The 259,805-nt window shown below is 31.4% G+C and overlaps 7 protein-coding genes and 1 long non-coding RNA gene across 12 annotated transcripts; 7 read left to right on the forward strand and 1 right to left on the reverse strand.

The window, feature by feature from the left end:
- The first annotated feature begins 33,589 nt into the window (after window positions 1–33,589).
- On the forward strand, window positions 33,590–60,496 carry LOC132744452 (deleted in malignant brain tumors 1 protein-like). The gene is made up of 25 exons (XM_060733167.1): window positions 33,590–33,676; window positions 37,994–38,084; window positions 38,361–38,520; window positions 40,023–40,183; window positions 40,838–40,996; window positions 42,428–42,575; window positions 43,108–43,283; window positions 43,887–44,046; window positions 44,667–44,833; window positions 45,922–46,080; window positions 46,642–46,798; window positions 47,698–47,864; window positions 49,413–49,569; window positions 53,960–54,126; window positions 54,362–54,518; window positions 54,900–55,060; window positions 55,321–55,488; window positions 56,009–56,165; window positions 56,727–56,890; window positions 57,667–57,834; window positions 58,243–58,410; window positions 58,841–59,014; window positions 59,346–59,513; window positions 59,631–59,798; window positions 60,249–60,496. Exons 2-25 carry the CDS (start codon window positions 38,030–38,032, stop codon window positions 60,494–60,496), a joined length of 3,894 nt encoding a protein of 1,297 aa, XP_060589150.1. The 5' UTR covers window positions 33,590–33,676; window positions 37,994–38,029.
- A 152-nt stretch (window positions 60,497–60,648) lies between these two features.
- Window positions 60,649–98,801, forward strand: LOC132744458 (fibrillin-1-like). Its single transcript, XM_060733178.1, has 61 exons — window positions 60,649–60,825; window positions 61,184–61,306; window positions 62,153–62,277; window positions 63,747–64,076; window positions 65,279–65,519; window positions 65,698–65,969; window positions 66,143–66,353; window positions 66,850–67,092; window positions 69,229–69,390; window positions 69,702–69,896; window positions 70,353–70,604; window positions 70,763–70,952; window positions 71,156–71,325; window positions 71,561–71,725; window positions 72,277–72,402; window positions 72,662–72,793; window positions 73,201–73,332; window positions 73,689–73,802; window positions 74,216–74,476; window positions 74,870–74,992; window positions 75,747–75,872; window positions 76,340–76,465; window positions 77,103–77,234; window positions 77,568–77,645; window positions 77,946–78,116; window positions 78,363–78,482; window positions 78,741–78,863; window positions 79,426–79,551; window positions 80,364–80,486; window positions 80,731–80,988; window positions 81,220–81,326; window positions 81,736–81,892; window positions 82,032–82,151; window positions 83,274–83,396; window positions 84,091–84,348; window positions 84,505–84,611; window positions 85,223–85,379; window positions 85,569–85,825; window positions 86,265–86,292; window positions 86,407–86,513; window positions 86,861–87,020; window positions 87,335–87,441; window positions 87,764–87,923; window positions 88,283–88,389; window positions 88,984–89,143; window positions 89,504–89,610; window positions 89,885–90,041; window positions 90,323–90,429; window positions 91,219–91,378; window positions 91,769–91,875; window positions 92,186–92,345; window positions 92,547–92,825; window positions 93,797–93,823; window positions 94,127–94,233; window positions 94,553–94,614; window positions 95,543–95,685; window positions 96,025–96,127; window positions 96,588–96,610; window positions 97,319–97,445; window positions 97,652–98,367; window positions 98,721–98,801. Exons 1-60 carry the CDS (start codon window positions 60,684–60,686, stop codon window positions 97,782–97,784), a joined length of 9,009 nt encoding a protein of 3,002 aa, XP_060589161.1. The 5' UTR covers window positions 60,649–60,683; the 3' UTR covers window positions 97,785–98,367; window positions 98,721–98,801.
- Window positions 98,802–107,540: 8,739 nt separating this feature from the next.
- On the forward strand, window positions 107,541–144,033 carry LOC132744455 (deleted in malignant brain tumors 1 protein-like). Of its 4 annotated transcripts, none has more exons than XM_060733171.1 (21): window positions 107,541–107,693; window positions 121,258–121,352; window positions 121,694–121,853; window positions 124,003–124,163; window positions 126,018–126,176; window positions 127,021–127,168; window positions 127,440–127,609; window positions 129,512–129,671; window positions 130,259–130,422; window positions 131,141–131,299; window positions 131,458–131,614; window positions 131,849–132,015; window positions 134,038–134,197; window positions 138,119–138,285; window positions 139,903–140,059; window positions 140,808–140,968; window positions 141,255–141,422; window positions 141,781–141,937; window positions 142,559–142,722; window positions 143,067–143,234; window positions 143,899–144,033. In XM_060733171.1, exons 1-21 carry the CDS (start codon window positions 107,662–107,664, stop codon window positions 143,934–143,936), a joined length of 3,072 nt encoding a protein of 1,023 aa, XP_060589154.1. In that variant the 5' UTR covers window positions 107,541–107,661; the 3' UTR covers window positions 143,937–144,033. The 4 variants fall into 4 exon arrangements, with proteins under 4 accessions (XP_060589154.1, XP_060589156.1, XP_060589157.1 ...); XM_060733173.1 differs by having other exon boundaries at window positions 107,629–107,698; XM_060733174.1 differs by lacking the exon at window positions 107,541–107,693 and adding an exon at window positions 110,042–112,301.
- Window positions 143,933–146,182, forward strand: LOC132744459 (sushi, von Willebrand factor type A, EGF and pentraxin domain-containing protein 1-like). Its single transcript, XM_060733179.1, has 5 exons — window positions 143,933–144,067; window positions 144,456–144,629; window positions 144,940–145,107; window positions 145,220–145,387; window positions 145,962–146,182. Exons 2-5 carry the CDS (start codon window positions 144,578–144,580, stop codon window positions 146,180–146,182), a joined length of 609 nt encoding a protein of 202 aa, XP_060589162.1. The 5' UTR covers window positions 143,933–144,067; window positions 144,456–144,577.
- A 220-nt stretch (window positions 146,183–146,402) lies between these two features.
- LOC132744453 (mucin-like protein) lies at window positions 146,403–174,433 on the forward strand. The gene is made up of 38 exons (XM_060733168.1): window positions 146,403–146,598; window positions 147,375–147,497; window positions 148,749–148,873; window positions 149,765–150,094; window positions 150,987–151,227; window positions 151,412–151,683; window positions 151,984–152,194; window positions 152,488–152,730; window positions 154,096–154,254; window positions 154,453–154,647; window positions 155,081–155,332; window positions 155,515–155,704; window positions 156,028–156,197; window positions 156,334–156,498; window positions 157,054–157,173; window positions 157,476–157,607; window positions 157,988–158,119; window positions 158,737–158,850; window positions 159,537–159,797; window positions 160,423–160,545; window positions 161,842–161,967; window positions 162,470–162,595; window positions 163,077–163,208; window positions 163,640–163,717; window positions 164,022–164,192; window positions 164,418–164,537; window positions 164,785–164,907; window positions 165,416–165,541; window positions 166,592–166,714; window positions 167,123–167,149; window positions 167,364–167,470; window positions 167,811–167,872; window positions 168,802–168,944; window positions 169,951–170,053; window positions 170,325–170,347; window positions 170,855–170,971; window positions 171,398–171,492; window positions 173,584–174,433. The coding sequence occupies exons 1-38, from the start codon at window positions 146,403–146,405 to the stop codon at window positions 173,656–173,658; spliced, it is 5,631 nt and encodes a 1,876-aa protein (XP_060589151.1). The 3' UTR covers window positions 173,659–174,433.
- An 11,931-nt stretch (window positions 174,434–186,364) lies between these two features.
- Window positions 186,365–189,405, forward strand: LOC132744460 (uncharacterized). Its single transcript, XM_060733180.1, has 3 exons — window positions 186,365–187,441; window positions 187,763–187,890; window positions 189,180–189,405. Exons 1-3 carry the CDS (start codon window positions 186,365–186,367, stop codon window positions 189,403–189,405), a joined length of 1,431 nt encoding a protein of 476 aa, XP_060589163.1.
- A 1,818-nt stretch (window positions 189,406–191,223) lies between these two features.
- On the forward strand, window positions 191,224–242,420 carry LOC132744457 (heat shock 70 kDa protein 12A-like). 2 transcript variants are annotated; one of them, XM_060733177.1, is made up of 5 exons: window positions 191,224–191,296; window positions 236,728–237,052; window positions 238,683–238,904; window positions 239,892–240,045; window positions 240,225–242,420. In XM_060733177.1, the coding sequence occupies exons 2-5, from the start codon at window positions 236,735–236,737 to the stop codon at window positions 241,337–241,339; spliced, it is 1,809 nt and encodes a 602-aa protein (XP_060589160.1). In that variant the 5' UTR covers window positions 191,224–191,296; window positions 236,728–236,734; the 3' UTR covers window positions 241,340–242,420. The 2 variants fall into 2 exon arrangements, with proteins under 2 accessions (XP_060589160.1, XP_060589159.1); XM_060733176.1 differs by lacking the exon at window positions 191,224–191,296 and adding an exon at window positions 231,347–231,475.
- On the reverse strand, window positions 218,887–227,355 carry LOC132744456 (uncharacterized). Its single transcript, XR_009627701.1, has 4 exons — window positions 226,632–227,355; window positions 225,008–225,100; window positions 224,148–224,335; window positions 218,887–223,546 (listed from the first exon to the last, which is right to left on the reverse strand). It is a non-coding gene; the product is annotated as an uncharacterized LOC132744456 (long non-coding RNA).
- Window positions 242,421–259,805: the final 17,385 nt, after the last annotated feature.

Raw genomic sequence — 259,805 nt, forward strand, 5'->3', positions numbered from 1 at the left:
GACCGGCGAATAGTATCACACGTTTATTGTCCGGTCTCTCCCGGTTTCTGAGTAGATGTTTGATATCGTAACAGAACAGAACAAATATTTTACAGATAAATAACCTTTTTTTCCAAAATGAATGTTTGTCACTTAGTTTGGTTACAATAATTAATAAACACAGATCAACTCTCAAACTTATTGATTATTATTTTACATAAACATACAATTAAAAAAAAAACAACAACAATAGCATGTTTAATTTTATCTATAAGAACAATAAATATGTACAATAATTGAGAAAAAAGGTACATTTTTATGGTAATAATATGACACTATCACCTTTGAAACATTTTATGTAATTTGTTATTCATGTTTAGTAAAGATGCCGATGAATTATGCAAAGTTACAAATTAGATTTTATGAATTATTCAATTGATTGATAATTAAAAAAATAATAAAGAAAAATACAAATGTGCATGTACATGGTTTAAGAATAAACAATATTATATAACCATAATTTACTGACTTTTTCCAGTTAAGTTTTGACTTATTATCGTCGGTCAATATGACAATTGAATTCTTAAAATTTCTTTTACATTTTTAATAAAAAAAGAGTAGTAAACGTAAAAATTCAGTATTAAAATAGCACATAAAACACAAAAAAGAAAAGAAAACAATATTCATAAAATCTGCATTTTTTTTATTAAAATAGATATTACAATTATTGTATAATAAACAATTATGCTCAACATGGTAATATAACCAGTGTCATATTTTTACCAAGTGTGAACAGATACCTTAAATTAAGAGGGATTCTTCGCTAATAGTGATAACATAATAAGGGACAATTACACAAGTGTGGTGTTGATCATGCGTTACACATATGGATTATAAATGATTGTATACATGTACATCCGTTGCTATCACGATCATAAAGAAATAACAAGTAATATTCTAATCTCTAGCATGCCAATCAAAGTTCATAATGAACAATGTCTTTCGTCCGTTCATTCTTGTAAAAACCAATTAACCATTGAAAAGTTTATAAGAATATCTTGACATCATATGTCTACTAGTTCATCTTCACTTTCTGCATTTCTTGCTTGGACGCCCTTTGATGCTTTGCATCAATGCTTTTCTTGTTCGTTTAATGTGATAAAACACAATAATGCATATGTGACTTTCCATATTGGATCTTATTAAACTAGATAACCATAGTTTAGTATTATGATACAGTTTAGTGCACTACAGCTTAAGCTATATTATTACAATCTAGCTACGATGCAACATCTTTAGCAATGGTGTTTCAGTTTAGCTATGATGCTTCAGTTAACCTCTCATATACTGAAACTTACTATGATGCTACAGTTTTAGCTATGGTGCTACAGTTTAGTTGTGACATTTCAGTAAAAGTCTTATATATTTAAGCTAAGCTATGATACTACAGTTTTATATATGACGTAACAGTGCTAAAGCGAAGCTAAGCATTACGTATATTAAGAGCTACACTGAGCGCCAAAAGCCTACAAAGATATATTTTTTTTTACAAAGATAAATCTTGGGCGATATGCAAACGATTATAAGGAAATAAACTCAGAAATAAGTTAAAATCCGTATTTTATTTAATATTCTTAACCCTAATTTAGTGAAAATCATTGATACGTTTTTTCTGTTGTGGGTCATTGTTCACAATAGAATAACGGAGTGCGCAAATTATCTGAAATCAAAATGGTAAGTTTATCTCCAAAATATTTCAAGTCCCACCATGGCAAGAAATATAAATCAGCGGGAATTTTTATGTCATGAAAAACAACTGTTCGCAACCGTATACATGTACCGCTCACCTTTTTTCAAATAGAATATTGTTTTTACACTCTGATGCCTTGACCTCTCTAACAAATTATTTAAGCCATTTTAGCCCATTGCGTGTATTATTAATACATTGTATTACCTTTTATTTGTTGGCAGGTAGACGATTTACCCGTGCGCCCAGTGCAGAACAAGATCTGCTACAAAATGGGTCCAAACTAAAGGAGATAAAATACAAAATATAAAGATAAAATATAGGGGAAAACTTGAGTATTGTAAACAAAGAAAAAGATTTATTTGGTAACAATAATTTTACAATTATATTTCCCTTCTCCGAATGTACTGAAAATAAAAGAAAGGTTAATATATTAGTTTTAGTCTGATGTGGCGGCTGGTTGTAATACCAGTACAATTGGTACGTATTTTCAAATTACCTCTTCAAAGATGAATAGTTAAGTTCAGATTGTGTCAATACAAATGTTCAACTTGGTAAGTTAATGAATCATTACATTACGCCCAATGTCGATTGTTTTCTCTACCGGGTTTATTTATAGCTTAGCTATTTCGCAGTTACGAGTTTCTGTGTTTTACGAGTTTCTGTGTTTATGACATATTTTGATGTAGTATAGGTGCTAAATATTAATTTTGTCACCTTTTAAGTTTTCTGTTACATTTTGTAACGACGTTGGTAGAACATAATAGTCATAATGAGCATTACAACAAGCAAAAAGTAATGGTGTGAATTTTACATTTAGGAAATGTACGGGCATAAACCGCTAGGTTTTCATCGACAGGATTTTTATGGTTTTGTAATACAGCTTAAAAGGGCATATTATGATAATTATGTTAAATGTATGAACTTATTTTCATACATAGTTATAATGTGAGTAAACTAGCTGCTGTGCTGGTGATCGGCGTATTTTTGCCGCGTGTACCCATTCCTACCGCCTCTCAAGTGATATCATCCTTACTATGAGATTATGACTGTAGTAAAGATCCCGGTTGCAAAATTTTAGTGACTTTGTGATATCATCATTGTAGCAGAATAAATGGTTTTTCTTGCATACGCGGACGAACATCGATTCCTCCCAGTTGTTTATTTAAAAATTAAGAAATTATCAGGGCAAAGGTAATATAACCATGTCTGAGAACATAGTTCATTTAATTTTAACAAGGGGTTTACACGATCCGCGCACAACCACAAAATTACAAAATTCTAATACCGCGAACACTTTTTCAACCGGTATTTTGAACAAAAACGAGTGATGTAAAACAATCAATATATATTTGAATTTAATTTCTTTCGCAAAGAAGATCTACTTTAGTTCTAATGTTCCAATTGCCTTGACACAAGTCTATCCCTTCTCGCCAGTATTTCGCATTAAATGCGATTTTGATTCTGGATATTGTATACACCCGGCGTTGAAATAATAAAGAAATTGAACAACTGGAAGTTAGTTTTTTTTTTTGGTAGAAATTATTCCATAGGTATAATTTCTTTTATTACATGCCCGTGCCGCTTTCGCGTCTCCGTAAAAATGATATTGCACGGTCGTGTATATATTTAGGACTGGCGTCATGTGCGGTATATAAATACGACCGTGCAATACCATTTAACCATTTTACAATTATTCAATATCATGCTTTATCTGAGATATCAAATTGTGAGTTATTACCAATAAAGCAAAAGTATGATACTGGTGTATAACAGCTGAGGAGCACCAAAGACAAATCGCCGCGCCATGTGATAAAGTGTAATATAATTATATATGTACATTTGTTTTCGTGTTATTCATATCTTACACGTATTATATACTTGCAATATAATATATCATAAAACTAAAACGAAAGTAACGTCAGTCGAATTAGAAACACTGACGCGTGAACAAATTTTACCACCAACAATAGTATTAAAATTGAAACGTCTCAGCACGATAAATTGTTCAGGTGTTTGTAGGCCTATGACCTTTGTGATTATACTACTGCGTATCTAAACTCCTTATCGTGCTATTGTATAGCACAGATCACTCAAAATCAAGATATATTTCCTAATTTAACCACCCTAAAATTTATTTTCTCACATCTTTTTATTATAAGATTCTAATCAGAAGAGTTTTAACAACTTGTTTGCCTAAGATCATAAAGACCAATACGGTTGTTGCATTTCGTGCATACGCATTCTGTGTAGGGCAAAAGCAATTAAGAATATATTATATTGGTAACCAACAACTTTATAAACAACTTGCTGTTATGTGAAAGTTAACCAGAAGTTTAAAATAGTTTATAAATAATCGTTATAGATGAACGAAGGTTTGCTAGTGCATATGCAAGAACTGTCAAACATGAGGTCGTGAAAAAAAAACATTTCTCTTTCCATTCTCATTTTCCACAATGATATTCAACCCGTGCAGAGGTATGAGGCTTCGTATATAGTCAGACAAAAGCCACATGCCGATGTCGTCATTAATGAAGACTTGAGAAAAAATCGCGACATAACCGGCATACGATTATTTTCTTAAATGAGATATTAGTAAGTGTACGAAACAATTTACCAATATAAAATCTCACATGAGTTTAATTAAATTTGATAAAAAAATATTAAACTCAAATCTTTTTGAGGATTCAAATTTAAAACATTATAAGGGAGAAAACCTTACCACAAGATTTGAATCTTATTTTTTTTAATTTTAATCATCCATTATTTATTTTATATTTTTTGTTGTTGTTCGTCAATGTTATCCATTTGATCCATTTCGAAGAAAATGTAGGCAGAACCAAAACAAGTTACTGAGTACGTAGTATCATAATGTCTATTTTTGAAAATAGTTCGTCTAAAGACATTTGTCGTAGAAAGGTTAACAAACAAAGATTGAAAATATATTTATGAAATAAATTCTACAATAAACTAACACCCAGTTGTCTGAAACTCAGTTAAATCGGACATTTTTCAATTTCTGTATTATTTAAACGCCGGAAGTACGCAATATCAAGAATCAAAATCGCATTCACGAGAAGGAGAAGACTTGTGTACAAGAAGTAAAGACATATTCTTTGCAAAAGAAAATAAATACATAATTATGTATTCAGTTTATTTATAATTTATCACTTTAAATTCAGTTCCCATTTTTGTTCATCATGCTTGAACAGAGACATTTTGCCTATTTTTTTGAATAAGAAAAGAAAAGAAAAACAACAATGATATTGCTTGTGATAAAAGTTATCTTCTGTTTCTTTTCATGGAAGGCAAATTAATTCAAAGATCTCTATTCAAAATCATGTCGATTGTTTTGTAATTTGTTGCACAGTAGTCGTAAGAAGTTTAATCATAACGTATTTCTTTATAGTTATTATAACACACGTGGAATGTGAAGTCATTTGTTTGTTCTTTTGTTGAACGTCTGTTTATAGATTAAAAAAAATTGTAACTGACTAACTGTCATAAAATGTCATGTGGTAAAACGAATATGACATTCCTTTGACGATTTTGTTCGGGTGAATTGTTGCAAAGAAATTAAATATTCAAATTTTCTGTTATTGTTTAAGAAATAAAAATTACTTGATCACGCGAGTATGCATGCTGTGCTATATTATAATAAAAGCGAAAGGTATACTTCCTGAATAAAATGTCTTACCGACTCGATATTTTGAAATATATGTAAAATAGCTTGTTATTGTACATCGGCTTATTTCTGTTTAAGGAAGTTGCACACATATGTAAACTAGAAGATAGTTTAGTTTTTTCTATTTCAGTATACACCTAATTAAAGAATCGTTGTCTTTGCTGCATCCATGTTAATAAAACGTTACGTAAATGTAAGATTGGTCCTCTATATATTTTTCGTATAATCTAAACTCGTTCAAATTTGATTGCTATCATTATAACAAGGACATGGTACGTATTATACAAATATTTAAACTACTTAAAAAGTTAAGTGTTCTATTTTAGGCCTTTTAAACTTCACCGCTTTAGCTTATTTCTCCAGCATTGAATGAAACATTTTATGACATAACAAAAAATTACGATCTCTTTCGTACAACTGCGAATAAGGAGATCAAACTTAAAAGTAGGAATAAACCGACCCGATATCTTTTTCAGTTTAAACTTAACTGGAAAATTAAACATGTTAACAAATAAAAAGCGATTTCTTTATATCGTGTTTAAATTGACATATATGATGTTAATTCAAAGATGTTTACATCAAGTGAAATGGTATTTGCTGATAAATTTATCTATACAACCCGATCGTATGAATGGGCAAACATGTATACGAGATTTTGAATGGATTTTCCTAGTATGACAGTTATCATTGATGATGGTGTTCAGACATCTTAATCATCATTCTATTACCAAAAATATCGTAATTTGGGGGAATCAAATGCATATTTTTGCTCCTTTTTATACATTGATAACACTTTCTTTTTAAACTAAGATAACACTTTCTTGCTTGATTTGCATGGAAATCTAAAAGTGTGATCCCTCGGAAGTATTACCCCAACAAAGTTACATGAAAATTGCAGACTCAGTTTGATTGAGTATGTACATGAGTCATAAAGGTATAAAGTAACCAAATGTAAATCGAATGACATTTAGAGGGAAAGCTATGTAAAAAAACAGTAAAGTGTTGAAAATCTTTACCTCAACAATTTGTTTGTAAAACTTTCAAGAGTACATATATTTAAAATTCAAATATTTATAAAAAATTTCAAGCCACAGTCAGTTCTCGCCCCTAGCATCGGCATAAGTAGATTTTTACATTGATCTGTAACAAGCATTGTTTAATCTAGAAGTGTTAGATGTGTGCATATGGCCTTAATCATAAAATCTCCAATTCGACAATGCCTAGCCATTCCAAACCACACTTTCATAAATCAGACTTGGTTATACAAGGGTTCTTAAGTTTGTCTCAGGTTTGTTAATTAATACCAAATTAAGTTGTTAAAAATTATAATAGAATTAACTTTTTTATAATTAGTTCGTAATTTTTGATATCAGATGCCCTACTGAAATGTTGGTGATAATATTAGCTATATTCACACCATAAAGAATCTTATTAACTGAGAAAAATAGATCCATAGATTGTCAACTAGAATACATCTCCGTTTAAGTGTTCATGAACATTTAAAATCAATTCACGGTACCATGTTATCTTTATAAAATAGAACACGTGCATTTGTGCCGATTTCGACAAGATCAGACTCAGAGTAGCTGTAATTAAAAGATCTACCCTTGGTATATCAAAACTAAGAAAATCCCTATTTCCATAGCATTGGCAGGCAGAAACGAGTGTCGGTTTGCTAACAGCAAAAGTATTGATAAAAAATGCCTGCATCAGGCAAACAGAAAAGAACGACGAAAATCAACAACCACAACAAAACCGCGGGGAGTCGTAATTTAAAGGTAACGCGTATCACCAAGTTGTTTACATTAAAATCAAAATCATCCCTTAAATCTTTAACCTTGTATGTACAAGAGGAAGCCTTTTATTCACAAGTGTTCTTCCTTATTCTATCAATAATACTTACGTCTAGCTTTCTTGTAATATCATCGACATGATGAACACAAATATTTTTTCTGTTCACAACTGTATCGAAATGCGGCGTTTGCTTAATAGCGCATCGTCCTCGCACGCACACTTGCTTCTCTCGTTATGAATACATCAAACGAACCACTGCTTTGACAGTCTACTGATGTACAGAAGGGCAGTATGGCAGACAGATAGAGAGACAAAGAAAAATGTTCATGACTCATTTAACCTCTTAGTGGTTGGTTCATATAATTTTTTTAAACATCTAATTGTTCCAATGTTGACATCTTGATTTCTCCAAACATTAATCTAGAAAAAAATATTTTGTTTATTGTATTTCCTAAAGTATGCTGAAAAGAAAATTGAAAAAAGTAGAAAATGTAATTAACTGAACCAAAACAAACAAAGAAACATTTTTGTTTATTTCTGATTATGTACGCCCATTTAAAATTATTTTATCATACAATTAGAAGGACAAAGTATTTACAAACTTAAACAATGGAACAATGTATTCATGTACACATATTAATCTTTTAAAATACAACTATTTTAGCTAATTGCGTAAGCGTTTAAAAACTGAACGTGACATTACATAAAATGTCCACTGTATTATCTTCCGCGTAAATCTGTCTGTAGTAAACCTGCAGTAATCTTGCAGTAAAAAGGTGTCTCAAAGTGTGATCAATTTGGAAAAACGTTTTCGGATGCAATCGCAACTGGTAATTAATTTTTCGTTCGTTATCTCTTTATTTTTGTTTAATTTTGTAAGGAGGTAAAGTTTAATAAATTGTTTTAATATTGGTGATATTTTGTCAATATTGTTTCAAAATAATAAAAATATTCAGTCTGCAAAATTCGAAAATAGTTTATATAATAAAGCTTTTGTTTCTGCAAGGCTACTTTAACTGCTCTCCTTAATACTTACTGGAAAAAACACTTATATTAATATAAAAAAAACACAGATATATATTTCAAAAACACTGATTTCAAACAATATCTATATTTTGAATCGTGTCATCCAAAACGCATAAGAAATATTCCGTGTTATCAAAGATGGAGAATCTGCGTGATTGTATCTAAAGATAAGACTTAAGGAACTGTGTTAGACATGAATTTTTATTTTCATGAACAAAAGGAATTCGTTTAATAGTATTTGTACGAGTCCTGTTCAGATTTTTATTACACTGTTGTAAGTAATTATACATGAAATAGCACTCGTTTTATATTTATGCAAAATGTGAGATTTGTATTCACATGCGTCATCGAGCTTAAACGTATTCATGTTGTTTCTATCAAGTAATCGTTGAATTTTTAAAAAAAAATGTTGGAAGAAATATTTTAAAAAATGGAATAATGTTAGCAGTTTCGGGCAGTAGCTAACAATTATTCTCTACCAGTATTATTTTGAATGATATAAATATAACAAATGACTCCTTAAAGAAAGTACAAATAAGTAAAAATAAATTCACTCGGATTGTTTTGTGGCAGTTTTAAATGCCCTCCATCATTCATAATGCCCTTCATCATCCAAGTGCATTAGAACCGGATTATCCAGACAATTCAACGACAAATTGAGCATTTAATATCGACCTAAAAATATTGGGAGCAAAATGTTTTAAAGTGAAATAAATCGTGTAATGACATGTGAAAACGAACAAGATTGTTGCCCGGAACATGTTCAGCATTATTCTAGATTTATATGCAAAATAAATTTAAAAGCCAAATACCTGATATTGAGAAAAGCGATTTATAGAGACTAACGTTAGGCGGTAAGATAACCTTGTAATTGTGGTTCAATTTTATAAAAAAGGATCTCACAAAACGTAGTTTTATAGCTGTAAAATAACCTTGAAACATAAAATCATGGTAAATGATAAATCTTATTATAATTATATATTATTACTACGTTATGCATATTTTTCACTTTCATGATTTTATTCAATTTGATGATTATAGTAATAGATTCTATTCTAAAATTAAAGTTGCCTTTATAATATAAAAGCTAGTTGTCACTAGTTTCCATAATAAGTTAATAGTTATCAAGTTCAGTTATAACATGATTGTATAAGATTAAAGTAATTAATTTTGATTTTAAGATAATACTTTCCATAATAAGATAAAAGTAATTAATTATTTACATAAGATAAAAGTAAATAGTTCTCATATATAGATAATAGTAATGAATTAAAAAATAGAAATGTGTTTCATTATAAAATAAAAAAAAATATATATATATAATTATAATGATACTAAGTTTCCATTTTAGGATCAAAGTAATAAGATTCCATTTTAAGGTTAGAGTCATAAGTGTACATTACCTGTGCCGATTATTGTTTTATTAAAATACTTCGAGCTCTTAATTCATATAAATTTAGTAGTTATTAAAGTTTAAGAACATGTAACAAGCAGAAGAAAACGCGACAACGGGACAAATGGAGTTAATTATATTTGTAACTATACTGAATACACATGATAAAGGTATATTTGAAAAATAAAAAAAACAACAAAGCATTGATTGTAATAGGCCCTAGTTGCCTTTTTAAACATAAATCGTTCAGGTCATTAAGTGTGAATGAACTAAGAATAAACATGATATGGCATTTTTTGTCGATTATTTTCTCTTCCGGTTTAATTTGTACCATAATAATCCCGAGCTATCAACACAGTTCGCAGGACACTTATCATAAAATTAAGTTTTAAAGGATTGTTATAAAATCTGGTAAATATCTTTACCTCTATAATTGTAATTTTCTATAATATTATCAATTTGTGAAATCATTGTTACAATCAGAATTAATGCTTCTTTTGAATATTATTTTAGACGTTGAATTTTTAATGTTTGAGTGAAAAAGATATTGTAAATTCTGTATGTTCACTTTCTTTTCATTTTTTTTCAAATTTTTCTAATAGATATTGTATCAGAATTTTGAGAAAAGTGCTCTCTATATAAATAGGTAGTTATTCATGATATACAACAAATCATTTTATCAGACAAATTATCAAACAAATAACAAATTATTTAAATTAGCAAGAACTTTTTTATGTCTTTTCGACACAATTTTGTGTAACTTGAAACTTTAAGAAATGCCGGAAATCTAAAGTTAAATGCACATTTATTAAGGATGGTAATAATTAATTTATTAAGATTTAAAGGAAAAGCAATTTCAAAATCACACATTGATACGTATATCTGTACCTGTGAAACCATTAAAAAACTTTTAACGTATTGTTTTATTTATTTTAATTAATATATTATTATATATATTTACTTTCTATTTATTTTATTTATTCATTTCTTTATTTATCTGAATTTTTTTGTACAGATACAGAGCTTAGAATCACTTTTATTCATATCACAATATGTAAACAATGTTTGGTTATCGAAACTTAAAAAATCTTAATTGCACCCAAAATTCTCATTGATGGATGTTTTATTATATGAAAAAATGGGCAAAGGAGATTCTCCTAAAGCAGTTGAAACTAAAGTAAATAAGTGAAAATTGTAGATGCGATCCTACCAAGAATCAGGAGGTAACTTGTAATTTGTCTGTGTCTTAGGTTGAAGATTTGTGTTCAGTGACAAAAGCGTAAACGATTCTTAAAACTTGTCAAAACATCCCGATGCCATCATTTGGCTAGCTAAAGCAACTCCAGTTCACTGTCTGAATATTTATAGTTTAAATTCAATGAAGGTGTTTTTGCACTAAGCTTTAGTTGGTTGTAGTAGAAAATACATTTATTATTCCATACTGTTGGCGTTATGCCACTATAAACACGAAAATACCCGAATTAAAAACATATCCTTGAATACTGAATTCTCAATTTTATTCTGCCCACTTAAATACGTATTTGTTAACATACTTGATGATCACAAGGACTTTGTAAATTATCAAAATGGCAATGCTTTATCGACGTTTTGTTTAATTGGTGTTCAAATTAGTAATCCGATCCGATCCGTTGACAAAGAATTGAAAGAAGAAAAACGTTATAACTCTTCCGGGTCAAATTGTGCCATTGATAGAATGTCAAACAATTTATTTTGTACTGTATTGAAGTGAAGTTAAGAGTAATTAGCGATACGTGTATTTGTTCTGTTTTTCTTTTTTAATATAGTAACATATGGAGGTATAAAAATGATTGTTCTTCTTGTTAACGATTTTAAAACGTTGAACTCATATGTGCCACTTAATGTGTAGTCTACCTGTCCGGTGATCGTTTTTGGAAACAAGTAATGTTTAACCTGTAACATAAAAACAATAATCATAGAATGTCAGACGATTGATTCAATTCAAAACAATTTCAAAATATGGGATGAAGTTACTTTTGATATTTTGAAAAACAATGCAATTTCATTTTTGCTATAGTTAGTCACTTAAGTGAGGGTATAAAATCTATTTTGTGTTACATCATGGCGGATATAGGAAACTTTCTGGTTAAAAGATCCAATAGACTGGATAATTTTAAATATTCCTACTGGGTGTTTGTGAAATGAGTTACTTATTACTATTTAAGAGAATTACATACACAAATTAGTTAGGCAAATAAGTTTGATAAATAAAATCAATTACTGAGACTAAATTACACAAAAATATAAGACAACTGGCTTGACAAAATTCATGACATGAATAGTTTGTTCATTACATTGTAGATCGTTTAGAAGATAATATACATTTTGCTATTTCGTTAACCACCATCTCGAATCAAATTATTGAACCACTGTCTATGCTGTGACCATGTGATGTTAGTGTAAGATCGGTCTCAGGACCAAATCTTTGCTTCGGCCAACAAAAAAACAAAGGTCCAGACAAGAGCCCCGGACAATATCTAGAATTTAATTATTTGAGCATATTGGTCAAAACCTTTCAAATGAGGTGTTGAAATACATTTTTATATTTCCATTCCTGGACAGCAACATATACAATTAACAATATTTGACAATTTATATCCCTTATTACGTCAACAAGAATGCAGAATCAATATCACATGATAGCAAGTTAACAGAACATGAACCTTTGGGGCACGCCACCCGCCGTATTTTGCTGGGTTTCCTATATAAAGAAATGAAAAATCTTCGGAACACTTCGGAACAAGTGTGTAATTTCCTTTTAGGTAAACAATACTCAATTTAGGTAAACAATACTCAAAATACTCAAAAGAAGAACATAGGCTCTACTGTCTAATGTCATATAAAACTATCTTTTAATACCTTGCTGAACTTAAATGCTAATTTAAGCAATGCTCTATGCGCTGTACTGAAATGAGAATTGTACGAAGGACCGGTGGGGACATTTCAACTTCATGAATTCCCGATTTCAACTCTACGAATTCACGATTTCCATTTCACGAATTCACGATTTCACGATTATAACTTCATGAAGTTGAAATCGTGAATTCGTGTTGTTGAAATCGTGAATTCACGAAGTTGAAATCGTTAATTCCCGAAGTTGAATTAGTGAATTCATGAAGTTGAATTCGTGAAGTTGAAATCAAGATTTCATGAAGTTAAAATTGTAAATTCGTGAAGTTGAAATCTTGAATTCATGAATTTGAAATCGTGAATTCATAATGCTAAAATCGTGAGTTCTTGAAGTTGAAATCGTGAATTCATGGAGTTGAAATCCTGAATTCATGAAGTTGAAATTGTGAATTCGTGAATTGAAATCGTGAATTCGTGAAGTTGAAATCGTGAATTCATGAAGTTGAAATTGTGAATTAATGAAGTTGAAATCGTGAATTCCTGAAGTTGAAAATCGTAAATTCCTGAAGTTGAAATCGTGAATTCATAATGTTAAAATAGTGAATTCTTGAAGTTGAAATCGTGAATTCATGGAGTTGAAATCGTGAATTCATGAAGTTTTAATTGTGAATTCGTGAAGTTGAAATCGTGAATTCGTGAAGTTGAAATCGTGAATTCATGAAGTTGAAATTGTGAATTAATGAAGTTGAAATCGTGAATTCATGAAGTTTGAATCGTGAATTCGTGAACTTCAAGTCTTGAATTCTCGAAGCTGAAATCGTAAATTCGTGAATTCCGTATGTTGAAAACGGGAATTCACGAAGTTTTAATTGTGAATTCATTATGATAAAATCGGGAATTTATGAAGTTGAAATATCCTACCGGTCTTTCGTAGAATTGACGTGTTTGACAACTTAATTCACCGTACCTAAGACAAACTTGTCATCGGTACGAACTATTAACTCTATTTTTATTTCTGTTAAAATCTATTGGTTATCATTATTACAAGGACTAGATACGTATAATACAAATTATATTACTGCATAAATAGTAATGTGTTCTATTTGGATTGTGCTTTTGTATACTTCACCTTATTGCCTAATTATTACAAACCAAATGGCATTTTATGACCTTTTCTATACAACTACTATTACCAAAATACATGAATATGTAATGTCAGTCTTACCGACATAATTATGCTTAATAAAAAAATATTATAATTTGGACAATATTTGAATGATTACCAGATATAAGTAGACAGTGGTATACTAAATTCGTCACGTTTCATATTCGTGCAAATTTTTACATTTAAATAAAAATTTTATTATTCAGCAATTTGATATTTTTATTTGTTGTAAAGAAGAAATTTAATGCTTTGCTTGGTTTGTATGTTGTCTAAATGGAAAAATGAGAATCTACGTGGCATAGCTATGCTAAAAAGCCGAAAAGTGTTGTAAACGTTACTTGGTAAATTGGCTTGTAACACCTTTTAAATGTATTCAAGTAGTTTAATTTCAAATTTTAATATATATTTCAAGCCACGGCCAGTTCTCGCTCGCTGACATCAGCACAAAAATTTAGTTTAATTTAGAATTAAGATTTGTTCATACGGCGTTAATCATAAAATTTTCAATGTGATAGTACCGAGCTATAAGAACAGCTCATTCATAAAACAGGCATGTTAATACCTAGCTGTAAAAGGGGTTAAATTGCTCTTTGATTTGTAATTAAATAACTGTGTAAAAAGTAAAGGAAAATACATTAATAATAATAACTGATAGCGGAAGCCTTACTGGAAGCCTTACTGAACTGTTAAGGGTTAAAAGTTATATTTATTGAAGTCCTCACACACTAACGAATCTTATCAATTGATAGAATACTCTCCATACCATGTCATATATTCACCGTGTAAGAAACCTCTATGAACCTTTGTAAAATCATTCGTTCTACAGAATTAAAACTAAAAAAACATGAATTTTATTGGTTGACCAATATAGCTTTCAACTTGAAACAAATAAATAAATGAAACAAATAACAAAATTATACGCATATCAATATTTCAGATCTTGTACACCTATTTAAGCTAATTTATTTAAATAACTTCTAAGACGAAGTACTTTATAGATGGAAGTTGTACTGCTTAATCAGTAATACATCCTACACTTACACACAGTTATCTTTCATACTACAACTGTGCACATGTTTTACCTCATTGCAGGCATAACATGACATTGGAGACCATGTTTACTATATTCTCTTGACTTCCGGGTAAATCTGTTAAAGAATCAGTAGAAAAGTGTCTAACAGTTTGTTCAGTTTGGCAAAACTAGAAACTGGTTAAGATCCTTACATTCATTATTTATAATTTTCGGTTATTTTTGAAAGGAGGTGAATATTAAGCGCATCCGGGTGGTTTACGCTTAGGATTGCTGACCGCGTTGTTTCAAACCCCATCAATGACAGCCCTTATTTTCGTAAGCAAACTTTTTATTTTCAATGCTTAGTACTAGTTGGTTATTTTTTGGCATAGCTTTGCCTCTTTTCAGCTAAAAACATGTCTTTGAATTTACATTTGGCCACTTCATCGCCTTATATTGTTCCGTTCCTAGGCTGTGCCTCTGCAAAGTGCCCTGAGTTGGTGTGAATTTACTGTGAATGATAATTTTTTCATTTTGGTATCTTTTTTTAATTGTTAAAAAAGACGTTGAGTTTTAAATTCATTGATTTTATAAGACAACTAGTTCTGACAAAAAAGACAAAGAAGTCCATCATGATCATGTACAGGGTATCTGAAATAACGTCTTCTAACATATATTCTTAATATTCATACATTATCTATCTATCTGTCTGTCTGTCTGTCTGTCTGTCTGTCTCTCTGTCTCTCTGTCTGTCTGTCTGTCTGCCTCAAGACAAAATCATGAAACCTCAATTTTTGCGTTTTTTACGTGTTTCAGGCAATTTCTCGGGTTAAAAATTTTCAAAATTCGCGTCTTGAAGTTTTTGTTCATTGTAGGTATATCCAATTAAGGTAGGCATTGCCTGCAAACACTTATTTTATATTTTTGATTTTTTTCAGCGTGAATTGTATTTTAGATCGTAATAAAAGTTTGATTATATAAAATTTTGGTTATAAAGAATATTTTTGCTAATTTTTATTTAAGTCCAAACAATATTAACAAAAATATCATGTTTTGTATTTTTTGTCTGTCGGCAGATTTTGCTTCGTTTAGACATACAAAAAGTAGGCAACGCCTTTCTTGATGCAATTGTTTATCACGTGATAATTCTGACCCAAATTAAATTTTTTATTTCTGCAAAATTTCCCAAAAGGAAATAAAAGGGATTTAACCTTTAAACCAAATTTTTCTGAAAAATTTTCGATAAAATTAAACAAATTTTTTAAAAAAATTTAAAGAGGGGTTTTTGTTTTTTAAAACAAATTTACCGAAAAACGTTTGACAGACGGGCAGACAAAAAAAGAAAAAATTTATTTTTCAATTAAATTTTCAATTTTCCCCAAAAAAAATTTTAATAAAACGGTTTTATTTTGAAAAAGAATAAAACGTTTTTTTATCCATTTTCCTTTGGCTTTTTTTTTGGTTTTTATTTTCCGACATTTTTTTTAAACCCAAATTTGGGGGTTTTTTGGACAGGGGGCCAGAGGGTTTTGTCTTGGCGGAGGGTCCCTTTTCATTTTGTTTTCCTTTATTTGGTTGTTTCGAGCTTGTTTTCAAATTTTTTTGATTTTTTTAGATTCAACGGGTTTTGGTTTAGGAACAGTATGAAACACATTTATATTATACAAATATTACGGCTGCTGTATAAAACTAACCCCTACCCTGATTCTTCAAAAAAAAAAATGTTTCGAATTTCAGATTAATACGGCTGAAGTTTTGCTTCCAAAATAATCAAATTTTGGTCGATTTCAATGAAGTTAGTCTCAAAATGCATGTAAATGTATTGTTAAAGAAATATTATAATAAGATTTTAAATCAAACAGCAAATACGGCTTCTTTTAAAAGAATGCTAACCCCTACCCTGCTTTGCGTAAGATCAATTTGAAATTCAGAAAAAAGCGGCGATTTTTTGCCTTTATATAACGTAAATACCACTCGATTTTTACATAAATAACCGTAGAACATGCGTTATGACATTGTTGTCACATTTAAATATGAAAAATAATATAAAACAAGGCTTTAAATGGCAAAATTAAAATAATTTTACTGCCTCACCTGTAATTTGCAGGTATAAATACATTTTCAGGTATATAACGTCCAAATTAGCTTCAAAATAAGTCAAATCTTATTCTAATTTTTTTAAAATTAGTCTTAAAACGTGCACATGAACACTCTCTTGAGGATGTTGTAAGAAATTCAATATTCAAAACGATGTGCATTGCGTATATTAAGAAAGTTCACCCCTATCCGATTTTATGGCCCCTTTTATAAAATTATGAAATTCAACGTTGAAGTTTTGCTTCCAAATTGGTCCAATTTTGGTTGATTTCCATAAAATCGGTCTCAAAATGCACGTTTGTCTATTGTTTAAGGATTTTTATAATATGAACATAAATCAAACACCAAATACGACTGCTTTTAAAAAAATTCAACCCCTACCCTTGCTGGCGTAATAAAAATTTGGAATTTCATATAAAATACGCCGAATTTTCGACTGTATATATCGTTATTCTCACTAGATGTTTATAAAATGATCGTAGATTGTGCGTTAGTACATTATTCTCACATTAGAATATAAAATTTTATTATAAAACAAGACTTTGAATGGCAAAATTAAAATAATTATACCGCCTCACCTATAATTTGCAGGAATAAATACATTTTTAGGTATGCAACGTCCAAATTTAGCTACAAAATAAGCCAAATCTTATTCTATTTATTAAATTTTAGTCTTAAAATGTGCACATGAACACTCTCTTGAGGAGGTTGTAAGGAATTTAATATTCAAAACGATGTGCATTGCGTATATTAAGAAAGTTCACCCCTATCCGGATTTTGTGGCCCGATTCATAAAATTTTGAAAATTCAACGTTGAAGTTTTGCTTCTAAATTGGTCAAATTTTGGTTGATTTCAATGAAATTAGTCTCAAACTGGAAGCTTGTGTATTGTTTAAGTAATTTTATAATATGATTTTAAATCCAACACCAAATACGGCCTGGCGTAATAACAATTTGGAATTTCAGATAAAATGCGCCGAATTTTCGCCTCTTTATATCGTAAATCTCACTAGATGTTTATTAAATGATCTTAGAATTTGCGTTATGACATTGTTGTCACCTTTGAATATGAAATTCTTTTGTAAAACGAGACTTTATATGGTAAAATTAAAACAATTTTAACGCCTCACCTGTAATTTCTCGGTATAAATACATTTTCAGGTATGCAACGTCAAAAATTTAGCTTCAAACTAAGCCAAATCTTATTCTATTTATTAAATTTTAGTCTTAAAATGTGCACATAACCGCAATCTCTTGAGGATGTTGTAAGAAAATTAATATTCAAAACGATGTGCAATGCGTATATTAAGAAAGTTCACCCCTATCCCGATTTTGTGGACCAATTCATAAAATTATGATAATTCAACGTTGAAGTTTTGCTTCCAAAATGGTCAAATTTTGGTCGATTTCAATAAAATTAGTCTCAAAATGCACGTTTGTGTATTGTTTAAGGAATCTTATAATAAGACTTTCAATCTAACAGCAAATACGGCTGTTTTTAAAAGAAATCTTACCCCTACCCTGCTTTGCGTAAGATTAATTTGAAACTCAGAAAAAAAATGCGGCGATTTTTTTTTTTACTTAAATAGCGTAAATACCACTCGATTTTTACATAAATAACCGTATTATGTGCGTTATGACCTTGTTGTCACATTAAAATAGGAAAATTTATTATGAAACAAGGCTTTAAATGGCAAAATTAAAATATATTTAAAAAGTTCACCCCTGTATTGATTTGGCGGACCGATTCATAAAATTTAGAAAAAAAATTAACGTCGAACTTTTACTTCCAAACTGGTCAAATTTTGGTCAATTTCAATGAAATTAGTATCAAAATGCTCGTCTATGTATTGATTAAGGAACTGTATAATAGGATTTTAAATCAAACACTAAATACGGCTGGAATTCAAAGAAATATAACCCCTTACCCTGCTTTGCGTAATATCAATTTGGAATTCAGAAAAAAGTGCTTCGAATTTTGCCTCTAAATAACGTAAATACCACTCGAGTTTTACATACATGATCGAAGAATGTCCGTTACGACACTGTTGTCACATTAAAATATGGAATTTTAACTTAAAACAAGATTATAAATAGCAAAAATGACAAAAAAATCTAACCTCCCCACCTGTAATTTGCCTGTATAATAACATTTTTAGGTATGCACCGTTCAATTTTAGCTTTTAAATCAGTGAAATCTTATTCTATTTATTTAATAATAGTGTTTAAATGTACACTTGGACAATTTCTTAAGAATGTTGTAAGAAAATTTATATTCAAAACGATTTACATTGCGTATATTAAAATAGTTTACACCTATCCGTATTTGGCGGACCAATTCATGAAATTTAGAAAATTTAACGTTGAACTTTTGCTTCTAATTTGGTCAAATTCTGGTCGACTTCAATGAAATTAATATGAAAATGCACGTCTATGTATTGATTAGGGAACTGTTTAACCAACACCAAATACGGCTGCTTTTTACATTGCTTTGCGTAAGATCAATTTGGAATTTCAAATAAAATGCGCTGATTTTTTGCCTCTTAAAAATCGTAAATCTTACTCAATTCTTACATAAATGATCATAGATTGTGCGTTATGACACTGTTGTCACATTTAAATATGAAATTTTATTATAAAACAAACCTTTAAATGGCAAAAATAGAATAATATTTCCGCCTCACCTAAATTTGATGGTATACCGGTAATAACATTTTCAGCTATGTAACGTTCAATTTTAGCTTCTAAATCATTGAAATCATTTATTATTTATTTAATAATAGTATTTAAATGTGCACATGGACATTCTCTTGAGAATGTTGTAAAAAAATATATTCAAAACGATGTGCATTGCGTGTAATTATTTTAAAGTTCACCACTGTCCGAATTTGGCAGACGAATTTGGCAGACAAATTCATAAAATTTTGAAAATTTAACGTCGAACTTTTGCTTCCAATTTGGTCAAATGTTGGTCGATTTCAATGAAATTAGTATTAAAATACACATATGTGTATTGTTTAAGGAATTTAACGATAAGATTTTAAATCCAAAATCAAATACGCAGTTCCTGTTTTTACAAATTTTACCAACTATCCACTACTTCATAAATAAACGAATGCATAAACTCATAAACGAATGCATAAACTCAAGATGACTTTGTCTGTTCATAAAGGCAGAGCAGGGCTCCTTTGACAGACAGAAATTCTTGATGACTGTTTCTTCGTGTAAGCAGGGCCTTCTTTAACAGAAAAGAATTCAAGATGACCTTGCCAATTCATGTCAAGATGACTGTCTGTTCGTGTAGGCAGGGCCTCCTTTAACAGACAGAATTTCAAGACGACTTTGTCTGTTCGTGTAAGCAAGGCCTTCTTTAACAGAAAGGAATTCAAGATGACCTTGCCTATTCATGTCAAGATGACTGTCTGTTCGTGTAGGCAGGGCCTCCTTTAACAGACAGAAACTCAATATGACTCTGTCTGTTCGTGTAAACTGGGCCTTCTTTTACAGACAGGAATTCAAGATGACCTTACCTATTCATGTCAAGATGACTGTCTGTTCGTGTAGGGCCTCATTTGACAGACAGAAGCTCAAGAAGAAGTATCCTTTAAATTTAATACATTTTGTTGGAAACAACATAAGCAACATTCAAAATATTGTCTCAACAAACATTTTGTATTTTCGAGAAAAACCGTTCTCCTGCCTTACAGGTTGAAATTTCTCATCTGGTAATAAATATAAACGGCCCTTTTAAGTGCCAAAATGGTTACTGAAGAAATATTTATTCAATATTGAGGTACCCAATTGATTTAGTAAATTTACACACATGCTTCTGTATATGAACGACAAGAAAGTTAAAATATTAACTGAAATAATGTTTTAAAACTTTACATGACTTTTTTGTGTCATGATTTGCTTGACCTACCACACATAAAATTAAGTATACATGATATGTCTTATATTGTATTTGTTCACTGTATTGATCACTTATAAATATCATTAAAAAATGCATGCAATTATATTCGAATAGCCATTTGGGATAAAAAAAATCTATGTTATTGAGAAGAAAAAATAAAAAACAAAAACAATCAAATCATTCAGGTGTAGATGTGTATATAAGGGCCCCTTGTTAAGCATGTGACCACATTTTAGTACGCATTCGGTTCTTAGTGGTTCAACAGTTCGCACAGGTGAGTAATCAGTGTAAGAAGATGAATTTTATCGAAGTCTACATGTATAAGATATAGCAATTGTAACTATTCTAATTAGAGCTCAGTGGGAAAACAGCTATCAAAATAATTAAAGGGTTTATATTGGGGTTTAATTTTTCGCATATTAGGGAAACAGTGTTTGAAAATTGAATTCTATTTTAAATTTTTGTGACTTAAGGGTTTGAAACTTGTTTGGGGCCTTTTATTTTTTTTTTATCAACATGTTTTTATAGAATTAATTACGAGGATAATTTATTCCCGGGAAAATCTTAAAAAAGGGCCTACTTATTTCAAAAAAAAATTTTTTACCTTTAATTTTCCCCTAATTTTTAGGGGTAAAGTCTTGACTTTTTTTTGGAAAGGGTTTTAAAAGCCCAAAAACCCAAATTTTAAAAAATTTTTTTTACACGGTTGGTAGGTTGGGGCCTTGTAAAGCGCATTTAAAAATGAATTTGCTAAAAAAAATTTTTAAGTCCCCTATTCAAAAACTTTTTTTGTATATAAATTTATAGGAGGCTTGCCTATAAATGGGGAGTGAAAAATTTGCTCAGTAAATCATTAAACGTAACAAAATGGGGTTTAATTTATTAGCCTATTAAAAGAGTATTTTTATTTAAAAAAAACTGTATTTTTTTCATTTTCCATTATGGATTTTTTTAATTTATATTTGGGTTCCAAAGGGTTTTTTCCGGGAAAAAAGGGCCGAAGGTTTTTAATTTTTCCTTTAAAAATAAGAAGGGAAAAAAAAATGAAGGGGAACAAATTTTAGGGGGGTAACCTTTTTTTTGCTGTTTACCCAAACTTTTTTTTAAATTTTTATTAAAAAAAAGAATTGACGCTTTTGTAAAAATAAAAATACATTTCAGAAAGCTCAAATTTGGTTTTGTAAAGGTAATCTACTGTTTACGCAAAATTTTATTTTACGTCAAATTTGTTCAAAAATATTTAAAATAAAAATAAAAATTGTTTTGTTTTTTGAATGTTTAAATGTTTTGAAATTTAATTTATAAAAGGATTATTTTTTTAAAAAATTTTTACAATTTTAAATACAAGGGAAAAAACTTAGAAATTTTTAAGGGGTTTTATAAAAAAGAAATCAATGTGTTAATCATTTTTAAATTTTTGATTATTTTAATTTTGCTGGAAAGGGTTACGTCAAGGGGGGTAAGTCTCCCCTGCTATTTTCTCTTTTTATGAAAAATTTGAATTGTTTTTTAAAAAAATTTTCGACTTGGTTCAAACTGGAGGAATAGTTTTTAAATTTTTTTGTTGTTTTCTGACACATGCCATCAAAATCAACCCCACTGAGGAAATTCCAAAAACTTTTAGACACTTTAAAAAATTTTTTTGTAAAATGGGGTCTTAAAGAAATCAACAAAAAAAAATAATTGGGCTTTGTAAAAGGGGGGGGCCTTTCCAAAAAAAGAATTTTTATTATGATGGGAAAAAAAAAAAGTGGAAAAGATTAAATTATTGGGAAAAAATTTTTTTAAATACACTGGTAGCTTTTTTTGAATTAGGAAAAATTTGATAGGTTTTTGGGGGTTAAAAGGGTAAAGAAAAGGTTTTTATGTAAAAAGTAATGAATATGCTAAGTCCAAAATTAAATTTTTCATTATTTTAGCTTTTTGTTTTTTCTATTTTGAACCCATTCTTGAAATCTGGGGGTTTCTAAAATCGGAAAACCAAATTAAAAAATTCAAATTTAAAAATTTTTTGCAAAAAATTTTTAAAGTGAGCAGAATACATTAATGCCTATGTTTTTTGGGGAATTGGGGAAGGGACCCCCTTGTTTTGTAAATAGATAAAAAAAGAATAATTTAAAAAAAAAGGATGAAAATTGTTTAGGGCTAAAAAATCTTATTAAAAACAAAAGTATAAAAATAGCATTTAAAAAAGGGAGAAAAGTGGGTGTTAAATGGGGCCCAAAAGTGAAAAAAAAAATTTCCAATGCTTATCGGATTTTCATATGTTTTTGATCAAATAAATTACATAGATAAGAATATATATTTTGACAGAGTTTAAAAAATCGCAATTTTGGAATGTTTTGTAAAACAAGAATGGGTTTGCGCTAACTTAGAAAATAGTTTCCCTTTTATATTTTAAATAAAAATGTCAAGAGTACATTTGAATAATGAAGAAAAAATATTTAGATATTTTACTCAAAAGGATTTAGATTTTTATTTTTGTAAATTACGCATGAAGTTGGTCTTCCTCTTTAGAATTCAAACAGGAAGATTTAATAGAAATCCTATTCCCGTAATGAACGATATTGTTTATGTTGTAATAATTTAGATATAGAAGAAATGAATATCATTTATATGTTTATGCAGCTTTTTATTCAGAATTAAGAAAAATAAATACATAAAGGATATTTACGTCAAAAAAGCCCATCTGTTTTAAATTTTCAACTTTAAATTCTTTGATAAACCGAGTCATACAATTATCACTTTAACAAAACGCTCTTTTTTTAAAAAATTCGTTTAACTGTAGAAGATAACCTAATACATTTTTCTTTCCCCTTTAACATGATTTAATTTTTTATTGATTAAAATTACCCCTTTACTGTAAAAAAAATTCTTTTTTATTGTATTCACGTTACATATTAATTTTTTATATGTATAAAAAGTATGTACTATGTACAAATCTGAAAAAATATCTGTTTTTTTCTTATAAAAATTTAATTTTATTTCCCTTAAATCAGATTGAATAGATTTATGGGTGAAAAAAAACAAAGACCCCTTTGGGTATATCACAAAAAAATTAAAAAATTATTAGCCAAAAATTTTTTAAAGAATGATTATTTTTATACAGTTTCTTTTTAAATGTTAAAAAAAAAGATATTTTGACTACACACAGAGAGGATTATGTTTTAAACACTACGCAATAGGTAAATATTGTATGAATAAAATGTAGTGTCATAGAAAGATCAGGCAGTTAATTTTGGAAAAGACCCAGTTTTCCAAACATATTTTGTGCTTTCTTTTATTCAAAACTGACATATTTACTATTAACAAATTCCTACATTTTAATAAATTTCTGCAACAGAAATATTTACATAAAGATTAGCAAAGAATATCATTAATGGATAAAAATATGAAAATTTATGATTTTGATTGGATGATTACCTAAAATTTTATTAGCCGTACCAGAATCATCATGTAATAAAGTTGGGCGGGGTTCGGCTATTGCAGTTATAATTTTCAATTACCAATGAATAAAGGAATTACCATTCGGCTAATAAATTGATTGGATTGCAATATAAATCAATGACAGATCTGATTGGGCCCCAATGTATGTTGACACACCAAAAAACTTTGTGAAAAAAACATTATCATCACATGCAATAAATTACGTAACATATTACGCAACAAAATCAGATCGATCAATTAAGTTTTATTACCTTAAATCAGATTGAGATAGCATTGCATGGTGTGAAAACCACAAATGACCCCTCTTTGGATATATAAAAAATAAATAAAATGTGGATTATTTAGCCTAAATTTTACATACAGTTTATGAAGGAAATTAACTAAAAAAGACGGGATTTTTAGGTTGTATTCATTCATTCATTCATTCATTCATTCATTCATTCATTCATTCATTCATTCATTCATTCATTCATTCATTCATTCATTCATTCATTCATTCATTCATTCATTCATTCATTCATTCATTCATTCATTCATTCATTCATTCATTCATTCATTCATTCATTCATTCATTCATTCATTCATTCATTCATTCATTCATTCATTCATTCATTCATTCATTCATTCATTCATTCATTCATTCATTCATTCATTCATTCATTCATTCATTCATTCATTCATTCATTCATGTTAATAAATTTTTAATATGTTAAAGTCTTTCTAAAGTGTATGAACACGCACGCCAAATGAATGAGTGTAGTAAATCTTACAGATGGAGTTTAATTATATGGGTTAGGATATTAGCCGCGAGCCTTTGTTGATTAAAAATATCGGTAATAAACGCCAATGCAAAACATCTCGCCATTCACTAAATATTTGTTGTTATGTTAAACAAACATAATCATGCTTAAATTCAACAGGGTTTGTAATTCGTTACTTAAACTTATAGAATGTTACCTTTAATTATTTTCTTATATTTTCGAAATATTTATTTTAAAGTTCAGAGCTCGTGTATATATAAAATTCTTCCCTTAAAATTCTCCCCCTATCTAGATTTTTCCAATTATGAAAATTAACGTCGAACTTTTGCTTGCAAAATTTGTCAAATCACGACCGATTTCAATAAAATTATAGTTACAAAATGCACGTTAGTCTATTGTGTAAAAATGATATTATACATTTAAAAATCCTGCCACATATACGACAGCTCTTCAAAGAAATCACCCTACTTTTATTTCCTGGATACAATTTGGAATTTCGGTTGAAATTCGCTGATATTTTACCTCTTATATTATTATAATTGTAATATTTTTTTTAAAAACTACGTTATGCCAATATTTCACATAAATATATCAAATTGTACGAAAATAAGTGCCTATCGTTAAAATATCTCATCACATTACCTTTAATTGGCAAGTATATAATTATTTATTTTTATTATATATACTTAATGGCGATAATGTTGTTATAACATTTATATGCAAAAAAAAATGTTCATGTTATTTATTTTTTCAAAATGTCGAATTTCACCCTCTAAATGTGTCAAAACATTTTCAATCTATTTCATATTAGTTTTAAAATATACACATGAATAACCTCATGAGTATGTTGTAGGAGAATAATATAAACACCATTTGGCAGTTTAAATAAGAAGTTAATAAATTTCTGTAACAAAAGTTTTTTTTCATAAAGATTAGCAAAGAATATCTTAAATGAATAAACATATGAAAACATATGATTTTGATTGGATGATTGCCTAAAATTTCTTTTACCGTAACATAATAATTAAGCAATAAAATTGGGCGGGGTTTGGCTATTGCAGTTCTTATTTTCAATTACCAATGAAAAACAAAATTATCATTCTGCTAATGAATTGATTGGATTGTAATATGAATCAATGACAGATTTGATTGGCCCCCAATGCATGTTCACACCCCAAAAACTTGTGAAAGACATTATCATCACAGGTCATAAATTAGTTAACATATTACGCAACAGGAGTGCAGATCGATCAATTAAGTTTTATTACCCTTAAATCAGATTGAGATAGCATTGCATGGTGTGAAAAACACAGATGACCCCTCTTTGGATATATCACTAAAAATTGAATATGGATCATTTAGCCATTAATTTAACATACAATTTATGAAGGAAATTAGCTCTTAAAAGACGGGATTTTTAGTTGATAGAATGAAAAAATGAATGAATGAATGAATGAATGAATGAATGAGTGAGTGAGTGAGTGAGTGAGTGAGTGAGTGAGTGAGTGAGTGAGCTCCACTCCACTCCACTCCACTCCACTCCACTCCACTCCACTCCACTCCACTCCACTCCACTCCACTCCACTCCACTCCACTCCACTCCACTCCACTCCACTCCACTCCACTCCACTCCACTCCACTCCACTCCACTCCACTCCACTCCACTCCACTCCACTCCACTCCACTCCACTCCACTCCACTCCACTCCACTCCACTCCACTCCACTCCACTCCACTCCACTCCACTCCACTCCACTCCACTCCACTCCACTCCACTCCACTCCACTCCACTCCACTCCACTCCACTCCACTCCACTCCCACTCCACTCCACTCCACTCCACTCCACTCCACTCCACTCCACTCCACTCCACTCCACTCACACTCCACTCCACTCCACTCCACTCCACTCCACTCCACTCCACTCCACTCCACTCCACTCCACTCCACTCCACTCCACTCCACTCCACTCCACTCCACTCCACTCCACTCCACTCCACTCCACTCCACTCCACTCCACTCCACTCCACTCACTCCACTCCACTCCACTCCACTCCACTCCACTCCACTCCACTCCACTCCACTCCACTCCACTCCACTTCCACTCCACTCCACTCCACTCCACTCCACTCCACTCCACTCCACTCCACTCCACTCCACTCCACTCCACTCCACTCCACTCCACTCCACTCCACTCCACTCCACTCCACTCCACTCCACTCCACTCCACTCCACTCCACTCCACTCCACTCCACTCCACTCCACTCCACTCCACTCCACTCACCATCTCACTCACTCACTCACTCACTTACTCACCTATCCAGATATATCCAATGTAAATTAACGTGTGAATTGTCAAATCGCGTCGGATTTCATTAAGATTAGTCTTAGAATGCACGTTTGTCTATTGTGTAAAAATGATAATCCTGTCACATGTACGACAGCTCTTAGACGAAATCACCCTACATTTATTTGATGAATACAATTTTGGAATTTCAGTTAAAAGTCGCCAATTTTATGCCTCTTTTATCATAACTCTATTTTTTGTAAAAAAATAAAATGTAAAAAAAATGCGTAATGGCAAATGTTTAAACATTAATATAATTATGAAATTGTAAATGTCGAATTTTAGCTTTTAAACACGGATTTATTTTGTAATATAAATCCGTGTTTTAAATTAGTAAAATCATATTCGATCTATTTCATGTTAGTTTTAATATGTGAAAAAAATCTCTAGAGAATATTGTAAGAAAATAATATTTAACACGATGTGCCGTTCTTGTTTTTTTTAGAAATTTACCGACTATCCGGATTTTGTTCAGACCAATTCATAAAATAAATTTAACTAATTCCTAAACGTCTGTTCGTGAAGGCAGTGCCTCCTTCAACAGACAGGAATTCGAGATTAGTCAAGATGACTTTGTCTGTTCTGAAATACTGAAACGGCGTAAAATGAAACAAACAAACAAACAAACAAAAACTTAAATAATATTTCCTGTGTGATCAACATACAGGCATGAAATATGTGTTTTATGCCACAAAAATCATTATATACATGTATTTGACACCACTGTATGATACGTAATATTATCTTTTACAGTTACATCATGCTATAGTCTGTCCCATTAAAAATGGAAATGAACTTTTGCCTGGTGTGAAATAACAAAACGAGGTTGAATAAAAAATTAACTATTTTTGTAAACTAAAAAAAAGTCACCCTCGAGGTTTTTCAGGATTTTACTCTAAAATGTCTACTTTTCTTGTGAAAGCGAATTTTGATTTCTCTATGGAAAATCTCTGTTGTTTATTTTCCGTAGCCATTGCCGAAGTACTCTTCATTTGAAGATGAACGGGAGAAAGCACGTGTCAAGTTTCTAAAATATACATGAGGTTCTCGGGGTCGTTTCATGATTATTTTACAAAGCTGGATCTACAAGATGTAACAGTTTAGTTGCAATGCATGATGAAAAACTTAAAAAAAAAAAGAAAAATAAGCAACAAGAACACCCGAGTCAAATGGATAAAATATCTAGAAATTACACTTACTTTTAAGCTGAATAGAATTCCTATGAATTTCGGAATAGATATTTATAAACGTCCCTTCTGAAGATTCCTTCATTGCCAGTATCTATCCAGTTCCGTAGATCCGATTTTTTTCTACTTCGAAACTCCTAAATGACATGACTCCTACAGTACACTTATGATGATCCAGATTTTTTAAACTGTTAATCCGTCTCATTATTAAAACATTGTTCAATTTGTGGAGTTCTCTGGGTTAGCAAATGAAATATGTAAATGAAACACATCATAATTCATTATGTTCCAAATCCATAATTCAAGAACGGCCCATCAATTTTAGTTTTCAACATCACAATGCTTACAGTATAACTCTTGAAAATGGATTCCAGACGAAACTTTATTACGTCAACAACAATTTACGAAATATATGACGTAACAAAAATGCCTCGCGATTCCAGTTGCGGCATTGACAGAGAGCGGCTAGGCATTATGTAACCTCAAACAGATAATTTTAAGCGTTGAGATGAATTTGTCTTGATGGAATTTAAAATAATTTTTGTATACCCAGATTTTGCAACTTAACTGTAAAAATACACCTTCAATACTTCTTCCATTAATTACATATTACATTCGTTTTGATTTTATGTTTTAAACTATTTTACATATTTTCAGAAATAATTTCCCTACATATAATCTCGTTTTTCATGACTTCTGTAAATCCTACTATTTTAGCTACAAAATATACAATATGCCGTATTTTACTCCCGCGAAAAATATGCTAGATCGATTGTATTTTCACTGAATATTTTTAAATTTTAGGAAGGCTAAAATTATTGAGAAAGTCACTCGGTGTTTCTCTTTGACTCGATCTCCCCTTCATATTAACATAATAATTATATGTAACACTTTGAGTCTTATAAAAAACCACTTATTGTCGCTTATTTAACACTCCAATTCAATTTATTCAAACTTATTCTTAATAATATCAAATCAGTGAAATCACTGACATTTTGTTGAATTGTGAGACGGGAAGTTAAATTTGTATTTACAAACTTAAAGTGTATATAGGCCTACGTTTGATTGCTCAAACTAGAAAGCATGATATTATATATATTCTTATAATTTAACATTTTCCTCGAACGCGAGTCTGTGTTCTCTCATTAGCCAGGGAGTTAGTTAAAGTAGACACTGTGGTAACAAGCAAACCAATTCTGAACATATAGTGAATCAGTTTTCCTTTCTATATATTTCTTGTCAGATTTGCATGATAAAGTAGTATTTGATGAAAGTTGAAACCTACGGAAAGTTTTAGCGCACGGACATCGCACCCGAAATAAGAAGGGTAACATTTCTTGTATCCCATCGAACCTGGTCAATTTAATTATTTTTGAATAGAAGTGATACATACTAGTGGACAGAATTCAGACAACTAAAGAATTGTGTAAATTAAACATTAATTAGCAAAGAACCATTTTTTTATAGTCTTCTAGCTGGGTCATGTGGGGGTTACGTTCATTGAACGCCGCCTGTCCTTGTTGATATTGTTTATTATATTCTGTATAGCTAGTGTTCCCGCTCCCTACGACATGCTGCGGTATGGAAAGCTATCTAATCAAATCACTTCATTGTTCTTTTTTATCTTAAAAAATACGACAGTTTATCATGGTTATTAATTTAATCTTTGTGTGTAAGAATTTATAAAGCGGTTAGCGATATTTTAGCTTTAAATGATTTTAATTATTTTAATAATAGTTTGCTAGTAAAATTGCCTTTTTGACACCAACTTTGTTCTCATTTTTCATTTTAATGATAACATTTAGCTATTGATCATTAAGTAAATAAATATAATCAAATTTTTATAATTAACGAGTACATTTCACCGTAATTGTGAGACGAACCCTAAATGACGTCTATATGGGCGCCGCCATTTTGAAATGGACGTCACGTCAGGTTACAACGTAAGTCAACGGGGAAAAATATAATTTTAACATTTTGACCATATTACTGACTTTATGAAAAAAATGAAAAACATGCCTAGAGATATTGACGTCAGGGTTAAGATGACATTAATTTAAATGATTTTACTATTATATTAAATAAAAAATGGAATGTTCAAATTTGATGGGACAGACTATAGTTATAAATATTACATGTATGCATGCACTGACATCATGGGAAAATGGCCTTTTAAGATTATAGAAATAAAACTCCCAATTTTCTTATAAATGAAAAAATCAACTCATACCGAACACAAATTAAGACCTATAACATATTTTACAATAAAATACAATTGTGTCACACCGAAAACAGATACAATAGTGACATAATCATAAAGTCACAAAAAACTATTGCTTTTGGTCTCTATGGAGCTCCATATATTACCTCCCTTTTTCATAGACCATTAAGTAACGTTATCGCTAATCTTAAATGTAAACCATATAGATACGACACAGTTAATTAATTGCATCCCAGTCACACTTTAACCCCTTTTGCCTATGGTGTGTATGAAGTGTCATAAATTACCGCGCCATACAGCACGACAACGTTGATCTTTACTGTATATAGAGATTCACAATGAACCCCGCTGTTGCGCGCCTCCTGAAAAAGGGACGATGAACTATACTGTATATCCGTTTACAGTACTGAATATAACTGACACATATTAATAAAAAGTTCCGTTTTGTAGAAAGAGGGAAATACAACTATGTTCAAATAAATAATCGGCCCTAAATAAGAATAACGTCATATTCTGTGAATTACGTATGTCATTAATTATCAATTTAAGAAATATAAGGTAATTAAAAAGTTCGTTTTCAATCTTTAAAATAATTCGGCAAAACTGACAATGAAAATATTAACTTATTTTTATTATGTTAATATAGATCAACATTTATTGAAAATTTCGTAAATTTGCGTAAAGACATTTTGTTTAATATGGTGTTTCAATGGATGGAGTTAAATTTACACAATTTTGATAATAATCGAAACTTTTTTATCTCATTATTCATGATTTATTTTGTAATGTCACCAAATGTTAATAAACGTTAAGAACTGTGCGAGAAACTGTTGTTTATTGACGACATAAATTATACATAAATTAAATGTAAAAACAGAAGAACATGCAGCGTGAAATCGTATGAGTGTTTTATAAATAATTTTTTAGCTGTTGGAGCTTATTTTGTGATAGATAAACATTTAATATCATATACAATAATAAATAATATCTTGTAATAGCGTCCCAAATTTATGACTGGGTAGGGTGGTTGTATTAGTTATGTTAGGAACAGCGTGTCATTAATTTGTTATCATTAAATACATGCGGTCACTATTGTGCCGATTTTACACAACAAGTAAGACAGGTTCACGGTATTAAATCAAAATTGAGTTAATCGGGTGTCGAAGAGGCTCGAATCTCAATAAATCTCACCGAAATAACAGACAAGAGCATTTTAAATTGCATTTCCAACTATGGTGCACTTTATCGCGCCTCTTTTAAAAAATCTGGTCGCATTACAGGTTGCGATTTCAAAAGAGCGGCTTGTTTGTTTACAGGATGTCTGTTGATAGGCATGCAGATTTATTTATAAGACTTAACCTATACGGTGATTATGGTAATTAATTGATATACATTCGGTAATTTATGGATTTCGGATCAAACAGACCTGATGATGGCATACTACGGAAATTAATAGAATTTATCCTTTATTATGAAGTGCAATAAACGGGATTTAACTTGTCAAATATGTGAGCTATTTCTTTAATATATATTTTTTTATTGATAAACATATTTTTTTAAACTGAATTTCGTTGTGAATGAAATTTTACAAAATTATCTGTGCGATTTCATGTTTATCAACATACAAAATAGAATAATAAAGTATTGTTTTTAGACGATAGTATGAACGACGACGAAAAAGGCATCATTTAAGACGTAATCAGAAAATAACATTGTAATCTTTTATAGATTAGTTTGGTCACTGTCTTAATTTACTGACGAGTTTTGCACGAAAATCACGAGCCCCACCCGTATGTTAGGAAAACTATCTATCTATCTATCTATCTATCTATCTATCTATCTATCTATCTATCTATCTATCTATCTATCTATCTATCTATCTATCTATCTATCTATCTATCTATCTATCTATCTATCTATCTATCTATCTATCTATCTATCTATCTATCTATCTATCTATCTATCTATCTATCTACCTACCTACCTACCTACCTACCTACCTACCTACCTACCTACCTACCTACCTACCTACCTACCTACCTACCTACCTACCTACCCACCCATCCATCCCTCCCTCCTGAACACGTTAAGCCTTATTCTAGATCTATATGCAAATTAAATCCAAAAGCCAAATACCCGACATTGATAAAAGCGATTAATAGAGACAACCGTTAGGCAGTAAAGTAACCTTATAATTGTGTTTAAATGTTTTAAAACAGGATCTCTCCAAACGCGGGTTTAAAGCTATGAAATGAACTTGAAAATATAAAATGATAAATGATAAAACTTATTATTATATATGTCGTTACAATGCTAAGCATTTTTTTCACTGTTATTTGAGGGTATAATAATTAGATTTAAATCTAAAATTAAAGTTGCCATTACAATATAAAAGTAAATTGTCACTTATTGTTCCATAATAAGTCAACAGTTATCAGTTTTAGTTATAAGATTAAATTAATTAATTTAATTTTAAGATTATGCGTTTTATTTTCCATAATAAATAAAAATAAAAGTAATTAATTCTTAAAAGTAAATATTTAAATAATAATAAAAAAATAATGAGTTTTCATTTTAGGATCAAAGTAATAAGACAGTATAAGGTAACAGTCATGAGGTTACATATCCTACACCGATTATATCTTTTTCTCAAAAACATCGAGCTCTTAGAATATTTTAAAGTTTAAAAACGCGACAAAGTGACTAATGGAGTGAAGTGTATTTGTCAGTGTACTGAATTCACATGATAAAGGTATATATAAAAAGAAAAACAACAACATCATAGCACTGATCGGTCCTAGTTTACTTTGTACGTGTATTTTTATTTTAAACTTTAAACTTTAAATCGTTTCAGCCCATTAATTGCAAATGAACTAAAAATAAGCCATGTTATGAAATTTTTTGTCAATTATTTTCTCTTCCTGTTTGAATTGTACCATAGTAATCTCGGGATTTTAACATAGTCCGCAGGTCACTTATTATGAAATAAAGTTTTATAGGAATGTAAAAAAATCTGGTAAATATCTTTACATCTATAATTTCAATTTTCTATAATATAACCAATTTGTAAAATTATTTTTTTCAATCAGTATTAATGCTTCTTTTGAATATTTTTTTAAACATTTGATTTTTAATGTATGGGTGAAAAAGATTATGTAAATTCTGAATATTCACTTTCTTTTCATATTTTTTTTTCAAATTTCAATTATTAGTTATTATATCAGTATTTGAAGAAAAATGCTCTCTTTATCAGTAGGTATTTGTTCATGAAATACAACAGATTTCATTATTATCAAACAAATTACAAATTATTTAGATTAGCAGTCTGTTTGATACAATTTATGTAACTTGAAACTTTACGAAATGCACGAACAATGAAACGTGCATTAAAGCTACAAAAGATATATAGTTAAGCCCAATGGGTGGTTATGAACAATTTATGAACTTTTAAAGGAAAAGCGTTGGCAAAATCTTGTTACTTATATCATCAATTGTGGAAACCATTAAAAACTTGTATGTGTTGTTTTATTTATTTTAATTAATATATATTATATATATTTACTTTTTATTTATTATATTTATTCATTTCTTTATTTATTTGAAAATATATTACAAAAACAATTTTATTCATATCATATCAATATGAAAACAGCTTTCGATTGTCGAAAATTAAAAAATCTGAGTTGTACCCAAATTTCGCTTTGACAGATGTTTTATTAAATGAAAATATTGGACAAAGGAGATCCCCCGAATGCAGTGGCAATTGAAGTAAATAAGTGAAAATTGTAGACTCGATCCAACAAAGAATCAAGCGGTAACTCTTTCTTTAGTTTAGGTTGAAGGTTTGTGTTCAGTGACAAAAGAGTAAGCGACTCTTAAAACATTTTTAAACTGCCCAGTATTATCCTTTGACTAGCTAAAGCACCGAATGAATATTCATACTATAAATAACAATGAAGGCGCTTCTGCACTTTAAATTTGTTGGTTGTTGTAGAAAGTACATCTAATGTTCCAATTCCATGGGCATTATGCCACTATAAACATGAAAATACTTGAATTTAAAACATACTTCGTATGCTGAATTCTCAATTCCAATTCTTTTCTGCCCATTTAAATACGTATTTGTTGACATACAGATCACATGGACTTTGTAAATTTTAATAGTAGCAATGCTTTGTCAATGGTTTGTTCAACTGGTATTCAAATAAGTAACCCGATCCGATCCGTTGACAAAAATTTGAAAGAAGAGAAACGTTATATCTCTTCCGGGTCAAATTTTGTCATTGAAATGTCACACAATTTGTTCATAACGGTATGTAAGTGAAGTTAAGAGTAACTAGCAATACGTGTATTTGTTCTGGGTTGTTTTCATATTAACATATGAAGGTATAAAATTATTGTTCTTCTTCTTAACGTTATATTAAAACGTTGAATTCATCAAGTATCTGCCAACTATACGGTATGTGTAATCTACCTGTCCGGTTATTGTTTTTTGAAACAAGTAATGTTTAACCTGTAACATAAAAACAATAAACATACAATTTCAGACAATTGATTCAATTTAAAACAATTTCAAAATGTGGGATGAAGGTATTTTTGAAATGACAATGTTTAAAAACTTTTTTATTTTGACAAGAAAAACAATGCAATTTTATTTTGGGTATAGTTAGTCACTTAAGTGAAAGACTAGAACGATTTGACATGCAGATTTCTGATTGTGAGGTAAAAATGTATGATGTGACAAATATTGTTAAATTATTAGATACTCGAGATCTATATTAAAACAAGTTGTAAAGATTTTTAAAGTCTTTTTCGGGCTTTTACTTTTCATGTAAGTCATTACATCTAAGATAATTTACATTTTTAAACAACTAACTATATATATATTCACTGCTGAAGAAAAAGCTATTTTCTTATTTAGCTTTGACGTACATTTACAGCATAATTGTAACAAATTTGTATTTTTTTGTCAGATTCACTCTTTGCTTTTTTATCAATAGGAGTCCGATAATATTATGATAGAAAAAAATATTGTTGCCATTTCATGATATTATGAAAACCAAGTCAGTGAAATTACATTGGACCCAATTTGGTTTGCTAAACACCCTTTAGATACTCAACTATTAGAGTTACTTTTACCAAATAGTGATTGTTTGATTATATTGTAGTTAAAATACTCGAGAAAATCTCTTAAGAACATGAACATGAGTAAAGCTGATAAATTGAAAAAACCTTTTTGATAATGATGTTTTAAGTAGAATTTTATCCAGAACCTGATATTTAATATTGCAAAGAAGGGAGTTTTATATATGCAAGTAACTTTTAGATTAACAAATCTTATTTCTATCACAATTCTGTAGATAATTGGATTTTGTTGTTGAAAAAAAATTGAATATACAATTTAAAGGGTATTTTCTTGACATCAGTAATCTTTATTTCGCCGCACTAATGTTCCAATTATTTTTTCTGTACTGTAACATAAGATTATACATTAGTAAGCAGAATTGTTTGTTGTTTTCATCAAAAGTGTATAAAGTTCTATATAATATTGTTTTTTGAAGAGATTAAAATGGTAAGAGAATACCTTGAATAAAATAAAAATGTCAGTATATTTCATTGATCGTAAGTGGTACTCAGTGAAAAGATTGCTAAACCCATTAAAGGAACTCCACTGAGGTTTAATTTATAAGGCTAATAACATAAAATTTTATTTTTTTTATATAGATCAACATGAGCACTTAAAACAGAAATGAAATAAAAATAAAATATAACTAAGAAATACACAAGAAATACATAGAAAATCCTACGTTTGTGCTATTATCAGTCCGATTTGAATGAAAAGCGTTTAAACGCTTTTCAATTTTGGGTCATTTTTCACTTTTGTAATAATTATTATGGAAAAATGGAGCGAGCTTAAGATCTGAAATTTTGCACACAAGTTATTAGTATAGATCTACATCAAATGGAGTAATAATCTCAAAAAATATTTTCAGTCCCGTCATGTCACTAAACCTCAGTGGAGTGCCTTTAAATCTAGCAGCGTAATATTTTGTTACGGAACATTTCGTTCTGTTCACATACACTTTTCATGTTGACTAAATTAGTTTGAAATCTTTCAAGAAACGACCATAAGATGATTATTATTCTTTTTTATTACCTGATACCTTATATAAATGTAATTTGGTATTTTTTACTGTTTTCTGAAATTCTAAAAACGTCAACGTTCGCGAACTGTTGACCGGTCAATAGTTTCTACTGTTTCCCTCGCGAGTTCTGACGTCATTGACGTCATAGAGGATCCCACTTGAAGCGTCCATCGATCTTGATCATGAACCAGACGTGACGTGACATAAAGTATTAAGTTTAATTATGAACATATGTGCAAAACTATTTTCTTGTTCCTTTTTCTTCTGCAAGTACTGTTAAAACAGTAATTGATCAGGTAATAAAACAGTTATTTCATATGTGATTTTGGGAACAGTCAAACAGTTGTCCCTCGGTGTCGGGATAGTGTTTTGAACTGTTGCCCTCGGTATAAGGTATGGAATGTTATTATTCAATTCTTATATAAGACTATTATGAACAGCATAGATTCTATTCTTTATTTCTGTAATTTTTTTTATCAAATTTACCATATTTTTGTGGCAATCAAAACAGAATTGTCAGTAATCGATTTCATATTCCGTATCGTGAACAATTAAAAAGTGTTTAGTAATATTAAAGACGCGATATGCCTCAGAAACAAACAAAGTCTTCCTTCTTACAGATTTGTATCATATTTAAAATGATTTAAGAGCATGTTATATGTTTATTTTCTTAGGCAAAATAGCGCTGGATTTGTTGTTCTTTTTTCCCATAAAAATAGCAAAATGCAAACCAATCTTTATTTTGACTTATATACAAATTATCAAATCTGTATAATTTTACTTCATGTAAAAAAATAAAAAATAATAATAATAAAACAGCACGAGAAGAAAAACTATTGTACAAATTGAGTAATTTTTGAAAATTATAAACAGAACGAGATGAATAAAAGGATTTTAGAAATAAGAATAAAAGCGCGTTTGGGGTATAATGGGCCTTTATATAACATTTCACAAAAGAGCCCAACTGAAACGCTTTGAATAGTTAAACTATTATTGATTTTATTTGTTGAAACATTATCACTTAACTGTTGTTTTTTTTATTGAACTTTAACAACTGTGTATTCAAGACAGTCTTATATATTTTATTCCTTACCACTTTTAGAGGTCATGGAAATTTAAAATGTTTTTTTATGTCTAAATTATAGATTATACTTAACAACAAAATATGGTTTTAATTTTTTTTTCAGATACAAAACAAATATGATAAAGACAAAAATTTAACGATGAAATTGCAGTTTTTGATTGTGCTATTGCACGCTTTAACTTACGACGTTGCAGGTAAATAATAGTTTCTTTAGGAAAATTTCTTGTTATGAATATATTATTTGATATCATTTCAAACCTTTTAGATAGTATAGCCCTTGGTATGTCGTTGCATTCTATCAACAAGTATATTACACATTTGAAAATTAAAACTTGAATTTGCGAGAAATTATTAATTGTTAAAAAAGATCTTATTATATTATACTGTAACAATTATTGAATAATATTTTGTTTTGATCAAAGCATTGCAATTATTACGTGGAAATATTTTTTATTATTTTTATTAAACAGGCGGTGAGAAATTAAATGTAAATAGTATACGGCTAGTCAATGGGACGCAACTATATAGTGGGAGAGTAGAAATCAACATCAATGGTGTTTGGGGAACCGTTTGTGATGACTCATTTGATTATAATGATGCAAATGTCATGTGTCGAATGATCGGTCTTAAGTATGTTTAACCTTTATTCCTAATTATAGAGTTTCAGAAAATAGGCAAGGAGTATGATGGCCGATTTGTGTCATTCGTGTTTTCGCCCTGCGACCCCGAAAAGCAAAAGAAAATCGAGAATTGACTAGTAAGAATGGCAGGTCAGTGGAGCAAAATCACGTAAATAAGCGGGAGAACAGGGCGGAGTTAACCCATTACTGCATGAGCATTTTGTGAGAAAATGGCTGTTTTCATTGAAAAGGCTCCTATTACAAGTTCAAATTGCTATAAAACTGTACAAAAATGCTTCAATACTAATCACTTGGCACAAATGTTAACTGGACCATTGTCTTTGTAACAACATGCTCAGTCCTTAATTTTCTGTTACCATGGCAACGAGGGGACGTCTCAAAATTGCAAAAATCACTATTTTGCGTCGATTTTTTCTACCAAAATTGATTTAAAGTGCTGCAACTTCTCAATGGATTGTCATAGAGTCCAAGGCATTTTAGCATTGCTTGCACATTACCTGATGATCGACCTGGGGACATTTTTAGCATCTCACAAGTTCAAAGTTTTCTTGGAACTGAGGGGAACTGCTGCCCCTTTCCAACCCCTAAACACAGGGGGGCACATCCCCGTTCTGCCAACCCCCTGATGTATCTTTGGAAAAGGGACGGCTCCAAAAAAGTGTTCACATTTTTAAATAGCATTTCTCATACAAAAACAAGCGTTGGGGCCTAAATAAGGCATTTTTTTCACCAATTCAGACAACAAAAATGGGGGGGGGTGAAAAAGGCATAGCAAGGCGTATATATATCTGTAAATGGGTTAAACAAATGAAAATTTGTCCCGAGCCCCCGTTAATTAGCGTGTTTAATTTTCGCTCCGCGACCAAACCAAGCTAAAAGCCGAGAATGATGTATAAATGGAGGGGGCGCCCGCCACTTGGCGAAGTTTAATTTATTCAACTTCGCCCCGCCCCCGCTAATTAGCATGTTTTCGCTTCACACCCTCGCAATTTTAACTTGGTAATTCTCGACTTTTCGCTCGGCAAGGTCGCGGGGTGAAAACCAGAATGGCAAAAATCAGCCACCATGAAGGAGTATTTATACATTAGCAAATAATGAATCATTAAACCATGTTGTATAGACATTTTTTATGTAAATAATAGTTAACGCTCTTTTGCTTATGTAACATTTATCATGTATAAGTTTACTAGGAGATGATACTAAAATCAAATATAGTCTTACAATCTCTGTAGCTGTAAAATGACACCCGAAAAGCGTTGTATGTGTTATGTAATGCACTTATTAAGATACTGTATCACATGTTTAATTCATTTCTTATCTGCACCTATGAATAACTGCGTAAGTGCAATATGCTTTGTGTACTACCTATAGAAATTAATTTATCGTTTTATAAGGACCCGTTTAGCCATATCATATTGTGTTTATTTTTAGTATATTTTGCTTATAACTACCACTATCTAATTTTTCTTTTTGAACGTTACTATTTTTCAGAGCTACAAGATTTGAATCCGGTGCATATTATGGACCAGGAATCGGACCGATATTTGCTCAAAATTTTAGGTGTAATGGTTACGAAACTCATCTTAAATATTGTGAATTTGTTCCGAATGTACAATGTACACACGACAGAGATATCAGCATTATTTGTACTGGTAGGTGCAAAGGCAGCTAGAAAATTTGATGTGTCTTTTATTTGATTTCTTTTTCTAGAGTCTGCTTGGAATTGATTTTTTAAAATATTAAAGAATAAAGATATACTATGATCGTCCTTAACAAGTTTTTTTAATTATTGAACAGTGTTTATTTTATATCAAAAAGAAGAATCACATCTAATGAAAGTATCAGTCTTTTCAAATATAAAACTTGAGCAAAATATATCTTGAACAGAATTTTCACTTATAGAGTTTCTCTTTCTTTGTATTATTATCATTGCATTGATGAAAGGCAGGTAAATCATACAGTCTGCTGTTTAAATTCGAGCTTACTGAAATATTCATACAATTTTTCACAAAGACTTTGATATCGTTAATAAAATGAGCAATTTGGCTACTTAATTTTCTATAAAATGTATTTAGCATTTTGAACAATAACATTACTTTTGTTACTTTAATTTTCAGGTATAGTTCTTTGATTAACTTGGTAGGCCTAATGATCTTATGCTCCTCATGTAATAAGGGTTTGCATAATTATATAATTATTGTCAAAACCATCGTTCAAAGTACCTGGTAAATGATAAAGCGTGAGCAAAAACCGCTTCGTTTTTGTGCATAACCATACTGTGTTTCGTTTATTCATGCTTGTTTTAGAATGTGGTCAATTGGAAATACATAATGGAGATATGCAGTCGATATCAGCAGACGGTAGAAATATCGATATCAAATGTAAAGAGGGGTTTCAATCAAATGTTACCACAAGTACTTGTGAAAATGGAACTTGGTCTGTTCCATCATTACTGTGTACAGCAGGTGAGATAGTGGCCATAAAATTCACAAATCGTCTCACAATCATGTTTCTTTTATTTCAACATTAAAATTGCAGTTTTAAATTGGTTTTATTTGTTTAAGAATATAAAGAATGATAAAACATGCTTATCCAACACGCAGTTGGCATTATTTATAAATGGAGTTAAAGAGTTGAATGTTTAAGGGTAAACTGTTGCTGAATGTGACGAACAATATATTGTTTTGTCATTTTATCATCCTTCTATTATTTTCTATTATTAATATGAAAATAGAAACGTTCAATGTCAAAGTATATAAAAATACAGTAACAAACATTTCCTCTTCGTATTCACTATTTTACAATCAATTTCTATCGTTAACTTCTATTCATTTTATTTAAATTTCAACGTTTTTGACAAATAGTGACTCGACGTGTAGTGCTTTATCTTAGCAATAATACTAAACATTTATGCCTGTATTTATTTCTAATAACTCTTTGGTATCCTGCAGGTTCTAATTAAACATGGCCGTTGAGATGTTCCTTCAATACAACCCTTTATAAATAGTTATATAAAAAATTCATTGTGTAATGTTTACAGACTTCTGTAATTTGATACGTAGATAAACACTTTTTAATATTACAAAACAAATCAAATTTCAAACGTTTTCTTCGCCTTCTTCCTCTCCTTTTTCCTAAAGTAAAGGATAGCAATCAATTACTGAAAACAATGAGCACGTGTAGATGTCCGAAAAGGTATACCGTTAAAACCAGGTGAATCAGTACGTTTGAATATTGAAATAATTCATTATGAATACAACATGTAATTGTGATTGTATTAAATTGCGTCTGTTGCAGTATATAGTCTAAAATAAATACATGAAATATATATGATTTTCCGTGAAAACAGTTCATCACCAAATAATTTAAGATTAATTTTCATTTTATACACGCTGTAATGGTGCAATTAATTAATTTAAATTTTGGCGAGACATATCTTTCATAACGTCAAAGAATAATGACGCATTAAATTAGTGTTATTCATTTTTTTGTTTGATAGGAATGATTTTTTTAAAATTACATGTAATTTTAAAAATTTAGAACAGTTAAGTGTTTCGTTGGCAAAGCTTTGATTTTCATTTTGTTCCTAATCATAGCAAAATAACAATGTTTTTCATGTAATTAAAATGGAAGACAATATAATTAAATGACTGTAAAAGATAAAAATAAATTGTAACTTTTAAATGTTTTCATTTCGGACAAAGGTATAAGGTGTTGCAGTTTTTCAAATTGAATGTTGAGTATATGCCTTATTATTTTATCGCGAATATTTGTTTATAAATCAACAACTAAACTTCAAATTGCTGTATAGTTAGTTGTTCAGTTAACAAACAACACAAGTGCAAACAAAATTGGTTTTTAGATATTTATTTAAACATGCTTTACAGAAAATTTAGCTGTAACAAACATCAGGCTAGTTAACGGAATTGGACTTTATGATGGAAGAGTCGAAGTTCTTATGAATGGAACTTGGGGAACCATTTGTGGCACATCATTTTCATTCTATGAGGCCGGAACAATCTGCAAAATACTTTTCGATACTTGGTATGTACTGATGTTGGTTATTTTAATTTGTTTTCTTCATTTTGCTTTCAAATAGTTTATATATCTCTATATTGCTTAAGTTGAAATGTGGCATCACTGTAATTATTAGAAATTCAAGTAGTTTAATTATCATGTCGATGAGCGTTTGGAAACCGTTTATTGCCATGTAAGCAAGAATCAAATTGTTATTGAAAAATGTTGTATTTTATCATGTGTTCTATCATTCAAATATTTTAACAGGTGATGTCTTAATGATTTCATATTTAATTGAAAGTGAATGAATAAATGAAATGCTAATTATCGAGATCCGAAGATGTAGAACATAAGGGAAAGTGTATAAAACGTTTTATCAAACGAAAATTCAAACATTCTGTTTAAACCTTATTTTCATTAATACAAATGCCTTTGTCTTAACAATACATGTTTATAATATTTAGACAAACGTGAGGGTTATATTACATAGAGAAACAATATTGGGAAATAGAATTATTGTAAAAAAGAATATAGAATATAATTAAGTTCATTTGTATAGGTCGTACAGAACATATTCGTCTAGTTCAAGTTACTATGGACCAGGAACAGGGCCGGTACATATTGACAATCTGGATTGTAAAAGATATGAAACTAACTTAGATGCTTGTCAATACAGCCCAGACGTAAGCCTGTCATGTGCTGGTCATAGCCGTGATATTTTTGTCGCTTGTGACGGTATGTGATTCATATTAACATATATCACATTATTTTTGTGCTGCTGCCTCAAAAAATTAGCCAAAGTGTTTCTTTTTATTAAACATGTCATATATCTTAAAATACAATGACATTTGCTTCGTATCTTAACTTAATTGATCAAGTCCCGTGTTTGTGTGTAAGATATATATGAAACTTTCTTCTATTGAACACTCATTTCGTACCTCACCCTTGTGTCTCCCTGTTTTGTTTGCTTCTCCTTGACAAAGTTCCAGTAATGCTGTTTTTGTTAAGGAAAAGGTTCATTGTTGGATCTGATTTCATATTCTTGGCGATGTATTGTAATGCATTTATTTGATTTGTTGTTTAATGGGCTTTACCACCACAACTTTAATAGTGGAAGAAAACCTCAAGTGCTCTTCCGGGCATTAGTTCAGACTCGAACATGCGCCTAAGTAGAACCGCCGTAGGCTAGCTGCATAGCTGTCGGGATTCAAAACCGACTGTCATAATACAATCAACAAACGTTATGTTGAGTGGAAAATGCATAGCGAATATACATTACAATGACTTGTGATTATCGTATAATGACGAAAAGACTTTATAGTATTGACTACATTATAGTATTGAGCATAAAATCAATAACAAGTACACGACTGGTAAACGGTACAGGACCTTTTGACGGTCGTATGGAGCTGTATGTTGATGGTAATTGGGGAACAATTGACCGGAGGTATATTGATATGTATGATGCACGAACATTGTGCAATACACACAACGCAAGGTAAAGAAATGTTTTTGATATATCAATGTAAACATATTTAGTCACCAACAATTCCTTAGAAGTTTTTATGAGAAAGGTACAGTATTCCATAAAGACTTAAACATTTATTTTTGAATGACGAGAGAGCAATGCAGTTTACTTTTGTAAACTTTCTATTTGAATAAGAGCTGAATTATTCTATTAATACTATGTACAAACTTTGCTTGAAATAAAAGCTACCAAAGAAGGGTTCACATCTTCCAAGAGACAGGTTCATTTATGTTTGACTTCTGGTGATATATGTTCTTATTTCCTGGATCTCTTTATTTTTACACCATCTCATTTCAATTTGCTTATTTTATTATTGCAAGTGCGAAAATTAAATAATTAAAAGTTTATTGTTTTCCAGCAAAATGAATATATGTATGAATGCTAATGGCAAATGTAGATACACGATTAGATAATACATTTATTTATATATCAGAAAACAAATAATATTACTATTCATTATATTGCTGTGCATACTGAATAGCTTAGAACTTTATCTTAGTATTTTTATAGTTGTTTATTTTGTTATTTTGTTTGCTGCGTAACTTATGTATGTCATATAGTATTGTTTTTTTTTTGTCGTTCATCTTTAGCTTAGCAATGTATTTCACTTCTGCGATATATGGACAAGGAGCAGGACCAGTATTATTACATGTTCTAAATTGTAATGGTGAACGAGATCATATAAGCAGTTGTAGTCGTTCTTCGCCATATAGACCTTATTCTTCACACGCATACGATTTATCTATAGCGTGTACACGTACGTAAATTCAATTTAAAGTAACATACAGATGGCATACTTTTGATTTAACTGGAACAATACAGATATCAGAAATATTACATAACGTTTCTTACGAACTATACCATATCCTTTAATAATTGTTAGAATAAATAAAACATCAAAGATTTGGGTAACTGACTTTTAAGTTTCTAAATGGTAGATCATTTTTCTTTGGTTTTTAGCCTAAGTTTGAACTCATTTTTAAACAACAACGTACCATTTGTCAACCTCAGAATGCAATGTTATAAAAATCAATCACTTTTGGCCGAACTTATACTAGTATTTCGCAATTTTTACGTCAACGGTTAAATAGCATAATAATACACCTGGAAATAAATTAAGCACCCCCCCCCCCAAAAAAAAAAAAAAAAAATAAAAAAAAATTAAAATTTGTTGTGATTGAAAGCACTGTCATGAGATGGCGACTTAATTGAGCTAAGAAATAGTAATTTGATAAGTAGCGGTACCAATCTGGTAAATCATAAACCAGTTACTTTACGAGTTTTGTTTATTCTTAACCAAATAATTGAAGCATAAGCAAATGTGATGTATTGTTATCAACAATGTAAGTGTCTTTAAGTTTGGTGTAGAAGCGTTTTCAAAACATTTACTGATTGATATTTTTGGTAAATGTTGACCTTGACGTAACCTAAAATCGCATTATGAAGGCAATATTTAAATAACTTGTGTAACAATCACTTGTTCTGATGATAGCCTAAACCCTTCTCCTCATACTACCAGTAAGGCGTCTAATGCGATTTTTTGAGGTAAATGATGCCATTCTTGGTGCAGAGCTTGTTCCAGTTGTTGCAGGTTGACTACAGGTGGTTCGAACCATTGCCCGAATAAAATGTTTAATTTCAGTTGTCGTCATGTCAAAATGGAGGCAAAATGCCAGGTGTACTTAATTTATTTCCAGGTGTATAGTTTCCTACAAATAAATGTTGAATATAGTTTACTGTTAAGTGTTCGGTGATATTTTTTAATACTTATATCAATTTCTTTGCAAACTATTTGTCTCATGTGAATAGTACGCTTTGTGAACAAAAATTGCTTCAACTTTTCAGCATGTGGGTTACCTCCTATTTATAACGGAGATCCTATATTATTTAACGGAAGTGAATTGACTATGGCATGTCACAAGGGATATCAGCCAGGACAAGTTACAGTAAAGTGTCTCGATGACAACAGCTGGTCTCAGGAACAAATATGCACTCCGACATTTGGTATTTTATTAATAATTGAATGTATTTCTATCCATTTTATAAGGTGATTTAATGTATGTTATCATATGTAAGAAAAATCTACGGTTCAGCTTCTCACTGAAAATTGACTTACACCTGTCTGGTAAAGAACAGCTTTACATTGAAGAAATGTATATTATTTTTAAAATTTGTAAATAAGATCGATGTTGAATAGAACTTTTAAGATTGACATAACTTACATAACTGGTGAAATCCTTGCAAAACCTATATTGTTATTACCAGTCATACAAATAAATCTTGATGGGTCCAAATATCATTTTATGACGTCTATTAAGTTATCAGGAATAAGCAATCCCAGGGATTTGTATGATAGGATTTAGTTAAACTAAACATAAAACCAAATTTGCACATTTCAGAAATTCCGTCAACATTTTTATGATGTAAATGTTTAATGAAATATAAATTCGTACAATGTTTGAAATAGTTGAGAAACGTGTTATATTTATCCTTAGCCTAATATTCAATAAAACACGTTTTTATTTAACAAAACGTGTTAAGCTTATGTCTACTTTATATCCGCAGATAACCCACCTGCTCTCGAAGACATAGCACTTCGTAACGGATATTTGCCTACTGAAGGACGTGTTGAGATAAAAATAAATGGCACTTGGGGAACAGTGTGTGACACAGGTTTTGATTCTGCTGACGCACAAGTTATATGTAACATGTTTGGCTTACAGTATGTACATACATGTGTTACCTTTTGATATTATATAATGACTTACCAATTTTTGGAATGCTCTAACCAATATCAAAATATGATAAACAAGATCATCAAGGAAAGGCGGCGTTCAATGAACACAGCCCCCACCCGACCCAGTAAGAAGAGTCAGTGGCAAGGAGCCCAGGAGGACCCCAAATAAAAACAGGGAATAAATTAATTACATGAATCAATGCCATCAAATTTACTTTATTACAACCAACACTTCATTCACACAGTGACGGGTGCGGTAAATTTCAAATAAACAATGCATATGTTCATGACAAAAAGAGTTTAGTGAAGTTCAAAAGGAATGCTATTTCTGAACAATTTCATTTCTTTACTCAATTCTTAATACATGAAAACCATGAATTTACTTCTCAAATACATATATGCTGTTTACAAGAAATATAGAAATTATACTCCTACAATAAACTTTAAAATATTCCATGAAATTATTCCTTAATCCGTACAAAAATAATACACTTCAAAGCACAACTATTCTCTTTGGAAAAGACTTTTTTCAACTCCCGCAAAAATAATCAGCCTGAACACATTTGGAGGGAAATGCAAAGCAATCATCTCACTGGTTAAAAATAGAAGTAAAAATAATAATACAAGGGAAGTAACTGGAATAATCCCAACTAGATTTAAACCCTGTTACACAAGTATATTTGAAAAAAAGATTTTTCGTGATATGATCATATGTAATGTAAAGTATAAAGATGAAACAATTATTTACGAAGAAAATTAAGTGCAGACGTTGAATGCACGACACTGTAAATTATTCTCTCGATATTAGTATACATCACACTAATTCAATTTTTTTTGCCAAAGCTGTTATCAGTAAATATTTATATATGAATATTTCTATGCAGGTATGAGCGACTGTATCTCAAATCGAGTCATTCTTCCGGAAGAGGAAGTGGTCCAATTTACGTTAGCAATATGACATGTAATGGCAACGAATCTCATATCAACGGATGCAGTTATGACATTTCAAATATATGCACACACTATGATGATGTAGCGGTCCGTTGTACAGGTATTACTTTTCCTGCCTGTCAGTAGATTATACATTTTTGCAGCATTGTGATTTGTTTCCGAAGAAAGCCACCTTGACGAATGTCTGTTTAGATCTGCGAAGTTGTGAAAAGTTTAGTGTTACAACACGGACATTTCATAACATCCGTACTCGTTGTATGTTTGGCTTTATCAAGCCGGTGTTAGTGGGCGTGAGGGATGTTGCACTTATTCATTATCCCTCATGTACAGACTCAATCAAACAGAGTCTACAACTTTCGTGTCATTTTGTTATAAAAATGCTTCCGAGGGATCACTGTGTTTCCAGATTTTTACCAACTATATTTCTCACCACGAGGCTCATATAATATATGAAGACGGTGGTTGTACGCTCGTAATAATTAATCATAATACCTTGCACATTAACTTGACAAAATTCTTTCAACGGCATCTCTAGATTATTCTTTAATATGTGGCCAATAGTTGCATACGGTTTAAAATTAAACTGTGTGATTTTTATCAAGTATTAATTTAGAAAATGAATGATTTCTTAAAAAATAAATTTGTTTTGTTAAAGAAGAAGCACGATAATTGAACAGGAAAATTTCTATGCGATGCGCGAGATATCTCAAGGACTCCAAGTGTTGTAGTGGCGGACATAATCCATTATAACTGATGTATTGCAGAAACATAAGTAAAGAAGACTTTAAGGTCATAAGTACAATAAATAATAACGTTGATAAGATATTTATTATAAGACATACAACAAGCCACGAATGGATTTTATACATGTATGTACATGTATGTTGTTTTCAAGTGTCTGATGTATAATCCGATATTACAAATAGTTTTAAAGCAAATGGTAACATGTTTTAAAACAGCACGTTATTTTTTGTCATATAAATGTTAATACCCTTTGCACTTCATCAACGTTTTTACAAGCGATATTTTATTAGAATATCTAAATAATTCATTTCTATTGTCTTTAGCTCTTTGTAGAGCTATTCCCTGTATAGGGACTCCACTTAGGTTTGTTGGCAAGACGGGAATGTCAAAATGTTTTCAAGGTGCCCTTTAATAAACCCTGGACCAATAGCTTGTTAACTTCCAGATCATACCCATTCCTTTTTTCCAGAATCGTTAGAATGTTCATCCCGGTTATAGCACAATATAAGGGCCCTAAAACTGTGACATCTATAGAAAACAATTCTCAAATAATAGTTATTAAAGGGGATTAGAGACACAAATAATCATATTTTAATATTATATTTTAAATATTTTTTGTTTTGTAATGTTCTCAATATCAAACCATAGATTTTGAAAGATGTTATTGTGGCAATTAACAATAAAATTAAGCCAACATAAGCCAAAATCCCTTTAAAACATATTAAAACATTATAAAGACCTATGTTAATACTTCCGTAAATAAACTTTTAACTATTTTTTGATATTAAGTTTTCAATGCAGTACAGAGGTGATTAAATATAGCTCACCTTTGAGCCTCAATAAAAGCGACTGGTTTCTGATAGATATGCTGATACTAAATATTTATACGATTAACCATTAACAGGCTACCATTTAAACATCACTGGTGTCAGACTGGCAGGAACAGATGGACCATATCATGGTAGAATAGAGATAAAGGTTAACGAGACCTGGGGAACTATCTGTCACAGTGGATTTGGATCAAGTGAAGCAAGATTCATATGTCGTTTGCTTGGACTCGAGTATGCATTAAAGTGTCTTTTACATTATAAAAATGACATCCGCTTTGTATTAAGCATATAGATATTGATTTATAGATGCCCGTCCGGCTATGCTTAATATTTTCCGCCCGTCGTGTACCTGTCTACTATTCAGCATCCGTCCACCACACTGTTGTTAAAAAATCGTCTAAACTAGGAGAATATCATGAAAACTAAAAACGAATGTTCCTTGGATGATCAATAACAAGACAGTTCTATGCCATGGCGTCTGTTTTGCTTTGGTAACAAAAATATCGCAAAACTTTTTATTTATCGAAATCTCATAGATATGAATTATTTGTGATTACTTTCAGTGTTGTCTTTTTCTAATGATTTGATCAAACAAACGATCACAATGTGCTTTTTACTCCATGTTTACAGAAAACGACCTCATCTTAAAGTTTTGGGATGACTTTTGATAGATATTCATAGAAATGAGCCATAAAAACTAATTTATTGATTAATTTTATTGATTAATATCTAATCATTGTGCATAATAACATATAAAACAACAATGTGTAAAAGACATACATGTATATAAATATTTTAATACAGGAGATCATTCAAAACTACGATTTGATCGGTCATTCATAGATACCTGACCTGTCTTTTTCTAATTATAAGATTAGCAGATACAATATGAATTTCATCACAACACTTTTGTTAACAAAAGAACACATGTCAATGTTTTTGGTTAAATATTTGTTATTTAAGTGAAAAGTCAGAGTAGGGATTTATCAATTCGATGAAGAAAATTTTTACTTCATGGGGGAGTTTTTAGGCTCTGATAAGGTAACTTATGAGACTGTACCTAGGCTGATGTCTATCAAAGATAAAACAAATTCTTTCCAGCATGTAATTGTAAAGGAAATGCAAATGTCCAAAAGGCAGGAAAACAATCGAAGTGACAGGTACACGATTCGTGATATTGCTAAAGCTGTCTGCTAAAGCACATCATTATCGCGGTTGCATTTCATTTGAAGGAATTTCAAAAGTAAGACAGATATATGCCAAGTGGATACCCCAAATGTGACAAATAGCTTTATCCCCCCCCCCCCCCCTTTTACCTTAAAACGTGTTATCCGAATAAGTAACAATTATGGGAATCACATAAAATCTAATTAATATATGTAAAGGTATGTGTTCACAATTATCTTTCAGAGACAGTATGTTTTCAGAACTTTATTTTATGCTTTTGAGTGGATTACTGATTTATACGTGAAAAGTTTAATTGATATTTTCCCAGTAAAAGTTATCATAATATAATTTCAAAATTTTTAAAGAAGAAACTATTTTTAGACACTTTTATGCGGTTTTTCTATCAAAAAGATAACATTACAGTAACTATAATTCATTCAATTTACCGATAACCAAATTCGTCTCACTGTTTCTACTGATTCCGTCTCAACTTTATGATTTTCTTCTTAATATTCTGAAAATAACACTTTCTTCATCATACAAAACTGGTCTTGATGACATTTTGGCATATTCAAATTTATCCTACGAGCAATAACTGTAAAGTTTGTAAATTGGCAATGACAGTCATCTGACACAAGGATGAGTAAATAGCTAAGCGTTCGTAGGACAGCTTTTTTAAAGATATACTATGCTCAAATTTGATGTTTGAAAATATTGATAACTACTACACAGCCTCTTTGTAAATATAAAATAAACATGATTCAGCTTCATTCAAAGTAGATATGTTATGTTTTAAACTCTATACACTATTAGTGGTCACAATATGAATATATAGTGTCATTAAAAAAAACTGGCAGTTTTTTTAAGAAAAGACCAACTTCACTTGACCTTTAATAGGGAATGCAGCTTTCAATACAAAATTTGAACACTTTTTTACTCAAATTAAAAACATTCAGTAAGGATTTCATGGATTTCAATAAATTTCTGTGATAAGAATATTTTACTCAAAGATGAGCATAGTATATCTTTAAAGATTCCATGTTTCCAAATTTCTTCTTGAATGTATACGCATATGTCAACAATTAATTACGGTCTGTAACAATCCACGAGTAAATATTTTTTCTTATGATAGATGTAAATTTAACAAATCCAAATGAAATCATTTCGAATCGAGAACATTTGATTCTTTCCTCGCTTGAAATGAACGACTTTATGAAATGGCGATCGAATGATATGGACTTATATATCTTTCCACTCTAAAACAGAATTAAGGTCGTCATGGTGTAACTTTACCATCTTCTTGAAATGTTTGTACTAATGATTAAAACAAAGCGATTATTCATAATTTTTGTTTAAAATTACTTTACAATATCATTACCATTTAACATTTTTTTCGAAATTATTTTGAAGTTTTAAGACTGCTTATATTTATGAGAAATTTGTCTGCAATTGTGGCTACCAGTGGGGAAAACACATTTTAATATTCAAGTTAATACTGAGATAATTTCATTTTAACTCGTGTTTTTAAAAGCATTCAAGAACAAGTGTTTGTTTGTTGTGAAAGATTTAATTTTATTTCATCTCGTGAATTACAAAAACAGCTATTTTAAACAGTATTCATCTTACAGACAAAAAAATAAATATTCTTTTTTTCTTGTGAAATATGATACAAAATAAATGACAGTCACTGAGTTTAATAAATTAATTAATAAGTCAATAATGAGATTTGAAAATATATGAGTGATTCTCTTGTTTTTCGCTTTTACACTCAAGGTCACCGTGATGTTGACCTGCATGCGTCAGTGCCCTATAGAATTCTTCTATTAATTGCGCTGATCATTCTGTGACGTTTGAAGGTTGTTGGTCTAATGTTTAATTTGTTTATGAACAAAAACCTTGACTTTCACGCATAAGTGCCAAAACAATACAGGTCTTCTATTGAGTGACATCGTAAGAACGATCGGCATTTTGCAAAACAACAAACATTTATTCTATTTGAAATTTTCAAGTTAGTTGGTTCTAGTATTCCTTACTTGAATACTGTTCAATCAACCTTAGGATATGGTGTCTGCTTTTTAACTTATTCTTTTGACGTCTTATTTTTATTAGTTTCGCCTATTGTTTTCTTGTTTAGGGCACACACAAATAATTGGAGAACATACGCCGCTTTTCGTGAAATGGCCAGGAATTGGCGCAATGAAGGTTCCATGATAACAGTCGAATGAACACATCTTCGGATGTTTCTTAATTCAAAATTTCACCATTTTCAGGTTTACATGTTTAATTATGCTTAACCTGGAGCAAGGTGGCGAGGACGATAACATGCACTTTTCATTACAGTCCATAAACAGGGTTAATCAAATCGAGACTGCAACATTTTCAATTTTGTCGTTTTTGGCATTCTTTAAAGATTCTTATTTTCTCAACAAAAATGTCCATTTTATTTTGTTCTTCATTCTTGAAACTTTCTTCTAGTGTGGGCGTAGTATCATAACTCAATAAACTTTTATTCTATACTAAAATGCTAAAATGAAGTAAATTGTATTATGCGGCAAGTGATTTCCGGTCAACAAATCTGGTTTTGTAACTCTACACTATATTATATGGTGTCTTAAATCCGAGTAAAATATTAACAAATAAGATTACTCAGATGAAGAATCATGTTCAATTTCTATTATTCAGAATTGTAATATTTTGAAGAATATGTGTCAGTAAAAATGCATTTTTCGTATGGAAAGACCATCGAAACAAAAGGCTATATCTGATTTGAACAATGGGGCGTAGGGGCCGTAGCTTCTAAGTTTAAATCAGAGTGCCGAGTGTTATGATGTTTTTCCTCTTTTTATTATCGGAAAAAATAAAAACACGTTCTCTTTGGTCAAAATATAAAACCCCAGAAAAAATACCAATGAACGAGCATTTGAATATTATATTTTAGTATTGCTTTCTCTACTTCAACATAAATAAACCTTAGAATAAATGATCCAATCAATGGATATGCTCTGGGGTGCTTGTAACTAATACCTGCTCTCCAGTTAACGCACTGTGCATGAATATGTTTGTATACGATTTAACTTTGACACATTTTCAAATGAGAGCCACAAACTATGATACAATCATGTGATATACCTTACAACCCTAAAGGTAATTATGTGTGTAGAAGTAAAGTGTAGAGCAGTGTAATGCACTCTACTTTGATAGTTTGTTTTTGTATGGACCGGTGGCCGTAAATTACACAATAAAGAATTGAATTGAAACTTAAATGTCAGTAATTCATTTATAATTAAATGTTTGTTGTATTTAATATGTTGTTTATAAGTTATTTTATGCTGATGCAAAAATAAAATTGCTTGTAATTTACTCAAAATAATTTCACAATCATATGGTATTCTATTTGTTCATCGCTTAACTAATCTTTTGAAATATGCTTATTCTTATATTGCATCTTTTCTAGATATAGACGGTACTTTTATAGCGCTTATTATGGTCAGGGGAGTGGCCCGATTTACATAAACAGATTGGATTGTAGTTCATACTACACGAGTTTCGACCAATGTCAATATTCCATAGATAACTTCTACAGTTGTGGTCATAGTAGCGATATGTCAGTTATGTGTTACGGTAATTTAAACATCGTATATTGTAAATTACTTTGGTGAACATTTGTCTATGGAATAAATGACCATACACGTTTCGTTGCATGTATTCATTTGAGATAGCAATACTTTTCAATGTACGAGAATCTTTTTGCAGTATTTATCATTTCCTTGTTAATACAAATGATCCTTAATATGTTTTGTTATCATCTGAGGTGTTTAAAAAAGTCATTAACAAATACATTTTCGTTATCTTTAAGGACCGACATTAAATATAACCGATGCTAGACTGGTGAATGGTACAAGTTTAAGCGACGGGCGTGCTGAAATAAAAGTAAACGATACATGGGGCACTATTTGTGATACAAATTTTGACATTCACGCTGCAGATTTATTCTGTAGGCTCATTGGTCTGAGGTAAGTTATAGATGAATACATATTTTCATCTTTGTCTTACTTTGAAGTATGACAAATTGCGAATATAATTGTTATATTCGTTGAAATACATAACATTTAAAAGGAACACGTATTATCAGCTATCCTTTCATAAAGGCTTTCAGATCATTGCATTCATGTTGTTTTACATAATAACACAAAACTTTGCAGTAAAACATTATTAGAGAATCTGCAAAAGTTACGTTTATTTCCTATCTTTGTTAAAACCAACAAGTAGCCCAAGTGCATGTTTATGCAAATTGTCATTTATAACTTAAGACTTACTTGTTTTATAATGTATAACACATGCTATATGAATAGCCACCCTGCATATGTATGAGCATTGGATCATTTCCATGACAGGGCAGCCCAGTATTTTACAGGAGCTTTTTATGGAGAAGGCAGTGGTCCTGTGTTTATTGATCAACTTTTCTGCGAAAGCTACGATTATACTCTGAGTGACTGTCAATATTTGTTTTTGAATGAATGTAGCCATGCTAAAGATATCTCAATCGTTTGCAACGGTAAATAACTTTAAAAAACGTGTTTGTTCCTTAGAATATTTATTTGAAAGTACACATGATTGATTGAATTTTTATACATGCAAGTTTGTTGAAGGTTTTATTTTGCTCAAAGCTACATCCTACGGTATTAATAATTCATCTGATATGCTGTTTCTAATTAAATGTTAAATAATACTTGTAGAATGCATACGATTAATAAGAGAATTGTTTTTTAATTAGTTGGTATCAGTAGCGTCATATAATACTTGTTATTTGAACAGAATGTGGACAGCCAGATATCTTTTTCTGGGGTGTTGATTTTTTCACTTATAATGACACGAATTTGTTTGCGGATTGCTCATACTATAAGACTTACGTTGGGAAGCTAAAACTGACCTGTAATAATCAAACACAAGAGTGGATAACAGAAGGGGAGTGTCAAGAATACAGTATGTATTATTTCATTTTTTGATGAAGTTTAAACTTATTAATAAGGTAAAATAACAAGGAAGTGTTTTATTAGATCACCTGAAAAGTATGAATACAAAGAACAAGAAGAGAAAGCGACGTTTCCAGAACACAGACCTCGACAACATCTAGTCTCACATACATATTTTCCGAATGTATTGCAGAAAAGATCAGAAAACGTAAGAACCGCTCATTGAATGGAGCGATTTCTAATACTTAGTTACGCTAAACAATAAATCACAATGTACAAGGATGACACACAAAGGAATGTCGTACGTGAATGTACGTGACAGTCAACAAAGCAAACCGAATATATTCATTTTTCTTAATTTTAACTACATTTTATCCCGCTTGGTAATTCTGGTTTACGGCTGGTTCAACAGCTAGAACAGTATGACAGTATCAAATAATAGTTAATTTGTTTGAAAATGTATAATTTTCATGTGCATGTTTTGCCAATAAATGCACAATTTCAACATGTAATATGTATATGCTTTACAGAATTTCCGCTGGATATCACTGGTGTACGGCTGGTTGACGGACCAAATACAACAGCTGGTAGAGTCGAAATAAGGTCTTTAGATACATGGGGAACGATATGTGATGATGCTTTCGGAATAAAGGAAGCCCACGTTATATGTCGAATGCTAGGATACGCGTAAGACGATTCTAAATTACATCATTACAATCATATTCTATTATCGAATATTTCTCGAAGATTAAACAGCATGCATGCATGCATAATTAATTATGTGCTACTTTATGTATTACTTTTAATCTTTGCCTGTATAAAGAGTTTCGTCTTAAAATTCGCTGTTACATTATAACATCAATTCAAACCTGAGAACTCGTATATTATAAAAAAATAACAATACCACTTAATCGAACCACACTACTTAATAATAAGAAATATTTAAATTTACAGATTCAACAAGCTTAAAAAATCTTAATGAATCGATGACTAACAACAGTGATGTCAAGAGCTGAAAGACTGAATAAACTATACGTGTCTCCTTATAAATTTAATGTTTTTTGTTGATATAGTTTTTGGCAGTTTGGGATTCTTGCTACCAAAACGTTTAAAAGAATGAGAACTTCTTAATTCAGCGCCGAAAAAAAGAGATAGAAATCTTGTACTGCCATGGGCGATATCTTTTCCCAGAATATTAGACTAGTACAAATTGTATTATCTAATCATTCGAGAGCAATTACCTTGCAGGCCAGCTATGGGATATTTTGCAAGCTCACATTTTGGAGCAGGCAAAGGGCCAATATTTATTGACGATCTAAGTTGTCAGGAAGACGCCGAACATTTAAACAATTGCACGTACGAAACATATGATAATTGTAACCATGATGACGATATAGCTGTTGTATGCACAGGTTTGTATGACCACAAGTTCTATTCTAGTCACATACATCGCGAGTACGCACGTCATAGCTCATTTCTTTCAATATTTATGCAAATTATTTGTTGCTGTTCTTTTTTGGTTTTACGCCGATTTTAACAAATGTGTCTTCATGGTTCGGCGGTCAGCTTATCTGGCCTGCTTCCCGGGTATTAAGCCAGTCAATTACTCAACAACGCTGTGGGTTGGAATCCTGACATGTACTTTTGATTCTTTCATGTAAGGAAGCTATCCAGCTATCTCACGAAACGTTGTTTATTCTAATTAGATGCCGTTTCTTGCCTCAAATACATGGAAGGGCACCTGAGGTCTTCCTTGACCAGTAAAGCTGGAAATTGACCATATGACCTATACAATGTTTGTTACGACGTTACGACCATAATAATGATAATAGATAAATATACCAGTAGTAACCATTTTTCGCCCGTATATCGAGCCAGTGACCCCTTGGATAGAAACCTATCTTGTCCCTGTTGAATATTCGGACGGACCATAAGATGTCCTCATCATATATCAACTATTGTACATTTTTAGCTCAAAACAACAGATCGATATTTATAGTTATACTGATGTATGAAAACGTGTGTTTGCCTAGGAAGAGGTTTCATATGAAATGTCTAAAAACGATTTTGCACTTAAATCATTATATATCCAAGATTTATTATATAAAATCATATAGAATTTAGAACAAAGTAAAAATTACTAGTAGTAGCTTTTTTAATCACATCAATTGACAATATATTTATGTAGATTGTGGTGATCCAACACCAATCAATGGCTTTATTAACTCGTCAAAGACTAATTATGGTGCTGCAGTCCATGTTTCTTGTGATAAAAGTTACATGCTGGATGGTTACAGTGATATCATATGTCAGATAAATGGAGAGTGGACTAATAAACCAAGCTGTAAATTAATTGGTAACTAGATATCATAACAAATATAAATCAGTATTTAAAATATAAATATGACACATAGGAGGAACTTAATATAACTTATACATTGAGTCAAGTTAAAATGAAGTTTACATTGTGCACGAATAAAATCGTGTTTTATGAACGATTACATAATGAACGTTCGAAGTTTTACAATGTTTTGTAATCATAGAAAAATAAATATTTAGTCATATAAATATACTTTGTTATCACGGCTGTAACCGTTTTCTTTACTTTTCTGTCACATTATTCGAGTAGATATAATTCGCTTATAACCTTTTAGACTATAGCTTAACGTATTCATTTTAATATGATTTAATTGTGGTTTTTGAGTTTATATTCTTTTTGTTATATATAACTTTACTAATAAGGTTTTATTGTATCAATAATTAGATTGCGGTGATCCAACACCTGACAATGGGAAAGTTAACACGACAGAAACTACAAACGGAACAGTTGCTCTGATATCATGTGACAATGGTTATACATTATCAGGTCAAGCAGTTATATCATGTCAGTCAAATGGAACTTGGACACAAAACCCAGCCTGTGACATCGTTGGTAGAAATCTCATGTTATATAGAAACATTGTCTATGGTCTTTAACTTTACAGTGGTACACTTCGTATCTCAAAATCAGTATTAAAAATATCAATGTGTTTTTATTTCATTCTGATAGCTATGAAATATGCTTTATTATATGTAAACATAGGTTTTAATATATTCTATAACGTGGGATTACACAATTATATTGTTTTTGTCTATTTAAGAAATGCATGGCGCTTAAATCGGGTATATTTTATTAACTATAATATATGAAAGCAGAAAATGCATAAATAAATGCATAAACTTCTTAATGGGTCTTCATTAGCTTAAACGGTAAGGATCTGCATTATAAAGCCTACATTGATACTTTTCAAATATTTATGTGTTTAGTTGATTAACGTAATGTTATTATTGATTATTTTAATAATTGTTAAACACATTTTAAGATTGTAAAGTACCAAAGCCAAATAATGCCAATGTGACATTAATTGGAAACAGAACTACATTTGGTGAATCAGCGAGTATAAGTTGTTGGACAGGTTATAACCCAAAGGTTAATTCCAACGTTATGTGTCTATTCAATGGCACATGGGAAAAGTGGGCCGAGTGCGAAATTGTAGGTAAGAAACTAAAGAATTTTAAATTTAAATGTTATTCTAGAATTCCAATGAGCAGTCTTGAAGTAAATTAACCCTTGATACATGCAATCTTAAACTTTTGATCGGCTAAGTTTTAAATAAAATTATTCAAAAAAGAAAGTTTTCATAACCCTTTTTCAGTTTTTCAACTTTGTTTCTTCATTTGTCATACATATTTTAAAACTATTGAATATTTGTATTGCCAATTATTTACCTTCTACTTGTTCACTCTTTGCAAAAATTTATATTCATTAAAACGTAACGAAAATATTTTGCAAAAATAGTTTTGATTTTTATAAATATTTCTAACCAGATTGTGGTAATCCTGTTCCTGACAAGGGCTCTGCAAATAGTACAAATACAACATATAATACAGTGTTAGAGATAACATGTGAGTCTGGATATAACCTTACAGGATCATCAGTCATCAAATGCCAAGAAAATGAAACATGGACAGATTATCCAGTATGCGATACATCAGGTAAAACATTGATGATTATCAAATTCATCCGTTAATTTTTATTTATGCATATATACTAATTCATAATTAAAAACGATGAAATGATGAAAGGATGTAAACGTTATCTACCATTTTTAGATTGTGGACAGTTCGCAGTAGTGAATGGTGAAGTGAACACATCACTTGGTACAAGTATTGGATCATTGGCTACTGTCAAGTGTGATGATGGTTATGATTTACAAGGTTCTTCAGAAATTATTTGTACAACAACTGGATGGAACGAAACAGTATCATGTCAAATACAAGGTACATGTTTACATCTCACTATTCAATGGAAAAAAGCAGCTTTATATGAATAAAAACATTTTCTCTGTATGTGATTTGCTAAAACATGTATACAATCCATAACAAATTTATATCTTTCTCTTCTTGTGACTCGTGCAAACAGATGCAATAAAATTCATGATAGCATATGTATAAAAGTTACGAGATTTTGATATAAGCCTTTTACATAAGGTATGTGTAAACATGTAAACACATTTTAAAATGTTCTTTGCTTAGTGTTTGGACTTTTCGTTAAATGATACGTCTTTTTGTAAACTGGAAAAAGAGTAATATTTTTCTGTAATCAATCATTGATGTTTACCTTTAATGAAGTAACGCCTGTGCTATTATATTTGTAAATTTTAATCAATGGCTTAAATATAGTTATGTTTCATAATGCTGACTATTAATTCCTTTAACAATATATTAAAGTATGCGATGATCCTTCCCCGGACAACGGAAAAATAACTGACACTGATGGAGAGGACGAGTTTGTTTTTGGCAATTATGTAAAGATAGAATGTAAGACCGGGTACAACATAGAAGGTGACAGTGTTATCACGTGTATACACGGAGGGAATTGGAGTGCATCGCCGAAATGCCATTTAATTGGTAAATTTTTGTTTACCAAATGTTGTAATGTTCAGAAAATGCTAGTTATCGAGTCAAATATTTGTTAAAATGATAGATATCAGGCATTTGTGAAACAGTGAATATGATAAAAGCTCATCGTTAAAATAATCTCAATAAGTTTTTAGGAGAACAAAAACATGTATAAATGACAGCATTTTATTATCCTTGTGAATTAACTTTATACATTATCTTATAATAGTTTGTGAAAAGCATACTGTGCCTCTTCATGGTACTATGGATGATTCTGCCGGTAATGAATACAACTCTGCAGTGACATTTACCTGTAATGAGGGCTATCTTTTGGTTGGTGAAAAAACTAGTACTTGTGGAGACGATGGTGATTGGAGTAGTGAGCCACCAACTTGCGAGAAAAAATGTGAGGATATTTGTCAATTCCATTATTTGCAATGGTTTCCATTAATTTTATTATTTAATATTCCCTATCATACAAATATAGTCTTTTAGGGAAATATCTATCATATTCCAGTCAATAATATGACAAATCAGGTTTGTTGTGACCTTAAAATATTAAAAAACCTACATGAGTTTAAATGTTTATTCCTGAGAAAAGAACACACAAAAAACAAATGATTTATTTGCAAATGTCTTATTATTTCTGCGAAGTGTTCACCCATAATTATTTTCTAAACGTTTTCTTGCGCTACAAACGTTTACACTTTCATATGACGTAACAAAGTCCTTTGATAGTTCTATGTAACGTTATACATTTACAGCGGACGTTGGAGGAACTTGCCTTAGTAAAGAATACTGTTTGATGGCCGATTCATTGTGTATCAACTCAGTATGTAAATGCCTTACAGGAATATATGACAGCAAATCAAAGATATGTGATAAAAGTAAGCTCGTTTATAAGGATAGAAGTATTTTACTTAACGGATATATCGGGTGTATATGGTATATATATACTCGCATATTTAGATATTTTAACATTTCAACATAGCAAAGGCATATACTCATAATATATTGGTGCCTTATCATGTCCGTAATATTCATCAAGAGATATAATTCCATTAACCACATTAAAGTATTAAGCAATAATGAACGATGTTCATTTATCTAAACTTATACAAATATGGGCTTTTAAGTAAATACTAAATGATATTTACCAATTAGAAAATCCGTGTCGATATATCTTTTATTTCCAAACCTTTTTAAAAAATCATATAAATATTATAATGGCTTATCAAATCTAATTGTGAATACGAAAAAAATCAACATTTTTAAAATTTCAAACCCAAAATCCGACGAATTCGTAATATTCAAACATAAACATCAGGTCTATAATAGGTCTTTTTGACATTCCTTTTAATATGCTTTGCGCCAAAATTTCTTTGTAATTAAGTTAATGCATCGGACTTGACTTCAAATCATATTCTATTGTCATTTGATGTTTTTATTGTTTCCTTTTAGTATAATTTTTTCTCATTGGAAAAAAAATGCAAAAAACTAGGAATATACGTGTTACATCTGATGCTTTCGAAAAAGTAAGAATAGTCCGATATCGACCTTTTGTTCGTTTATTTGTTTTTTTTACTCTTGGATTTTTTTATTGTTAATGTTTTTTGTTACTGTTTATTGAGTAAAAAACAGTGTATACATTTTGATAATTACCATTCGAAGAAATGTATTTCAAAGTTACGTATAGTAATTGAAGATTATTAATCATAATTTATATTTCAAAGTGCCACTGTTACCTTACGGGACTGATGAAGGAGATCACTTTATATCAAACACTGATGTTTGTGGACCTGATATATCTTTCCTACCCGGAATGCCTGTGTCTGGTTCAATGCGAAAACATTTGTTTGTAAGTATACAATAGACGTACTGACATTATTAGACAAAAGGAAACATTCTGTACAGTATATTGTAAGCAAAAGAATAGAAATACTGATTATTGTTTTTAAAAGATATAGCGTATTCTATTTTTTAACCATAATCATTTCGCAAAGAAAGAAATATAAAATGATCCAATGATTTAAAACTTTGCAATTTGATATGAGATAAAAAGGAAACTACGAAATGTGTTCAATGTATTATGAAACACAATCAAAACAGGTAATAAGATCTTAAAGCTTACAAAAACCCGTATAAAAAGATTTATTCATGTTAAGTTGTGTATCATACAAATGCCCATCTCATTTGAGTTGAAAATTAAATATGATTAGACCAAAAAAAATATTTAGTTGAGGGCAGTATTACTTGTGAAGCAAAACATGTCCTAGAGAAACATTGTGAAACACGTTATTAACAAAAATATTGGACATAATGTTTCTACTGTTACTGTGCATCGCATTCAACATGGTAAAGGTGTTATTCGAAATAACATACTAAAACAGATAAAAGTGGTTCCTTTGTTAAACGTCGCACAGCACCTTCTGCTGACGTCGTATGTAAATTACATAATATTATTATGTTGTAAATTCTCCTACCCAAAGAGAAATGGAAGCTAAGTGTGGGGTATGTCTACGTACTGTCAACAGAGCAAATCTAAAAGCAAAACTCAGGAAAACAGCCGTGTTCATAGACTTAGTGATGCACATATTTAAAAACGACGTTCTCGATCATGGCGTCTATATCTCTGTCATAACTGTCGAGAATGTAAAAATGTTGTCACTACAGATGAGGCTGTGTCTTTTATCGCCTGTATTCAAGGTCGACGTCGTGTTAGCTACGTTTGAACTAATGAGTAGACCTAAACGAACTACAGTTTGTAAAACGAGGTGCATTAGCAAAGCGCAGAGATGCAGCTCCCATGAGCTTTGGTATATAGGGTATACTGAAACGTACGCTACAGAAGCGTAAGATGTATACCATGCCCGGTCTTACAAAGGCTCTTCTCAAAGACGAATGGAGTAAACTTAAGCAGTCATGCATGAACCGGCCTTATAAAGCTTACCAAAAACGTGTAGAATGATTTACAATTGTCATGGATCCTAGATTGAGTATATTTTGCAATAAAACACATATGAGTAAATAAATAAGGCAAGTTTTAAAACTCTTTCTTAATGAATTGAACACCTCTCGTAATGTTTGTATTGAGTTACTGTAGGTGTCATCACAGGCGGGCCTGTATTTTAAAGTTTAGTTTTGCTTCTATTTGATTCATTGATAATTAATAGTATATGTTGTTGTGTTATTTTAGAAGGGATAAGGTTAGATTCATGCAGTTTAGATCCAGAATAAGTTTTACAAAATAATACATCTTTAACGATGGATATTTGATAGTTTATTGTTTAAAGTAAATTTTCAGGATTATGCATTGCTGTTTTTTAGGTATGTTCCTATGGCTTTGTAAGCTTTGACAACAAGTATACAAACCCGACCCCGCCAGAAAATACAAACAGCATTGTGACAAACGGCGAGGAAACCATCATAGCACCATTTTATGGTCCCATTGATAAAAGAACATCAGGCCCTGTTTACTTTAGATCATATGATATCTTGAACTCGTATGACAAAATGAAAGAGGATGAAGAATTGATATCTTACATAGAGAATATTGTGATAAAGTTTGGGGATAGGGAAACATTTGATGCCAGCTTTGTAATGATAGCTACCTGGCATGAAGCTAGAACAACAGTTGCAGGATTTGATTCTACAAAGGTGCGTGCATTTTTATATATGTTTTAGGGTATAGTTTCGAACTAATACGTGAATTAGAATAGATGTCTCCCGCATTTTCATACTGATTGATTGCATCATTTACTGACTTATATGTCAAATTTGACTAAGTCATTGTATAAATATCGACCTGTGTCGTACGACGCATTACTCACCCCAAATGAGGGTGAAAATGACTCCGACATTAAGAAGTCCGTGTAGAGGCGACGATTTTATTTTATAAAACGCAATATATCTTTTCAAGTGATAAAAATCGTTTCTTGCTTCCAAGGGATCTTTGTATCCCAGATTTTAATATTGCAAGTGCAATTGATAGTTCGACTGTGATACTATTTATTCAAATATTCAAAACTACTTTCACTTTCGGTTTCATTTTAAACTAACAATGGACGAAATACTATCACACGTGTTGAACGAAATTGGGTTTGTAAAACCACTAAAGGATTGACAGAAGGAGTGTTTGATGCATGTTTTGGGTAAAACTGATGTAAAACTATTCTGCCAACAGGGTATGAAAAAAGTTTAATCTCTCGAGTGGCCCCGTTTGCGTTATGTTCTATCACTTCCGTGTTAAAGCCGCCATGTCAAAAGTAGTTCGTTTCCATCATGCTTAGAGTAGTTTAACACAGGTCAGTAAAGCCGGTGTACATAATGTGACTAAGTTACAAATATTTCATCAGAAAATATTTATGCAACTATATGAATTTTTTATATAGACGATAAAAAATCACATTGAAAAATATGTTTTTCTTTTTTTACTTGTATTGGTTTTGCATCATACCAAATAAATTCTGCCGTTATTGTATTAACATTCTTAACGAATTGAAATCTTTTCTCATTTAAGACAGTCAATGTGTGTAAAAGTGAAATGTATATTTGTGCCGTCTGCTTTAGAGATAATATTTCTTTGTTTTTGTTCTTCTATTTGATTTGTGTTCAGTTTTTATTCATTACTAGTTGATTTTATGACAAAGTCTTATCTAATCAGTCGCCACATTGCCATAACCAATTACAGATTGACAGTTCAAAATGAGGTCACGCTACATATTTTTGAATACGACCAAAATAAAAGTATAAGTGACTGGGTGAGGTTAACGTGTTGCACGACTTCAGGATAAATTATTGTCTATTTTCACATCATCTTCCTGGTCTGCCATGGTTTAACATCGATCATTTTTTTGTAGAAATCCACATTCCAAGCAGTACTAGTATCAGACGGAAAGTCAACGTACGTGTTTTATATTTATGGACATGGTTTAATGAATTGGCGACCAAATGACTCGGAGTTCGCATCAAACGTACCAATATGGGTTGGCCATAATGTTCAAAATGTTGATTCGGGATTATCATTTTCACATCCCTATTCATTCACCTCTCAAGCGCTACAACTAGACTCACAGCCTGAGGTGTCATCAACAGAAGATGGTAACAACCTCGCCTTTCTTTGTTTAATACTATAAGTATAACAGAGTCTAATAATTACCAACATGATAAAACTTATACATGAATACACATTGATTAGGCGAACTTCTGTTGTCATATTAAATGTTTTGTTTGAGTCACTAGTACACAAACGATAAACTGACACTTTTATTTCCTTTAGATGTTGCTGGACTTGTCTTTAAGCCTTTGCATCAACTCGACATGAATCATCAAAACGATGCTGTTGATTGTATTAATTGGTATAACGCCAATTATGACAACAAGAAGAACATAGATTATCTTGCAAGTCTTATGCCAGAATGTCCATGTGATATATGGCTCTCTCGTTTCGACCCTTGGTTTTGGAGAATAGGCTTACAAAGATGGCGGCGGGATGTGAATCATATCTGTGTTGATATGCTTCATGCTGGAAATTTTAGACAGTATGGAAAAGTAAGTTGTGAAGAAGGATAAATTGAACAACTGACGGTATTATTATATCAAATACTTAATAGCAACGCAATATCAGTATTTTTATAAAGTATAAAAACGTCTGACATATTACATACTGTGTTATGTATAATAATTACTTTTATAATCTTATATTATACAAAATTCATTTTCAGTCGTGTTGTTACGACGTTAAGACATGGCTTTGGGTATATGAACGTCCCTTTGCAGGAGGATTTCAACTTTACCACCCACGCTATCCATTACAACATATTTTGAATGATGTAATCTACAAGACGAAATGTTGTGTTTCCTCAAATCATTGCAACTTTTTCTATGAGCTTAGACCAACTGGGTCGTGCTATGCGTCCTCTCCATATGACTTTGGTATGTATGTATGTTTGTTTGTTTGTTTGTTTGTTTAATTTTACGCCTTTTTCCAACAGTATTTCAGTCATATAGGCGGGTAGTTTCCTAACCATCGTTCCTGGAGAATTACACCAGTACTAGACTACCTTCCTCCGCGCTAAACTACCAAAGCATCTCCCGGGGATGCATGTATGTATATATGTATGTATGTAAGTATGTATGTATCTATGTATGTGTGTATGTGTGTATATATGAATGTATGTACGTGGTTGCGTGCGTGTTCGTGTTTTCGTACGACTATCATTTTTATATGTTTCTGTTTACATAATGAAATGAAAACACACATGTGAAGATATATATTACAATTCAATCTGCATTCTTTCATGACAATTTAGAAAATGTTTAAAAGGGAAGGCAATGTCTAAGGACCTGGTTGCTTGAACATTGCATACATTATAAGCATATAGTAACAGTTTCGTGTCCCATAAATAACAAAGCGTTTTTATTATTTTAGGTACATTTTGGGGTGATCCACACTTTGTAACTTTAGATAGAAAGAGTTTTACATTCAACGGTCTTGGCGAGTATACGTTATTACATGTTGACACCGATAACTTTACCCTCGACATTCAAGCAAGAACTGAAAGGGCACTTCAAAAGAATGGTAAACTATCAGATGCAACAGTCTTTAGCGCATTTGCCGTGAAAGAATCCTCAAATGCTTCCCTCCATGTTGAGCTTAATAAAGCGAAAACAGGTAATGTTTCTCATCATGTTTATATGACACAGCTAATGCTATTTCAATATATCAACATTATGTTACAAAATTTTATTATAGCGTTCGTTTATGGTCTACATTTCAATTTTCATAGATTAAAGAGTGAGTTAAAAGAGTGAATTCTAGTCTATTTTGATTCACAATAAACTTACAACAAATTGAAAGTTAAATAAAGCTATTGTATCCTTTTGAAAATGTTACTTTGCTTCTTTATATATACTGAACTCAAAAGTGATATAAAATTTTGACCACAACAGGGGATATATATAAACTAGCAAAAACATTTTTTCTATATATATAAAGGTCACGGTATTAACTTCTTTATGCTATTAACAGCTGTAATAAGAATAATAAACAATATAAAAAACTAGAAAAAGGCTTACATAGTTGAAACAATGGAGCCAACAATATTCTATGAGAATTAAAGTCTCGGTATGATCTTGTCCGTTCAACACTATTTCTATGATAGGAATGGAGGAATGGCCCATTATTTAGATTAAGAAAGGAAAAATAATCTGAAAACTTTCCAATTAACTTATAAAGACTGCAAGTTTTTAAACATCTAAATGAATTTTGGCGTTATATATCGTTTTTTTTTATCGACACATTTTCTAACATTTACATTTTCAGATTTCGTTCAACCTGGGTTCAGTCTCATGTGGCTACAATTTGTCAAATTGACTTATTTAATATTACCCGACACTAAAAATATTGAAAATTTGTAAAAGAACTTAAACATCATTTACAAACAGGGATTTTTTTGGCAACTTAAAGATCGATTCCCAAAAGGGTAGTAACTAGAATATATCTGTTATTTTTTTATTAGTTTTGATATACATGAACAGAATAAAACGTTCCGGAACAAACTATCATGTATTATTTTACTGTTTTTTTTACATAGGATTTTAACCACTTTAGCAAATAGCTTGTACATTTGTCATTAACGTCTTAGGGTATATGCAGCCATTTGGGGTATTTTGTTAAATTCTAACAATAATTCTTTCATCAAATCTATACTTGTATAAACTACGTAAATCTTTATATTCATTTTTGATTCGAATTAAAGTTTCAGAAAACGTTACACACTATGTAATCTAAATGATTACATGCTAACAAACACATACCAATTAATAATTACACAGCTGTTTACCGAGTGGCTGTTTTATGCTTTGCAGCATGAACGATTTACACGTAATATTATTGAAGAGAAATCAATCAACGTATAGGTCGTTAACGTACATTGCTAGTAAATAAAAATGTATAGCTTAATATTTCGAAAGTTGCTACTGATGAGTATAGGCCACAGCGCACGAGCAATCTGATTTATCCGATCTTAAACTTTACGCTATTTGCGGTAGAATGAGCACTTTATTTTGATGTTTCTGTTAAAAAAAGTAAATAAAATAACATTAAATTTGATTGTCATAAGAAACTGGTGTAGAATAAGCAAAAAAAGTTTTTTTTTAAAACAAGAATTGAGGTTTATTAATAATTGATATGTTTGAACAAATTGCGATTATTCGTATTGAATAGGTCATGCAAAAAAAACTTTTTTATTATTATTCAACAGAAATGACCATAATTTTAATAGATACTTCCAATTTCTTATGAGATTCAAAAGGAGACCTAGAATTTTTAACAAAATCGGCTGATGGCTGCCGGGTTGTGACAAAGTTAAAAATAATTGACTTTTGACTAAGAATTATGCATTTGTATAAAAATGATTACGTGACACTTATTCATTATATAATTTATCTATGTCAAAACGATTTCCAAATTGATAATTATATAACAGTGAGATAGACGTTTTGCCAATTATACCTTTATATACTTGTATATGTAAGCTAACGGTATCCTTTCAGCTATATATTAGAACATTTTTCCAAATAAATAAAAGTACAATGTTATAGATAATTACATTGTCTAAAAGCAATCATTTACAACCATGCCCATGTGACATGCTTAAGAAAAGAAAAATTGTATATAGAATGTGTATTATGCCTAACACTCGCCAATATACCTTTTTTAAATCAATTAATGCAAAATGCATGTATCCATTAACGTTATGTTCGTCCAATCCTCGTTAAAACATTATATTGAATTATTCTTTATTAGGTATGATTATTTACGCAAACAAAGCTGACATTACTAGCCAGTTCTATGCAAATACTGATCCAGAAAATCCATTTGTTTATATTACTGAGGAACCGTCCGGAGGAGGGACTTTGATTATTTCAAAAAGGGATGATACTCTTAGCGTTTTATTTCCAACAAGTGGTAAACATTTTGAGTATTTTATTTGACAAATCCTTCTTTTGTTTATATCTCTGAACCGTCCAGTGGTACAGAAATACGCTTCATTTCCAATGATTTGTAATTATTTGAGCTTTTCATTGATAGTTGGTTTGACAAAACCGTGCAGTGCCTGTTTTCTGACAGTTGTACATTTTTATAGATATGCCATTTGTTTTGATACATAAACCAAAGTTAATGTTAAAAACATGAATTCAAAGCATTTGTTTTAGGCGAGCTGCCATGTTGTTTATGCCATTGAAATTATGTTTCTTGTTGATGAATTTAAATTGCAGGTATCTCTCTTAATATATCCGTGAGCGTGGAAATGCTTTCTTTAAACACCGGGGTGCCAAAGGTATTACAAGGGCTGACGACTGGATTGTTGGGAAACTATGATGGTAATCCCGAGAATGACTTTACAATGCCAAATGGAACTGTCCTCCAAGGAAATCTTACGGAACGAGAGGTTTTTGATTACGGAAAGACATGTATGTCCTAAATAAGTACAAAACAGTGTAGTCATTGCACATAAGATTTACATTGTACTCGCTTAGTTATAATCAAAACGATTGTCTATTTGGAAATATTTTGACGTCCTTACTCTTCAAAGAAGCTTTTACAAACTAAAACTTGCGATGCTACGTGTTGTTCAGCACTTTAAACAGTTGCCATATAGCTAGTCTCGTTGCTGGAATATTTCCTTGATTTTCCGTAGTCTTGAGTCTTGAGAATAAAAATACTAAGTCGTTGCATGGGAGAGTTATAAATCTTCCATTGCTAGCTCGTGAACCCCATTGTCATATGACTTTTTCTTTAGCAAAATGTAATTTATACATAATATGGTGTAAATCTATTATTTGAACATGTTTTATTAAAGAAATTGTAAAAGCATATTAGACTTACTTTATTTATATTTATGATTCAAGCCATTTTTTTAATTTAAGGGTCGATCAATTCAAATGATTCTGCATTTATTTATGAAGACGGCCAGTCGCATTTTGATTTCCATAATGACTCGTATATTCCACGGTTTCTTGATGAAGCTGATCCTGACAAAATATTGGAAGCGGAAAAAGCTTGTAACGGCTCACAAAATATCGAATGTATTTTCGACCTCGTATTTACTGAGAAAATGGAAATAGCTAATCAAACAAGCATCATCAGAGGGGACTCAGACTCTACTACAGCTGAACTCGGTATTGTAATCGATTTTCTATTTTTACTTTCATTGTATTGATAAATGACTATTTACTATATGTATATAAAAGGTATCTCCATAATGTTATGCGAAAGCAGTACATATTTCAAGTTCTTAATAAGCTTTTCTTTTTATTAAACGTAAATATAATTCCAGAAATTACAGTACCAACACTTTCTGGATGTGAGGACATATATGCTACGAAAGGTCAAAATGTAAACTGCCGCATAGATTTTAATTCTGGTGATGAAGTCTACTTCATAGAAAACAGTGTTGATGCAAAGATAAATATTTCATCTTCATCAGTCACATACTTCCAAAAAAGCGATGACCCTGTGAAGATTCGGTATGTATTATGCAAAGCATAAGTAGGTTATTGATACATTATGAATACATGTATGTATTTTCTGCTATTTAACTATTATGAGTATTAATTATTTCGTTAATTGTGTAGGGCATTTTACAATGTAACACCAAATAATATAAACTCCAGAACTTATACAAACAATATTGTTTCACACATTTCATAAACACTTTCTTATAACGCAGCATCGCAACGAAAAACAAACATGGTCGCTCATCACCAAGTTTCGTGTTAAATATCGTTCTTTGTACACTGTGTAATGGTCATGGCGTGTGCAGCAATAAAGCACGTGAGGATAAATTTGGTGTAGACAATTTTAAATATGCCAAATGTATTTGTGAGCCGGAATATCAAGGTGAGATTTTTTGTAGTGGAAAATATAATCTAGCCACAAACAAAAATTGTAAAATATAATTTCTGTAACAATTTGCCCTGACATATTCAAACTAATCATCTTGTTATTTTGTAACCTTCATGATCTTTTTTATTTAATAAAACTATCATTGTGCTTTTATAAATGGTTTAGTCTTCTTATTACTTAAAGCACCACTAACTTAACAACAGTTACCATTGTCTGAATTATTTCACAGGAGACGATTGTGAGAATGATTTTGACGGATGCGCAGCAAATCCATGTTCACTACAAAGAACTTGTCAGTCTCTTACAGCTGACGAGCAGAAAAAACAAAATAGGACATATACTTGTGGACCGTGCCCAAAAGGTTATACAGCAGATACCGAATACGAATGCAAAGGTACCTTTTGTATTTATCATTAAGTGTCGCACTTACATTTAAGCAATTTATAAACATATATATTTTCATGACTTTCAACAAATGTGACTATTACATTTATTGATAACAAAACGTTTTCTCATTATTGAAAGAATCTCAACGGGATTCATATAGAAAAGACGAGGATTTATTCACTGTTTCTCTTAACAACCTTTGTGGATTTTTAGTGTGTTGATACGCCTTGGAGCAGACTCTGATAAACACTAGGGCAAAAACTAGTGTGTGCCTTCCCCTCATTTAACCGTTATTCATTGGGGTAAAGTTAGTGCAAAAAAACAAAGGTGTCATTCTTTGATGATAATACCTGTCTTTTTATTGTTGTTTTAGGACAGGAGGTTGAAAGGGTTATAGCTGAAATTGAGATCTTCATATTCCTTCACCGATTGTACTGATATTGTTTACTTGTTCTTTTGTACTCTAATATTTTGGCAAACAAGACACGAATTTCATTTATGTTTATGATTAATTTTATTTCAATCTCAAACATCATCATTTGAATTCTTCTCTTTAAGATGTTGACGAATGTGCAGATAATGAAGATATTTGTGATCAAGTCTGCACTAACACAGAAGGAAGTTTTGAGTGCTCGTGCAGAGGTGGTTACAAGGTGGATAGTGAAAACAAAAGCAAATGTAAAGGTACTGAAAATGAGTTCATTAACTTCGAGTACGATAGAATTAAACCATAGGCAAATGTTAAAGCAAATAATAAAATTTTTCGAGAAATAAACTTTAATATTCATTTTCAGTAATTCCTAGTTGTACCAAGTAAATTAAATAAATATATATTCATATATCATTGAACAAACAATATTTTGTGTTTGTAAACTTGACTTTATAGAGATCTGTTATCAGCAAAATATTTTAACAGTATTAAATATAACAAGACATTTTTCAGACATCAATGAATGTGACGTAGCCTTACATAATTGCACGCATGAATGTGTGAACAACGAAGGAGGATTCTCGTGTCAATGTTTTACAGGGTTCAAATTTGATTCTTCTACATGGACATGCATAGAAACTTCCGGTAAACTACTTTATATTGCCTTTTGGATTATTCAACAGCTTGAAGTTACGTTAAAAGAATAAAGAGTGTTGAGAGAGAAAAAATGGGAATGGCAATATAAGCGGAAATAGAAAAATTCACTCGGAATCCATCAATCATATAATAACATAAAATTACGTTTGTTCCTCTCAGAATCTGTCAAGTGTTGCTTGACTGGGAATGTTATACCAAAGTAGTTGCTTTAAAGAATGCGCAATCAACTATCTTATTCTTACATTATAAAATCACAAGTTTCTTCGTTCAAAATCCGTTTTTCTCATCAGTATCCAATACATTATTTGAATACAAAATACTTGCTTACAGTCCATTTACGTAAACATTGAGTTTAATTGATAATATTTGTTAAAACTAATAAATGCATTATATAGATGAGGGAAGTTGCACAAACTCAGAAAAGAAAGCCTGTATTGGCACAAGTGGCTGTAGGAAAATTGATGGAATGCCTGAATGTTTCTGTACTGACGGATTTGAACTCGACAAAACTAAAACAATTTGCAAAGGTAAATTTGACACTTCATACATTCATACAGTTGTAGCGATCACTATAAAAAGTTAAAAAATTACTCTCCATTACTAATATTTTGAATATAAAAAGTAACAACATCATTATGAAAGTCTGAAAGCCAATATCAGGAGGCGTTTTATACCCGATTTTAAAGAAACTTCTAACAGTCAATAAAGGTATAAAAAAATTTGCATTAGACATCGTACAGTCATTGAATCAATGGCTACTAGTTTTGATTATTTTACAAAATAAAATATGTTATTTCATTTTATGTCATGATTTATGTTATACTATTTTATTTTGGAACAGACCAAGCTTTAATTAACCAATTGAAATATTTTCCCTATTAAGACATAGATGAATGCTACCGAGGTGTTTGTCCACATGACTGTGTTAATACAAATGGAAGTTTTGAGTGTGTTTGTTTCACCGGATATAAGCTTTACGGTTCGACTACTTGTAAAGGTATGAAATTTGTATTTCACAATAGCTGGTAAATTTGCGTTTCGTTCGTTTTATCTGTTGTTTTTATCTCAATCATTTATTAATAAATACATCAGTTCATATGTGACATCAATGTTTTTTAATAAAGTTAATTCATGTATACAAGTCCATTCATTTAATTAAGCATGCACCATTCCCCGATTTGCATTGGCTTACAATTTAAGAACCGCATAGTTTTGTATGCAGTGTGTTGTAATTATGGAATGTTATTTAAGATGTTGATTGGAGTTATCTTTGTTTGTTTGTTTGTTTTGTATTCTTTACTAACTGCATGATAAAAATGTTAATAACCTCTTAATTGATTTTTCTAAAGTCGATATGGCTTCCATTAAATCACACACATTTATCAATTATTATATCAATTATTATTGAAGCTTGTGCCATTCCTTATTGGGGAGAAAAGTGTGCAAACAAATGTGTCTGTACAGGCCGTGGTGCAGATAGATGTGACCCAGTTAAAGGTTGTATGTGCAAACCTGGTTGGCAGGGAGAAAAATGTGATAATGACATTAATGAATGTGTTGAAACAGTTGATCAATGTGACGATCCATTGAAAACATGTGTCAATAGTCTAGGTTCTTACACATGCTCTTGTCGCTCTGGATATCAACTGACAGATGAACAAAAATGTGAAGGTATGTTTAACGTAAGATATTTGAAAGAAAAGCATTTGTAGACACAGTAATTTTATAACACTGACTAGTATATTAAATAGTATATGAAAATGAAGCACTGTCTTTTATGACAAGCTTTTTTACAATTGTTTCTGCCTTAACCCATTTAACTATTATATTTTAAAATTTCAAAATCCAAATATCCTATATAGACAAGACAAGAGTCTAAATTTTAGAACTTTTTCTTATTTCATAGTAGTGCAACTACTATCTGCAGTTCAACTACTTTCTACAAAACATTGTTTGTGACGATTACTGCATGAAATTTACCAAAAAAAAAAACGTTTATTTTGCTAGTAATTTAAGGGCCTCTACATGGCTATATTATGAAATAAGTAATTTGTTTGCTTATAGACATAGACGAATGCACTGATCCGCAGCTCAATGATTGTGAGCAGAATTGTACCAACACTGTGGGAAGTTATTCCTGCAAATGCAGAGACGGATATACAAGGCTAAATGGAACATCCTGCACAGGTATTCTACAGAATTTACGCTGAAAGGATTTGAATTGTATCATTAGTCTAATCAATTATTATTGACTCAAGAAATTCATTAAAGAGTAGCAGAAAAGGAAACTGACTTTTACAATATTTTCAATTCATTCGTCATGCTAACAAGGCCTTTAATTAGTTTTTTTTTTCTCAGCAAACATGTAAAACAACCAGGTCAAAATCGAAAATGTCTCCGTTATGTCCTAAGGTTATACGTAATATGATGTAGTTTGTATATACAATACAATTATTTGATTTACTCGGACAAGAGAAAATATTTATGAAGAAAATGATTATTATTGGATTGCGTGAAATATCTGTTATCTACAGTATATTTCTGTATAAAATATGATAAATAATTAAATTGATAAATGAACCATTAAGCGAACTTTAAAGAACAGCAATTGAAACAGAAAAACACAAATGTTTCTAAAGACATCCTGTTTTGCCTTCGATTTGATCTCCGGACCACTTGCTAACAAGCAGATAAAGGCATCACCCACCTAGACTTTTGAGCCAAACAATTAATTTCCTGGCGCATTTGTCTTTTATTGTAATTAAGACACTTTTTTTAGAATTAAAGTTAGGGTTGTGCTGACACAGGTTATATTATTTGTCTAATTATTACTGCGTTACGATACATATTTGAGTGGAGAAAAAATTGATCCTTGTTATAATCATGTTATAGTTCAATATGGGCATATTTCCTATATATATTAATATTGTTTATATTGTAGATGTAGACGAATGTGCATTGGGTTTGGACAAGTGTGAGCAAAGATGTATAAATAATCCGGGTTTTTATTCATGCTTCTGTCATTTTGGGTACTCTCTCAATGATGACAGACGTACTTGTGCTAAATGTAATTGCCGTTTTTATTCACAATATATCTACATTTCAAACAAAGGAAATACTGGACATCTTTTGTTTTCTGTTGTTGTTTTTTTACAGACATTATATCGGAGCTTATATTTATGTTTCGTATATGTTTAATGCATTATTTATTGATTAGATTGTCTTATTTGTACTAGTGTAAAGACATTTTGATAGTAAAATACTATGTACAATTACTTTTTAATACTATCAATATGAAGGAGTCAAAACTCAAAAATTGTTCTTGTTGTTGCTGTTGTCAGATCCATATCTGTCTGCATAATAGTTGCATTTAAAATATAAACTGTTTGATAAAATTGCCTAGACGGTTTTATAAGTAACAATGATTATTTAGAACGAGATATTATTTAAACATGTTTAGTTATTCATATTTTGAGTTATATAAAAATTCGTTTGTTTATCAAATAAAGTTTTACGTTCTCATAATATTTCCAGTGTCTGATCCATGCTTGAGTATCAATAACCTGACATGCTCACATTTCTGTGTGTTGGCAAGTGAAGATGCATCGTGTGCTTGTATGAAAGGTTTCAATCTGGATTCTGATAACGAAACGTGTTCAGGTACAACACTTACATATGTAATTATTATAATACAATGTTAAGCAATACAATTGAATTAAGATGCCAATGCCGAGTATATCATGAAAAACCGACGCGCACTCATTTGACGATATATTTGTACTACATTGGTGTGTCTTCTTTACCAGATATTGCACAACGTTCCGGCTGTCATCATCTTATTTACCTCCGCCTTTCACTTGCTCCTTTGGGGAAAACAGTTTCAAAGTGCTGGGTTTTCTAATGAAGTTGTCCTAACAATCTTCGTCTTTATAAATTGATTCGTTTTGAAAGTTGTTATAGGTATATACTGAATCATAAAATCATCGGCTAGCGCTACAAGTCATATTTAGTTAAAGCATACTGTACCTCTTGTATATACCATGAGTGACATGAATAATAAATAATATACAAATAATATATATATATATATATATATATATAAACACACACACTAGGCAAGTGGTTTTCAAAGTTTAACAGTATATATTATTATATTATAAACACTTTAATAAGAAAACTTAACAATTAAATATTACAAATATTTGATACATTCTCTTAAAGGTTTCTTTAACATTGAAATAAAATCATGAAAGTTGTTTCATCATTATTAGCATTATCATTTCACTTGAAATTTCAGATATAAATGAATGTGATAGTGAGGCCGACAATAAATGTCATACAAATGCTACGTGTACAAATACAGCTGGGTCGTATAATTGCGAGTGTCCAGTGGGAACACAACTTGAAAATGACGGCAGAACTTGTTCAGGTGTTTCAACTTTCTTTTTTTATTTATTAACAATTCATTAAGTAAACGTGTTATATTATTTTTAAAGTTATACAGAAAATTCGATTGCTGTATTTTTTACAAATGACCTAATAACAAAAGGCAATAAAGTAATCATTTTATACTGTTTATTTTTGAACATCTATCTGACAGTAAGACAAGTAATTACAGCTGATTTGTCACGCAGTGCAATCAAAATAACAATGGATATTACGAATTATCATTTTATACGCTAATAGAAGTAAAGATTTGTAAATAAGTCAATAAATGTGAATTCGAAATGTAAATAATATTTATAAATTTGTTTAATAATAGAATGTGATGACTATCACTATGGCAAGAATTGTGTGCATGAATGCAGCTGTCTTAATGGATATTGTAATAAAATAAAAGGTATGTGCTATTGATATTTTAACTGTTAACATAATGTTTTCATTACAAAATGATAAATTGATCTTATCGATCAATATTTTATTGATTCATTTTTTTGCGATGCACTGTATATAACCAAAATTGGCCGTGTAATTAATATGTTAACTTAACATTTATATAAATAGTTCATGCAAAACAATAATGTACGTTTTGCATAAATATTTGAATTTTCTTGTTAAAAAAATAATTTAAGACATGATATGCATTTAATTTATACACGATTTTCTTTTTTTTTTTTAATGTTTTGCACTACGTATTAAGGTTGTGTGTGTCAACACGGATGGGTTGGTGATAAATGTGACATCGATATCAACGAATGTGAAACAGGACAAATCTATTGTGCTGCCCAAAATACGATGTGTGTAAACCTTCTGGGGAGTGCTACATGCTTATGTCAAACCGGATATGAAAATAGCACTGGGAAATGTTTGGGTAATTTAATGTGTGTTTTTATGTAACCGTTATTGCAAATGCATATGATGCAAATATCGTTATTATACTGAAAAAATAATTTATTTTACTTTATTCAAAGGCAGTTTAGATAAAAAAAAAAAGAAACGTTTGTTTAACGCGCAAGCATTTCTAAACTTATGTTTCAGTGTCATAAATAAAATTCGTTATTGATTCAAAAAGAAAAATATAAAAAACTTGTTGTTATTTATCCTTCAATGATTCCAGATATCGATGAGTGTTCTGATTTACTGCTGAACTCATGTGACCAACAGTGCATGAATACAAACGGTAGCTTCACATGTAGCTGTCACAAAGGTTTTCAACTTAAAAATGGAAAATGTACAGGTAACGTCACAAACAAATAATCTATCTGAGTTTGTTGAATAAGTAAATTATCAATGATTAAAATTTTGCAAATATTCTTTTAACTGTCCAAAAATATACTATAATAACTGCAAAGTCATATTTATTTCTTATTAATTATTATGCAAGTAGTAAAGTAATCAATTATGTTGCCAAATTATTTGGAAACTAATTCTAAAATTAGTAATATTATATTTGAGTGTTCAGAATAAGATAGTCAAAATGAATTAATTATACCAGATGTCAATGAATGTACAAGTAAACATGGTTGTGGTCAAATTTGTGAAAACACCGTCGGCAGTTATTTATGTTCATGTAATGAAGGCTTCAAGCTTCAGTTGTCTGATAGAAAAACTTGTAGACGTAAGTTCTCATTTTAAATCGTGAGTATGATTTATCTTCTTGTTAACGTGCAAATTGAAATTACAAGTAACGTTAGAAGCTCGCGAAGGTCAAATTTTCTTTGTGTATTATGTCAGCTATTCAAAAACATTTCTGGAATTTAGATTAATACAAGAGTGTATCTGTTTTCTATTGGCATATCATGATTCAGATCTTACAAAAATGAAAAAAAGTAGATAACAATACAAACGCAGTTTATTACAAAATATTTATAAATATATATAATAGTTACATACATTTATTTATGTTTCAAACAAGTATGTGGAAAACAATGGATTCAACATACATCTATTTTAGAAAAATGTTTATATTCTTTTATCACATAACAACTAAACAGACGCATGATACAACTGGCAGCAAATATTGAAGTTATATAAAATTATTCCACAAAGCCATAACATCTTGAAACAGATTAAATAATAACTTTGAATCGGACAGACAAAAGAGGAAAAGGAGAAAAATACAAATTTAATTGCATAATAAATTTTTGAATATATAAATCTATTAGCTTTTTTGTTTCAAGCGGAGACGGAATGTAATGAATACGGAAGCAATACTTGTACCGCTCATGCGTCATGTTACGTAAATAATGGGACAGTAAGTTGTACATGTTCAAAAGGATTTCAACTGAGTGGAAATAGTTGCGAAGGTAATATGTTACAAAAATATAAATCTATAACAAATTATTCTTCAGCCACGAACGCAGTCTTTTTTTGTCTGGCTCTATCACCCTGTTACATATTTATTACGTTAAACATAACATTAGAACAATGCGTTTGTTTGATTGTAATGTTGAGATAAATAAATAGTACTTGAGAAGACAAAAAACAAAATTCTATCAAACATAATATAACAATATTTTGTAGTTTTTACAACGTTTTTATTAATTACATATGGCTTTTTTCGTAAGATTTAATAAGTTTTCTTACTAATCTGTAGAAAAGAATAGTTGTTTCTTGCAATAAAATATTTTTAAATTCGCTGAATTAATCTAGTCATAGCCTCGTATATATTGGTAACCAGATTTAGGAGTAATGGTACATTTGATTGCACCATGGCAAGTTTCTCTTATAAATATTTGAAAAGACAAATCTTTAATTAACCTGCATACAATATGTTTGTGGACAAATAACATGGTCAGGGAGACAGGCTCTTTCCGAGACTGAACATTATAGAAAAATAATTGGAATTATGAACGTCTCCTATCGTGTGAAATATTACGAACCGTTTGATTTGCTTTATCTTAATAAACCTGTATGATATGTTATTACAGTTTATAATAAACGTCATACAGGCGTCATACAACATGTACAAACTAAAGTTTCATCATTTATACATATTAATATTGTAAGTGATATTATAATGATACTTTGAATTCCGAATTTTAAATATGTACTTTCTTGCTTTGTTAATTACATCGAAAATAGTTAATTTAAATGTATACATCAAATCTCGTGCTAGATGTTGACGAATGCATGTCCAGTGTTCAGCCATGTGATCAACTATGCAGTAATAATGCCGGCAGTTTTGTATGCAGTTGTAAAACTGGGTTCCAGTTACAAGAAGATAAAATTACATGCAAAGGTATTGTAACAATCAAAGCTTTAAAGTGATATTACTTATTAAGTTACTTTCAAACTAATTTCAGTATATCTTAAAGATTTTTACGATGCCTTAGAAATTTTATTATGATAAGAAATATAATTTCAAATATCTAATACTGGATAGTTGTAAGCTTTCGCTTTCCTTAGTGATATTGACACTTGCGTGATTTTCCAAACCACAATATTGTGGATATATACACCAATATTAAAACCTTTATTCAAAGAGTGTGAAGCATGGAAGTTTGGCATTAACTGCCAATCAGATTGTACTTGTGACGAATCAAACTCTGAACGGTGTGACCATGCAACTGGAACGTGTGTATGTAAATCCGGTTGGGAGGGTATAAATTGTGAAGATGATGTAGATGAATGCTTAAATGACACTGCTTGTCCAACTAAGTCAGCATGTATGAACTCAGACGGGAGTTACGTGTGTGAATGTAACGACGGTTATGTAAAGACAGGAGCTAAACGGTGCGAAGGTTTGTTATAGTTGCATTCTGTATGTTTGTTCTGAAATTAAAATTTGAGCTACACCAACAAGAATAAATGTTATAAAATGCTTTGGAAGACCGATAACGTTTTAACATATGCAACAATTTGACAGTAGCACATTAATGTTAGTTGTTTTTGTTTTGTTTTTTTTTTTGTCAAAATATATTAATACCTCACGGATACCTATAATATCAAACCATTTCATGTATATCTTTAAGAATGCGATAGTCGCCATTACGGAGAGGACTGCGCACGCGAATGTACTTGCAATATTGAAAACACTGAAGATTGTAATCATGAGACAGGCTCATGTACTTGTAATCAGGTATTTTGCAAATGTTATTTGTATAAAAGTTTAACATTACATTCCTTTACATTTTATTTAAGGTACAATGTATAAATTGAATAAATTACCGTCATGCTATAAAAAATTACTCTACACTCGATAATTTGTGTGTTCAGTAAAATATATATTGACTTGATTCCATGTTTAATTGTTATTTAACAGTCAATTTCTAAAAGAGAATGTCTTTTTTATAGAGAATGCGTCTACTTGCCTTGTTTTATTTTATGAATATCTGACAAACATTTGAACTTGACATATATTTATTTTGAGGACCGTTAAGCAGTATCGAATTATTCTACTTCTTAACGTTCAGAGTCTTTTCTAAACTAACTCATGTTTCTATTGCATGCTATATGCAACTAATAAACTTTGCTTTTGTCTAATTTAGGGATGGCAGGGACTAGATTGTGTAGAAGATGTAAATGAGTGTTCAAGCAACAGCAGTATTTGTGATTTTAAGGCTAACTCAGTGTGCCAAAACAATATTGGTTCATATAAGTGCATCTGTAAAGATGGTTTTCTGGAACAAAACGGGATTTGCATTGGTAATCCACTTAATATAATCTAAATGATAACAAATTGAAAAAAATCTTAAATCGTGCAATAGATGTGAAGACATATTACAGCTTAGTTTATTGTCATCTCAAAGTATTTGTATGTCTTAATGATTTTTTGTTGTTGCAGATTTCAATGAGTGCTTAGCTAATGAGACAAATACTTGCAAACAGAAATGTTTAAATTTACCCGGTAGCTATGAATGTGCATGTTTCTCTGGTTTCCACATGTCAGGAGGAGTTTGCCAAGGTAATACTAGTATACTCGTACTGCCTCTATTATTCTATAATAATTATGTTCTAACATGCCAGTGATGTACATTTTGTATTGATTGGGCCTGCGTTTAGTAAACATTGCTCACCTTCGGTGATCTTTCCTTTCATAACGAAATAATATATGCAATTAAACATTTCTCAATTAATATTCAACTTATTTATGATGATTTTATGTATTAAAAGAAGTCTCAAAACTAGGAAATTTGATCCGTTCTTTTGAAAATATTAGTATCTGTTTTGTTAATGTCAGATTATGGTCGGTCAGGTTAATTGTCTTATCAAAATTTAGTAATTTGGCATCTTAAGTCAAAGACAATTTCGCCGTGTTCAAGCAACAAATGTAATGGAAATATAAAGACAACGTGCCTGTTAAATGAGTGCATGATTTTCCTATCGAAACGGAAAATAAATAACCAATTAATGTGATTAACTCAAACGATATTTTGCCTTATTGAACTTAAAGCTAATCTCCCACACAAAATGGGTCTATAAATATCAAGATATTTTTTAAAGTTATTGAATATTATTAGAAGTAAAATTAGCAGTTTTCACGAGATAAATGTGACCTATCGGTTGTTATGTTTCACTGGACACATATACAAACACCTATTTTATCACACACGCTAACATGTAGCGAGTGGACAGCTTTGATGCAGGCAGAAATTAAACCGGATTTCCGAGATGTCGTGAACATGGTGAAGTTCTTCTTTTTGTCTGTTTTTATAGACATATTTTTATAATATATATTGTGCAGCAATCGACTGCAGAATAAAAACCTTACTATCCGCAACCAACTGATCTACTTGCAACCATGTAACGGTTGCCTTGATCATTTAGGTCAATATTTACAAAATAAAACGTTACAACGGTTTAAAATAACGGCAGGTTAAACATTGCAAATACTTCACAAAAGTATTTATATGTCAGTTAAAACATGTATAAATAATGTAGTTCCATATAAATGTAAGACCTTGTGCTGAAATTTTATCTTTTGATAACATTTTATTTTAAAAAGCCCAAACTACAGTGTGTAGGATAGTAACTTTAAATCATATCGTGTCCAGGACCAAAATGCTCCATTTATTCCTTTTTACAGACATTGATGAATGTAAGAAGAACAACACATGTGATCAAAATTGTAATAACACATACGGAAGTTTCATCTGTTCATGTGAGACCGGATTTTATCTAAACGTAACTGATCAGACATCTTGCGTTGGTGAGTAAAACAACAACGTGTTTAACCTTAAAATATATAGAATAGAGATCCTTACTGTTTGAGTTTTAACAGTTTTAACCCTTTACCTCATATATACGCTAAACAACGCACTTTCGACCTCTCTCTTTTAGGCCTCAAATAGTACAAAAAAGTCCTATTTGGGCCCCAAACACATGTTTTCGTTTAAAAATGTTGCTTAAAAAAGTGAGCACTTTTTCGGCGCCGCCCCCTTCCAAAAGACGCGTCAGGGGGTTGCCAGAAGGGGGATGTGCCTCCTTCTGTGTGGGGGGTTTGAAGGGGGCGGCCGTCTCCCTCATCGCCAAGAAAATTTTGGACTTGTGAGAGACCCTAGGTCAATCATAAGGTAACGTGTAACCAACGCTGAAAAACCTGTGACTCTATCTGAATTCCTCGAGAAGTTGTAGCACTTTGAAATAAATTTTGATGGAAAATATCAAGGCAAAATAGTGATTTTTGGCAATTTTGAGATGTCCCCTCGTTGCCTCAATTTAAGAGTGAAATGGAGTTACACAATGCAGATTGTCAAGCACATGGTCCGCATTTGATTTATTATAATATGCATTTTCGTTTCATAACATTTGAACTTAACAAGGTTGTCAAGAAAAGGATCCACTGTTATACAATTCTCAAGAGAATTTAATAAAATATTCACAGTAATGTATATACTTTACAGCCTGTGAAGAATGGACATACGGATTTGAATGTGGACATAATTGTACTTGTAATGTGCCGAATTCTGAGAGATGTGATTCTAAAACTGGTGATTGCATATGCGCCAAGGAATGGAAGGGCTCTGAATGCACCGAAGATGTTGATGAATGTATTGACGAAGGAATATGCCAGGACAATTCATACTGTGAAAATTCTAATGGAAGTTTCGACTGTTTATGTGAAATTGGATACCAACTGACTAACGGCAACACATGCAAAGGTACGACATGAAATAACCATTTCTAGATAGCAAATATAATTGCTGAAATTATGGAAATAATTTCCCCAAATAAATATCATTATTATAGTTTTTGTTAGAGCATATGAAGTCAATATATGGTATAAAGTTAATATATGTGTTAAACAATACCTTCAGAATGCGACAATCCGTATTATGGGAAAAACTGCAGCAAGGTATGCGACTGCATCCCTGAAGGAACACTTGAGTGTAATCATGTAAATGGTAGCTGTACTTGCAGCCAGGTGAGAAATTTAATCAAAGAAAAAAAATGAAAGTTTATTATGTAGATTTTATTGGAATCATATTTAGCCATTCTTATACAAACTTCTTTTCATGCAAAAAATCAGTTTCTAAAAGTTTTCAACAAATCTAATGGCTATCCCAGACAGAAATTTAATAAGTTTACTTTGTATTCATCATGTAAACATAACAAAATGAATTCAATTAAGTTCTATACATGTTTTGCTTATATTTTTTTCAAAACTAATTATCTGTAAACACATAAGCGCCAGGTCTAATTTTAAATATTATAGAAAAATACTTCAATAAATACACGCTGCTTCCGATCTTATCCTTTTTATATCGCTTTTATATGTTTTTAAATATTTGTTCTTGTATATGATAAATAAAATCATGAAGTATCTATAAATCAACCAATACTACTTCTATGTGTGAAACGAATATGATTTAACGTATATATCCACTAAATGACAAGGTGTCTGAAAGGGTTAAATCAAAGCTTCACTTTATTTAGAAGTGAGTACAAGATACAATTGTGAACGATTCAATGCATGAGACTTTATTCCGTAACTGAATTATCCATTCATTGGTTGTTTGTTATTTGTTTTCTAAGGGCTGGACCGGCGTGTTGTGTAATGTCGACATAGACGAATGTGAACAAAATAAAACAATATGTGAATATAAGGACAATTCTACCTGCAAGAACGAAAATGGTTCATACAAGTGTTTGTGTAACGGCGGCCTTAGAGACGAGGATGATATATGCACCGGTTTTGCTTAGTTTTGCATAATATCTTAACGAATTTATTTTTTCTTGAAAAGTTATTACCTTAAACTTATTTTGTATCTATAATTATGTATACATGTAATATTATGATGATGTTTTTAGATCGGTCTAATGAAACACTTGTATTCGAATGTATTTCTGAATTTCTATATCATGCTGTTCACATTTACAGAATGCGATATCTGGAAATTTGGAGCAAATTGCGAATCAGTGTGTTCATGTGATACAACAAACACTGAGCACTGTAACCCTGTCACAGGATTATGTAGGTGTAAGCCAGGTTGGAAGGGTACTATCTGCAAGGATGATGAGAATGAATGTGAAATCGACATATTTGTCAGAGTAACTCTACTTGTAAAAATACGGTCGGAAGTTTTGGATGTGACTGTAATACAGGATATATTGAGGCAAATAAAGGAGTATGCTCTGGTATGGTTAAACTGAAACAAGAAAAAAATATTTTTAATAATACAGACATATTATTGACATAGATGAAATTTGCTTAAAAGCCAAAAGTCGTCATGTCTTGCACTGCAATAAAAGAAAAAACGCATTTACTGATCTCAAATTACTTACTGATTCGTATATCAGATTTGTGTGTATAGCGATCATATGAATAGAAATGAGAAGATGACTTTGCCGACTTTGACCTCTAACACATTGGCGCCTTAACCTGCCACGGACATTATATAATATTATGCAATAAAGCTATCTACTATCTTTTCTAAGAAGCTTTTGGAAGATAAGTGGTTCTACTCGGGTGGACATTTACGGTGTCAATGTGACTTAAATCAAACCAAAATCGGTCTCATTCATACTGTACCGCATGACAAATTTATACAAAATATGTTATTGAAACATTTTTCAGTCACTGTTCGGACACAATTATGATACGAGTAAAGAGTCATTTAAAACATAATAACATAACAATCTTTTTGTGTTATCTTTTTTCGGTTGATTTCTTTCAGTCAAATTAAATAAATGTATGTGTAATATTTGGTATTTGGTAGAATGTAGCAGCTGGTTCTTTGGAGATAATTGCAGTAAAGAATGTTCGTGTAATAAAGATAACACTGTCATATGTGATCATGTAACTGGTACTTGCACTTGTTCAAAGGTAATTTTATTACTTTTTCTTCTATATTCATATCTCAGATGATATAACTATATTCAATAAGTAAAGTTGTATTAATTTCTACAAATATAACTATACTAATTTTGCGTATGTGCATCTTACAAATACATATTTACTTTTGGCATGATATTTGCATGATATTGGCAAATTTACATTTAATCAATTGTAAAAGTTCGTGGAATTATTGTACTTAATATTTGAAAACTCACGCTTAATCCGCAAATTAAGCTATGGGAAGTTTACAATCATAAGGTTTGTTTGATACAACATGAAATATTCCTTTGTCTATAATGAATTCAAATTTTTTATTGTCCTTATTTGTAACGAAGGGATGGGCTGGTGACAAGTGTGAAAAAGATGTAGACGAATGTTTCAACAATGACAGTCTTTGTGATGAAAAGGCAAACTCTACATGCAACAATGGCATCGGTTCTTATTCATGTGTATGCAATACTGGCTTCAAAGACGATGAAAGCAACAAATGTAAAGGTAATATCCTTTGATATATTTGTTTTATTTCATAATTTTACAAAGAAACGTTAAAATAGTAGTTAAATCAATGTCACAATAAACATACTTAAAACCAAACCAAAATCGGTCTCATGCATACTTTACCGCATGACAAATATATATAAAATATGTTATTGAAACATTTTTCAGTCACTGTTCGGACACAAATTATGATACGAGTAAAGAGTCATTTAAAACATAATAACATAACAATCTTATTGTGTTACCTTTTTTCTGTTGACTTCTTTCAGTCAAATAAAATAAATGTATGTGTAATATTTTGTATTTGATAGAATGTAGCAGCTGGTTCTTTGGAGATAATTGCAGTAAAGAATGTTCGTGTAATAAAGATAACACCGACATATGTGATCATGTAACTGGTAAATGCACTTGTTCACAGGTATCTTTATTACTTTTTCTTCTGTGTTTATATCTATATAGATGATATAACTATATTCAATAAGTAAAGTTGTATCTTTTACTACAATAATTATATTAATTTTACACATACACATTTACTTTTGGCATGATATTGGCAAATTTACATTTAATCATTTGTAAAAGTTCGTGGAATTATTGTTCTTAATATTTGAAAACTCACGCTTAATCCGCAAATTAAGCTATTGGAAGTTTACAATCATAAGGTTTGTTTGATATAACATGATATTTTCCTTTGTCTATAATGAATTCAAATTGTTTTATTGGTCTTATTTGTAACGAAGGGATGGGCTGGTGACAAGTGTGAAAAAGATGTAGACGAATGTTTCAACAATGACAGTCTTTGTGATGAAAAGGCAAACTCTACCTGCAACAACATGGCTGGTTCGTATTCATGTGTATGTAATACTGGCTTCAAAGACGATGGAAGTAACAAATGTGAAGGTAATATCATCAGATCTATTTGTGTTACTTGATAAGTTTGCAAAAAGTTGAAAAGGTAGTTAAATAAATCTATGTCACGATAAACATACAATTATGCTTAAGTTATTGCAAAATTAATAGCTTTAAATTTTGATGTTATATTTTTTCTACTTATTAACTACTGCCATTGTTTATTGCAATACAGGAAACACAACAAAACTTTACTTATCATTTCTTTTGTCAAGGTTTTAGAAGGACATGTGTTTTAATATGATAAAAAAAGATATAATTATCAATAAGAATAAGTGAATATTTTCAAACTAAATTAGATAAATTGCACTTAAAATAACCAGATAATTAAAAAAAAACGGTTAATGTAGAATGTAGCAAATGGTACTTCGGGAATGAGTGTGTCACAGAGTGCACGTGTGATACAGACAACACTGAGTCGTGCGATCATGTTACTGGGAAATGCACTTGTTCAAAGGTACATGTTAATCTTTTCTGTATTTATATATCACAGATGGATATAATTATACTGAATAAGTAAAACTTTATCAGTCAAAACAAATAATATGTATTAAATGTTTGTATGTTTGTAATGACAATGACAATGTATTTATTGATATTGGCCACCGGCCCATTACAACAATATATACATCAAGATATAATTTCTTGACTGGTGTCAGTTCAGATCGATGTAAATCCTAATAATGTTTATATTAAAACACACAGAACTATTGTTGAATAATTTACCAAAATGCGTGTCGATCTTAACGAAAAACAAAACAAAAGATCTTCACTTTTGGCTATTCATTGCAAAATAAGAAAAACAATGTATGTTTGTATCTTATACGTATTGAAACTCTTTTGAAATGATTTTGTCAAATATACATTTTATCTGTTGTTAAAATTCATATGAAATTATTAAACCCAAATATCTAAAATCTTAGTACGCTAAATCCTCAAATTGAGTTTTAAAAGTTTATAACATTAAAGTTTTTTTTTGATACAACATTAAATTTTCATTTGTTTATTCACATTGAATTCGAATGCATTCATTGCCCTTATATTTACAAAGGGATGGACTGGTGACAACTGTGATATGGACGTAGATGAATGTTTCAACAATGGCAGTCTTTGTGATGTAAAGGCAAACTCTACATGCAACAACAGTGCCGGTTCGTATTCATGTGTATGCAGTACGGGTTTCAAGGACAATGGAAGTAACAAATGTGAAGGTATAGTGCGTTAATATACAAGTACATGTTCTGCATATATAAGCTTAGATTTAAAAATAAAAAAGAAGTTTAACAATAGCTAGACATTTTTATGCATATCTTATTAATCATTGTTATACAGAATACAAAACAAATATTTGCAAATCATTTTTTACATGTTTCAGTTAGACGTTTTCGTAAGAATATATTAGATAATATCATGCGATAATCAAAATTATGCCGTTCATAATTGTAGAGATTATGCAGAAAATATGGAATGTGTTTGTAAAGAAAACAAATGAATTAAGGTTCTTAAATTTCTTAAATTAAATGAATTCCTCTAACTGTTACAACAAAATCAACAAATAGTATATACTTTAGAATGTAGCAATTGGTACTTCGGGAATGAGTGTAGCACAGAGTGCACGTGCAATAGAGACAACACCGATGCATGTGACGACGTTACTGGTACTTGCTCTTGTTTAAAGGTAATCGAGTTTGTTTATTCACTTTAAATTCAATAAAATGTTTTGAATAAAGAATTTTAAAACATGGATACCCTTTTCCTAATATTTGATCATTCATACGAGGTAATTATTGGGTACATGTCAAGGCTATAGAAGAATGGAAACTTTAAGTGCCTATCTTATTGAGAATTAAAGATGAGATTATAGATGGTTGGATAGATTATCCGACGATTACGAGAAACAGAATCTTTTAATTTAGTTAGATTCAAATTTGTTAAATATTTCTGTTACTAAGGCATGGACCGGCGAGAACTGTACGATAGATGTAAATGAATGCTTAAAGAACGATAGTCTTTGTGATGGAAAAGCAAACTCTATCTGTAACAACACAATTGGTTCATATAATTGCCTATGCAATATAGGGTTCAAGGACAATGGAAATAAGTGCGAAGGTAAATTTTGTGAATTTGTAATTCTGTGTCATAGCTTACATGCGATTTATTCACCATAGTTTTTAGCTAGAAACCTATGGATCTATTCAATGTACGCATATTTGGTTTATTAACATTTCTCCTCTTTGGACTATACACAATCTGCTTGATAATATCTTTTTTTTACAAAACGTGACATTATATAAAAACGACAGATATTAAATAAAAAATAATATGTATGGAAAATATCCCATTGAATTCATTGCTAAATTATTTCCATCTGAAGAATTGCTTTTTTCCAGAATGCAGTAACTGGAACTACGGGAATGAATGTAGTTCCGAATGCACATGCAATAAAGATAACACCGACACGTGTGACCATGTTACTGGTGATTGTACATGTTTTAAGGTATTTAATAAGTTCATGTATTTCCTCATCTCTACGTTTATAAATGAATGAAATATGTTAACTTTGTACAGAATAAGCGGTTGATATGCCGCAAGAGAAAGGTAAGAAGGCGATAATCTGCCTGTAAAAAAGATTATTTCTTTGTCATGCATTAATTTCTTTAATGTGTACATTTCTATTGGTTAATGGACATTATATTCCTCTTGTTTAAAATGAGAGTCCTCTAAAAGCTCGGGCACGGAAGTGCTTTTCTTAATTGATACTAAAACCTGACGTCTCAACCTATTCTGTGTATTTACATCTGCAGAAACATGAGGATGACTCCCAAAGGACGAGTGATTTATCCAATCTGAATGTTTTACACAGACATTAATGCAACAAAATGCATAGAATTGGTTTGAAAATCATGTTGACATTGAGAACACATTTTCATGTTTCAAATAACTGATTTTAATGACTTACGTATTGCGCCATTTGTGGACTTTGGTTGCACGTGTATTTACAAAGTGCCGATTATTATTATGAGTTTTCGGCGTCGGACCGCAAATTAATTAATTTTAACGTGACGCTCGTAATCAATTCAAAAGTTCAATTTTGTTACAATTTTGTTACTATCGATAGTAGTAAGTGTATGAAACGGATATTTATCCATTAAAACAAATAAAATTGAAACAGAAAACATTTTACAATGGAGAGGACTTAATATAATGTTGCACATTTTTCTATCCAACTGACGAAGTTGAAGATATTTACATTCAAATACAAACTATTATTTTGCTTGTATCTAAGGAATGGGCAGGAGAAAACTGTGATATAGATGTAGATGAATGTTTAAACAACAAAACTCTTTGTGATATAAAGGCAAATTCTACCTGCAACAATACCAACGGTTCATATAACTGTGTATGCGATACTGGATTCGTGGACGATGGAAAAAACAAATGTGAAGGTAGATTTGTTAATTTGTATTTCTATGTCATAGCTTATGTATGCAATATTGTTGAAATAGCTTTAAATGTTTTCAGCAATGTGATTGTGTATTCGTTCATTGCGAAATATATTGTTTATACTTGCTGAACATTTCAAATATTGCTGTACCCGTGCATTTATTTCCATCTAAAGAATTGCTTTTTTCCAGAATGCAGTAGCATAATGAACGGTTTTATGAAAATGATATGTTATGGGTTTGAATAAATATATTCGTAATATTATCATGCTATAGTGATAGTTGTTGTTACGTTATGTACAAGTAACTAATTGCATCATTGATCAAAGGTAGTAAAAACTAACAAATTTATTTTCAAAAGCATAATATATATCATATTTTCTTATATTATAGAATGTAACAGTTGGCAGTTTGGACATAACTGTAGCATGGATTGCGCATGTAATAAAGATAACACCGACATTTGTAATCATGTTACTGGTGATTGCACTTGTTTAAAGGTAGGTCATAGTTTCACAAAACGTATATCTTCCATGTTTTACTTCTTATCGTCGTGAAGTTATTTAAATTCAAATCTTTAATATATTCATTATGACTGAGTGTCGTATGAAATATTACATTTCAAACCAATGAAATCTCTTTGATAAAGACATACAAATCATTCTCTTTACCAAGTCTCTACGGCAACAATGCTTTAAAGTTTAATAATGCACATTATTTAAAAATAGTTTGCGTTGCGTACAAGAAATGTTAAAAGGAATTTCAAAATTCTTAATTACTGTACAAATCCTTATATTTTATATGACTAAGGAATGGACTGGCGAGAACTGTACAGTTGATGTAGATGAATGTTTGAACAACAGCAGTCTATGCGATGGAAAGACAAACTCTACCTGCAACAACACTATCGGTTCATATATGTGCATATGCAATACAGGATTCCAGGATATCGAGAATAACAAATGTGAAGGTATACCGTGTCAATTCATATTGTTTCTGTAAAACTTTAGCTAAAATTGTTTAAGGTTGAAAATGGTAATATAATAATTTCATATCTAATATAAGGTATTCATAATTGTAAATCTTTTTTCTATCGACTTTCATTATGTTATTGTGTTATGAACATGGTTTATTATGTTAAATTTGTCTGTATATTCTAATGATGTTTTAGAATGCACTGGGAACACATATGGCAAAAACTGCTCAGAGATGTGTGGCTGCAACATAACTAATTCATTAAATGAGAACCAAGCATGTGACATAATGACTGGACAATGCAAATGTAAAGCCGGTTGGTATGGTGACAGCTGTAATGATGACGTAAATGAATGTGAAGATATAAGAAGCTGTTCGACTATTAGTGATACAACCTGTGTTAACACATTTGGTTCTTTTCTTTGTGATTGCCGAAGGGGTTTTACGAAATCGTCTGACGGAGCCTGTATAAAAGGTAAAAGTGTCAGCTACTCGTATAAAGTTTATGTAATAGTTGCTATCTCAAACTTTTTAAATTATGCAAATATTTATAAAAAAGTGATTAAACATTTTTTGTAAAATTGTTTACACAATTTGATTAAAATATAGGTCTGGAAAAGTAAAATTGTCTTTGCCTATATCAATCTAAGGTAGATTTACATTATATGCAAACTTGTTTATTTTTATGCCCCCACAAAGTGGGCAGCATAAAGCGTTGCACTTGTCCGTCCGTCCGTACGTCTGTCCGTACGTCCCGAAATCTTGTGAACGCAACTCCTCTTAAACCGGATGAACAATCTTAACGGTAGATGGTAGTAAAGTAAGGAATTTTCACTGCGACCAACTTTAACAGAATTATGGTCTTTTGTTGATTTTTTCACTATATACTATGTAGAAATTTTGTGAATGCAACTCCTCTTAAACCGGATAGCAGATTTTGCTAAAACTTCCAGGGAGGAACAACCTTAATGTGTAGATGGAAATAAAGGCGGGGATTTTTGCTGTGACCAAATTTAACAGAATGTTCGCCCTTTGTTGATTTTTTCACTATTTACCATATAAATAATTGAACATATAAATTTTACATTTGTAATTTAATTTAACATGTACATAAGGTTACCTGTAGATCATTTTAGGTATATGTACAGAAATGAAACAGTGGAATGAAAAAGTTCCACATAAAAATCTTACATACAGATATGCATGCTCTTGTTTACGAGCACATCTGCACAGTGGGGGCATACGTGTCCTTTGGACACAATTCTAGTTTATTATATTTTGTTTTGTTTTTGTAAGTTATAGACAATGGTATATTAATGTAATTGCATCACTTTAACACTGCTACTGTTACCGTTTTTCATATTTCAAGTGATGGTTTATTGGTACGAAAGTATTTTTTTTACTTACAACTCACAAAATCTAATGAAATTTCCTTTTTGTTTTCAGAGAGTTCGACGACAACTGCAGTTCCTGGTAGGTTGTTTTTCGTTAAAATATACTAAGGTTGTAAACAATGTATTTATTAAATAAATATTCATTTGTTAAAGAGGAATGTTAATTCATTATTGTTTTTAACGATGTTTCTTTGACAGCATTCATAAATTTTAATTGTAAGCATAAATTGTATTCGAAATTAGTTGTAAATATAAAAAAAGTACAAAAAAACGTTTATGTGATTAATAATTTTTGACTGTGTATTATATCATAAAAATCGCAGTAATATTATACTTACATGTTGTCTCTGTTACTTATCCAAGATCTATTTCATCATTGCAGGCAATTCGTTTAAGCATTCACTCACATTAGACTTCGACCTTCCAGCTGATACCAATTTACAAGCCGCTGACACATATAACGCAATAAAAAATGAAATACTTTCTACAGTTAGTTATTTTAGTTGAAAATCGTCTCATTTTTTCTACTCAAATGTTTCAATTCAGCAATCGTTATATTCAATATTTTGCTAAATACATTTACTTTTGTAAAGTGAAACGTGTTTAACTTAATTCAAAGTTAATTTTCTAAACGTTGTGTTAAAATAAGGATATACTGTTTTCAACTTTTATATACTTTAAAAAAAGGATCACGCATGTATGAAATATTAGTCATACAATAATGAAAAAAATCATAATATAATATAATACTTTGTGAATGATTTATATATTGTAAGTGTTTCATGTATTTACTCTTCATCTGCTTCAGCTGTTGAACTTCTACAAGACGTACATTACTGGTTTGATTGATATAATAATAAATGATATAAGGTAATTTTGCAATGATATAGATGTATTTAACAAACTTGTACATCGACTGTCTTAACAATCAGACAATCAATTAAAATATTTGAAATATTTTTTTAAAAATCTATTTCGTTTGTATTTAATATTCAAACATAATGTTAATGTAAGTTTTTATAATACATGTTTGAAATAAAATTCTATGATTTTAGTTGCCCATTTGGTTTAAATAATTTTCATTTCTTTTTCCATATTAACAAATAAAATTTTAATACATGAATTGCATCCAGGATTGAGAATATAGCTGAAAGCTTATATGAAACTCTCCCATATGGCCCATTTAACAGAAACCTATGGGGATATCCTGTTTTCTAATTTGTTTTCTGTTTGATAAAATAACAAATAAACAATAAAACGTCATTTTAATGAACTTAAATAAAAAGGTGATGCGGAATTTAGAGCTAAAGAAATTTGAAAAAGTAAAACAGTCAAATTGTCTTACTGAAAACGTTTTACCTAAGTTTGTACTAACATTCTGTATCGTCCATTTGTGGGCATTTTCTTCAGTACATCACTATACTTTTGTCTAGACTGTAGGCACCGTTCACTAGTTTAAAATATTTTATAGACACTATACGGTCTAAATTGCATTAGTATCGTCAGTATTGCATTTCAGTGTGGTGCACCCCTTTCTCTCTATATATCTTAAATAATTTTCTTGTCCTTTTGATTCTATATGTCAGCAAGATATTGTATTTGTGATTTGGATCTCATCGATTCGCTAGGTTGTTTTTGTAACAATATGAGATATACAAGCTGTTCTACTTCCCACTATTCTGTTTTGGAATTTTTTTTTACTCACGCACAACTGTTCCTTCATTGAAACAAAAGAAAGTATTGAGTTTTGATTTAGATAAATTTGATATATAATTTGGAAAATGTGCAATCTTTTAAGGAATGGAAGTATCATTGCGGATTATACTGTTGTGTACGGGGAACTCAACGAGGACGATGCTGCAAATCTAACTAAAGCTGTCCTTAATTTAGAACAGGGTACACAATTAACAGTGTATGGACAAAATGTCAGTGTTACGTCAGGTAAGAAATCTTGATAAACTACAACAAGGTACATAATTGACAGTGTATGGATAAGGAGACAATGTTTTGTGTGGAATGGTCCCTCGTCTAAGAACCACATAATGCGTTAGAAAACAGAAACGCATGTGTATGAGAAATATGAACACAAGTTTTACCAAATATCGTTGTTAATACTGTAAAAAACTTTTTCTGAATACATCTTTATATCGTAAACGAATTTTGTCTGGTGAAAAACAACATTTCTTTACGTCGAAATATATCAGTTATATATCTTATGTATAAACATACGTGTATCAATTCTACTCAGTTAAAATCAAAGCTTTTTTATTGTTTCTAAAGCGATGTATAAGGATCTGAAACCATGTGAATTGTACAATGCAACTGTCGGCAGTTGTAAACAAGGCTACCGGTGCAGAGTTGAGAACAATATTCCTATTTGCAGGTAGGTTAAATGCTATAACAATAACTTGAATTATATTTACACATATTACAGATTACACTTTCAGTTGTCATTAATGAATAACCATTATTGTTCTGTTCTCCATGTTTTTATTTGTTTCCATATCTTTTTATCTGAATAGTACGGTAATTAAAATTGTTATCTACAAATGAAATAAAGTACCGGTGGCGGCATGGCCTAGTGGTTAGCGCGTCGAACTAGTAATATAAGGATTACTGTCGCGTGGGTTTAAACTCCGTCAGGGGCAAACCGCTGTTTCCCCGAGCAAGAAATTTTACACTCATTGCTTAATACTGGTTGGTTCAAGGAAAGGATTCGAAGGTATTTCAACAAGCTTAAAGTTACAAACTCAATGGAACTGAAATAAATTAGTAAAAAGGTTTTTTAAAACTATACACTGAATATAAATCAAATAGATAAGAAATCATATATTCACTTACAGACTAGAATATGAAGACAATGAGGGTAAGTAAATGTATTCTAGTAAATATAGCTTTTTGTAAATAACTTGTTTATGTTTATTGTTCGGACAATACGGGATAGATACTGGAGGTGTATATACTGTATTTACAAAAATCTGGAAACAAAGTGATCCCTCGGAAGCATTAATCACAACAACATTACAAGAGAATTGCAGACTCGGCCTGATCGAGTCCGCACATGAGGGATAATGGATACCTGCAACATCCCTCAACCCTAGCACCGGCTTGAGCGGTACTCAATTCTCAACACTTAATAGTGCCGGCATCAATGATCCCGAAAGACCAGAAAAATATAACAACACTGAAGTGAAGTACGGGAAATGTTCTACAGCTGCCACACGGCACTTGACACCTGCTGTTGTGAAGTATAAAAATCTGGAAACAAAGTGATCCCTCGGAACAAAATTACAAGAGAATTGCAGACTCGGCCTTATCGTCGCATCTTTATCTGCCATATTATATTAATTCTACATTTGTAACATAAATTGATAAGTACGTTTTTATGTTGAATCTTTGATAAACTATCAACTGATAATGAACAAAGACGATTTTCACTTAGTTTATTTTCAAGTTTCGGACAAGTATAAATTTTGATAGATACTTTTCTTTTATTAATTGTTTATAGTTTTATGTAAATATTCTGGAAATAATGATTTAATAACTTTTTTATCTCTCACTTTTTAATCAAAAGTGAACTGGTCAATTATCATTGGATTATCTGGCGCTGGAATATTTGTTGTTGTCATGGTTGCCATTACCATTGTGTTTGTGCGCCATCTGTCGAGGAAACATAAAATGAGGAAACAGGACATCCGAAGGTAACATGTATCCCTTGTTTTGTCCTATAAATCTATAAAAAATTGTAGAACTTTGTACGCTTGTGTTAAGGTATCATAACTCATAAGAATATGCAATACTTGAACAGAAAAAAATAGAGGATTATCTTGCTGAATTGGTGAAATATATTCATGTGTTGATGCTATAGTACATTTTTGTTGAGTAATATACTATTATCATTTATAAGGTCGAGACGAGCAGCCTATTATCGTGATACACATGGAAATGTCTCAGATGTGGACACGGTACATCAGTGCGACAAGGTAACAACATTGAATACTTTCTTTTATCATTTTAACACTAAGCATAAACCTATATAACCACTTGCCCCTCACCGCTGTGGGTTCGAATCCCGACAGGGACTTTGGATTCTTTCACGTGAGGAAGCTATCCAGCTAGCTTACGGAAAGTCGGTGGTTCTACTCAGGTGCCCGTTCGTGCCTGAAATAATGTACGGAAGGGCACCTGAGGTCTTCTTCCACCAGTAAAGCTGGAACGTCGCGATAAGACCTATACTGTGTCGATGTGACGTAAAACCCAAAACAAACAAACAAATAAACCTATATAAACAGATTCGAAAATACCTCACGTGTAAAGGACTGTCGTTATTTAGTATTAAGTAAAAAGAAATATGATTATATCATATATTTAAAAATCTTCATGTTCACACCTGACCTGTAGATAATTCGCATTTCGATGGATATCGGCTCTTTCACATTTCACGTTTAACACAAAATATACAAATACACATGTCTATTGCATATGTACGTATCTACTGAATTTGTCTTTATCTATTCTAAATGACTAGCTTCGGATACCTTCCCTAAAAGATGGACACCGCGTAATTGGAGGGACCTTTTAACAGGACCTGCGATGTTTAGACATGCTGAAAACGAATCTGCCGTAAGCAACAAAATCTTTGTATTGCAAATATGATAATTATTTACCATAGTTTTGTTTTATTACGACGACTTCTTTTTGAAACTGTGATGTTTTATTTGTTTACGGAACTTCAAAACATGTGTTCATATTAATATTTTCTTTGTCTTAATTGCAAGACATTTTTAAGGACGAATGATATTGAAACTATGAATATTTTTTTCTCTTAAAATATACATTTATCAATTTTTGTGCTTAACATCGTCAATTTATTAGGGTAAATTTACGTGGCATTTCACTTTTCGTTATACATAAGTTCAGATAATAGGGATTTACGACAAATGCTTGATAAATGAAATATTTTTCACTCGTTGCAGTACAACGAACCGTATTATGGATCCCATGCTAGACCAACATACAGCACTGATGACAAACATGACAACAGGTTCTAGATACAACAGCGAAAAAGGAAACATACGTGGAATAAGGACAATCATTGTTTATTTGAACTATAATTATATCTAATTTTTGTTACAAAAATTTAGCTTGCTTGCATCTTGACAAAAAGAGGTTGTTGTTGCAATTGAAACAAATTATGATGCAAGCTGGGTTAAAAAGTGTCAATTGTAACGTACTGATTTTTTTTAAACATTATACTTTTTAGGAAAGGGCAAGCATGTATCTTATAGTATTTTGCTTACGTTCTTTGGTTTTACTGTTATACTAAAATCGCTTTGGATTGTAATCATTTGTCATAACACTGACTGATAAATATTGTACTAATACACACTTTATTTCATTGTTACCCGCTAATACTTACCTTCAAATCCGTCAGTTTGGAGTTTGTTTGTTGTTTTTTTATTTAATGGAAAGGTTTGTAATCAGTACTATGATGTCGATAACAATGATAATATGATGTAAAAGGCTTGTTTTACAAAATGTGTATATTTTAATTAAAGTTTCGGGATAATGAGATTACTGAATTAAAAATATAAGATTTAATAGACAGATTGATGTGTTCGACCCAAAAATATAAATCATCATGAACTACCCCTTTTACTACAATAACCTGTTTGTATAACTATGAACAAACAAGTGTTTTGTTTGATTTTATTTTTGTTTACAAAATACTTTTCGTAAAATTGTACTTTCACAACATGTTTTTAAAGGTACTCCGTTTTAGGGTTTTAGACATAAAAGACTAGAAATATTTTTTATGAGAAATATGTACTGTTTCATTAAGATCTGACCTGGTAACTCTTGTGCATTATTTCAGATCATGTGCTCACTTTGTTTCCTCAATAAATTCTATTTAAACGACCTTAAAGATATAATCGCACTCGAGTCATAATATGAATCAATTCACCCCCCCCCCCCCAAAAAAAAAAAAACGAATTTTAATTCAATTCTGAGTATATATATATAAATATATATTCCTTGCTTTTTTCATGATTGTTCATTTCAAGTGCATACAAATGTTACATGTAAGAAATGAAGGTTTATGTTTAATGTATTTTAATCTCATGCAGTGTAGCTCCATTAAAGATACCCGAATATGTATAAATCCGTGCTTTATAAACGAATGACAGTTTAGTTCAAAACTGAATGACCTTCTCTTGAGTAAAATTGTATCTTGGATGTGTTTTAACTGGTTAATAACTTTTAACCAATAAACACTGCTTTGCGACTACAAGTAACTTAAGGTCAATTTTTATATTCATGTACCCCCTCCGACAACATTGATAAACATAAGCAATATCATTAAAGCAATTTATTGATATTTTCCGTTTCTGTCATGTTTTATTTTCATTCCATGCTAAAATAAAATCTCAGTGAAATTGAATATTTTTGCTGGTACCGGGTTTAACACTATATAACACAGTCTGATATGCAAGTTATATTGTTGTAAACTTTCGGAGTTCATACTAAAATATCAGTTATTTTCTTTTAATTTTCACAATGATGTTAGCGTGGATATGGTGCAGAATAAAACATCCAAATAGGAAATCGGCAGCGGACATAATCTTAAATCAGATGGAAGCGTAACTGGTCTCCTTAATTTTGTCTTCTACCGAGGGGTAAATATCACATGTAGTCATGATATATGTGTCGTTTTCGAGCGGGGGAATTAACCACTCAGACCTAAGGCAATCGTGGTTAAGAAGCACAAGTCACCGCTGTTAAATGGCCAATAAACACCACTCAGACCGATATGATTCGTAAAGAAGTATCTTTTACATGCATATGTACACGAACAAAATGTAAAAATCTGGAACAAATAAATTTCACTTGTCATTGCTATTTTAAAAATTATTATACATTTATGTATACATACATATTCATACTTTTGTCGTCTTTGCTAAATGTACCAATTTTCACTTGTTAATTATAAAAATATGCGTATTAATCAAGAGTTTTATTCTTCATTTTTTTGCATTTCATTAATAATTTACACATTTCTACGTTGTCCATTGCACAATACATGCATAAATAAACATCACGTTTCAAAGAAAACTGTGTTGCTTGATTTTTATAACATAATTTAATATTTTAGATATAACAATGACAGAACATAGCTATAATTGGAATTTGTTCGAGCTGGAAAAAAACTAGTTTAAGAGGCAAAAGTCTAAACAGTTCGTCTGCTGTATAAATAAAACCTCAGGACAAACAATAAAAGAGTTGGAATTCGAATAAATCAAGAACGAAGTAGCATGTTTTTTAAAAAAAAATGGGTTTATGCAATAATAAAAATTAAACAATATCGGCTTAAACTTTTTTTAATTTTAATAAAAAGTTTAAATTGTTTTGATATTTGTTTTCAATTTAAAATTTACCATTACTTCTTTAAACCCCGGCATACGGATTTGTCAATGTTTTAAGCATCCAAAAAAAGTTTTAATAAAATAAACTTTTTTTACCGCCCGTGAAATTTTACCCCGTAAAAACATGCTCCACTACTCTTCAAATTTGTCTTTTGAACTCTTGCCAATTAATCTCATTGCGTAAAAATGTATACAGTAATCTATATCACAAATCATATCAATTGTTTTTTTCTTCCGGGTTATGTAGCAAAGTAGCCATAAAATATAAAATCATAAAGTTTTTCATATGACACATGTAAATAACAATTGGCATATGTTGAGCGCCCCGAAAATTTCAAAACAAAATAAGGTTTTAAACGGAAATTGGGTTTTTCCCAATTTTTTCATTTTGATAAAAAATCTGTTTAGCAAAAAATGGGGTTGTTTGGGTGTATTCAAAAGACAAAGAACGAGAGGAGCAAGTGTTTTTTTAAGGGGATGCGGTTTTTTTTTTTTTTTTTTTTTTTAAACAAAAAGCCCCCATTTTGGTAAGTTGTGGGAAACAAAAAATTTAAACCCTTTAAAATCCCCTGTCGAAATATTTCCCTTCCCAACTAGGGGAAACTTTATATTGTTTATTTTAAAAGATGAACCCCTTGAATAAATGGGGTTCCCCCTTTTTTACAAAACATAAGATTTAAAAATTTTTGGGGTGATTTTGATTTTAAAAAATGGGGGAAAAGCCAGTAATTTTATGATTACGGAAAAACCCCCGCGTTGTTTTTTCTTTCTTTCTTTTTCTCTTGTTTTTGTCGTTCTCATTTTGCCCGATACAGGCATGTTTTATCAATAACTTTGCTGTTACCCAATCGATTACGACGAAATGAAGCACAACTTTCTGCCTGGCTTGAAATTTACATTAATACTTGAATTTTAAAATATAAGTATATTTACAAATTTTAACAAGCAAATTTATCATGTAAAGATTTACAAAATTTTATTGTCTTTTTACATAGCTTTGCTTGCCTCTTTTCAACATAGAAATTATCATTCAGTTGGCATTTGGCCATTTTATCCCTTTATTGTGTTCCTTTTCTGTGCCGTACCCCTGCCGAGTCCCCTCAGAGCTGGTGTTGGTGTGATTACCGGCAAGATGTGTAATAATTCGGAATATCTAGCCGAATACCAATAATCATCTGACAAACAATTTGTTTTACAACGTGAGGGACGTTGCTCTTTTTCGTGATCCCTCATGAACAAAATCAATCAAACCGAGGCTGCACTGTTCATGCTTATCAAGCAGAAAGTGTAATCATTGTTTAAAAAGTAAATGTTATCATTGCATGATAAGGAGCAAGTATATGGATTGAATCCCCTCCTGCCCCAATTAAAATATATTTCGGTAATTTTATGATGATTCAGATGTCTGATGATGTAGTGGACGGGGAAATGGACGGAGCTTATTTTATCTGCTATTGCAAAACGTGTACAGCTGGATTATGGTGATCCGAATCATGATGGTTTGACAATGTAAAGCTAAGAAAGTAACTTCTGTTTTGTCGACGTATACACGAACAATGAGTATTCCGCATGTTATGATGAACACTTGGTATTGCTACTCTCAGAAAACCTGTAAATGTTTTGTCGTTTAACAAAATGTATTTTGTTGGAATACATGTTTACAATGTTAAATTGGCAAAGTCAATCCAAGAATACAACATTGAAGTTTACAGATAAATATATTCAAATGGGTAAAGATGAGCTGTTATGGTATTGCCGATCGGTTGCGAACAATTGTTTTCATGACATTATATTTTCGCTGATTTTGTTTTCTTGCCTTGACGGGACTTGAATTATTTTGGAGATAAAAGTACGATTTGATATCAGTCAATACCAATAATTTATGTGCATGATTTCAGATAAACCGCTAATTCCGTTTTTTCTATTGTGAAAATTGACCCACAACAGAAAACAGTTTCAATGATTTTCACTAAATTAGGGTTAAGAATACCAAATAAAATACGGTTTTTAACTTATTTCTGAGTGTATTTCTTTATTATCTTTTGCATATCTTTCTTTTTTAAGTACCCAAAATTTGTTTTTGTAAGAAATTAAAATTATATGTTTGGAGGCTTTTGGCGCTCAGTGAAGCCCTTTATATACGTAATGCCTAGCTTCGATTTAGCATTATGAAAGCTAAACAGTGCTTATGAATACTGGTAGAAAATCGTTCTTATTACATGGCTCATATACGCACCTCTGCCGAGGTTAAAATGACTAACAACTAATTTAAAAATAAATATTTTTCATGTAGAGGGATGATCTTTTATAAATTAAAATAATCGCACATTTTATCTACATGTACTTAAAACAACATAATTGTGTAGATTGTTGTAATTCTATTCCCGGATTTCCAATGGATATCTCTTGGCAATGGGCAGCTGAGCGATGAGCTAGGTATATTTCATTGCGTCCACAACAAATAATTTAAAATTGCATATAGGGGCACTAATGCACTCAGCTTGAAACATTTATAAGATCATATTTCACTCCCCTGACCATACCAAACAGGAACTGTCAACAATAATTATCGAAGAAGGTTAAGGTTCCATACCAAACTGCTTTGCGAAAGTCAGTTAAAGCTTAACAAGTTGTTAAGCTATGCTTTATAAATGATGCCTCAGGAGAATCCTTTTTCTAGCGTATTTTTTTTTTTTGAAAATTGCCTGCAATATTTGACTTTGGAATTCGAGCAAAATAATAATTCTATCCTGGTTTTCCTGTATTTAACAAGTACTCAACCTACAAGATATATTCCTACATGTTACAGTAAAGCAGTTTCTATAATAACACAAAATGTTTATACCACATTATTTGGAACGTTGTATCGTGGTCAGGGCACCAAGGTGTAAAGATACATTGAATCACTAAAAAAATTATGAAAACGAGCTACAAAATTAGTCTTCTATGTTAATTCTCTACCGTGTAATGAAAGATTAAAGATTCTAAAAATACCAACTCTTATGTAAAGAGGATTTAGAGTTTATAGGGGACACCATACACCCTTTACATTATTGAATAATAAAGAAGCAATCAGACATGAAATATAAATGATAACATAGCTCGAGATTATCCTTCAAAACTAAGAAAGAAATTATGTAAAAGAGATACTAGTAATAGAAAACAAATTTTCTCAGAAAGAGTTGCATCATCTTTGAATAAATAACCAGAATATATGATTCCAGCGCCAACACTAACCGGCTAGATAATTGCATGGGTGAAAATATATACACATTAATATCGGATATACGACAACCTGGGTTCCTGATCATTAGGGTGTAACCAGAAGCTGACCAGCGTGCGTCCCTAACCAGATAATATATTATTACTTTGGTATAGGCACAAGCTTCCCCTCCTAGCCTCAAATATATATATGTAGATATTCTTACTACTTTAATGGTCGTATCATAATTTCAGAAACTATATTCATCACGAAAAAACTATCATATTTACTTATATGTTAAAATCGTTTTTTATACGATAAGCTTTTGTTTCACACAAAACAATATTTTATTTCCCTATTCTATAATCTTTATGCCATTTGTTTCGATCATTTCTAGTTTTCTTACTAGCCATTTAGAATCAGCTACACCTAACGTAGATGTAGGCAGCCATGAATATTCTTTTAAATGTAAGCCTGCGTAGTCAATATCATGGAATTTGTTTTACCAATATAAACGATATGGATATGATTTCCAACCTTATTCAAAAGAAATTTAATATTACCTTCTCGGATATACAGAGACAACGATATTTCTGATCATTTGTTACATCATACTTTAGATTTAGAAACATCCTTATATGAGTTCAAACGGCAGTTATCATAGAACCTTCAAATTCGATGGTACTTAGTGTGTTGATCTGTTTGCCATTATGTACATCCTAAACATACAAATCCTGCAATTACTCAAAAGGTACACAAGCTAGTTTACTAAAAGTATGTTGTTAGTGGGCCATATGCTGATTATACACGTTATTTCAGTTTTTCATCCATCTATTTGTCAGTCACTCTGCCATACTGTCTATCCAAAGAATTTTGAATCATATCACAATTCAAAATGTACAAAAGCAAGATTGATGATACGTTTATGTAAATTATGCTCGTCATTTTAAATTTTTATCTCTATGTCTATCCTTCTAGGGCATCCGTGGCCGAGTGGTTAAGGTCGTTGATTACAAACTATACAAACTACTTGCCCCTGTCCTGTCTGCTGTGGTTTTCAATCTCGACAGGCACTTTGGATTATTTCATGTGAGGAAGCTATCCAGTAAGCTTGTATAGCGACGGTGGTTTACTTGGATACCCGTTCAATGCCTAAAATAAAGCACGAAGGGACACCTGAGATCTTCCTTCACTAGTAAAACTCGAAAGTCGCCATTTGACTTATACTGTGTTGATGCGACGTAAAACATTACCAAACAAATGTCTGTCATTCTGTCAATCACAAAAATTAGATCGTTTCATCTCTCAAAAGTACAAAAACAACAAAATGATGATGGGGCTATGTTTTAGCGGATCACGTGGGGTTTTGCTCGTCAATTTCTTTTTTCAACACTATGTCTGTCATTCCGTCAGTGATATAATTTTTAAAGAAATGTGAAAAATCAAAATTGGTGACTTTTTTATCATATGAATGTTATTCATGGCATATTATTGTTAACACTTAGTAAAACAGTGTCTCTGCAATACTTGCATCAATTGTAAAAGCAATATCATTGGATACATAACTGACAACATGCGATAAAACATCAAAAAAATAACATTTGTTCCCTTCATGTAAAACTCGTGTGTATTCCGTTAAAAACATAATTTCTTTCTTATACTTAGAAAATCTGGCATGAATACTTAAAAGTCAATTTCCACATTTATATGGGTAGAAGTAGGAAATCAGGCAATAGTTCACCAGTAGGAGACTGCTACAATTTCTGCGACAAACTCTTGTTTTTCTAGGCTGTCAGGATTATTGATTCCAAAAAATGTATTGCTTAAGTTATATACCACTGAAGCCAGTGTTAGGAGGTTTGAGAGATGTTGTACAGAGTATAATCTTTCCTGAGCCAACCTATTAGATCAAAGTCTCCCATTGTAAACTATTTGCTTTGTTTACATTGCTCTCAATGGATGTTCAATTTTTGTCAAGTTATTTAGAAATTGATGGAACAACCGCGAGGAAGTAAATTCGGAAGGATGAGGAAGGAGGGTAGGCTCATGATATCATTTGAAAAACAAACGTTTATATCAGCAGAATATAACAAATAAAACTTTCAATGTCTGACACTAAATAAAACTGCCCACTTAAAACATGTCACAAAAATCTTTAAATCTTTTATACTTTTGCATCATTAATGCCCGTTAATATTATTGCAAGGGGAAGGTAATTATTAGATACAAGAGCGATCAGTGATCACATGGTTCGCCTCATTACAGCCATAATTTGGCAACTAAATATGGTATTGATCTTTCCCCTAAAGTTTTGATAAAATTGCACCAGTAGTTTCTGAGGAGTATTTAACACAAATTTCTGTGTAGCTGGCAATACAAACACCCTTTTAGTTCAAGGGTAATAACTTAGCCAAAAATTGTTCAAGCGGAAAACATAGTACCTACCGATCAATCTTGTAAATTTCCATTGAAATTGCATAAGTGGTTAAAGACGAGTAGTGTGGACAAACTTTATAAATTCACTTTTCATTCTAAGGGCCATAACCGAGCCAAAAAATATTCAATCGGAAACCCTGTGTAATATGCGTAAGTACATGACCTACAAATCAATCTTGTAAAGTTTCATTTAAATTGCATAAGTGGTATAAGAGGAAAAGTCCGGACCAACATTAAAAATAGAAAAAATTAAAGGGCCTTAACAAAATTCATTGAACCGTAAAAAGCCGATAATATGCACAACTAGACTCGATACTGAACATTCCTGTAAAGTTAGAATGAAATAGTTTTAGAGAAGTAGTCCGGAAAAGCTTTTGTGCATCTACCAACACACACAAAAACACCTTTTTTATTCAAAGGCCATAACTCAACCAAAGTCATTCAACCAGATAACTCAAAAGCACTTGAGCTACAGATCAATCCTGTAAAGGTTCATTGAAATTGAATTAGAGGTATAAGAGGAGTCCTCCGGAAAAACTTTAAAAATAAGTCCGGACAAATTTTGTGACGGACGGACGGACAGACAAACACTCAGACGACAGAGAAATGATCCATATTGAAATGATCCATATCTTTAGAGGCCACACAAAAAAGACAATTTCAAACTGTGATGCATAATACATTTAAACAAATACTCATCTCTTGTTAAAGTTGTTTTAGCTCATTTCCGTACCGTTGAATTAATGGAACGTGATTTGTTGACATATTTAATCATTTTTGTTTTGATTGATTTCTCTTCCTGTTTAATGTCTATATAATAATGCAACATTCAATAGAGCTCTCAGTTGGTCAAATATGGATGGACGTTTTCGGATGCAACTAAGACTGTTAAGTATTATTTGTTTGTATTTTAACATAAAAACAGTGTGAATATTATGAAATTGTTATTTTAAAGTTACTGTTCTACTGTCAACAATACTTAAGCTTTCTTTTGTCTTAAACATTTATTTATATCCAGTTAAATTGTGTTCTTTTTCAGCCCTCTTTTTATATGTTTAATATATAAACCACTTTGTTGCACAAGTAAAATAAATAGAAACTGCAAAATATTTTTATCACAAACTGTTAAAAAATTGCTATGAGCTTTATTATTGATATTGTACGAGTAAATTTGAGAAATTGACAATTTGAAAATAATATGTAGATTTTAGCTTGATATCCAATTTATATCATTAATTACATTTATGTCTAAATATATCAGGATCCAGACTTTAGAAATAACGTAAATGAGCTGCAATAGCACCTTAAAGCTTGGATAAATCTCATTTTATTGATATTTTCCTTTGCTAAACTATTGTACTGTACTATTTCTTTAGTCTTGTACTAAATTTATTATAAATAGTGTCGGAAGTTAAATTCGGAAAAGGTGTTAAATGTTCAGCAATAGCATGTAATATACCGTTGTTAGCATATACATGTACATGTGTTACTAATTAAATGTCGAAAACCTATACCATAATATCATATAAAGAATAAATTAAGCAAGTAAAGTGACTACAGTAAGCTTAATATATTAATTATGTCTATTTATTTCGCCTTACTATGGTTATATTTTAAAAAAATGTCGTGAGCCAAGTATTTTATGTTGTTTAGAGTGCGCTTTTTCAGCAATATACAAGAGATGTATCTTAAACGATAAATTATGATATAGAAGTAACATTTGTTTCGTAATATAGTCACACAGTCTCTTTACTTGAATGTTAAAACTGTTTAAGATAATAAATGATTAACGCTAATTCAAAGTTCGTACATTTAAAGCAGAACCCATGAAAATATATGCTAATTCTAATATCGATTAGATTTTTAAAAAGATAAGTTCAAATAAGTAAATCTAGTAACGAGTGTACTAATAATATAATTCAATATATCCTTATTCAATTTTTATTCATGTTTATCTGTTTTAGAAAAATAAAAAGTGTGATAAATAATTTTTAAAAGAAATACAATTTGATACAAATGGTCAGCGATACATCATGAAAACTTGATATATAGAGGATATTGAATGAGTGTAGTTTAATACTAAATTTATTGAACGAGTTGAATAAAATCATATTATGCGAGCCTCTGGCTCGTTATATTTTTTCTGGTCATTCCAATTCTTTATTCCGTTGAATATTGTATACTGCTTAAATTGTTCTAGCATCGTGAGAAATATTGCATTTTAAAAACCCCTTATGAACAGACTCATTTCATGCATGTTCTCGAAGGATTGCACCTTTTTTGGTCTTAGTTTAAATTTTATCCTAGATTGTTTAAATGTTGTTTTCCGTTCTTTCGATTATAGTTATATAAAAACAGTATAATTTATAAAAAAGATAATCAATTGCAAGTGATACACTAGAAGAGGCAAGGCTATTTTGAACGGATATCTTTCATTTCGCGCGTATATAGTAACGTTTTCACTAGGAATGTCACGTTTTTACCGTTAATACTGGTTCGGTCAAATTTTAGCCAAAACCCGGTTAGAAAACAAAATATCCGGAAATCGAAATCGACAGACGAAGAAATTTTAAATTGGGTTTTAACATAACTTCTGTTTATTTATGATAAGATTTTTTAGTATTTTAGTTTGTTTAATCTTATCTTGTACAGTACAGTCTTACAATGATACTCCATAATCAGATCTGTTTTGTTATTGATGTCAAGTAAATCAAAATACGAGTAAAATGTGCTATCTTTTGAAAAAAAACACATAAAGTTGAAGAATCTTACAATTCTTTAAATACGGCCGTTGAAACGCTTTACACGGTTACATTGTCGCCGTTTAAACGGTTCGAATTTTTGCTAACCGTGACACCCCTAGTTTTTACAAAGAGTTTAAGAAGAAAAATTAAAAAATTTACGATTTGACTCAAAATGGTTACATATACGACCACGCCGATACCAAAATTCGTCATTAATCTATCAAAACTAGTAATTGCGTCTCGAATAAACAAAGTTTATTTTTTACAAATTTATGAACTTAACTTCATGTATACAAAACAATTAAGGAAGATATTGTTCGCATAGCTGCATGCATTTATCTAAACAAGTAGAGTCTCAATCACAGGATATATCTACTCGGAGCATGCAACCTAATTATTGCAATGTCAAGCTGATATGTAATTCTGATTGAATTGATCATAAGTACTAGAATTCCCCCCCCCCCCAAAAAAAAAAACCCTCTTGTTATATTGTTTGATAAATAGCCTGTTGAGCGTTTATATTGTTCCGTGTGCAAATCTTACATTTCCCTGGACCTTTAGTTAAATGGCCTGGTGCTTTTTGTCGAGACTTTGATCATTTTAGCAAAATTACGGTCAATTATTTACTTGCATATGTAATATTAGCAAACAATCTGATTCTATGGTAATTCGGTTGAAAAAGTAACTACTCTTTACAATAGCACCTTAAAGCTTGGATAAATCTCATTTTATTGATATTTTCCTTTGCTAAACTATTGTATTGTACTATTTCTTTAGTCTTGTACTAAATTTATTATAAATAGTGTCGGAAGTTAAATTCGGAAAAGGTGTTAAATGTTCAGCAATAGCATGTAATATACCCAAGTTAGCATATACATGTAAGTGTATGTAGGTAACGAACAGATTGAAGCCAAAATGAATATACATTTTGCTATAATTCTTTTCAATTTTATTATTTTTTCTTTGCATGATTCATCAATAACTCACTTGGCCCAGGGATTTTTTGTAAATTTCAACCAGAATTTACGTGTAATGTTCAATTCATAAATGGAGTGGAGCCGTCTTTTATATTTTGGGCAGATTTATATTTCATTTTGAACATTATTTTAATATCAATAGCTGGTCAATCTCCATTATACAGTCAATCTTTTGAAATATATAGTCAATTAAGCTAAACATGAAACATGAAAAATTGAGCATAATGTCACTTAAAGAATAAATTCCCTTAAAATAAAATAGACACGGTAAACATGAACTTAATTTTTTTTATTTTTTTTGTTTAACATACTTGGCTAGGGAGTTTTATCCCCGCCGATGGAATCAGGTTGATGATATATTTTGGCGTTGTCCGTCAGTGTGCCCAGCCGTGCATCTGTCTGCACTTACGTGAGGATACTTATGTGACTACAGGCGGAATAGGTTAACTTTCCTTTATGTGGCTAGAACAATAGAAAAACCAAGGGAGTAGCCATAAATCGCTATCTAAATAGAACTTCTGTCCGATTTCCGCCTGTCTTTTCCGCGCTGTTTCTGAGCAAATACTGACTGAATATTAATGGCAATATGTGGAAGTTGCGCATATTATTAGCATGTCAAACTCGGAGTTATGGCCTCTTAATGCTTTGCCGAGTGTATACTGATGTGCTTTTTCTTCAGAACGGCGGACTTGATTTTGACATTGATTTGGACCATCAGTGCCAAACCGCCATATAGTTATGGCCCAGCTTAGATATGTGTACAAAGAAACATTCGTTTCTGTGCCATTACTTAACTACTGCCTTATATATTTCAATAAAATATTATGGAACCATCTATACGAAAAGGCAATGCGCGTATCCTTGGCATGTCATTATCAGAATAACCATACGGTTTTTATCTGTTGATTATTTTGCAACGAGTCTGAGGTGTATTGCAAATATCACCTTTCAATGTACAGTTATTTTTAGATATGTTGCTGCACGAAGTTTATACTTGTATAAACTTTCTATACATATACATGTGAAATCGTTAAGATAACTTATATTTTATGATTATGCGAGTTTTGGGGGCAATTAACGCCAGTTTAGAAAAGTCACTCTCAGATTTTGTGGCCTTAATGTTTTAGAGTAGAAAATATTGTTGTTTTTTTTTTTTTAATCTATTGAATCTGAATGATTTTAATTGTCTTTTTTGACCTGGGTTCTGTTGAAAAGCCAGTCATTCTTTAATCATGGTCAGACCATTTAACAGTTATGTAGCAGGTCTAAATATTGTAATTTGCATGATTTTGCTATAATTATCTCTAACTTTTTCAATAAATTATTTTTTTTCATACTAAAAAGTAACCTTTTCTAAGCTACTGTATTATACTGCAAAACGCATTTTCAAAGTTTTTATAGTGACATTGTTATACTCTGTTGTGGAACCTCTCAGGTAGTAAAAATCAAAATGTGACAGTTTATAAACCGATTGACAGGGAGACATCACTTTTGATCACGGTTATATAAATAAACCAACTTTACAAAGATAACTATGCGTATATTGTTTTCTAAAGAAGTAAGCATTGTCTGAGATATCGCCAAAAAGCATGTTACTGGCATCAAACAGCTGATGCGATAACGTAAGATAGCAGAGGCAATGAAAATGCCGTTGGCACTGGTTAATCATAAACACAATCTGTTTCACATTAAACTTGTGCAATAATTCAATGGCTAGTGTTACTTAAAAATAAATATGTTGCGATTTTAAATTTTCATGTACATACCCCTGTATGTAAGTACTGTTTATAAAATAATTGTTTACAATTTAATATTAAAAGTATAAATAAGCTGAATGTGTTTTTAGAATGAATGGCATGATCTAATTTGATTTACATATATTTATAAGATATTATAAATGTAAATTTTAAACAAAAGTGTACCGTGAGTAATCAAGTTAGTGTCTACAAGGATATGCATTATCCAAGGTACTTTATATGCTAACGTTGCGAGTATGTGGAATCTATAGTAGATTTTTCAATTATATAACATTGCTTGTTTTCTTTCTTATATAACCATTACGTATTTATTTTATTTCACACATATATAAAATATTAATAATTAAGTTGTTCGTTCGTAATAAAAACATAATTGTATCAAATCTTATCAATTTAACATGGCTGTTATTTTCCGAGTCTAAACAATTTTTAACAAAACACTATTGCACTCTGTCTAGCCTTATATATGTTAATTTTCAAAACCTAAAATTCATATTCTACAATGCTGCAAAACCTATACTAGATTCGACTTGCGCATCGTCTCTACTATATAATTGACAGCTGTGTACATGTCCAATATAATTCAGTATTGTACTTAATAACGCATATACACTCAAATTAGTATACATTAGTATATCCTTCAATGTGAAACTTTCATACACCAAAATGAATTATTGAATATCACAAACATATAGAATACTTCCTGGTTGATATTATTTTCATTTACATGCCTCCGTATTCAGTACTGTACTTGTTTTTCCGATGGACTGATTATTCTATTCTTAGTGATTGTTTAAGTGTTTTATCGCCCCAATTTTGTAAATAACAGCCTCCGGAATAAGTTTGCAAATCCGGAATTTTCGTTAACTCAGCTACCCTTTTTAACATAGTTTCAATAAAAAAAGTTTAATCAAGCAGTTATTTGAATGGAAATAGACGATTATTGGACGTTTATATAAAGATAGCAAAATAAACAAACGCTGGGCAAGCATTTAAAGTGCGGCGTCCCTTGGGATTTTTCCATTCTTCCATTGGGTTTTACATTTCCAATGGAAGCTCCAATGGGGTTAAAACCTCATTTTCATAAAACGGGAGAAAATATCCTTTGGGGTGACAAAACAAATGTCTAAGTATTCTTTATAAGGATAAGTATTCTTTATAATCTTATAAGTATTGAAGGAAAATATTTAAAGAAATTTACAATTCTTCCATTGGCGGAACAAAATAATGGGAAAAATCCCTCAAAATTAGAATGGGGGAAATCCCCCATAACAGCGTAATTGGAGTAATACCCAATTAGAGCTTAATGGGAGATTAACATAATGGGAGAATTTAATTCATCTTTTTTGTTTAACAAATCTGATCATAAATTCAAAATTCAAAACTTTTCAATCACTAAATATCCGTTTCCCGGTGTCTTGGTAATATTACTACGCGTGTGATTATTACACGGTGGTGTGATAATCACACGGTAAGGAGTAGTGTCGTTAGGATCACACGTACGGTCTTATATTTACTCCAAAATAGTTACATGATATACCATTTTATATTAAAAAGAATTCCGCATCAAATGGTATAACTTTAGTGGGGATTCTTTAATTTTCCATAACATGGGAGTGTTTTGGAAAGCATGTATGGCAGCGATTTTAAATATGACAACCCTTGTTATGAATAATTATAATTCTGCTCTGATGAATAATTCATAAAAAGCGTTACAATTCAAATTTTTTAACAATTTGTTATATTAATTGTATTTTCATTATTAATTGTATTTTCACTTAGTGTTCAAGACAGTTGTGATTATAACTACGCGTGTTTGTTACATTTTGTCAGGGATGTAATAGACAATCATTGATGTGTAATTTCTCCATTAATAATAATAAACCTATCTTAACAAATCGAAGCGTTTGAAGGTAGGTGAAAAACATTTAATAATAGTTATAAATAAAAAAATGCAATCAGGTAGTGCTACTTGTATTACCGAAATGTAAAATTTGTATAAGAAGAATAGTGCACGTGTGTGATTATATCAAGCCGAAGTAATAACGGTAGTGCCTTGCTAATCATGTGTACGATCTTATATTTAATCAAGCATACTTGAATTATGTATATCATAATACTATTTTCTCCGAAACAATCTTGCGTCCTGACGTGTCTTCATCTAAACTTATTATTAAACATGTTGTTTTCAAATTGAAATTTGTCAAATTGTTTTCTTTCTGTTTTATATACTTTTATTTTCCACAAAAAGAAGCATCTTGAAAAAAAAACATATTTTGAACGGAACTTATAAAAAAAAAATGAAAAAAACTAGCCTCCATTCAAAATTTTGAATATTTTTTTCTTAGATAAATATATTCCTGTCATTATCAGAAAAAAAATCATTTAATAATTAAGAAATAATTTTAACTAGATCCAAATTGTCCGTGTCACATCGGGAGGAATTTATATAATATGCATTGATGTATGGAGGTGACAATTTTCTAAATATCGCTAGACGTCAAGGTTAATTATGCACTTAAACACAAAATATACGGTTTGAAATATTTATACATTCGGACACATTTCGTATGCTTATTTTAGAAAATACAATTCTTGCGATTTGTTTTACTTATTACTAACAGAAAGAAAGTTCTATCTTTAATATATTCACACTTTAGTTGTATGTTGGTGTTTAAGTAGGTATTCCATATAATATTAACAGAACAGATTATTTATTAAATCCACTACAACAACTTGCACATGTATATGATAGAAAATAGTGCAGACGTACAAAAAGGATAGTGGGTAATCACGATAATGAACGCTCATCATTTAACATTCTGTTTCTCAGGGATCCTTCCCACATGTTCATCTTTTCACTGTCAAACTGAAATACAGTAATGCTATTTCAAAACACTGACTGTGATTAAACAGTGATTGATAATGATAAATATGTAGGATTGAATTTTTTAAAAAGCTGCTTAAAAATATAAAGACTGCTCCACTCGTTTAATTAATTAATCATTACCGATAAATACAAAAGGATATTAATACAGTGTAGGTATAAAAGGTCACGGGGTAAACAAATATGACAAAATGTGATTTCACTTTGAACATTACTATTTACTCTTGGAAGGGCGTAATGTAAATTTGAAAAAGTTGGATAACTGAATTTATTGTGTTAAATAGTTTAAATAATTTATAAATTGAAGGGTTTTTGATAATCTCCTACGCAGTGATCTCCCCTTGTCAGTATATAGATCTCTGTCACCACACACATTTTTATCAATATTTGGACATTCTATATTGTTTAACTTTTGAATTTATTTTTCATTATTTTGTTTACTTTTGATATTTTTTTGATAAACTATAACGAACGTAGGAACAAAATGAAACAAAGAAAAAATGATGATTATGATGATGTTGGTAATCATGGGCAGAAATATTTTAATAGTGATGATTAATTTGATGATGATGATGATGATGATGATAACGACGACGATGATGATGATAATGGTAATGATAATGATTGAATGATGATGATGATGATGATGATGATGATGATGATGATGATGATGATGATGATGATGATGATGATGATGAAAAGGTAGACACTAAGTAAATCAAGCTATGTCTTGCACTTTATTTTTGTGACCATATTATGTGTGTAATTATGCTGCAATAACTATCTTATTTATAGGGACCGGGAAGTTAATTTTTAGGTACCAGTTAAAGTATTAATTAATATGAGATACTTTCCTCTGTTTATCTATTTCATACAATCTCGTGATTGATTTTTTTCAATGACTTATAATAATTAATTAAAAAAGGATAAGAAAGAAGAAACATTTAATCTTAATAAATATACTCATACTTATATTCAAAGTGAACATCAATGGAAATGGCAGTCAATCATTTCTATGCTCATATTTACATGTATTAGCTTAGGTTCTATAGACCATGTAATATCTAAATTGTTTTGATGATAAGACAATAGTTGAGTACAATTCCGGAGTACGAAGATTCTTCTTTCAGAGACATTATGCTTGACCACCGCTAAATTATTCGAAATATAAACTGAAGTATTCATGAGAATTTAAATCAGAAAAAACACACACAAATTGATGAATAAATCTATTCAATTCAAATTTATTATTTTAAATCTTAACAGAACTTGGTAAATTTCAAAACAACACCACCAAAAATAATGTTTAGAGAAAACTGTTCAAATGTTTTTGGATACTAGTGTAATTATGTTACTTCATAAGCCAGTATTAATCTTATTGCATTTGATTTGATACAAATCTGAGTATACCTCATTTTAACAGTCAGAACTTCCCGGCAAAATATTTTGCTATATGCTTTTAGAAAAAACACATTATTTAGCATTTATATCATTTTTTTAAGAGTAAAAAATCTAGAAAAAGTGTAAGAATGGAAACTTTGATTTTCAGAAGCAACACTGGTTCTAGCAGTCATGAACAAATTTGACATTTGTCAAATATTCTGTAAAATTATTGACATGTAGCATTGTTGAATCTTAATACATGTAGTAGTGATCACAAGATCAAGATGTTACAACTCAATAACTGATCACCTTCCTTGTATAAGGTTTCCATTTAGTTTATTTGATTTATTATTGATGATGATAAAAGAACTTTTTAGGTTTTAAATAAAAAGTAATTGTTTTTTATTGGTAATATTTTATTTGGTTCAGAACTGTTCACTTTTTAGGGGAGTAGATGTGTAAACTGCTGGAAAGCTCAGTCGGTAGACCATCGGAATGGTCTTCTGAGGGTACCGGGTTTGAATTCTGGTCAGGCTACACATTTTTTCACCTTTAACATTTGCGCCGGACACAGGGCCGTGACTGCATAAAGCTCAGGGAAGAATTTTAAATAAAGCGGGGGTTAGGAGAGTTAATGTCATGGTCCAGAACTGTAGATGTGTAAAAGTCTGGGTAACTCAGTCGGTAGAGCTTCGATATGGTATTTTGAGGGTCCTTGGTTCAGGTTCCAGTCAGGCTACAGATTTTTGTTTACCTTATACATTTTGCACCCAAAACGGGGATGTGACTGCATATAGTTGAGAATTAAATTCACTTTGCGCTGTAACCCTTAGAAGATCAAGAATGAATTTTGATATAGCAGGGATAAAAGTAAATGTCATGGTTCAAAACTCTTCACTATATATTTTTGAGTTAGAAAACGTTTTGTAACATTTTGTAATAAAACATAATGTAATTTATTGACGCATACGTACGTAATCAGATTCAAACTGTCTAGATCACACTCCAACATGATTTGTCCGCCATTTAGAAAAACGGCTGAAAGATACAAGCCGATTTAAATCGAGATATCCATACGAATAGCGAAGGCGAAGGTTGCGTACAACAAATAACTGAATTGTGAACATTAGAATATGGGACAAGTTATTACCTTTATTTTTAATAGTAAATGTGTATGGTTATAAATGGCAAGTTCTAAATTTATAGTACCCCTTTCGGGAAAGATTTCGGGCAATTTGACCTAGTTTCCCCAGAAAACTTCCGATTAAGATCAGTTCTAGCTCATTTAGAAATAAAACAATAGACAAGAAACAAAGTTTTACACCCTTGACAAATTTTAAAATCATTTATTTTCATAAATAAAATACTTTTTGAGCCTTGCAGGATTTTTCAAAATGCCCTACGAAAAATGCAAAATTTGGCGATTTTGCTCAATTTCACTCAAACATTTCGAAGATTATAAACATTGTCAGAATATTCAAATACATGAACCGTTATCATTGTTCTATGCTGAAGATTTATACGAATTTTCAAAGCGCTTTGGTTGTAAACAAAGGCACATGCAAGTTTAAAAAAACATGTATAAACCGTGGTATAACGCCCGTGTGATTATAACGCGACAACGGCCTTTTTAAAATGAAAAAGAAATGTCAGATTATTTATATTTATTTATTTATTTATTTATTTCTATTTATTTATTTTTTATTTATTTATTTATTTTAATTAATTTATTTATTTATTTATTTATTTATTTATTTATTTATTTATTTATTTATTTATTTATTTATTTATTGCGTAACTGTGATACGTTCTTGTTTAATTTAACTGCATACACAGAGAAAATCATGCGAGCACCACCGTTGTTGAACTTATTTGATACGAGTGACTAGAATACTATGTAGTTTTATATTTTATTTTTTCATTGCCTTATTTGTCTTTACAGTGAAAGAGATATAAAAAGGACATTTAAGGGAGAATGGTTAAATAAGTAAAACATCTACCAAAATCTTAACCAAAATCAAAAGGGATTGTCAAGTCAATACCTTCTTGTAGCCTACAAATGAGGTTTTGGGGTTATTTTATACAAATCTTGGATAAAAAAACTAGTGACACTGTTTTACTAAAATTAATTGAAAATTAAATTTAACAAATTTAATAGATAATATAACAAACAATTTGTTTAGTTGATTGAACAAACATGCTTTGCAAATTTCATTAGATAGAAAAAAGTATGTGACATCATTTGTAAATATAATCGCTCAACCGAACAAATAAAACCTTTAAAATTCTGTATAAGTAATCCTGTATAACACGTTTTGTTCAGTAAATCGAACAAAACTGGTATACAAAAGCACATTTCATGAAATGAAAAATCATGTTACATCTAGTGATAATATTAAAATTGACAAGTTTGTTCGGTCGACCGTTTTATTTATTTCACCATCCTTCCTTAGATGTTCATATACTATCTCTTTCACGCTAAAGACAAAGTTGGGCGATGAAAAAAATAAAATGTAAATCTACATAGTATCCTTATGTAATTCTCCCATTAAGCTGTAATAGTGTCGGGAAGTCACGATTTCTATTATTTCTATTTGTGTTATTTATATCATGTAATGTATTTACGGATAGTTTGCATATATAATTCAACATACATTATTTCATATTTTTGATTTTAAGTAGGCATTGACTCATTATGTAAATATAACGTTAATATTATATTATTATTATTTACGTATAATAATGATTATTTGCTTCTTAGTCTTATTTCATACTCCACATGATCTCTTATGTAATTTTTATTTAACTGTATTATATTGAAACTACACAGTCATAATTTCTTACTCCTCATTAGTTCTGATATAATTACGAATTCATGTCTCTTTCATGTTTCATGATATTTTCTAAATTCTCGAGTTTCTCATGCTCTTTAACATTTACTTTATAAAGGTTCAAGTGGCTTTATTGAGGACTTTTAGAAACGTCTTTATTTGATTAAATCGACACAATGGGGATACAAATTTATTCTTTTTGGAGTGTAATACTACCATTTATTTGTGAAGTAAATCTTATTAGAAATCAATATGAAAACTGGATTAAAAATTCAAAGTTTTATTAAATAAAGTAAAATTATAGAATGTTGTTGTTTATTTCAATAATACAAAATGATATAAGATATCGGTTTGGTAAGGATAAAACAAGGAATTGCTTTCAGTCTTATATACAAACGATAGAAGTCCACCACAAATGGGGTATTCTGATTTTGGGATATTTCTCTCATTTCCTTAATGAATTTGTTCTGTCAATGGGAGAATTCAAATTTCTTTAAATATGTTCCTTTAATATTTTTAAGTTCATTATAAGACATAATAATCAACACATGTTAAATTATTTAGAAAAAAATAATGTTTTCTTCCACGGATATTTCTCTCATTTAATGAAAAGGGGGTTTACCTGCACTGGAGCATGGGAGCAATGGAGCATGGGACACTTAAAACCCAATGGGAAAATGGAAAAATCCCATGGACGCCGCACTTTGAAAGCTTGCCCAGCGTTTAATTATTGTGCTATCTTTGTATAAACGGCCAATAGACGAATTTTTCTATCCAAATTACTGTTTTGTTTAATTTTTTGTATTCAACCTATTTTAAAAAGGGTAGTTGTGTTTGCGAAAATTCGAATTTGCAAACTTATTCTTTAGCGTTTGAAAGTTTTTCTTTTGACTGCATATGTATATTATAGCATAACAATATATTAATCACTTTTTATAGGGTGATATTAACATCCTATAAATTGGCTTTTTATCCCTCTGCTGCGTACGTCTTTGGGATAATACACCAGTTCTAGAATTGACACAGTCAACTATCACCCCGAGAGTCATGTGTTATTCAAATAATATTACTGACGTGATTTATAACATCGTCGTAACAGAGCGCGTGCAAAATGTCAAAATAAGATTTTTTTTCGTGGCGTTGTGTCTTGCGATAAAAGAGGGATTATATTCTGAGTGCCTGAATTTGCGGATAACCCCTCGTAAAGCATAGGTAACCAGACAACCAATTATGCAATAATGATATCACACACTTTTCAATTATAAAAGAATTCGGACATTACTACATACATAAAAAATATATGGTATAACAAAACAATTTATGGATTTTTTTTCGATACTAGTAAGATATCGTTATTCTTTAGAACGTATGCATCTTATCATATTTTCAATCCAACCTGTATTAAAAGACATTATTAAAAACCTTAAGTGTTATATATAAGTTATCCATTATATATTTTGGTGGCTATTACTTTCATAACTACAAGTAATTCTTCGTTAAAAAAAACTGAAATATCATTATGAAAGTAAAGGGTTTCGATTCAATGACTCTGGGTAATTATGGTTTTATAGTTGCAATTACCGTCATAAAAAGAACTCGTTTTCTGTATAATGAGAAAACTTGGGTACTTATTCAAAAGTAAAAAGTAGTTAAAGACACAAGCTTTAACGCGTTTCATTTTTTATCGCTCAATATTGTATTGTTCAATTGAATTTTGACATAGGTTTATTTAAGTCTTACAGTTGTTGTTCTTGAATTGTCATCTAAATCACTTATAAAATGATCATGGAATGTTAAATTAATCTTAATCACAGTCTATGTAATTAATGACAAGCTACGTAATAAGTTATTTAAAAATAACTGTTATTTCAGACATGAAAATATAAAGATGAAAAAGGCCAACTTCTCAACGATAAAATTGCAGTTTTGGGTTATACTTTTACACGCTTTAACTAGAAGCATTGCAGGTAAACCATAAAAGAAGTTTAAATGATATCATTTTATTATTTAAAATTATTTGTAAATGCCTTTAGATAATTAAATAATTTTGGCACCTTTTAACTATGGACAAGTCAATCACACCTATTAAGTTAAAATGTTATTTTGAAGACATCTGCATCCTTAATGTGATTCCTTAACTCGTGTTACATTATCAGTTAACTCTATATGACTTTCCCGAATGTTTAAGATGTGATGAGGAATTGTTTTCAATGTGAGGACATGTTGTGAAGTAAAATTTTTGTTAAAATATTTCTTTGGAATATTCTAGTTAAAAATAATTGTATTGTATCCACATTGTATTATACAGGTGGTGAGAAATTAAATGTAAATGGTATACGGCTAGTCAATGGGACGCAACCATATAGTGGGAGAGTAGAAATCAGCATCAATGGTGTTTGGGGAACCGTTTGTGATGATTCGTTTGATATTTATGACGCACAAGTCATGTGCAAAATGATGAATCTTACGTATGTTTAACACAAGTTACTCTTGACATAGTATCAAAACAGAAGGAAAGTAGTACTTTTCAAGTTAAGCTTTGTAGAAATAATTTTTGTTATTTCATTGTTCACGAGAGGGCTTTCCATTTTCTCATGTACCTTTTAGCTTCAATTTTTTGTTTTTTTTGTTTTTTAGTCTCAACACCTAGTCATACACATCATTTTGACTTTTATTTGTAATCAATAGGTTTATATCAAGGTATGTATTATAACTTATCTTTCTTCAGGTACATGTATTAGCGGGATTGTAATAAGTTGCTGATTTTATGTAACCTTTGATTTTGAATGAGCAAAATAATGTTTATATTTATCTACCTTTGGTAGCAAATTATGTTATCACATGATGTCTCTTGTTCTCAATGTTATATTACAATTATATACTTCTTTATTTCATACTTTTTTTAGATATTACCAATGTTTGATAAGAATTTCCACCAAGTGATGTTCCAACAAAAAATTTATTGGACCAAAAATTATCAATTTAGCCTCGTTTATATTTCTAGAATACAAAAGTTCATATCAAATTCATAACACATCTTCTATGGCCTCGTTTCAGCGGTGAACTCGTCCTCGACCAATAAATTTCATGATAGTTCACTCTGTCCCTTCCTGTGCTTTTCATCCAATCCTTATTGCGAGATTTTCACATTTTTGCTCCGCTAATATGTATATATTGATATTGTGCACAATACCTATTAAGTAAAATCATTTAGTGAAATTCTATAGTAGTCAATAAGGCAGTTTCCAAATAGAGGGATTAATGTTTTGGCTACTGCAATGGTCGATTCTCAAATGTTAAAAAAAATAGAAAAACCCTAAATATTTCTCAATTTCTTGATGTAAACAAGCAAATTCAGGAACAAAAAAATAAATGGTTGTCCAAATGTAGGTTTAGCACAGTGGCTCATGTTGTGCATGTTATTTACCAGTTTAACAGATATCAGGAAACAGTCATATCTCATTGTTTTGTCTGAAAAAAGGCAAACCTATTTTACAGACTAACATCTATCATATGTCTGCCTAATGCATGCGGGAGGGGACAGCATACAGTAAATCTATATATATGAAAAGGGACCTTTGTGCATATGAATAATATGAGACGGTTTAGTTCAAGAATGTTTCTAAAAGCTTAAATCATGTGTTCTGTTAATGTTTATATCGTGCTTATAAATAGCCAGTTGAAGCAGAAATCGTGCTTTTTCACTACATAGCTCAATTTCTACAAAATGACTAGCTGCAAGACCGACAGATTTGTAACAAACAGTAATTATAAAGATATCTGTCTTTACGAAGGGCGGCCGTCGTATATAACAAAAAGCCTTGGACCACAATATGTTGGACTTTAAAATGACCGGCACAACTGAACTAACAAAATGTCTGAAACTGTAATTTTTCGTAATTCAGGAGCTTTGGTGCGTTCACTATCAGTGACTGCGTCGGTGAAATATTATTTACCCCCAAAGAGAGAATTCCTCATCATCTCCTGTTTGGTTAAAATTTAATTCGTCCGACATGACCTGTGGATGTTGTAACGTCTTGTAGCCCACAAATTATACTATTATATTAAGACATTCTACATATGTTTAGTAAAATATAATCGTCTGTTTCGGTATATGTAGCTTTTCGGCCAACAGTCAAACGTTTACCCCGACGCTCTACGGGGTCCTTTATGGGCGTGCTGTACGTTGCATGAGACGGATCGACAAAAAGGGACAGGGTAAACTAAACTGTATGCCGGTTATAGTTCACATATTAGCTTTGTATACAAAATAAATGCAGCGGTCGCTGACGATCCCTATCTCTAAATTTGTATGTAATTCTTATATGGGAACTATAACCTACACTATTGTACTCCACAATGAAAAATAAGCTTATCATAATTCAGACATGTAATTTAACATCGGCGTACAAAAGCTCTCGTTTTCATTGCTTTAGATGCGTTATGCTAAGTGATATAAAATATTCACGTTCGTTAAGTAATATGAAAAATTACTAAAGTCGTCAAAGAAGATTTTATAAAGCTCGCCCGATTTCCTTAAACTCCAATGAAATTTATTTGATATGGCATTCTAGGTGAGATCAAATAAACATCATTTATTTTGTCTATGTTTTCCAGAGCAACAGCATTTAAATCAGGTGCATTTTATGGACCAGGCATAGGACCGATATTTGCTCAAAGGTTTGTGTGTTACAGTTTTCTATCACACCTAAAAGATTGTGAGTTCGTTCCTAATGCCGGATGTACACATGATAGGGATATCAGCATTTTTTGCAGTGGTAAGTTTCTTTTATGTTGTAAAGAATTTTAAAAGATTTGATTAAATCTTATTGTCGCTTAAAATGTTTGAAGGTACATACATTTATAATGTATATTTAATTACTAACATTGTGACTGTTGATTTCTAATGTTAAAGAACATTCTCACGTTTCAATTATTTCTATCATTTATGGGAAAACCGTTCATACAGCTTGTATGAATTGCACCAATTGTATCGAAGAAAATCTGCGTTTTAAAACATAGCGCTTTTTATGACACAGTCGATAATTTATTATTCAGAAAATTGCTGTGCGATTAATTTGATAGATAATTTTAATAAAAAAAGAATTTACTGGCAATGAATTATTAACTGATGTCAACATTGTATATGCTTTCGTACGAAAATAAATCGAACGTGAGATATATAAATTTTACACCGGCTATTTGAACGGTCAAGATCAGAGTGGTGGCGTGGCCGTGCGGTTAACGCGTTGAACTAGTAATCTAAGAAGCGCCGGCCGCGTCGGTTCAAAACGCGTCATTGGCAAGCTATTACCGTCAGCAAGAAACTTTACACTTATGGCTTAGTATTTGTTGAAACAGATACGAGAATGTTTCATTTACTGTAAAAACCGCTTAAAGCTTCTAACAAGATTGAACAAAAATAAATAAGTATAAGCTAAACAAACAGGATAACCTCGAGAGAGAGAGAGAGAGAGAGTTTCCTTTTTATGGGTAAACAGTTTAACAGTTAAAAAGAGGCGAATATTTGGGTCAATGTCGATTGCCAGTGTCTGGTTATTTGCGAGCATATTTTATATAAATCTTCTTTTTGCAAAATAGAATTACAAACAGTGCTATTGTTATATAGCATTTTATAATATTCAACTTCTTTCACAACAACATTTGGAATGATGTTATCAACAGTACGTAACTCTTTTATTAAAGACCCCGAAATATCTTTGTTTTATAGCTGCATTTTATAAATATGTAAACATATTTGCCGGAGGCCTACAAAACAAGCATTCTACAGTTTCGGTAAACGTTTTAAAAGAATTGTTGTAAATCTTATCAAATATTGTTCGAAAATCATTCTAATAGGAACACTTCGCGGTAACAATAAACTTTCTATACGAATTATAACATGCAAATGAAGTTTATATAAATCTCGTGTATGTGACTTTACCGTAATTAAACCCAATAGTTGTTATCTGGAACAGGGCAAATGCGGGAATTTTCCGTCTAATACTTGTGTGTGTTAACGTTACCGTTATTCATTGATAGTATTACTCCCATTTTCAGCCTTGGTGACACAATGATATGCAAGTATCCGTTTACTCCGGGTTTTTAAGATCATGTAACACGATTTTTTATGGTTTTATATCATACATATGATGCTCAATTTAAGATTTATAAATATTGAAGTTCCAAAAAGCATTATTTATAAAGATATTACCCAATTTAACATTTGATGGAAATAAAGGGAGGTAATTTGACATTTAATTTCTAAGTCATTTGTTTTCAATAAGAAATGAATGCATATATTTTAATGATTACATATAATGTGCACACATATTTGCAGTACATATTTTACATATTTTTCCATCTTTGAAAATTGTTTTATAAGCATAATTATATACATACATGTATATAAAATTTCACTTAAGTGTGTTAACAACCTCAATTACAACATACAGGATTTTAAAGAAGTTGACAAATGAGTATAAGATCATTTTTTTTAAGAAAGAATATGCATGTACTTTATAGAGAACATAGTGTGTACTGACTGAATTAGAATATTATTTCATTGATTTAGCAGTTGTTACAGTCAATCCATGGTAATGTAGAAGGAACTGTTTTATACCTTGTTTCAGAATGTGGTAAATTAGAAATACGTAATGGAGAAATACAGTCCATATCAGCTGATGGAAGAAACATCGTAATAGCCTGTATAGATGGGTACAGCTCAAACATTACAATAAGTACTTGTGAAAATGGAAGTTGGTCTGTTCCGACAATAAATTGCACATCAGGTGAAAGCACGATTTTATGTGTAATTTAATTAAGTTAATCAATCAAAACGTCCTAATATGGCATTTTTATCCAAGAGTATCTAATGAAAACCAGAAATGAAACATCATTTAAAGGTACATAAGGTTTCTGAAACAAATAAACATTTCACTCTTTAGAAATGCAAAATGAGTTTTATTACTTTTATATAATTGCTCCAGGGCATGTTTGATGCTTATCACTTGGAAAAAGAAGCGCTAAATGCGACATTATTTGTGAGAAATGTAGCAAAATGAAACAAAGTAGTATTTTGACTTCTATATCAAATATTTAATCACTTTAAATGTTCTTTTCGTCAAGATATAAAATAAACAAAAAGGGTTCAGGTAATTGTCAAATGAGTATGATTTTGGACAATATAACAAGTCAACGAACATCACAAGCTTTAAAAAATATGAATAACGCATTTTTGGAGTATAATAGGCCTTTTAAAGAAAAGCAATTACTCACCAAGTGTATCTGTCCTTAGTACAAAAGGAACAGATATATTTTGTTTTATCTAACGTTAATCTGGAACCTATGAGAAACATTTCTTAATTATTTAACCCAACCTGTGGGGAATGTATATTATTTTAATCTTAATCCATTACTGAAATTAGCAATTGCGTAACGTATATGCAAAGAAAGCTTGTATGTTTGAAGTTTAGTGTATCTTTATTGTTTTCGTTTACCTTATATTTCATAGTTGTCTTAATTATATAATAAAGTGAGGATTCAAAAGATTTTTTTTCTTGTATTTATAACACATTTTTAATATAAATAACGATTTTCAATGATTAACCATTGATTATAATAATGACCTTATAGAGTCACCAAATATCCGACTGGTAAACGGAATTGGATTGTATGATGGCAGAGTCGAGATCTTTAAAAGTGGAACTTGGGGAACTATTTGCAGCACATCATTTATCTTTTATGAAGCTAAAGCGATTTGCAATATCCTTTTTGGCCAAAGGTGTGGTATTTTGGTTTCATATGTCAATACAGTTAAATTTATATTACTCTACCCCTGTATTGTCATGCCTAAAAGGTAGCGACATTTTGTGACATTTTTAATATTTTTTGTTACTTTTACAATATACTTTTGTACAATGAAATTATAACGTCATTCAACATGATTTTAAAACCACATTTTATAAATGATTATCTAAATTAAATCGATCATTTATAAATATTGGTTTGTAACTACGTTCACAGTTCAGCGACCTAAGGTATATATTTTTCAGTTCATACAGAGATTACTACAGAAACTCAATCACTTACGGATCGGGCACAGGATCAATACATATAGACAACTTAGATTGTGATGGCTATGAAACTAATATAGATGAATGCAAATACAGCCGAGAAGTGTCATGTACTGATCACGACAGAGATGTTGCCGTCGCTTGTAACAGTAATTCTTTATTTAAATTACTTTTTATCATTGTACACTTTATCTGAATTCAGTTTCTTTCCCGCCAATAGCTCTATAGTATAGCTTTAACCCAAAGGCCTCCGGCCCATACACAACACATCGAATATACAATATTAAGTCTACATTTCTGGAAATATAGTAAAGATCAAATTTATTTTTACAATTGAACAGTACAACCTGAACATACGTTTTTTCAATCTTTTTGATTCAATTATTGTTAAACAATGAAATATTATATACATTGTATTTATTAATGGTTCTCCTTTGCGATCAAAAAATAAAACTTTCAATGCTTTGATATCTAAAAGTAATTTAATTCAGAAATAATATATCGCTCAATAACACCACTGTTTGGAGTTCGGATGCTAGGAATTATATCACGAGGGTGTAGTCCGAGTGATATAATGATGCGCATCCAAACGACAAACAGTGATTATCAAGCGATAAAAGCATCTTTTTGGATATATTATTACTATTTTAACAGATATTAACAAATTAATGCTGCCATACCTGATATTAAGCTGAATCACGCCTGATTTGTTTCCGTACTTATATCAGCGAGTCACATTTAAGTGGTTACGTCACATGTATATAATGATTACGTCACATGTCTAAATATAGAAACGTGATTGTATTGCATAATAACAAATACTTTCGATTCTTCTATTTTCAACAGGGTAAATTGCGAGTCGTGTTAGAATTAAGAAATAGTATATCCAAAACTGTGATTTTATCGCTCGATAAAATCACTGTTTGGAGTTCGGATACGAGGAATTATATATAATGATGCGCATCCGAACGACAAACAGTGATTTTATCAAGCGAAAAAATCACCGATTTGGATATATTATTTCGATTCTAACACGGCATTAGCAAATAAATGCTACCATTCCTAATGTTAATCTAAATTGTGCCGGATTTGTTTCCGTACTTATTTCAGCGCGTCGCATATTTAATGGTTACGTGACATGTTTATAATGATGACTTGACATGACAAAGAACGCCAACAGTGATTTTATTGCATAATAACACACACTTTCGGGTCTTCTATGTTCAAAAGAGAAAAAGCGGGTCGTGTTAGAAGGGCATAAAACGGACTGGTACTCATCTTTTAATATTTTTCACAACACATACAAACGCGATGTTCTATAGAAATGTTGTATCAAATGTCATAAGATAATAAACTGAGCTTGGATAACACTTCCTGCACTTGTCAATATAACAAAAACATATTTTAAACTGGTATTATTCTAGTACTGTAATATAATATAAATCAGATTTACATTTTCTAGACACTTTGATGCCAAATTTGCATAAACTGGTCTTTTACTGTTTATATTTTTTCATAAAAAATGGTGGCAATATATGCCTCCTATACACATCAACATCAATTTTCGTTAATGTTACATCAATTATCAAATATCTGTATCCGATACTACCAAACTACAAAAGAAAATTATCTGCGCTACTATGTTCTCATATTGTTAAAATCATTCTTATGTTCTAGATCGAATTGAAAAACTTTGGTATGTGAATAACAGTAGGCGGGCATACAATTACAAAGTCATAATAAATAGTTAAAATGGTGTATTATGTTAGGGATCATGTTGTGATGTTAAAATATTAATGCTTGTAAATTGAGATGTTCTCTTTTGTAGCTTATTTATTTAAATAAACTACTATAATGGTATAAATACATTATGTGAGATGTATATTCAGTGTCACTTATTTTCAAGTCAGCACTACACTAAAATACATAGAAAATATGTAGATCCAACCGTTGTAGATAGATGATAGACCAATATGGTAATTGATATAAGTACAATATTATTCCCATGATTTGATACACTTCTATGTCCTAACCTATAAATTTATTTTTAGAATGGCCAATGAACTTGGTAACAAATACCAGACTTGTTAATGGCACAGGACCTTATGATGGTCGTATAGAGTTGTTTGTTAATGGTCAATGGGGAACAATTGATGCGAGATTTGTTGATATGTATGATGCTCGCACACTATGTAAGACGCACAATGCAAGGTAAATATAAAACACAACAACGCAAAAATGTTGTTTTGAATGAAATTTGAAGGTCAGACCCTATGAAGCGAACATTTCAAACCCAAAAATTCAAATCAAAGTGGCCATTTTTGTATAACGATTTGATAATATTATGTTATAAATTTAGATAGAGAATCAAGCTGAAAGTAAGATTGTATTTTAAGATTGAATAACATATTCATAGATGTAACTGTATTTGCCAATTTCTAGAATCTTTCAAAGTCGGCAAACTAAAGTGCCGAAGTGTAGTTGTACATATCTTTCTATCGCATCGTATGCTTTCAAAAAAGTTTATGGTTTTAAGAAAATTTCGTTTAAGTCGACATTTAATTTTATTTTTTATTTTACATAAAGTTAGATCATATCGTTATTTCTAGGCAGAAAATCTATTAACTGTTTCGTTCATTTTAGATTTCTTCCAAACGTTCTTCTTAAGATGCTTGTCGACTTAAGAAAAGGCAAAATCATGTTCAAAATTGTGTATATCAGAACCATATTAAAAAATGCGTTTATAATTTCATTGAACTATGTGCTTTTTATATAAAAATGACTTGTTTTTTATGTAGTTTGGCAATATATTTCGAATCTGCAATATATGGACAAGGAACAGGACCTATATTATCAAGAGAACTTAACTGTGATGGTGAACAGAGTCACATACGCAAATGTTCTGGTAAATCACCATATGGATCTTCTTCACATACGTACGATTTGTCTATAGCTTGTACATGTAAGTTATTGCATATTGATGAATTGAGGTAATATCCGATATCGAAATACTTTGAAACATTTTAAAATAATAAATATTTAAAAGTAACTATTCAATGCCTGATCTAAGCATTTCTTGCATAGCAGACTGGCGTTTCCGTTAGTTTTACCCAAGCCGGAAATGGCTTGGGGTGCCAGATGAGTCGCGTCCTGTACAAAAGCACGCTTAGGATGACGTCATTTTACCGTTATGAATGAAGTTGCAATTTCATACGCTGTTGTTAGAAAGTAGTTACGGTTGTCATGATATAAATTTCCATTGAAAATAAAGATAAAGAATTTAAAATATAATGAAATATGGTAGAATATGCAAGAAATGCAAGCGTCGTTACCGCCCAATGGGCGGGTCACCTCGGGACGGATATTCCGATTCGAACCGCAACATATGACAGATATTATTATTATATTGAGCATATTGGCATAGAAAATTAAGAGATAACTTAAATGTTTTGTTAAAGAACTTATGAATGTTATACCAGTGGAAGGGTTCGCTTCGAATGTTTATCCTGCGTAAATAGTCAGTAATTTGTTCGTTAAAACAACTTTAGAGCTGACACGACTATATTTATAAAAACTTTTTTTTTTCTTGTAATGAAGCTTTTGTTTACAAATATATATTTTACAATGTACATTGTCTGCATTGAACGCTTTTTGATAAAGTATTTTTACATCATTTACAGCATGTGGTGTACCTACAATTTATAACGGAGAACCTATTTCATTCAACGGAAATGAATTAACTATAGCATGTCATATTGGATCTCTGCCAAAACAAGTCACGATGACATGTCAACAAGATAAAAGCTGGTTTCAGAAACAAAGATGCACTCCATATCTGGGTACACAATATAATATGTTTTGAAATCCGCTACATTAAGGATTCATTTTATATATTTCCTGACATTAGTGGTATGATATTGTCAAGATTCTTTGAAATCAGAATGAAACTTTCTTGTTAAAAATGATGTCGCGATTAACGAAAAATAATTGTTTACAGAATACCCATTAACAATAGAAGAGGTTTTACTGCAAGACGGATATATTCCTACTGAAGGACGTGTTGAACTGAAAGTAAACGGGACATGGGGAACAATTTGTGGTACAGGATTTGATTCTGCTGATGCACAAGTTGTATGTTATATGTTTGGTTTACAGTAAGTACATTAATTTGACATTATTTTTATGTTATGTGCTGTCTATTCATAAGTTAAAACATGGGTTATCAGATTACGGAGATGATATAATTAATGCTTTAATATAATTATTATTTTACAACAAAATATGATTTCAGTACCAAATTAATCATTTAAAAATATATGTCGGTAGAAGAAATTCTATTTTGTCTATTCATGCAGTTTCTTTCGTACACCTGATCATTTTCTTATTAGATATAAAAAGTTTTCCGTCAAGGCAAAGCATTCCAGTAAATTTGGAAGCGGTCCAATTTACATCAGCAATATGACATGTAATGGCACAGAGTCACATATAAACGAATGCAGATACGAAATTTCAAATAATTGTACACATTATGATGACGTTGCAGTAGAGTGCACAGGTAATGTTAAAATGTTAAAAGGCGCATAAAGTCTCAGCAAAGAATTTATTTCTTGATATTTGGCACATATTTATTTAAACATATTTAATTAATCAATTAACTGCTTTTTAGATGCTTACTACCTTGCAGAAAGAAGCACTGAATGTGAAACGTTTTTGTCCATGAAAGTTGTAAAACGTAAACAATTTGGTAGTTTTTGAATACTTTAAAATTACTAAATAACTATAATCATACTACTGACCAAGTGCAAAGGAAGCAAAATGTGACTAAGCTTTATTGCAATTTGTGATTTCTAATAATTGTAACAGAACACCAAAAATGAAAGCTTTTGAGAAATGAATATATTTGTGTTGCTAAGTATACTTTTAATACAGAGCTTTTGTGCCAGGTATGATATACTTCTTACAGTTTGCTATGTATCATTGTTGTCATTCATTTAATCACAATTCAAGATAAAGTTTAACCCATATACGTCACTCAGTCAGAGGCGATTTGACACTATACACATTCTTTGACGTTGAAGTTACGAAAGTGAGGCTGAGTTGAATAGGGGGTAGTGGAATGCTTAAAGTGGCATGTTGTAAATTGTATTTCATTTGCATGCCAGAGGTCGAAAACGCTTTACCACTAAAGCTCAAACACATTTCTTGTCAAGTTCGGCGCCACCGATTCTGTATGCCAACAGCGTTATATGGCAGCTTGCCGAACGGTACAAGTGTGTATGCAGTAATTAGAATTTTTTTGCTGAGACCATAACAGCCTTCTTGCAATATTCATCCCATTGAGAGAGCAGAATGTTGAAAACACCGCTTGGAATTAGCAAGAAACCATTTACCATTTAACTTTGACTCAAAATGACTTGGCCTGAGTTCTTTTCACAGATGACTCAAGGTTCTGTGTGTACTTATGGGAATGGTGAGCTAAAGTTTGAAGAATGGCCTAATGAGCTCTTTGCACACGTTTGTGGTATCGAACATGATCGATTTGGTGGAGATTCAGTCATAGTATGGGCGGGTACTAGCGCTTATGGGAAAATGGATCTACTCGTTATTGCGTACGTCACACTGACGGCTGAGTTTATACGTCAATGAAATTTGATGTTTATGCACGACCGTATGCAGGTGATAAAGGTGATGACACTGACCACTTCTTAAACACCAACACTTGGTTTAATGGATAGGACAGCAAGATTCCCGGACGTAAATCTTATAGAATATAATAAACTTTGGATATGCTTAAAAGGCAGTATATTCCCGCCAAATCCAGCCAGCATCTGTTCAGGAAGAGAAAAGACAGGCTCGAATCTCGAACCTTAGACCCAGAAGTCTTATAAGGATTTGTGGTGACAATGTAATACCATAACTGATGTTCGCGGCCACCATACATGCTATAAGAATACTTAAAAATCTTAACTGTTGGATTTTTATCGACATCCATAACTTTAAACTTATGGATGTCTTCTTAAAAGGTTGATTTCTATTCCTCGGCTATTTTTACCACGTTTACGCATCAATTAAACTGTTATGATCCATTATTTCAAAAAATCATTAGCCAAGAAACATTTGTTCATGTACTCTCATTTTAACACAAAACATATAGATTATAAAATGTAACCCTTGATAAATTGTTATAGATAAGTATATTTTATTCAAGAAACAATCTGTGTCTCAGATGCTAAAACATGTTAAATAAAAGATGTGGTTGAAAGAATCTTTACGATTGATAAGAATATACATCTGTGAAACAACGGTGCCTCAGTATATTTTATTATGTTGTATTAACATTATTTATAAAATTCAAAAACGTGTCATTGTAACTGTTTAAACTAGAGTTTATTTCAGTCATGGTTTAGCAAAGATGATCAATCGATAAGAATACGAATAAAGCCAATGAAAAGGTTTAAATTACGTTTTTTGTTGGAAAATTTCTCTCGTCAAAATATTTCATATACATTAAATTCAAAGTTGTTTTTATATTCGGAGATGATATTATTTTATATTATTTACGTTTTAAATTTTAAAGGATATCACTTGAACATCACGGACGTGAGATTAGCCGGAACAAATGGACCGTATCACGGTAGAGTAGAGGTAAAGGTCAACAAAACATGGGGAACTGTGTGTCACAATAGTTTTACTTCTACTGAAGCATTACTTATTTGTCGTATGCTTGGACTTCCTACGTAAGTACCACTGTAAATCGATATCAAAATTGCATATTTGCTCAGTTATGAACATGCGTAATTTTGATGGAGTCAGACTAAGAAAATAATGATGGTCTAGTTTTATACGCAATGATATTTTATATTATTACGCCTTACTGTTTTGTAATGTTAATTTCCCATAGGCAAATGGGAGATATTCTTACTGTTCATGCAAGTGTATCTCGTGACTAAGAAATTTGAACTGTTACATAGGTAACAGTTAGTCCTAATTATTAGACCTATAACGTAACTAATTTCATGTTTTTCTTTCATTAATCTGATAGTTTACATTTTTCCTTTCCATGTTTCGTTAGGTCTTAACAGATAACTGCAAAAACGTCTAGCAAACAATTTGACATTAGACATCCCTTTAGATCTAATGCATTTAAACGATTTAATTAGTAATTATTTGAAAGAAATTGAATATGCTGTGAGAAAATAATGCAAAATGAACATGCTAAAGCGAACTGAAATTAAATTTGTCACCGTACATAGGACATATGTCCATTGAAATGTCCCCACTGCCATGTAATCCATCTAGGAAGCAATGGCTGTGCAATATTCAGCAATGATAACCAAATGTGATATGGTTGCACTTGATTAGTAAAATAAGTTTAAAATTTTATTTTGATTAATGGTACTAGTGTATTTTGTTCTTTTATTCTATCATTGATGAATAAAAAAATATTCTTTCAATCTAAAATCCTTATTCAACTTATTAACATAAATTATTTGTATTAGGCGTAAATGTATATTTTTAAAATAGGGTATACACATTTCGTCTACCGTTGATGGATAAATTGTATTGCCCTAACATGTATAGTTTCAATATGACTGACAATGGATAGAAATTTAAATCAGCGTTCCAACCAATATAGATGTGATTCTGAAACTGTTACTTTGGTGACGAAGTATATTTTTCATTGCATTGCAAATATATTGAAAATCTTTACTTTTATCAATTTGATTTATCCTACGTCTTTTTGTTACAATTCTTTTAGACGTTGAAAAAAGCCTTGATAATATAAAATGTAAAATGTTCCAATGATAAATATAAAATGTTATATAACTTTTTTTCACGGCTAATTATTTTGACTAAAGTATTAGTATATCAATAACTCATGTGTTTGTGGGTAACAGTAAAAATATAATTTACAAGGGGTGATAGTTTTACTCTTACTCACAAACCCATATGTTATTTATTTTATTACCCCAAACCAAACAAAAATAATGTGATGATCTGAAATTGTCAACTAAATCTAACTGTAACAAAAAAAACAAGAGTAACTATAACTAAACTGTCTCCACCTTTTAAGTTTTAAATTGTCTTAAGGCCTATAGGGATCACTTCTCCGTCGTCTGTCTGTCCGTCTGTATGTCTGTCCATCCGTCTGTCCGTCCGTCACAAAACTTGTCCGGACTACTCCTCATAAACTACTGGTGCAATTTCATCCAAACTTTACAGAAATGATCAGTACCAAGTCTAGTTGTGCATATTTTCAGCATTTTCCTGTTTATTGATTTTTGTCAGAGTTATGGCCTTTTAATAATTTTATTTTTAAAGTTTGTCCGGACTACTTCTCTTATACCACTAATGCAATTTCAATGAAACTTTACAGGATTGATTTGTAGCTCAAGTCCTTGCGCATATTGCACGGGTTTTCCGGTTGAATGATTTTTGGTCGAGTTTTGGCCCTTTGATAAAAAGGTGTTTTTTTCTGTGTGTTGCCAGATTCACAAAAGCTTGTCCGGACTACTCCTTATAAACTACTGGTGCAATTTTATCCAAACTTTACAGGAATGATCAGTACCAAGTCTAGTTGTGCACTGTCCGTCTATCTGTCCGTCTGTCACAAAACTTGTCCCAACATGAAATTGGCCACCATGAGGCGCCACATGTGATCACTGATCGCTCTTGTTTTAATTATCTCCACTTTAAGAAAAGTCTTGTCCGGGTCATAACTCTAAAAATTTTAATATAGATCAACATGAAAATTTTTAGGTAGATTGATCTTAATGGGAAGATGTGTCGTGCACAAGAATCATAACTCTATATTGCTTAATTTTGGAGTTATTGCCCTATGTTCATTTTCACACTGAACTTTGTCAGGAAAAAAACTCTTAGATTATTAGAGATATCAACATGAAACTTTGTAGATCTCATTTGGTAAAAGTACAGTGCAAAAGAACCATAACTCTATTAAGCCCCATTTCGAAATATCTATCCTTTTCTTGTGCGGGACATAACTCTAAAGCTATAAGAGATATCAACATGAAACATTTTATCTGCATTGATCGTAATGGGTAGATGTGCAGTGTACAAGAAAAGTAACTCTGCCTCGGCTTATTTTATAGTCTTTGCCCTTTGTTCATTTTTACATTTTATACTTTGTCCGGGACATAACTCCGAAAGCATGAGTGGTATCAACAAGAATCTTTGTATGTAGATAGGTCTTATTTATTAGAAGTCTAGTTCACAGAACAGTTACTCTGCCTTGCCTTTTTCTGGAAAAATCACACTTTAAACTTTGTCAAGGGACATGATACTGAAACTACATGAAATGTATTTTCCTGTGTCTGAAACCTATTCGGGCAGCATCGCACGGTTCAAACCGGGCTCTTGTTTTTTTTAAAGTTTGTTCCGGACTACTCCTCAAAAACTACTTTTGCAATGTCATCCAAATTTAAATTTTACACGAATGATCAGTACTAAGTGTTGTTATGTGTATCATCGACATTTTCCGGTTCATTGTTTTAAGTTTTTTCCTATTTTTTTAAGTTTTATACGGACTATTTCTCTCATAATTCTGATATAATTTGAATGAAATTTTACAAGATTGATCGGTTATCTCAAGTACTTGCACACATTTAACGGATTTTATGGTTGAATAGTTTTGACCCTTGAATAATAAAACATTTAAGCCTGTTAATGGTGATGTGTCTCCTGCAACACATTGCCTAAAACATGCAATTGGATATCATTAGGCGACACATGTGATCACCGATCGCTCCTGTTTTACATTTCATTAAAGAAAATATCGAATATGTTGTAATTAAATGAAGACTTATTTCGAGTACAACATAGATTTTAAACATACGTTTTGGGACTTGGAAAATGAAAATTAGGCAAGATGAAATACATTAGGGATTTTAAATAGACATTTTGCACTCGAAAACACGTAACGGAAATTGGAATTGCTTGACTCGGTATATTAAAGATCCTGTAATACACAAATTTTTGTATGGTTTTATATCTTAAATTAAGAGTTATCAATTTTGAAAGTTCCTACAAGTATTATTTATAAAGACAATACCGAATTTAACATTTCATATAAATGAAGGGAGGTAATAAAACATTTATTTTCTGTATAGTCAAATTTTTCAAAAGGAAATGAATGCATACATTTTAATGATTACATATATGTACACATATTTGCGGTACATATTTTACATATTCTCCGATGTTTAATAATTGTTTTATAAGCATAATTATATACATACATGTATATATAATTTTTTCACTTAAGTGTGGAAAAGCTCAATTACAACATACAGGATCTTTAAAATGAGGCTTCATTGATAAAATTTGAATTAATTGGTTCAAATGATGCTTTGTACAGGGCGGTCATATGGTGCAAACGATTGAAGTTCATTGCTCTAAACTTGCAAAGTAGATACAAGTATATAATGCCAATAAAATTTAACAAGTACGTTGACACGTCATAGTATAACTCAATTATTTTTAATTCGTTTTCTTTTCTACTTATAAATTAATCTAGGCTAGAAAGAATTTACAGAGCAATACTCAAATTTAAATACATGTATACTATTTATTTAGTGTATAATTTCATTTATATCATTTCGGCCTTGAATATTCTTATAATATTATTTCCTTTGTAGGTATGAAAATTACCATTATCATCCATTATATGGGCATGGGAGTGGACCAATTTACTTAGACAAATTAGACTGTGGCTATTATGCCACTCATTTCAACCAATGTCGCTATTCCATAAATAACTACTATAACTGTGACCATAGCGATGATGTGTCAGTTGTGTGTTACGGTAATTGTATACATTGAATAGTTCTTGTTCTAATCATGTGAGTTAAGTCTAGGCAATCAATGACAATAAGGGAAACTGTCAGTGAATTCGGATACTACACAAATCTGTAAGAGAAAAAAACAACTATTGACAAATGCCGGTACGAATATTTAATCATATCTCAGGGTCCTTCTTAGGGACATAAGGAAGAATTTGCCCTTTAACATTTTTGTTAATTAATTTATTTTTTATTCACGTGTATTAAAATGAAGGATATGAGTTTACAAGATTGGAAAAAATAATATTTTTAAGTTGCAATTTCATATGCGTTTCTGTTAAAATATTGATATCTGGAAACCTTTCTAATCCGAACTTTCCTTCTTGTCCGGACGAGTTCGGATTAAACAGGTTCCACTTTTAAAAGAATGAATGGCAATACATGTTTCTTTTCATGTTTTATTTATTTTAACTAAAATTGATATCTAACTATATTTTGAATGAAAATGAGGGATGTCCGGAAAGTTCATATACTTCTTCATTTTTTATTGTATAACCATACATACGTTGTACAAATTTTGTCAGCAAAATTATAGATATCTAGCGAACACATTTATTAAAAATTACTAAAATGTGACTTACATTTGTATTTTAACAGTAATTACATACAACATATATACATCATCATGGAGCACTTTGACAACGTCAACGGCGTCAAATTAATAACTTCATGTTTACCCGCTATTCAATTTCTTTTGATTTCAACAGCCATGGTACCTGTCAGGCGTATACTTAATACATGTTATGTTGGTTTTATTTTATGAATTTCATATTTAAAATTTTTATTTAAAAAAAAGATGTCACAAGTTCCTATACAGTGCCTGAGATGTCTGTCTTTTTCAAAGCTTGCTGAAACGCAATATACGATATTTCGGCCATGCTACCTTTGGTCGCCTGGAGTACTTCTGATACGATATACTGTCATCGCCGCTTATTAATTTTTTTGACATTTAAACACAAGTTGCCTTTAACATTTTATGGTTGGTTTTGTTTTTAAAGTAAAGATTAAAATCTAAGTTGGTGCCATATTAGCGTTGCTATGAAGTTGAATATCATTACGTTGCTCCGTCCGTGAATTTGACGTCATTTTTGCGACACAAAATTTATGCACCATCATTGCCTATAATCGTCGTTAACAAGCTGTTTATTTGCGTATGACGTCATAATTTTCACTAAACATCATGTAATAGTATCTCATGAAGTCACAAAATTATAACGAGAGTTTGCGCTAAAATTACAACTTTTAGCAATTTATCATTCAAGTAGCTATTGTCATGAAATCAAAGTGCTCCGTCATTCGTTGATCATGTTGCCATGGTGATCAGCGCTTTGCGAATATTTCTTTTATCATGTTTTTTAATTAAGAAATATGTAGCAGATAAATACTTTAGCAAAATATTCAATCATCATATTAATATGACTGCTTATAATAATTCAATAGCCTTGTCTACGAACTTTCCGGACAGCCCTCGTATATTTCAGTTAGAGTCAGCTTCATGTTAACAGAAATCAGTTTATTTGGAAATTGTCTTAGTTCTTTGAAACAATAAACTTAAAAATATAATGTTCGTATTATTTTAGGACCGACATTAAATATAACCGATGCTAGGCTTGTGAATGGTACAAGTATTCACGACGGGCGTGCTGAAATAAAAGTAAACGATACATGGGGCACTATTTGTGATAATAACTTTGACATTCAAGCTGCAGATTTATTCTGTAGGATACTTGGTCTGAGGTAAACGTTAGGGCTTTAAAAGTTATTGTTTGGGTTTTTGTTTGGTTGGGGTTTACGTCGCTCTAACACATTTATGTTATATGGCAACTTTCTAGTCATACTAGGAAGATATCAGGTTCCCCTCCGTGCATTAGTTCAGGTACGAACGGGCACCTGAGTACTAGTATATAATAGGTGGATATTTTACTCACATGAAAGAATCCAAAGTCCCATTCGTGATTCATCAACGACCTTAGCCACTTCGATGGACGTCCCTCTTTGAAAGATAATATATGTTGTTTTATGCATCCGTATCACGTTGAAATTGAAATAAATGAAGATCATTTGCATTGTTTGCATGCCTAGAAATACGCTGATGCATGACTAAGATAAGGTGGGCTGCTATTGTAAAAAGGGCTTGTCATATTAAGGCTGGGCATATTTTAAGCTTCATTTATTTTAGATGACAGACAAGACAATATTATAAATACAACCATTTTGGTAACGTTTCCTACTTACAGAGAATTTCACAGTTTGCCAGAGTCTATAATTTATCTTCTGGCTTCTTTCTTTTATAACGATGTAGAGTGCTTTCATGTTCAATACATATGCAAACTTCATTGTTCGTCATTTTTACATGTATTTCTTCTATTTCGGAAGAATAAAATGCAATTACATTATCAATGTGAATAAATGATCAATGAATTGATAGCAATTCAATGGTAGAGTATAACAATTTAGCTTAATGTTTCACCTTCTTAATATAAAGGGCAGCTCAGTATTTCACTGGAGCCATATATGGAGAAGGCAGTGGTCCTGTGTTTATTGATCAACTTTTCTGCAATAGCTACGATTATACTCTGAGCGACTGTAACTATTTGTTTCTCAATGAATGTAGTCATGCTAGAGATATCTCTGTTGTTTGTAACGGTAAGTCACTTTTTCGTCTCTTAGCATATTGATTTTTAAGGAATACGAAGCAGAGCATTGTAGATAAAAGCAAAATTATTAATATGTATTATTAAGTAAAAACTTGCAAATACCGTCTCAATAAGTACATGTTATAAGATAAGTCTAATGACCTATATATCAAATCATTGGCAAGACCAATGCTTTATTCAATAAGAATTAATCTTTATTATATATTTATATTTTTTTAAAGTATGTATCAATTCATAACAAATCAATCATGTTAACTTAATCATTTTTCTATAAGAATGTGGACAACCTGATATATTTTTCTGGGGCGTTGATTTTTTCACCTACAATGGCACGACATTGTTTGCGGATTGCTCATACTATAAGACTTACGTTGGGAAATTAGAACTGACGTGTAATAATAAAACACAAGAGTGGGTAACAGAAGGGGAGTGTCAAGAGTATAGTATGTATAAGTCAAATTATTATGTGAATGGTAGATGTAAATTGTGAAGTAAATAGGTTTATTTTATGTAAGATTTTACACCATTTAACTTTAAATGTGTAAAGTTTATTAAAGCTTTGATATAACCTAATTATATATTGCAATTCAGCATTTGATGGTTAGAATAAAAACCTTCAAATAATTAATGGCACAAGACACAATCAAACACGTTTTGGAAGAATATTCATATAATTTAAAAGGACAATACTTGAAAGGGTCAAACTGGTAATTAATACCTATAGAAAAGATGCTACTTCTTGTAGCGCATAAGTTAAACAGATGTTCTTTAACGACTTTATAATATGCAAGTTTTATACAGATTTTCCGCTAGATCTCACTGACATACGGCTTGTTAACGGACCAAATTCAACAGCTGGTAGGGTCGAGATCAAGTCTTTGGATACGTGGGGAACAGTATGCGGTAATGCTTTCGGAATACAAGAAGCTAATGTTATATGTCGAATGCTTGGATACCCGTAAGTGGCATATTGCCTTGTTATTTTTAACCTTAATGTCAGTGTTTTATAATGATTATCATTTCTCCATGATAATAAAAATGTGTTCATTGTTTTAATTGGTTGATTTGGAAAAAGGCTGAAAAAGGCACACTGGAAGCACAGTAAAATGCATACTGTAATAAAAAAGTAAACAAGGTGGTTATATGTGTAAAAAGGTTTTTCATAGGCGCAATTTGGATATGCTGCCGTTGTTCAAGATTGCATAACACATATTAACTTGATGAAGATTTTCAGATCTGCATATTAAAGACGTTTGGCCCTATTACGCGGAAATGATTGGTTGGGTATACAAGAAATCGATGTAATGGGAAGTTTGAGACTTAAACATTGACATAATTTAGTATATACTGGTACTGTTAGATTAAATTAACAGTTCATTCAAACGCAAAAGATACCACAACATCATCTTTTAATTACTCGCTGTAATTAGAATTAAATCTACTAGTGTCTCAAATTGTTGCTAAAAGCTTTTTTTAAGCTAAAACAGTTACTGGGATTCAATTTATCTGCTTTTTAAAGATAAAGCAATAACAAAAACACTTATGCCGTTATTTTTTAATAAAGTCATTCCATCTGCAGGCCAGCAATGGGATTTTATGGTAAATCACATTTTGGAGCAGGTAAAGGGCCAATATTTATTGACGATCTAATTTGTCATGAAGACGCGGTCCATTTAAACAATTGCACGTACGAAACATATGATAATTGTAACCATGATGACGATATAGCTGTTGTATGTACAGGTTTGTATAATCCTAATTTTCAATCATTTATGTGGCTAGTGTATACGTTATAATTAAGGTATTTCTATATATATTCTTAAACAAATATATATTCATTTCTTTGATAACATCTTTTACATATTAAGCACAGAACAATAGCAAGAGTTTTTATTTTCGAATTTAGTTAATTATCCCGATTTATCAAAACAAGTCCTTTCATTAGAATTGATTTGTACGGGAATATCTGAAATATAAACTTGACACAAACGCTCAACAACTTAGATTCATAATAATTATAGCACCATAAATTACGGTAATAGATTATTCATGGATAACATTATTGTTTTATATTACATTTTCCGTAGATTGCGGTAACCCAACACCAAACAATGGCTTTACAAACTCGACAAAGACAAATTATGGTGCTGCAGTCCATGTTTCTTGTGATAAAGATCATATACTGGATGGTAAAAGTGATATCATATGTCAGATAAATGGGGAGTGGACCAATAAACCGAGATGTAAACTAATTGGTAAAGTTCTAGTTATCATAGCAAAAACGATGATCTTATTTTTTTTATTTCGTGAGATTTTATGCTCATGCATTTAATAAATAATGTTGTCCTCAGTAACGTTCAGAGGTTATTTATTAAAGATTTCATTTACATGTTCTTTGTTACGTGAAATTACTTACTTCGGTAGCCTTTTAGGATTGCTATGCTTTTATCATCCACACTTACGTTATTACGTTCATATAACTCCACACACTACTTCCTTTGTTGTGTTGATAGATGTAAGAATATATTATTCATCGACGTGTACATTGTAACGTTGTCCAGGCTCCCGATATAAATTGATTTGATTGATTGTAAATATTAAATATTCTAGGTTTTACGTTTTCTACACTTTACTTATACAGTGAATATGGGTTGTTGACCGTTACTAAAGGTTATCTGTTAACTTTAATATTATTACCATAGTATATAAAATAGTAAGTGTAATATGCTATTTTTTTTCGTCGACGTTTGTCCTCGATCTTTGTAAAATCAAATATTTTCAACAATCGGACAAAATAGATTTCCTTTAAGTTCAAAAGTTATCAGTTTCTATTTACTCTAAAGATTGGTGGGATTTTGAAAATATGTACCCACTTTTCATTAGATACTATAATTATAATTCTATTTTATCTACAAATAGATTGTGGTGATCCAAACACCTGCCAATGGGAAAGTTAACACGACAGAAACTACAAACGGAACAGTTGCTCTGATATCATGTGACAATGGTTATACATTATCAGGTCAAGCAGTTATAACATGCCAGTCAAATGGATCTTGGACACAAAACCCAGCTTGTGACATCGTTGGTAAAAACCTCTCGTTTTCAAAAATTAATATTTGATTTTCAATCCTTTGGAAATAAGTTTAAAAAAAATAAATGTTCCATTTTCAAACTTGAAAAAGTAGAAATAAATCATTTTCTGTTCCCTTAAATAGCAATAAACACAGCGTGTACACATATATGATTTATTAATTTCGACTGTTTAAGGCAAGGATAGTGTACGAAATAGCATGTAGATTTTTCGTAAAAAAACATTTTAATTTGAAAATGGACACATCGATTCAAATCTTCTTAACGACACTAAACTAGCTTAAAATATAATCTACACCAGTTATATCAATAATAAAATATTCTTGTGTCTTGATTGTAATAGTTGATTAAAAATATTTTTGACATGTAAAACATACGTTTAGACTGTAAAGTACCAAGGCCAAACAATGCCCATGTAACATTGATTGGAAACAAAACTACATTTGGTGAATCAGCGATTATAAGTTGCTGGACTGGTTATAACCCAAAAGTGAATTCAAATGTTATGTGTCTATCCAATGGCTCATGGGAAAAGTGGACTGACTGCGAAATTGTTGGTAAGAAAAATTATATATTAAAAATGATCGATTGAAAAATGATTTATTGCAATACTTTTTTACCATGTAAATAAACAGAATGCATGTATATTACTGCAAAAATGCATTCACTGTCACAGGACAAAAACCTTTGAAAAACGTGTTCGACAATTATTTTCATATCTTTTTCAAAACAGTTGAATATTTGTATTTCTTTGAATCTTCCGTAGTATTACTTTTGACTTGCCTTGAATCTGCATGACGGTAGTTTCTATGCGATCGATATGTTTGGGATATAATGAAGAGAAGACTTATCTATAATTGTTATCAGATTGTGGTGATCCTGTTCCGGCCAAAGGCTCTGCAAATAGTACAAAGACAACATATAGAACAGTTGTAGAGATAACATGTGCGCCTGGCTATATCTTGACGGGAACACCAGTAATTGAATGCAAAGAAGATGAAACATGGACAGATTATCCTACATGTGATACAGCAGGTAAAATTTATATCTTATTCAATTATAAAAAATTTAAAAAAAAAACTCGTTATATTGCTTAATTATGAGTAGAAGAGTGTGCTGCTATGTACTCACTATTTTATTCTGTTAGATTGTGGACGATTCTCAGTGGCGAATGGTGAAGTGAATACGTCACTTGGTACAAGTATTGGATCATTGGCTACTGTCAAGTGTGATGATGGTTATGATTTACAAGGTTCTTCAGAAATTATTTGTACATCAGATGGATGGGAAAAAACTGTGTCATGTCAAATACAAGGTATACTTGCATATACATGTAACTAACGCCGTTTCTTAAAATATTGTTGTGCTGTAATTAATAGATAGTGCCTTCATCCTGCTGATAATCATTTACGTTTAGCTTTAAAATGGCTTTATGCCCACCCGAGTGAAATGGTCAGTGAACAGGTAAAAAAAAAAAATTACTTAACGTTTTACCATAATTGTGTTACAATTTTATATTTGATAAGTTAAAACAAAACCAATAATCCACGTGACCAACAGGTTTTGTAAACATCGTGCTACTCTCAATCCTTGTATAGAGTTGGGTAGTCATTTTTATGATTTTAGATGTTGTATCAGTAACAATTTTCATTATCAGTTATTGGTCTCTTACTATAATTATTATTGTCAATCTATTGAAATATACTAAGTAATACTAATTGAACTCAACTTGACAGCAAATAAATTATCATAACGCCAATTGAAAGACAGATAAAAGCTTGAAAAGTGTGTACTTATAAGCATTATAAGTATCATATAACAACTGTTGACTGAAATAATGACAATATTTATAATGATGACTATTGATATGATTTTACAATACTTTTAAGTCTGTGATGATCCTACACCGTACAACGGAAAGATAACTGACACAGATGGAGGTGACGAGTTTGTCTTTGGCAATTATGTAAAGATAGAATGTTACAGTGGGTATAACATTGAAGGTGACAGTGTGATCACGTGCATAAATGGAAGGAAATGGAGTGCATCATCGAAATGTCGATTATTGGTAAATGTTTGTATATTGTTATGTTTAAAGGACTTTAGCTAACGGTTGATGTATTGTCGAAACGCTTAAATTTCAAACATAAGTTAAATGGTTTGTATAAAATAAGCTTGTTAAAAACATCCCAATACCATAATTTCAATTACCTTCAAAGAGTGAACAAAACATGTCTCTATTTTTTTTTCACATATTTTATTTATTTATTTTTTTATTTATTTATTTATTTATTTATTTTTAATTATCTATTTTTTGCGTGAATTAATTAATGTATTATCTAATGAAAGTTTGTCAAAAGCATACTGTGCCTCTACATGGTACTATGGATGATTCTGACGGTAATGAATACAACTCTGCAGTGACATTCAGCTGTAATGAGGACTATCTTTTGGTTGGAAAAAAGACAAGCACTTGTGGAGATGACGGCAAGTGGAGTAGTGAGCCTCCAATATGTGAGAAAAAATGTGAGAATAATTGTCAAAATCTTTATATGCTATTGTTTCACTATAGTCCAGGTATGAGTTTTCATTAATGGTTATTTTCCGACGTTTTCGTGAGCAATTGATATATCTTGTATCATGAATATACCATCGAACAATAATTTTCTTCAACATAGTATAAGTGGTTAGAAAAAGTGCTTCCGTTTTGTAAAGCCGACACATGGTATTTAAAAAAATGAAACCATACCCCCTTACAGAAGAGACTAAATATGTTAGAGAGTCATAAATTTCAAATCAACAAACTAATCAATGTGTATTAAAAAGCTTAATAGGACTTAATGAGTTTACGGACACTCGTAAAAGTGGTCTGTCCTCGGCAATCAAACACATCTGTCATGCTTCCAAAAAGGATGCATATGTATTTTAGGCAATAATGAAATATAAAAATTAAAACGCCCAAAGAGTAAAAAATTCATAATTATATATTCTAGTTTCAGTAGGCCAACATCTTGGAATTCTTGAAAAATCATATGAAAATGTAATTCGGTAACAATGACTTCCACTCCACTTTCTTATTATTACATTTGAGCCTTTTACTCTTTTGACACCAAAAATCCCTTTTTGTAACAGGCCAACAATGAATGGATGTCAGCAACGTTTTACTTTATGAGTGTTATGAGTGTAACACGCTTGAGACTTATATTTTATTCTTTTTTAAATAATTATGTTAATTACTTTACAGACAGTAATGTGCTTGAATCTATAGATGTTGCTATTAATAGTTTTATACTTTTTTCCAGCCGATGTTGGAGGACCTTGCCTTAGTATAGAGTATTGTTTGATGGCCGGTTCTATGTGTATCGACTCAGTATGTAAATGTCTCACAGGGATACATAACAGCAAATCAAAGATATGTGATAAAAGTAAGCTATTTCGCATGCTTTACTATGTCAGTAACTGTAGATTTGGAAATCGCGGCTTTTATTTTCATTGAAAACATCACGAAATAAAAAACTACGAGTCAGGTTTTACATTTTGTCACGGAATATACACGAAGCTTACCGAGGCTGAGAAGTAACAAATTTGAACTACTAGAATGACATTTTGTAATTTCTATAAACATTAGCAGAAACATTATAACTGACAAGCGTGGTTTATTTACCATGAAAGATAAAAATAACATTATAACGGAAAACTGAATTTATTTACAATGATCCCCTTTTTCCATTTGTTAATTCTAAATCAATTTGTTTTTCTATATATTTACATGCCTATATATGCAATAAAATAGGATTAGGTAACCCCTATAATGACGTCTGAATTATTACGCGTTACCGGGAAGAACATTGAACAGAATGTATAAAAATATGTAGTATAGCAATTTAGTAAATGAAACTGAAAGTATCTAACAGTTCAAAAAAGTTTTTTTCATTTCTGATTTGAAAATATCGCTTATATGAAGATAAACAATATCATTGGAACATCTTTAAAGTATATTGTGCCAAGTTTCATCAGTATTGGAGCATTTTTCATAGTTTTATAGCAGTTTGAATTAAGGTAAACGAAAGTGTTCACAATAATAGAAAAAATACTTCTTTTGTTGTCATTATTTCGTTAAGTGCATATATGTAATACATATTGCAATAATGCCTTTTTTAAAAACAAAAACAAAAAAAACCTTGATCGGAAAACAATTTGCAATAGTCACTTCTAAAAATGTCTGAAATATTGCAGAAAGGGACAGGTAAGGTCATCTTCCACCAGTAAAGCTGGTAAGTCACCATATGACTTATACAGTGTTGGTGCGAGGAAAAATCCAAAACAATGTTTGAATGGTGTTAATATAACATATATTATAACACGCTCCACACTCCTCCCTACTAAACAGAAAGATCGAATTCATTAATTCACGATATATACCTGACATTAAAATGTTTCTACATCACAAGACGTCAAACGTGACGTCAATAAACGTATGCCGTCCGAAAAAGGAAAGCTACTCATCCGCTCAATAAAGTTCAACATACGTTATCAATTTTTATCAGGATGTTAGAATAGACATATATGTCAATTTTTTTCTTTCGTTGTAGTAAATTATGCACGGTTTATCGTTCAAATGTTTTGTATTAAATTACTTACATCTATATATTATCTAATGATATGTATTTCATAAGTGCCTCTATTACCTTACGGGATTGATGAAGGGGATCATTCTATATCAAAGGCTGATGTGTGTGGACCTGCTTTATCATTTCTGCCCGGAATGCCCGTATCTGGTTCCATGCGTAAACATTTGTTTGTAAGTATACATTTAACGAACTGACAGTAGAAGACAATCTATAGTAAACATATTTTAAGAAACCAAGTGTAAACAACAGTCATGGAAAATATTGTTTATTTAAAAATAATCCCTGTCAATAGAGAAAAAACATTCAAGATAGTAGTGTAGATACAAAGTCATATCTGATATATCAATTAAGTTTGCGGGTGCAAATGAATAACATTACAGTACAAGAAGGGTTATTTCAAGATAATTACTTACTTCTATTTTCAAACCAATCGAACAGTCCTCCTGATTTTTGGAAGCCTTTATTCGGTTATAACATGTGCGCATGTTTCTCGTAAAAATACTACATTTCTTTTGGTGAAAGCTTGTACTTGTTAAATGCAATAATAAAGATTGTTTTCCATCTTTGCTTATATATATTTGTAGGCTTAAATAAAGCTCTTTATTATTTCATGTTCTTCATTAAAAATAAGCAGGCACAAATATGGCCTTTGTATTCCGATTAAACTTGAGAATCATGTTTGAACAAAACAGGTCAAATGAGAACCAATATTGTCAAATGTTTTATGTTCATGTTTATTGTTTATTTGTTGAAAATGATATATAATTTTGAGAGAGTACGAATATGTAATAATAAAGACGGCTCAATCAAATCGAGCCTAAACATCATTTTCAACTTTTGGGCGTTCTGAAGGTATTCAACTTTTCTCATTTTTTAAGTTTCGAGTAAAAGTAATAATGCCATAAATAGTTGCTAAATGTTATCCACTTTGCCCCATTGTGTTATGTTAATTATATGTGTTTTAAAAAAAAATATGTTCTAACTTTTACTATATCATAAAACATATTCTACTGTTGTTGCTTTAAGTGAATTGTCTCATTTATGTATCGCTTTTATTGTAGGTAAGTTCCTATGGCCTTGTAAGTTTTGATACGAAATACACAAACCCGACTCCGCCAGAAGATATAAACAGTATTATTGAAATCGGCAATCAAACCATCATTGCACCATTCTTTGGTCCCATTGATAAAAGATCATCAGGCCCTGTTTACTTTAGATCATATGATATCTTGAACTCGTATGACAAAATGAAAGAGGATGAAGAATTGATATCTTACATAGAGAATATTGTGATAAAGTTTGGCGAGAGGGAAACTTTCGATGCCAGCTTTGTAATGATAGCCACCTGGCATGAAGCAAAGACAACAAGTGCAGGATTTGATTCTACAAAGGTACGTGCATGTTTTAATGATAGCAAGGCCCAGTTTTAGAATTGGGAGGGAACTTAGAAAGGTATATTTGTAATGGCCCTGGTGGAAAGGAAAATGACATTTGTTTATAACATAATATTTTAAAAAGCGTAATATAAAATGTTTACATATTTGGCTCTAAAAACACATTTACATATTTGTTCATTCGTATTTATCTCCTTTTTCTCCTTTTTGAATTGTATATATTTTGCATCATATGTTAACAATTGGCTCACTTTATTCAATGTGCAAAACTGAGCAGAATAGATTAAATCATGTTGTCATTCAAGCTTTTATATTTTGTACGAATATTAAATAAATATGTTATACCTTCTGTTTCAAAAATACTTTACAGTCATTCTTTCCGACAATGCACCAGCAATTAATATAATCACTTTAAATTATAAAAAAGACAGGCAGTGTTTTATAAAATAAGCTCTACTTGTAACAACAATTATTGCTTTGAACGTGTCTTTTTCAATTGCTTTTATGATCAAAAAGCATCTATCTTTTTCATCAGCTAACTAGTCGCCCGCAGGGCTAAAGGAGGGAATACATTTAAAATTCATGGGAGGATGGTTTATTCAACGGGAGAGAGGAGGAAATTTCTCCGTGATAATTGATCTTGGACATTGTTTCAAATGGCTATTTATTACCACTGATTCAGAAATCATGTGAGATCAGTATTCGGTCTTTTGCATTACTGGTTAGTTATCTATGCAACATATTTTTGCGGACAGATGCCGAGATATGGCCAAATGTAAATTAGATTTCGCCACAAACAAACAAAATCAATTTTCACATTCCAAAATTGATAGGTATTGCTGTCTCAGTTTCATTAAGCCTTCTCTGAAACAACATTTTTATGTTTTAGAAATCCACTTTTCAAGCTGTAGTTGTATCGGACGGAAAATCAACGTACATGTTATACATTTATGGACACGGTTTAATGAATTGGAAACGAAGGGTACGAAGGGATTTGGAAAATCAATCGAACGCACCCGTATGGGTTGGCAATAATGTTCAAAATGATCAACCATATACACATCCCTATGCCTTTAATTCTCAAGCTTTATATCTAGACAGGCAACTAGATGTATCCTCAACAGAAAACGGTACGTCCGTACATTATGTAGTTACATTTCTATTATCTTATGTGTATAAATATTTAATTAAAGAACAAAATGTAAAAATATCATTTAACAGAACTAAAGTAAGTGTGCTTTCTACGGTCATATTAAAAAATTGAGTTTGAGTCTCCACAAAAAAAAATATAAATAGAAAATTTTCTTCCTTTAGATGTTGATGGACTTGTCTTTAAACCCTTGCATCAGCTAAACAGGAATTACGAAAACGATGCTGTTGATTGTATTAATTGGTATAACGACAATTTTGACAAGAAGAAGAACCTAGATTATCTCGCAAGCCTTATGCCAGAATGTCCATGTGATATATGGCTCTCTCGTTTCGATCCTTGGTTTTGGAAAATAGGATTACAAAAATCAAGGAAGGATGAAAAACATATCTGTGTAGATATGCCCTTTGCTGGAAAATTTAGGCATTTTGGAAAAGTAAGTTGAAAAGAAGGAATGTATTTGTGTTTTAGGCAAAACTGATGACTTTATCACTTCCAATACTTGATTCAAATGCAATTAAAACGTATTCAAACGTCTTAAATCAAGTATCTACATTTGTTCAATTATCTTATATAAGTAAGTAAGTAAGTAAGTAAGTAAGTAAGTAAGTAAGTAAATCTTTTATTATAGTTATATGTGAACATGTACTAACAATAACATTAATAACATATTAATATAAACACCCGACCCAATTAGTCATTTTAGTTAGAAATATTGACCCCAATTAATTTTCAGTCATGCTGTTACGACGTTAAAACATGGCTCTGGGTATATGAACGTCCCTATGCTGGAGGGTTTCAATTTTACCACCCGCATTTTCAAACAGAGCATTTTTTAAATGATGTTGTTTACAAGAAAAAATGCTGTGATTACTCAAATCATTGCAACTTATTCTACGAGCTAAGACCAACTGGGTCGTGCTATGTTTCTTCACCATATGACTTCGGTAAGTGAGTTTTATGATCATCATTATACCATTGACTAAACTGCTTATATATTGTTAAAGAATATAAACACATAATAATTATTATACTTTTTTTATTTCAAACGTTGTGAAGGAATATTAATATGAAGTTAAATTTTTCATAACTGTCTGAGTAAACATTAAAAAGCTTCGCACATGTTTAATTTAAACATTACCGATAGGTTTTGCATATGAAAATATTATTCAATATTATTCAACATTTTGGTAATTTTTGAGTAAAATAACGTTTATCATTTTATAATTATTATCTTTAGGTGCATTTTGGGGCGATCCACATTTTATAACTTTAGATAGAAAGAATTTTACATTCAACGGTCTTGGCGAGTATACGTTATTACATGTTGACACCGATAACTTTACTCTCGACATCCAAGCAAGAACTGAAAGGGCACTTAAAAAGGATGGTAGCCTTTCAGACGCCACAGTTTTTAGCGCATTTGCCGTGAAAGAATCTTCAAATACTTCTCTCCATGTTGAGCTTAATAAAGCAAAAACAGGTATTTTTTGTTAGCATAGGTAATGTTATTTCAACATATCTACAATTTGATTGTCAGCTAGAATATTTCACTTATATCTTTGTATACAGTAGATGGCAACAGGTAATGTTGCAAACAATAGTGTTGCCGTTACACCTTTTATATTGAAAATATAGAATTAACTGATCAATACTGTTTACAGCTATAGTGCTTGACAAAATTTAAAAACAATGAAAACCTTCAAAGAAGTCTAACTTACACAATTAGACTAGGTACTGGGACATTCTTTTCAGCGTTTAACAAAGAATTCTGTTTAAAAATTTAAGATAGTTTAAATAGTTAATAAGAGTATATTTATGAAGTCAAATTTAATATACATGTAATAAAGATTACTTTAAAGGATTTTTACATCACTTATCTTATAGATAAGGTGTTATACATTGGGGGTTTTGTTCCAATATCTGACGTCATAAACGATGTTCTCCGAAAGAAACATGCGAGAATACAAATTAAAATAAATTAGACTGGAATACGGGGAACTTAAATATCATCTCGAATTTCATAAATTCTAGCACTGTTTTAAATCTCTTAGACATACCTTCTACTTAATTTACTTGCTTTAATTACTATTTAACTTCAAATCTTATGATATAAAAGTTAAATCTCATTCAAATAAGATTGATGACATTGACTATTATAGCTAAATAAAAATCTTATTTCTGCCCGACATTATTGTTTTGTGTCAGTTTAAAATATTCTGGTTGGAGATAACTCCAGCACTAAATCGCATATTTTTGTGCATATCTAAATTATCTGTATATTTCATTCATTGACCCACCGAAACAAAGTTCGGTTCAAAAAGTTTACGATGCACAACAAACTTTATGTTTGGAAATGGAAACTGATATTCCTTTAGGTCCTAAATGAGGTATCCCAAACATGTATTATTTTCACCCTGCAACAGTAAATAAAGTCAACACTTATTTTAAAAGTCTTTCCCAAGTCAGTGGCCCGTCATCAAGACTATGGCAGGTTAGTATTAAATTTTTTGAGGCAGTTTTTTAATAAAAAGTTGATATACATTAAAACATTTACCACATCTTTAAATTTCATTTGTCATGCTCCTTTATTTCTAGGTTACTATATGTTTGTTGGTTAGAAGAATATTATTTGTCAAGTGTCAGGGTTATCTCTCTCCAACCAGTATACCATCTTATGATATCCTTCCAGCTACATAATTATCTTGTATTAAAGAGAAATGTAAAAGTTGTTTACATCAATATTATAACTTTGCAAATATATATTTCTTTTATTAAAATATGTTATCATATTACGATACGTTTATCATCATTGAAGTCTGCATATTATTGCTTCATTCTTTATTAGGCATGATTATTTACGCAAACAATGTTGACATCACTAGCCAGTTCTATGCAAATACCGACACTGAGTCTCAATCTTTTCATATCCGTGAGGAACCGTCGAGTGGGACGTTGATTATTTCAAAAATGGATGAAACTCTTAGTGTTTTATTGCCAACGAGTGGTAAGAGTCTTGACTTTTATATTAACGATTAGGTAATAGTAATCTTGTTTACTCAGTTTATTTGTTTTTGAACATTGAGCCAAATATGTTCTATTTAATGATCTAAAAATGAATGTATTTACCATTTGTTGTAAGTAAAATGTTATAAGACTAGTGAGAGTAAAATCATATTACTGAATTAATGCATTAAATTTTCAGGAATATCTCTCAATATATCAGTGAACGTAGAAATGCTTTCTTTAAAAACCGGGGTGCCAAAGGTATTTCATGGGCTGACGACTGGATTATTGGGAAACTATGATGGTAATCCAGGGAATGACTTCACAATGCCAAATGGAACTGTCCTCCAAGGAAATCTTACGGAACGAGAAATTTATGAGTACGGAAAGACATGTATGTTCCAGTGTTTGTTAAATATCGTTATTATCACACAAGAAAATGATCATATTACTTGCTCAAATTTGATAACTCTATAATTACCAAAACGATTGCTTACTGCGAAGCATTTTGACCTTCGATGTAACAACAAGTTCCAGAAAATTAAAAACCAAAACGGGAGATGGTAGATATTGTTTTGTAGCTATAGAAAGTTGTCATGACGACCGTTTTTATTTTGTATTATCTTGACTTGTCTGATCAATGATATTTATTTTATTGGTAATGGAACTCTACTGTCCAATAATTGTCTGTTTTGTATAAATAGTTTGCACATATCATTATGTATTTTAACTTTATCAAATATACTTTGTTAAAAAAGTTAAAGATTATAAAGGTGACTTTAATCATTTAACATGTGTGCATTACTTCAGGTCATTCTTGATTTTAGGGTCGATCAATGCCAATGACTCCGCATTTTTTTATGAAGACGGCAAATCGCATTTGGATTTCCATAATGACTCGTATATTCCACGTTTTCTTGATGAAGCTGATCCTTACAAAATATTGGAAGCGGAAAAAGCTTGTAACGGCTCACAAAATATCGAATGTATTTTTGACCTCGTTTTTACTGAGAAAATTGAAATAGCCAACCAAACAAGCATCATTAGAGGAGAGTTAGACTCTGCTACGGCTGAACTTGGTATTGTGGGCAATTTAAATTAATTCAATTTTTTATTTTAGTAATCGATTCATATTGACAATATAAACATTAATTATATAAAAAATAAATATCCCTACGATATAATGCATATGAATATATATTTAAGGGTTTAAATATTTGCACTTTTCACTTTCACACAGAATTTGTCATTTTTTTTCTAGAAATAACAGTGCCTACGCTTTCTGGATGTGAAGTCATATATGCAACGAAAGGTCAAAATGTAAATTGTCGCATACATTTCGATTCTGATGATGAAGTCTTCTTCCTAGAAAACAGTGTTGATGCAAAGATTGATATTACTTCTTCATCAGTCACATACTTCCAAATAAATGTTGACCCTGTGAAGATTCGGTAAATATTATCCATAGCGTTTGTATTGTTCATACACATATTCTACTTTCAATTATACCTCTAAAATATTTAAAAAAGCAAGTTAAGTATCGATTGTTACAGCCATAAGTTAAAAAACTCTTTTTTTCTTTATTTTTAAATAATTTGCCCTTTTCTCTGTCCTGCTGGCATATACATGAATGTTTTATGAAAGAGGATAATAATCTCTTTAATTGCATAGGATATTTTACAGTTCAAAATTAAAATGTGTTAATTCTGAAGTTTAATCTTCTCTTTACCAAACAAAACACATGTTTTTCATAAGTATTTTGTTTAACACACAGCATTGCAACGAAAAACAAAAATGGTCGCTCTTCCCCAAGTTTCATGTTAAATATCGTTCTGTGTACACTGTGTAATGGTCATGGCGCGTGCAGCAATGAAACACGTGATGATGAAATTGGTGGAGGGTATTTTAGATATGCCAAATGTATATGTGAGCCGCAATATCAAGGTAAGAACTTTCAACAAGCTAAATCAGGAAAATTGCATAAAACTACATGTATATTTGTGTTTTTATATAAGTTTAATATCTTTTTAAGAATGCAGACATTTCTTATGTTAAGTTCATTTTCTAAATTATTTTACAGGAGACGATTGTGAGCATGATTTTGACGCATGCGCAGCAAATCCATGTTCACTAAAAAGAACGTGCCAGTCCCTTGCAGCAGATGAGCAGAAAAAACAAAATAGGTCACATGTTTGTGGACCGTGTCCAACTGGTTTTGAAGCAGATAACAAAGCCGAATGTATAGGTACTTTATTAATATATTAATTAAAGTATTGCACTGCAGACATTTAAAAAAAAATATGAAGACAAATGATCAAAACAGTCGGTATTAATGCTAAATGTATTTCAGCATAAATAATCATAACATTTAAAAGTTAAGAAACATGTTTATTATTGAGACATTTTATCAAGACTCAGATAATAAAGCACGAACAATGATGGACCACATCTCGTATCAACCTCATTCGCCTATTGGTATCTGTTGTCTTTATTCTTTTTGTTTGGGTTTGATGTCGAAGGACTTAAGTTTTAAAATACTTAACCTTATTTTGATTCAATAATACCGTCACTAATTATGTTACTGCCAATGCAACTACTGATGTGCCGTAATATAACAATCTGTGTTGTTATACGCTTCGAGAACATTTTGAGGAAGTCATCATTATCGACTTAAGATCTTTGCATGTTGTTTCCTTCCCTATTGTTTTGTATCAAAAGTGTACACTTACACCAAATGTAAAACGATGGTCCTGATTTTTTTTTAAAAAGTGCATTGATGATTTCAAAACTTTCTTTTTAGATGTTGATGAATGTGTAAATAATGAACATAATTGTGAACATACTTGCACAAATACAGAAGGCAGCTTTGAGTGCTCTTGTAGGAGTGGTTATGAGTTGAAAAGCAAAAACAAGTGTAAAGGTAATTAATAGACGTGTAAACTTAAGGTAATTAAAAAAAAGTACGGGGAGACCTTGTATCAGTGAAGCTTACAAAATTAAAATCAGCTACTAATATATTTAAAGAAATAAAGTGATACTGGCTACTTGTTATTTATAGCTTTATAAATACACTTATTTATTGTAAATGAAAGCCAATAAGTACCTTTATGGTCGATATATGGATGTAATTTGATTCGTTAGTAGCGGTAATTATATTATAATGTTTGAAATACACTTCCCCTTCACGCTAATAAAGTTCCATTAACTATACATCTTTTTCAGACATAAATGAATGCGATATAGACATACATAATTGTACACATAAATGTGTAAACAACGACGGGGGATTCTTCTGCGAGTGTTATCCGGGCTTCGAATTCGATATTTCTGCCTGGACATGCATTGAACATTCAGGTAACCAAGCAGTATACGTGTTTTGTTTCTTACGGATGTTTTGCTATGCATATTTTACTTTTAGCAATAGTTCAACTTCTTCAAAGTAATGCTAATATGGTAAACATTTGAATTTAATGTAATCTAGGAAAAACTATTAAACTTGATAATTCGAGATATGTATCTAAATGTATCAAATGATGGATGTTTGGAACAAATATGTAGATTAGTCAATTACAAGCTGTTGACAATCTCTTTCCTTATAACGTCCTTTTGTGCGCTTCGCTACGCTTTTCAGCACGTTTTATCAATAGTAGAGACTGTTATTATGGTTAATACATGTAAACATGCCATACAATGTCTGATTAATAATTTTGAAATCTAAATTAAATAATATGTAGATGCGAGAGGTTGCAATGATTCAGAAAAGACAGCGTGTTCGGGTACAAGTGGCTGTAGTAAAATTAGAGGAGTGCCTGAATGTTTCTGTACTAACGGATTCGAGCTAGATGATACAAAAACAGCTTGCAAAGGTAACATTGATATTCAGATATTGTGATGTGTTAAAATCTGATCAACATTGATCTAAAAGACTTTAACTGTTCTTTTTGATTCGTTTGAGAAATGACATTGACAAATATATATTATAATATAGAACTTGATCACATGAGATTAATCAGTTTTTCCTTTCAAAAAAGTCTTCTTGAAATATCAGTTTTACAATCTAGAACAGTAAGACCGTGTATCAGATAAAAATTGTCATCATTTATTATCTTTTCCTTTCACCGTGTTTTTTTTTTTTTTTTTTTTTTTTTTTTTTTTGTAAATGTATTCTAATATTTCAAAGTATTTACCTTTATACAAACTTGAAATATTGAATTCTTTATGGCTTATATCAGTTATGAAGTATTTAATTAATATAAGCAATCCACTGCGTATAACAATATATATATTTAAAAATGCTTCAAATACTATAAACAGATACATTACATTGAAGACTAAAATGTGGCTAACAATTTGTTACATAACAGGGCAAACGGTTACGACATTTTTTAAAAAAAAACACCTTGATTTATTTTATGACAATAACGATTTGATTTAGGAACGAACAATATCTCGATGATTTAAATGAGATTATTTCTGTATTAAGACATAGATGAATGCAGCCGAGGTGTTTGTCCGCATGACTGTGTTAACACTAATGGGAGTTTTGAGTGTGTTTGTTTAACTGGTTATGAGCTCCATGATTTGACTACTTGCAAAGGTATACATACAATGAATAATATGAAAAATTGTTGTTCTTTATATATTTTTTTTCGCAATTGTTATATTGTGATATTCTAGGATTGCACACCTTCTGCAGCAATAATTTATTCTGTGTTGTAGCGTTGTGGATGACTGTTTTGTAGTTTCAAAAGCCCATTAAGCCCCAAAAATAAAACCTCATTTTTATTATTCAATTAACTATTTTTTGTAAGGGCCTGTTTGTCCGAAATTTTCAAAAGGAATTTACTAACCATAAAGCTTAAGTATATTCAGCTTTTCTTGTGTTTTTTGCAATAAATATAGTTATAGGGATTTAGTATTTTGTACATTGAAGTAAAATACAACCTTATTTACGTATTGCTACATTTATGCCATTTTATTTAACATTCAATGTCGTCACTTATTTCCAATGATAAGCATTACATTTTAATAATTTCAATTCATTATAAAAACGTTTAAAAGAGACGTTTTCTCTTCTAAATACGTTTAAAAACACTTTTTTCTTCTCTAAATGAGTAAAAACAAATACTTATTCTAAACGTTTACTAGAATTATATTTTAGAGAGTTTTTAATTATATACGCTTATGTCGTTTGAAGGAGAACGTTTAAAAACCTCTTACTTTATTTTCCTTAAATATTCTCAATTCGATCCTATCACACATATTTATCAATTGTTATTTAAGCTTGTGCTGTTCCCTATTGGGGAGACAACTGTGCAAACAAATGTGTCTGTACAGGCCGTGGTGCAGACAGATGCGACCCAGTTAAAGGTTGTATTTGTAAGCCTGGTTGGCAGGGAGAAAAATGTGATAATGACATTAATGAATGTTCTGCAACATTTGAACGATGTGATGATCCATTTAAAACATGTGTCAATAGTCTTGGTTCTTACACATGCTCTTGTCGCTCTGGATATCAGCTGACAGATGAACAAAAATGTGAAGGTATTTCATCTTGTTAGCTGATCATACAGAATGGTTGTTTATACATTATCAGAATATCTTTACGCTTTCTTATCTGAAATGAAAAAGATAAACCTAATGTAGCTTGAAAATTTATGGGTTTTTTTGTTTTGTTTTTTAATTTCTCATTCTTTGTAACGTTTATACCCGAGTTTAAAATCCTTAATCTATTCAATAGCATTTAGCAGCAATCAAATTATTCAGTCAGTTTCATATGGATTTCACATTCAAATTTCTTTTTAAAAGAAGACGTGTATTATATATGTTACGGAAATACGTTTGTATTGTTTGTATTTACTTTCTCAGTCAAAGTTAAAAGATACTGTCTAGGTAGAAAGAGACAAAATGTTGTCCAGGCATTTAATCAGTAGCTAACTTATTTAAGGTGGTTCCAATAAATGCATCTTAAATTCACCCATATAGAGATTGCAACTAGGTATATCTGCAATTAGGGCTTTGTAAATTCCAATGTGTATAAGCTTAACATCTTAACTATGTTTTGCATTTAAAACAAAGACCTTTTTTTCTTATAATTCCAGTATAAGTATATTGCCTTTTTTCAATTTCATTTGTTCTTGAATCTTGGTTTATAATTTGTTTGTTATAGACATAAACGAATGTGCTGATCCATGGCTCAATGACTGTATGCAGGAATGCGCTAACACTGTTGGAAGTTATTCTTGCAAATGCAGAGAAGGTTATACGAAAATAAATGGAACCTTCTGCACAGGTAGTGTCCGGATTATAAACATTGAATGTTTAGAATACCGTATGTGTACTTTTATTAATTCGAGGATTTTTAAAAGTCTATCATGATTCTTTACCGATTCATATTTAACTAAAGAGCTATGTAAATAAATAGTAGGAAAGAATTTTATTTTTACCATTTTTTCACTTTATACCTCACGTTAACAACGAAATTATCTTTACATGATACTTCATAAGTTACTTCACGTTTAGCAACCCTGTTGATTATGGAAATGCATACCTTGATAAATAATCAATTAAAATGTAATTACAATGTTGTAACATTTTGTAAATACGTAAAAAGTTCAAACATTAGTCACCTGGGATCAAACCGTAGGTCACACTGCCCAAATATGGAAAAACCTTTTTAACACTATAGTGGTCACATTTATGACTCAATTATAATCAAACTTGGTCAGAATGCTTGTCTCGGTAATTGCTCGGATGAGAGTTTGAACATGGGTCGTTTCCGACGAAAAATATATCACAGGAGCTAGAAATAGAAAAATCGTGTTATCGCTCTAGTGGCTACTGTATTGATCAAAATTTCCAGAAAATTGGTCTGATTAATCTTTTGATGATTTCTAGATCAAGTTTGAGTATGAATTACCTTGGATGAAAAAACAAGGTCACACCGCCGAAATATGGGAAATCATTGTTAACACTCAAGTGGTCACAATTGTGCCTTAATTATCATTAAACTGTTTCAGGATGGTTGTCTAGGTAATTGCTCAGAGGAGCTTAAACATGGGTCATTTCGGATGAAAAACAAGGTCACAGTGCTAAACATTGAAAAATCGTTTTCACAGTCTAATGGCTACTATTTTTATCCAAATATCCTTGAAATTGGTTCGAAAGTTTGCTTTGGTGATTTCTTGGTCAAGTTGGAATATGGATTACCTGTGGTCAAAAACTAGGTCATTCTTGGCCCTCTTATTAAGACAGCCCGTCCTCCTTTGGATTTCAACTTTTTACAAACTGCATTAAAGCAATCTAAAACATCACCCTAGTCCACTGAGTCAAACAAAATCAATTTGCTGACGCTGTAATGTCACAATATAGAAATGTTTACATATCAGGTGGGAAATCTGTAAGCACAAATTCCCACTCTGTGATCTTTGACGATCGGGCTGCACATATTCACATCCTTAGCTAGCAGTAAAAAGGTGTACTTTAAGCTGAGTCTTTCAAATGAAAACCGCGATGTGGATAAGATTTCTTTTTGTAGTATTGCATCGGCTTATTTCATATAGTTTCATTTATTTTGTATGTATTGTAGATGTGGACGAATGTGAATTGGGTCTGGACAAGTGTACACAAAGATGTATAAATAATCTGGGCTTTTATTCGTGTTCCTGTTATTTTGGATATTCTCTCAACGATGATCGACAAACTTGTGAAAAATGTAATTGCTGTCTATATCTGAGATATGTTTAAATTTCAAAATATCGGCAAATGCTGGCATTATTGTTATCCGTCATAACATTTCCTGAAATTGTTTTGTATCTAACATATTTATTTGAGCCGAACTTTGTGCTGCGTATATATCTTTTGCGTGAGCTTGATTCTAATCTCCTATTTTTACATATTTATTTAATACTCAAAGTTGAATAAAAAGGATGCCTAAGATCACATAAGATTTCGTGTATTTATTAGTAATATGAATATGAAGAAGTCAAAAGTATGGCAATATTTTAGTCATCAGGTCCATGTCTGGCTAAACCATATATTCAATTAAGGATAGAAAACTATTTGATAATGAAAAAAAGACAATGTTGGTCTTTCCAGTATCAATGATTTTTTTTATATTTCTTTTTCTTGATGATTGAGCTTAAAGTAATGATATAAAAAACTTGGCTTGTTTAGTTATTTTAATGGAATCTTGTTTTTGTAATAAATACTTTCAGTGTGTGACCCATGCTTGAGTATCAAAAATTTGACATGCTCACATTTCTGTGTGTTAGCTGACGAAGATGCCACGTGTTCTTGTATGAAAGGTTTCATTTTGAATCATGATAATGAAACATGTTCAGGTACATATATAACAGAGATATAGTCATAGTATTCTAAAACAGTTTCTGATCGTTTATTTCAATAAAATGCACATGTCGTATAATGCGATCTCTAATTGCTCAACGTTAAAGATAAAAACATTACATGTTATATTTTTCATTGTTCATGTCTGTACAGCTTTTATGCTTTTACTTCTAAACACCAAAGTCGACTATGTTTGATGAACGTTGTCTACCCTTTAACAAAGACTCTATTTTATAAAAAGCATAATGATATAATTGTGTAAAATCAAAACAAAGCATTATGATCTTTTCAACTTTAATACGTCTTCATAGGAAAGCACAATATTAAGAATTCTAAACTATTAAAGATTTGCAAATGTAGTAACGGATTTATTATCAAAGAAACAGAAATCAATAATAATAACAATCAGTTTTGTTAAACGGATAGCTGTTTCAACAATAGTATTTCAATTCAGCTTAAGTTCACTTGGTATTTCAGATATAAATGAATGTGAGAATGAGGCCGACAATAAATGCCATATCAATGCTACGTGTATAAATACGGCTGGGTCGTATAATTGCGAGTGTCCAGTTGGTACACAACTAGAAAATGATGGCAGAACTTGTTCAGGTGTTTCAACTTTCCTTTAATTTATTCATATCTTATATTTTATGTGTATTGTTCTTTTTTTAATACACTTGAAATATCATGGCTATCATATTTTCCGGAAACATAAAGATACAAAAAGGTCAAAAAACTAAGTGTCAATTTTAATAAATCGTCAGTCAGCGTTTCTCTATATCCTTAACAAACTAGTTTATAACATAATAAAAAGTATAAGTTATCAATATATATCGTTCATTGTTAAACATTTACCGGATTCAGGAACAGTATGACTGGTACATTATAAACGATTTGTCACATAATGCTTGTGTGTTTTAAAAATGTATATTATATCGAGTCAATTTATGTGTTTATGGGTCTATGAATTCAGTATTGGAAAACAATAAATAAGATTGAATGAAAAGTGAAATATTATTTATAAATTTATCTAATGATAGAATGTGATGACTATCACTATGGCAAGAATTGTTTGCGTGAATGCAGCTGTCTTTATGGGCATTGTGACAAAATAAAAGGTATGCTAGTCGCTAAACAGGTACTACTGATATCAATACTTACAAAACAAAAAGACAAAGGAAATTATCGGTTCATATTTCAAAAATTCTTTTGCCGTTCTATTGTAAATTACCAATATTTACCATGCGATTAAAGCTATGAGTACAACATACAATACATGTATATCAAATGTAAAAAGAGAAAGTTACGTATAACTTTCTAAGGTATTGACAAAAAAGTAATCAGACTTATGAAAGAAATGGATGTTCTGCATAAATGGCCTTTATTTGAAATAGACAGTGATGTTTTATATCATGTATCCAGGGTGTATATGTCAACACGGATGGGTTGGTGATAATTGTGACATCGATATCAACGAGTGTGAAACAGAACAAATTGATTGTGCTGACAAAAATACGATGTGTGTAAACCTTCTTGGGAGTGCTACGTGCTTATGTAAAACCGGATATGAAAATAGTACTGGGAAATGCATGGGTAATTTATTGTGATAATATTTTATGGACGAGTGTAGTTAATGAACTTTTCATAACTGAATAAAGAAATTTACCTTTATTGGTACATTCTAGATATTTTAGATAAAGAATGCATTGTCCACTCTTAAAATTGTACATTAATGTAGAGTGTCATAAAGACTATTTGCTACTAATTCAATAGGAAGTATACAGGAACTACTTCTTGCTTTTTTTTCATTGATTACAGATATCGATGAGTGTTCTGATTTACAGCTCAACTCATGTGACCAACAGTGTATTAATACAAAAGGAAGCTTCACATGTAGCTGTCACAATGGGTTTCATCTTAAAAATGGAAAATGCATAGGTAACTTAGTTTTAAAAAAATTTGTAACTAAAGGTAAATTAAGAATAATAAAAAATCCCATAAATATACCTTTCATTTCTTAAAGTATTGTTATTACTGTACATATCTAATTCTAACTTATTTACAAAATTATATTATTCTATTTTGTTGGCAAAGTCAATTGACAAAATGATTTTAACATCACTCGTATAATATCTTATACAATTCAATAAAAAAAGATAAAATAAAACTAAATTCATCATAACAGATATTGATGAATGTGCAAATAAACATGGATGTGGTCAAATTTGTGAAAACACCATTGGCAGTTATTTATGTTCATGTGAGGAAGGCTTCAGGCTTCAATTGTCTGACAGAAAAACTTGTAGACGTAAGTTGTAATTGTGATCCCCTTTGCCTCGTGATACTATGTTACGGTTAATTTAAAAGTATATTAAGTATTGTTAGAAATAAAATACATTAACATTTTTAGTGTATAAGTGCTGAATAAAACAAACAAATTATGTGTTACTGAGATAAAAATATGTTTCTGTGTTATTTTTGCATCCCGTCATTTAGTTCCTTTCAAAATATTAAAACAGAAATTAATGATACTAAAGCTGTTCATTACAAGAGATTAATCTAACAAATACTTAAAAATCATGCTTTAAACCAACAATACAACAAGATGAATTTATTTCAGTAAAAATGTGCATATAAAAAAACAGTAGCATGATACATCAGTCAAGCTAATTAAAGTTATATAAAATGATAAGAAAGATCTATAAAAAAAATATTCCATAAATATCAGAATTGAACCTTAAAATAACAAATTGGAAGATAACACTTTGCAAAGTACATTTTAATACATGAATATACTAGATTTCTATTTTGACTAGCTGAGACGGAATGTAATGAGGAAGAAAGCAAACCTTGTCCCGCGCATGCGTCATGTTACGTAAATAATGGGATAATAAGTTGTAGATGTTTGACAGGATTTCAAATGAGTGGAGATATTTGCGAAGGTAATGTGTTTCTTCATACGAGTTTCTTATATTGTAATATATAAGCATCTTCATCGATATCAGCCACGAACGTTGTCCTCTTGTGTCAAATTATCGGATTACATTTTCATGTACCCCTTTACCTTTATAAGTTGATTTTATTAATATGAGTTTAGAACTATGACTTCACTGGCTTGTTGATTGTAATCAATGAAGTGTACCGATATTAGAAAATATAAAGATAAAATAATGTCCAAAATAACATTAAAAAGTACTGACATTAATTAAAAAAATATTTATAACTTACATACCATCGGTCAGTTATTAGCTTTGACCTTTTTGTTCAAAATTCTTACGTATTGTACGATTATAGGACTTCATCTGCTGAGAAAATTAACATTTTTTCTTACACATGAAAATTGTCCGACTTTGTCTTAGAACATTACATTTCATGTATTAGTTATTTTATAAATTAAGTATTAAGCATTTTTGCCTCAAATATGTCAGTAACCAGATAAAGAAGCCATGATACTGGTGTTTTCATGAAACATTTATGAAATATATCTTTGTTATTTACGTGTTACAAAATATGTTGCCAATGAATTTATCTAATCGATTGCCCAAATTGAAAATTATAAAAAAAAAATAAAATTTTAAAATCCCATAAAATGATAACTTTTAATTTGCTGATCGTGTTTACCATGTGGCTAATTTGCTTTATACTAAAATAACATCATTCATTTTAAGTCTGATTAACTATAACCATTCAACTGTCAGCATTTGCACCACGTGATGTTCCTGTAGAAATTTTTATTGGACCAAATCTTATCAATTTAGTCTTGTTTTCATTTCCAGAGTCCAAAATGTCCATGTCAAATCCATATCGTATCCTATATAGCATCTGTTTTTTTTTAAATTTTAGAGTCCAAAAAAAAAACTTTATCAAATGTATATCATACTTTATCAATGTTACATAAAAATGATATTTTGAATTCCGAATTTAAAACATTTGTGTTTTTACATGATAAACTGTATCGAAAATACTAATTGTACCATCAAATGTTATACTAGATGTTGACGAATGCCTGCCCAGTGTTCAGCCATGTGACCATCTATGCAATAATACTGCTGGTAGTTTTGTATGTAGTTGTAAAACAGGGTTTCAGTTACAAGATGATAAAGTTACATGCGAAGGTAACATTTTATAGTGTACTGTTCATTTCAAAGTATATAATTATACCTTTATTTTTTTATAGGTAAATAAGAAATATCGATTCCAACAAATGCGTTGTGAATATTTATAAATCATATGTTTACATGCCACATGTACATATATTTCAAACTGTATCAATATGAATTATCGATATTCTTAACAAAGATTCTTCTTCGGTACTTATGTTCATCTCAATGCCGATAGGTACATTATATAAAGGTTTTATATCATACAAATATGTAAAGTAAAGAATGTATGAAAGTTTTCATATTTGTAAAGTAAGGCGATTCAGTGCTTTATTATTAAAATATAATTTCTTTGATCTGTAAGAGAATTAAATATTTGAGTTACAACTTACAATATCTAATTGATTTCTTATTTGCTTTCAGAGAGTTCAAGAACAGCTGCTTTTCCAGGTAGATTGGATTTTGTACACAAGTTAACCATGAAAATGTTGAGCACATTTGAAATACATAGCTTAAAGTAATCACTAAAATAATGTAAATAAAAGCGCAAAAAAAAAACATAAAAAGAAACTAATAAACTGTACCCAATTCATGTTCAGGTTTCAAATGTGTTACTTTCATATTTGTTTCTGCTATTTATCCTAGATCTACTTCATCATTGCAGGAAATTCATTTAAGCATTCACTCACATTAAACATGGATCTCCCAGCTGATACCAATCTTCAAACCGCTGCCACTTACAACGCACTTGAAATGGAGATAATTTCTACAGTAAGTTGTTTTCTATGAAACTCGTCACCGTCTTTCTGTTCAAATGTCAATTTTTCAACATATTTAATAAATACATTTGTTATGTGTGTATTGAAAATTGTTGATGATCGTTATTTAAAAAATAGGATTAGCTATTGTCCTCAAAGACAAAAAGAAATAAGATGACAAAATGAAATGCATTCCTAAAGTTTATGACAATCACAAAACATTAAATAATTTTCTAATATGCAATTATAACATTATAGTCATACAATAATGGAACATAGTTATAAAATAATGGAATACTGCGTAAATGATTTATATCTAAGTGGTTTATGTATAAACTCATTATATGTTTCAGCTCTTGGACTTTTACAAGAAATATATTTCTGTTTTGATTGAAATTATAATTAATGATATAAGGTAAGTTTTATTATGAAACGTTTATCATACCGGTACAAAGGTTAGTTTATAATGAAACGTTTATCATTCTGGTACAATGGCTGTTTTACGATTTAGAAATGTTACAAATATTTTAAATATAGTTTACGTAACAAAGTCAAAATAATGAGGATGTCAAAATATTTTCTTTTTCTTTTCGTTTAATAATTATGAAAAATAAAACATTTTTATGAACCGAAATAAAAAGTTGAGTTGAGCAGGATTTAGAGCAAAATAACGGTTGGTCTATGGTTTTACTAACTTACCGCCTCGTCTTTTTTTCAGCACTTTCTTCAGTTCTTCCTTTTATTCTTGTTTTACTGTCTAACTTTCCTTATAAGAATGTGTGAGACATTCTATTTTTTTCTAAATCATCATTATTTTTGCTACGATCGTATTTCTATGAATTTAAGAATTTATTGAATAAATGTCCAAATTGTTTAATTTCTCTTAAGGTAACGTCCTTTTTATTATATTAAATAATAATGTCTTAATCCCTACGTTCACGAGCTGGAATAGAAATTAAGTACATATTTGCTACAACGTTTAAAATGTATTTGTATCGTCGATGTTACATGTCAGAGTGTTACGTCCCTTTCTTGGGAATGAATCATCATGTTTATCCTTTAATTTCATTGTTAGAGTATCTTATAATTTCATTATTCGCCGAAGTATTTCATTATGTGTTATTGTTTCATGTTTTTATTTAACTTAGCTATGTTAATTCTGTACGAAAACAAAATAATGCATATTGATGTACTTATCACTTTTATTGATTTGTGGGGCTTCATTCTTTTGACTTTTACAAAGTTCATGTAAAACTATTCATCTTTTAAAACAGAAAGTCTTTAAAATATTTTAAGTTATTTAGATTCAAGTATATTTACCTATTAATCGAATCATTTTTTAAGGAATGGAAGTATTATCGTAGATTATACTGTTGTGTATGTTGAACCCAACGAGGACGATGCTGCAAATCTAACTAAAGCTGTCCTTGATTTAGAACATGGTACACAATTAACAGTGTATGGACAAAATGTCAGTGTTATGTCAAGTAAGTTTATTGCCGTTAAGCAGGATGGACAATTGTGCAAATATTTATCAAGTCAGTTTTCTCAGTAACCTTGCAAGATCACAATTCTTTGAAATATGAATAGGGACAATTGGACACGACTTATACCAATAATCGTTGTAAATACTGTATTTAACACTTTTCGGTTCATATTTTGATATCTTAAGGTATAACCATGCTAATACATGACCTTCGCGTTGAAGAGTATTCAAATAGGGCAGACCTGTTAACTAAATTGAAACTTAGGGTCATGGATTCAAACCCCAGAAGGGTCAACTTTTTTTTTCTTTCTTTTTCTTTAATTTTTTTTATCCTTTTGGAAAGAAAAAGCGTTTTATTTTGATAATTTGATTAATATAGGTATTTATTGAGTAAATAACGCTAAATCAAATAACAAATATGGAACCTGATATTTTCAAATTGTAATAAAATCAAATCTAGACGGTAAAAGTATTTAATAATTTAAAAGATCAACCAATATACTTTGAGAAAATTTAGAGAAACCATGAAATGGGTGGGGTAGGTAGGGTCAAATTGTTATGCATAATTCATAAATTTTGAGTAGAAAAATCATTTTGCTGAGATAAATTGTACTATTTGTTTCTTACAAAAAAGTTATTGGAAAAAAAATTTCATAAGGATGAAATTGTGTATTATCAAAAGATTCATTATTTCTGAAAAAGGGCCGTTCTATCGTCCAAGCTTCTTTTCATAAAAATGGCAACTACTCGATTTCCGTACGGTACAGTGTGTTTAAATTTTGCATACATGTGTCTTTTATGGTATGTATCAGACCTATGTAATCAATTGTCCAGTTCCGTATAGTACCCGTTACAGTGGTCATACCTTAAGACAATTTTATGGATAAAAATGCAATATTCATTTCTATGAAATAACTTATTCATTTTAAATTTGTGAACATGCATGTAACGATTTTGATAAAGTTGAAATTATTACCACTTAAAACACTATTCTATTGTTTCTATAGCGATGTATATGGATTTGAAACCATGTGAACTGTACAGTGTGACTGTCGGCAGTTGTAAACAAGGCTACCATTGCACAGTTGAAAATAATATTCCTGTTTGCAGGTACATGTCATTTTATTTAATTTACTTATAAAGTTATTTGGTAAAAATGTTTGATAAGTCACATGTTAAAATTCTATCATAAAAGTTGTCATTGACTTAGTAGATATGAAATCAATAAGATTTGTTTTGTTCTCAACAATCTTTTTGTTTTCTTTCTTTCTTTTTTTTCGGATTTTCTACATATTTTGCATTTTTAACACAATTTCACGTAGAAATAGATAAGAGATAAATCATAAACAATGAAGATAATAAGCTATAAATTACCTTACAGGCAGAGTTTTGAAGATAATGAGGGTAAGTAAATGTATTCCAGCAAATTTGCTCATTTGTCGAGTATTTGTTTTAGTTGATAATTCAGACAATTGTGTATTGTTCAACATTTACAGATTTATATCTGACATATTGTTGTAAGCTGATATTTTATGTTTGTCAATTTAATAAGTGAGAGGTAATGCTGTATTTCATAGACTATTAACTTATATCTCCCAGAAGTTGTTTACGTGACACCAAATATTTAAGTTACCCAAAGAAGTATTAATTCAAGTAATAACTATATCTACATCTGGAAATAAGTTAAGCAACCCTGGAAATTTAAAATTGGTTGTAATTGAAAGCACCGTCATGAGATGACGACTTAATTGAGCTTAGAAAAAGTAATTTGAAGTGTGTTTAACTTATTTCCAGGTGTATAAATGCATATACATTCTGGAACCACTGTTTATATTTACATGAAAAAAAAAATCGGAAATAAATTTTATCAATCACATGCTGTCTGATTAGTCACTTTTTTTAAATTAAAAGCAAACTGGCCGTTTGTCATTGGATTATCTTGTGCTGGACTATTTGTTATGATTATGGCTGTAGTAATTGTGAGACATCTGTTGAGAAAACAAAAAATGAAGGAAGTTGACACTAAAGGTAGTATGTAACTTTTATTTTATGTTTAACTTTGATGTTTATCAATTTGTGTCTGATTAAAACTAAGCAATTTTGTACGTAAAATTTATTAACGTACCATTTACAGTTAAAATATGCGATGTTAATGTGAAGACTAACATAAAGATTATAAAACTAAATTGGTGAAATAAATAATATTAATTATTATAGAGGTCAAAACAAGCTACGTATTATCATAATATACATGGATATATCTCGAATTTGACAATGTACAACAAGGACAAAAGGGTAACATTACATTGTTCTTGTTCATAGCTTGACAATTAAAGCACAAAACTGTATAAATATAGTTGAAAAATACCTGAAATGTCAGGGAACTTTGTTTATATTTAATTGTTATTGTGTCATAAGAATCACTTTTTAAGTATGAGCATATATATTAAATAGATCTGGCTTCGGTTACACCCCTCACATTGAAACCTCGTAAATCGGATCTTCTCACAGAACCAGCGATGTTTAGACAAAGTGAAAGCGAATTTGGGGTACTTACTTACTTTATTAGTCACGGTTATAACAAAGCAACTCATTCTAATATTTGATCTATGCATGGTGTATTGCATTAATGAAGTGTTTTTGTACATTGCTGGGGTCATAGAGAAGACTGGACTTACCCACCTGTGTTGCCTCATTAAAGTCTTTACTTACTTGCTTACCTACTCAGTTACTAACACTCTGACGAACCAAAAGTCTTATTATTTCATTAAACATACGGTTTACCTGATTAATGTTTAAATGCATTCATTCCTTTTAAAATAGTTATTTTTAGTTCGACTATACGAAGTATATGGAGAGCTGTGCTACTCAACCTGGCGTCAAGGTCCGCGTCCATATATCAGATTAAAGTTTTGGGGCAGTAAAATAGTTTCATCTTTAATTGTTTTATTTGTTAAGGTATAGACTTCAAACTTCCAATATAATGTACCTTATCATCAACCACATCTTATGTGATAAGGTTCGTTACTCTGGAAACAATATTTTAATAATTATCTCCCCTTGAACTGAGAATGTTCTTTAATAAAAAGTTTTTTTTACTCTTTCTTCTTTATGTCTGAAGGGATCAATTTCAAACATCAAATATATTTTTCAAATATATGTTTTATCTGCAACCACATAATATGTGACAAGGTTTAATAACTATTGCTACAATATTTCCAGAATTATCTCCCCATGAACATAGATTTTTCCTTAAAAATGATATTTTTACTATAACTTTTTTTATTTCTTAAGGTATCTACTTCAGACTTCAAGCATGTGTTCCATATCATCACCCACATGACGTATGACAAGATTCATAACTCTAGAATACATTTCTTTCAGAGTGATCCGTCCTTAAACTTAGAATTTATGTTTAAAATGTCATGTTTTTACTAGAACTTTTTCATTTCTTAAGGTATGTACTTCAAACTTCAAATACATGCACCATTTTATCAGTTACACCTTTATGACAAGGTTCCTTACTCCACAAGCAATATTTTCAGAATTATCTCCACTTGAACCGATACATGTCTCTATATATATAAGTAATAATTTATTATATCTCTATCATATTTTGATTATTCATTTTCACCGATATATGTGTCGAGATAATTCAAGAATGAATACAAAATGTATTTCCAGAATTATTTCCCCTTGAACTTTGAATTTCTTTTATAAAAAATGTTATTTTTAGCTCAAACTTCTTTATTTTTCACAATTTAAATTTCAATCAACTCCCGTTTAATATTGAAAAATAATATGCGTCATTATTTTATAAATGATCTTTTTTTTTCCTTTTTTGTTCTGTAACTTTTTTTATTTCATTGGACTTCAAATTATTTGTCATGTGTAATAAGATTTGTACATGTTACTGTTTTTCCATAATTATCTCAAAACTTGAAATTTATTTGAAAATTGTTGTATTTTTGTTGTAAATTGTATATACTCTAGACTTTAGATAATTGATCTTTGTCATTACTCACATAATGCATGACAAGTAATAGCTATAACATCTTTATTTCAAGAGTAATTTCCTCTTTTAACTTGGAATTTTACTTTTAGAAAACTTTATATACCTTTTGCTGTTATCATTATTGTTACTGACGAGTATAACTTCAGATTTCAAATTTTTGTATTTTCTACTAGAGCAAAGAAATCAAAGGTTAAACTTTTAATGACTCGGTAACAAGCATGTATTATGGTGCAAATGTATTAAACATTTGTGTGCTTTCTTGATACTGAAACATAACTATATTTAAGTCATAGTTGATTTTTTCCCACAGTTTTGTCTTCCTTTACTGCGTCCAGTACTAAATTTGTCGAGCGTCGCTGTATACTCTGACAGCTCTTGTTATATATTAAACTAGTTTAGTTTATCAAATTTGGTTGTCTAAACTAAATGCAATTTATATCGTGAGAACGAATGTTATTGAACTATGAATATTTCTATAACTTTAAATAACATAGTTACATTATCATATACTCTTGGCTTTAAGAAATCGTTTATATATTATGGTATGGGTACATGTTACAGCAATTTACGATAGATATAAGTTCAGATAATGTTTTATAAGTGAAATATGTTTTATTCATTGCAGTACAACGAACAGTTTGATGCACCCAATGAGAGACCAACATACAGCATTGTTGACAACGATGACATCAAATTCTAGATAAAAGAACGAAACGCACACTGAGTAAAATCATACACGTCGTGGATTTCGTTGAAATATTGATAATATTTATATTTTTGTTTTTGTTTCTTATAAAAACTTGCTAAATCACATCTTTTTGATGACAGAACATTGTTGTAAAAATTTATGTCTACATGTACTGAATTCGCATTAAGCCTTTTTCTCTTTTAGAAGGGTCAAACATGTGTTTAATAATATTTTAATGATAGACTAGATCATATTCGGTTTTATCACTTAAAAAAAGTAACACTGAATGTGAATTAATTTGTCATGAAAGCAGCAAATGTAAACAAAGTGGTATTTTGACTACCATACACAAAACATAAACCCGTTCATTGTACTGACGTTTAAAAGCAAACGATTGTTCAGGTATATAACTAAAAAGTAACGTTTTGGAAGCTACAAAAGAACACATAATTCTTCTAAGAAATAGACATATAGGCAAGTTTACTTATTTATTCTTGACCTAAATCTAGAGTGCGCTTACTGACAATAATGGAAAAGTTTGTTAAAAGAATTATTGACATATTATGTAGATACTATTTGCTTCAGGGAAATTTTCCCGCTTTAAAACTCTTGCTTTATCGCATTTATATTTGTATTTGTATGTTAATGCTGTATTTTTCCCGTTCCCGAGCCGTGTTTTCGTACTCTGTAAGAATGATACGACAAGGTAGTAAATATATTTTGGTGTGCCATCATATTCGTTGTACATACATAGCATGAACACATTTAATATAATTTATTAAGAACATCAATGTCATTTGTTGCCTTTTCAGTGTCCCGATATATTATTTATGTCATATAGTGAACTCGGATTCAAAACTACCTTCACTTGACATCCTCCATGCGTAAAATGTCTAAATAGTTACGGCTTTTGAAGGTTTTATGAAAGTAACGATTTAAAGTCAATAATGTGTTGTCGATATTTATACCGGATATATGATTTGTTTCCACAAAATTTGCAAACTAAGTTAAAAGGCCGGTGATGATGAAATCAGTAAAATAAACTGTATGTTTAACTATGAACAAACGTAATGTCGGATAGTGTTAATACTAAAAAGAATCTTTAGTAACACTCAAAACCTTTCGAAACTTTGGAAAGCGACGGAGCAAAATTTCTACATGCATAGAGGGATTTCAATATAATTTGTCACACATTTTCACCATTGTGAGGCAGGGTGTCGCATGCAAAATTTGGATCACTGCGGCCCAGGCCAATGTTACACATAGCGGTCAATGCTCAGATAAAAATTTGAAAATATGTATTCGGACCTTTTAGTCATCAATTATTGGGGGATCGAAACACAAATGGTCATTATCATGACTACTGGTGTATAACATGTGATTTAGGTTAATATATGCAAGGTCACTAAAAATGATAGTCAAGGTCACTAAAGATAATAAAATATAGAGATTTTGACATTGGATAGATGTTCAATGCAAAATCGTCGTTAATCTGTCTTACTTATTTTGGTATAATTGCCATTTGTTTTTGTTTTCAACGTTGTCCGGGACATAACTCTAAATCCACAAGGGGTAATAACAAAACACTCTGTAGGTAAGGAGATCTTATTGAGAAGAAGTGCAGTGCTAAAAGAACCGTAATTCTGCTTTCCATTATTTTTTGGAGTTACTGCCCTTTGTTCATTTTTATGTTTAAAACGTCCGAAACATAGCTCTGAATCTACATGGAGTATTATCAAGTAATTTTATAGGAAGAGAGAGCTCATTGGGCAAAGAGAACCATAACTTTGTCCGACCTAATTTTGGAGTTATTGCCCTTTCTCTATTTTTACACTTTGAACTTTGTCCGGGACATTACTCTAAAACTACAAAGTATATTAACAAGAAACATTTTAGTTAGATATGATTCATTGAGTGGATGTGCAGTGCAAAATAACCATCCCTCTGCTTTCCCTAATTTCAGAGTTATTGCCCTTTGTTCATTTGTACATTTAAAACTTTGTCCGGGAACTTGAGAACTTTAAAAGGTGTCAACTTAAACTTTGTAGGCATATAGGTCTCTTTGAATGGAAGAGCAGTAAATAAGAACTGTTACAATCTCATCCTAAATTTTGGCGTTATTGCCTTTTGTTCATTTTTACACTTTGAACTTTGTCCGGAACTTACTCTAACTTTAACAATATAGTTGTAGGTAGAAAGATCACATTGAGTGCAGTGCCTTTGCCTTACCTTATTTTGTAGCTATTGTCCTTTGTTTATCTTTACACTTTGTTGTCCGGATCCAGGAGTATTAATAGGTTACCTTGCAGGATATCTCATTGGGTAAATGTTCAGTGCCAAAAAAAACAACATTAAATGTCAGAATGGTTTCCACTCATTATCCTGCCATAACTAATAAAAGACCCCTTTTGATTTTAGGATTACCGTGTAAAAGGTTCCGTTCAGCGTATTTAGATTTTTGCATGTCCACTGTAAAGGGAGTGTATTGCAAGCAGTAAATATAATATCAGATTTATTTTCTTTTAGAAAACAAAATACCTCTACTGTTCAGAGATAACATTTTAAGACCTCCCATTAACCACATTAAAAGGCATCACTGTTACGTTCTATAATCTCAACAGAACATTAGTCAAATGTAATAGTCAAATACAACGTTTTGATATGATTGCCCTGGCTAGACATACACGAAAATACAAAAAAAAACACGAACGAGTTAAAAAAACGTAACAGAGTATTTTCAATATTTTCAAACGAAATTCTCATTTTTCCTGGAATTCAAAAATAAAAACCACGTAAGGAGATATGAAATGCAATATAGTTTGTTTTTCCTCATACTGAGACAATATGTAATGCATTCTTGTTGACGAATGTTGTCTTACTTTTGAATTTGAGGTGATCTTAATTTGTGCATTGGTATTAACTATGACTACGTCAAAACATACTGCAAGAGTGATGCCAAACAAAGTTATTACACTCAGGATTATAATGTAGAATTTACAGTTATCAATTGATATATTAAATAAGTAAATAAGTAAAAACTTCCGAAACACTATACAACAAAAGACGCAAAAGTTAAGGAAGACAATATAAATCAATTATTTTACCAGCAATGAATTCTGCAATACCGTCCAACAACTTAAAAACAGCTATCGATATAAACACCAATTATCACCTCAGAAACGAAATAAGTGATTTTCGATGTGGTTTGTTAAATTCATGCAATACTTAGTAGAATGTATAAGGTTGAAATTCTGCTTAATATATCTATGACAACTGAAAAAGTGACAAAAAAGAAGAAAAAACAACAAAGAACAAAATAAAAAAAAAAAACATAAAAACGAAAAAACTTCTGGCATTCCTGAAAATATATACATATCTCAAATCAACAATATCTGAACATAGTAACATACAAATATTATATATTTTGATAATTTATTTTAAAAAAAGATAAATGGTTTTAAAATGTTGATTGGCAACTTGTAAATTATAAAATTTACATTCTAAAATGAACACATATTAAAAAAAAAAAACATCATAATAACTTTACTTCTTTGTAGTTACGAAAATAAATATAGAGTAGCAATATATTTAAATATTTACTGTATAAAACATGTGAACTAAAGAACGATACCTGGAGCTTAAAAGAATATTGCATAGTGTTGTAGCTTCACGAGAACAAAATGATGTGCTGCATATAGTTCCCCAACTGCCACCATTCTGCCATCATACAACCCAATTCCGTTTACCAGTCGAATATTTGGTGACTCTGTAGATCATTGTTATAATCATTTATTTATATTGTGTATTACAAATACATAAAATCTATAATGTTATATCAAGAAATATAAGTACACAAAGACAATTTGGTCACATCAAAGATTATTTTTAGATTTTTCTGAAAACGAAAGAAATAACGAAATTTAAGAGCCGCTACGGTATCGTAAACACACTAGCCTTGAGAGGTAGGACACAAAAAGGGCGCAATTTAATGAAACACTTCTAATATGTCACAAGAATAACTCTAAGTAACATGTACGTAACATCAATGTAACACATATAAAGGATGTAACCCTTTAGGTCCTATACTTATATGTGTTTTGAAATCAATTGTAAAAAGTAAGTAAAAATCTTCATTACAATCCCAGTTGGCGTAACATTTGTAACAATGCTGTAACAACTATGTAACAACCTTGTAACATCTATGTAACCTTATTAATTCCGATTTATGGCCATTTTCAAGGCTTGTGCTGTAACACTTGTAACAACCTGTAACATTTGTAACAATTATCTGTGAAATTTTCATTTCATTCTCAACCCTCGTAACATTTGTAACAAAGCTATAACAGCTATGTAACAACATTGTAACAAATATGTAACCTTATTAATTCCGATTTTTGACCATTTTAAAGGCTTGTGATGTAACACTTGTAACAACCTGTAACATTTGTAACAATAATGTGTGGACATTTTCATTTCATTCTCAACCTTCGTAACATTTGTAGCAATGCTGTAACAACTATGTATCATCCTTGTAACTTCTATGTAACCTTATTAATTCCGATTTCTGGCCATTTCAAGGCTTTTTCTGTAACACTTTAAAATGGACAGAAATTGGAATAAATAGGGTAAAATAGATGTTACAAGGTTGTTACATAGTTGTTACATTGTTGTTACAGCATTGTTACAAATGTTACGCGAGTTGAGAATGAAATGAAAAATTCATATAAAATTGTTACAAATGTCACAGGTTGTTACAAATGTTGCAGCATAAGCCTTTAAAATGGACAGAAATCGGAATGAATAGGCTTGTTGCAAATGATACTGAATTCACATGCGTTACATAGATGTTACTTAGTGTTACGCTTGTAACAAATGGCAAGTGTTTCATTAAATTGCGCCCATTTTGTGCCCTACGTGAGCCTTGACGAGTATTTTCGCCAATAATGCGTAAAAACGTATTCGTCTTATTAGAACTTTGTCCAAAAGCTTAAAAGAGTGAAGTTTTTTATCACACATGATTATATCTAAAATAATTTAGTGTCCATTGTTAATAATGTATTCTTAATTTTATACTCAATACTTCTTCCGAATAAAACTGCGACACCTCTGGAATTGGATGTTCCTCAGCTTAGCTTAAGTAACATGCACAATTCTATTCAGCGTATATAGAGTTTTTCATGTCCATTGTAAATTGAGTGCATTGCAAGCAATCAATATCAGATTTATTTTCTTTCCGAAAACGAAATACGTCTTTCCGCATTTTTCATACAGGTCAAACCTGTACCATTCATAGATATTTTAAGACCTACCATAAAAACACATTAAAAAGGCATCACTGTATTTTCTATTATCCATACTGAAAATTGGTAGATGCAATACAACTTTTTGATTTGATTGCCCTACTCAGGCATGTACAAGGCATGTACAAGAAAACAAACAACATTAAACGTAAACAATGTAACAGAGTATTTACAAAAAAAAAATCCTTTTTTCATGGAATTAAAAAAGAACCATATAAGGAGGTATTACATGCAATATAGTTTGTTTTTCATTATACTGAGACAATATGTAATAATACTTGTTGACAAATGTTGTCTAACTTTTGAAATGAAAGTGATCTTAATTATTGCAGTGTTATAAACTATGTATACGTTATAACGTACTGTAAGAGTGATACCAAACAAAAGTATTCCACTCTGTTCATTAATGTAGAATTTACAAGTATCAATTAATTTAGTACGAGGGTACTTCAAAAAGAAATAGGACTGCAGTTCTACTGTTCAAATTCTTTGATTAATGTGCATAATTTTACGAGATCATAATATCGGAAAATATATCTAAAAATTATGTTTAAAAATAAAGAGTCTGTGAACATTTATAATAACTAGGGGTATGCGAGCCTGCGCACGCTAACAGTACAGTAAATGACGTTTCAGACGTCGTAATATAAAAACAAAATTTAACAAGTGTCTTTCCTTCTGCAAGTATTCTCCCTAGTGCTCTAGGTGTCTGAATCATGTTACTTTGACCAGAACTCATATGTGGAGATGCAACGAGAATGAAAGCGATCATATTCTCGTTCGTTCCACTCTCTGAAAAAAATGCCCGGTAGCCTGTCACTCTCCGTTTTTTTTCTCGCATTCTTAAAGTAATCTCGGATTCAACAGGTATGAACTTATTATGAAAATGAAAAGCGATTAATATTATTAATCTACACATATCATCGTATATTCTTAAAACAATATGATTATGTAAGTACAATAACAATATTAATCAATTTAAATGTATCTTTTTCTACTAATAACAGGCTACCATTTATTAAAAGAAATCGCGAAAAATAATATTAATAGTTTTTTTCGTAAATCATTATTATATTAATTTATTAAAAACACACATATCAAGTTAATTAAATGAAATAGAATAGTGTTTGAAACTTATGTCTCATGTTAAATTATTTGGTCAGAACTGAATCAGTAGTCCCGATGCAGACATCAAAAATGCCGGACAGTCTGTCAACTGTTTACCGTAAATTCTTTTGTAGCACTTTTTCAATTGACGTTACTAACGTCCCGTAAATGTCCCACTATCAGCCTTCCTCACACTTTCCTGTGTGTGATCTCGTATATGCCGTTTTTTGAATTGCTTGTGTTACGGTATAAAACTTAAAACTGTTTACTATTTAGGGGAGAAAATGTGTAAGCAGCATGATATTTTAGTCAGTAAAGCCGCAAAACGGTGTTCCAAAGGTCCCAAGTTCAAGTCCCGGTCAGGCTGCACATTTTTCTCACCCTGTAATATTTGGCGCCTAACGGGGGACCGTGACTGCATATAGCTCAAAGTTCAATTAGCATTGCTCTGTAGCTTTGTAAAATTCAAAAACAAATATCAATATTGTGGGAAAGTATGACACGGTTTAAAACTCAAAACTGTTCACTATTTAGGGGAGAAAATGTGTAAGCGGCCGGATAGCTCAGTCGGTCAAGCCGCAAAACGGTGTTCCAAAGGTCCCGGGTTCAAGTCCCGGTCAGACTGCACATTTTTCTCACCCTGTAACACTTGCGCAAGCTGAAAACGAGTATCCTGAATGCCGATTAATTGTATTGTGTTTATTTAATATTTATGTATGTGTAGGAGTATTTCTATTTCTTTGGCAAAGTTTAACGATCGCACACATTTTTAGTCCAAAGCTTGAACATTTAGCCATTTCATGTCTGAATGACGTTAAATTTGGGCATAATGTCACTTATATAATCAAATGCGTTGGTGGAAAATTTGGAAACAAATAGAAAATGAATGACGGAAAAATTAGAAATACAAATTAGCTTCAATTACTTTGTTGATGTGCTGCGCCGGGTGCGTGTTACCATGGTTATTTAATATCGCAGGAAACACGCGTTAAGCAAAAGAATTTAATAAAACTATGCTTAAATTAAAGGAAACATTTTACGATCGTTGTTCATATAAAAATGTTCTAAATTGAATCGAATATGAAAATGCAAGTCTCTTAGTCATATTACTTTTTGAACAGCCTTCGTAATTAGTAATTAAGTTAAAACTGCTGATTGCTTATAGTATTGTTGTACAGTTGAACAATATATATACAACTATTTCTTCTTCCGAAACACCGTAAAATCAAAAGACGCAAAAGATAAGGAACACTATTGAAAGCAATTATTTTACCAATAATAAATTCTGCAAAACGGGTCATCAAATTAACGACACCTTTCAATACAAACACCAATTATCACCTCAGAAAACGAAAGGACTATTTTTTTCTGAGGTACTATGTACCTTTAAGTTAATAAATCTGGGAGCAATAACAAGACAAATTTTCAAACATAAGCTATCAAATTATTACTAATCTACTGATGAGTTTTTATGCGTATGAGTAAGTATTACGAAAACACATGAACGTATAACAGCAGATGCCAAAAATAAACCTGCTTGTGCTGCATTTTGCAAGAAACAAAGTAATTTTACTCCTAGCTTAAAGTTCAGCGTAGATCTATACAATGTATAATTCTAAACGTGAGAAAATTATTTATTGTAAATCTAAACCTAGCATTTTGAACTACGTTGTATAAAATGTATAAAAAAAGAACAGACATCATTAAATTCTAAATATCCAAATGATATTTACGTAAAGAATTTAACCATTAAAATTCAATAACCCTGATGCATACTATCCTTTCATTGTTAGCATTTAAATTGTCGTCTGATTCAAATCTATGTTATTGTTTTATACAATCATAAAGAAACATTTTTGACCATATTTAACAGTTTAAGACTGATAGATATCAGGATACATGGTGTATTGCCTGGTTCAATTTACAAATGTCATTATGTTTTCGTCAAGCAGGTGAAGGGTTCAAGCATGTTAGGTCATAAGACAGTAAATGAGTTTAATATTATTATATTGTAAGAGTTTAATATTTAAGTTGTTTACATGAGAGTCTCATTAAACATATTTTGATAAAGTACACGTGTACTCATGGATTTAAAAAAAAATATGCAAGATTATCACTACACAGTCTTCATACTTAAATAAATGTTTTCTGAATTGGAGAAAGCTACAGCTTAGATATTTTACATGAAATGTTGTTTGGTGGACCTGTATCAAGATTGTTTGAGTCAAAATTTTAACTTGCCCAAGGGGACAGTGACTTATTTTCTTGTCCTTTGATATACAGCCATGAAATTTGGACTATGTGCAAAGTTTTGTGCCCCCACTTGAGTGGCACTTGTCCGTCCGTCCGTTCTCTTTTGTGTCGCACGTAAGTCAAAAAGTATTTGACTTAGTCATGAAACTTAACAGGAATGTTGATCAGCATGTGCAGTTGTGAACCTGGGTATTTTTGTGTGGATTAATTCAGTAATTTTAGAGTTATTGCCCTTGACTTAGTAAAATTTTGCAATTTTCAACTTGTGTCGCATGTAACTCAAAAAGTATTTGACCTAGAGTCATGAAACTTTACAGGAATGTTGATCAGCATGTGTAGTTTTGCACCTGGGTATTGTTGTGTGAATTAGTATTTAGTATTGTTAGAGTTATTGCCCTTCACTTAGAATTTATTTGCAATTTTCAAGTTGTGTCGCATGTACCTCATAAAGGATTTGACACGGAGTCATGAAACCTTACGAGAAGGTTGCTCAGCATATGTAGTTGTGCACCTGGTGTTTCGCTTGTTGATTTATCCAGTATTTGTAGAGTTAATTCCCTTGACTTAGTTATGTTATTATGTTGTTATTTGTTCCTTGTGTACTTCATTTAGAATCAACCAACTTTAAAGGAATAATGATCAACATCACTAAATTACAGGAATAATGATTCACATAACTGTGAAGCTATGCACCTGGGACTTTGCATGTGCATTTGTGTCAGTTTTGTTAGAGTTATTGCCCTTGATTTACAGTAGTATAATTTCAACTTGTTCATGCATATCTCAAAAAGTATTTCACTTGTAGGCCTGAAAGTTTACAAGAATGTTGGTCAGCATGTGTACTTATGCACCTTGGGGGTTGCTTGTGGATTTATTCAGTATTTGTAAAGTTCTTGCCCTTTACTTAGTAAAAGATTTTTAGTGTTCAAAAAATATTTGACCTAGAGTCATAAGATTGACAGAACAGTGGCGCGGTGGGGGCACCCGTGTCCTATTGACACATATCTAGTTATTTGTAAAATTGAACTTTTATATCAGGTCACCTAGATTTGGATGATGTCACCTTCTCTTTAGTCCTTTGATCTAAAGCTTTGACATTTGAACCAAATGCACAGATAAGATGTTAATTGAACTTTTATATAAGCTGGCCTAGATGTGAACAAAGTGTCTTACTGTGATGTGCTTTGATGTACAGTCATGGAATTTTGGCCATGTAAAATATGACATTCACCACCAAATTCACTACACTCAACTGCATTGATAGATTCCTACTCTGATATTTTATTTAAATAACAATACATTTAACCACTCATCTAATAATAAAAATTAGATGTTCAGTGATCTATGCATTATGGCAATCTTTAAAAAAATTCGGTACATACACTACTATTTAGTGTTGCATTAATGCAGTGGCATAGCATTTGTCACAAATGCAATCTTGTTTGTTATGTCCCCGAAGGGCAATATATTACAATTACAATGTCCGTCTGCCTGTCCCCTCGTCTGTTACCTGTGCATTGTCACTTCATTTGTCTCCGGACTTTACCTTTGTCATACATTGAGTTATTTTGAAATAGCTTGGCACATATGTGTACCACATGTAGACAATGTGTTGTGTCAAAGAACCATCTCCCTACCTCAAATTTCAAGGTCACACTAACTTTCTTAAGTTTCACATTACGACAAAAAACTCTTAAAGTTAATGGGTACACACATTCGTGTCTCGACTAAAACTTTGTCATTGATTGAATGCTTTTAAAAGGATTTGGCACAAATGTGTACCACATGAAGACGACATCTCGTATGTAAGTCCAACTTTCCTACCTTCAAGGTCAATTTCGCTCTATTACTTTGAAGGTACTTATGCTCATAAGAATAGTTTGAAGGAACATTAGTTTAAAAAATGTAAAATTGTCATGCATTGTAGGATTTTAAAATAAATTTGCATAAATATCTGCCACATCAAGATGATGTGTTGCATCTAATGCCCTAAGGTATTAAGATGCTATAAATAGCACTTCATTTCAAGTGTTAAGATGCTATAAATAGCACTTCATTTCAACAAAATAATATTAAGCAATTAGTTAATTTAATTCTCTTTTCTTTTCATAATACCTTTCTGCATTGCTTGAGAAACCTCTTTGGGGTCATTCAGCACTTTTGCGTGACAGCTCTTTAACATTAAAAATTGAAATATGTTCCTTTGAATTTGATTAATTGGCGGAATTTAGTAAAAGTCATTGTGACAAGACACCAATGTAAATACAGAAAATATTGTTCAATTTTTTGAAAAATATTTTTTAAAATGAAAATACATAAAATGAAAATTCAACATTTTATTATACATATCAGTATTTATCAAAATTGCATTTTAAGTATATAATCAAATTAAATATTGTTCAATTAAACCTGTTATGAGGAAGTAATTAATTAATAAAATATTGAATAAAATGATGGCAAATGATACTTATTGCTGATACAATTTTATATACATGTAGAAAAGGTGAAAAAGGGCAAGAAACAGAAACTAATTGAGAAAAGACTTGACACATTGAAGAACTTAAATTGTGAATCATATTCTGTTGTTAAAAAGAGTAATAGTTTGAAAATATCTGTATCCCAAATAGCATCGAAAATTAGTAAAAATTATAGACTGATAAATGACAAGGAAAGTCATAAGATGTATTTACATTCAGTGAAACCAAACTTTGAAGGAAATAGAATAGTTAACATTAAACAACTTCAGCAGCATGTAATGAATATAACAACACACACAGCATTGTGTGATTCAGCTAGGGCTAAGGCAGCTAAGGGAGAAAATGTTGTTTCTCCACATTCTGAGAAACAGCAGGGGTTTAATTTCATTCTGACTATCATTTGCTGTGGATGTGGTGAAAAATTTAATATTGATAACAGTGATAAAATAGGAAATGAAAACATACAAGAAATTAATTTGAGATGTGTTTGGGGAAATATGGTGACTGGTGGTGGCTGCTCATCCTTGAATGAGTCAATGGGAACAATGGGCATTCCAGGAATTAATGAGAGGACTTACTCTAAAATTGAGGCTGAAATTGGAAAATTATGGAATGATGTTCTGCAGGATGAAATGATACCAGCTGGAGAGGAAGAGAAGAGAATTGCCATTGAAAATGATGAATATTTTCAGGGTGTACCAGCAATAGCTGTTGTCTGTGATGGTGGCTGGTCGAAAAGAAGTCATAAGCATACGTATAATGCAATGGGTGGTGTAGGTGTAATCTTTGGATTGAAGACCAAAAAATTGCTTCATATTGGAATACGAAATAAACTATGTTATATTTGTAGTCGGGCAGCAACTAAAAACCAGGAACCAGTAAAACATGAATGTTTCAAAAATTGGGAACAATCTTCACAATCGATGGAAAGTGACATAATATTGGAAGGTTTCAGAGAATGTGAAAAGAAGTACGGTTTAAGATATATGCAGATGATTGCAGATGGTGACAGTTCTGTATATGCTACGATTATCAAAAATATTCCAATTTGGGGTCCGCATGTTTAAAAAATAGAATGTGCCAATCATGCCACAAAATGTTTACGCTCAAACTTAGAGAAGCTTGTATCTGAAAAAACTCATTATAAGGGCAAAGGTAGACTCACCAAAAACAACATAAGAAGGATAACAGCCGGGGTACGATGCGCTATAATTATGCGAAGCAAAGAAGAAAACAAAAATGAAGCAATTAAGAAATTGAGGCAAGACATAAGAAATGCTGGAAGACATGTATAGTTCATCACGATATGTGTTCTACTGATTTTTGTAAACATAAAAAAGATGATTTACCACCTCTTCTCCAAAATGATGATTTTGAAGAACTCCAAAATGACTCTGGAGATGTTTAAGAAAAGGAGATTGTTCGCAAACAAAAATTGATTTCATCACATATTCTCTTTTAAAAGATGTATATATATTTTTGAATCGGTTAGCAGAAAAAAGTAACCGATTAATTTGTAATTTCACAAGCAATTTAGCAGAAGCATGGATGAACGTGCGATGTAAATTTGATGAAGGAAAAATGTACAATAAGTGTTTTAAAGTGTCATTTTATGCAAGATGCTATGGAGCTGCATTAAGATCAATATTTGGGCCAGCTTGGTCACCCATAGCTTTTCAACAATTTTTTGAAAAAAGACCAGACAAAATATTCCTTAACACATATAAATATAGAGTCAGCAAACGTTTAAATGCTAATAAATCCTCAAAAAAGAAAGAAAACATCTTAAGAAGAAAAAGAAAGAGGGAAGAATCCTCAATTTTGAGAAAGAAAGGAAAAGCTGATTATGGAGAAGAGGTGTTAATAGACACAGATGATATTAGTAAAGAAAATTTAGAATTGGAATGTGAAAATTATTTTAAGACAGAGATTATGAATGTGAAAATAGATGAAATAGAAAAAAAAACTCGGGGACAATCATCTAATGATTTATGGCATGATGAAAGGAAGAAAAGATTAACCAGCTCAATATTTGGAGATGTAATGAGTAGATCACTAAATAATAATTCTTCTAACATCATAAAACGGCTGTTATATTCCAAATTTAAAGGAAACATTTATACAATCCGAGGGCAGAACGAGGAAGAAAATGCAAGGATTGAGTACAAGAACATAAAAAATAAAAGTGTCAACACTGTAAAAACTATACAGATTCCTGGACTTGTAGTAGATAAAGAAAGGCCTTACTTAGCTTCATCAAGTGATGGAATTGTTATATCTGAAGAAGGACCAAATGGGCTAATAGAGATAAAAACACTCCTTAACAACAGTAAAAAATTAATACATGAAGCTGCTGAAAGTGATAAAAACTTCTGCTTGAAAATGGAAAATGGAAAAATATGTTTAAAAAGAAATCATAAATATTTCTACCAAATTCAGGGACAACTTAATATTTTAGATTATGATTGGTGTGACTTAGTAGTGAGAAGGATAAACCCTAATGATATATTTATTGAAAGAATATTTAAAGACAAAGATTTATGGGAAAGAAAAATGGTTCCAAAATTAAAAGATTTTTACTTTTCTCATATGCTACCAGAATTAGCTGTTCCTAGACATGGAACTGTTTCCGGGATTAGAAAACCTTCTTTACCATGGGTAAGTTGTTAGAAAAGGTTGAAAAAATTCACACAAGTCAACAAGCATGTTTAACAATTGTTTTCATTACTGTATAAAATTACAATTTATATTAATTTATTGAAGAAATCAATAAATTATTATTCAAAGGGTTTATTATTGATTTTTGTCAAATACCCTGCACCAGCTTTGTACATTTGTTACAAAAGTTATGCAGCTACATATAATAGATGGTTATTCTTTTTAATAGTATGCATTATATTTAATATACATTATCTTAATGAGTTTTTTTACATCAATTTGGCAACACCATTTAAAATCTATTTTGTCACATTATTATAGCATCAAGAAGATATTTTGTTGAAGAAAAGGCCTATCATTAAAGCAGTTCAACCAGACAAATGTTCAGTTGCAAATGCACCATCAACATCATCCAGTGATAGACCTCCATCTTGTTCCCAGAGTAAAAGGTAAATGAATAATTATTTCACTATGGCATTAACTTTAAATTGGTTTGAAAACACTTATTGTTGATTGGCAGTTTTGAAAACTTCTTTATGAAATGGATTGCTTTTGTGACTATTGAAAACAACAGCACCTCTAGGCGGAGCATTATATGCCCAAAATGTTTGTTTTAGTAATGATGAAGCATTTGTAAGACATGGGAATTGAATAAAGTATTACCTCCTTCAAAAAGCAATCCTCCTTTATAGATGAAGAAGTTTCATATATATACAGTTGCTGTTTCCAAAGCACCATCATTAAGTTTTTATTATCTTGTAAGTAAAAGTGCTATGACTGATGGACGGAAAGACGCCAGGGGTATAACATAATATATGCCAATTTTTTAGGGCATAAAATGAATGTACTCAATATAAGTGATCATGAAGTTTGACAGTTGTAAAACTGTTATCAATATTAAGGTCATTTGATATTGACCTTTCACATTGTGACCCCAATATATTTATGGATCTTTTATTCAATGGCAATCTTTCTGTGAAGTTTGAACAATGTGGGCCAAATGGAACTTAAGTTATGTTCCAGAAACCACAATTTTCAATGTAAAGATCATTGTGACACGGACCTTTGACATTATGACCTTAAAATCAATAGGGGTCATGTATTGGACATGGCTGTTCATCCTACATATAAAATTTTACAGCTGTAGGTTGATTAATACTTCAGTTATTGAGCTGAACCTGTTTTCAGTTTTAAGGTAATAGTGACATTGACCTTGTGACCCCAAAATCAATAGGGGTCTTCTACCCAATATGGACAATCATTTTATGAACTTTGAATACTGTGGGTCAAATGGAAGTTACGTTATGCTCCGGAAACCAAATTGCTAATGAAGGGATGGATGGACGGACGCCAGGGGATGTAATATAATTTGCCCCGAAATTATTTTGGGCATATAGAAATAAATGCAATATAGGTGTGTAACAGTAATGAAAAGTAACATTTAGAATGGTTAACATAGATAAATGCAAGAACCACAGCAATGGTGTTAAGATTAACACAAAACAAATTTCATATATGTTCATGTCATTATCATTTCGTCAACAAGTAGATTATATTGACATTTAAATAAAAAAAAATACAAATATGTATTAGTTTTTATTCATAGTATCTGACGTTGCACTTAAGTCAATTTATATTCAAAACATGCAACAGAACAGATTTTAATATATCAGTGCTTTATTTGCAATATTTTAAGTGTTTTTCCTTGAAATTTTATGACACCAAAATGTATTGACAGGATCAGAAAACAGAAATTTGTTGGAAGGAGAATAAATCATCAGTGGAAGTTAGATGACGGCTCATTAAAGTGGTATATAGGATCAGTACTTTCAGTAACCAAAGGGAAAGACGGTTACCCACATGCTGTGTATCAAGTTTTACATGATGGTGAAGATGAATCTTATGATGTTGAGTATTTACAAACTAATAACCTTGATGGATCATTGAAATTTATTGATATATAAATGAAAGGTAAAATTTTTCAAATAATTAAAAAAATAGAGACTAATAGAATAAGACACCTCAATGGGTTATCTATGGATAACTTACTGTCGATAACACACTTCAATGGGCTAGATATAGAAAGCAACTTTAGTTGACTATGTACGGTTAAAAATCATTCATGGGCTCTCTAGGGAAATCGAGTTTGTGAATCCAAAGAATTTAAGCACTAAGAAATGAAATAGATATGGTCACGGTATTCAATTTATGTTGTTGGAGAATTAGGACATGAACAAAATACCTTGAAGGAAGATATGTTGTTTACCTTGCGTTGTGTGTATTACATATTGTGCGGGCATCATCCATATTAACATGTTTCGAATCAAGTGTTCTCTATTGACCATAAATATACATCTCAATACGACCATCATTGGGTCCTGTACCATTAACAAGTCCCGTTTTTTGTGAACGGTGTCATTGGCTATTCAAGAAATAAATTTCTTGGTTAGAATATACGTGTAGTGTACATGAAATCATAAATTTATACAAAATATTATGATAAGACAATTAATTGAAGTACAATATATATATCTCACTATGCGTATGTTCTGATCTAGACATTTTTACTTCACTAGAATATATCAATTGATTGTTATGAAATATTGTTTTGTAGTAGGCGTGCAACGACTACCCAAACGCTGCGCATACAAAAGTAAGTTTATACTCATCATTGTGGTGAAAACTTTAAGTAAAGAAGTAAAGTAATGATATTTGAATCGAGAAATATGTCATAAAGAACAAAACGCAACAATTATTTTTTAATTAGCATGCGTAATTAACAGTCTACGGTGTATGGTCATTTAATATGAGTCTCAATCTATTTTTAGACTGGGAAAATCCAATTCAACCAGTGAATATGATACTACACCCAGTGAATATGATTTTATAAAAAGTTCTGTTGACTACTGTTTGGACCAATGAGATTACAGCTAATAACAATGCTTTTTAATAAGCACATGCACGTCACGGCGTAGTTAGTCATCGTTAGATTTTTATTTTTGCTAAAAATTGATAATTAACGTAGAAAAATTAAAATTTCACGATCATTAGTGTTTAAGTGGCATAAGAGATTTAGTTATGGACGGGAAAACAAAATGGACGATAAAAGATGTGGACAAAATACAATAATCAACGCGCGCATGATTAACGACGTCAAAACGTGTCTTGACACAGATAGGCGGCAAACCATAGAAGAAATTATTGAGGCGACCGACTGTGGTTACGGAACATTGTGGTGCATACTTCGTCACCATTTGCATATATGGGGAGAAGGCTATGGTGATAATGTTTGCTGACAAGTCAGGAATCATAGTATATTCTCTTCCGGGTAAGTCTGTTTGCGAATCAGTCCTCCACATGGCTGCACACTAACGAATCTTCTTAATTGAGAAAATACACTCCATAGGATGTCATATATTCACTGTGTAAGAAACCTCTATGAAACTTTTATAAAATCATTTGTTCTACAGAACTTCAAAAAAGGTTTGGTTGACCAATAAAGCTTCCCACTTGAGACAAAATAAATAAATGAAACAAATAACAAAATAATAAAAACACTCTTTTCTTTATACACATATCAATAGATCAGATTTTATACACCTATTTAAAATTTATTTATTTAAATAATTTCTAAGACAAAGTACTTTATAGATGGAAGTTGTACTGCTTAATCAGTGTTACATCCTACATTTACACACACTAATCTTTCAAACTACAATTGTGTTAATGCATCACATGACATAGGCGACCATGTCGACTAAATTCTCTTCCGGGTAAATCTGTTTGCGAATCAGTAGAAAGGTGTCTAACAGTTGGTTCAGTTTGGCAAAACGTTTTCGGATGCAACTGAAACTGGTAAATATTCTTACATTGATTATTGATAATTTTCGGTTACATTTGAAAGGAGGTAAATTTTAGTACATTGTTTAAATATTTTCAATATTTTGTCAATACTGTTTTAACGCGTCGAGTGGTTTACGCGTAGGACTAAAAATCTAAGATTGCTGGCCGCGTTGTTTCAAATTCCATCAAAGACATGTCGTTGTTTTCGTGGGCAAACTTTTTATTTTCATTGCTTAGTACTGGTTGATTCCTTTTTGGCATAGCTTTGTCTCTTTTCAGCCTAGAATATGTCTATGAATTTACATTTGGCCACTTCATCCTGCGCTTTGCCCCTGCATAGTGCCCTGAGTTGGTGTTCGGGCGATGCATTTTATAAACATTGCCCTTCCTTGTTGATCTAATGTTGTGAAACACTTTGATATGTTCATTTAAGGCCTACATATATATTTTTTTGTAGGCATTCCTTGCAGACAACCAATAAACCAAACAAAGTATTGCATTTTTACGTTAAAACAAATAACACATCAAGATGATAAATAATAAACATTTCGCTGAAATGTTGACGGATTAAATATGTCACTGTCTACTGTACAAGTATAAATTTTGTCCCTTTCTTCCGTCGAAGGATGTCTATTTATGAAAATTTGAGTTATCTCTGAATCCAAAAAATTAAAGATTACTATATAACTAGTTGAAAGATATCGTGTTTGTTTATGCTTTTGATATTTACAATGAATAATCAATTTTTCGTTTTGGTGTTTTTTTAATTGTTTAAAAGACGGTGAGAGTATTAAATTCATTGATTTTAATAGACAACTAGTTCTGACAAAAAAGACAAAGAAATCCATCATGATCATGTACAGGGTCTCTGGAATAATGTCTACTAACATATATTCTTAATACTCGTATTCATACGTTTCAAATTTTGTTTAAACTTTTGTTCTTGACAATGCAAAAGAAATAGTAAATTTTGTAGATAATGTAAATGTCAATTTCAGATAATGTTATTATTATTATGCATTATGTCTCATCAAATAACCAAATATATAACGCATTTAAAATTTTATACAGATGTTTGAAATACGATACAAAGCCGCCGTACCGTGTTTTAATAACTTTTTGTGAAATGTTATACTAAACAAAACTATAATTATTCAGCATACAAAAAGTCGTCCATCTATCTAGCTACCTACCTACATATAAATGTGTATTAGAACCGGTGTCGCGTAATTATCACACGCGTGGTAATATTACCACGCGTGTGGTATTATTACCACGCGCGTGTGGTATTATTACCACGCGTGTGATTATTACGCGGCGGCGTAATAATCACACGGTTAGGGGTAGTGCCATTAGAATCACACGTACGGTCTTAACTTTACTCCAAAATAGTTAAATCATATACCATTTTATTTCAAAATGAATTCCGCATCTAATGGTATAACTTTTGTTGGAATTCATTAATTTTCTAACACACCGGAGTGTTTTTAAAGCATGTATTGCAGCGATTTTTAAATATGACAACCTTCGTTATGGATAATAATAATCATGTTCTGATAAATAATTTAAAAAAAGATTTAGTCCTTCTTTTTAATATGTTATATCAATTGTGTTTTCACTTAGTGTTCAAGACAGTTGTGATTTTAAATATTGATAATAGCTATGCGTGTGTCGTTATGTTTTGTCAGAGATGTAGATAGACAATCATTGATGTGTCATTTTTTCCTTAATTAGAATAACATTATCTTAACAAATTGAAGCGTTTGAAGGTAAGTTATAACATTAAATAATGGTTATCAATAAAAGTGCAATCAGATAGAGCTACTTATACGTATATTATCGAAATGTATAATTTGTATTAGAAATTAGAATAGTGCACGTGTTTGATTATATCGCGCCGAAGTAACAACGCCACGCCTACGAAATTATATATAAAATCAAACATATTTGAATTATGTAAAGTATAATACTGTTTTCTCCGAAATCAATTTTGTGTCTACATGTGTCTTCAGCTGAAAGTTTATGCAAATTTTTAAAATGCTTTGATGTTAAACAATATCTCGGGGGAAATGTATAAACCGACGCGACAGTAAAGCCATGATAATCGTACGCATGGTTTTATATTTAACCAAACATACTAGAATTAATAATATTATTTCCAAAATGAATTGTGTCAAATATTTGTATTTCTTTTTTACATATACTTTTGATATCCAACACACAGGAGCATCTTGAAAAAAAAATTGCAGGGAATTGAGAAAAAAAAACAAGCGTCTATTCATTATTTTGTTTTATTCTTTCTTAGATCAATTATACTTGTTCATGTGAAAAAATATTATTTTATGATAAAGAATTTTAATAACTAGATCGAAATTATCGGTGTCATACCTGGTTGGTTGTATGCGTAATACAATACACTTAACAAATCTTATAAGTGTGCATGCATAAATGGTCTCATAGGTGTATCAATATTTGCCCGATCATGCTGAAATTTTCAATAAATACAGAAAAGAGACAGGCTATTATTTTTATTTGTTTTCTTTTTTCATTTAAGATAAGGTTTAAGATGCATTTCTAAAAAATGTGAGTGCGTGTCGAAAGTCGATGTTGCAAAATAATGTGCTTAAACCTTGTGTGCTACTCTGACTGTGCACAACAGCCTTGGAGCGTCGTCGCATCAATGTAGCATACCGTTGGAGATAATTTTGTGGTCGGCGAGGAATGTTATAAACACTGCCAGTTACTCTGTTATGAAGATAAGCCTTCTTAAGGCTTGGTATTACACTGCGGTGACCACCATGCGTTGCGCAACCTCCAAATGGTATAAACATGTAATAAGTAAAACAAATATGCAATTACGTTCGTCTTTGGAAGGAACTGAATTTAAATGATTTTCAGCTTTTACAGTGCAATGGAGTTTAAATAATTATATAAACAAATTATTTTTACCAGTCTGTGATTGGTGTACTCCAGCGTAGACCAATCATAGGGCTATGCCACGCTGTTGAATTGATAATCTACCCATATGTTATGTTTTTCTGATATGTGGATCTCTGTTGTATTCGAGAATATCATGTGCAATTTTCTTTCACGCATTCACACAATTTTTTCGTGCATTGTGTGAATTTTGTACGTTCACGGTTGAACGCGCCGCATAATTAAATTTGACAAGTTTGAGCACGGGAAAAGTGTGGAAATGCAGCCAATAGTCAGAACCCAAAATTTTGTAAAGAAATATTGATGAACAAAAAAGTTATAAGGACATAAAAGGTGCACACTTATAAGATTTGTTAAGTGTATATTGATGCATGGAGGTGTCAATTCTCTAAAAATCACAAGGCGTGATGGTAAACATTATGCACTAAAACACGAAACATACCGTTTGAAGTGTTCGCCATTCCTTATTTCAATTTATTGAGAAATAGGGATGTCGATAATTCTTATATAAAAGCACATTATCTATCGCTTAAATCTTTGACCACCTGACCAATCTCTTGTGTGGTGCTCTGTGGGTGTAGAGACCCGCTTCGAATTCTTGAAAATGCATTTTTTTTCATTTCTTTATTGTTTTTTGTTGTTGTTTTTTTTTCTTCAACAACACGTGAATTCCATTCACAAAATATTTTTTGAGATTTTGTAATACACACATTGCATCCAACAGATTAAGTATAAGGCAACAGAATTGTGATTTGGTTGATAAATGAGGAACGGAAAAAAATATAATATATGTACAAAACCAAAATTGTTAAATATATGGCGAATAGAATAAACTGAATAAAATTGATAATTAACAAAGTTACGTCCTCTTTTTAAAACTACCTCTTTAAATAACTGTTCACGAGTGTATTTTTATTTAGACTGTATACATATATCGGGTTTTATTAAATGCTTTTCGGTGGTTTATAAAAATATATCAGTGATATAAAACTGGTAATTTCACTGTTTGAAACAGTGAAATTACCACTTTGATAATTTCACTGTTTTGAATTTAAGCCCCTTACGTTGTTTCAGTGAAATACCAGCGTGCACAGTACTGGGTACCAACTTAATGAAGTGACGTCGTAAATGACGTCACGTTGTATTATTATTTGGCAGTATTAGGTTAAATGTCTTTTTAAAACGTTTCTTTGCATGTAATAAAAAGAAAATTTGTTTAGTTTAGTGTAAGATTGAAATATATTTCACCTTGTGAACACCAAAAGTTCATATTTCACTCGTTGGCTGCGCCACTCGTGAAATATTCCTTTTGGTGCTCACTCGGTGAAATATATTCCGATCTTACACTGAACTAAACAAATATCCTCTATATATTTATATATTTAGTGGTTGGAACATATTAATAGTAAATACATATACGTACAAGGGAAGGGAGTTCACTGTTGTATGGTCACCGCAGTTTTTGTACGGAAAATTCCGAAGAGAGGCGAAATGCGGAAACTCAAAATAATAGAGTTCTCGTCCCTTTTGTTTAATTTGTTTAATATACAATGTCAGATTATCAAACATAATCAACAAAACATCAGACACTGTGCTTTATTTAGCATAAACACTGAATAATGGAATTAAGTTCACAGTAATCACGCCATGCGAGCGAGCGATAAATCAAATAAGGCATACTTGAACAAAATCCATCGTGTAATTTTCGGTGTACAAAGGTAATTAAGTTGGGAATTAAAAATAGTCTATTATGAATGACTTCTACTAAAAAAACTAAACCGTAAATAGCTTGTATAGAACATGAAGAAATGTAGGTTTATGACGTTTACATTTTAATATTCCGATATTCCAAAACAGTACGATATATGGCTTGTGCAAGTTCAATAGTTATCACTCAGTGAAAGATTTAGTCACTACGCAAGTTTGAAATAGATAATGCAAAATGGAATCGATCATAAATGCAAGATCCAATGTCATCAAGCAAGGTAGAATAAATGCATTAATTCTGTTCCATAAAAGGATAATGAACAATCACGATAATTAATGCTCAACATTCTGTTTCTCATAGCCTGAATTCCTTAAAGGTCACATGCTTATCTTTATTCACTGCCAAGCTTTTTGTCAAAACACTAACTGTAATTATGGTGATTGAACAGTAATATTGATAAATATGCAGCATTAAATATAAAAAAATGCTTAAAAAATAAAACACTGCCCCACTCTTTTTTTTTATAAATTGAACATTACCGATAAATACCGAAGGATATTAATAATACATGTAGATATTAAGGGTCACGGGGTTGCTGATTATTTAGGCAACGTGTGGTAGTCAAACTGAGAACGAATATGGCAATTTGAATTTTACCTGTGTTCAATAGTTTTAACAATTTATAAAGTGGTTCTGTTCTAGTTAAGACCTTGTGAAAATTACGCGAAACCACGCGTGTGATTATAATCACGGGGGAGAATCACGCCGTTCGTTACCCAAACAAACAAGATGGCGGATACAGCCAAAAAGTTTTTTTTTTCTTTTTTTTTCTCTGAAATTCGTAATGTTCTAGTGTTAAGGTACATATAACAACCTTCTCCAAAATTTTCCGGGCACACAGGATTTTATTTCATGATGATTTGTCCGGTACTTCATCTGAAATGCGCGTCATCAGATTCGAAGCGATTGATCGTAGTATTGTACGGATTCTTCTCTAAAATGCACTGTTTCGTTTACATATATGTATATTAACTGAAACCACTGACTTTAAAAAGTTGTAATATGTCGTCATCTAAGCGTTCATGCCAATTCTGACTAAAATAACGGCTGTAGTATTCATATGGGGGCATTTCCTGGAAATGATAACGTATGGCGCACAAACATCAATGATAACGTACGGCGCATTTTTCTGCATAAAAGTGTTTCAAGACATATCAGTTAGTTTTGGATAGAAAAGTTATGTTTCTTGCTTAGGTCTTTCCAGACATAAGAGAATGTGTAGAACCAAATAAAGAAACTAAATATTAGTTAGTGTTTGCATAATAATATCTGTCCGGATAGAAATATCTAAATTCGATATGTAATCACGATTAAGTATAATTATGTTAGTGTTCATCCGTGCTGTTCTACAGAAATTAGAAACCTCGACGGGGGGAATGTTTCTAATTTCAGTAGAACAGCTACGGATGAATACTAACATACTTAGTGTCAAGCTTTCGTTGGCCTCATTATTATTTACTTAATTACGTCACTACGGGGTTCTATGAAGTACTATGAAAAATAGAAGGCGACTATGAACGGAATTCGATAAAGTATCGACTTTTCTTCTTCTATGAAAATTAACGCAAACATTTTTTAAGAAATACAGCGTTTTCATTGGATGACAAATAAAGCTGGACACTAATATGTTTTCCTGCATATCATACTCGAAATAAAGCAGCTATCCCACTTGTTGTCGTTTGTAAAGTGTCGTCAAAAGTTAAACTAGATCCCAAAGTTCAAATATCTATGTGTTAGTATTCATCCGTACTGTTCTACAGAAATTTGAAACTTCGACGGGAGCGAAAGCGATCAGAGAATGTTTCTAATTTCTGTAGAACAGCTACGGATGAATACTAAGGTACTTAGTGTCAACCTTTATTTGGCTCAATAAATATTTACTTAATGGCGTCTCTATACATAATTTTACGAACGCGGTTCTATGAAGCACTATGAAAAATAGAAGGCTTCTATAAACGGACTTTAATATAGTATCGACTTTTGTATTTCTATCAAAATTAACACAAAGAATTTTTAAGAAATACAGCGTTTTCATTGGATGACAAATAAAACTGGACACTAAATAAGCGTCCAACTTTATTTGTCATCCGATGGAAACGCTGTATTTCTTCAATATTATGTGTGTTAATTTTCACAGAAGAACAAAAGTCGATACTATATCAAATTCCGTTAATAGTCGTCTTCTATTTGTCACAGTGCTTCATATAACCGCGTTTGTAAAAATAGTTATTTGCATAAATTTGCACATGCGCTTTCGTCGGCCGCTTTTGAATATTAATTAAGTAAAAATGACGTCAAAAAGCCGACCTATATTTTTTTATTAATGGATAAAAGATATACATGCACTTCAGATTTAAATTCACGTCTTGGCGATAAAGATACTGCACGTGTTAAAGTAAACACCAAGACAAAATGTTAATTAATATATATTTTTATTACTAATGTAGGAAAAAGTCTAAGTTTCTTATTTCTGAGAACAGCACGGATGAACACTTACATATGCTTTGTAAATACTATTTTCATAGTAGCGTAGTAATTTTTATAACCGTTCATACATAAAGATAATGACGTCATCTGAGCGCTTGAGCTGTTTGGCATTAAAGGTTTCAGACGGTTTTAACGGTATGGATAAAAACATCGAAATCCAAATTCGACTTTAAACTATATTTCATAGTCGGTAAAACGTTTACCGCAAGAAATTAATAAGCAAATTTCAATGTCACTCTTTTATTGCTGATACCTACAGTACATTTTTTTTAAGAAACTGATTGTTTTTGTATGGGCATTTGCGGAAAAACGCCAGAATATGATAGGCAAATTCATAAGAATGCGGAAGAGCATAAGTGCCAGGTGTATGTTTTTTATTAACTCGAAATTTCGAGTTACTAAGTCGAAATTACGAGTTACTAACTCGAAATTTCGAGTTACTAACTCGAAATTTCGAGTTACTTATCCCGAAATTTCGAGTTACTTATCTCAAAATTTCGAGTTACTTATCTCAAAATTTCGACTTAGTAACTCAAAATTTCGACTTAGTAACTCGAAATTTAGACTTAGTAACTCGAAATTTCGACTTACATTGCACGACTTTCATTGGTTGCCGGTGAAAGCAAGGATTGAATTCAAGATACTTTCTTTCGTGTGTAGCTGTTGCACATTGATAGAGCACCTTTAACATTTATTTAACAAAACAATTTAATAGGGTCAAATTGTCCACACATACAGAACATATGCTTCGCTTTTTTGTGGAGGGAGGGGGTGTAAAATGACACTTTCCACATTTCCGTGTTAACCGGATGTTTCTTTTTCTTAAGCACACATACCACCATCATGTGAAGAAACAACAAGTCCAAAACCCACCCTATTGTAAACTGTGCAATATCATGTGTTAAATAAGTTTTAAATGACGTGTATACGCCAGTTAGTCTGTCACGTTTCTTTATACTAATAATGTTTTTGTTACATTATTCATTATTTACTAATACTTTGATTCATATTGTGTTGATAAAAGTTGATAAAAGTGGAACTTGTTGCTATATATATGTTTGGGATAATATAAAAGCATCCGATTTTACAAGAAATATAGTCAGTCCAACAATTTTGACAAAGGCCTCAGCACGCCCTATTTTGGCCACGCCGCGATACTTTTCTCAGATGTCCCACACGTGAAGTATAGAATCGTTTTATTCACAGGGATGAGAAGAATATGATTAGTGAAAAGATATGTTCGAACAGATGGGATACAATACAACGTGTGAAGAACGCCTGAACGTACAAATTAAAGGAAGCCTTGTGTTTTAGGTCGGTTGTGTACATGCTACATGTACCTGTACTAAGTTTAATTTTAATTTCAATAGTTTTTGTCCAGGCACCCGATTCTCCATCTCCATCGTTCAACGGCGCTCCCTACTATATCTTATATCATCTAACTAATAACTTTGGCCATTCTTGTAATGTTAATAAGTCGAAATTTCGAGTTACCAAGTCGAAATTTCGAGTTACTAAGTCGAAATTTCGAGATAGGTAACTCGAAATTTCGAGTTAGTATGTCGAAATTTCGAGTTACTAAGTCGAAATTTCGGGTTAGTAAGTCGAAATTTCGAGTTAGTAAGTCGAAATTTCGAGTTAGTAAGTCGAAATTTCGAGATAAGTAAGTCGAAATTTCGAGTTAGTAACTCGAAATTTCGAGTTAATAAAAAACATACACATGGCACTAATGCTCTTCCGTATGAATTGCATGTAAAGGTTTTGATTAAATTATGACGTTCCTTTCATTTAAAATATAAAAAAACTGTATGGCTAGGTCGTGCAAATATCTGGCGTCAAAGTAGCTCAACGTCACGCTAAATGGTAGCGTTTCAATATTAACCGCCCCTCAAATAAATAGGAAATTTCTTATTTACTAAATTTATTGAACTTTTTCGCATAACATTATTTTTTACTCATTCAATAAATTCAATATAGAACCTACACTCATTCATTATTCTCTGTTATGTTTTTTTTCTTTCAATGAGCGACCAGATTGATAAACACAGACTCATTTCATCTGGATGTAAGCTAGTCGCAATCACTTTTAATATAATGTAAAGACAACAATACACAAATATTTCCTAAAAGTGGAGGCTTTTCTTTCTATTCTGCATTTTATACAAAAAATATCCTCAAACTATACATGTGTGTTTTATCTGGCAGATAAGATAAAGGTTGGTATATGTATATTAAAAACGAATATATATTTGGTCACCCGTTAGAAAGATATTCATATCCGATGGTGCAGCATTGTTCAATTACCGTATTTATTTCGGAACTGACAAACATGTTTTTCAGATATATATCATTTCCTACATACAAATAATTAATTATCAGCTGATTGAAGAAATGGAAATCCACCAAGCAGAAAAATGCGCCGTACGTTATTATTGATATTTTGTGCGCCATACGTTATCATTTCCGGAAAATGTCCCGATATTAATATTTTCAGCAGTAAATCTAGCCAGAATGGGCATGGATGCTAAGATGACGACCTACTAAAACTTTTTAAAGTCAGTGGTTTCAGTTAATATACATATTTGTAAAAGAAACAGTAAATTTGAGAGAAGAAGCCGTACGTTATCACGATCAAACCGGTGGAAAATTCTCTCGCTTCGATTCTAGTGACGCGCATTTCAAAAGAACTACGTACGGGACGAAACATCATGAAATAAAACCCTGTGTGCCCGGAAAATTGTGGAGAATGTTATTATATATACCTTTACACAAGAACATCACGAATTTCAGAGAAGAAAGGGAAAAACTTACTTTTCGGCTGCATCCGCCATCTTGTTTGTTTGGGTAACGAACGGCGTGATTCTCCCCCGTGATAATGTGGCGGCGTAATAAAGACACGGTTATAGGTAGTGCCGTGATAATCACTTTAATCTGTTTTATCCGAATGATAAATCTTTTTCTTTTTAAAAAATAGTTCTACGTTTAATGGTGTTTTTTTTTTTTAGAATTCTACTATTTGTACAATTTGCTTTATTACCACGCCGCGTTATAATCACACGGTTGGAAGTAGAGCCGTTATAATCACACGTACGGTTATATACGCTCCAAATAACACGAATTATACCAAAATGAATTCAACATCTCTTGGTTTAACTTTTGTGTGAATGCTATGTTTTCCCAAAACGCGGGAATGTATTTTACTGGAATTTTCATACGAGTCTTCATTTTCATATAAATACAACATATATTTGTGTTTTTATTTTTTTCTGATAGATATCTTATAAATAAAAAACCACCGGACGTTAAAAGATATTTGATTTAGTGCAGTGTGATAAAGTGCTCCAGATTATATTCTAAATTAAAGCACTGCAAACACTGAGGTATACACTGCTTATCAATACGGCATCAAGACCATGTTGATTTTAATCTACTGACCTCAAAATAAATAGAGGACATCTTCTGGCTAAGGTCAGTGTCCCTTACACGTTACATAAACCTAGGCTTATTTCTTTTCAAGTTATTAATGGGACAAAATGAAAATGTTTCGTTCCTACAGACTAGGGCTGAATTTTGCCAGGAAATTAAGATGCTAGACAATATGGTTTGCAAAACTGAAGAGCAATACAGAAATCAGTTTGCGAAACACATGCTTATTATCTATAGTATACAATACTGAAATAGTAAAATGGAGTCTTCAGTGTTATTTTCTCTCACTATATTTAAAAGTTCATAAAAATGCGGAATTGAATAATCCAGCAAGACTAAAAGTTACATGCCACACTGGGGAAAATGCACGCCATTGGCGGAGTCAATTTTGACTACCACACAAGTAAAGTTTTCATGCCAAATATCTAACGTCTAGCCTTTGTATATTCAGAGGAGAGATTTTTCAAGCTTTTACTATGCATATACATATAAGGAAAACCTGACACCCTGGGGCAAATTCACTAGTGCCAACATTTGATCAACTTTAAAAGAGGACATGCTGATGATATTATATACCAAGTATCTAAGCCTTAAACCTTCAGACAAGAGACTTTTTAAAAAGACTTTACTATACATATATATACACATAACAAAAACCTATATATATATATATATATGACCTCAGGGGCGATGCCAATTTTGAATCTAGTGCTAAAAATTGAACAATCTTGGTAGAGTTTCACTACACAATGTTTCATGACAAATATCTAACCTCTAGCCTGTGTCAATTCAGAGGAGAAAATTTCAAGTTTATACTAAATACATATAAGGAAAACCTATGACCTCCAGGGTGGGGCTAATTTTGACCCCAGGGTAAAATGTAAACACTCTTGGTGAAGGTCTACCAGATAATACCTTATACAAAATATCTATACTGTAGGTCTTATGGAATTCTTTGAACAACTTTGGAAGCCCTTCACCCATGGAACAATCCTGCTAAGTGTGGTTGAAATTGGACAAGATGTTTTTCACAAGAAGATGTTTTAAGTTCAATATATAATCTATAAAACACCCACACACATGCGCACACACACACGCGTGCGCACGCACCCACACACAGGTGAATCGCTATATGCCACCGCAGCATCTACGTTCATCAGACAGGCAGATCAACACATTTTGAAAACAATAAGATGACAATAACATTGTTGCTGTGTCCACTGAAGCTTTATGAAATTTAATAAAACTTTTTACATTTAAAAAAAACATTTATTTTTTATTCCAAGCTGTGATCAAACAATATGAGGTAAGATAAATGGTATGGTCAACCTTGTGGACCTCATTGGAGCTAGGTGGGGAGGAGTGTTGGAATCCAAAGATTATTGAATCGCCTTTAAAGCATGTGTATTTACCCAAAGAGTGCATCAGAAAAGTATTAATTTAAGCACATAATATGCTATATATCAAAATTAAATGCCCAATATCTTATTTTTATGTTAAATATAAAGAAATTAATTCATTTCTTTTATATAATCAATGAATTCAGTTTATACGTAGTATCTTTTTGCACTGACTTTTATTACAGTCCTTGCTTTTGGTGATACCATACACTGTGACAGTAATCTTTCCAGCACCTCTACTCCAAATAAACAAATGAACTAATTGAAGATCAGGACCTTGAGTTCGCATTCTTACTGAGTGGGGGATCTGAACATCAATGCTTCCCGGTTCACCCTGTCCCAACCTCTGGTCCGCCTCTGTCTTGGTACAGACCACCTTGTCTCATGGTCTGCAAGTTCCTACATTTATGGCCAGCTGGGACTGTTTAATGTCACCGAGGAACACTCCATATAGTTTTTTGACAATCCATTAATATTTTTACAATCCAATTTGGGAAAATGTCTCCCCTTCATACAAAAAAGGTCACTTACAATGTATTATCAAAAACAAGCAATTATCATAGTATTGCAAGCAATCCATAAGTCCCCTACCGGTTAGAACCACAGCAACATTCTGAAGGGCCATTGGCCATTGACTAATGTTTCAATTTTTCTCTATTTTAAGTACATTTGTTGGAAAAGTTCTTTAAAAGTGATCACAGGAAACAGTTTTTATGAACAGACAGACAGACGGACTGAAGGACACTCTAAAGTTAATTTTTGAAACTTCCCTGTTACCAAAATATAACATTTTTAAAAGCAAAATTCTTAAAGAGGAGATAACTCTTGAAATAAAGATAAAATTTGATAAAAAAAAATTCAGCTATTTTTGACTAATCATAAATATTGTTATATTTGCCATGTTTTAAGCCTAATTGTTGCCATGGCAACCAATTTTTTTGCAAAATAGGAAGAAAAGATAAAGACATGCTTAATCTCCAGACTGCCATCTACCCATATGTCAAGTTTCATAAAAATATTTTCAGTACTTTTAAGTTATCACTTGATTCAGTTTATGTGTAAAATTTTCCATATTTTAGTCTATTTATTGCCATAGCAACCAGAATTTTCAACATAGGAAGAAAAGAAAAAGACGTGCAAAATTTCCATATTGCCATCTATCCATATATCAAGTTTCATAAAAATATTTCCAGCACTTTTTGCGTTACTGCGGGATCCAGTTTTGTGGACGGACTGACAGACAGACAGACGGACGGAGGGTAAACCTAAAGTCCCCTCCGGTAGACCGGTAGGGGACTAATAAAGTCACATATGTAGATAATTAAATATTTAATAATATTGACTTAAAACATTATAAAACATTAATATATGCAGAAAAATTTTGATCAATATCACAATTAGGGTGAGAAGAAATGCAGCTTGACTAAGACTCAAACCAGAGACCCTCAGAATACATGTATCATACCTCAGCACTACAAAAAACAGAGAACCCTTTGAATACCATACCCCATGTCTACTGTGAATGAGCTTAAACATTTTCTCTCATCTATGCATTGACATAACCCCCACTATATTGAAATTTGTACTATTCATTGGAACACTTAAGTGACATAGTGAATTGACTTAGAGTTAAGTATCGCCATAGCTTCATATTGGACCCTAAAAATAACAGGGTGAAAATATGCGGCCTGACTGGAGCTCAAACCTGACTCCACAGCTTTACCAACTGAGATATAAGGTTTTTTATTGATCAGTTTATACTGTGACATCCCTACCATATTGAATTTTTTTTCACAATTCATTTCATGAATAACAGAGTATACTTCTTATAAGCTATATATATCACATTTTGCACCAAATATCACAGGGTAAGAAAAATATGCCGCTTGACCGGAATCGAACCTGGGATCCTCAGAATATTATACATGTGTTTGACCGGAATCGAACCTGGGATCCTCATAATATTATACATGTATGTGGGCTGTACTGACTGAGCTATCTAGCTGGCATTGTCATTAATCTACTATTTACATAATGCAGGGGCATAGAAATCAAAGAAACATTTGAATTGATAGTGACACATTATTAAAAGTAAATCATATAAAAAGAATATCCCTTGAAAATGACATCATTTAAACATTTGAATAATTTTTTACCCATAATTATCACCACTACCTTCTAATTGGCCTGATCAAACCTGCAGCATTTTATAGAAACAAACAAAACCTTAAATTCAGATATTTCAACATAACTGTTTATAGATTCAAGATTCAAAATATTTTATTTGCTTTATCTGCCAAAATAAGTCAAATGTTTATAATTTTGCTGTTCATGGCAATTTCTTTTGGGTTTCAGTTTTTTCTTCATTTTAAGATATGTAACTCATGTTTACAAAATTGTTTGTTCTTATCTGTCTATCTTAGTCATGACAGACTATTCTAGCTGTATATAAACATAAAAAATACCTTTTAATATTGATATATTGAATAGAATAAGATGAAAGATTTACAATTTGAAGAATTTCATCTAAAAGATGGAGGTCCAATGATGAATATATGGATAGAAATATTATTTTTGACTGGCTTTATTTACCTTAATTTTGGTTTTACTAGTTGTTGCGGCTAGGAATGATATATTTATTCTTTTAAACCTAGGTTATAAGTTAAGATTTTCAATATAAAGATCTTCAGGCCTCTAAATAAAGTAATATTTGTGTTTTCAGTGGAAATTGAAATACTATTTATGCCAAATCAAGGCCATGATGCTTGAAAACTGATCAACCAACACCAATAAAATATTTAATTGAAAATAAATCAACTGACCTGTAGGTGATGAGAGTCATATTTCAAATGTAAATATCTAAATTGGTTTGTTGATAAGAAAATACATGTAGTTGAGTACAAATCCTGAGTACAAGGATTCATCAGTCAGAAACATTATGCTTGCCTGTGACTAAATGATTCAAATATAATCTGAACCATTCATGGGTCACTTTAAATCAGAAAAGAAAACCCACAGATGAATGAATAAATTTATTTATTTAGATAACTTGGTAAATTTCAAAACATCAGCAAATACATTAAGAGAGAAATGGCTGGCCTTTTCAGTAGGAGTGACACTATAATAAACAAGACCTTTCCCAGGGCTGGGAATCAAAACTGCGTCGTATCCTACAAAACGTAAACAAACGCCGCCATCTTGGAACGAAAAACGTATGTTTTTGTTTATAACTCTTTTTGTTGGAAATGACTGAAAACCAGATATGTGTATTAACACGCTACACTATTTTCCGCTTCGTTCGGTATATGTTGCTTGCACAACTATTGTGCCAAACAAAAGTTATAGCGAACTTGCAACTCGAAGCGGGCCAGAATTGTCATGAAGTTTTGTGGATACGACGCAGTTCAAATTGCTTTATCCATCGTTTTTTCCTTCAAATCAATTATATACTCGTTCCAGAGCTAACCATAAATTTCAAATGTAATTTTACATCATTTACTAAACTGTTTATTTTGAAAGAATTTGTACGAAATGATACGACGCAGTTGGAAAGAAAATATGATACGACGCAGTTGCATTTTTAGGCAGTCTATACAACAGGGATAATTTTGCCAATATAAGTCATTTTACCGAAAAATCACTTGCGCTTGATAGAAAAACCTTTCCAGCTTATAGCAATGTTCAGTTGCTTTAAAATATTTAGAATACGTTGTTTCATTTCCAATACAACATTAATTTGAAAGTTTACATTGCGGAAGCTACGTTTCAGATAAGCATGAACATGTTAATGTCTTAATTAATTTCGTATGTTCAATGTTATCACAATATGTTTTGGGATGAATATAGAAGTTTCTGAACTCCAGTCACAAAATTCAATTTGGCTAACTTTTGGCAAAATGTTGCACCTGCCGAGAGCCATCGACATTTTGAAGCTAGCTCGATCGGTTTTCCACAAGGAAGAATCAAATTTAAGTCCATGGTGAATTTCGAATTCACAACAGTTCGGGGCAAGTGATTTGAAGTCGGTGAGCATAAACAGCCCGGCCTCGGTCGGACACACCTGTCTGAATTGTTTTTGTTTTTCAACTAAATTTGTTTGCTATTGTCCTTAATGTCAGCTGTACAAAAAATGCCTTATTGAGATGATATATTTTCTTACTCTCTAAGATCACTTTTTACTTTGTTATTTACATTTCAAAAATAGTATGTGTCAGTGGTGTGTAGCAGAGAAAAAATTCAATGCAATCAGTGGGTAATCCCCATTAAAATCATTTTCTGAAAACTTTTGTTTTATGTGTTAGGCAATTCATTATCATAGAAAATTCACACTTTAATATCAATGCTCAATTTTAAGTTATGTAAAGATGCAATGTCTTAATAAGTCTATGGAAAACTCAACGCGATATCTCTCATCCCGGCTTTAATTACAAAACGGACACCTACTTTACAAAATAATTTGTAGTTTTATCATTTATAGCTCGATTTTAAACATTTAAAGTTTTAATGGAGAAGGATGATAGTATTTTGCATATATCAAATTAATTTTCAGAAAATACATTCCGCCTGTTCTCACCGACGATAAAGAAATGTAATGCGACAAAATCAGCAGTAAAGTTGAACGGCGCTGAACTTAAAATGACTGAATGAAACGCATACCTTACTTGCAAAATATATCGTAGTTTAATCACTTATAATACAAGTACAAATGTTGCTGCAATGCAGCAATTGAGAAGCTCCGCGCAAAAAAATGCGCTCATTACAGATACCTTACCAAATTATTCCTACGCACAGGTCACAGGATATTCAGATAAAGTACTATTGTAGATTTTTTTCCGAATGTTTTGTAAACCATGTTTTGCATAATTATACTTATCTTATGCACTGTCCATAATTAAAAAGAGGGACCAGATATTTAATTTGAAAAACAAATGCTTTCACTAATGCCTACCTGGTAAGGATTGAATACAAACAAGACTTACAAGACTTGTAAATATAATTTGACATGACTGTACTGTGTTACTGTAGTCAGTAACATAAGATGATAAAAATATCAAAGTCTGTTTTTTATTATTATAATTGTAACAAATACTAGTAAACAAATAGTAACAAAAGAGACTAATATTATAATATAGTAATATTACATGCATATTTTCATGTCAAATTTTTTTTAAAAAAATTGTTTCTTTAAATACTGATAGAAGACTGTTACCTGAATTTTAGGCAGGTATGAGGAAATTCACTAACATCATGTTCGTGCGAGTCAAAGATATAAAAGCTACTTGACATTGGTGATATATAAAAAGCTATAAAATTGTTAATTAATTTATTGGGAGATCAATATACTTTTTTGCTATAGTGCTTTAAAACCTTTCATAAAAAACCATACACCTCATGTTCAAACTGCAGATCAAAGTTTCATTTGTTACCAATGATGCAATCTATCTATCTATAGTCTATGCTTAATTAGGGTCCATCATCCCCGTACGGGCACAAAATGCAGCTTTTGCTGTCGAGTACGGACCCCGGACATGTCACCAAGCACAGAAAGTTGATAATTTACCTCCGTGCATTACCAATGATGCTGTGTGTGTGCGTGCGTGCGTGCGTGCGTGCGTGTGTGTGTGTTTGCGTTTATTTATACTCGCCACCGGTTGCCCATATGGGCGAGTCCTCCAGACGAGTATTAGTCATTTTAGATTTTTGGGGGATAGTGCAATGGAGGATAGTGCAATTACAGATACAGAAAGATGTCCCAATTCCAGAAGCTTCTCCTGGTTCTTTAGCCAGGGATGGGAATCAAAACTGCGTAGTATCCTAGAAAATGTAAACAAACGCCGCCATCTTGGAACGAAATACGTACATGTATGTTTTTGTTTATAACTTTTTTTGTTGGAAATGACTGAAAAACAGATATATGTATTAACACGCTACACTATTTTCTACTTCGTTCGGTATATGTTGCTTGCACAACTATATTGTAAAACAAAATTTATAGCGAACTTGCAACTCGAAGCGGAGCAGAATTTTTATGAAAATGTGTGGATACGACGCAGTTCATATTGCTTTATCTATCGTTTTTCCTTCAAAAGCTAATGTAATCTAATGACGCATACGTACTTAATTAGTTAAAAGAAATTGCATAGATCACATTTAAACAGGATTTGTCCGCCATTTTGAAAAAAAAAGGCCGAAGGATACATGCCGCTTTAAATCTATTATTTATATTAATGGCAAATGTTGATTACAACCAATCATTGAATTGTGAATATTAGAATATGGGACAAGTTATTGGACCTTTATTCTTTAGAATAAATGTGTATGGTATTCATAACAAGTTTTAAATTTGTAGTACCCTTTTTACCAATTTTCAAAGGGCAAGTCGCAGGTTTTAATAAACATGTATAAACCGTAGTAATATTACGCCCGTGTAATTATTACGCGACACCGGATATGCGATTTTTTTGTCAAAAGAAATCGGTACAATATCCTGCATGTTTAACTACCTGTGAAACAACAAACATCCTATTAATGGATAGTGCTAATACTATAAGAACCTTTAGTAATACTCAAAACCTTTCGAAACTTTGGAAAGCGGCGAAAAGTGAATAAAGATATTCGAAAACCGAAAAAAAACTTGCACTACAATTAAGTTTGTCCCAAATTGAATGATACTGACTGAAGTTTATAAACATTGTAAATATCTAGTTATATTATAGCCTTGTCCTGGATCGGCCGATTTGTATGAATATATGTATGTGTGTGTGTTTGTTAAATACGTTCTTCATGCATTTTATTGTTATTATACAATGGACAAACGAAGTTATTTTTGGAATACTGGAGTCAGCTGGTGGTTGAGTGGCCGGTCGGTTGTCCGGGCGGTCAGTCTGTTGCATATGTTTTGTCCGGGGCATAACTCATAATGTACGAAAAATATCAACTTCAAATTTTGTAGGTAGATAGATCTCATTGATTAGAACTACAGTGGACAAGAACCGTAACTCTGCCTTGCATAATTTTGGAGATATTGCCCTTTGTTCATTTTTACCTTTTGAACAATATCTGGGGCATAACACTTAAAATACAAGAGATAACAACAAGAATGTTTGTAGGTAGATAGATATCATTGGGTAGATCTGCAATGCAAAAAAAAACATAACTCTGTCTTTCCTTATTTTGGAGTTATTGCCCTTTGTTCATTTTTATAAGCCCGTTTGAAAAACGGGTCATATTATAGTCTCCCTCTGGCGGGCGGACGGGCGACTGGGCGGGCGGATCCAATATTTGTCCGGGGCATATTTCCTACACACATGGAGGAATTTTAATGCAACTTCATAGAAATGTTAATTACTATAAGCAGCAGTGTACACTAAGAGGCTATTGAAAAACGCTTGTCCTGGGCATAACTTGTACATGCATAGCGAGATTTTAATATAACTTGCCACAGATGTTCACCATTGTGAGGCAGATTGTCGCGTGCACAATTAAGGTCCTTGATCTCCAAGGTCAAAGTCACACGTAAGGATTAACGTTTATTCTGACCTTCTAGTCATCATTTATTGAAGGATGGAAACATAAATGCTCATTTTATCATGACTACTGGTGTGAAATACGTGATTTCCGTTAATATATGCAAGGTCAAGGTCACGCAAGATGATAGTCAAGGTCATTAAAGATGAAGAAACATAGATATTTTGTCCAGAGCAAATCTTCTTCACATATAAAGGTATTCTTATGAAACTTCATAAAAATGTTTACCACTATAAGAAACTTGGTATCTAGGTTAAAGGTCAAGGTCAGAGGTCAATGAGTAATGCTTGTCCGGAGCAAAACTTGTACATGCATATAGGGATTTCGATATAACTTTGCACAAATGTTTGTAATTGTAAGGCGGAGTATCCTTGCAAAATTAAGGTCCCTGTGGCTAAGGTAAAGGTCACAGATAGGGTTCAAAGTTCAAATAAAAATATGAAAATGTGTATTCGGACCATTTAGTCGATTGAAACACAAATGGTCATTATCATAACAACTGGGGTGAAACATGTAATTTAGGTTAATATGTGCAAGGTCAAGGTCACTTAAGATGATAAAATATAGAAATTTTGTCCAGATCATATCTCCTCCACGCTTGGTGGGATTTTAATGAAACTTCATGAAAATGTTCACCACAATGAGAAGCAGTGTTACGTGAATGAACCAGGTCTCTAGATTAAAGGTTATGGTCACACTTAGAGGGTCATTGAAAAATGCTTGATCGGAGCCAAATTTCTACATTCATCGGGGAAATTTAGTGTAACTTGGCACAAATGTTAACCATTGTGAGGCTTATTGCGCACACAATCCAGGTCCCTGCTACCAAAGTCAAGGTCACATGGAGAAGTGAAAGTTTGTGTACGGGGACCATTTTGTCATCCATCATTTATTGATGGTTTGTAACGCAATCGATGTAATTTCATAACTTTTATGACTACAAGTGTGACACATGTAATTAAGGTTAATATTTGCAAGGTCACTAGAGATGATAAAATATTCGGATATTTTGCCCATATCTCCTATATGCATATCTATAATGCCCACATCTTTGTCATCTCTGCCCACATTTTCGTGACAATGTTACACTTTGTCAGGAACATAGCTCCAATACCACAAGGAGTATTAACAAGAAACTTTGTTGGTAGATGTTCAATGCAAAAGAACCGTTACTCTGTCTTACCTAATTTTGGAGTTATTGCCAATTTTTTATTTTACACTTTGAACGTTGTCTGGGACATAACTCTAAAACCACAAGTGATATTAACAAGAAACAATGTATTTAGAGAGATTTTATTGAGACGAAGTGCAGTGCAAACAGAACCGTAAGTCTCCTTCCCATGATTTTGGAGTTATTGCCCTTTGTTCCTTTTCACATTAGAAACTTTGGTCGAACCATAGTTCTGAAACCACAATAAGTATAATCAAGTCACTTTAAAGGAAGAGAGAACTCATTTGGTAGATGTGCATAACTCTGCCCGACCTAATTTTGGAGTTATTGCCCTTTCTTTAATCTAACACTTTGAACTTTGTCCGGAACATTACTCTAAAACCTCAAAGTGTAATAACAAGAAACCTTTTAGTAAGATAGAATTCATTGGATAAAAAACTATGCTTTCCCTAATTTTAGAGTTATTGCTCTTTGTTCATTTGTACATTTAAAACTTTGTCCGAGACATAACTAGAGACATTTAAAAGGTATCCGCTTTAAACTGTGTAGGCATATAGAGCTCTTTGAGTAAAATAGCATTAAATAATAACTGTAAGTATCTCTTCCAAAATTTCAACGTTATTGCCTTTTGTTCATTTCTACACTTTGAACTTTGTCTGGAACTGACTCTAACTTTAACAAGATGCTTTGGAGGTAGAAAGATCATATTGGGTAGATGTGCAGTGCAAATGATCCGTAACTCTGCCTCACCTTATTTTTGTAGTTATTGCCCTTTGTTTATTTTTACACTTTGAATGTTGCCCGGATCATAGCTCTGAAACCATAAGGAGTATTAACAGGTTACCTCGCAGGTAAAGAGATCTCATTGGATAGATGTTCAGTACATAAGAACTGTAACTCCGTCTGACTTTATTTTGGAATTTTTGCTCTCTGTTGTTTTTTTTTTTTTTTCACTTTGAGCATTATCCGGGACATGATTCTTATACCACAAAGGGTATTTACAAGAATCTCTGTAGGTAGATAAATCTTATTGAGTAGAAGTGCAGTGTAAACGAACTGCAATTCTACTTTCCCTTTTTTATGTTATTGCCCTTTGTTCATTTTTACATTTTGAACTTTGTCTGGGACATAACTTTGAAACTGTAAGAGATATCAAGAAGAAACTTTGTTGGTGAAGAAGAAGAGGGGGTATACATATTGTTTGCTAATTTATGGCGGTCTGTCTGTCTTTCGGTCTGTTCGTCGGTAGACCACATGGTTTGCGTTGATTATCTTAATAACTGTTAATCACAAAGTGTTCATATTTCACTTACTGATTGGTCATCACTCGTTGATGCGCCCTACTGATTTGAGGGTCAAAGGTCAAGGTGACAGGGACATTAAATGTCAGAATGGTTTCCGCTCATTATTTTGAAAATTATTTATCAAGAAATCTTCATTTTTCACATACTGATTTGCCATAACTAGTAAAAAACGCCTTTGTTTTCAGGATTACTATGTAAAAGGTCAAGGTCATAGAGGCCTTAAATGTCAGGATGGTTTCCGCTCTTTATCTGAAAAACAAAGTCTTCATATTTCACAAATTGATTAGTCATATGGAGAAGATGGCCCTGTAGATTGTTGGGTCATTAGCTTAGTTCCGTGTCACAGGGATCTTAAATGTAGGAATAAATTCCACTCATTTTGTTGAAAACAATTTATCTCTAAGTTTTTATATATTACATATCGACTGGTTAAAGATCATGACGTACATAAAGTGCATGACTCTTACTTATTCTTGGGTCAATAAGTCAAAGCGCAAAGTTCACGTGGAACTTAACTAACAGGATAGTTTCCGCTCATTATCTTGAAGACTATTTACATCAAAGTCTTTATATTTCACATATTGATTAGTCATATGTAGTAGATGAACGCTATTTATTTTTGGGTCACTAGTTCAAAGATCAATGTGACAGTGGCCATAATGTCAGAATGGTTTCCGCTCATTACCTTGAAATCAATTTATAACAAATTATTCATATTTCACATGCTAATTGGTCATAAATAGTAGATAACCTCTATTAATTTTGGGGTCACTAGTTTAAAGGTTAAGGTCACAGGGACCTTAACTGTCAGGATGGTTTCCGCTCATTATTTTGCAGACTATTTATATCAAAGTCTTTATGTTTCACATATTGATTAGTCATACGTAGTAGATGAACGCTATTTATTTTTGGGTCGCTAGTTCAAAGGTCAATGTGACAGTGGCCATAATGTCAGAATGGTTTCCGCTCACTACCTTGAAAACAATTTTTAACAAATTATTCATATTTCACATGCTAATTTGTCATAGATAGTAGATGACCTCTATTAATGTTAGGGTCACTAGGTCAAAGGTTAAGGTCACAGGGGCCTTAAAAGACAGGATTGTTTCCGCTTATTATCTTGAAAACCATTTACCACAAAGTCTTCATATTCCACATATTGATAAATCGTACGTAGAAGATGACTTCTATTGATTTGGGTCACCAGTTTAAAGGTCAGGGTCACAGGAGCCTTTAATATCATAATTGTTTCCGCTCATTATCATTAAAACTTTCATTAAGTCTTGAAAATTAATTAGTAATTGGTTATAACTAGTAGATGACTCTTATCGATTTTGGGGTCTTTAGGTTAAAGTTTAAGGTCACAAGGACCTTATATCAGTCTGACTGTCCGTGGATAGACCACATATTTTTGCTGATTATCTTAAAATCTATTTATCACAAAGTCTTCATATTTCACATACTGATTAGACATATGTTGCTAGACCACGTGGTTTCCGCTGATAATCTTAAAACTATTTATCACAAACTCTGCATGTTGCACATTCTGATTGGCATAACTATTAGATGGCCCCTATTGATTTTGGGGTCACTAGGTCCAAGGTCAATGTCACAGGGCCGTTAAATGTCAAAATGGTTTTCGCTTATTATACTTATGATAGCTTTTATTCAGTTTCAGGTCATTAATGGTATTTTTGTTTTTCTTCTACGTACCCATTTATGGTATTTATCTATTATAATAACACAATTAGCAATAATATGAGCCAATGGCTAGAAAGGGGCATATGTGTCGTTCGACATTTCTTGTTATACTGAAAACTTTGTCCGGTAACTAACATCAGAGCTATAAAAGGTATCAATTTAAGATTTTGTAGTTATATAGATCTCTTAATCTCAGAATATAAGAACGGTAACACTCTTATATCAAATTTTTGAGTTATTGCGCTTTGTTCATTTTTACACTTTAAACTTTGTCCGTGACATAACTTGAGAATTATATAAGGTATCAGCTTGTAGGTAGATAGATCTCACTGGATAGAAGTGCAGTGCATAAACCATGTAACTCTCCGGCCCTTTCCTTATTTTGGAGTAATTGCCCTTTTGTTCATTTTTACATTTTGAACTTTGCCCATGACATAATTAGAGAACTATAAATTGTATGAACAGGAAACTTTGTAGGTAGATAGATCTCACTGAGTAGAAGTCCAAAACATCTCATGGATAAAGAACGTATGCCCTTAAAAGAAGTCATTAAAATTCCAATTTCAAACTTTAATTCATCCCATTGATATAGGACAAATAATTCAAAAACCATTTGAAAAAAAACTATAAACTACACCATTCTCCTTATGTGCAAAAATTATTAAATAAAAAGCACGTTTTCTAACAAGCGCGTGTCGGGTATTCGGCACTTGTGACATTTTTCTAGTTTGATATAACTTACCATTGGCATTCAATTTGTGTTTTTAAGCACAATACATTTTGTAAAGCGATTTCAAAAGAGTCTTAAATCAAATATATAATTCGCCAGTTTTTCTCTTATTTAAGTTTTATTTGATTTTCTTTAGTTAACATATCACCGGTAAATATTTATGAAAGACACATTTGTCGTAGAAAATAATCAAGCAAACAATATAATTTAAAAAAAATTGTTTAATACAGTTTTATCTACTATGTGCACAAATATAATACAATGGCTGAGTGCATTCGTATATATACTATCAAATGTAAATGAATATAGTCAATTGTTTGTGCATTATTAACTCAGCTTGCTAAGGATGTACTATATAACAAAGTTTTTAATACAAATTTTCAAACATCAATTACATGCCTAAATGTCAAAACGTAGAAATGTGGAACAACAATTAATATTACATGTAATGATTTAACATTTCTTTTAAATAAGCACATACACGGCACCCGGCGCATGGTAGAAAAGCGCAGTAAGTGTACTTTTTGCTAAAAGAAACTACTAACTAAATCCGATAAACATCGTATGTTTCTTCAATGATTTCATTTTAAGTTATTCTTTAAAATTATGGACGTCATTTCCGTTAATTTTTGTTGAAATCGCTAGAAACGCCAGAAGACGATATTGTTTATAACATGAAAATGATGGACACACAGAAATTAGAAAATAGCGCGATCATAATATTTTGTTGTAAATTCGGAATGACACTTAGAAAAACATTTGAACACAATCAGCAGGCGAACAGAGAAAAAAATCACTATCATTGGTGTTTATGTGGCATAACAAATTTAGTGATGGACATTAATTTGAGAAGCAGTAACGGTTATTGACTGCGTAACGTTGAGGCACAGGTTGTACGTTAGATATTATGACGTTGACGTCAATAACTTTTTTGAGTGCGCCGCTGTCGCCGATATGTGTTTAATATTGTAATATAAAAAGCTACTAACATGAATTTTTCTGTGTTTATTTGGTATTTATTCTTCTAAGCAGTGTAAGAATTTCAAATCAATATCTCAAATATATTTTACGCAACTAAGAAAGACCACGAATTTTTTAATAATCCGTCGTATTTGTTATAAACACTTATTTTCGGTTCATATACATGTAGTTAATAAATTCTTACTTACGTAGCTTTTTGTTAAAACACATTTTTCCAAGTTGATTATAGCAAAATATTGGCATTATTGCCGTATTTGCATTTCATAAACTATATGACATTTCTACATTGTCCATTGGACATTGCATCAATAAATAACCATGACGTATCAAAAAATAAGTTACATTACTTTTCAATTTCATCATTGTGAAGTAATTGTCCATTTTATTTTTACACCTTTAACTTTGACATAACTCTGAAAACACAAGAAGTATTATCAAGAAATTAAGTAGGTGGTTAGCTCTTATTGAGTAGCAGTGTACAAGAACAGAAGACCTGCTTTGCCTAATTGTGAAGTAATTTCCCTTTTTCAAGAGGTATCAACAAGAAAATATGTAGCTAGATACATGTAAATATCATTGAGTAAAAGTACAGTGTATACATAAGTACAGTAACTCTGCCTTGTCTTTTCTTTTTTTGAGTAATTGTCCTTTTTTCAATTTTACACTTTGAATTGTCTCTGAAACCACAAAACATATCTACAAGAACATAAGTAGGTAGATAGATCTCATTGAGTAAACGTTCAGTTAGCAAGTTCAGTAGCTATTCTTTGCCTTATTTAAGAGAAATTATCCCTTTCATTTTTAATATTTGAAATTTTCCGGAACATAACTATGAAACCACAAGAGGTATAAACAACACACTAAGTAGGTGGTTAGATCTCATTGAGTAGCAGTGCAGTGCACAAGAACAGTAACTCTGCTTTGCCTATGGTCGGAGTAATTTTTCTTTTTCATTTTTACACTTTGAACTTTGTCCGCGACATGACTCTGAAACTTTTTAATGCAATGTGGTAAATAAATTCAACAGAAGAACAAATATTTTACAAAATGTCTGTGTCAACCGTTCAAAATGAATTTCTACAGAAATACAATGTTGCAAACGTTTAATCCAATTTTTAAATGGCTCAACACAGTCTCCCCTAGGTATACCTTTTTATTACTGAAAAATGAACGACCCCTGTCAATTTCCTCTCTTGTAGCGATGACTTGCAAGATGTTTTTCAGTCTATGAAAGAAAAAAGGTCATATGGTGCCAAGTGGCGGTAAGTAGGTTAGTAAAGCTTAAAGCAAGAAATTGGACAACAGTATCACGAGTATTTCTTCTCTTGTAGCGATGACTTGCAATATGTTTTTCAGTCTATGAAAGGGAAAGGGTCACATAGTAGTAGGTTAGTAGTTTGACAACATTTCACGAGTATTAACATTTTCCGTGGCCAAAATCTTATTGTTACAATGGCTGGCGTAAAAGAGTAAAACCAGCTTTATTAGAAAAACAGCGACTGTCATATTTAGGAAATATTTTCAGTAATTGTTTGTGCATTCAACTCGCTCGTTTTTCTAGTATTAATGTTTGTGTAAGTAATTATTACACGCCGGCCTCGAGAACGGCGTGTGATATGGAATGCATAAGATAATCAAAGCACTGAAAGTACTGTTGGAAGGAAATTTTCATAGAAATTCCCAATGCGTGTGAATTAAAAACAAAGGAATATGTGCAAGCTTCAATCTACAGCTAGCTGATTTGATGACGTAAAATGTGACGTCATTGTTTCCGTTTTTGCACTACTCATGTTCAGTGGGCTGATAACTAGTTCTTGGCCCAGGGCCCCAAACCCATAAGTTGTGACACTCATAATCAGTTGAAATCATAGGCAATTCTGTTACTAATATAGTAATAAGTGAATTGATAGATAATACTACTGCATTATGAACACAAAGAACCACTCAGTTTGACCTAAATCGGCCATGACTTATATAACTACTTCATAGGAATTCAAGACCATGCCATAAGCATTATTTAATCATAGTTAATGAAGAGACTTTTTATTTTAAACTCAAGGACAAGAAAAGCTCATCATGTGCTTACATTTGTAAGTTCAAACATAACTAATTGTGTTTTAGTATGAAATTGATGTACATGCTGTTAAAGTCATAGCAAAACAAAGAACAATGATTTAAAATAAACTTTTATTGTCAAAACTTGCATAAAAGTAAAAATATATGTAATATAAAAAATAAATGATTAAATATATGGAGATAATGAAATTTAGTTTGTCAGATAAAATGTGTAAAAGGAACTCCACTGAGGTTTTTTGACATGATGAGACTGAAATTTATTTTTCTAGATTAATGTACCACTCGATGTATGTTTTGACCACTAATCTTTGAGAAAAATTTCAGATCATTTGCGCACTTCGTTTTTCAAGAATAATTATTCAAATTGTAAAAAAATGACCCAAAATGAAAGCGTTTAAACACATATCACGCAGATCAGGCTGAGAAAAGCATAAAAAAATTGATTTTCAATTTATTTCAAAGTATATTTCTTCACTATCTGTGCATATATTTCTGTATCAAGTGCCCCGGCTCATTTCTGTAGAAATTCAAATGTTACGTTTTAGGCTTTTAAACCTCAATGGAGTGAGTCCCTTTAAATTATTGGTACATATTGAGGTGACACAAGTTATAACAATCTGAATGAAAGAAGCTTTAATGCAAACGGCCAGTAATATAGGAGGTGCTGTTTTAAGGATTTTTTACATACAAGACTGACATTATACAACAAAATATAGTCAAAAGTAGAAATGTGCCCATAAGACTTGAATGCCTGCGTTAAGAACAATGCTTATATTGAGTGGGTAATCAAAATATGTACATAATTAGACAAGCCCACTGGCATCATATATCAAGCCTGTTGCCATTATTCAGAACTGAACCTTAAAGCTTCAGATTGGGGAGAAAGATGTATACATAAGTGAACATTTGTGATAAATGTTATGAAAATCTAGCCATGTATATAGAAATATACTCTCATGTTTTAAGTTATTATTTGACTTTTGATCCAAAGTAGTGACCTTGATCTTTGCAACAGACACCTGATTTTTCATACTACACTCCAACTCACTAAAGACTGTTAAATTTTGTCCAGAGTTATATGAAAAATCTTTATAGATTTCAAAAGCATTCAAATATTATCAGTTATAAATCAATTTTTTGCATATGATTTGGTAAGGAAGGCATAATGTTGTATAAATTTTGTGGAATGTAACTGAAATCATACTTGACCTGTGTTTTGATATATTGTTGAATATACCAATTATAAATTGAATCCTTAAAAGGTGTACAAATCTTATTGGTTAGCTTACAAGAGCATTTCTGTTTTCATATTTTACTAGGTAAAGTACAAAGAAATGATATTGTTATAATTTTATGAGCCATCACATCAAACCGTGATCAATGTAATATGAAGTATGGGAAAATAAGTAACAAGAAGTGCATGTTTAACTAAAACAGAATGTATGATTCAGAGGAACACTGTAAAAATAAAGTAAATAATGTTAAAAAAAAACAACAACAAAAAAAACATAAAAAAAGTTGACCATCATTTGGACTTTCATGAGTTGGCCATGCTAATCTTAGAATAAGAACATAAATAAAATACAACATTATACAAAAGGTAGTACAAAAAATACAATGATCAAAAGTTTGAAAGTGAACACTTGTTGGTAAAATAAACAAGAATTTGTAACGGAGATACCAACGTCCCCCGCCTCAGGGAAGTTTTATATGAAGCAAAAAATTGTGATATTTCAAAAGATTGAGGCAGGGATCTAAGGATTTTCAGTCCAAAATTATGATCAATGCTAGATCTGCAAATGCAACAATAAATTTATTAAAGAAATAAAATGAAATACTGAATTTCAAAATATATCATGTTAAGCTTTGCAGGGATTTTTTGGCTTATTTTATAGCCGTTATTGGGACATATTCCCAATTGAAAATAGTATATTATTTTCCCAATCCAAAGGAAAATATTCCCAATTGAAAGTTACAAAAATATAAATATTGAATAAAGAATTCTAAAATCTTTGAAAATAAGGGCTTCTTTACTGCAATAGTGTTTAAATGTTTGAAGAAGCCATCCTAGGCAGTGATTGCTTGCATACATTTAATCACTGCAAACTTTCAGTCATGCATTTTTTCCCAATTTTAACAAAATATCGCTGAAATTCCCAGTTGCATGGGTATGGGTTATGTTCCCAAAATCCTGGAAAAAATCCCTGCTTTGACCTCTAAGTGTGACCTTGACCTTGGAGGTAGGGGTGCAGGTGTTGTGCATGACATATCATCTTATCATTGTGACTATTTGTGCCAAGTATTTTCCAAATCCCTTCATCTATGAAGAAGTTATGGACGGGGCATAAAATATACAATATAACAGACTTTGTTACCTTTATACCTCTAATTGTGACCTTGACCTTGGAGGCAGGGGTGCAGGTGTTGTAATTGACATATCGTCTTATTATTGTGACTATTTGTGCCAAGTTATTTCAAAATCCCTTGAACTATGAAGAAGTTCTACATTGGACACAATATATACCCTTTAAAAGACTATGTTAATTTTTTACCTTGAAATGTGACCCTGACCTTGGAGGTAGGGATGCAGGTGTTGCGCATGACACATTGTCTTATTATAGTGAATATTTGTGCCAAGTGTTTTCAAAATCCTTTGATATACAAAAAAGTTATGGACCGGACAAAAAAAAACCCTATAACAGGCTATGTTAATCTTAGACCTCCAAGTGTGACCTTGACCTTGTAGGTTGGTGACCGATTGTTGCGCATGACACATCATCTCATTGTTGTGAACAATTGTGGCAAGTATTTACAAAATCCCTTCAAAGATAAGAAAGGTATAGACTGGACACGAGATATATCCTCAAATGGACAATGTTGACCTTGAATGAGCAAGTGTGACCTTGACCCTGATGGTAGGGGTCTGGTTGTTGCACATCATCGTCTTATTATAACAAACATTTGTGCCTAGTTATTTCAAAATCCTTCAATAAATGACAAAGTTATGGACCGGACACGAAATATACCCTGTAACAGGCTATGCTAATATTTGACCTCCAAGTGTGACCTTGACCTTGGAGGCAGGTGACCTGTTGTTGAGCATGACACATCTTCTCATTATTGTGAGCAATTGTGGCAAGTATTTACAAAATCCCTTTAGAGATAGGAAAGTTATAGACCGGACACGAGATATACTTTCAAATAGACAAGTTGACCTTGAATGAGCAAGTGCGACCTTGACCCTGGAGGTAGGGGTCTGGTTGTTGACATGACTCATTGTCTTATTATAACAATCATTTGTGCCAAGTTATTTCAAATTCCTTCGATAAAAGCTTGAAGTTGATAAAGATTTGTTCATACATATTTCAACAAGAGGGCCATGTGTATATAGGCCCCTGGAGCGGGGCCAGTTTAAACCCCAGGGCTTTTATTTGACCAAACTTGTAAGACACCCGTTAGAAGATGTTTCATGATGTTAAGTTTTTACTACACACATATAATGTAAAACAAAGACCTCTGCACCACCCCCCACCCGGCATGGCCAATTTTTATACAAGGGCTTAAATTTGAACAAACTTGGTCGACACCATAAGATGTTTCATGCTAAACATCTAGGCTCTAGCTCATTGGGTTTTTTAAAAGAAGATTTTTTAAGTTTTTACTATACACAAATAGTTAAAAACAATGAAACCCCTGGGGCGGGGCCAGTTTTGACCCCAGGGCTTTTATTTGAACAAACCTTGTACACACTTACCAGAAGATGTTTCATGCTTAATATCTAAACTCTAGCTATTTGGGTTTTTTCAAAGAAGGTTTTTAAGTTTTTGCTATACACATATAAGGAAAATCAATGACCCCCGGGGAGGGGCCAATTTTGACCCCAGGGCTTTTATTTGAACAAACTTTGTAGACACTTACCAGAAGATGTTTCATGCTTAATATCTAAACTCTAGCTATTTTGGTTCTTTAAAAGAAGATTTTTAAGTTTTTACTATATGCATATAGGGAAATTCAATGACCCCCTGGGGCGGGGCCAATTTTGACCCCCAGGGCTTTTATTTGAACAAACTTGGTAGACACTCACTAGAAGATGTTTCATACCTTTAAAAGAAGATACTTTGTCTAAGCTCTAGCTCTTTGGGTTCTTTAAAAGAAGATACTTTAAGTTTTTTTCTTTTGGTTGCCATGGCAACCAGCGTTCTATGAACAATATTTAGAGGTGACCACCAAAGAAACATTCCTGTGAAGTTTGGATGAAATTGGCTTAGTGGTTTATGAGGAGATGTCATTTAAAGTAAAAGTTTACGGACGGACGCCAGACGAAAAGCGATCAAAAAAGCTCACCCTGTCACTTTGTGACAGGTGAGCTAAAAATAGTTAAGTGATCTTATTTTCCTGGTGAAAAACTGGTGGCTCAATAAAGTTCTATACATATTATGATATTTCAAATATTGGAAAGTTATCTCTAGTTCTTGGTGAAAGACTGGTGACTAGTTTTCTCCTCAATGTCATTTCTTTTTCTAATTAGATTAAGTCATGGTACTATATTCATGAGGCTTTCGACATCACATCTAAGAACTCATTATCCAACATTGCAAAGGGCAGGCAGTCTCCTGGTATTCCAATTTCTTTTAAGTTTTATAAAACCACAATATTTCTATTTCTTTAGTGTTTCCGACATGAAGACACATCTACATGTATCTTTCCTTTTCACTCCTGCTTTTACTGTTCTATCATATAAGCGCCTCTGTTTCCTGAAATATTTGTTTAGAAAAAGTTAATTGCAAAGTTAAAAGTCCACTTGTAAACCCTTGCCGAGCTCGAACTTACAGCAGTGAAAGGCTTAAAGGTTTAAAGTCAAGAAACTAAACCAATCAGTCACAGACACCCCAAGTATTTTATCTATTTGCTAAGCAGCAATTTTTTCAAAATTATTTAAATTCATAAATGTGAGTGATTCTGATAAGCTATAGACAGCTAAGTGATGATAAGATGATCATATATGTCAGATATGTCGGAGTGCTAACACTGCTTACTGTGAATATTCAATATTTTAATGTGAATTGTCCTGAGGTAAAAAGGAAAAGAAAGCTGAATTCCTAAATACATGTTACATGTCACAATTGTTCTTGCTATTAATTTTGTTCCTAATTTCTTGTATAAGATATTTAAATACACTGTAATTCTTTTTTATAAATTTGGCTTTTTGTGACAATAGTCTATCCAGTGACCGAAGCTCACTGACTTAAAATAAACTGTCCTGTGTCAGCCTTTAAACAAGTCAAGAAAAAAAAAGCTATTAGAATATAATAATTAAGAAATATCATATACAAATACTTCTAAATAATCATGTACCTCTTCCTTAAAAGCCCATGCTATTGAAAGAAACATTTTTTCCATTTGTTCACTTCAAGGTTAGTCAGATTGACAGTCTCACATTTTAGCCTTTATCTCTCGTGATTTCATTGTCATTGACCCTAAAGCATCCTTAAAATCGATATCCTGCTGTTCACATTCATAAATCTGACATGTAGGCCGAACTTCTGAAACATAAAATATAATTATTATTAGATATACATATAGTATCCCAATAATTATGTTAGTTGATATCAAATCAATAATTTAAGCAGTGTTCGAAATTAGCAGTAGTCCGAGAGCCCGACTACTAAATTTCTCCTCGGGCTATCAACTTTTCACAGTAACAAGCCCGACCAGGCTACTGTATTTTCAGAGGCAATATAAACAACTGTTTTGAACAAATGAATCGTGCTAGTGAAATGTCTTTTGGACAAGTGAATATTCCAATCTAGTAGTCTGACCAGCCTAGTCGATTCAAATCCTAATTTCTTACACTGTTTAAGAAACAATTTGTTCAAAATTGTCCAAGCATAAAGATTTTTATAGTATACTATAGTAATTATAGTGTATATACAGTATGTATTAAATGTCTTTACTATCTACTATACTGTCCTGAAATTTCAAGAAAACAACTATCTTTAAAATCCATTTTCTCAGAAGTTGCAAAACCAAGTGAATGAAATTGCTCTGGGTTTGTATTATTCTGTACAACTTCTGATCACAAAAGCTTCAAGGACATTTATGAGTGAGTCAGGTCCTATCCTGAAAGATTGTTGTTCAAGTTTGAAGACAATCCATTCAAAAATAACAAAGTTATAGCCACTAATAGCAAAAATCAAGAAAATTTAGACATTTACCTTGAATGTTAATATGGTGGTCAAGTTAATTTAGTTTAGTCTGGTCTATTTGAAGGGTTGTTGTGGCCAAGTATGAAGACAATACACCAAGATCTGAAAAAGTTATGAACAAGGTTAAAGTTTGATGACAGCAATGGGAAAGCCGTCATGACTAACAATATATTTAATAATTTTGGCCCTAATGCAAACTGAAAATTCTAGCCTATAAACACTGTTGAGACTAGCTGTTCAGCATTTTTTCAATAATAAATAAATGCAATGATAAAGTCGGTAACTTGCAAGTCTTCTAACATTTTTACAAAGAATGAACATATATATATTTTTTCCTAATAATTCTACAATGATGTTCAGTCATTTATATTATAACAAGATATCGGAAAGATTATAGATATATCAGAAATGAATTGGCCCGTGGACTTTAATGTCAATCATAGAGCTCTTATGCAAAATGTAATGGTAAGCAAACATCCAGCATGAAATTTTCAAGTAGCCACAAGTTAAATAAAATTATTAAAAATACTTTGTCATGATTCAATTACTGCTGGAAATTGACCCACATGTTTTATTACAAATTTATTACATCAATATTGTCCATAGAAATAATAAATTAATTTTCAGTCTCTTTCTCTTTGCGCTTTCACACAGATTTGAATTATTCAAGTCCATGATTTTCAGAAGGAAAAAATCTTCTGATCATCAAACACTAAAAATTACTATACCAACTGCAAATTGCAGTCTGTGCGAAAGGCTGCCTGTCCTCGGACCTCGCCAAATAAAAATCAAGAGGGCCATGATAAATTTTGATACAGTTATCGAATATCAATTGTACACAACAGTTAAATATAATATATTATAAACTTATTTCTATGTTAATAGATAGTCTATATACAATAGAAATGAAAAAGCAAATCCTACACAACAGTCAACACTGTAAATTCGAATCAGGGTCAGATCGGCCCTTAAACGTACTTGGCCCTCGAGACAGCTCGGCCCTATTCCAACTCAGCACGGGTCAACTCGGCCCATAATTACATATTACTGATAATGATTACTTTTCTTACTTTTGATATGTTTTCATCATAACTTTCATGGTTTAACATTTTCACACTAACAGACATCTACTCAAGGATATTGAAAAGTTTTATTGATGAAAGTACCAATTTGTATGTGAATTTGTAGAGAAAGAAAGAATTTACAATTTAAACGCATTTTATGCTACTCCAGATTTTTTGTAAAAAATATCGTTAAAAAAGCATTTGTCATATTAAAAAACAAACAGTATTAAATACAATAAAATTCATTGTCACAAAAATTCAATCTAAAAACTCTATTTATTGATCAATATTTAACATATATTGTCTTGATATCTCTTCTTAAGATAATTATTTATCTTAAAGATAATTTCAAACAATATGTTATTAACTAAACAATCTAAACAATCTATATCCTAATATATGGTTTTAATAGAGGACCGAGTTGACCTGTCCCGAGTTGGTATAGGGCCGAGTTTACCTGTAAATTCAATAATGTAAACAATCCTTGACCTAATTTCGTTTGTCTAACAAATTAACATCTGCAAACACAAAACGATTTTGAACAAAGAAATAAAAGCATTTCCACAAACCTTTGCGATGTTATTCATCAGCAAATCTATGTCTTGGATGGAGAAATCTGAAAAACACGAACGTTATTCTGTCGATGGTCCGAACAATGGCGGGTGTGCCCTACTAGTCAAAACCAAGTTTTACCAAATTGCATCCGTTAATTCCAGAATACTTTTGAAAGACTTGTATTGTAATCTTGTTTTTTATTATTTATATAATAATATTTTTGTTTCAAACGCTTTGATTCTATGAAAGTTTGCGAACCATTTTTTGCGAAAATAGTACGCTTTTTTAAGGCCACATATTGTATCCATTGTTTCCTCTTGAGTTATTGACGTAAAAAAAATCAGCGGTGGCATAAAATGCTATTCAATAAATTGCTAAATATATACAATAAATACTTTCATTTCCCTTCGGTTGACTTATATGTGAACTTTTCAGCATCTCTGCTACAAAATTACACCTTATTTATATTCAATTTATTGTACATAGGTACATGGACACAAACTTTTCTTTGGCCTAATGCGTAATAATACTGATGTTTTTTTTTCGTACACGTTTAAGATTATGTTCCATTGATGTAAGCTAACATTGAATATCATCATTTCAAGTTTTTTTGAACATCAGCTTTTTCTTCAAGTCATCCACGTTTGAAAGTATACATATAGTTCTGCTGCACTACTTTCTTGGTCGCATTAACTACTTATTTTCTATTGAGCTTAAACAGAATTCAATTAGGTGTTGTTCGTTCTTTTTCAATATAGGCAGACCGATACTATAGAAAGGAAAAATTCGATGGGGAAAATTGACCTGTGTGTTTGACGTCATAAGGCCAAAACAAAAATATCTTGAGGTTCTGGTTACATGCTGAAAAATAATAGGGTAGGTAGGTCGTAAAAACATTTTTATTTAATTAGTTTAAAATTTAACTGTATGTCAGATATATACACTATAGGATACTCCATTTATGCAATAACATGTTCTAGGTAAGGTGCGGAAATACATGGGCCGGTCAGGTTACTGGAAAAAAAGATCATTTTGTTTGGGCCTAATCTCGCGTAAATTAGTCTCGCGAGAATTGTCATTTATTTTTTTTAAACATGAACGAATATCAGCATATAATTAAGTTATAATAATTATTCGGAAAAAAACGTGATGAAATAATTTAAAATGAGAAAGAAATGCTTTTATTTAGACACGTGACTAAAGTTCTCGCTAAAGAAAAACAACATCCAATGAAAATGCGTTATTTACATCACGTGGTTTACACACGCATCGGAGTTTGCCTAAAATACGAAAGTGACTTTTATGACAAAAGTGAGGGAAAGTGACTTTAAAATATGAATGATAGCGTTTAAATAGAATTTTACGATAAAATTTCAGTTTGAAGACGAATAATATAAGAAACTAATTATATTTATTATCAAAAATAATCATAATATTGATCTAATCGCCATTTATTTGCATAATTTCTATACACAAGTTCTGGGATCATCCTTTCCCTCACATTGAAAAATACGACTTATAAGATATCAAACAAGAGGGCCAAGAATGCCCTAGACCGCTCCTCTGACCATCGAACTCACCCGAACATTACCTAGACAAGCATTCTGACCAAGTTTCATGACAGGTGAGTCAAAAATGTGACCACTAGAGTGTAAAAAAGGATTATCCATATTTGCGCAGTGTGACCTAGTTTTTGATCCCAGGTGGCCCATATTCGAACTTGACTTAGAAATCATAAAAACAACCACTAGAGTGTTGTCAATATTTTTCTTTCTTTAGCTCATGTGACCTAGTTTTTCATCCGAGATAACCCATGTTCGAACTCATCCAAACAATTACCTAGGCAAGCATCTTGACCAAGTTTTATGATAATTGAGTCAAAAATGTGACCACTAGAGTGTTAACAAGGTTTTTCCATATTTTAGCGGTGTGACCTAGTTTTTCATCCGAGATGATCCTTGTTCGAACTTGACCTAGAAATCATCAAAACAAACTTTCACACCAATTTCAAAGTTTGGGATAAAAAAATAGCCACATGAGTGTTAATAAGATTTTTCCATTTTTAACTCCTGACTCCTGTGACTTAGTTTTTCATCTTAGATGACCCATGTTCTTACTCATCCGAGCAATTACCTAGACAAGCATCCTCACCAAGTTTGATGACAATTGAGTCAAAAATGTGACCACTAGTTTTAACAAGGTTTTTTTCTATTTTTAGCTCATGTGACCTAGTTTTTCATCCGAGATGACCCGTGTTCAAACTCATCTGAGCAATTACCTAGACAAGCATCCTCACTAAGTTTGATGATAATTGAGTCAAAAATGTGACCACTAGAGTGTAAACAAGGTTTTTCTAGTTTTAGCTTATGTGACCTAGTTTTTCATTCGAGATGACCCATGATTGAACTCATCCGAGCTATTACCTAGACAAGCATCCTTACCAAGTTCGATGGTAATTGAATCAAACATGTGACCACTAGAGTGTTAACAAGGATTTTCTATTTTTAGCTCCTGTGACCTTGTTTTTCATTCGAGATGACCAATGTTCAAACTCATTCGAACAATTACCTAGGCAAGCATTTTGACCAAGTTTTATGATAATTGAGTCAAAAATATGACAACTAGAGTATTAACAAGGTTTTTCCATATTTTAGCGGTGTGACCTAGTTTTTCATCTGAGATGATCCATGTTCGAACTTGACCTAGAAATCATCAAAACAAACTTTCACACCAATTTCTAAGTTTTGGATCAAAAAAGTAGCCACATGAGTGTTAATAAGATTTGTCCATTTTTAGCTCCTGACTCCTGTGACCTAGTTTTTCATTCGAGATGACCCATGTTCAAACTCATCCGAGCTTTTACCTAGACAAGCATTCTGACCAAGTTTGATGATGACTGAGGCAAAAATGTGACCACTAGAATGTTTACAGGGTTTTTCTATTTTTAGCTCCTGTGACCTAGTTTTTCATCCGAGATGACCCATGTTCGAATCATCCGAGCTATTACCTAGATAAGCATCCTGACAAAGTTTGATGATGAATGAGGCAAAAATGTGACCGCTAGAGTGTAAAAGAACAAGTGTGGACGGACGACGGACGACAGACGACGAACGACGGACATTCAACGATCCTGAGCTCGCTCAGGTGAGCTATAAAAGCTTTTAAATTGGAATTTATGCTAATATTGAAGTTTGTAAACGTATATAATCAGAAATTTATGATATTAATAGTCAGAAATAATCATTATGATGATTTATACCCCATTTATTTGCATGATTTTTATATTCAAGTTCGTTCACACTAAAAAATACGAAAGTGACTTATAAAATATTAAATATAGTATTTTTATTGAAATTTATAAATAAATAATTTTGCAGTTTTTAGACGTATTTTTCATAAATGATTGATACGTTTTCCCAAATAATGATTATGATGATTTAATATCAAATTATTTGCATAATTTCTATACTGTATACAAATCCTTTGCTCACAGAGAACAATACGAAAGTGATTTATTCTGACGACTGTGAGCGAGAGGAAATGAAAGTTAAAATATTAAATGAAGTGTTTAAATTGAATTTGCAGTTTGCAGACGTATAGTATGAAAACTAAATTTGTTTAGGTTATTTTTTGTAAATCATTAAGATGATTTAATCTTCATTTATTTGCATAATGTTTATATATTAGCTGAGACATCTATCTTTCTTTCGCTCATTGTCGAAAGTGACTTATTGAATATCAAATATAGCGTTTAAATAGACTTTAAAGTGATTAATATAAGTTGCAAGAACTTGTTTCGCAATCGAGCTTATATAAATATGTTTAAACCAAATAGACTTTAATATTAAAATTGCAGTTTGAAGAATGTATAGTATAAATACGTTACATTAATATGTTTTGTATAAATATTAGTGTATCATAAAGATCATTTTGTCCCGATTTTCAGAGAAAACATAATATATAGTACAATGTATTTCAAAATATATTATCACAATTCAACAACTTTGACATTGTATAGCGATGTAGATCATCTTGCATGATTATTAATGTGGAAACACGTGTTATCATAACATTTTCGCACCAACTTAAATTGACAGTAACCACGCGTTACTCCCACGTGTATGATGTTTAATTGCGATGAAAGAAAACATCAGCCAGCTTCAGTATGTTTTGTCGTTTGATCATTAAAGTTGGTAGGGAAGTTGGTCATCATTCACAGATGACCCGTATGGATTTTAAGATCAGAAGGTCTAAGGTCACTTACAGAATGTATGAAGGGGGATATTTCGTGTTCTACGAACTTTTGTTCATAATATACACACTGTGCAATTTTTGTGACCTCGTGTACATAATTTTTTTATGTATGATCGCCACAATACGTAACTATGCAAGATCAAAGGAAGTTAGAATTCTTTTTTCCGGCATAAGATATGACCCTTCCTTACTTTTTATACTGCACACATATTTCAAAAGTTATGTAACTTCAGTTACTGACTTTAACAAAAATTCTACTGCCGGTGTATAAATATTCAACTTGTACTCGTATGTATCCTTAATTAGTCGTACCCATTATTGTATGTATGCGTCTACCTCGAAAGAGTTGCAAAGTGTACACAATTATTGCCATAAATATTACAAATACATGTATCTTTATAAACATAAAAGCGTATTTGTGTGGTTTTGCTAGAGCTTTTATGTAAACCCGTACATCAGCTCTTTTAAACGTGCGTATGAATTGGTAAAATCTGATACGACACGCAATAAGGTTATTTTTTCTTCCGGGTAAATATTTAGTCAGTCAAATAATGCGCAGTTCGTTGTTAGTGTAGCAAGGCTTTGTGGATGCTTTTATAGACAGGTAAATATTAATATTAGATTCATTGTTTAGTTTTCAATAAACTAACTTCGTAGTCCCTTTTTGTTTTTGCATTTACGCGAAAAGGCGAAAATTCGTCAGAATTAAGGAAAATCTTTGATACTTGAACTGTGGTTAAGCCTCCTTTTTGTCGCGTTTTCATTTTCTGCATTTCCGCTTTGCCGCCCCGAAACAAGAAAACAATTCTGAGGGGGGTATGTTGCTATTGTTGTTGTAGCAGTATCTGATTTTTCGGATAACACCAGCGTTCTCTGGATCATTTCATGTTTTTATCTAATGTCTATATACGAGGGTTGTTCGGAAAGTTTTGAGACTGGGTCAATATTTAGCGTTGGAAAAGATAAAATCAAACAAGAGTTTACTATGTATTACTTTAATACCTCATCTATTATAGTGTAAAATTTCATAACAATAGCTTCATGTATACAAAAGCTACAAAGCGTTAGGCACAGACACTACCGGTGACCCGGCGCACGCAACGACGTTATCCGACGTTGCCGTTATTTCCAGAGTTTAACGTCACCGTAGAAAAGTCAACTGCTACTCCTTTTCAAAGTATCTTCCTTCACAACGTACACATTTCTCATGCCTCGTAACCCACTTGGCGAATACATTTCTATACCAGTCAGATTTAAATGTTGCAATAATGCTCATAACTCTAGAGCGCAGTTCAACTAGGTCCTGAAACCGGATTCCTCGTAGTTCGGATTTGATGGCCGGAAAAACGGAAAAGTCCATTGGGGCCAGGTCGGGTGAGTAGGGTGGGTGGGCGATGCGGTTAAACCCGAGAACATCAAGTTCCAGAGAAGTGGCAGATGCTGTATGCGCAGGCGCATTGTCTTGATGTAGGTAGATGTTCTCCAGATTCGCAAGCATTTCCGGCCGCTTCTTACGGATAGCGTTGATCAGTTCCCGTCTGATTACCTTAAACAGAAATATCGGAGCTCGTACTTAATACAGATACAGGTGAATTAATTTCAAATAATTATTTTAATAATTAAGTAAGTAATCAATTTAATTATCTATATTATTTATATATCTATTTTTAATTATTTTCATGTTAAATAAAGTTAACATAATTACTCACCCTGCAGTTTCTGTTGGCGTTTTCCCAAGATTAACGCAAAACTTAATAAAAACACGCTGTTCCTCTTTTGGCGGTGTTTCCATAGTCGTTGTCTTGTCGCGCGCGTATTGCTATAATGATCTGCGGTAACGGCTTAAACAACTAGCGGAAATGACGTCCTTAAGTTGGAAGTGACGTCATAAAATTTTCGTGACGTTTGGCGCAATTTTAGGGGCTCTTTTTATTCAGTAAGAAAACTTATAACAAGAAAATAGTCCGTGCGCCAGGATGCGTAGACAGGTGTTGCTATGGAAACGATTATATGCCGTATAGTAACGTTACAACGTTTTAAAGACATAACTCGGATAAATAACATATTAAGCTATAATTTGTATTAAATAATATTCGCAGCTGTAATTAGAAACAGAGAAAATCATATTGTCTCAAAACTTTCCGAACAACCCTCGTACTGTCTAGTCAAATTTTCAGCTTACGTGTCTATGTTTGAATGAGTTATATTAAATGGCATATCATTAACGCAGCCGGTAAAAGGAAAATGGCTTTGTATAAACCCCTAAAGGACCCCTGTTTTTATTTCACTATTTGAAGCATTATGTTCATATCTGATAAAATCTTTCCACTTTTAATTTGATTAGACAAATCTTAACTAGTATTCGTTTGAGCATTTGTACAATGTTAACTTAATATGTGATAATATGTCATGGTCAACCAAATCAAATACCGTTTTATATCTAAAAATACTAGACCAACTTAACGACCATAATCTTAATTCCTAGGGAAAGAATTCTGTATGACGTATTAGAGCTGTTTAACATGAATGATCTTTTCCTAACCTGACTGATTTTAATTTATGGCATTAGTTTAATATAGTCTTAATTATATTATTATGATGCAATATGCTTTATAAAAAAATTATATGGTATGCAAAATTTATAAGGTCTGCACTTTTGACCACCATTATCTAAAATAGGAACAAAAAAATGCTTCAAAGAGGGTATATCTTCTTCAAAAGATTATCACGATACGCAGCCTATATTATCTTTTCCAATGTGCTTTTTTATATTCAGTTTTTACTTGGGAGGTATTAATTTTAAACAAATATAGGTCCTCAGGGTTTTTTTTTACTCAAGTGTTCCATATAGTGGCCGGTAGCGATCATTTTAAAACTCACAAGAAATTTTATCGTTCTATCATAAAATGTCGGGGGCAAAAATTACAAACACGCAAAATTTTGCCGAAATGTCGCGAGGAAAGTATAAAACTCAATAGTTTATAACAGTTATATGAAAAGGGATTTTGACTTCATTGGCAGGTAACGTCCATGGTTTGTTTGACTCTATATTGTATCCCTCGTTTGTCAATAGAAGTCAATGGACAGAAAGAAATCCGCGACATTTTTTTGCAAGTGTTGTGGAAATTTTATGAAATGTCGGGGGGGAAAGTGTTTGCGACTATTTGTTCCTTAACAAGGATTTCGCGGCGAGTACTAGTAATTTCAGCCGGGGCTTAGTGCTCAAACTCAACTTTTTACGAGGTATGCATCAAAACAAAATACCACAGGTTATAATGGCCGTATAATGCTTCCTAAAGAAGGTTTATGTTTGCGGGCTTAGTCTTCTTTGTAGACAGAAACTGACGCGGTTTCCTTCGTAAAACTCGACTTTTAAAAGGTCGATACTCTCTATAATCCGCGACATTTTATACAATATCGACATAAAATATCGTGGATTTAAAAAATGCCGCGACATTTTATAAACTGACGGTTAAATATATCGCGGCTTTATACTAAACTCTAACGGCCACCATACTACTACCGAGTATTTATGATATGCTTAAAGATGCTTAAATATGCTATTATTATAAAATACGAGGAATAACTTAACCTTATAATCTGTATTCTTTGAAATTGAATTGCTAGTATAATATTTAATGCTTTCTTTAACTATACTCGGATTCTTCGTATCACTGAAAGCATTACTGAAACAGTTGTTGCTGCTGCTGCTGCTGCTGCTGCTGCTGCTGCTGTTGTTGTTGTTGTTGTTGTTGTACAAAGTGCTCAGATGTAAGCTTTTGTAATGGCAGTGTGTCCGTCGTCCATCGTTGGCTCGCGGTCAATCGCCGGTCTTTCGCTTGTAGCATTATCAAGCAGATCTCTAAAATGTTATATAAATCATGCCCTAAGTACCAAAATTGACTGCACTATTTGGGATCACTTATTTTATAAAGACTTATAGAAAATATAATAACTCTTAAGACTACTTCTCAGAAACAACAATTTCTAGATTTAAAACATATAGCAACAATCATAACATCATCTTTCACAAAAGTTATACAAATCGTTTTCATGGGGTCAGAATCGTTCCATCACAGGGATTACATAGTTTATATAAACATTTATAGGAAAATACATTTAATTATTCTTTTGTGAAACTATGCTGTCAATATTTGGCATGTTATGGATGACCTCTACAAAAAGACATACCCCTGCGGCGGTCAAAAATTGTTCTGAATTTGGGTCACTTAATTCATAGACTTGTGCAGTAAATCAGTTTAAAAGATATTCTCTGACAGTCCAATGCCGGGAGCTTAGTTATTGTGCATGAAGAATCACCTTGAGGTCCTCTATAAAAGTTTGACTATGTCGTCCCTTTGTGCTTTTGCATGTTGGTATTTTGTAGAGAAAACAAGATTGCATTTGTGAAAAAATTCTTTGCCCTCGAATTATACAAGATTAATAAGTAAGAAAAGAAGTAGTTTATTTTGGGGTTCTTATGAACATATTGGATGAAGGTCACTTAATCAAATATTTTGTCAACTATTATCTGCGATAAAACTGTACATATGGTCCATAGTTCATAGCTGTATCTAAAATGAACAAAAAGGTATGTCACAAGGTCAAAATAAATATCAACTGATATCAGTGTTCATTTTTTATCTTAAACCATGGGTCAAATTTTAAGGCTGTATTTCAAAAAGCAAACAATTTCTACTTAGTGCATATAAGAAACACTAAGCCAGTCTTCCCAACCCCAACTTTGGGCAAGGCATATTTTAATCCCTAGGCAGAGGCGTACCTCGACTTATTATGAGTGTACGCCGAGTGCCGGTTTTTTGGCCGAAGGATCGCCAGAGACTTATATATCAAATATAGTAATGTGCTATAACTAAGGATTTAGGGGATATTTTAGCTAATTGTACTACTATTGTCTTTATCTATAGTGATGAAAATAACATCAAGTATATATATTGAATGTAAGAGAAATAGCACGAAGTCTAACGTGTATACAGTTTTAAATAGTTCAAAAGGTATTTGCTTTTAGAAAAACAAAACATAGCCACGTGTCTGTCTTGTTAAAAAGATGGGTTTTATTTCCTTTTGTAACAAGTTTAGTTTTTTCTTTGTTATTTTTCTGGTGTTTCACCATAACTTAACGTGAGATTTAAGCAAGGAAAATATGCTTTTAAATGATCTGTATGACTTTAATACAAACACAACAGCTTAAATGTTTAGTGTAACGAAAAGTTATCGTATTCACAGCTAAAATGTAGTATCGCACGATCATTTAGCTTCCTTAAAATATGTTATAATGCGTATTATGTCAATGTTGTAGACAATTAATATTGTCTTTAACATTTTTGTTCTCAACTCTAGTCTTTCAGTTTCCATTCAAAATATTTAAGTTATTTCATTACATCAAAAAGAAGTAAAAAAAAAACTTACGTGAATGTTATGGTTATGTGTAAGGATCTTTTTTTTTATTATTTAAAGGGTACTTTGAATAAAGTTTGTTGTAGTAGTTGTTGTTGCTGTTGTTGTTTTCATTACATTTGTTAGGAGTTAAAACGTTATGTCCTTATACTTGTGCTTTAATAGTAATAGCCATTTGGTTTATTTTCTTGTGATATCAGCAATCCCATTATCGCTCGCTCTAAATAAGATCTGCTAGAGGCAGACTCTTCAATTAAATAATTGTCTTTTAAATTTATTATGAATGTTGATATCATTTTATGCAATAAATGTCGGTCCGTAGTCATGCATAAATAGTAGTGTAAAACAATCATGATTTTAGCTCAGTTGACTCAACGAACGACAGAAGCATACTATATATTTCATATTTTCATTTCATATATATTTCATTATTTACAGAAGTATCATGGCATGCTCTAAAATAGACGTAGAACGAAACAATCTAGTTGTGGCTGCCATCGATTTTGGAACAACGTACACAGGATTTGCTTACTCATTTAAAAAGAATCCGAAACAAATTTTAACAAGTAAATGGACTGGTGAAAATGTACGAACAGTTACGGACAAAGCACCAACATGTGTACTTCTTTCACCCGACCAAAAGTTCATTGCCTTTGGATTTGAAGCAGAGGAAAAGTATAAAGATATGCTGGAAGAGAATGTTGAGAGAAGAGAAGAATATTTCTTTTTTGAACGATTTAAGATGAGCCTTTATCAGACAAAGGTTTTAGAACTTTAAACTACATTTAAATTAAAAAGATGATAAATTGCCAACATATTGCTGAAAAACAAATCCTCTTGATAAATCTTTTAAAATCTTTACACCAAAAGATTAACATAGCGTTGAATGTCATAAACTTAAGCAAATTAACTATTGAAAAAAAAATATAACATTTCTACTGAACTATTTGCTAAAATGCAAAAAAATGCAAATGATGACTCATAAAAATTAACAAAGATTACCGTTTTGAAAATTGTAATAAGACACCAAAATAATAAAGCTTTGATAAATATAAATATTTGAATTTTTAGACTTAAGTGTTTTTAAATATATTCAGGTAATTAGGGGATCGTTATTATATATATATATATATATATATATATATATATATATATATATATATATATATATATATATATATATAAGCAAAAACGCTAATTTAAATTTGCCGTAGCTTTCGGCCTTGCGGCCTTCTTCAGCAGCATTTATTCTACATACAAATATGTATATTGTATGTAGAATAAATGCTGCTGAAGAAGTCCGCAAGGCCGAAAGCTACGGCAAATTTAAATAAGCGTTTTTGCTTATATACGGCAAGTTAGAGATTTTACTTATTATATTATATCATTAAATAATAACGATCCCCTAATTACCTGAGAGCCGTTATTATTTAATGAATATATATATTAATATTATAAATATTATATCATTAAATAATAACGATCCCCATAATTACCTGAATATATTTAAAAACAGTTAAGTCTAAAATGCAAATATATATATATATATATATATATATATATATATATATATATATATATATATATATATATATATATATTGCCTGAAAATTTCATTGTAGCCAGTAAACAAAAAAGTACAAATTTTAATACAAATGAAAGTACGTTTTCTCTGAGAACAAAAAAAACATGACAAAACGATGGCGACAATACGACAGATGATGGCAAAGCCAACAGCACGATATTGACAGTCCATCGGACTGTTGAATTGTCACCATCCTATAACCATATTGTCACTGCCGTACTGTCCCCATCGTACTGCCGTACTGTCCCCATCGTAATGTCGTGCTGTCAACATCGTACTGTCCCCATCATTGTACTGTCGTACTGTCACCTTTGTACTGTAGTATTGTCAACATTTTACTGTCGTATTGTCATCGTATTGCCATACTGTCAACATCGTAATGTCGCATTGGCATCATCTTATTGTCGTATTGTCGACATCGTACTGTCGTAATGTCAACATCGTACTGTCGTACTGCCAGCGTACTGTCGTACTGTCACCATCGTACCATCATACTGTCGTATTGTCACCATCGTACTGTCGTACTGTCACCATCACACTGTCGTACTGTCACCATCGTACTGTCGCACTGCCATTATCGTAATGTCGCACTGTCACCATCGTACTGCCGTACTGTCACCATCGTACTATCGCATATAAATTGTATTACGGTGTTCCGTTATGGCCAACGCGTTTTCTCTGAGAACGAAAACACCTTATTTAAGTAATAATTCAGGTTCGCTTAAATTCTGTCATTTCAAATTTGTACAATGCTGAAAAAAATTATCAATCAATCAGAATCTGTTTTAATAAAACATTTCATTTTCAGAAATTAAAATTGGATACAAAACTTTCCGACGTACATGGCAAAGAACTCGCAGCTCTTCAAGTTTTCACAGCTGTCATAAACCATATAAAAGAGAAATTTTATGAAGAAATGAGAAATTCCCGTGCCGGATTCGACGAAGATAATGATGTCCAATGGGTTTTAACTGTCCCTGCGATATGGTCCGATTCTGCGAAACAGTTCATGAGAAAAGCCGCGAATGAGGTAAAACTACTGAAAACGTTGTTGTTAAGGCAAAAACATATACAAAATGTACATTTTTTTTTTTAATTTTTGAAAACAATATTTAAACTTCTTTGATTTGAACTATTATGTACACAATGAATTGCTTGTATTGGTATAAGATTAAAAATAACATCACTATGTACGTCAAGTATCGGCGGGATTTAGACTTTAATAACACTAAAATAGGTTCTACAATATATTCATTCTATAAAGAATAAAACCATGCTTTGTTAAAGAAGACGACTTGATAAATATAAAAAGTATTTCTATAAAGAAATGACAGACAGTTAACTTTGAATATAATGAAATATGTTATCGCTTCGAAAGCAAATCAAGGAGTGGTAAGTTACTAAGAAATGTTAAAGCTTTCCAAGGACCAGATCAGCTAGAAATAACTACCATACAAAATCAATCACACATCATTGAACTTGCAAAATCCAGTTCAACCACCCATAACTAAAAGAACAATAGACAACCATGAACACTTATCACTTTGACATCACAATCAGTTCTTTGGTCTAGCCTTTAAAAGAAATTTCGGTAAAGAAAGAGAACTTGATTATTTTACATCTTATTATATAATAGTATGCACAAAATGTGTTGGGGCGTCCATTGCCGTGTGGTTAAGGTCGATGACTTCAAACCACTTCCCTTCACAGCAGCGGGTTCGAATACCGACAGGGACTTTGGATCCTTTCATATGAGGAAGCTGTCCAACTAGCTTACTGAACGTCGGTGGTTCTACTCGGGTGCTCTTTATGCTCGGAAGGGCACCTTGGGTCTTCTTTCACCATTAAAGCTGGAACGCCACCATATGACTTTTACAGTTTCGGTGTTACGTTAAACCCAATTAAACACACAAACAAATTGTTTCGCTTGTAAAGCTGGTATGATATTAAGAATAACATCAGAATGTACGTTATTTGTAATCAAATGGTTGAGTGCCTAGTTTCGTATTAATTTTAGGCCGGGCTAAATAATGTAAAACTTATTTTGGAACCAGAGGCTGCATCTCTTTATTGCTACGACGAGAATTTATGCAGAATAGCAAAACTTGATGGATCAAATGACTTCGACAAGTTTCCAGAAGGCATGAAATACATAGTTGCTGATTTAGGAGGTAATAATCAGTATAATCTTTGAACATTTCCAGACTAAATAAGCATTAATTTACTGTAATGTTCGAATTTCCATTCTGTAAGTTGGTGAGAATGTTTGTTTGAAATTATTCCAATGCATTCTGTGAAATGATATAATTTTGACAGAAAGTTGATACATGACTTTTTTGTATTTGTGTAGGTGGGACAGCTGATCTTTCTGTACATGAAATTTTATCTGACAGGAATCTTAGAGAAATCCATAGGGCCGATGGAGACGCTTTAGGTGGTATGATGGTCGATTTAGAATTTTTTAAGTTCTTTGAAGATATATTTGGATCAAATGTTATTCACTTATTTTCAAAAAGATATCAAAATCGTTTGATGGAGATTCGAGAAGTCTTTGAAACAAAGAAAAGGACATTTAAATTCAAACACTCTGATGTTATGAAAATAAAGCTTCCTATAAGTGAATTAAATGAAGTAATAAAGGAGACTGAAGGACAAAACGCCGAAACAATGATTCAGAAAGCTTCTAAGGTAGATGGTTTTGAATCCCTCATATTGAAAAGAGATAAATTGTACTTTGGAAAAACTATCATGGAAAAATGTTTCTCAAAAGCGATTGAAGGGATCGTTCAGTTTATCAATAAAATGAGAGAAAACGATGAATTGGGGGAAATCAACCATTTGCTTTTGGTAGGCGGTTTTTCCGATTCTACTTATGTCCAACAAATAATCAGGCAGAAAGTTCCGGGTGTAAGAGTTATCATTCCATTAGAACCATCCCTTGCTGTACTGAAAGGAGCTGTTATTGCAGGGCACAATCCAAAACGTATTACAGAGAGAATCGCCAGATATACTTACGGATTTTCACTTGGAAGGCCATTTAAGCAAGGGGAAGACCCGGAGGAATTAAAATTTGTTGAAAATGGAATGGAATATTGCAGTAGCGTTTTTGATAAGATGATAACAAAAGGTGATATACTCAAAGTTGGAGATCGTTTCGGTACACCATGTCTTCATACTTTGAGCAAATCGATCATCCCTGAAATTCTAATGAAATTATTACCTATTTTTGCTGATGTCTATAGGTCCGATGAGAAAGATCCAAAATACACAGGAGAAAAGTACGACTGCGAACGTGTAGGTATATTAATGATTCCACCGCCACCTTCTGGTTGGCCCCCTATTTCGTTTCTTGTACAAGAGCTTGTAGCTGGAGAGGCAGAGTTTACAGTTCGTGCATACAATATAAACTCCATGACGTGTATTGAAGGACAACTTGATTTTCTACATTCAATTCCTAGGCACTGATCTTTTTATTTTCAGATTTCAAAGTTGAAATTGTAAATCATTGCATGTCTATTTAAAGATTTCTTTTGCAAGTTTAAGTAAATGTCATAAGTTACATATTACTGTTAGTGCAAATAAATTAGTTCCTTTAAATTGAACATGTAAATAAATCTTTAAATTGATTTTTTTTTAAATCAGTCCATGAAAAAAAAATGTTTTTACGGAGAGATGTTGGATTCCAAGTGTTCAGTTATGTTTTAGATATAGTCGATTAAGGAGGTAACTTGTCAAACGAAGTGGCATCATTACTACACTGTACATATTTTAATGGGATTTGTTTTGTGTGTAATATATATAATTGCTTATTGACACTTTCTTCATTTATAATTTATAATGGTCAGTGTGAATAGATAAATTGGCAATTACATTGAAATGTGATATTAAAGTATGTTTAAAGATAGAATATCTTCATGTTACAAAATTGGATTGTACAAAATATAAATATAAAAAAGACAATTATTATGCATCTACAATATTTGATGAAGTACTATAATAATCAAAACAAAAATAAAACACCAAACAAAAAAGTGCACATGTAAGAACAGTTAGTGGAATATATGCACTGTTTCTTCATTTGTACTATAGATAATCATGTTTATCTGCTACATAATGTTTGCATTCTGCTCTTTGGTTATTGTGCCCCCACTTTGCTGGCGGGCATTTAGATTTACCCTTGTCCGTCCGTCCTTCGGTCCGTCCGTCCGTCCGTTCTCTTTTGTGTCGCACGTAACTCAAAAAGTATTTGACCTAGAGTCATTAAACTTTACAGGAATGTTGATCAGCATATGTAGTTGTGCACCTGGGTATTTTCGTCTGGATATTTTTAGTATTTTTAGAGTTGTTGCCCTTGACTTAGTAAAATTTTGCAATTTTTAACTTGTGTCGCATGTAACTCAAAAAAGTATTTGACCTAGAGTCATAAAACTTTACAGGAATGTTGATCAGCATGTGTCATTGTGCATCTGGGTATTTTCGTCTGGAAACTTTTAGTATTTTTAGAGTTATTGCCTTTGACTTAATTTTTTTTTTGCAATTTTCAACTTGTGTTTGACATAGAGTCGTTAAACCTTACAGGAAGATTTTTCAGCATATTTTGTTTTGCACCTGGGGTTTCGCTTGTGGATTTATCCAGTATTTGTATAGTTATTTCCCTTGACTTTGTAATGTTATTATGTTGTTATTTGTTCCTTGTGTGCTTGAGTTAGAATCAACCAACCAACTTTACAGGAATAATGATCAACATCACTAAATTACAGGTATAATGATTTCCATCACCTGGGACTTTGCATGTGGATTTTTTTAGTTTTGTTAGAGCTATTGCCCTTGACTTACAGTAGTACAAATTTGCAATTTTCAACTTGTTCATGCATAGCTCAAAAAGTATTTCACTTGTAAGCCTGAAAGTTTACAAGAATGTTGGTCAGCATGTGTACTTATGCACCTTGGGGTTTGCTTGTGGATTTATTCAGTATTTGTAAAGTTCTTGCCCTTTACTTAGTAAAAGATTTTTAGTTTTCAAAAAATATTTGACCTAGAGTCATAAGATTGACAGAACAGTGGTGCGGTGGGGGCACCCGTGTCCTATGGACACATTTCTAGTTTTTAACTAAAGAAGCCGTAGTTAAAACCTTGTAATTTATCTGTCTGACCATCAAAGAAATATAGCATTGATTTATTGACTTTGTCTTGTTATCTATTCATCAGCTTAGATATTATTGATTAATTAAAAGTATTATTGACTGTTAACTAATAGATAAAATAGAACCGGTAAGCACGACAAACATCGTGTAGTTGTAAATTGTTACATGCTAAGTTGACTTTGCCTGTTTATGGACGGTAAAAGGGAGTACATGTAGGTGCAAGTTTTCGCCCAAGCATCCTAGCTTCGACTAAAACAGAATCGAACTTGGCTATTTGAATGAAACTCCTTCATGTCGTTCGATATAAAGCTTCACATTAAAGTGTCACATTGAAGGTTCCTTGATTACTATAGTATAAACAACGTTTATGTGACATTCAAATTTGGGAAGTAAATATGAAATCTACGAAATAGAGATAAATAAAGAATCCCAGAATAATGCCGAAAGAAAATGAAAATTTTGCACGCTCGGTTAATTCACGGATGGTACTTAAAAGCGTAAGCTACCGTCTATATTCCCTTGCGGACGAAAATTGGTGAAATTTTGAATTTAGAATAATCCGCAGATGTGCTTATACGGCGGCAGACTTAGGAACATTATTTTGCAAAAGGAATGCATTCAATTACCATTACGTTGGGGTTTGGTGCAGTATCAGTACCCATGAGTACCAGTGCTATTATTTGATTTTGGGCAAGTATTTAATGGAGTACATTACCATCACTTGGACCAAGTAATGCAGTATCATTACCATTACTTTTAAGCATAAGACAATTTCTTTTTTGCCAAGCTAAGATGTTTTGTAGCTAATATTCACAAAAAATCAAACTAATCATGTACATTTGTATACATAATTATATTATTAAATGTTTTAATATATGAGGTCCAGTGCCTCTGCAAATTGCTTGAAATGATCACATTCAACCGTTGAGAGTGGTATAAGGTCGGCAGCTATATAAGAAATTAAAGTGTTTATGGCTTTTAACTGCTTAGGGTTGTTTGGAGTATACTTTTTTGAAGATAAAGAGGATACTTGCACAAATGTTGTGATTTTTGCTTGATTATCTGTCTTCTTTAAAGGCGACCCAAAATATTCATCTCTGTGTTTTACCTTTGAAAAATACAACCAAACTGAATTTACATAAAATTGTATTTTAAGTTTTTACTTAAAATTGTATTTGAAGTCAGTAATAGTGACTATGCATTTCGTGATAATTAGTCTGGCACATGGCAGCTTGACATAATGTAACAATGAAATCTCCAAAAAGGTGCTAATGTGCCCAATGGTAAAACAAAAGTGTCAAATTGTAATTTTATCTTGCATAAAGGGTTATTGTAAGTAATGCAAAGTAATGCATAGAAATACACCTTCCTTACTTGAATTTTGCATTCAAGTACCTTTACAAGTAATGCAAATTGACATGCAGTATCATTACATTACTCTCAAGAAAAGTAATGCATTTTTTTCTGCATTACCATTACGAGTGTCATTACCCTTAAGCCTGTACGGCGGTTACCATGTAGCTTTCGTGCCATTCCATGAATAACGGTCTATTATCCCCTAGAAAAGAAAGCGTGTGTCCTAAACGAGAAATAATGGTCGGAAAAAAACTAAATAAAATTTTGAAAAAAAAATCAGAGATTAGGTATATCATGAATAAGTCATCAAAAGATAAATGTAAAAAGCAGGCACCATATCCTAAGGGTGATTAAATGATATTGAAGTAGGGATAATGGAACATTTCAAGGTGAAAAAGTCAAATATAATTAACTTAATATTACCACAAACATGTACACATATGAATTATGCTGTGTCGAACTAACTTCAAGGATCGAAAATATAATTGTTTGATTATATATACGACCATTTCATGGCACATTTAACACTATTGTGGCACTTATGGAGAAATAAAGATCCCTAAAGAACGCCATGAGTCTGGCCATGGTCGTTAGAGGAAAGTGCAGGCCGGCATCTTTAAAACATGTCAACCTTTTTATGGTAGCGCTTTAATGTGAAGTCTGGTAGACTAGTTGACCTAGATTGCAATGGTAAACAATTTTTGCTTTCGAAACCTTAGGCTGAAGCTCATAAATATAAGATAGATTTCGAATCAGTGAGTTTGTAATCTCGTGTGATAGAAATGTTTATTATAACAAATCGAATTAATGAAATGTAATTAACTCTTTGTTGGTGTCTGAGTTGGACAGGTTAGTAAAATCTTCACAGTTAACTTTATTGCAAGGTAGGGCCAACTAAGTATAAAATTCTTGCCTTGAACACTTCTAGGCTGTAAGTGTAACTCTAACATGCCTGTTTGGCGTCTTCACATGTCTGTTTGGCTGGTAGGTAATCACAATATGTCATATTGGTCGAGGAGTCTGAGAATAAATCCTGTATTTCTTGAAAAAAGTATTTTTCTGATTATAATATACTTTTTCTCTTTTTTTATAGCCTGAAAATTATTAAAACCTATCCTGTAGTTTTTGTATTTATTAAATTACGTAGTAAGTAGTCCGGTAAGACACCAGTGAAAATACGGAAGATAAAATTCACTGTTACAGTAGTGAAAAAGAGCTACGCTAGGCGTAGCATTATATGCCCGAAAGTGTGTTTTTCAGTAAGGATGAATCATTTGTAAGACATGAGAATTAAATTAAGTATTAACTCCTTCAAATAGCAATCCTCCTATGAAGTTAGAATATTATGAGTCAGATGGAAGTTAAGTTATGCTCCGGAAACTGTTTTAAGTTTTAAGAGTTTTAAGGTAATAGTGACCTTGAACTTTGAACTTGTGATCCCAAAATCAATATGGGTGTTCTCCCAAATATGGACAATCATCCTATGATGTTTGATCACTGTGGGCCAAATGGAACTTAAGTTATGTTCTGGAAACTGTTTCCAGTTTTAAAGTAATAATGACCTTGACCTTTGACCTTGTAACCCCAAAATCAATAGGGGTCTTCTACCCAATATGGACAATAATTCTATGACGTTTGAAAACTGTGGGCCAAATTGAACTTAAGTTATGTTCCACAAACTGTTTTCAGTTTTAAGGTAATTGTGACCATAACCTTTGACCTTATGACCTTAAAATCAATAGGAGTCTTTCACCCAGTATGGACAATAATCCTATGAAGTTTGATCACTGTGGGCCAAATGGAACTTAAGTTATGTTCTGGAAACTGTTTTCAGTTTTAAGGTAATTGTGACCTTAACCTTTGACCTTGTGACCCCCAAAATCAATAGGAGTCTTTTACCTTATATGGTAAATCATACTATGAAGTTTGATCACTATGGGCCATATGGAACTTAAGTTATGCTCCGGAAACTGTTTCAGATTAAAGGTAATAGTGACCTTGACCTTAGACCTTGTAACCCCAAAATCAAAACTTTTACCTAATATGGACAATAATCCTATGAAGTTTGAACACTGTGGGCCAAATGGAACTTAAGTTATGTCCTGGAAACTGTTTTCAGTTTTAAGGTAATTGTGATCTTGGCCTTTGGCCTTGTGACCCCAAAATCAATAGGGGTCGTACACCCAATATGGACAATCATCCTATGAAGTTTGAATATTGTGGGCCCAATTGAACTTAAGTTATGCTCCGGAAACCAAGTTGATAACGGACGGACAGACAGACGGACGGACGGACAGACGGTCGGACGCCAGGGGATATAACATAATATGCCCGAAATTATTTCGGGCATATAAAAAGATGCAGTGAAAATACGGGAAATGAAAATACGCATTTTATTTGATAAATATTTCTTAATAGTAAATATATTTATGGTGAAATATATCAAAAGTGGAAACTATTTTTTGAAAATATACATGTACTCGTACAAACTTTTAGAATCTTGTCAGGTTGAAGAACGAATAAATTATCAAATGACAACCAAATAAATTTTAAAACATAAGTATAATATCAAGCATAACATAACTAAATAAATGCGAGATTTTCGATCCAGTCATTAAAAATCAGATATTTTCTGCTTTGACAACTCATATTAAAATGCGAACGAGTCAAACTTTTGCCAGATTTGTTAATCTTGAAGTCTAAGCATCAGAATGCCAATTTTTTATCTTCATGCTTGACACTAAAGGCCCATTATTTCCAAAAATGCTCTCATTTTCATATCTTTCTGGTGCTCTGCAACAGTTTCCAAAAACGTTTTATTGTTTTCATTTTTGCTAAGCCATAGTGGCCTTTAGTGTTTGGTATGGGAGTCAAAATACCACTTTGCTACTTTTATGACAATTCGTTCCTTTTGCAGTGCTCTTTTCTTAGCATCGTACTCTAAATTCATTATTATATATTTCAAAACACATGTAAACACGTTCTTACGCAGTTGGATTTATACGTGAGGCTTACAATGGATGGCTCTACAATTGGCACATTTCAAATTTAAATAAACTTGGACTTAAGATATGTTATTTTAAGTCTCAGAAATAAAAAAAAACAATAGAAATGTATCATTTTAATATTCTTATAAAATATTTTAAAGTGTTTTAAATGATCAAGTATCAACATTTGTACTATAAAAGTAATATTTTGTTATAGATCTGTTTATTGTCTCTTATATAAAGACATGCAAAATTGGATCACATATCCCACACAACGTTTTACCATCAACACCCATGTATATCTTTGAGTGTATTAAACTAGATACTGTCAACATAATTACCATTATGGATAAACTCTCAGCGGTTACTGTGGGATATAACTATTGTAAAATAGGGCTCTTTTTATCAAAATCATTATATAATTTATAATTATGTAAGAAAGATGTTTTGTATTTTTTCTGTATTTGTATACTCGGTGTCTAGTTTGTGGGAATAAATATGAGGATAGAAGAGCAGCAAATACGACAATGTGAATAACTGTAGTATTGCAGAAGTTAATGCCCTTTTGTTTTTATAGAATAAATTATACATGTCATGTAAAAGTTATTTGAAGAGACGATTTTTCAAAGTGCAATTTTACGTGAATGTATATATGATGATTAAATTTTAAATTATGCATGTAAAAGCAATTAGCCTGAGGTTACCTGGGTTTGATGATAGATTTGGGCTTGGCAGATTTCCATTGAGATATGTTGCCCTCATCTATGCATTACTGTAAGAGAAAAGGTAGGTTTAAACCGGTTAATGGGGCACCGAAGCTCACTCTTAGCGCCACCATGTTCCTATAAATGTATCCCCGCCAAGTGAAATTCTAACAGTTGTTATGGTTACAAAAGGTGAACACTGAAATGATCATGTAAAAACATATAAAAGAAAACCCATTGACCATAACAAAAGTACTCAATGTCTTAAAGGAAGACCGAGCAACAAGAAAATCACCTACACGGGTCCAACGAAGCAAGGCAGAAGACGAACATTAAGGCAATTCAGTCCCAAAGGGCTTTAAGAACCGTCCATCATAGAGTCTCCTACTCGGTCCGTCATATGTAATCAAAAGATGAAAGCGAAGCGTCCAACTGCAAAAACAGCAAACATGCGGTATGTCTTCAAATGGTAGGGTCATAACCTCTTTTAATAAACAGTTTAATAATTATAGTAAAGACAACAGAAAAATTACAATGACCAAAGATCATGCGAAGTTTGTAAATAACATCCCCATAAAAACCAGGCTGCCTAATCCATTGATGACGCAGAAGTGGTTTTTAATCACTATTAAATTTTGAGATGAAATAAAAGTTACGAAAATATGTACGTAATTTAAAATAGCGGTAGCCCTGTTTGAGTAGCTTGCTAATTATAAAAATATTTTGCGTGTTAAAATCCTTTACGTTGCTACACGCTCTTGCAAATCTAATTAACTGAGATACATATATCACGTAAGATGTTGCATCTAAATGTGGATAATTTACTGTACATAAATCAAAATTATCTCTTTTATCATAGATTTTCGTGCGAATAAAATTGTTGTTGATAGTAATATGAAGATCAAAAATAAAGTTGAAACTTTGTTTAGCTCCCAATATTGCCTACCACTGAAATATGCCGCGGTTGACGGAAGGTTTTATACCACCCGGAAGTCACTTGATGCCTTCGTAACCACGCTCGAACGCATCGTACTCAAAATGCGATGTCGTGTACCTATCCCGTGACCTTCCAGTATCCCTCGGGTAAGCTACTTGGTGAAAATTTGCATCTTTGAGGTGACTTCGTGTGTGGATCGGATACGATCGCGTGACCTTCGGTAGGAATCGTGTGTGGATTGGCTCCGATCGCGTGACCTTCTGTAGAAATCGTACTTGCTTCGGCTGTTGAGTGGCTGTCGACTAATTTCGGGGCCATCTTCGCGCGAAATTTCAATTCCATATTCTTGTGCCCACCTGGAGTCAATTTCGGGCCAGTGTGACGCCTGCATTAAGGATAGCAGGCTTTATCTTACCAGGTACACTGGCTTCGTGCCTTTGTTGTCCATGGGGTAAGTTATGTATTTTTTGTGTTTTTAAAGGCATTGTTATGCCGCCTTATAAGTCTGTTTAGTTGCTGGTTCTGGTAATAGCCTAAAGAGTTTGACCCTAATAGAGAACATATTTGTAGGTAGAGATCTAGATCTATAAATTAAAAAAAAAGGCTTTCTGTATTTAGAGTATTTTTAGAGAATTTGTCATCCTGAAGTATGTCTTGGCGGTAACCGCTTCCAGTCTGCCTTTTTGTTTAAAAATGTTTGCGAGGTCCCACTTGGACCATTTTTTCGTCAACTCAAAGGTAAAATACAATTTTATTATAAGAAAACGTAAGAGTATTAAACAATCATGAAGCGCACCAAAGAATGGCTATAGTATTTGAGATAATTGTGAAAAAAGTTTATAGATTTATTGCCTGGTTTAGGCCTGAAAAAGGATATTAAGTGTTTTTCTCTGAATGCTCCCACTCTGACTTTTCCCGAAACATATAAGAAATAAGGTTGAAAACCTTCTTGAAAATTATTTTTAACGTACCGAAACATAAACCGAGTCATGTTTACCCATTATTCTAGATTAGTTTCTAATATTTCTATTCAGAAGTCAGTTTTTCTTTTTTTATATAAAAATGGAAAATGCTCCCACTCGGAAAAAAATTTAGAGATGCTCCCACTCGGACCTAAATATATACAAATTTTGAAAGCACATTGCTGTGTTAAGATATTATTATTTTTTTCAAAATATCTTAATATTCAAGTTCATTTATTCATATAATCAGTTAGAATTCAATGAAACAGCATTTTAAAAATACGATACATATATTTAGATCACTAAAGTTGTGACATATTTTATAAAAACAGTCTCGTCAATATGTCTTCTGAGAGGATCACTTATTGGCCTAAGAATAAGAAAGAAAGTTATGTTATAAAAATTCCTCGTTAAATAGAGTCGCTGAAATAAGAAACAGATTGATTATACATTTAAAAAATTTAATAACGTTTTGTTTGGCAGGAAGTATTTATGACCAGTATGGGAAAAGGTATAAACCACATTGACATTGCGGCGTAATGAAGCACGTGGCACAAATATTGTGGATACCAACTGTGGATATATCTCAGTGAGGAGGAATACTCAAGAAAACACAAGAATAATAGCTCCTTGAAGTGATTGTCTTTTGTTCAGTTTTTACGTTTATTTTTGGACAATGTGTCATAAAGGATCAATTTATCTGAAACTTCACTGGAGGATAGATTACAATAAAGTAAAATACCGCAAACAAGAATGGCAACTCTCCAGTTTTGGAGTTATTGCTCTTTGTATTCACTATGATTAGTTTGCAAGGACCATACCTCTAAAGGTATTTGAGATATAAACTTGAAACTTTATATTGAATATGTTTAATAGAAGTGAATAGCAGAGCATAAGACCAAGTGTTCACTTAATGCTTCTTTGTTGTTTTTCTTTGTTTTTTTTCATGGGAGTGTTATTTTTGTCATGTAACTTTTCATTAATTTTCACGAGTGTCATTACTTGGATTTTTACATGTATGTAAGGGTTACTTCCCCTATGAAATGTATTTCCTCCTGTCCGGCGGGGGATTTTACTGTCTGTGATCCTTCTTGTATAATTGTTATTATCTTAACGTCATTGAAATATCCTGAAATCAATTTACTATGGTTTTATATCATAAATATAATGCTCAAATGAAGATTTATCAATATTATATGTTCCAAAAAGCATTATTTGTAAAGATAGTACGGAATTTACATTTCATAAAGAGAGGTAAACAGAAATATATTTTTGCTATAAATTGTTAGTTGAATAAGTCAATAAGAAATGAATGCATACATCTTTGTTTTCTAATTTATTTAATGTTGTTATTTTAGGTTAAAAAATACATACACAGGATAACTTTAATACTTAAAATTGTTAAAGCTGTCAATAATTGCGATGCATATTTTATGTGCCATGGTATGGCAGTACATTGACTTTTTAACCAGTTCATGACAAAAATGATTTACATGTTGTTCTTTAATAAACTATTCAAATCAACCGATAGATATTGACTTCATTATGTTCATAAATGTACCATTATGATGTTTTAAAATCTCAAATCACATGTTTAACAAACACCAAATCATTGGGTTCTAAATTATTAACAAGATATTAAAGTCAGCAATTATCAAATTGAATAAATGCAGGCCTCTAATATATGTACGAGTCCAACAGAATCATAAACCAGTATGGTACTAAACAATGTATAATGACTTCTTTTATTTTTTAAACATCACAACAAAACTTTATTCTTGAGATCCAAACTGTCCATTTAAAGTCTGATAGTCCTAGCCTTTTTGTTGGCAATAACTTTGAATCCAACACAAGCCAAGTGCACCTTTTTGTAAAGTGATCCTGTAAGTTGAAACTTTGCCATGGCATCTTGTTCCTGCCCAGCGACGTCATTCTTTAGAATCAAAGAAGTGATCTCTGTAAAAAGAAGGAAAAAGTTAAAGTCGCCAAACACATTTATTTTATTTAGTTATTGACAAAATGGTGTAAAAATTGTGAAAATAGTTTATAAAAACTTTACCACAGCAATGTACTTTCAAAATCTGTATATATTTGGGTCCGAGTGGGAGCATATCTGAAATCAAGTCCGAGTGGGAGCATTTTCCATTTTTATAAAAAAAAAAAAAAAAAAACTGACTTTTGAACAGCAATATTTGAAACTAATCTAGAAAAATGGGTAAACATGACTCGGTTCATATGCCGGTACGTTAAAAATAATTTTCAAGAAGGTTTTCAAACTTATTTTTTATATGTTTCGGGAAAAGTCCGAGTGGGAGCCTTCAGAAAAAAAGACTTATAAATTCCGTTTTCAGGCCTAAACCAGGCAATGAATTTTACAATAATCTCAAGTACTATAGCCATTCTTTGGTGCGCTTCATGATTTTTGATACTCTTACGTTTTCTTATAATAAAGTTGTATTTTACCTTCGAGTCGACGAAAAAATGGTCCAACTGGGAGCATTCAGCAGGTGCGCGATGACGTAGTATCCTACCATTGTTAATTGTCAATTTTGACGATAAAAAAAGGTTACGAATTTAATTTTAGTGTTAATTTTAGAAAGCATCTCAAAATAGTGTTTCTTAAAATAAAATAAAATAAGGCAGATTTAACTGTTAAAGTAAGAGAATGTAAGATCTTTTAGATCTAACACCCACGATGGCGGCGCATGAAGTAATTTCGAATATTTCGCGGTTTCAACTTGCGTGTTTACATTAAATGTGCGCGCACCTGTTCATCTGAGTCACGACACGCATTTCCGGTCTAGATTGTATACATGTCAATAAATCTTACACCCAGATATATTCGGTATTAAAGCAAAAGTAGACCAGGAGGGATAACATTTATCGCTTCGGCGGATTTTGGTAAGCTTTAACAATTTCTAAACAATTGAAATGTAATACATGAATCAGTTGGATTTGATATTTGCAAATAACGACCGGTGTTTATGCTGTTTCGTCCTTATTTATTTTCGTACATAATCAGGTCTAGGATTTCATGATATTTACGGACAGTCTGTAAATTTTTGGACAATCCATAATTTTACAGATTTTCTTATCTGTAAATTTACAGACATTAAGTAAGAAAATAGTAGAAGTTGCATTAAAATTCAAAACCGCATGTTAAAATGAATAAGGTTAGGTATTATATGATTAAATGTAACAGTATGCTAAGATTCAGAACAGTTTGATGACTTTCAATTTTCACTTTTAACAAAAATTTCAAAATCATCATACAAAGAGGAAACTCACCCCATTACCTTTGTAAATATAAACAATCAATAAAACAACTTGTCTTAAGCTGCGGATTTTATTGTAAAACTAAAATCAGCAAATTTCACATTGAATATCTGTAATTTTATGGATTGAAAAATCTTTAAATTTCTTGACTGTCTATAAATTTACGGACAGTCCATAAATATCATGAAATCCTAGACCTGATAATTATGATAATTTCACGGATTCTACAATATCACGGGGATTTAAATTTTTTGCGGGTGCATAAAAGCAAAATGTCGATGCTTTTTTAAAGTCAAAAATTTGCTTTAAACCAACAACCCAAAAAATTTAATTTTGTGAATAATAAAATTTTTCATGTAAGAAAAAATATGAAACTTCATATTTTCCAACAATTTGACCCTAATTATTTTACACAAAATTTAGTTTATAACCCATACATATACCAAAAATAGCCTTTCATTTTAACTAGTTTGAAAATTTTATAGCAAGGATTTTTTTTCACAACTTAATATAAAAATAATTTTTTCCATTTTTCCTTTCCCTTCTTTCTTTTTGGGGTTACGGTACTTTTTAAATGAAAAAAATCTCATTCATTTATGATTTTTATTATTAAAAATATTCTCTGATAAACGTAATGTAGCCTGATATCACAGATCCTCGGGCAACGGTTTACAATTGGTTATCTTTGTAAAATGACCGGTATCTAAATATTGAATATTTATTATTTATAAGACAAATCTAATTAACTTTACAAGTATATTTTTGTATATCTAAATGACATATAATTTTAACATATTGCATGATTATTATGTTATGATTATATCCCACTGTGTATAACAAAATATGAAAATGTAATTTTCCTGGGTAGAATTTTTCTCTATTTATAAGAGAACATTTAAGAACATAGAGAACATAAGAGAATCACCATTTATCAGAATGAAAAACACATTTTTTATATAAGATAAGTTATTTTAAAACTTTGATTATAATAGATTTTTGAAATAAATCAAAGTTCAAGCCAAAAAAAAAAATTAGAAACAGCCTACATTTTTTTTTATTTATTGCCAATATTTTACATAATGCTACATTTTAGAAATATTAAGTGTGTCACAAATAAAAGTGTTATGATGTCAAAAAATGACAGTTTATATATTAACCTGTCACCTGAAATTGAAATGAATATTATCGTGAGAGTCAGATGGCTGCTAAATGATATACAATATTTTCATGGACAATTTCGTCATCATTTGCTGTCAAAGAGACTATTGCAAATATGCCAACAAAATACTTACAACCTAACCTCAAAGTAACTGTCTGTCTGTACAGTCTAAGGAATATTTTAGATCTATGATATTTGAAAAATATTAGATACATTTTTGAGATGCTTAAACAAATGCAAATTTATAGCGACTTAGTTTATACAGAACATATTTTAGTTTGCTTATGTAGGAAGCTTAGTTATAAGCTTAAAGAAACACTCTCGAATCCATTCCTAATACCAACCAGTACTGAGCAATTTGTATAAAGTATCTCTCTTGAAAAAATGGACTGCCTGGCTGATGGGTCTTTAATCCACTTGATTAGATCTTTTGATTACTAGTCTGACATTAAGTTAACCACTCGACCATGCCACCACATATCTATAATCTATATAGGAAAGCACAGTTACCTATTTTAATTACAATAATTATATATAGACTGGTCCTTGGCTAACCTTCATCAAATCTTGCTTTGCAGTATTTAATAACCACTTGTTTGTGATCATCCTCTTCTTTGGTAGCTACAGACTATGAATCAACGTAAGGCTGCGTGCAGACCTACATTTCTTTAAAATTTTTAGAACAGAAAAGGATGTATCTACACCACAATGTTTATAAGGGATTTTGTTGAATTTACTCTGCAGACAGTTATATTGTTGACACTTTGTCAATGAAGGAAGTTGACTTGACTTTCCTAACATGATGATATATACAACTTACAAGATAACAAGCTGATAAGTTAATTTGTCATGTTAATCTACACTTAGTTTTCAAAATTACCATCCTAACAACTGAAAGATTCAGTTGCTCCTTGGATGTGCAATCATCATATACTATAATATGTGGCTATGTTAGGCCAAGAAAAAAAATTATTTATTTAATACATGCATATTTGAGATTATCTTTATGATTGGATATTGTGAATAATAACTCATTTGATGGGCACTTTTTCTTAATGATTTTATTCAAAAATCTAAATGCCAAAAAAATTTATCTATGTATTGAACTATTGGATGTTTTGGCCAAAATACAGCAAAGCAAGAAGTGTCCGGGGTTGACATAGGACCTGTCTATATGTACATTTTATAATGTAATTTACAGATTACTGCACATGGCAACTTATTTTCATTTTTTGCCTACCTTTGCATTTAAATTGAGATAGAAAGCAAGCCACTTGTAAAATGACAGAACTTCCTAGATTTATTGGATAATAAGATCTAATAAAATTTTATTAAATGATAACGGCGTAAGAACCCAGCTGTCGAGTTTTGCTAGTAAATGCCTTATTATGTGTAGGTGTATATTTATTGTACTATTGTAAAGGTTAATAAAACCTGGTTTATGTTTTGTTGATTTTCCTTTTACCATACTTGAACATTACAGTAACTTTCGGATTCTCAGTCATCATCAGGTATTTGAACTTCTGAACTGCTTTAAATGTAAAAACTATTAAAGATACAGATTTTGAAATTTAAATATGCATATTTCAATGATTTATACAAACAGTATATTTTAATTGTTCAGGCTGTTGTATTAATGTTTAAACATTTTATTATAGTTGTAAAAATGTGTTGACATTGTATGGAAACTTGAGTATTTGAAGTAGATAGGGCTAAATCGTCAACCAGGTAAAATAGATCTCCCTTCTTCCAGATTTTTAGTGATAATATGTAAAATATCTTATGCTGTTGAAACTACTTTTCATGGAAAATAAAAATTACAGTTGCATTCAGTGTCTATTCTTGGATTCGAAAAACAAGGGGGATTTTAATCGAAAAGTGAGAATACTTTACATTTGTTGATCTTTTTCCTTCTTTCTCTATGTAAAATTTTGGCCCTACCTCTGAAAAAATATGTGGGAATTCTCAAAAATATGAGTGAATACCCCTATCCCCCCTCCTAGAATAGACACTGGCATTTATTCATTAAAAATTTCTGGGGGAAAAAAACTCTTTTCAAGCCTGTGTCAAATTTCTTGTATATTTATAATACTGCACATTAAATGTTGTATTATCACTTTTCATTGGATAAATTGCGACATTTATGTATACTATATACTTAGCTGTTGCTAATTTATGTAGAAATTTCATTTGATTCTTTTATAAAGGAAGTTTGCTGTATTATAACTTTGTTGTGAAAATTCTTGACAAGTGTTATATGACCATATATAAATGGTTATATAGGACTTTAGAACCTGTCATTAAATGTTCTTATAGCTAATAATATAACCGGTTGTTGAGATAATTTAAATTTTACTATAAAGACTGATATAGAGATACTGCGGAACTCTGCAAATGTGAGTTTTTTCATTTATCACCAGCATATAAGTTACAACTTGATAAATATAATTATGACCTGCACCATGACAAAACCAACATAATGGGTTTGCGACCAGCATGGATCCAGACCAGCCTGCTCATCTGCGCAGTCTGATCAGATTCCATGCTGTTCGCTATCAGTTTCTCTACTTGTTATAGGGTTTGTAAGCGAACAGCATGGATCCTGATCAGACTGCGCGGATTATGTTGGTTTTGTCATGACGCGGCTCATATTGATAAACACTAAGGCTTTTTGACATGATGAGACTGGAGATATTTTTACGAGATTTGTTTTCTAAGGTGCAAAGTGGCCCAAAAAATATATACTTTGCAAAGCTTTTCACTCACATTGAGCTAAGAATTGCACAAACTATTAATTTTCCATTTTATTTTGTGTATATTATTTTCTGCAGAAATGGTACACAAAGCACAGGAAAATATTTCCAGTCCTACATGTATCATGTCAGAAAAAAATCTTAATGGAGTTTCTTTAAATGTTTTGTTCATATGCATTAAAATGATACAACAGTTTGAGTCTACTTAAAGGAAAATTGATGAGAGCATATTTATTGTTTGAATATTTTTTTTTTGTGAAAACATTGTAAATGATTTCATTTAAATTTTATGATGATTAATTAAGTTGTGCGTCTAACATTTTTGAGAGGTATATTTTTATGTTCATGTGCTTAAGGTTATGTTTTAGCTAATTATTATACAGAGTTAATTCAAACATTTTTTTTTTTTTCAGACAGGCTGATATAATATTTTTTTGGAGCAAGGAACGCTTTAGTCGTTTAATTTATTTAACATGGATATAGACGGCCTACGATCACGACTTGACTCTGCGGGTCAGAGTCACCTGTTGGCGTTCTGGGACACTCTCACAGATAGTGAGAAACAATCATTATATAAAGAACTTGATCATATGAACTTTGCTGAAATCAATCAATTTTTTGAGACTGCAATGCAGTTATCTAAAAATGCAGCAGACAAAGTGGATGACCTCCTTGAACCATTACCAGCAGAGGTATGCGGTAGTGTTTCACGAACTGATGCAGAAACATTAGAAAAGTATAATTCAATAGGTATGTTTATTTTCTAATATCCCTTTTGACAATGTTAAATATTTAAAATGAAAAGTGTTTGGAAACAGTCTTTTGGGTCAGAAAAAATCAGAAGCAGTTATTTGGCATATTAGTCAAATTTCAACTTTAGTCCTTTAAATCTGTTTTTCAATGAGAGTATCTTTTTGCTAAACATGTCCAATAGGTTGCAGTTTCTATGACTTTGCTTTTAGAATTTAAATAGATTTAACAGTAAGGTAAGAAATATTCTATTAAGTTGATGACATCCTTGGAAATATATCCAAAAGATGTACAGGTAATAGATGCTTTTTTCATTTGAAATATTTACTTGAGAAACTTCTTGCTATATGTTTTCCAAATTTGATAGAAAAATCAGTTTACTGTGTACAATATGTAAACTTAACTGTTTTATGATGAAGATTTTGGAGAGGATGTAAGTCTTGATTTAATTAGATCTTAATTTTTTTGCCCCTTAGCCTCACTACCTTGGGTTCAAAGCCTGTGGGGACATTGGATTCTTTTTATATGAGAAGCTGTTAATCTTAAAAGCTTATTGCCAGTGTCCCTGAAAAATTGGGTCAGAGGGCCTATGAGTTCCACCAATAAAGCTCTAGAGAGATGCCATTTGATCTTAAGTAGCTATTTTAATTTTGCGACTAAAAATTATTAGATGCATCATTATTAATTAAAATTGTATAGTCATACAGAAAAATGTAACAATTTGATTAATTTGATAAAGTATTTTTGTACATTTTGTTTCCTGCACGTGCATTTAATAAATACTGATATGAATTTATTTATTTTATTATATTACTATCATTATATCTGATAATCAAGTGGCAACAGAGTGCACTTTACATATCTTATCTACGTTATACTAACAATAGTATTTGAAAAATTAGATAGTAATATTGAAATGTGGATAGCAGGTGTACAGTATAATTATCTGATCAAAAACCATCAGTCCATAGTAAATGTTAACAATTGCAAACTGATATAATTGACTAAATACATATCTGATTACCAGTAATTCAATGAAACAGGGTGCAAGGTTGTAATTGGGTTAAGGAAGAGGAAGTTAAATTCTTATCTTGCTTTTTTTATTTTTTTCGAAAAATTTTATTGTAACTTTGAACTTGATTAATCAGCAGGGATTATGTCACATCATCTGATCTTTTTTCACTTGTACAATCTATTTAAGTTAAACGACTACTTGAATATTTGTCCTTGATTGTAGTACATTGTATACCCTTTCTAAATGAAATATGAGCGGGAGTACAATCTATATTGCATTCCACTCCATTGATTTTTTTCAATTTACAAAACAACCTTTGGTTTTCTATAGGGGAAAATATAGCATGATAAATCAGAAAAGGAGGAAAACCTGAAATCAAAATTTCAATGGCTGAAAATTAAATTTATCCATACCATGATTTTATAACATTTTCAATTTCAATTTAATGGAGCATAGCAGAGGCTATATATAGGGACAGCTTTCAGTCAATTAAATTTATTAACTAGTTGATACATTGAGTCAGCTGCTGTTAAGTCATGGTTCTGGTGAAGAAAGTACACAAGGCATTTTAGGGGAAAATATAACTTTTTTGGGCTAGGGGTAACAAAATTTAGTCGGCTGTAAAATATAGGGGTGGGGGGTGGGGGGGGGGGGTAAATCACTGCATTCTATGTCTAGAGCGTATATACAAAACTATATTTATATGTGATTGATTATAGAATATAGAAAAATAATGGCAATATAACAAAACTTGTTCAAGAAGTATAACTTATAGCTTTGTCCCATATTTTAATTGTCTCCAATTGTTTTGATAAAACTCTGTACTTATTTTTAGTATATTAGTATTTTTAAATTTTCTGTTCTTCCTGCAGTCTTCTAACTTTGTTT

This window comes from Ruditapes philippinarum, unplaced genomic scaffold (assembly GCF_026571515.1).
Source record: "Ruditapes philippinarum isolate M1 unplaced genomic scaffold, ASM2657151v2 ctg2861_1_1_1_1, whole genome shotgun sequence".
Lineage (NCBI taxonomy): Eukaryota > Metazoa > Mollusca > Bivalvia > Venerida > Veneridae > Ruditapes > Ruditapes philippinarum.

Bases quoted from the DNA above. Each gene is read 5' to 3' on its own strand.
- LOC132744452 (XM_060733167.1), top strand. From the start codon at position 38,030: ATGAAATTGCAGTTTTTGATTGTGCTATTGCACGCTTTAACTTACGAC. The intron at 40,184-40,837 runs GTAGGTGCAAAG...TGCTTGTTTTAG, and splicing joins TATCAGCATTATTTGTACTG to AATGTGGTCAATTGGAAATA. The intron at 49,570-53,959 runs GTATGCATTAAA...CATCTTTTCTAG, and splicing joins TGTCGTTTGCTTGGACTCGA to ATATAGACGGTACTTTTATA.
- LOC132744455 (XM_060733171.1), top strand. From the start codon at position 107,662: ATGGATGGACGTTTTCGGATGCAACTAAGACT. The intron at 126,177-127,020 runs GTGAAAGCACGA...ATGACCTTATAG, and splicing joins GACAATAAATTGCACATCAG to AGTCACCAAATATCCGACTG. The intron at 134,198-138,118 runs GTAAGTACCACT...TTTCCTTTGTAG, and splicing joins CGTATGCTTGGACTTCCTAC to GTATGAAAATTACCATTATC.
- LOC132744457 (XM_060733177.1), top strand. From the start codon at position 236,735: ATGGCATGCTCTAAAATAGACGTAGAACGAAACAATCTAGTTGTGGCT. The intron at 238,905-239,891 runs GTAAAACTACTG...TATTAATTTTAG, and splicing joins TGAGAAAAGCCGCGAATGAG to GCCGGGCTAAATAATGTAAA. The intron at 240,046-240,224 runs GTAATAATCAGT...GTATTTGTGTAG, and splicing joins CATAGTTGCTGATTTAGGAG to GTGGGACAGCTGATCTTTCT.
- LOC132744459 (XM_060733179.1), top strand. From the start codon at position 144,578: ATGTGTCTATCCAATGGCTCATGGGAAAAGTGGACTGACTGCGAAATT. The intron at 144,630-144,939 runs GTAAGAAAAATT...AATTGTTATCAG, and splicing joins GACTGACTGCGAAATTGTTG to ATTGTGGTGATCCTGTTCCG. The intron at 145,388-145,961 runs GTATACTTGCAT...AATACTTTTAAG, and splicing joins TGTGTCATGTCAAATACAAG to TCTGTGATGATCCTACACCG.
- LOC132744460 (XM_060733180.1), top strand. From the start codon at position 186,365: ATGTACAATAAGTGTTTTAAAGTGTCATTTTATGCAAGATGCTATGGA. The intron at 187,442-187,762 runs GTAAGTTGTTAG...ACATTATTATAG, and splicing joins GAAAACCTTCTTTACCATGG to CATCAAGAAGATATTTTGTT. The intron at 187,891-189,179 runs GTAAATGAATAA...ATGTATTGACAG, and splicing joins TCTTGTTCCCAGAGTAAAAG to GATCAGAAAACAGAAATTTG.
- LOC132744458 (XM_060733178.1), top strand. From the start codon at position 60,684: ATGGATGATTCTGCCGGTAATGAATACAACTCTGCAGTGACATTTACC. The intron at 72,794-73,200 runs GTAAACTACTTT...TGCATTATATAG, and splicing joins GACATGCATAGAAACTTCCG to ATGAGGGAAGTTGCACAAAC. The intron at 87,442-87,763 runs GTATCTTTATTA...TTTGTAACGAAG, and splicing joins GTAAATGCACTTGTTCACAG to GGATGGGCTGGTGACAAGTG.
- LOC132744453 (XM_060733168.1), top strand. From the start codon at position 146,403: ATGTATTATCTAATGAAAGTTTGTCAAAAGCATACTGTGCCTCTACAT. The intron at 152,731-154,095 runs GTATTTTTTGTT...ATTCTTTATTAG, and splicing joins GCTTAATAAAGCAAAAACAG to GCATGATTATTTACGCAAAC. The intron at 156,499-157,053 runs GTACTTTATTAA...CTTTCTTTTTAG, and splicing joins TAACAAAGCCGAATGTATAG to ATGTTGATGAATGTGTAAAT.